At 41.5% G+C, this 288,358-nt stretch overlaps 1 protein-coding gene across 1 annotated transcript; it reads right to left on the bottom strand.

Moving 5' to 3' along the window:
• Nucleotides 1-52,386: 52,386 nt before the first annotated feature.
• Nucleotides 52,387-270,592, bottom strand: SLC6A11 (solute carrier family 6 member 11). Its single transcript, XM_063426928.1, has 15 exons — nt 270,476-270,592; nt 269,723-269,957; nt 206,274-206,408; nt 205,461-205,601; nt 198,677-198,767; nt 181,604-181,736; nt 129,758-129,892; nt 73,779-73,882; nt 73,057-73,181; nt 65,090-65,202; nt 58,888-59,025; nt 57,881-57,983; nt 57,227-57,327; nt 55,726-55,896; nt 52,387-54,213 (listed from the first exon to the last, which is right to left on the bottom strand). Exons 2-15 carry the CDS (start codon nt 269,940-269,942, stop codon nt 54,061-54,063), a joined length of 1,863 nt encoding a protein of 620 aa, XP_063282998.1. The 5' UTR covers nt 269,943-269,957; nt 270,476-270,592; the 3' UTR covers nt 52,387-54,060.
• Between the last annotated feature and the right edge of the window lie 17,766 nt (nt 270,593-288,358).

Below are 288,358 nucleotides of genomic sequence, written 5' to 3'. Positions count from 1 at the left end.
TTATACAATATGTGTTGGTGCAATAAATAAGAAAAATGCAAATTGCAGTTGAACACAAACAGCAAAGAATGAAAAAAAAATGCTTGTGTCCTTAAAACAGGATTTTGAAGCTGTGCCCTTAAGGGGTTAATTTTGCTCTTTCAGTTGTCTTTTAGATAAGTCCCTAATTTGATACCCTTAATCATGGCAATCTAATCTAAGGATACCAAATTAGGGGGCTATTTGCAGAATAGTTGAAAAAGCTAAATTAAGAAATGCCCCAATCTTCTATCCTTCTGAAAAATAATGGATCCAGAATAATTTATTTAAATTAATTTCAAATTTGTTTTCATTTTGTCTGAATTTGGAAACTCGGATGCTTTGGATTTTTCCATATTCGGATTAAATTTGACTTGGAATTAAACAAATTGCCCATGTCTCATCTCAAGTAATGCTGGGCGAAAGTCAGAAAACATTATTAATCAGTTGTGTGCCAGATTCTTATTTAGGCCCATGTTAGGTCACGTCATCTGTTACCAAAAAGAAACAGACACATTTTTGGAGTGAAAAATATCTTTGTGACTGAATATATTATCCTCATCAATTTTCCCTAATATTTTCTTGATTCTGAATCCAAATAAACACAAAGGCAGACACCAGAACATGTCCAGTGCAATGCATGTATGGATCTGAGCTAAAAAATCAAGAGCTGCTTGGGATGAAGCCTGATGACTGGTTATTGTGCAAGGTCTGTATATTATTTGTCTTTCTCTGTAACAAAATAAAGCCTATTTGGTTAAAAAAAAATGTGTACATTGCTTCATAGTCTAATCTGTCTACTGATATATGTTGTTTGCACTCATTTGCACTGCTTAAATTGTGTCTGTTTTAATTGTTATTCTTGAAGGAACTCTCCAAGCGCCATAACCACTAGAGCCTGCCGTAGTAGTTATGGTGCTAGTAATGACCTGGCGTCCTGTCAAAGTGAGTAGTCAAATCGTTTGACAACTACCTGACAACTACTAATGCTAACTTTGGCAAGCATTTGCGACTGAGTGGCTACTCCAAACGACTAGACATACCCCATTTGAATACCCTGGGTTGTCTACTTTTTCAAATGGTACATCATGGTGGGGTTAATTTTCATTTCTGGGCTGTCATACCATCTCAAAGGCAACATAGCCAATCTGGCAAATAGCAATTTGCAAAAACAGAAATTGGAAAATCTTATGTTTGAACCTGTAACTTTCTAAGTCACCATAAAACATGTACTCGAGGGGTACATATAAACGCTAATTTTGGCCAGGGTTTGTGACTACTAAAATTAGACTGGACATACCCCATTTTGAATACCGTGGGTTGTCTACTTTTACAAATGGTATGCAATGATGGAGTTAATTTTCATTCCTGGGCTACCATGTGGTCTCAAAGGCAACATAGGCCCAGCAAACCAATCTGACAAATTTCAATGTGCAAACATGGAAAAGGGGAAAACCCTACATTTCACCAGTGTAAGTTTCAAAAAATCTATAAAACCTATACATGGGGGGTACTGTTGTACTCGTGAGACATTTCTGAATACAGATATGTGTATTTTATTTCAGTAAAAGCCAACAGTATTATGACATGCACAGTTAAAATGTCATGCAGGACTTGAAAAATAATTTTGTTTCTTAATTTCTCACATTTTTTAAGATTGTATTTATATTCAATTATGTTTCACATAGAAATATTTGATATGTAATGAAAGCCTTGTTTCTCCTGACTAAAATTTTATATAATAAGTGTGGGTGCACTTAATATGGAAGAGGTGAAATATGGTTGAACCACATATAGCGCAAATTCCAGGTTTTGTTTATGTTTTGTTTTGCACAATTGGCTCTGTCCTTAAGGGGTTAATTAGCTTCACTGAGCTAAGCCCTGCCTTGCTGGGCTGGCTCATTTCTCTAGTGTGTCAGCTGAGCACTCTCAGCCAATGAGCATGATCCTTCATTGGCTGAAGAAGAAGTGATGGCAGGCTCCTATTAAACCCTAAGTAAGTTCTCAAATTGTTCTTAAATGGTCTGACTGCTTACAGGGTGGTTCACTAAAGTAAGAATAATGGATGAATTAAAAGTGAATTTCAAATGTAAGGTCAAAATAGCTAAACTTGAAAAATTATCTAAGTCAGCTATGGAAATATGAATTAACGTTGAATTCTCAGTTTAGAAAATAACCCTGGTACTCTGGGAAGGACGCCCGGTCACGCCTGGCACAATAACCACTCTGGCAGCCATGGTATTTGGAGTGTTTCTTTAAGTGCCATAAGACCCGAGTGTCAGTATTTTTTTGGGGGGGGGGTTGTGTTCTACATGTAAAAACAGTGAACGCAATTTAAAATAAGCAACCATTAGAAATCCTTGCTAGCTGTGCATGTTTTATATTTTCATTTTACTAGTTCAGCATCATCCCAATGTAAATAAAATGAACGAATGGTGTCAGAGAAACGTGTGTGTGCTTTAGCACTAATCATAATTACATTTCCCAAATCATTTCTAAATAAGTTTTCTAGAGCAAAACTATTAATACTCTTTAAAAAAAAAAGTGTTAAAAAAAACCTGATTACATTCCAATAATACTAATATTCTCTTTGATAGAATTGCTTTATTTTAATCCAGAAATGCAACTCAGGTTTTTAAAAATACACCCTTTTTCACTATTTATAAAAATGTCCATGTAGCAGGGATTGTATGTATAGCTCAACTCATTTCTGGGAAGCAATCAAGGCATTTTCAATCAATTATGCTCCGAACATCAGTTGCTTAGCAACGTGAGCAGCGATTTGAGAAATGCTCGTGCGGCCTTTTCTTGGTGCCAGCTCTCAAAAAGTCAAGAGAATAACCCTTTAGAATACAGCAAGAAATATTGATTCACCATTATCTTAATGTCACATAAATACATATCAGATGCATGCAGGCACATCCTTTATATCATATATCAATATTGCACAAAGTAAAATTAACAGACATCATGAACGTTTCCAAATAATCATTGATGAGAATTTTGCAAGCAAAAATAAAAACTGTAATTGAATTGGTGAATACTGAACATCTTTAGCCTGCTCACTGAACCAGGAAATGGCATTTCGGTGATATTTACAGACATGTAGTCATTTGTTTTGCCTGATGAAGCATGTGGTACGTGATGGAGTTGGGTGAAGAGAGGTCAAAACGCAAATGATTCAGGTGAAGGAGGGAAGTGGGTGAACCAATCATATTTATGGACCACTCTTGTGGGTGGTGTGATAAAACACAAACAGGTATTTATTCTGGGATAATATAAAATTACCTCAAACAGTTCAGCCTTGCAATGCCCCTTATCCAGTGCATATATATATATATGTGATATATGTGGCAGAACCACTGCCTATTCGTGGATTTCCCTTTTGTATTATGTGTATTTCCCTGTATTTTCATATACAGTGTCCTGTTTTCCGTTCGTGAGTGTTCATACGAACTGAACTCTTTCAAGCTTAGGCATACGGGACATTTAGGGTTAAGTAAGGGTTCAAATTAGGGTTAGGTAAGTGATTTTAACCTCTCTCACACTCTATTCTTACCCTAACCCTTGGGGTAAGGGGTAAAATAGAGTGTGGGAAATCACTATTTAGTGATATTCCCCTAATGTGAAATATCAATAAATATGAACAAGTCCCTAATCCTATCCCTAATTTGAACCTTGACATTAACCCTAAATGTCCCATGTCCTAAGCTTAGTGAATGCACTAACTATAATGAAAGTGTAAAACTAGTTTTACTTACCTTCCAGGACCTTGCTGTGGAGGAGTAGCAGGAGTGCTAGCACACATGTGCAGCACAGGATCCAGCTGATTTCCCTCACCGGAAGTGACAAGGGTAGGGGATTTTAACGGGTAGGGAAATTTGATAGAACACCGGCTGTGTCAATCAGAGTCAGGGGAGGTGTGACAAGGGCTGCATAAATAGAAACAAAGTAATTTAACTCCTAAATGGAAGTGAATTGAGCAGTGAAACCTGAGAAGCATAATCTATACACTAAAACTGCTTCATTAAGCTAAAGTTGTTTAGGTGACTATAGTGTTCCTTTAATTCAGTCCACATGGTACCTGCGAATCTAAAGAAGGACATCCTGGAAGGCAAAGACATTAATCTCATCTGTCTTCTGATCGCCTCCCAGGATGTTGTTGAGAATCGAGCATAGGTATACGGGGATATCTCGGTGGTACTAAAGTCTAGAGACACAAGACTCAGCAAGGAATTGTCAATCCCAGATTTTGTTGTAGCTTTCGGTATTTACAGGGATGTGTTATGTTCAGTGCACCCACATAGAAGGGAGGAGCTGGACCTTTATATGCACAAGCTGGTGGACCTTGGCAAAAATATGTCTTTTTATGACTAGCATCGGTCATTTCAGCTAAGGCGTCGGCAGTTCTGGCCCAGTACAATGTTAAGATGGATTGGAGCCAACTGGACATGGAACTTTTCCTCAGACACTTCGCTGGGCTAAGGACCCCAGCTTGTGCAATTTGCGCATCGACCGCACATTCGGCCAATTTATGTCCCGTTTCACATGACATCACCCCTACCACGGCTATCCCAGGCACTATGAGGGTTGAGAAGCAGGGCAAGTATCAATTGGGCCGCCCGATATTATACTTTGGCAAGTCACACATATGCAATAATTTTAATGAAGGTTCATGTGGTTATAGTGCCTGTCGTCTGTTACACATTTGCTCTCACTGTTTCAGGGCACATCCAAAAGCCATGTGCCCAAATAAAATGCATCATAAACCTTATTTGACCTCGGTTAATGTTGGTGTTCTAGCTAACCCAGGACATACTTGAAAAAGAGAGAAATCTCAATGTATCTTTCCTGGTAATATATTTTATAAATAAATAAATAATCTACTATCCACTCATCCTTCTAAGCATCTCGTTGAATTTTTGATAACAGGTTTTACCCAGGGTTTCCACATGGGCCTTATTCACATGCCAGCTGGAAATTTGGAATGTAACAACCTGCAATCAGCCATGGCCGACATCGAGTAAGTGGAGGTGTTATTACAGCTATAACGAGAGCAGGGGTTTTATTAGGGTCTTTCAAAGAGCCTCTTATACTAACTGGAAGACTAATCCTATTGGCCTGGTCACCGGGAAATCTTGGCTAAGCAGAGATTGATCATAGATCTCTCGGCACCACACTCATCAGTAGCCTTAACACTTTGATCCCCTCCGAAGACTTCTCACTGCAGTACACTACGATTGACAATGCTGTAGAGGCTATCATAACAGCAGGCATTGGAGCCTGGCTTAGCAAGATGGACATTGTCAATGCCTTTACATTTTTACCCATACATCTATCGTTATGGCACCGCATGGATTTAAATGGAAGGGTCTCTATTATTTTTTCACTAGGCTCACCTTAGGGTCGAAGAGTAGTCCAAGAATTTTCGATACTTTCGCAGAAACCTTGTGTTGGCTCCTCCTGAATGCGTGCCGGTGCCATAACGTTATACACTATCTGGACGATTTTGTATTCATCGAGAGTAATTCTTCCCCCCTCCGTGTAGTTTAGACAAAGCTGTCAAGTTATTCCACACATTAGGGGTACCAGTCTCGCCTAAGAAGACGGAGTGTCCAGACACCATGCTTAATTTCCTAGGGATACATCTTGATTCTGTGGCCATGGAAGCCAGCCTTCCACAGGATAAAATCACTGGCATCCTACACGACATAAACCCCTACATGCAGACAGGCTCCTGTAAAAAGTTGCAATCTCTGTTGGGCTTGCTAAATTTCACAATGCGAATCATCCCACAGGGTAGAGCGTTCATTTCTAGACTCCTGAGCCTTCGACCCACATTCCCCGATAATTACAGTTGTATCTCCCTTAACCACCAAGCCATGGCAGACTTACTTATGTGGAACATATTTCTCTTGAACTGGAACGAGAAAAGCATGTTTCTCCCACAGGTTTCCATACACTCATAGAAACATAGAAATATAGAATGTGACGACAGATAAGAACCATTCGGCCCAGCCTAACCGCCGAGACAAGCAGACGCACAATCCTAAAGCTCCGTACGAAAAACAAGAAACTGAACCTAATTACAGCCCACATAACCCCCCACGGACAACTATATGGGAATACTCCTAGCCATATGGGTCGGAAAAATAAAAAAACAACGGCGGACAAACCTGCTCCAGGGCTAACAATTGGAGACATGTGGCGGCAAGCACGCGACATGGGCGAATCCAACATGGCGGCTCTCCGCGGGGCTGCTCGGACTTCTTTTCGGATGACTGCTCTGGAGATTCAGAGGATGATTACCCCCCCCAGTTCCAGCCCCAAACCAGAAGGTGAACCCTAACAAACCAAGAGCTGACCTTAATGCCGACCTGGTAACCACTGGGGTATTAAAAGCATTACTAGCTGACCTGCAGAAAAACATCCTCACGGATGTTACCGCTTTGAGAGGCGAGCTGCAGGGCCTGACAGGCCAAATATCAACACTGGAGGTCTCCTCCCAAGATAACCAACAGCACATATCCTCACTACAGACGGCAGTACAGGATCTGCAACGCCAGAACCTACTATATGAACGGCACTTCGCTGCCCAAGAGGATGCCAGAAGGAGACATAATTTAAAGGTCAGAGGGATCCCAGAGGAGATACCGGAGGCAGAGTTGCCGCAAGTACTCAAACGAATGTTGACAGCCATACTACCCTCCGGCCAGGCTAAGTCCATCACACCCACAGAACTCTTCCGGGTCCCCAAACCTCCCAGGGCCCATAATTACCTTCAGGAATGGGCATGACAAATTGGCGATTCTCGCTGCCCTCCGGGGTAAAACCCCACTGGAATTTAAGAACATGCACCTGACCTTTTACGCCGACCTATCCGGAGGCACCCTCGCATGGCGTAGGTCAGTAAGGCCTCTCACATCCTTGCTTCAGTGACACAACATACAGTACCGCTGGCGACCCTCCCAAACACTCCTCGTACAACAAGGAGAAAACACGCACCAGATCCACAACGCTCAGGACACAGCGAACCTCCTGCGAACCTTGGGCCTACCACAGGACTCACACACCCAAGAAAGATCCCAAGACCATGCCTCCCTAACCCGCAGCTGGGACCCGGCACGAATTGCCATGTTTGTACCAAGAAATAATACGCCAGTTGCCTACTCCTCGATCACCACCTAAACGGGGGTTACAAGCACTCCCACTTACCCGCACGGCACCATGAACAGCCCTGAGGGGCTCAACATGCCGCTGGACAATTACCCAACTGTTATTTCCTGGTTATTTAATCCCCAGACCGAACGAAACATTCCTGGCGCTGCACACTCGACAACCAGTGGGCTCCAATTAAACGGCCAATTTTCACCTATCCCCTGACAATAACATGAACTGTCCCCACATGGAAGCTCACAGCCCAGCAGGGATATCCGCTGACTGACCACTTGCCTATGCTGGCACACGAGGCTGGCAGCCAGGACATGGCTGAGTTGCATATTTCTTAGCTCTATCAGTTGATGTTTAACTGTTCCTGTTAGTTCAAGTGTTTGCTCCCTTCTCACCACTCAATCTCACATAATTTACATCTGTCCCACACTATCTTAGCTAGACACTGAGCCTCCCAAGCCAGGCCTCGCTATAACTCACAAATGCAAACCCAGCACTGTGACTATCTAAGCATAAACGAGGCTTCACTGTTAAAATGTTTTAATCATTTATTTTATGTAACTGCCTCTCCAGAGACAACCTATTAATGTTAAGAAGGCAATGGACCACGCGGAACTCTCTCACAACAAGGCATATAATTAACGCAGCTAACCCCTTCTGTATATGCTCTGACTACCACTACACTGCTAATTAACCTCCTTTATCTGTAAAACAGAAGCAACGTACAACCGCAGTACCTTACAGCACCGCAGTAATTTATTGTGTATGTTATTATTATTATTATTATTATTATTATTATTATTGCCATTTATATAGCGCCAACAGATTCCGTAGCGCTTTACAATATTTTGAGAGGGGGGGATGCAACAATAAATAAGACAATTACAAGAAAACTTACAGGAATAATAGGTTGAAGAGGACCCTGCTCAAATGAGCTTACAGTCTATAGGAGGTGGGGTATTAGAAACATTAGGATAGGAAATATCAAGTAGGAGTGAAGCAGAGCTGGAGGAGAGAGCAAAGCACTATCCCATAGGAGAGCAAGAGACAGGTATGTAAGGGAGAGATTACTCTGGGAGGCCATACGCTTTCCTGAAGAGATGGGATTTAAGGCCCTTCTTAAATGATTGAAGACTAGGGGAGAGTCTGATGGCAGTAGGCAAGTTATTCCATAGGAGAGGAGCCGCCCGTGAGAAGTCCTGCAAGCGTGAGTTGGCCGTACGGGTGCGAGCAGCGGTCAGGAGGTGGTCGCGGGCAGAGCGGAGGGTACGAGGAGGGGCATACCTCTGGATCAGTGAAGAGATATAAGAGGGGCTGGAATTGTTCAGTGCTTTAAATGTATGGGTTAGCACTTTGAATTGACTCCTATAGGATACAGGGAGCCAATGTAAGGACTGGCAGAGGGGCGAGCGGTCATTATTTAGTTTGCCTATGTTTAGTTTTGTTTCAGCCTGTAACACAACTGACTTTACCAGTAATGTCGTTCCGCGCCATAAACATAATTGATAGCCTATCTGACACTCATTAGGTTTAGCTTGTTCATTTATATATAAAAATGTGCAAAAATACATGCCACTACCTAGCCTGTATGCAATTGTATGATTACGCTGTTGTGGCTTCTTGACAAGGCTATGTACACACCTGCACAATAAAAAAAAAGAATAAAAAAAAAAAAGAACCATTCGGCCCATCTAGTCTGCCCAATTTTCTAAATACTTTCATTAGTCCTTGGCCTTATCTTACAGTTAGGATTGCCTTATGCCTATCCCACGCATGCTTAAACTCCTTTACTGTGTTAACCTCTACCACTTCGGCTGGAAGGCTATTCCATGCATCCACTACCCTCTCAGTAAAGTAATACTTCCTGATATTATTTTTAAACCTTTGCCCCTCTAATTTAAGACTATGTCCTCCTGTTGTGGTAGCTTTTCTTCTTTTAAATATGGTCTCCTCCTTTACTGTGTTGATTCCCTTTATGTATTTAAATGTTTCTATCATATCCCCCCTGTCTAGTCTTTCCTCCAAGCTATACATGTTTAGATCCTTTAACCTTTCCTTGTACATTTTATCCTGCAATCCATGAACCAGTTTAGTAACCCTTCTCTGAACTCTTTCTAAAGTATCAATATCCTTCTGAAGATACGGTCTACAGTACTGCGTACAATACTCCAAGTGAGGTCTCACCAGTGTTCTGTACAATGGCATGAGCACTTCCCTCTTTCTACTGCTAATACCTCTCCCTATACAACCAAGCATTCTGCTAGCATTTCCTGCTGCTCTATTACATTGTCTGCCTACCTTTAAGTCATCAGAAATAATCACCTCTAAATCCCTTTCCTCAGATGTTGAGGTTAGGACTCTATCAAATATTCTGTACTCTGCCCTTGGGTTTTTACATCCAAGATGCATTATCTTGCACTCCCCCGTCATTTTGACGGATGCCGCAGCTACCACAGGCTTTGCTGCCATTTTCGTCAACGAATGGCTCTGGGGTAGTTGGCCAGAGGAAGTGAAGGAATTAAAAGGGTTATACAAAAACTCAGCTCTTTTTGAGGCAAACCCAATCGTAGCAGCAGCAGTGACATGGGGCCATTTGTGGTCAGGCAAATCAGTACGGTGCTTCTCAGACAACCTAGCAATTTGCCACACCATTAACTAAGGCCGCGCGTCTTTATTATTGATAATGAGGTTCATTAGGAAACTAACGTGGCTAGCAGTCTGTCATCAGTTTTGCTTGGTATGCTGCCATGTCCCAGGTATTTTAAACACTGTAGCTGATCAATTGACTTGCTTTCAATTTCAGGCTTTCAGAAGGTCCCTACCTACAGCTTCACACCTAGCTGCCGCCCCCCCCTGTTCCAAGAACAAATTACTGCAACATAGCCAAGCCTTAACAAAACTGACCCTATCCACTAGCACCCATAGCGCCTATGATAGGGTGTTTTACTTATATAAGAGGTTTATTTTAAAACATCACCTGGATAGCTTGTTTGACATGACATGCCTGGTGGTTTTCGACACTTTTTGCCACCTCAAGTTAAAGTTATCTCACAATACCATAAAGTTACACCTGACAGGCATCCAACACCATATGTACTCCACCTTTCCTAACAACTCTAGTTTTCTCTCATCATCCCCTATCAGAACCATACTTAAAGGACCACTCTAGGCACCCAGACCACTTCAGCTTAATGAAGTGGTCTGGGTGCCAGGTCCTTCTAGGATTAACCCATTTTTTCATAAACATAGCAGTTTCAGAGAAACTGCTATGTTTGTGAATGGGTTAAGCCTTCCCCTATTTCCTCTAGTGGCTGTCTCATTGACAGCCGCTAGAGGCGCTTGCGTGATTCTCACTGTGATTTTCACAGTGAGAGCACGCAAGCGTCCATAGGAAAGCATTATGAATGCTTTTCTATGTGACCGGCTGAATGCGCGCGCAGCTCGTGCCACGCGTGCGCATTCAGCCGACGGGGAGGAGAAGAGGAGGATCAGAGGAGGAGAGCTCTCGGCCCACCGCTGGAAAAAGGTAAGTTTTAAACACTTTCCCTTTTCCAGAGCCTGGCGGGAGTGGGTCCCTGAGGGTGGGGGCACCCTCAGGGCACTCTAGTGCCAGGAAAACGAATATGTTTTCCTGGCACTAGAGTGGTCCTTTAAGGGCATAGCAAAGGCCAACGGTCTTACCCCACAACAAAGGCTACCCATTAACAAACAGTTGTTCAAAAATATGTCTGATTTACTAGATGCAGCCTCTTTCGAACCCCTCACTAAAACCGCTATATACCTGGCCTTTTACGGCTTCCAGAGGCCACAGGAATTCACCATCAGTGGCCAACACAACGCACAAGGTTGCCTTCGAAACTCTTACCTAATTAAACATCAAGATCATTACATACTGACTCTACCCATGACCAAAACGAGTCAATTGGGTCAACCCATCCACATTCCATACTATCCCACTAACAATATAGGTTTTCGATTCCTACCTCCTCACCGTACTGAATCTTGCATCTCTTGTGCTCCTGTCACTTCACTGGGCTATCCTCACTACTTCTAAGTTTATGTTATACATACGCTTATTGTTGACAAGGCTTGGTATGAACCCTAGCAATTATTCAGGAAACTCGTTGAGGATAGGGGCCGCATCCACGGCATCGACCCAGGACATTCCAATCCATGTCATTAAAATTCTAGGTCACTGGAAGTCATCAGCATATACAGTATACATACCCCAACCGGTACAAGAAATATGAAATATGTCATCTTAATGTACTTACATTGTATTATGTTCTTTCCTCAATAAATGTATTTTGAGCATGATATGTGTTCCTTTTTGCCTACTTTATTTACTGGCCTACAGCATATGACTCTTTCCTATCACAGGTTTGCTAACAACAATCTTACTCCATATCATAATCAAGGTTGCCCCGAACACAAATTGGAAGGCTTGGCCTGAATTTGTGGGAAGCACTTATGGACCTTTAAAAGGGACTCTCCCCTTCCCTACTCTACCGTGATTGGTCTAATGAACTGCTGCCCCACCCTTCACTTCCTTTTTTCACCATACTATTCTAGTGTAGGCCCACTTTATTTACTGCCTACAGCATATGTTGGTTTTGGCACACCTCAATCGACTTTTTCCTATCACAGGGTTGCTATCATTACTCCATATCATAATCAAGGTTGCCCCAAACACAAATATATATATACTAGTAACCAGTGTACCCAACAATTAAATGGCTTGTGAACCTGAAACGTGTACTCATTTCTGAAAGGATTTTTTATTTAAAACACTCAACAATGTTTACGGTATCCACCATACATGTTCATTACCAAAAGGTTTGCTGTTTGGATTCAGGTTAATGTAATTGTGTGGGCTCATATAAAAGGGACACTCCAGACCCATAAAACACTTTAATGCAGCAAAACAGGAAAAGGTTGTGCCAATTGTTAACAAATGTGTTTAAAATAATAAAACACTAAAACAAATAAACAAAGAACAAATAGCAAATATCCAAAGTCAATGTGTAAACTTGCATAGGTAGCAGCCAGATCCCATAGAGGAGTCTTTCAATTCAGTGTATTAATATTTAATTTAATAAACATTGTAATATTTTATAATTTAAATATTTCATCAAAGTTTAAATATATATATATATATATATATATATATATATATGCATGCTACTGCATCGTAATAATTTGCTGATTGCTAAGCAACAGTTAACAATCAAAATGCAGCTCCACTTGTTTTTATCTAATGTGTAATTCTTCATGGTGAAAAACATTATTAATTATATATAAATGTAATGTAAATATAAATATGTATTCATGTTTTATTATGTTGATAATTAAACTTGTGCATGGTGATAACCCCTAATTCAGTTGGGGGCATCATTCAATGGATGTTCCCTAATCCCTAATTCAAAGTGAATTTCAAATTTAAGGTGAAAATGTCCAAACTGGAAAAATTGTCTTAGACAGCTATGCTTTCAGTTCAGCTACTCTGGTCTTGAATTTGAAATTCACTTTGAATTCTCAATTTAGTAAATAACCCTGATGGTGTTTTGTAATTCGGAAGGCTCCCTTGATAAAGGCATTTTGCCAAAACGTTGGGGGCTTATTGGTTGACTCTTGTCCTTCTCACTAGGTCTGGTATGCTTTTCTTTTTATTTATAATTGTTTTTGGGTCTGCAATATTTTTTGGTATCTCATATAGCTATTTTGGGATACTTGTATTCAGTGATTTATGCATTATGTAGTCTGCCTATAGGCTACTGTGGAACTTGTATGTGTTACATTGTACTTTTCATTTGACATTCTATGTCTTTTTCATTCATTGATACAGTTAATGAGATAGCCTATTACTGTGACCCATTTAATAAAAATATTTTCATATATACTTGTGGTTGTGCCCCTTGTTTAAGCAATAGATGTAACTTTTTTGGCCTTACATGAGTTAGCACCCATGACTAGATTGTCAATTTTTGCTTGGCTATTTTCTGTTTCTTATCAGCATATGTACTCTCTTTGTGTCCTACGAGCCCCTCAAGCTGTCTCTCTTCAAAGCCCTGGTCTGTCTCTTTTGCCCCTTACATGGCCCCTCTGTGCAGTATTAATTTTGGCGGCAAATTTTTATTTAGTTTTAGTTGTGTTTTAGTTATCTGAATTGTTTTAGTTTTAATCTAGTTTTAGTCGACTAAATCTCAAAATTTTAGTTGACTAAAATTTTACTAAAAAATTGTTAGTCGACAAAATTAACACTGTACCCTACACCGGGGATTGTCATGTTTCAGTTACTTCAGATGCTCAATGCACAGAAGGAAGAACATGTGTCATTTTACAGATAGCAGAGTTTGTAAAATTCAACACGAACAATGCACGTTTATCAGTATATAGGGTATACTACTTTGTTTTTATTTCTGAATAAAATGATTGACACCCTAATGTTTATGGTATATAGGGGACTCATCTATGAAGATGAGCGATATTAACTGGGGCTATACTTGAGGCCAAGGGTACCATTGACACAATCACTTAATTCACACAGTCTGAATTCTCCCCAAGGATTCAGAATGATTGGGTTTATTAATCTGCTCTATCTAATTGCAACATTTTCTCGAATGGAGGGAGGTTGATGCAGAGTCTTAAAACAAAATCGGACCTGTTTCACAACCAAATTTGTCACTTTATCCGTCACCACTCTTTACTTCCGAGAGGAGCAAGAGACACTACACCGTTTGAACGATTATGTCAATCACACCCACTAAAGAAAAAAACACTATCGACAATGTATAATCTTCTACAAACAAATCAAACCCATTCTCTCCCAGCCTTCACAGACAAATGGTCGGCAGAATTACCGATGTCGCTTACCGAACCCCAATGGCGACAGATTATCAATAGGGCACACACTACATCTTCGAACTTAACAACTCAAGAGAGTAACTACAAGAGGCTGTCTCGCTGGCACTACACCCCAACAAAACTTAGCCAGATGCACAAGAATTTCAAAGACGAATGTTGGTGCTGCAAGAGTCCAAAGGCTCACTCATCACACATGTGGTGGTCCTGCCCCCCTATCTCCAAATATTGGAAGCGCATCCACACACTAACACAAAATATAACTGACATACAATACCCATTTGCCCCAGAATATATGCTATTCCTTCTGTCCCCTCCACAAAGCTCAAAAAAACAAAATCTTACTCTACTTACGCACTTACTGATAGCAGCCAACCTCCTGATCCCTATTCATTGGAAGCAGGCTATGGCTCCTCTTATCAGGGAATGGATCCAAAAGGTAGAAAACATCAGGCAGATGGAGGAGATTACCGCCTCTAAATCCAAGAACTTGCCAACCCACACGCTTATATGGCGACAATGGGTAACATTCTTAGCAGACGGAGACATTTCTTAGAAACGGTTACTCTCATGTTGATCCCATGGACGACTTTCCCATAACCAAGCAAACTGTCCATACAGTCAAGGTCTCTTGCAGGGAACGACAGACTATGACCTGTTACCTATTACCGATATCTGATGGGCATGTGTCATCCACTCAACATGTAGTATGCATCACTTTCTCTCTTTACACTTGTCCTGATAGGGCCAAAGTCGACCACCCATTCATTTCTCCTATCAGGGAATGGATCCAAAAGATAGAAAATGTCAGGCAGATGGAGGAGATTACCTCCTTTAAATCCAAGAACCAGCCAACCCACACGCTTATATGGCGACAATGGGTAACATTCTTAGCAGACGGAGACATTTCTTAGAAACGGTTACACTCATGTTGATCCCATAGACGACTTTCCCATTACCAAGCAAACTGTCCATAAAATCAGGGTCTCTTGCAGGGAACGACAGACTATGACCTGTTACCTATTACTGATATCTGATAGGCATGTGTCATCCACTCAACATGTAGTATTCAGCACTGTCTCTGTTTACACTTGTCCTGATAGGGCCAAAGTCGACCAACCATTCATTTATCCGCTAGCACACATCGGACATTAATCAGTATTATTTCTACCTCTAACTGTACTGTTTCTGAGATACTCGTTGTTATATACTTTGTCTAGTTGGCAGCTATGATATATTTTGTTTACCGCCTTCGCACACTTGTCTAGTCAATCCGAATGTACTAAAATGTATGTACTGTAATACTCCTTTATACTTAATAAAATCAATTTTAAAACCAAAAAGAAAAGAAAAGAAAAGAAAACAATGTCAGCATCAGAGCATTTTATGACAGTCCAATATGTAGGAAGATTATAATGTCTAAAAATAAAAAAGATTTCGGAATAATAAGTGTGTACATGTCAAGGATCTGATGCTTTCTCCGGATAAAATATTAAAGTTAGAATAAGATTCATGCCTGCTGGGAGAATCATTGTTGCAGTATAAAAAATGCTCAGAAAAACAAATCATAGGTATACTTTGTGTGATGTAAAAATTGACTAAATTAAGGGCAATTGTGTTTTCATACAATTTACTGTATTTAACTATATTTACATAGAACAGATAAACTTAAGAAAATAATTACATCATGCTGGAAAATATCTAGAAACATCTGCATAGTAGACATTAAAAAACAAAAGAAAGTAATTGATTCCTAAATTTAAAATTCACTGTTGGATAAATACTAAGCAAAGGTCATAAGGCCACCAATTCACAAGTCAATTAGCTCATCCTCTGCCATGTACATACTAAAATGCAGAAAACTCAGGAACCCTGATTAAAGGGACAATCCAGACCCCTAAAGCACTTTAGTTTGCCAAAGTGCTTTATGTGTGAAAAGTGTGTCCTTGACATTTTTATAAATTAACCTGGTTACAGCCCTCTGGCTTTCAAGCAGACAACCGGTCCTGTTACTTCCTGATTTGGTTAGCTCAGAGGAATTAGAGTCAAGAGGCAGCAATTGCCCAGAGCACCTACCTTGCAAAGATGTCTCATTAAGATGCCTTGGGAAGCCTGTGATTGGACAGCCACAGACAATCTGGGCAGCGTTAGAAGAGGAGGGCTTGCAAGGCAACAGATAAGAGATCTGCAGATTTTGGCAAGTTGTTTTTAGATATACTCTTAAATGACTAAATGCATAATTAAATGCATGCACATTTTCATTGTGGGTATAGCTACTAAAATTGTAATTTAAGTTTTATTTGATTTTTGTGGAGGGTACCTTAAGTGGGAGAATGCTTTCTCATCTTTCCTCCAATCATAAATGATGCATTTTATTAGGATCTGTAATTGCCACTAGAGTATCAAGAGGACTAACATGAGCTGTGTCCTGCTGTTTCCTGTGCTTCCAATCACACCAATTCTGTAAGCAGTGGGAGCACAGGAAATTCTATTAAAGCAGCTGGCTCTGATAAGAAAAAAATCTAGATTATTTTCCCATTACTCACTTCTTTCTTATCCCATGGAATCGGGTATTGGAGTCTTACTGAGTTATTAACTAAAGTGAGAATTCAAAATGAATTTCAAATCTAAGGTCAAAAACATTTTCTGTCAGCCATGTTCTCAGTTAAGCTACTTTGGCTTTAATTTGAAATTCACTTTGAATTATATGGTTAAGTAAAACAGTATGGTTGTTCTCACCAAAAGTGTTTCCTAGAAATTGTGTATAAGCCTGTGCCAGCATAGTGAATGCTAGTGTCCCGGTTCCCGGTTCACTCTTTAGGTGATATCCCCTTGTGCAGTACCATTGATTACCACTCTCCCTGTTTGGTGCTATTCCCTACTTCTAGGAACATTAAGCACTTCAGCTGGCCCTTGTTAGACACCTTTATAGTCTGGCCTCACGCTTCCCTCAGGGCCAGATCATTGTTTCTTTGTTTCTGTGGCAGTATAGTCTCTGCATCCTGTGGCTTTGTGACTCTGACCTTGCATACTGTGGCCTTGTATCCTGTAATTCTTGCCTTGCATCTTTTTGACTCTAACTGTACCTCCTGTGGCTCTGGACTTGAGTCCTGTCTATCTTGTATGATACTTACCTGGTCCTGCCCAGTGTACTCTACTTAATATAGAAAGACTGTACCCTGATACTCTGCCTGCACCTCCTGTGCTAGACCTAGGTCTATTGTTTGTTTTATATTGGCATTGTAGTTATACTGTATTTTGTTTATTTTGTATGATATTTGTTTATTTCGTAATATACATATTTTTACACTCATTCCTTGTGATTGTCATTTTCTCTGCACATTGGGTTCCTGCTCTTAAAGGGATATTGCTGTCTTAGGGCAGCACCCCTTCCTACCCTGACAGCTAGACAAGTGAGAGGTGGATCCATATAATATAAGATCTCATTTTTTTAAATTTATTTTTATGTGGAAGTTATACTTCTTAAATGTCAAGCAAATGCACCTTGGATTGCAATTTTTGGCATAAAAATCACTGTATATCTGGAGTTGCTGAATGGATAATATTATGCAATATTAATTAGAACACAGAAAATGAAATGCAAGGTTAAATGTGTTCCAAATTACAAATGTAAAGATTTGGTTGCAACAAGTTGATATTTGTTTTCATATATTTCAGATTTTATTTTGGATGTGAACTAAAAGCTTTTAAAATGATCTCTGGATTAGACATTGTACTTCTCCACACACACATGTGACAAATAACAAGTGTCCAGAAAAAGATGTACTTTACAGAAAACTTTTTGAAATAGATTAGACAAGAACTGTGGGTTAGTATATTCATTTTGAACTAGGGTTGGAACCACTTGGAACTAGGTAAGAACTTCTTAAGTAAACACACTGTGCTATACAACTGAATCATTTATTCCATAGGCATGGTGTAGCTAGGGCAGATAATTAAGCAGTGAGGCTACAGGGATTTATACATCAAAAGGTCTTCATTAATCTAAAGGTTTTTTTGGCCATTTAAATCTATTAAAGAGAATGCCTGGGTGCTGGGAATATCTTTTTATTTTTATTTTTTCTCAAACAGATTCTAAACAATTTGACAAAATCTAGGAGACAGTATTTCTAGTCTACACTGGGCTGTAGTGGTTACAGTGCTTAGAGTGGCCCATAACATAAATACCATAGCTATAGAAATGTCACAAAATCAAAATAAGACTCCACTATGACCATGCTTCAACATAAGTAAACAAATAGCCATGCTTCAGTATCCCTTTAAATCAGTGGAGGACACATGAGACATATATAAAATTCCTATATTTTAGAAAATTTCTGGTAAAATTCCATAGAATCTTGAAATCTGAAGGTACATTCAGAGATTAGTAAATAACCTCAAGTTAGTGAGTTGTAAGAAAATGGAGGACTTGCAAACATGATTAACATTTTAAGGTGACTGTTCAGGAAGAAGATCCGTGATATAAAATAATCCCTTGTTTAAATTATTTATAAGTTTAACCCCTTCAGGACCGAGGACGGTTCAGGACAGTCCTCTGCATTTTTGCGTTGCCGACTGAGGACGGTCCTGAACAGTCCTAACGGAAAACGGGCTGCGGAATCAATCGGAGATCACTTCCGCCGAAATCCCGTTGTTACTATCTGCCTCGCATCCCAGGCAGATAGTAACAGCCAATTGTGGCGTGTGAGCGATCCGCGATCGCTCACAATTGGCTGGTGTCAAAGTGGATGTTACACTCCCTTTGACACTGATCTCTGCCTCTCTCCCCTCTGTAGCGTTTTGTGAGGGGAGAGAGACAGAGATTATGATATATTGTTGCAGCAGAAGTGTTCCAGAGTTTTCAGTGTGAATAAAAAAGTATCAGCAGTGAATAAAAATCCTCTTTCAACCCCTTCCCTGCCAGATCTGTTACAGACAGTGCATTTGTATTTTTTATTTTTTTTTGTCCTTAAGGGTTAACTTTATTTAAAAAATCTGTGTCTTAGACTGTCTTAGTCAGTCAGTTTCCTTCCCCCAAATCTCCATTAGATTATTTTAACAGGAGTTAGTCTAGGGATTATTGTTTTAGTAAAAAAAAAAAATTAAAACAAATGTGTGACTCTGACTCTGACTCTGACGCCACTGACACTGCGTCTGACACTGCGACATCTAGTGACATGTCATCTGTGTGTGAGTCAGCTGCTAAAAGAAGCTGTGCTTCCCCTGCTATGCCGAATGTGGAGGAGGACAGGGTACCTCCATAGTCAGCTGAGCCCAACATCCCCCCTTTTAGTGCCAACACAGGCATTAATGTAAATGTAGATGACTTCTCCCCTATACAATACATGGAGTTATTTTTAGGGGATACCATCTGGTAGGAGATTGTTTCCCAGACTAATTTATACGCTAGCCAATTTACTGAGACCAATACAGGTAGCTATAGTCAGGGAGCATGCTTGGCATCCCACAGATGTCCCTGAACTTAAACCTAGACCAAGATATGAGCTCCTGCTGAGATACTTACATTTCAATGACAATACCCTCTGTCACCCCAGAGATCACCCCTAATATGATAGGCTTCATAAAATACGCCCAATGGTAGACCATGTTCAGCACAAATTTACTGAAGTTTATACTCCCCAACAAAATGTATATATTGATGAATTGTTAATGAAATATAAAGAGAGATTAGGATTCAAACAATACATCCCCTCAAAGTGCTCTAGGTATGGCATTAAAGTGTACAAACTGTGCGAGAGCGAAAGTGGCTACATTTGCCTTTTGTGTATATGAGGGGAAAGATGGCCAACTGAACCCTCCTGGCTGTCCTGACTCTCTGGGGATAAGTGGGAAACTTGTTTGGGACCTACTGATCCCCTTGTTCAATAAGGGTTACCACCTTTATGTGGACAATTTTTACAGCAGTGTCCACTTGTTTAAAATTCTTTATCATTTGCAGACACTGGCCTGCGGCACTGTAAGAAGAAATGCCAAGGATTTCCCCAGACCTCTCATAGAGGCCAAATTAAAAAAAGGTGAATGCAAAGCTGAACTGCTGCACTAAAATTTAAGGACAGGAAGGATGTTCACATGCTAACAACCATCCATGACGAAAGCATGTCAGACGTCACTGTTCAAGGCAGGGTACAGACAAAACCTGTTGCATCAGGGCTTATAACAGGCACATGGGGGGTGTTGATGTGGCTTATCAGCTGATGCAGCCATATCTTATCTTAAGAAAGACAAAAGCTTGGTATAAAAAGGTGGCTATCTACCTGAAGCAAGTAGCAACACATAATTCATTTTTACTCTTTAAAAAAATGAATCCAGAAAGAACCATCTTTCTCCAATTTCAGTTCAAGCTGATTTCCACAATAATTTATGGAGATGGTCAAGTTCCAACAACGGTGCCAGAGGAGTCCAGACATTTTATTTTTAAGATACCGCCAACTGCAAATAAAACAAATCCCCTGAAACGTTGCCGGGTCTGTTATAAAAAAGGGAAAAGGACAGACACCCCTTTGCATTGTTTTTTTTCTTTGGAAAGCAGCAGATTTTAGTTAGTCAGTTTCCATCCCCCAAATCTCCAGTTAGATTATTTTTGCAGGAGTTAGTTTAGAGAATGCTGCTAAAGGTTAATTTGATACCTGCACATTTGGTTAAAAAAGTTTTATGGCAGTAACATATAACTGGCTGGCCAAAACCAGATGACGTGTGCATAAAAAGCAGAATTAAAAAATTACCACCATTCACGATCTCTGGAATTTGTTTAGCACAATGGTTGGGGGAAGGATGTGAAAACACCCCATATACAATACCCTGGAGTGTCTACTTTATAAAAATATAAACTTTCATGATGTTAACATTAACTGGGGGATGCAAAAATATGCCAAACTGAAGATAGGCCAAGCATACCTATATGTAAAGTTGAAAAACTGATATGTACAAGTCTCGATCGTGGCCTTTTAGCCCCCAACAACCCAGCAAACCTATGCATGGGTGATATCACTGTACTCAGGGGATGTTGCTGAACACAAATTGGGGTGTTGTTTGGCAGTGATACATAACAGGATCTGTTAATTCATGCCTAAAGTACAATGTGTGTGAAAAGAAAAAACACAAAAAAAATGACTACCTAAAAGTTTGACAAAGTCTGGTGGTAGAATTAGTGTATGAAACGTGTAAAAATACCACCATTTGAAATACCCTAGGGTGTCTACTTTCCAAAAATATATGGTTTCGTGGGGGTAAAATACATTGGCCGGCCTTACAAATGTCCCAAATAGGACATGTCTGCAGGTTGACTACGTGTCAAAATTCCAAGTTGAAAAATGGATATGCGCACCTGCCAAATGTGGCTTTTTAGCCCCCAAACAACCTGACAAGCCTATGCATGGGTGGTATCACTGTACTCGGGAGATGTTGCTGAACATATATTAGTGTGTTTTTTGGGCAGCAACACATAACAGGATCTGTGAGTTTATACCTGAATTGCAATTTATATGAAAAAAATAAACTACCTATGCAAAGTTTGGTAAAGACTGGTGGTAAATGGCTGCATAGAAAGTGTCAATATATCCTTTGATGAATACCCTGGGTTGTCTACTTTATTTATTTTTTTTTTTATACATGTGGGGTGTTTTCCAGAGATTTATGACAGATAATAGTGTTATAATGTCCCTATTGATAAATTTCAAAAATGTATGTTTTGAAACCGCAATCTCCTACTTGTACATCTAGCCCTATAACTTGCAAAAAAGCATGTAAACACTGGGTATTTTTAAACTCAGGACACAATTTCGAATCTATTTAGCAGTTTTTTTAATTAGCTTTTGTAGATTAGTAAAAGATTTTACAAGTAAAAGTAAAAAAAAATGTATTTTTTTCAATTTTGCATCATATTTTTTTATTTTTTTAAAATTAAATTACATGAGATTATATAAATAATGGTATGTAAAGAAAGCCCTTTTTGTCCTTAAAAAAATAATATATAATTTGTATGGGAACAGTAAATGAGAGAGCGGAAAATTACAGCTAAACACAAACACCACAAAAGTGTAAAAAGAGGCCTGGTCGCAAATGTACAACATCGCAAAAACAGTCCGGTCCTTATGGGGTTAAATAAGGACACAATTTGGATACAAACTAACATAGATCAATGCATAACAAGATTTAAAAAAAAACATTTTGTAGGCTTACAAAGAGGACAGTCACATTAAAGTTAGAGAGGAATATAAATATAAGATTTGGAACATAAACCAGCTGAAAAAACAACCACTAGCTGTGATAACAGCCAAAGGGCAAATAGTTAAAACCAAAGGAAAAATAAATAAAATTAATCCGCGTTCTCATGGATCACCAGAGGAATGTCACCCCCTTATCTGACACCATAGGCAGCAGCACAAGGGCTTCCAAAAGGTACTAAAGCATGGGAGGGTCACTCCATGATTTCAGGCAATTAGTTTGCATTCTTATTTATGTATTTATTTATGTTTTTTTTATTAATATATAATCAATATTTTTTAACCCTTTACCTCCAGTTCCTTACATATGTATGGGCATTTTTGCAGAGGTGACTCAATTCTGAGTGTTGATTGGACCAGTTCTGTCTCTATTTATTTTCTTTGATTTTTTTCATATTTTTTTTTATTGAAAGGTGTTCAATACAATATGGCAATGGCAACAATATTATAAACAACTGACATATGTACAATGTATGTATTTCATAAATACTCAAAACACCTAAAGCACTTTACCTTACTGAAGTATTGTATGTGTAAAGAGTGAGTCATCTTCAAATTTGCTTGGAATTGGCACTTTTATAAATTAACCTTGTTATATTTCCAATCTGTAAATCAAACAACTGATCCTGTTGCTTCCTGGTTTGTTTATCTCAGTGGAGCTGAACTTAAGAGGCAGCAGTTGCCCAGAGCCCCTGCCTTCTCATTGAGCTGCTTTGAGAAGTCTATGATTGGACAGCTACAGAAAGTCGGAGAGGGTTAGAAGGGGAGGGCTTGCAAAGGCTGCAGAAAAGAGAACTGCAGATTTTGCAAACTGTTTTTAGATATACTCCAATGACAAAAGAAAAATCATACTTAAAAGAATACATGTTTTCATTGGGGAAATACTAAATAATAATTGTTTTGCTTACATTCGGGCAGTGCATTGTCACTGTAATTCATACCTCACTAGTAAAAACAGGGGGGTGGATGCAGCACTTCAGTAATCCTTGACAAGGTATACGTGGAGAGAACCAGAGAATAAATAATAGTGTAGTATTTAAAACTATAGTGGTTATAGGTAAGATAAAAGATGTGCACTCACACTTTCCTGGAGCTTCAATACAGCTCTAGTATAAGTGCCTGTACGGAATAATCCCCACCTATGGATCAAGTGCAGAGGTAATTATTTGAATTATAGGTGTGGTAGAGGGTATCCTCATAAAAAATAAACAAATAAAAATTGTATATGGTGAAGTTTATAGAGCTATGAAGCAAGGGTAGGTAAAAACTATAAAATGTACACTCACGTGTAATGGACCTGTAAAACCTGGCTCCTCTGATAGAGCTTGAAGTGGTATGATCCCTACTCAAGGATACAGGTGTAAATATAAATTCTTCCATCCATGTATATGTGGAGATAAACAAACAGAACCACAATAGTGTACACCGTAAAAAGGAGTGTAAGCAGAAATAAATAAGTTAAACCTACTCACATGCTAAAGAGCAAGTTCCGGTTTGCTCAATCCAAAGCGCTTGGGTGGTATGATTCCCACCAGGGATATAGCTCCAAACAATCCAACAGCAGCAAAGTTAGGTCCAATTAAAAAAGTACTTTTAAAATTAAAATAAATAATAAAAGTAATACAATATATAATAAAATAGTGATACAAAAGTTATAAACAATACACTTAATGCATTTCTCCTTGTATAGGCTTTATCAAAAGTGTTTTACCGAGTGATTGGGACCTGAGCTTCTTAAATAGGGTTAGGATTTTGAAAATAAAGTTTTTGTGACATCATAGTAAGAAAAAAAAATTATTTGGTAGTAAATATAAAAGCCTGAAAACATGTTTACACTATTGAACATAGTATTTATATTAAAAGCACTAGAAAAAAACAATGTAAACTTAAAAATACATTTTAATAAATGGTACCAGAATATGTATTGTTTACTTTAAAATGAATTTCTGTAGATTCATCATATGAATAGAATTGAAAAGTGCTGTATTATCGAAGTGAAGCACCGCAAAGTGAAATGCTATTGTATAGTAATATTTATTTTAGACTAGAAAATTTTATTCAAAGTATATCTGTCTATTGTTGATGAGAAAGATCTCAAAAAGTTAATAAATACTTTATGAGCTTGCAAGTAAATACCGTGTTGCTACTGTACGTCAGAAAATCGGAAAATGAAAAAATAAAACTTCAGGGTAGCTGAATTTGTGTATATTCGGCTTGGCAAAATGTCCAAAAAAACTAATCAGACAAATCAAAAAGGCATGAAAATGGGCGAATCATGGTACTGCAAAATATATACATCAAATATTATGTATATATTTTATAGAACACTGACATGGGGCATTTTACGACCATTTTGTTTGCAGATCAATAGAAAAATAGCCAATAGAGGGAAAAAGAATATTTATTTATATTTAGTAGGTATATTATATAAAGAGATGGGTTTATTTATCTAATTATTTATATTATATATAAATATAGATTTTGGTTTTACTGTTTCTCATTTTTTTCCTGTATTGGTCACTTCTCACTTGATCTATGAATACAATTTGCATTTAGCGCCTGTCCCCTAGCCAGCAGTCATTATTTTTCCCCCCATTAGTCATATTTTTTTTTTTGTGCCATTGGTGGAACTCTGAATCATGAATCAAGCAAAATACTCATCTATTGGGTCAGTGCTTCTCGTGATTAGTCTATATGGCGATTTGGAAAATGTGGATTCAATGATCACCTGATCAGTCTAAATTCTGTTGAATTTCAATTTGCAACAAAATTGATTTTAAAGTTTAATGGATAGAGCTCCAGCATCAGTAGCTCTGGGACCTAATTGCCATATGTTTGATTCTTAATAGGATCAGCCCTTCCTTTTGTGTCTACAGATACGGTAATGTGAGAATATATACCTTCAGACAATGCTGAAAGCTAAATTTATTTTCAGAGTAAAGTAATTCTATATTATTATACCCCCTTTCAGATGTCATGTTTGTAGGATCTTGTCACTTTTAAGTTCACTTACCAGCAACTTGAAAGTAATACCCTAATAAGGAATCTAGAAGATATTCTGAAGGCTCTATATTGGGCTTCTCTACAAATGCACAAAAAAAACAAGCAAAACAAAACAAAAACTATATAAAAAAATCTATATCCTTTCCATGGAATATCCGTTCCATGGTTCTCAAACTCTTTTTTTTATCTGTGCAATTCAGACAAATAGATAATTTTTAAAATAAGATAAAACGCTGGTAATGTAAATGATTTAGAATTTATTTTTATCCATGTTTGCCTATGTAAAGAGGAATACAATTCTTGATCTAAAGCAGAGCATACTCTTTAATTTCCATTTGTTTATGTACAATAGTAACAATGATATATTTTCTATATGTTAATGTCGAGATAAAGTGCAATCGTCGTATAATAAAATTTAACACAATGTTACTGCCCCCTCTAGTGGTAAAATCATATAATTACCAACAGTTTGTTTAAAAGAGTCTAAAAACAAATTGATTAATGAATGTGCTGGTTATTAGTACAATTTAAAATATTTGTTAAATTAACTGAATTCATTATTCTGTCTATGTTATACAGTTTTATCATAATTATGAATTGGCATTTTGTCTAGTGTTTACAAGCTTTACATACAAGTTCTCTATATATGTGGTTTTCACAAAATAGTGATGTATAATGTATCATTTTGTTTTTTATATGTATTAATTCTTTTTTTTTCAATTATCAAATTTACATTCATACATATACAAAGGGTATTTGACCATTAAGCTATTTCAGAAAGTCTAGTTTTTGTGGAAGGCTGCAGAGGGGATGTGAGCCAATGTTATAAGCATATTCTCTATATTACAAGTTAAAGTTTTATTGGGAGTGTCCATGGGCCACAGATGGGACATGTAATTTTGTCCAGTGCTTACAAGTTTCACATACAATGTCTGTACATATGTTGTAGTCACAAAATAGTGATAAATTAAGTATTATCATTTTGTTTTTTATTTATTAATTCTTTATTTTTCAATTGACAAACCTACATTTGTTACGTTTACATTCTCGGGTCCCGTTGGTATGTACTTTAAAAGTAACGCCAAACCTCCATTGCAAGCCAGTAACCAACCTCATGCTGATGAGTTGCATTAACAATGAAACAGCTGTCCATGAGTGGTTCACTGGCTTTGCTCCTCTTCCTGAGTTGTGTTTCAAAGCTGTTGAATAAGCAGACACATACTCCAAGGAATCCATGCATAAAGTGGAATTATGAGGCAAAAATGTGGTTCTTTGTTGAGCACATTTGCATATGCCTACCCAGAATCCCTTACAGTAGTGAGAGCACTGTTAAAGTGAGATTTCTGTAGAAAAAACAAGTCTTATGGCTTGACTGGTGTGTGTACTTGTGTTTAGCAATGTAATATATATATATATATGTTATGGTGGGGAAAAAATTGTGATTGAAAACCCCTTTCACCTGACATCATTGGATAGTCAATGCATTGTTAAACAAATATCTGCAACCAGTCAAGCCGTCAAGACTTGCTTTTCCCACAGAAACCACACATTTGCTGTGATGTTACTACCGCAAAGGATTCTGGGTGGGCATATGCAAATAAGTTTAACAAAGAATCACATTTTTGCCTCATTCAATTTTAAACATGGATTCCTTTGAGTCTGTGTTTGCTGTATACAACAGCTTTGAAGCACAACTTAGGAAAAGGCAAACCACTCCCAGACAGCTGTTTCCTTGTTAATGCAAATCATCAGCATGAGGTTGGTTACTGGTTTGCTTATTGAGGCTTGGTAGTGCTCCTTTCACCTGAACTCTGTGGATAATTAATACAATGTTAAACAAAAATCTGCACACCAGTCAAGCCATAAGACGTGCTTTTCAGAAATCACACTTTTCTGTGGGCAAAGCAAGTGTTATGGCTTAACTGTTGTGCAGATTTTTGTTTAATATTGTATTAACAGAAACGGCTGCTCACTTAAAAAACGTAGACTTAAAAAAATCTGTGTGCCCCGCCAGATAATCAGAAGGTCATCGATATAACGGTAATAACCGATAATGTTGTCTTGGTACTGAGTGAGAATGTATTGGGTTTCGTATATATACATGTACGCTTTGGCGTACATTGGAGCCATTGATGACCCCATCGACATTCCTGCCACTTGCAAGTACCGCTGTTCCTCAAACCTAAAGTAGTTATTATGAAGAATCAGGGCCAAAAGTTCCAATATAAACTCCACCGGGGGACCACGATACAAGGGGGATCCACAGAAAACTTGACGCATCGCCTCAATGCCTTCATTGTGGGGGATAACCATATATAAACTCCTAACGTCCATGGTGATGAATGTTGGAACAGTATCATGGAGCTCTAGGCTTGTAATCCTGTGTAACAAGGTCTGGGTATCCTTGATACATGTATGCAAACCCTCGACTTGCTCAATATAATACAGCATGTCATAACACACTTATAGCAGATTGTCCTTTCAGCACAATTAATTTAATACATTGAATAGTGATGTACCGAACTGTCCGCCGGCGAACAGTTCCCGGCGAACTTAGCGTGTTCGCGTTCTGCTGTCTGCCTGTGTGTTTGTGTGTGGCTGTGTGTGTGGCTGTATGCCTGTGTGTGTGTGTGGCTGTCTGCCTGTGTGTGTGTGTGGCTGTCTGCCTGTGTGTGTGTGTGTGTGTGTGACAGGGTGTGTGGGAAGGGGTAAGGAGGGGGGAGGAGGGGGCGCTGTGAAGATTTTTTGCACAGGGCGCCCAAATGCCTAAGGCCGGCCCTGCCAGTCAGTGTCCTTCAAGCGGCTCTGTCAGGCCTACAGTGTGTGCTCTGCAGAACTGTTACAGTGCAGATTGCCAATCATATTTGGTGTCTCTATAGCGTGCTTTTAAAATCAATTTTTTTTTCCACTGTAATAGAAGAGCAGTTGCCTGCCTGCCAGCTTCTGTTGAGGTTCACAGTGGATACTGTGCCCTCTTGCCCAGTGCCACCACTCATATCTGTTTTTACAATAGCTTAAGCTTTAGATTTAAAATAAATATTTTTTTTTCACTGTAATAGAAGAGCAGTTAGTTGTCTGCAAGCGTCTGGGTGTCAGGCCTCCTTCAGCGTGTGCTCTGCAGACCTGTGCCAGCATACTTTGACAGTTGGCAATCATATCTGGTGTCTCTTTAGCGTGCTTTTACAAAGAAAAAAGGTTTCCAGTGTAAGCTAATAGCAGCCAGTCAGTGTCCTTCAAGCGGCTCTGTCAGGCCTACAGTGTGTGCTCTCCAGAACTGTTCAAGTGCACATTGCCAATCATATCTGGTGTCTCTATAGCGTGCTTTTACAAAGAAAAAAGGTTTCCAGTGTAAGCTAATAGCAGCCAGTCAGTGTCCTTCAAGCGGCTCTGTCAGGCCTACAGTGTGTGCTCTCCAGAACTGTTCAAGTGCACATTGCCAATCATATCTGGTGTCTCTATAGCGTGCTTTTAAAACCAAAATTTTGTTTCCACTGTAATAGAAGAACAGTTGCCTGCCTGCCAGCTTCTGTGTGAGGTTCACAGTGGATACTGTGCCCTCTTGCCCAGTGCCACCACTCATATCTGTTTTTACAATAGCTTAAGCTTTAGATTTAAAATAAATAAAAAAATTTCACTGTAATAGAAGAGCAGTTAGTTGTCTGCAAGCGTCTGGGTGTCAGGCCTCCTTCAGCGTGTGCTCTGCAGACCTGTGAGAGCGTACTTTGACAGTTGCCAATCATATCTGGTGTCTCTTTAGCGTGCTTTTACAAAGAAAAAAGGTTTCCAGTGTAAGCTAATAGCAGCCAGTCAGTGTCCTTCAAGCGGCTCTGTCAAGCCTACAGTGTGTGCTCTCCAGAACTGTTCAAGTGCACATTGCCAATCATATCTGGTGTCTCTATAGCGTGCTTTTACAAAGAAAAAAGGTTTCCAGTGTAAGCTAATAGCAGCCAGTCAGTGTCCTTCAAGCGGCTCTGTCAGTCCTTCCTTCAGCGTGTGCTCTCCAGAACTGTTCCAGTGCACATTGCCAATCATATCTGGTGTCTCTATAGCGTGCTTTTAAAACCAAAAATTGTTTTTCACTGGTATAGATTGAATAGCAGTTACTTGTCTTTAAGCGGGTGTGTCAGGCCTACAGTGTGTGCTCTGCAGAACTGTTACAGTGCACATTGCCACTCATATCTGTTGTCTCTATAGCGTGCTTTTAAAACCAAAATTTGTTTTTCACTGTTATAGATTGAATAGCAGTTACTTGTCTTCAAGCGGGTGTGTCAGGCCTACAGTGTGTGCTCTGCAGAACTGTTACAGTTCACATTGCCAATCATATCTGGTCTCACAGTAGCTTGCACGCATAGTACCACTAATCCCCCAAAAAATGACAGGCAGAGGAAGGCCACCCTGCAGGGGCCGTCGTGGTCGTGGTGCTGTGATTCCCTTTTGCCCTAGAATAATGCCCAGTTTTCAGAAGCCACGTACCCTGAACTTCTGAGGACATAGTTGACTGGCTAACACAGGACACCCAATCTTCTACAGCCTCCGCTCGGAACCTTGACACACCATCCTCCTCCAGCTTAGCTTCAGGCACCTCTCACCCGCCTGCCGCCACCACCAAAACTAGCACCACAGCCGCTTTACTTGGTATGTCAGAGGAGTTATTCACACACCCGTTTGAAGAAATGAGTGATGCGCAACCATTATTGCTAGAGGATGTAGATAACAGGGATATGTCTCAGGCAGGCAGCATTAAACACATGGAGGTACGGTGTGATGATGAGGATGTTGTACCCGCTGCTGCTTCCTTTTCTGAGTTGTCAGATACAAGCGAAGCGGTTGATGATGACGATGCGTCCATGGATGTCACGTGGGTGCCCGCTCGGCAAGAAGAAGAACAGGGCGAAAGTTCAGATGGTGAGACAGAGAGGAGGAGGAGACGAGTTGGAAGCAGGGAGGGGTCGTCGCAAGGAGCTAGTGGCACAGTCAGACAGCATGCATCGGCACCCGGGGTCAGCCCGACAGCACGCCAATCAACGCATGCTGTGTCCACCACCAGAATGCCGTCATTGCAGAGCTCAGCAGTGTGGCATTTTTTTGTGTGTCTGCCTCTGACAACAGCGATGCCATTTGCAACCTGTGCCAAAGGAAACTGAGTCGTGGGAGGTCCAACACCCACCTAGGTACAACTGCTTTGCGTAGGCACATGATCTCACATCACAAACGCCTATGGGATCAACACATGAGTACAAGCAGCACGCCTACTCTAAGCCGCCATCCTCCTCCTGGTCCAGCATCTTCAGCCACGTCAACCACTGCTGTCCTCCTTGCCCCCTCTCAACCATCCGCCACTCCGTCTCCCGCCTTGAGCAGTTCTCATCTGCCCACAGTCATGTGTCTGTCAAGGACATGTTTGAGCGTAAGAAGCCAATGTCACCAAGTCACCCCCTTGCCCAGCGTCTGACAGCTGGCTTGTCCGAACTATTAGCCCGCCAGCTTTTACCATACAATCTGGTTGAGTCTGAGGCGTTCAAAAAATTTGTAGCTATTGTGACACCGCAGTGGAAGGTACCCGGCCGGAATTTCTTTGCACAAAAGGCAATCCCCAACCTGTACTCGATTGTGCAAAAGGAAGTAATGGCATGTCTGGCACACAGTGTTGGGGCAAGGGTCCATCTGACCACTGATACCTGGTCTGCAAAGCATGGTCAGGGCAGGTATATCACCTACACTGTGCATTGGGTAAACCTGCTGACGGCTGACAAGCGAGGAATGCGTGGCATTGCAGAGGAGTTGGTGACACCGCCACGACTTGCAGGCAGTCCTGCTGCCACCTCCTCTACTCCTCCTACTCCATCCTCTTCCATAACCTCCTCGACTGAGTCCTCTTGTGCTGCTGCGTCTTGCTCCACATCAACGTCACCCCCCCAGCTCCCCAGGTACTATTCCACATCCCGGATACGGCATTGTCACACCGTCTTGGGTTTGACTTGTTTGAAAGCAGAGAGTCACACCGGACAAGCACTCCTGTCCGCCCTGAACGCACAGGTGGAAAAGTGGCTGACTCCGCAGCAACTGGATATCGGCAAAGTGGTGTGTGACAACGGAAAAAATTTGATAGCGGCATTGAAGTTGGGCAAGTTGACACATGTGCCGTGCATGGCACATGTGTGTAATCTGATCGTACAACGCTTTGTGCATAAATACACAGGCTTACAGGACGTCCTGAAGCAGGCCAGGAAGGTGTGTGGCCATTTCAGGCGTTCCTACACGGCCATGGCTCACTTTGCCGATATCCAGCGGCGAAACAACATGCCAGTGAGGCGCTTGATTTGCGACAGCCCTACACGTTGGAATTCAACACTCCTAATGTTCGACCGCCTGCTCCAACAAGAAAAAGCTGTTAATGAATATTTGTATGACCGGGGTGCTAGGACAGCCTCTGGGGAGCTGGAAAAATTTTTGCCACGTTACTGGACGCTCATGCGCAATGCCTGTAGGCTCTTGCGTCCTTTTGAGGAGGTGACAAACCTAGTCAGTCGCACCGAAGGCACCATCAGTGACATCATACCATTTGTTTTCTTCCTGGAGCGTGCCCTGCGGAGAGTGCTGGATCAGGCCGTAGATGAGCGTGAAGACGAAGAGGAATAGTTGTGGTCACCATCACCACCAGAAACAGCCTTATTAGCATCGCTTGCTGGACCTGCGGCAACGCTGGAAGAGGATTGTGAGGAAGAGGAGTCAGAGGAGGAATGTGGCTTTGAGGAGGAGGAGGAGCAAGACCAAACACAACAGGCATCCCAGGGTGCTCGTTGTCACCTATCTGGTACCCGTGGTGTTGTACGTGGCTGGGGGGAAGAACATACCTTCAATGACATCAGTGAGGAGGAGGAACGGGAAATGAGTAGCTCGGCATCCAACCTTGTGCAAATGGGGTCTTTCATGCTGTCCTGCCTGTTGAGGGACCCTCGTATAAAAAGGCTGAAGGAGAACGACCTGTACTGGGTGTCCACGCTACTAGACCCCCGGTATAAGCAGAAAGTGGCGGAAATGTTACCGAATTACAACAAGTCGGAAAGGATGCAGCATTTGCAAAATAAATTAAAAAGTATGCTTTACACAGCGTATAAGGGTGATGTCACAGCACAACGGGAATCTAACAGGGGGAGAGGTGGAAGTCATCCTCCTCCTCCCACGACCACGCCGGCAAGGACAGGACGCTTTAACCCCTTAAGTCCGGAGGACGTAATATTACGTCCTGCAGGAACCGGCTCTAAACGCCGGCGGGCGTAATATTACGTCCTCGCCATAATGGCCGCCCACGTGGCCGGCGCTAATCGCCCGCTGCAGATCGCGGTCGGGGGGGATGCCTGGCCCCCCAGGCAACCCCCCCTGTGGCCGGTGACCGCGATCTGCAGTCTCTGATCGCAGTGACAGGCTGTCACTGCGACCAGTATTAAGCATGTGTCAGCCGATTTCAAATCGGCTGACACATGCGGCCAGCGGCGTTCCCCTTCTGCAGATCGCGGTCGGGGGACTTACCTGGCCCCCCAGGCAGTCCCCCTGGGGTCAGTGACCGCGATCTGTGAAGTCTGAGATCGCAGTGACAGGCTGTCACTGCGATCTCAGAGCTCTCTGATCGCAGTGACAGCCTGTCACTGCGATCAGTGTTACATGTGTCAGCCTATTGGCTGACACATGTAACTGGCACAGTGATCCCCCTGCAGATTGGAAGGGGGGAGTGCTTGTACCACCCAGGCACTCCCCCCTGTGGTCAATTACCCAATCTGCAGGAGGTGATCACAGTGACAGGCAGTCACTGTGATCACTGATCCTGTGTCAGCCAGTGATGTGAAATCACTGGCTGACACTGTCATTGCCCCCCTGTCCTAAAATAAAATAAAATAAAATATTAGTTAAAAAAATTACAGTTACAAATAAGATAAACTTAGATCATATATATAATATATATATGATCTAAGTATATATATATATATATATACACATACACACACACACACACACACACACATTTACACATACACGACGTGTATTTAAATATTAATATATATATAAATATATATATTAATATCAAATTACACGTAGACTGATACTGATCAAATATATATATAATTATTGTTATATATATATTTATATATAATATAAAAAAAATATGTAAATACGTAAAAAAATAAAATTAAAAAAATATTTAAAAATAAATAATTAAAAAATATATAGATGTGTTATTTCGTTCTAACTGTATTGTGATATTAATATATATATTTATATCAAAATACACGTAGAACAAAATAATATATATATCATAATATATATATCTATATACATAAATATATACGTATATATCACTATATATATACCTATATTTAAATAAAAATATTAAAAAAAAATTATATATATATATATATATACTTATATATACACATATGTATATATATACATATATTAATTCTACACATATATTTATGTAATAATTTTACATAATTAGGTTTCCTAATTAATTACAATTAGCGGGACCTGCCTGACAACCCATGCCGAAAGTATAAGGAATTTAATTTGCTAGCACTATATTTAACCCTATAACTTTCCAAGACACCATAAAACCTGTACATGGGGGGTACTGTTTTACTCGGGAGACTTCGCTGAACACAGATATTAGTGTTTCAAAACAGTAAAATGTATTACAACGATGATATCGCCAGTAAAAGTTACGTTTTTTGCATTTTTCACGCACAAACAGCACTTACACGGACGATATTACTGCTGCAATACTTTTTACTGTTTTGAAACACAAATATTTGTGTACAACAGTACCCCTCATGTACAGGTTTTATGGTGTTTTCAAAAATTACAGCGTCAAATATAAGGCTTGTGTTTCATTTTTTTCACATTAAAATTCGCCAGATTGCTTACGTTGCCTTTATGACCCTATGGTAGCCCAATAATGAAGATTACCCCTATGATGACATACTATTTGCAATAGTAGACAACCCAAGGTATTGCAAAATGGGTATGTCCAGTCTTTTTTAGTAGCCACTTAGTCACAAACACTGGCCAAAATTGGCGTTTTTTGCATTTTTCACACACAAACAAATACTAACGCTAACTTTGGCCAGTGTTTGTGACCAAATGGCTACTAAAAAAGACTGGACATACCCCATTTGCAATACCTTGGGTCGTCTACTATTGCAAATGGTATGCCATTATGGGTGTAAATTTATTTCCTGGGCTACTATACAGTCTCAAAGGCAACGTAACCAATCTGACAAATTTCAATTTCAAATGTAACACGCTATATTTGACCCTGTAACTTCCCAAAACACCATAAAACCTGTACATAGGGGGTACTGTTTTACACGTGAGACTTTGCTGAATACAAATATGTGTATTTAGTTACATAGTTACATAGTTACATAGTTTCATAGTTAGATAGCTGAAAAGAGACTTGCGTCCATCAAGTTCAGCCTTCCTCACACCTGTTTTTTGCTGTTGATCCAAAAGAAAAAAAAAAAAACCAAAAAAAAAAAAAACCCCAGTTTGAAGCACAATTTTGCAACAAGCTAGGACAAAAAATTCCTTCTTGACCCCAGAATGGCAGTCAGATTTATCCTTGAATCAAGCAGTTATTACCCTACATTGAAAGATTATATCCTTGAATATTCTGTCTTTGCAAGTATGCATCTAGTAGCTGTTTGAACATCTGTATGGACTCTGATAAAACCACTTCTTCAGGCAGAGAATTCCACATCCTGATTGTTCTTACAGTAAAAAAACCTTTCCTTTGCCTTAGACGAAATCTTCTTTCTTCCAGTCTAAACGCATGGCCTCGTGTCCTATGTAAAGTCCGGTTTGTGAATAGATTTCCACACAATGGTTTGTATTGGCCCCGAATATATTTGTATAATGTTATCATATCCCCTCTCAGGCGACGTTTTTCTAAACTAAATAGGTTTAAATTTGTTAACCTTTCTTCATAGCCGATATGTTCCATTCCTTTTATTAATTTTGTAGCCCGCCTCTGCACTTTTTCTAGTGCCATGATATCCTTCTTTAGAACAGGTGCCCAAAATTGCACAGCATATTCAATATGTGGTCTTACCAGTGATTTATAGAGAGGCAAAATGATATTCTCGTCCCGAGAATGAATGCCCTTTTTCATGCATGACAATACCTTACTGGCCTTGGCCACTGCTGATTGACATTGCGCATTGTTGCATAGTTTGTTGTCTATAACAATTCCCAAGTCCTTTTCGTGTGTTGTTATCCCTAATTCGCTTCCATTAAGGGTATACGTTGCTTGTGTATTCTTTACGCCGAAGTGCATAACTTTGCATTTTTCAACATTAAATTTCATCTGCCATTTGAGTGCCCAGTCCTCCAGTCTATCTAAATCCTTCTGCAGCAAAGTAATATCTTGCTCACATTGTATTATTTTACAAAGTTTTGTGTCATCTGCAAACACTGAAACATGACTTTCAATGCTGTCTTCAAGATCATTTATAAAAATGTTAAATAGAAGGGGTCCCAGAACAGACCCCTGAGGGACACCACTTGCCACCTCTGTCCAGCTTGAAAATTTACCATTAACGACAACTCTTTGTATTCTGTTTTTAAGCCAATGTTCTACCCAAGAACAAGCATTTTCATCGAGACCGATTTCCTTGAGTTTGAACACTAATCTTTTGTGTGGAACTGTATCAAATGCCTTGGCAAAATCCAAATAGATCACATCCACTGCAACACCCTGATCTATACTTCTACTTACTTCTTCGTAGAACGCAATCAAGTTAGTTTGACATGACCTGTGCTTCATAAAACCGTGCTGATTTTTGCTGATAACCATATTCTTCTCAAGGAATTCTTGAATATTATCCCTTAATAACCTTTCAAATATTTTACCAGCCACAGAAGTTAAGCTCACAGGTCTATAATTTCCAGGCAAGGATTTTGAACCCTTTTTGAATATAGGAACCACATCTGCCTTCCTCCAATCCTCCGGAACACTTCCTGAAAGAAAAGAATCTTGAAAGATTAAAAACAGAGGTTCACTTATTTCTACACTTAGTTCCTTAAGTACACGTGGATGGATACCGTCAGGCCCTGGAGCTTTGTTTATATTAACTTTCTTTAGTTGCTGCAGCACATTGTCTTGAGTTAACCAATTACAATTATTCTGCAAGTTTTTAGTAGCAATCATTTGCACATCTATTGCCATGGGTTCTTCTTTAATATATACGGAGGAGAAATCGTTATTTAGAATTCCTGCCTTTTCTTGGTCTTCATTAACTAACACCCCCGTTTCAGTTTTAAGTGTACCTATACTTTCATTTTTGGGTTTTTTGGAATTTATGTACTTAAAAAATGCTTTGGGGTTGGTTTTGCTCTCTTTAGCTATCATTTTTTCATTTTGAAGTTTAGCAAGTTTAATTGCCTTTTTGCACGCATTATTTGCTTTCTTATATCTTTTATAAGATGCATCTGATTTGTCTGATTTAAATGCTTTAAATGCCCTTTTCTTATTTTTAATCTCTTGTTTTACTTCTCTACTAAGCCACATTGGTTTTAATTTGTTTCTTTTATACTTATTTCCCAATGGTACATACTGAGAAATGTACCTTTCTAATATTTGTTGGAAGATGATCCATTTATCCTCAGTGTTCTTTTCACTAAAGAGTTTATGCCAGTCAATATATTGTAAAGCTTCCCTTATCTTATTGAAATTGGCCTTTTTAAAATTATATGTTTTAGTATACCCCATGTGATTTTGTTTTTTTGAGTTTATTTCAAAGGACACTATATTGTGTATTTTATTGCAGTAAAAGCAAACCGTATTATGACATTGACAGTTAAAATGTCATGTAGAACTAAAAAAATAAAAAAAAATCTTATTTTCTCCCATGTTTTTCATATTAAATTATGTTTCATAGCTAAATATTTGATATTAAATGAAAGCCCTGTTTCCCCTGAATAAAATGATATATAATAAGGGGGTGTGCATTTAATATGAAAGAGGTGAATTACGGTTTGACAGACATATAGCGCAAATGCCAGGTTTTGTTTACATTTTGTTTCGTTCACAACTTGTACATTTGGCTGCGGTGTTAAGGGGTTAATAAAATAAAAATAAAAATAAAAATAATTGTTGCTTAACAGTGCTAGATCGGCTGCACCGATGTAGTCCTAATGTACCAACATGTCTCACAATGTAGTAGTAGCAAGTTAGTATATGATGCAGAGAGAAGTCATAATTATGAAAATAACAGGCTAGTAATCATTGCTTATAGAACATAACATGCTAGAGTAATTAAGTAGAACAAATACAACATTACATTTTCTCCTATGCGGGGCTGCTTCATTTTATGTTAAAGTAAGTCGCTTTATCCAAATAGCTGCGTAAGGCAAGGTAGTAGGTAGTGAACAAGCAGGCTATGTCCAGCACTGAAAACCTATAGATTAACATGCGTGAGGATTACGTTTAAGGCTCGGTATTGCGACTAGCAGTACGTGCTAGGTATAAGATTATAGGTAGGTACTATGAGATCCACTTAACATATCTAATGAGGAGCAAATAATATAGTAAGACATACATTGCATAGTTACGCTGGGCAGTTTGGTAGGTCTCGTTATGTTGGCATCTAATTAGTTTGCCTATGCGTGTCTAACATGCAAAGAAAATAGGCTTCATTATAGATAATATCTAGGCAAAAATAATTACAGATTGGTATGTTTACCGGCTTAAACGTGTAGCTATGGTTGAACGCAGGCTATGTTGTGGCTGATGGTAAGGCTGCAGTAATTGAAAACATTACAACATGATAAGTTTTGTCACAGGTTGCATATAGAGAGTTATCGCTGGTTGTCAATATAAAGCGTATGAAGGTGATCACTGGTTGCAATTTTAACCCTTTGTAAGCTATCGCTGGTTGCCAATATACCATATATAAAGGATATCACAGGTTGCCGTTATAACACGTATAAAAGATATCACTGGTTGCCATTATAAAACATTTTTTAACTTTAGCCTATCAGTCTGCCTGGGTATCATTGGGTGAGTATATAGCAGTAAGTCCTGAGGGGGGCACGGGTACCTCGCTCGGGGGCATGTGGCACCGTTAGCCGATGCCTCGGCTCGGTAGGTCCGTACCGTCCCTGGGGTTCAGCAGATGCTGGCCTCGGTGCCTTGCCTTGCAGAGTCCCGCTTGTCCGGTGTGGATGTAGACATCTAGACAGTCGCTTAGGGCAGTAATGGTGATGAGGTGGTTCATCTCTCGAGCTTGTGCCAGAATGTTGATCTGATCGCTGTAGGCCTGGTGGCCTCCGGTTGTCTGCTGCCACCCATGTTTGGGCCTCACGCTTGAGTTCCATCTCATCTGGGTAGTGCCACGATGTCTCGGATGTGGGAATCTCCACTTGCCCTGGAGCTGTGGGAGAGCTGGCGCTCGTAGGCCACGAGCCTGGGAACCTTCGTGGTCCAGGGTCGGCCCTTTCGGGTTGTTTCAGGGAGGTAGATCAGGTTGCTTGGGGTGTCATCTTGCCCCTCTCTGCTTATGTGGCCAGCGCCTCTGGGGTACTCCCCGTCTTGCTCTCAGCCCAGGAGGGCTCAGGATGTGGGGGATTGATGCAGGGGTCTAAGAGTTGCCCTGAGGAGGACTCCCTTTCTCCCGTCTGCCGTCGGCTCTTACCCTTGTGGGTAGCGTATGGCCGTGTGTCACAGGCTGTATGCGTGCCCGTAGTTTGGCCCAGAAGCGTTCGAAGATTAGTGTGATGGGATCTTTTGCGCAGTCCCCGGTGTCCTCTGCATCCGGAGGCCGCTGTCGCTTGTCCGCCATCTTGGGCGCTCCCGTCACCTCGTCTCTTATGGTGGTCAGTGTGCTAGTTTGTTGGTGTAGGGTTCGGGGCAACCCGCCTGGCGGGGACCGGGATATCCCCCGCCGGTCCATAGGGGGGGGGTGTCCGTGTTTTGCACTCGCTTGTCAGTGTTGGGATCCGGCGGGAAGGCGGCCGTCCTTCCCCCCCTGATTCCACTAGGCCTCAATTTGCTGCCACGGTTCTCGATCGTGCCTGTCTCCAAGATTGGTACCGGCATATTCACGGTTGCTTCCCCCAGCCTACTGGCAGGTTTGTAGGGGAATCGTAGCAGTCAGTTCCCAAATATCTGTAGAATTTGAGCCTATTCTGCAGGAGCTCATGCCATGTGAGTCTATTCAGCTTGCCTGCTTAGCTCCGCCCCCCAGTTTTATTCTTAATTATATGGATATATATTGTTTGTCTGTATGTATAATATGTGTTGTCCTGTTACTCTGACCCTGAGGAAAGTCCTGAACGGGGACTGAAACGTTGGTCATTTTTTAACTTTACTCAATACATATTTTTTTTAAGTCCAGTGAGCAGCTGTTTCTTCCTGAACATTGTATCATTTGGAGCTGTGGTTTATGCGCCCAGCAGTGGAGAAGTCTAAGCGTGAGTGCAGGGGATTTTTTATATATACATACCTTGGTGGTATGTTTATTCCTCATTCTCAGGTCCTCTACCAGAGGCCTTGGAATTTGAGGGTTTTTGCAGTATCTTAGCTGTTGCTAGAACTACACTCTTCTGGACAGCGATCTCATATGTCCCACCTGGAATCTGTTGAAGCCGCTTCCCCAACTTGGGAGTCACAGCCCCGAGTGTTCCTATAAAAACTGGGACTACTACTGTCTTCACTTTCCACATCCTTTTTAGCTCTTCTTTCTTTCCTTGGTATTAATCCACCTTCTCATGTTCCTACAAAGGGGATTGGACTATTAAGCTACTCCAGAAAGTCTAGTTTTTGTGGAAGGCTACAGAGGTGATGTCAGCCAATGCCATAAGCTTATCCTCTATTTTACAAGTTAAATGTGAATTTCCCTGGGCCACAGGTGGGACAAGAGAAACGACCATGGATTCATTCGATTAGGCAAGTTAAAACCCTTAGAGAGCAGCTCTTATTCATTGTGTACAGTGCAATTTTTCAGTTCAGCCAAAACATTTTTCCCAAAATTTGGGGAAATAATCATGCCAAGAAAATCTGAAAAAAGTTACCTATTAATCTGCTACAATGTAATGCTTTATGCTTTATTTCCTGCATTTTTTTGCTATGCCAATTCTTGGTGGGGTGGACTCCAAGAAGGCATAACACTTGAACTAGCTGTGTTAAAAGGAGATTCAGTCCCAGTCGTTGCTGCTTTTGCCCTAATAAAGCTGCTATTTCTGTTATACCAGGGTGCCTGAACCGTTAGTTATTCTGCATATTTTGTATTTTTCTATGACACAGCAAAAATAAAGAATTTAAAATAAAAATGTAAATTATATTAATTTAGACAAGTTTAAATATAAAAAATATATATGATTAATGCAAAAGAAGGCAAGCATATAATATAATATAACAAAGAGTTCAAGGAAACTGGATTTTAAGATTACCTAGATCACAAACACCTATGGGATCAACACATGAGTACAAGCAGCACACAAACTCAAAGCCGCCATCCTACTCCTGGTCCAGCATCTTCAGCCACACCAACCACTGCTGTCCTCCTTGCCCCATCTTAACCATCCACCACTCCGTCTCTCGCCTTGAGCAGTTCTTGCTCATCTGCACACAGTCAGGTGTCTGTCAAGGACATGTTTGAGCATGAGAAGCCAATGTCACAAAGTCACCCCCTTGCCCGGCATCTGACAGCTGGCTTGTCTGAACTCTTAGCCCGCCAGCTTTTACCATACAAGCTGGTGGAGTCTGAGGTGTTCCAAAAATTTGTAGCTATTGGGACACCGCAGTGGAAGGTACCCGGACAAAATTTCTTTGCACAAAAGGCAATCCCCAACCTGTACTCGATTGTGCAAAAGGAAGTAATGGCATGTCTGGCACACATTGTTTGGGCAAGGGTCCATCTGACCACTGATACCTGGTCTGCAAAGCATGGTCAGGGCAGGTATATCACCTACACTGCGCATTGGGTAAACCTGCTGACGGCTGCCAAGCATGGAATGCGTGGCTCTGCAGAGGAGTTGGTGACACCGCCACGACTTGCAGGCAGGCCTGCTGCCACCTCCTCTACTCCTCCTACTCCATCCTCTTCCATAACCTCCTCGGCTGAGTCCTCTTCTGCCGCTGCGTCTTGCTCCACATCAACGGCACCCCCCAGCTCCCCAGGTACTATTCCACATCTCGGATACGGCAGTGTCACGCCGTCTTGGGGTTGACTTGCCTGAAAGCAGAGAGTCACACTGGACCAGCACTCCTGTCCGCCCTGAACACACAGGTGGATCAGTGGCTGACTCCGCACCAACTGGAGATCGGCAAAGTGGTTTGTGACAACGGAAGAAATTTGTTGGCGGCATTGAATTTGGGCAAGTTGACACATGTGCCATGCATTGCACATGTAATCTGATCGCACAACGCTTTGTGCATAAGTACCCAGGCTTACAGGACGTCCTGAAACAGGCCAGGAAGGTGTGTGGCCATTTCAGGCATTCCTACACGGCCATGGCACACTTTTCAGATATCCAGCGGCAAAACAACATGCCAGTGAGGCACTTGATTTGCGACAGCCCGACACGTTGGAATTCAACACTCCTAATGTTCGACTGCCTGCTCCTACAAGAAAAAGCCGTTAACGACTATTTGTATGACCGGGGTGCTAGGACAGCCTCTGCGGAGCTGGGAATTTTTTTGCCACGTCACTGGACGCTCATGCGCAATGCCTGTAGGCTCATGCGTCCTTTTGAGGAGGTGACAAACCTAGTCAGTCGCACCGAAGGCACCATCAGCAACATCATACCATTTGTTTTCTTCCTGGAGCGTGCCTTGCGAAGAGTGCTGGAACAGGCCATAGATGAGCGTGAAGAGGAAGAGGAAGAGTTGTGGTCACCATCACCACCAGAAACAGCCTTATCAGCATCGCTTGCTGGACCTGCGGCAACGCTGGAAGAGGATTGTGAGGAAGAGGAGTCAGAAGAGGAATGTGGCTTTGAGGAGGAGGAGGAAAACCAACCACAACAGGCATCCCACGGTGCTCGTTGTCACCTATCTGGTACCCGTGGTGTTGTACGTGGCTGGGGGAAGAACATACCTTCAGTGAGATCACGGAGGACGAGGAACGGGACATGAGTAGCTCGGCATCCAACCTTGTGCAAATGGGGTCTTTCATGCTGTCGTGCCTGTTGAGGGACCCTCGTATATAAAGGCTGAAGGAGAACGACCTGTACTGGGTGTCCACGCTACTAGACCCCTGGTATAAGCAGAAAGTGCCTGAAATGTTACAGAATTAACGCAAGTCGGAAAGGATGCAGCAGTTCCAAAATAAATTAAAAAGTATGCTTTACACAGCGTATAAGGTTGATGTCACAGCACAATGGGAATCTAACAGGGGAAGAGGTGAAAGTAATCCTCCTCCTCCCACGACCACGCCGGCAAGGACAGGACGCTTTACAGACGTGTTGTTGATGGAGGACATGCGGAGCTTTTTAAGTCCTACGCATCGCCACAGCCCTTCGGGGTCCACCCTCAGAGAACGACTCGACCGACAGGTAGCAGACTACCTCGCCTTAACTGCAGATATCGACACTCTGAGGAGCGATGAACCCCTTGACTACTGGGTGTGCAGGCTTGACCTGTGGCCTGAGCTATCCCAATTTGCGATAGAACTTCTGGCCTGCCCCTCTTCAAGTGGCCTGTCAGAAAGGACCTTCAGTGCAGCAGGAGGTATTGTCACTGAGAAGAGAAGTCGCCTAGGTCAAAAAGTCTAGATTACCTCACCTTTATTAAGATGAATGAGGGATGGATCCCGAAGGGACTGACAGTGGGCGATACAGTCGACTAAAAAAGGCCTCATAGGGGACGTAACAGGGATTAAACCGATAAGAATAATATTACCTGGTGGCACATTAGATTACACGCGCAGTGCCCCAAATTTGAAGTAGGAGGACCAACCAAACATCTTTTTCCATCTCCCGGTTCCTAAAATCGATGCCATATACACGTCCCCTGATAGGGGACGTAACAGGGATTAAACTGATAAGAATAGTACTACTTAACACACCACTCCTATCTGGTGGCACATTAGATTGCACGCGCAGTGCCCCAAATTGGAAGTAGGAGGACCGACCAAGCATCTTTTTCCATCTCCCAGTTCCTAAAATCTGTGCCATATACACGTCCCCTGATAGGGGACGTAACAGGGATTAAACTGATAGGAATAGTACTACTTAACACACCTTATAATAACGCAGAGAGATGCAACGCAGAGAGAGGAGTCTGAAGAAGAGGAGTCCAAGGAGGTGGAAGACCAAACACAGCAGGCGTCCCAGGTGGCTTGTTGTCACCTTTCGGGGACCCTTGGTGTTGTACGTGGCTGGGTGGAGGAAGAGACCTTCAATGACATCAGTGAGGACAAGGAACGGGACATGGCTAGCTTGGTATCCAACCTTGTGCAAATGGGGAGTTTGCGGTTGTGCAAATGGACTGTTTGCGGTTGTTTGCGGTGCGTTAAACGGGGAGTTTGGTCTGTCACTGTGAAGTGGGCATAACCCTTACACTACCTGATCGATAAAACATCATACCTGATGTTTTAAAGCACGTTATTCCAAACAATTTAGGAATGTTAGGTGATCCCTTTATGGATTAAAACCAGACTCTGCATCAACTATGTATTTTTCCATGGGAGTTTTGCCATGGATCCCCCTCCCGCATGCCACAGTCCAGGTGTTAGTCCCCTTGAAACAACTTTTCCATCACTATTGTGGCCAGAAAGAGTCCCTGTGGGTTTTAAAATTCGCCTGCCTATTGAAGTCTATGGCGGTTCGCCCGGTTCGCCCGTTCGCGAACATCTGCGGAAATTTACTTTCTACCTTTGAGGGTTACCCCCTCCCTGTCCAGCCACACTAGACAATCTTATGGGCCAACCCTATCCTTTTTCTGCGGAAATTTGTTTAAATTAGAAATTAGAAGTTTGCGACATCTCTACCTAGTGCATGTACTCTCAGTGTAGTGTGTTCAATTCCTTCTCTTCAGCGAAAGACTTGGAACATTGAACATAGAGACATAGAAACATAGAATGTGATGGTAGATAAGAACCGTCTGGCCGATCTAGTCTGCACAATTTTCTTAATAAGGCGTTTAATACGATTGATATTATTTTGTTCCATTAGCAGCCTCCATTTAATGAAAATGCTAAGTCTGCTCTAACTGTGCTTTATAAATTTCACAACTTGGTTGCCAATACTAAGTGAATTATCCACTATGTATACCATGGCAGCATTCGGAGACACTATGTCATATGTTTTCATCCTCTATAGAAAATATATTATTTTTTATTTTTTTTTACTCATAGAGATAAACAAAAATTGCAAAGGTAAGAAGAAATGTGGGGCTATATCACAAACGACCATGACTACCTAATGGTTGCAACTTATTTTATATCTAAACATTTCTAATACTACCATTGATCCCATGGTTCTCTGAAGTACAAAGACCAGGTCAATGATAAATCTCCAGAGCTATCATCTGTCCGTCAGCTAATTCATAACAGACCTCTAATTAATCAAGGGAACTGTATGCCAAAGAATATTTAAGTGGATTTTATTCCAAATAAAAAAAAACTAGAGTGATTAAATTATATGTGACAGATATCTCTCCATCTACCACTGATGCATGTCTAAACATCATTAATATTCTTTGCTAGGGTTGTATCTCATCTCATGGAGGCCTCTTGATTATTATAATTAATGTTGTGATATAAATAGCTTAAGTAGCATTCCTAGCATTTGATTGAAATATTTATACATGCAAAAAATCACCATTTATTTAAAATGTTACCTTTCATTAAGTAATGTCTATATCTATACATACAAATGTTACAATATCCTCCAGGGTCATTCATTATTTGTGGGCAATCCTTGGCCAGTAATTAGTGATATCAAAAAGACCAGATGATAAAAACTATAATTTCTATTTTGCTTAGAAAACCTTATATGATTATTCCACTGTCAGGATCAAATATGGTCAACATTTGAAGAATGTTGCCATAAGTTGCAGGAAATACTGCTGTCCTTGTTTGACCACTGTTGCATCCTGACTCCTGGACAATCCTCACAGTCACTGCCAAGCAGGTGGCAAATAGCACCAGTGTCCAGTTGTGCTGCAAATCACAGAGCTGCCAGGTAAACCTGTCTCCCTGCACTTTGGAAGGGATATGACAATGGACACAGCCTATTTATCTGTGTCCCAGTTCCATGACACTCCTCTGTCCCTCTACTGACTGAGACCCCACGATTCAGTGCTCATGTCATGTCAAAATGTCAGATGTATTAATGATGTTTATATGTACCTGGAATGATATTTATAACATGAACAGTCAGATTTACAGATGGATACAGAGTGTCCACATTGAATTTTGCCCGTAAGAATAAGCCTGATTTTTGCAATAATTAACAAAGTTGCATTTTCCAATTGGGTTGAGGTTATTCCTATTTTTTGCTCTGGGTGCCGAGGATCTGAACTCTAGGGTTATAGCACTATGCAGAATAGTTAAAGTTAGCACTCACATTTGTCCCAGGACATGTAGTAAGTGCTATTGACAACCAAGCAACAACAGCTGGAACAATGACTCTGATGGACAATTCAACAGAGGTCTTCTACAACTCTTGTCTCTGTTAATATTTTGTATGTGAAAAATAATTGTTGGCAAATATCCCCATTCTACATCTGATAAGCTCTGCTGAATATGTTTGCACAATTTAAATAATTATAATAATAATAATGTATTAACATTATACTTTCGGGGCTTTTATTTTAGATATGTTATTTATATATGTAGAGATCTTCTAAGTAGGGAAAACTTACTTTAAATGAGTAGACCTGGATTTAAATAGTTTTAACACAAATTCCATATCATTTACAGGGCACACAAACACAATCCTTCTATCTCAGTTAACATGTCCAGCAGGTGTAGACTTTACAAATACAGTTTTTATAAAACTATGAATTCATTCAAATATTTGGTGTCACAATATGATTTAAAGTACATATTCGGTTTTAGGGTATAAGGCGAAATATAGGGTGAATTAAGAAAGGGCATTAAGTTAAAATATGGCAGAGGCGCTATACAAATTATCCATGGACTGTTTGCTACTAAGCAATACTTCTACTCCAATCTTCCACATCGGTGTTGCTGAATGAAGCAGCACATTGTCACAAATCTTTTTTTATCATCTATTTTCACTCAGGGTTATACATGGTTTGGATATTCTTTAGATTATGACATTTTGATAACTCCCACTATCACTCATTTTAATGATCCAAAAATAAAGATAGAAAATAGAGACCAATTATAATCATATGTTTCTTTAATTTTCCAAATACATCATCAAAGGGAGTTTTGTTCTACTACATATCAAAAAGTAATCACAGTTACATATTTTTCACATTTTGCTTTAAAAAAACAAACAAATTCTAGTAGGAAATTTGCAAAAACAAACAAACAACTTAAAAAAAATTAGTTGTGTTAAACAAGTCATTTGTACAATTTGGACAAAAATCACGCCTTTTCACATTAGTAAGTCTGTATGTTACTTTAGACCATACCAAACAATGTGTATGTAAATAAAGCCATATTTATTATAGCAGCACACTGGAATGTATATGCCATACAGTCATAAGAATAAAATGCTAAAATGCTAAAGAGTGAGTTGTGGTGAGTTGACCATAAATATGAATATTGTAGAAAATAGACTAAAAATCACCTGGAAAATCACCGACCGATCTATTTCTGGTCTAAATGTTTTATCTGTTTGTCACGGCTGTTTAGCAAATAATTAAGCATAGAGTCAAAATGCATTCTGTTTGTGCACATGTTACGCCAAGCCAATCGATTTTGATCTGAATTATTGCTAGTTTTCAAATTTTTCAAATTTACGAACCAAAAGAATGTTATCTTCAAAAGTAAAAATAGGAGCAACACTTTTTTAGCTACTTGATTTCCCAGGAAAGGTACACTCCAAGCACCAAACCCACTATAGCCCACCAGGCACTGGTCACCTCCACCTGTGGAGCTGGAAGCTCCTGCAAAGAGCTTACGTTAGCTCACGTAAGCTAAACTCTGCTCTGCAAGGCCAGATCATTGCCTGAGAGCATCAGCTGAGTTCTCTAAGCCAATGAGCTAAGCCCTATTCCACTGGGCTTACCTCGGAGCAAGAGCTTTGGGGTCACAGGAGAAGGTGACTGGTGAAATCCCAGGTAAATTGTAAAACAATTCTCAAAAGATTTGACTAGGTACTCTGGGAGGGAGCCAAAGCATTCCTGGCACCATAACCACTATAACAAACTGTAGTGGTTATGGTGTTTGGAGTATTCCTTTGAAATTTTATACAATTAACACTCTAAAGACCGTTTGGCCGGATTTACAATTTCCCATTGATGAACTCGGTAAAATACGTTTTTGGTGGGGAAAATTGGCAGAATCTTTATAAGTTACATAAGTAAGTTTCATAAGTCACATATTGCGATATTGAGAAATGGTAGCTGATATTTTACTTCAGGGTTTTTGCTCAACTCAACTTCAATGCTGAGTTTCAAAGAAACATTTAACTCTACAAAGTAACAGCTGCTAAACACCTTTTTCTTTCTATTTTTTGCTATTTTATTTTACTATATAGTAAAATGCTACAGATACCAATATCTAATAACAAATGCAGCAATGTATAGCAGTTTAATTAATTACAGTTGATCCTTATCTTAATAAACTGGAAAAGTGAAAAACAATAATCACAATATTAACTTAGTTTGGGAACTTGACATATATCTGAAAACACATTTTAATACTCTATGCATAGCGATAGATTTTATTTTTACCTTTGTGAAAAAGCATAAATAAAATGTGCTTATCCATAATACTGTATTGGTGTTTTCAAGCAAATGTGATGCTTCCATCATAACAGGTTTTAACTGATAAAGAATTATGTATTACCTGATAGAAATATTATATTTATTATTTTCTTACTTAGCACTACTATTCAGGGCTGAACATTAAACATTAAAATCTACTTAATAGATGGCCGATTATGTGTAGATCATGCCAAGAGTTCTATAGTTTGTCAAACTGTTAGATGCTGTTTGTTAATCTGACTGACTTTGAACTGCAGTCCGAATGCGTATGCCATAATGTAACCTTTCAAGTATGATCCATAGTTGATTCCAATTTTTATTTTTATTATATTATTATATCATAAAATTGTCTTGTTTCTAATATTCTTCTATGTTACTGTGTTTAGTTTCTGCTAACATCTTTTTGTAGTGTACAATATTCTATTTAAGTTTTTTGAGTAACTACATTTTTAACTTCATATTACTTGAAGAACCTGAGTTCTTAATCATTAATTACAATTACATTTAAATGAGTTCTCCACGTACCATGACCACTGCAGCCCATTGCAGAATGATGCCAGTGCAATTTGTCAAACCATTTTAGAACGGGGGAACCAATGCATCATACAATCTTTTCATGCACTGAGCTAAGCACAGTTGATGCAAGTACATGCTCAGTGGAGCTAATCATATTATCCTGCAAGGAGTATTCAGATGCAGGTAGTGCAGGTGCAGGTGCCCTGATGAACCCAGGTAAGTTGTTAAACCATTCTGAAATGGTTTAACAAAATTACACTAGTAATGTGCCAGGGTACTCCAAGCACCATAACCACCACAGCATAATGTAGTGGTTATGCTAGTCTGAGTGTTGCTTAAAATTAAAAGATACAATTCTACAAGTCTTGAAAGCAATGCTGCTCACTTGCATAAATAATTAATTAGCACATTTGTTCTATAATTATAGTAACAAATCTTTTATATTATTTAGCTATAAAAAAAACAACCCATATAGAATTGCCTATAACATTTACTCATCATGAAATACAATATAAATGAGATTGTAATGCCAAGGACATTCTTTGTTTGTGGAGTCTATTCAATATCACCCATGTTTTATCAGCTACAAGTGAGTAATATTAAAAACCAGCTGTTAACTGAATGAATTGTTCCTTTGTATCTCAGACTACAGGATAATACATAGGTCTGCTATACATTGAAACTAACAAGCAACCACTAATTTTTCTGAAGTTTGGATAAGAAAAGAGGGAACTCTGCTTGTGTTTTAAAAAAAGTACATCATACTTGAGGTGCAGGTTTTTAAATATTATTTAAAACAAGTTAACTTTGAGCATCTTAGAATTATCTCCATTATACAACACATTCACCACTAGACATATATTGTTAAATATAAATCTCTTATAACTAGAGTTCAAAGACACTTTTCAATTTTGCTTAATATTTTGGTATACTATTTAATTAATCAGAATGAACTGTTAAACTCCTTCAACACCCAAATTGAGTATAAATGTTTTATTTTTATGTATTATGTATTTTTATGTATTTTGCACTATAACTGCTGTAGTTATGATTACCAGCCTGTAGAGTAACAGATTTCTCTGCCACAAGCCACTAGTCACTGATGCAATGCCTGCTTTTCAACAGTACAGGAAGTATCAAGGGGTGATATCATTCCCACAGCCAGGAATGTCACTAGACAACAGCACATTAGTAGTCCAGAGATTGATAAAGATTTCTATAGCAGTTTTATTTACCTATATGTAAGAAATATATGACTTAACTGTATTTACTGTATGTGGGCATTATGCTCAAATACAGACTGCTAGTAATATCTGCAGAATACTTACAAAGCAAGGTATAAGCAAGGTATTGACATTTTTATGTATAATTTTTGTCACATATACTGTATGTGAGAAAAATGTTATTTTTGTTTTTGTACTAACATTTCAGACCCTGTGTAATATATTGGAAGATAAATGACACTTAAATTTAGTTTATTTTTAAGTTTGTCTGCAATGCAGTCTATACACAAACTTGCTGGTATATCAAATGTTCATATGCTAGCTATGCCTCCATTCAAATAAATCCGCTTTAAAAAAAATTATATGCGAATCTTTTTTTAAATAAAAAAGTGCCCGGTAGTTAAGTAGTTAATAGTTATATATTGTTTCAGACCCACTTTTAAAAATTTGATACATTTGACTATAAACTGTTAAACATTGTTTACATTTTGCAGACAAATATAGAAATTAAAAAAATAACTAATAAATAGAACAAAAAGGTGCTAAATTTCACAGATCTGCATTGATCAGTGATCTTATTTATGTCTTTACTACATTGGGGGTCTTTTAACTAAATAAAAGAGAAAAAGAGAGGCAATCAGCAAAATTTGGGCCAAATTTTTTTTTCCAATTTCTAAATTGGAGAAATTTTATATTGAATATTTTGGCCATAGTTTTGCAAGCTGAATTGCAAACAAAACTTGCTATATTGTAAATGAGCCCTAACAAGATTACTCACTAAAGTGAGAATTCAAAGTGAATGCAAAGTGGAAATTCAAATTTAAGAACAAAATAGCAAAAATGGGAAATATCCCTGCTTTGTTTTCGGTTTGGCTATTCTGACCTTAAATTTGAAATTCACTTCGAATCCTCACCTTAGTAAATAACCCTATAAGTGATGTAACAGCCATAGAGCACCAAATATAATGTGAGGATAATTTTCTACCTATTTAAAAAAAATAATAAAAAAAAAATAAACTAAATTAATTGCAGAGTGTTTTTGGTTTAATGGAATTGCAATAACTGATCTGATAATTCATTCAAGTATAATTCAAAAAGCAGGTTTATTTTATATTGCAGTGGCTGCTATAGTAATATATGTTTTGAAAATATATAACTTGTTTGTAATATATATATATATATATATATATTTTAAATATAATAAAAGTAAAAAACAATATTCTTAAATATAATAAAACTAAAAAATAATATTCTTATTATTCACATAATCTGAAATTTGAAATTAAACAAGAAATGTTATAAAATTGAGTAGTACTGTTAACGTTATTCTTTTTTGTTATTATTTACAGAATATTTATGTAAATGTGGACAGATAGATAAATAGGTAGATCTAGATATATTTACTACACACATACAGTCAATGATCACTTTATCAGCTACTACCAGGGAATGTTCCCTATTGCTCTTTCAAAAAAGAAAAAAAAAACTTTTAGAGGATATGCTGTCCAATTAGTATTACCTAATTCTAATGGTGTTTGTTGCTACAGAAGCTTTATTGCTTTAAGATCTAGGGATCGTATAGGCCATTGTAGTACCATGAAGTCACTGTTACATTGATGGAATCTTCTTGAGATGACACGTTGGTGCAGGCTACATACAGTAGAAGTGACAAAAAAGATGACACATGATTTATGTGGGTCCAGTAGCCTGCACCAATAACACGAGCAGTACAGATCCACAAAATGATATGCTTCACAGCTTATTGGATGTTTTTTCCTTATAACACCATTTTCTGTAAACTTGTGCAGCTAAACATTTTGCACACTTTATATGCCTTGAGCCATTTACTTTAATGTTTGGATGTTTGTTTGAGTAGTAGCAAATAAGGTAGCCACTGAGTGTGTGTTTATGTGTGTGTTTGTGTGTGTGTGTGTGTGTATTGATATATAGATATTGCTTTGAATTATTAAAGATCTTAGCTATAGTTTTAATGATTTACAAATAATATAGTATATATTGATCTCTCTGCTCACATTCGCAGCTGTATAAAATATAAAGTAGCAAAAATTGATTTTTCTGCAAAGTACTAGTTGATTTTTTATTAAAAAAGGTTATGTGCATGTTTTGTCATATGTATTGCTATAGGGCACCCTAAAAAAGACACAATCCTTTTTTGTGCACATAAGTGAAGAAAACTCCAAATACACTCCATCTGGGGATGGTGCTTAGCAGCTGGCAAGATCAAAGGGCAAAATGCCCTTACATTACATTCCTAAATCCACAGTTTCATACCGTGTTGTGTCATCCTCGCTCCATTTTAATATGGTATCACTGAATGCTCGGAAGATGTAACCAACTGTTCAATAATTACTCAGTTGGCAGTATCATCTTATAAAATACTATTTATTTTAATGATGAAAAATTCCATTAGGGATACCCAGTAAACATGTTGATTTATAACGTTCATATTGTCATGGCACTTATGTACTATTTTTGTGCACTTTTGTGCTATGTTATCACCATCGGTTGTGTAAAAAATAGTTGCCAGGGCATTTAGAGCATTTAAAAGATTATCAACTTCCTTAACACCTTAAGGACACATGACGGAAATATTCCATCATGATTCCCTTTTATTTCTGAAGTTGTGTCCTTAAGGGGTTAAACTAGCATTTTGCATATGCATCGTAGCCAGATTTACATATTATTTATAATTCTGTATGTAAAATATCACTGTTCGGTTTTATGGCCACCAGCTAGGCGATTACTGATCATGCAAGAATATGTCCATTTCCGATTTCATTCACCTCTGACTTTCTTTATCAGCACCATTACAGGTGCAACACTAAACATTCTGCTCCCTCCATTATCATTGTTTCCCTCTTCTTCCTTTTTTTCCCCTCAAATTTTTTTTTAAAACTATTACTCTTTCCCTGTGCTCTCTGTCTAACCCTCGCTCTTTTATTTTCCTGTCCACTACTTGTACTAGAATTGTTTTTTTTTCTCTCTTATTATGCTATATTGTATGAGTCTTTTTTTTGTTTGTTTGTTTCAAGCAATATAAAATGATAGAAAAAATGCTTTTTAAAAATGTTCATTTTCATGTTTTTTCGTAAAACATTATGGGGAGTTGACAGATTTTTGGCCAATAGTAGTCAGGTGAGAAAAAAATATCTGCCTCGTACCTCGCAAATGTTTATAAGTTAGTTCACTTTTTGCTTAACACTTTTAAGCTGGCTTCCATCTTATCAGAAATAACTGATAAAAGAATTGGCCTTTTTAATATGGACATGTCAGTATTTTCTACTGTTTTATTGGACCTTTAGTATCGTATACATTTTTGACTTTGTAAAGATCTAATAGGCAGGAGTGCTAGCTTCACTGCATATTATACTTATTACTCATCAAATGGAGAAATCCTACATCTCATTTAGAATTACTACTAAAGGACCAAGTTTAAGATCTCTGGACTACAGAGAAACAAATGCATCCAGTGATGGCACATATAGTTAATTGTATGTAGTAAATGTGCACCTTGTATTAACAAAGACTCCCCAGTTGAATAGGTTCAGTTGTCCCCATTTAGCCATACTCTTCTACTACCCTTCAGTTTAATTATGCTTTTATATTAGACAGCTCTCCTGAATTCTCACACATCTATATTGAATAAAATTTAGCAATTTACAAAGAAATTAATTATTATACACATATTTATTAAAAAGGTTTAAAAACACACACAGACATCTGGAAATGTGCCTCTTTATAGACATACATCACAAATTGGAATGGTCTGAAATGTGTACAGATTATAAGATAGTCTATTTAAACACCATGCTTCAAAAGGCCAAGTATAAAAAATTTACAACACACTATACAGTTTCTAAATATCTAGAAAACAGTTACCAGTATCACAATATTACATAAATTTGGCACTAAAAAGACCATACACTAATGTTTTTCAATAAGTCATTTATATAATAAAAAAAACTCACTTGTATACAATGTGCACTTTAAAATGAACCTGTTAAAATTTGTGCGAAACGAGTGAACCTCTAGAATCGAATGAAGTATATTTTTTTATATTCTTATTTTACAAAAGAATAGCAACAACAAGAAAAAAAAACTTTTAGAAATGTGTTTCTTTCTCTGTAATGGCTGAGATGTTTCCATCACCTGTAAGTTTTGTCTCACAGTCATTTACTGCATTGGCGCATGTTTCTGCAGCAAGTTTTCCTCTCATTTTTAAGTCAGGACTGGGCGTTATCAACGTCTTCCACCGCTAGAAGTAAAATAATAAAAAATATATAAATATATATATATACCATCATTTTATTTGGATATGGTAAATATTCAGTGTTTAGTAGATATGAATGTGCCTCTCTACCAAGTTCATAAATATATAATTTAACATTTATTTTTTCACGACATGGTATCCTTAATTTTTAAAAGGAAAATCTTGCAAACACAGGCTTCTAACATTAGAGTGTGATCTTGCAAGTTTGATTTAGGAGCCCCTTTTTAAGACTCAAATAAAAAAAGTTTTACTTATTTTTAGCACTCGCCACCATGGCCACTTCACCACCCCTCACTACTCTGTCCCTCCGTAATGACAACCTCAGCCAATCCATAGAAACAGAGACAGCAGTGTTTGCAAGTGAGATGCAGTGACAGGCTCTTTATAACAAGCCCATTACATTAAGATGTAGTTGTTGTGGTGCTTGGAGTGTAATTTGCAATGTTTCAAAAGACAGAGGCAATAATACATTTTTCTGTTATAAATGTAATTGAAAATTTTCAAATACACTGTTTATAAGGGACCATATGACTTTTTGAGAATGCAGTGCTTCAAATGCCACCTGATTGCAAATATTGCATTTGTAGGCAGGAAAAATGACACACATACAGTAAGTAAAGTTATAACAGGAATCTATATAATACAGTTCAACTCAGGCCTATAGAATGCCTGGCAGGAAATCATTGCTGTTGTGTGCTCTATGTGCTCAGATATCTCCTTTTCTCCTATCCCCACTATGGCTTCCTGACTAGCAATATGTTTCTTATATGTCAATTTGACTACAATGGGAAGACAAAGCAGCAATAATGGGAGTATATATAATGCATTGTGGAACCAATGTTGCAGCAAAAGGAGTAGGGAGGCAACGATAAAGGCAATATGGAGCTATGTAGCAAAGTGGTAGCAATCTAAGCAAGGTAGGACCTATATGACAATGTAGCAGTGATAAGAGCGCCGTTCGGAATGGTTTCAACATGTGGAACCAATGTGAAAAATGTGTCAACAATTTGGGATAATGTGACAGATGTAATATATGAGGATGAGGTGACAATGTATGGGATCAATGTGACAAGGTACAGGCACTAGTTATGTCATTATATGGATAAATGTCACTATATATGGAATTAATAGTATTGTCACAATGACAAGACTATCATAGATCAGAGGCAAAGATGGTATTGACTGTTGGGTCCCCAAAATAGAATGTATTATAGTTGTTCTCCTCATCTCTCGTCCCTTTTTGTTTCTCCCCAGTACCTCTTACCCTTCTGTTGAAGTTAGCACTTTTATGAAATGGGACAAGAAAGTCCTTGTGTTAACATCTAAAGCACTTCAGAAAGCTGAAGTAGTTTAGGGTTTTGGAGTTTTTCTTTAATTCAGGGAATAGTAGTGTACCATTCTTACTGTACACATTTCCAATTGTGTAAAATGCAATCTTTCTTTTTTTGCAATTTTGTAACAAGAGATTTTTAAGAAGACACCGCACTGAAATTTTACCTCAGAAAAAGTTCCTTCCGTTTTCCACATTTTCACTAGTATCCACAAAGGAATGCAGACCATGGAGGATAAAGCCATCATCCAGCCTATCCCATAACCCCACGGAGGGTATGTGTAAACATTATTGTACTTCAGAGGTTTGTATTTCACCAAGAAAAATATGAAGATACTCTGAAATAAAAGATAACGTTTTAGTCAAATTCTAGTGCTGTTTAAATTATAGTTAATATAATCAAAATAAAAATTTCAGAATATTTGATACTTTATTAATAAATAACCAAAACATATAATACAAAATTAATCAACTATATTAAATGATTGGATCTGCTATTATTCCTAAGATGATGGTTTGGCTGTTAACCATCAAATGATTAATTTTTCAATTTCAAAAGTCATCTTAATTTATTGAATCACATTTATAATATGTATAATACAATACTGAGTAATTCAATATAAATAAAAAATGTGGCACTTCCAATCTGCATAATGATCAGAGAGGAAGCATGTTGTGCTATAACTAGTTGGCATATTAATGAGTTATGCAAAGTAGTCAGTCATAAAGATTCTTACTATTTATCTCACAGGAACTTGTACAACTTGACATTTGTTTTAATCAGCAAACAAATACTTTTAAACAAATATACAAGCTAAAATAATGCAATAAGACAATCTTTGAAAAGTATGTTATAAACTTACTATAAACTAGGCCAAATTGCATTGTTGGGCACACCTCTCAACTGGGGGGATTTTCGATAGCTCCACCCTTTTACCCATCCACTAATTTAGTCCTGACCAGTCCACTAATGACAGAAACAGGACATCATTGTGTAGGAGCGGCAAGCTCCTCATTCTCCGTGCATTGACTAACACAGCAGGGAGAGGGAAACCCAAAACCAAAACCGGCTCTACATCAATCACACTGATCAGAATCCCTCTCATCTCCCCACTGTCTCTCACTGTCAAAATGTTGCAAGGCAAAGCGATCTTCTAACTGCACATGTGTGACTGTCAGGTATGCCTAATGTACGTTTACAGAATTCCTATGAATAGGACACTGATTTTTTAGTTCACTGTCCCCTGAGAGTGAATATAGAAAGCATAGGAAAGAAGCTGGTAACTATGGAAAAAAAGATCATATTTATATTATTTAGCAGTCTGCAGAGTAACAGAACAGTCTCATTCAAAGATAGAGATTTTGAATGAGACAGTTGTCTTAAGGTGATGTGTGTTCTTTTAAGTGTATTGTTTTCTTTTACTGAGTAATCAACCATGACAATGCAGAGTGCCCAACGGTGGATTTAAAAAGTCCAAGTAGTTAAACATCTTCTTCCAACCCCCCTGGCCTGTGGGTTAGAGGGAAATACAAATTACAGGCTTGATATTCTAGACCTGTTAGCCCGCTGGAAGACCTAAGGATACCTAGTTTACTTTCCCAATTTAAAATCTCACCCAGGTAGATAGGGGTTATTGACCATATGTTTTTTTAGGATTAGGAACTTACAGCACAAATTCCAGGGGTGAAGAACATCCAACACCATTTTATTAACACAACTGGTCGATGTCCTATCATATCTTCGATATTATCATAAAACCGATTGCTTCCTAGAAATATAGAGAGAGCAGACATATTTAGATCATCTTACACCATGGATACCAGATGAATACACTATATTTTCAGCAACTAGTAAAGTTAAAAATATTTCTGGCAAAGAGTTTATGATTCTGGCAAATATCACAAAGTCACAGATGCCTTCAATAATGAGGATATGTTATCCATATTGTAAAAAGGTAACTGCATTCTTTTCAGTTTGCCAGTTTAAATGTTTGTTCTAAGATAATATGACCATTATATTTAATACTTAAATATATGACTCATTATATAGACCATTGACAGAAGAATGTGCTTCTCTTCTATTAGCTTAGTGAAAAAGAATAATTTAAATCATTTAGTTTAAAATCTAATAAGACACAGAAAGGGGCTTTGTATATATGTACCACAATTGGTACATATATTACTTTTCTAATGCCAAATATTGACTGGTACTGCATCTATTATACATTCGTAGAATTTAATGATTTCTCATGTAGTCATGCACTGCCTAACATACATATTATATGTAGGTAATGCTTAACGTAAAATCAATTAGACACTTACCATAAACCCAACCTATGCAGACACATTCAAATATTGCAACAAAGAGAAGACACATTCCGCTAGCTGCATATGAATCGAACAGTTGAAAAACGTACATTCCACCCTAGGAATTAAATACACATATAAGATATTGCATTTAAAGTGTACAGATAGAAATTGACATACATAGTTTTCTATATGAGTTTATGAGTGTGTAATTTCCAAACACACAGTATGTAGCAACTGCTCTACTGATTCTACTCTACTCTCCTGATATGATTATACAGTATAATGAACACAATGACATGGGATACACAAAGCAGATCTCACATGAATAATTTTAACCGCTTCACAAATATTTAGAATAGACATTTAAATACCAAATTGTAGTGAGTTAAAAACCCATATTGCAAATTTCGTGAATGATATAGCTTTGACTATATAGCTCTGTTTCACATTTTTTTAATAAACCTTTTTTTCTTATATTTAAAATTCAGATTTCAGATTACTGTTTAGTTAATAAATCTTCTTATTTTTTCTTGTTACTCCAGTCCTAAACTTGTTTTGTCCAATCCAATTCCTGCCACTAAAAACTATTTCACACTTGCTATAGAAAAAATGAAAAAAAAATGAAAAAACATTTAGCATACATAACATCTAACATTTACATAAAAGTGAAATATATACAGGGCCGGTGCGTCCATAAGGAGGTACAGGTGGCCACCTTAGGGCGCACAGGAAAATAAGGGATAAGATGCACTAAAGGTAAGACATTTAAAAAAAAAAGGGTTAAGAAACAAAAGGCGGGTTAAGAGGCTCAAATATGAAGATGCTTTTTTGGGTGGGCGGGGGGGAGAGGCACCAAAATCATCTTCGCCTGTGGCCCCCAAAATATCCTTGCACTTGAATATATATTTCAGTATATATGTTTAAATAATATATATATATATATATATATATATATATATATTATTTAACAGTTCAAACTACATCTGTTATGTAATGTATTATGGAATAAAGAATCTTACCTCAGTTAACATTATCAGCCCAACAAAGAAAGAAACAATTGAAAGTGCTAAAATTAATAACTCTCTGCGATACCCTCTTCGGAATGTCTTTGGGTACATATCCACTACCGCAGTTACCAGGCTTTCCACACATACAAACTAAAATGATAAAACCAAAAACATAAAGTTAATAACATTTTTTTTATGATGTAGCATTTTGTTTCTACTGTACCATACTTCATTTTTAACTACTGGACAGGAGCATAAATAGAAATCACAGGGCCCCATTGCAAGAATCAAAGAAGAGCCCCTATTCACCCCTCATTACTCCTCTTAAGCAATGCATATGTGTTGTGGTGGCTGAGTGTCATTGTGCAGGTGTTGGCTGTGTGTGATTCTGTTTGGGACTTGACTGTATGTGATAGTGTTGGTTGGCTGAGTGTGATATGTATGTGTAGTGTTGGCAGGGTGTGATTGTGTGTATGTGTGTGGCTGGCTGACTGTGATTGCATAAGTGATTGGCTGTGTTTGAATGTGGAGTGATTGGCCCTGCTTCTGGCCATTTCCCTAAACACGGCAATCCCCCATGCTGATGCTAACATGCTGGCTTCGCTGTCAGCATGCTGGTGTCAGTGCTTAGCATACTCCCCTAACAAGCGCCTGTTGGGAGAGTAACACAGTGACAGGGAGCAAGAGGAATGCTTGTCACTCAGTCTATGGCATTAGACCTTAGGCCACTGGCACACATGTCTAATGTTGATGATTTTGATGACAGGCAGGGGATGGACCATATTTGTAGAGAGCTTTAAATTTAAATCTATACATCTATACATTTGCTAGCATTTCTGCTGGCACAATGTACAGATGGAATTTAATTATCTTTAATATACACTTATTTTATATACACTTTAATATCATACACATTAATTAATAATACACGCGTGTGCACATAGACTGTGTGCATGCACATACACACATGAATGCATATTACTACAAATCACATGAATTGAATGAAACCATTTTTTTTAAACATTTCATCCTTTTAAGCACACACTCTCACTGACCCATACACCCACTCATTTGAACACACACTGTTTAACCAACACATATTTTCACTGACAGACATACACATTGTCATTGATAGATACACAGTAACATACACTCACTAGAGATGTCCCGAATAGTTCGCTGGCGAATAGTTCCCGGCGAACATAGCGTGTTCGCGTTCACCCGGATGGCGAACATATGCGATGTTCGGTCCGCCCCCTATTCGTCATCATTGAGTAAACTTTGACCCTGTACCTCACAGTCAGCAGACACATTCCAGCCAATCAGCAGCAGACCCTCCCTCCCAGACCCACCCACCTCCTGGACAGCATCCATTTTAGATTCATTCGGAAGCTGCATACATTTTTTTTTTTAATTCTTTATTTTTGTAGTGCATGGAGGTATAACAAATGAGCATGTGGTACCCCAACGGCATTCCTCATGCTTTTCAAGTAACAATTGTAACAATAGGGTATATGTTAATACGTGCACATTTTATATGTTAAATTATTATGAGGTTTGTCAGTCAGATTCAACAACTTGGTAGTGTTTAGACAGGCTTAGACAATTTAAGAACATCTTTGAATTTAAACAGGCTTAACCCCTTAAGGACACATGACATGTCTGACACGTCATGATTCCCTTTTATTCCAGAAGTTTGGTCCTTAAGGGGTTAAAGGACCACTCTAGGCACCCAGACCACTTCAGCTTAATTAAGTGGTCTGGGTGCCAGGTCCAGCTAGGGTTAACCCATTTTTTATGAACATAGCAGTTTCAGAGACTGCTATGTTTATTAATGGGTTAAGCCTTCCCCCTAATCCTCTAGTGGCTGTCTCATTGACAGCCGCTAGAGGCGCTTGCGTGATTCTCACTGTGAAAATCACAGTGAGAGCACGCAAGCGTCCATAGGAAAGCATTGTAAATGCTTTCCTATGCGACCGGCTGAATGCGCGCGCAGCTCTTGCCGCGCGTGCGCATTCAGCCGACGGGGCGGAACGGAGGCGGAGGAGGAGGAGGAGAGCTCCCCTCCCGGTGCTGGAAAATGGTAAGTTTTAACCCTTTTTCCCTTTCCAGAGCCGGGCGGGAGGGGGTCCCTGAGGGTGGGGGCACCCTCAGGGCACTCTAGTGCCAGGAAAACGAGTATGTTTTCCTGGCACTAGAGTGGTCCTTTAACCCCTTAAGGACCAAACTTCTGGAATAAAAGGGAATCATGACGTGTCACACACGTCATGTGTCCTTAAGGGGTTAAGCTTACGTCATAGTGAATACCTTATATTCAGCAGTGCGTGAGTATATATATATATATATATCTACATTTAGATAATTTAAGAACATCTTTGAATTCAAACAGGCTTAAGCTTACGTCATAGTGAATACGTTTTATATTAAGCAGTGCGTGAGTATATAAATCTACATACTGAGAACCAGGGTGAGGCTATCTATGTCTGAGGTGGTTAACTATGATTGGCCCTGGCATGTTTGTTAGTCTGGCCTGCATGGTTGTCTGGCATGAATAAAAATAGTATGTTTCAACTATATTAGTAGTTAGACTAGTTTGCACTAAAACATGGAAGACATCCTAGTATGAACCGTGATCAACCGCTCTCAGAGACTATGCATTGCGACATGTATATGATGTGGAAAGGTTAACTGTTATGACTGTCTATAGACGAAGTGGCTTTAGCTGCACCTTAAGGATCACCAGTCCGTGGGTGCTGTATCTCTGCAACTGCTATTCAGAAGCCTTAGATTGCCGGGTATTGTTGCCAATGCTATTCAGGAGCCATAGATTGCCGGGTATTGTTGCCAATGCTATTCAGGAGCCATAGATTGCCGGGTATTGTTGCCAATGCTATTCGGTGGGTGAGTCCTGTAGCCTCCTGGTGGGCTAGAGTCCATAAAGCCCGGTGCTGGCCCTCCAAAGTCATGGTACTGGTCCTATGCCCGTTCGGGGCCTGGGTCTTAGGCTGGCGCATGGAGCAGCACTGCAGTGCTTGGTAAGGATGCCGGTCCGGTCTCATACCTGCAGAAGGGGCTGTAGCATCCTGTGAGGGGTTTGTAGTCCGACAGGGCTCTGGGTCGGCCCCGGTGTTTTCGGCTGCTGGGCCCGGTCGGTCCGTCTCACGGGTCCGGTCCGGTGCCTCTCGTCTCTCCGCGTGTGCCTCAGAGGCCTTTTTATCATGGGCTTGGGAGCTTGTCTCCTCTGGTGGCGAGGGGTTCGCTTGCGGTGTGTGCGGTACATCGGGGTGGGCCCTCTGCCACCCTTATGACTGAGTGAGCTGTCTGTTTGTACAGCAGGAGCTTGGGGATGAAGTGTGCTCATGGTGTGTTGCCCTCCCATTCCCTGCTCCTTTACCTCCTGGGTTGTTGGGGGTGGCGGTTGTTCCAATCGCTTGTATAGTTTGACCCAGAAGTCATTGAATATCTTGTCAAGGCGTTTGAGCGCATCTTCCACGTAGTTGCCGTCTAGAGGCTGAGGATTTGGCCTAACCGACCAGGACGTGGCCGCAATTTTATTGTCTCGGTGCCGTTCCCATCGGCTCCCCGGGGGATGGCAGGATGCGGTATAGTCGTGTGCTCTTGGTCGGTGGGGACCGGGATGAGCCCCGCCGGTCCATGGGGGGCGGGGACGGGGTTCCACACTGGCATGTTCAGCTTGGTGTGCTGGTCGGGGAGTGGCCGTCTCCCTCACACCATCCCTGCTGGTAGGCTGCGGCTTCCAAGTTTGTGGGTCCGGTGAGTAACACCACATGTTTGGTATCTACATATAGTACTCCCGGTCATCTGTCGTTTGGGCTGCAATTTGAGTCTGGTTTTGGCGTTTGTCAGTGCGGATTACACAAGATTGGGCTTAGCAGTGCTGGAGCCCCAGACAAGCACGTCTGTTCAGCTCTGCAGTTAGGGAAATCGATAGCTAGGCTAGTGTATTCAGTGTCCACTACAGTCCTGAAGGACTCATCTGATCTCTGCTGTAAGGACAGCACCCAACGTGTGTGTCAGGCTCACAACGTATACTGTGCCCACTTGCCCAGTGCCACCACTCATATCTGGTGTCACAATAGCTTGCATTTAAAAAAAAAACTAAAACTTTTTTGACTGTGAAATAATAGCAGTCAGTTTCCTTCACACGTGTGCATTTCAGGGCCTGCCAGGGCACAGTGTCACACCAGTGCAACTCATATCTGGTGTAACAGTAGTGTACATTTAAAAAAAAAAAAAAATTTGACTGTAATAGATTGAATAGCAGTTAGTTGTCTGCAAGCGTGTGTGTCAGGACTACAGCGTCTACTCTGCCAACTTCTGCCTTTGCACAGTGCCACTCATATCTGTTGTCACAGTAGCTTGCACGCATATTACCACTAATCGAAAAAAAAATGACAGGCAGAGGCAGGCCACCCCGCAGGGGCCGTCGTGGTCGTGGTGCTGTGATTCCCTTTGGCCCTAGAATAATGCTCAGTGTTCAGAGGCCACGTACCCTGAACTCGAAAAGTTCTGAGGACATAGTTGACTGGCTAACACAGGACACCCAATCTTCTAAAGCTTCCGCTCGGAACCTTGACGCACCATCCTCCTCCAGCTTAGCTTCGGGCAACTCTCAAGTTACCACTCGCCCGCCTGCCGCCACCACCAACACTAGCACCACAGCCGCTTCACTTGATCTGTCAGAGGAGTTATTTACACATCAGTTGGAAGAAATGAGCGATGCACAACCATTATTGCAAGAGGATGTAGATAACAGGGATATGTCTCAGTCAGGCAGCATTACACACATGGACGTACGGTGTGATGATGATGATGTTGTACCCCCTGCTGCTTCCTTTGCTGAGTTGTCAGATACAAGTGAAGCGGTTGATGATGACGATGCGTCCGAGGATGTCACGTGGGTGCCTGCTAGAAGAGAAGAAGAACAGGGGGAAAGTTCAGATGGGGAGACAGAGAGGAGGAGACGAGTTGGAAGCAGGGGGAGGTCGTCGCAAGGAGCTAGTGGCACAGTCAGACAGCATGCATCGTCACCCGGGGTCAGCCAGACAGCACGCCAATCAACGCATGCTGTTGCCACCACCAGAATGCTGTCATTGCAGAGCTCAGCAGTGTGGCATTTTGTTTGTGTCTACCTCTGACAACAGCGATGCCATTTGCAACCTGTGACAAAAGAAACTGTTGTACGTGGCTGGGTGGAGGAAGAGACCTTCAATGACATCAGTGAGGACAAGGAACGGGACATGGCTAGCTTGGTATCCAACCTTGTGCAAATGGGGAGTTTGCGGTTGTGCAAATGGACTGTTTGCGGTTGCTTGCGGTGCGTTAAACGGGGAGTTTGGTCTGTCACTGTGAAGCGGGCGTAACCCTTACACTACCTGATCGATACAACATCATACCTGATGTTTTAAAGCACGTTATTCCAAACAATTTAGGAATGTTAGGTGATTTATGCCCTTTATGGATTAAAACCAGACTCTGCATCAACTATGTCATTTCCCATGGGAGTTTTGCCATGGATCCCCCTCCGGCATGCCACAGTCCAGGTGTTAGTCCCCTTGAAACAACTTTTCCATCACTATTGTGGCCAGAAAGAGTCCCTGTGGGTTTAAAAATTTGCCTGCCTATTGAAGTCTATGGCGGTTCGCCTGGTTCGCCCGTTCGCGAACATTTGCGGAAGTTCGCGTTCGCCGTTCACGAACGGAAAATTTTATGTTCGCGACATCTCTAACACTCACTGTCACACACATACATGTTTTTGTTTTTTTAATTGTTACTTAAGCCCACCAAGTTTCCTATGTTTCGGAGAGCTTGTGTGGGTCCTCTGTCACTAGGGTTGCTATAATCTTCATGCTCTTCCATCACTGCACCCTTGTGCTGGTTAGTAATGCCGGGGCTGGGGTGACATCATTTCCCTGCTCCTGGCATCACCATAGGGTGGAAGATAGCAGTGCTGGAGGAGCACAGAAATTACAGCTCCCTCGCAGCCCACCTTTATTCCCCTCTGGACACAGTGAATTTTGGAAGAGTAGGCCCCTGCGGTCTGGGTAAACTGTGTTAGTACATAGCCACCTGTGAAGGTCCTGAGGTGGCCAGCCGGCCAGCTCATGGGCCTCCTGTGACAGGAGGAACATAGATGGTCCTGTTGCACTTACAACCTAAGCCTCCAGCATTGTTACTGGAGGCCTTTGCTTACCTGACTGTCAAGACCAAGAAATATCAACATCAGGAAAAACAGGGCAGCCCACAGGGGAGCAAGAGGCATCATGGTCACAGCCCTTGGATAGGCGATAAAAGCAAGACCTGGCCCTAGAAAAAAACAAAAACCAAACAGAGCATGGTGACAAAATAATTCTTAATAGAGAACATTAATGAGTGTGTTTTGTTCTTAAAAGTGGTGCAATAGTGTAAAAGGGTAGGAGCCACCAATGAGTTGTGCTTATTGGTTCCACTGGTTTCAATCGTGTTTTTACTTTTAGTACTGTAGACATTTGTTAGAACGGAACACTTTAATGAATCTGATTAGTCAAAAGCATAATAAAGTTGATTTGCAAACATTAAATAAAATAAACACAGTGGAATGATGGATGCAGAGTTTGTAACAGCAAACAGGTTCAGACAGAATTACAATTCTTTTTATACATTTTCCATGGCTACTTTTAGATTGATTTAATTACCGTATTAACAGGCAAGATGCAATTAACTGTCAGCTTCAAACCAGCATTTTAGGCCTTTTTAATTATTTTGTTAAAAAAGGTTTCTTAATAAAGAAAAAGGCAGTAGACAGCATACAAAGACTCTTCTGAGGTATGATTTTCTTGTTACATCTAATTTATCTCAAATAATTTGTGACAAGATGTGAAGGATGTTTCCCCATTGGCATTAAATGTCTCTTTGAAATATAACATTACAGAAAATATATTTCAATATCTTAAATCGCAAAACTGGCATATTGACTTAATATTTGTTTGCTTTTGAAATATTCTTTCAGCCCAGCAGATAAACGAGAGAGATAAAATTCTACAGAGTTAATGATAATACAATATTATCAAAAACATATATTTAAAGGAACACATTTCAAATACCATAAACACAACAGTTCACTGTAGTGATTATAGTGCTAGAAGTGCCTTGGTGCCACCCATTTTCTTTAGTCAAACCATTTTTGAACAATTTGAATTTTTAACAGGAATCCGCTGGGTCCCAGTCCCTTACTCCAATACCAATGCCCAAGAGCGAGAGTTCCTAACCAAGGCTCAGTTCAGGAGAGCTAACAGAAGTTCCTGATTAGGACCTACGTTAAACAGATTTAGTAGTGGAGGTGGGGCCAGCTGACACCTTGTAGTTAAAAATGCTACACTGTTTAAAATTGGTAGAACTTCTTACCAAGGAATTGGCCCAGGTCACTCTTGACACCATAATCACTACAACAAGCTGTAGTGGTTATGGTGCTTAGAGTGTTCCTTTAATATGGTATTGTGGTTTGTCCATCTAAGGAAAGGGATTTAGGGGTGATTATTTCTGATGACTTAAAGGTAGGCAGACAATGTAATAGAGCAGCAGGAAATGCTAGCAGAATGCTTGGTTGTATAGGGAGAGGTATTAGCAGTAGAAAGAGGGAAGTGCTCATGCCATTGTACAGAACACTAGTGAGACCTCACTTGGAGTATTGTACGCAGTACTGGAGACCATATCTTCAGAAGGATATTGATACCTTTAGAAAGAGTTCAGAGAAGGGCTACTAAACTGGTTCATGGATTGCAGGATAAAACTTACCAGGAAAGGTTAAAGGATCTTAACATGTATAGCTTGGAGGAAAGACGAGACAGGGGGGATATGATAGAAACATTTAAATACATAAAGGGAATCAACACAGTAAAGGAGGAGACTATATTTAAAAGAAGAAAAACTACTACAACAAGGGGCAAAGGTTTAAAAATAATATCAGGAAGTGTTACTTTACTGAGAGGGTAGTGGATGCATGGAATAGCCCTCCAGATGAAGTGGTAGATGTTAACACAGTAAAGGAGTTTAAGCATGCATGGGATAGGCATAATGCTATCCTAACTATAAGATAAGGCCAGAGACTAATGGAAGTATTTAGAAAATTGGACAGACTAGATGGGCCGAATGGTTTTTATCTTCCGTCACATTCTATGTTTCTATGTTTCTATGTTTCTATGTTTCTATGTACTATTACCTATTGCTTGACTGTAGTGAAATATTTTTACTAATCTGCTATTTCTGCTATTTTAGTTTTTACTAAAAAAAAAAAATACTGTAAGCCTAGGGGGTGTCCAAAAATGGAAACCTATTTTACGATGAACTAGAACCCTCAAAATTCTCTAATAGCCTACAGCTAGGTAACAAATAATTGGAGCTGGTTCCACAGTTTCATACGTCTCCAATGTATTATTTTTAAACTCAGATACATCCTATGAGATTGTGTTCAAAAAAAGAAAAGGAAGTTACTGCAATCCCATAAAAGATTTTTCAAAAATGACAAAATGTACAACTGCTGCCGTGCAACAGTGTTGCTGCTCCTCATAAGAGCTCAAATCTGTCAGTTGAAAGATACACTTAGCACTGTTGAAAACTTGGTTCACAAGGGATAGCCTATTTATTTTCAGAATATCAGTGAATAACACAAACATTTTGGTGACAGCATGTCTTCTTCAGTGAAATTGTTCGAAAATGCTTTATGCTGTTCAATGATGCTCCAAAAATAAATAGGATTTCACTTGTTAACCCAGTTTTGTCACCGATGACAAGTGTGTCTTTCTTTTGAATTTATATAAGATTCAAATTATTTTTACTGAAAAGAACATGATGTTCAAAGACATATTCATACAGAATATGAGTTGGAATAATTTAACAGAGATCAAGGCAACCTTCACTCTTCACACCACTGAATTGGGAAATTGTGTTCCTATATTCAAAGACCTTGAAATTATCACGAAAGGTGGTGATCAGACTTGTATATTTGGTTTCAAAGTAATTGCAATACGTCCAAATAGTGGGCAATTGGTGAGTGGTCTACATAGAAGAATCATAAAATAAGTTCAATATACAATGGATGAGCCACTTTATTTGATTTGTGAGTTGGAGTTCTGAGTCTGGGTCACCAAAAATAATTAAAAAGATGGCTTATGTACAGGTGACTGCCACTAAATATTGTAAAAATGAATAATTTTTATTATAACGAATGTATAAATATATATATATATATATATATATATATATACATATTTTTATTTTTTATTTTTCTTACTGGTCCTCCTCTTTCACCCTCTATTGGTTACTTCTTCTCACATGATCTGTAAACCAAATGGCACAAAAAATAAATAAATATATATATATATATATATATATATATATAGATAGATATAGATAGATACATATTTTTATTTTTTATTTTTCTTACTGGTCCTCCTCTTTCTCCCTCTATTGGTTACTTCTTCTCACATGATCTGTAAACCAAATGGCACAAAAATGTGCCTACCAGTGTACTGCAAAATATATAATATTTATATTTTGCAGAAGACTGGATGGCCCATTTTTATGAAGTTTTGGTTTGTCCAAATCGTTTTCCTGAATTGTTTGCATGGACAAAAGTCATCCAAGCCAAAACGCCATATGAAATAACTATTTGTTTTCTTTGGCAAGATCGATTCGGCCAATTAAAATTTTAAAGTGCACAAGTCTAGCGGTGGGTGAAATGTACAGATACAGATTGATTTGTGTGTTATCTGCATAGAAGAGATATTGGAAGCCAAAGGCGCTGATGAGTTTACCAAGGGAGACAGTGTAGATCGAGAACAGTAGGGGACCAAGGACTGAACCTTGGGGGACACCAACAGAGAGAGGTTGGGAGGAAGAGGCAGAGCCAGAGAACAAAACACTAAAAGAGCGCTGGGCGAGGTAGAAAGAGCACCAGGAGAGAGCAATATCTCGTAGACCGAGATTACGGAGGATGAGAAGAAGCTGTTGCTGATCAACAGTATCAAAAGCAGTGGAAAGGTTAAGGAGAATTAGGATAGAGTAGTGACCATGAGAGTTTGCAACAAGTAGATTGTTTGATACATTGGTCAGAGCTGTTACCACAGAGTGCTGAGCACAGAAACCAGACTGAAGTGGGCAGAGAATTGGACTCGAGGAAGTCTGTCAATTTCAAATACACAAGTCTTTCAAGGATCTTGGACGCAAAATGCAGTAGCGAGATAGGGAGGTAGTTGGACAGGGAGTTAGGGTCAAGGTTGGGCTTTTTTAGACTCAGGGTTACAGTCACATGTTTGAAGGGTAATGGAAATATGCCAGATGAGAGGGAGAGATTGAGAATTTTTGTGAAAGGCAAAGCAAGAGAAGAATACATAGTATGGATGAGATACGAGGGAATAGGATCAAGGGAGCAGGTAGTGGGGCAGGAAGACCAGAGTAGATCAGAAACCTCTTCCGTTGTAGCAGGTGCGAATGTACATAGAACAGCGGAGGGAGTGAGGTTGGGGGAAGTATTGTAAGGGGAAGGAGAGAGATGAGAGATCTCTTCCCTGATTGTAGAGATCTTGTCAGTGAAGTTAGTTGCAAAGTTTGTGACGGTTAAGTCAGTAGAAGGAGGAGGAGCAACAGGGTGAAGAAGAGAGTTAAAAGTGTGAAATAGTCATTTGGGTTCATGGGAGAGTGTGGTTGTGGCGGAACAGACCTCGCCACATGTTCTTGGAGGGGGCTGCTTGCCTATTTGTGCCCTGTGACAAAACTTGAGATTGTGCACAAATATGACTATTGTCCATATTGTTTATGATTCCCTTCATTTGTGCACTGTTTCCCATGTGTTTCATCTGTTGGTTCGGCTGGATAGACTACCAGACAAACTGTGGAGTTACTGGGTGGCCACCATTTCATGTATCAGAGGTACATGGTGAGAACAATGGATGAAGCACATGGTGAGAACAATGGATGGCGGCCATTTTAACTCCCAGACACTGTTTTGACTTTTGTACACGGTGCCATCTCGCCGGTATTTGGTGCACAAAGACATCGTTCAGTAGTTTTAAACTACAGAACAGGGGACATATTTAACAGTAATTATTTTTCATATAGCCTGTATATGTTCTGTGGAATCTGCATTAAACCGTATCTTCCAAACTACTGAATGGATCTGAGTGAATTTTGGACATGTGGTTCACCCAGATCCACTGGTATATTTTTATGGGGTTATTGCATGTTTTGGGGTCCCTGTGATATGTTTTATAATACTATATTTTCCTGCCTGTGATAATTAAGTTAGTCTATTGTGTTGAGATAATTGTATCACAGGCAGAGGGGAGGATTCCTGATGTAATGAATGGGAGTGTTAGCTGTGTTGTAATGTGTTGATTGGTTGTTCTTCAAAACCCTGTGGGCAGTACTATGTTTGTAGAATGTGAATAAAAGAGGCTGTATGTGCCAGTACAGTTAGTTCTTCTTGACCCTCAACACGTAGTCTTGTCTCGTGATTGGAGGGGACAGCTATCCTCACACTGGGGATTGCTATGCTCTGCATACTCCCTTGAGCTTTAATCACCTAGCTCTTTTAAGAGCTTGTTCCTGATACGCTCTCCTGGAGGAGAGGTCTTCCCCACACGGTCCTGGAGGACAGAAGCTGATCCAGGGTGGACAGAAGACGGCGAGTCTCCAGTTAAGCTACAGCGGTTATGGAGTCTGCGGTGGTTGTGGTTTTCAGTGCGGTGCTTGTGGTCCAAGGCACAGGCTAGGAAGCGTTCATCAACGGAAGGTACTCGGTCGGAGTACGGGGAGTTCCGTTACAGTGGTTATGAGGGTATTGAAGTAATTTACTTTTGCAGAGGAAAGAGCATAAATTTATAGTAGAGAAATGCAGATGTGGAGTGAGACTTTCTCCAGAAGCATTCAGCAGTTCTGGAGCATTTTTAGCATTTTTAGCAAATTAAAGCATAGTATCTTTAATTTAAGTATATGGGGGGTGCCAAACTTTTAAATATAGCTTTAGAGCATATGGGCAATCAACACAACTTCTGGCATTAAGAGATGGTATTAAGCCTTTGCATTATAGCCTCGTATGAAAGATTGTTACCCTTACAATATAACTTTTTTTCTGCTTATAAAATCTGGAATGATGTGAATTAAAACAATAGTGTGTTAATGTTTATCTAACATTTTGTCAATATTGTGATTTGCAAGAATGTGTTATGCTCAATTACACCTCATCTGTATGTTTGGCTTCTTCACTGACGGGAGCTGGGACAATGGCCCAGATAAAATTTGAAGGTTTAAGCAGTGGGTGGCCTGTTCTATACAGAGGACTGTCTGACAGATGGAAATGAAGACATCAATTCTTGGACATCTACAAAAAGCCAGACTTTCTCTGAGTGATCTGATGAAATGAACTAAGTAGTAAGGAATGCATCTGAGAGCAACACTGGGATTCACTGTGTCACAATTAAAAAGGATTTATTTTAGTGATGCAGATTTTAAAAGACTCTTTTCAAAGAGTAGAATTAATTGAAAAACAGATGAACTGGGCAGTTCGTATTATACCCATTATTATGTAACATTTGACATTGTGGTTCAAATCTGGATTCATTTTACACTGGTCTCATGATTTCTGTAAAAAATCATTTTGCACCGATGGGTTTTAATATCTTATGCATGTAACATCACCTAAGGTTCTTTTTGAGTTGCATTTTGAATAATTTTGCTATTAATTGTTTATTATCATAGGTATACATAGGGACAAACTTAAGCCCTATTACATATTTGCATCATTACCACCTACTTCTATGACAGTTTGGGCTAGCTTGTCATTAGTTTGAAGACAAAACTCCTACAAATTTATGACTGATATCAAATAAATATTCCCCATTTAAAAATATGTACTTCTTTCTATGGGATTCAAACCCTAATTAAATGTGCTGCATGCATTCACTCAATGTGTGTGTGTATGTATCTATGTATGTATTTTTAAAATAACTAATGATATTCCCTCTTAATTCAATGCTCAGGAAGCTCATAATTCTGGAGACCATAATTCTATCATCATCTTATTGTATTCAACGTTTGTAGTCTACCAAAATCTGTGGTGGCAGGAATTTGAAAACACTGACTTGGAGAATCTCCTTGCACAATGTTCATGTAATAACATACATAGCATTAGTATATTAACATTTAACGTGAGCATTGCGATAAATGTAGGATTGGCTGTAGCATTCTTTTCTAAAAATAAAAAACTGCCAAATGTTGTCCATATGTCAATTTAGATCGGGAGGATTTTGGTAAAAAAAAACGGATTCAGAAAAAAATTACCAAAAGGGTGTGTCAAACAGTTTACCATAAAACATACACATAATATATTTTATTATATATTATATTATGTATATATTTTGCAGCATAATGATAGGAACATTTTCCTGCCATTTGGATCACAGAACAAGTAAGAAACAGTAACTAATACATGGAAAAAGAGGAGGAGCAGTAAACACACAATCTATATATATATATATATATATATATATATATATATATATATATATAGATTGTGTGTTTACTGCTCCTCCTCTTTTTCCATGTATTAGTTACTGTTTCTTACTTGTTCTGTGATCCAAATGGCAGGAAAATGTTCCTATCATTATGCTGCAAAATATATACATAATATAATATATAATATATATATTATAAAAGTATAGATGTGTTTCCCTTTATTGGCTACTTGTCACTTGATCTTTGTCCATCAATCATCTTTTTCACATCAGTCATCTTTTTTTTGGGTGTCATGAGCGGAATTCAGAATCACAAATCAAAATGAACATGCACAGCAATTATGCAGTTTGGCTGGTTCGTGATCCAGCTACATTTTGACTCAGACACATTCCGACAAATTACACTTTGAAACAGAATGAATCTCCAAATATAATTAATGTATTCTGCAGCACTTTACACTTATAAAGCAAGTGTATGTATATATAACAGAAGTAACTGACAAACAAGAAATAATGTTAAGACATACAAGAGGTGAAAATGGAATCTAAGAAATATTACACAACTGTGATAGTAGTAAATCTTGCTAAAATGTTTTATTTAATTTTACCTGTAACCTGGCCCAAAAACAGATCAAATTGAAGACTGTTGAAAAAACGGTTGAGTGACATATACCTGATTCTGCAACTTCAGCAATTGGTACTCCTTGTTCATAAGCCATAAAACCCAGGACAGAAAATATGGCAAATCCGGCTACAAAACTGGTTCCGCTATTTAAGCAGCAAAGTAGAATGCAATCTCTGTGAGGGAATAAGGACATGATTCACTTGTATTTTATGAGATTTGTATGGAAATAGAACATATCCCATGACCCTTTGACCCATCCACCTCAATATGCTGAGTACTGAGTTTTGGAAATGTCTGATTAACATTTGTAGGTTCATCTAAGGTCGTATTAGAGAAAACGACTTGTGCTAATGCCTGTATTCATAAAAAGTAACTGGGTGCACCAGAGAAGTCTTCCAGTTTATTGAATGACACAATGCAACATTTCTGCTCTGAAAATAGCCTTTATCGGTTCATCCTAAACTCTGATAGCCTTACTCTTTTTTTTATCTCAATATCTCAATCTACAATATCTTAAGGCACTTCTCAGTAGAGTTTGATAGGAAGCCTCAAGATTGATTGGAGAGGCCATCATAAACATAGTTTTTCAACTATAAAATAGTTTATTTGACACTTCAGTCTTTTCATCCTTCTCCTATAGTCTTAAAGTCCATTTTTTATTTTAAAGTATTAATTCTAGAATAAAATGAAATGTGATTGATACTCAAAAAAAAAAAAGTCCAATAATTTATCTTCTAGAAATGGAATATACAAAGTAAGAGAGTCGGTACCTGTAGCAGTTATTGTTATAGCTGTTGTAACTCCCCAGGGCGGTTAAACAGCCCAAGCAGATGGCATAGGAAAAGAAGATCTGGGTGCCTGCATCTACCCACACCTGTTGGCAAATAAATAGTATAATGCCTAAATTAAATAAAATGACTACATACTGACAAGACACCAGCAAAACATTTGACCAATAATACGATGTTAAGAACTATAGGCACTACTTATTGGAGTCCTTACCACAAACACAACAAATTGTGATAACCTCTTGGAAAATGTATATGCTATGTATGAGGACATCCAGCGTCACCCAAAACCCCATAGAAAAGCATTGTACATTGCTTTCCTATGAGGGAAGTCCTAAAGCAAGTACGGCCAGTGCCGCCAGGTGCATTAGGTCCCCTGGTGGACGTCAGTCAGAGAAGAAGCAGAGACAGAGTCTAAGACAGTGCCAAGGAGTGGAGGGGAAAGGGGTGCACAAGGAAGGGGAGTACTACAGGGATCTATAGTGCTAGGAAAACAACGTTGTTTTCAGAGCGCTATAATTTTCCTTTAATTCAAGGATTCATTTGTAGCCCAACCACAAAGCTTTACCATCATGTGAATTATGCAATATTAAGTAGCACTGGTGATAAATAATTTTTGGATAACATTTTAGTAGGTAAATAAAATGACTCTTGGTTCACCTGATGTATAGGTTAGATGAGATCACATACTGAAATAATTATTTTATATTTGTAATTTAAAAACGACAATGAAGTGTAAACACATTAGTGCATTATTATTTTGTGCAAAATCACATAACTAAAACATAAGTTTTATATAAATAAGTGCTTACAAGTTTTTTTTTATTATATTTTAAAAATTATTTGTATGATTTGTAAGTTTTCAAATATCTAAAGACATGTGTGCCTTTTCTCATTTAAAAAAAAATGCACCCATTTTTAAATGTTTAAAACTTTTAAATGTGTATTTGTACATGAAGTTTAAAAAAATTATAAAGATAAAATTAGAGATTTATGCCAGTAGATAGGTTTAAAAAAACATCAGTATGTATGATTTTCCTCTTTTTTCATCTATTTCTAATCTCATATATTTTGCCAATGCTTAACACTTCTCTGTCAAGAAGTGTCAATCCCCCAGTCGTTACCAGTGCTGCAGGATTCCGATCGGTGGCGGAACACTCCAAAGACCACAAAGCTCAGATAACTTGACCTCACCTTTGCCTAGTTTCCCCCCCCCCCCTCTCCCCCTCCCCATCCCCCTGCCACCGGGCCACCACCAGCAATGTCACCCATAATGGCTCACGCTTATTATGAATAATTCATCAAAATCCAATGAAAAGTAAAAAAAAATATCATGTTTGCTTTCAAATTCATTAAAAAGAAGTAACAGTCAAGCGAGGCTCATTCATATTGGCCCTTAGGGTTGTGTTCCCGCAGGTAATTACTGTAACAAAAACAAAACAGCACAATTTCCTCTGCTGGTGAGTTAATTTATTAATAAATGGGGGAACTTAATGTCCCCACTTCCCTTGCCACGCCATAGTGAAGGGGTCTAGTAAATCTCACACCTCTAAAAAAAACATTTAGACTTACCATCAGATCACTTCTCACGAGACTTGTATTGGAAAGTTTCACTACCAATGGGCAAATAGTACATGAAAATCTTGTTATTCAGAACTAGGCTCACTGGAAGAGAACAATCATCTGGTGAAAACTGTTTGACTACTCATCATGGAAGAGCGCCACGGTACTCCTGGCAGCACAGCCACAGCACAGCCACTATAGTGTGTTGTAATTGTGTGTTGATTTTAGTGGGTTTTCTTACGCATTTGCAAATGCAATACCAAAATACCAAGAATAAAAATATATCTAGATTTGCAGAGCAAATACTTTTCCACCTCATTTGTTTTAATCTATTATGTGCCAAATGTGGTTGTCAACTAACTATTTAGTAAGTATACAATTTTAAGAGTAATACTCAGGAAGTATGTAAAATATACTAATTTTAAATTACAAGAGTCTGTGATGTTAGCATATATTTTTGGGGTCACTATCTAGCTAACCCCAAAACAACAAGCTCAGCACCCTATCACACTACAGTCTGAAAAGAATCACATCGCTCATAAATATATCACTTAGAAACAGCAAATACAATGTCCATCATCTCTAGTGTACTGTCCATATATAACTTTTTGTAAAATATTTAAATGTTTTAATTCAAAAAATAGAAGTCTGCTAAAATAATATGCAAGCACTATTGAACAAGAAACATGTCTATTTGTCTGATTCTTTTGTGGTGTGCATAGTCTTCCATTTTAGGAGAGCATTGGGATTGCGCTCGGTCTGCCTCAGTGGTTTAAATAGTTTCTGTGCTGTCATCCTGAATAACGTACGGCTGATTACATTTTTAAGATTCACTCCTTGCTGGAAAAGGCAATGTCTTTTGATAGACAAGTTTTTTAATAGAACTAGACTCTATCAAAAAAATCATAGGTCAACTGAAAAAAGTGAGTCTTCTCTATAGATTTTGAGAAAACAGAGAATGTGGAAAATCTGTATTATGAAAGAAACCCACTAGACTCCCAGTAGAATCAGAGCAATATCCACAAGAGGGGGCTAGGCATTCTACGATTTGTTACATTAACATTCTTCTACGTAGGACATAACTACAATGTCAGGCTATATTTATGATGATCATTAATTGGTTAAATGCAAAATATGAAGCAATTGCAAAGCATTGTTACAGGGCACACCAGAGCATATTTTATTTAATGTTGCTGCTTCTGGAACCTTAAATAACTAACGTTTATTCATGATATAAATATGCCTCAGTGCACAAACAGAAAGCATTAAGCGGTTCTTAAACACTCTTTCAAGACTTGTTAGAATCACATGTCATTTCTACAAAATATAGGGATTTAGTTGCATTAAATGGACACACTGTTGATAACTATGGATCCCAACACATAAACCACCTAATATTGATATCGATGAGGAAGAACAGTTGTTAGAGCAAATTAAGAAAGTTGCATACTTGCGTAACACTTAAATAATTGCTGGTTTCTATTACAGAGACATAAATTGGGATAGAGGGACTAGTAGTTCAGAAAGGGGAATCAGGTTTTTGGACCAGTTAAATGACACTTTTATATCACAATTGGTACAAGCACCAACTAGACATGATGCTTGTCTGGATCTGGTTATAACAAACAATGTTGATCTTTTTGTCAAACAAGGGAGCATTTGGAAAATATTAATCACAATCCTTTGAAATAAAAGCAAAAAAGCAATTGCAATGAAGGTCACCAGAGATGTGGGTCTTCCACCTCAGACAGGGATCCTCACTGAGACCAGTGCATAGGCCTATCTGCCAACGCCTCCTGTTACCAGGCAGGTAGTGACCGCTCTGCCCATTAAGTTTCTCCCAGGCAGGTAATTTTAAAAATGCCAATTTTAATAAGAGATGGGCAGCTACATAGCTCAACAACGGGCATAAACTCTTTAGTGAAAAAAAACACTGAGGATTAAAAGAAATATCTTAAAACAAATACTAGTAATGTACACTCGGTATATACCATTGGGTAACTAATATATTTAAAAAAAATGAAACCAATGTGGCTTACTAAAAAGGAAAACCCATGAAATTAAAAATAAGAAAATAAAATGTTGTGAGATAAATCAGAACCATGCTATATAAAATGTACAGTATATACATATAGCCAATAATACCTGTAAACAGGTGATTATATGGGCTAAACTAGAAAATGAAGAAAATGACAAAGGCCAAAATCCCAAATATTTTTAAGTACATACATGTAGAAAATCCCAAACATTAAAATATTGGTTTACTAAAATCATCATTTTCTGATGAAGATCAGAAAATAGAAGACATTTTAATTAGTTTTCTTCAGTATTTATCAAGCAGAAAATTATAGTAAGAAATATGCAAGCGAGAAAAATAAAAATAAATGTAAAAAAAAGTATTGTGACTGGATGACTCAAGAAAAGGTGCTGCAACAACTATAGAAAGATAATTCAAGCAAAGCCCAAGAGCCAGATGGTATTGTCACGGTTCTCGCCGCGACATCCAGTCTGCCAGATGAGGTCATCCCAGGAGTGCCCAGCCGGGGATTTGAACCCTGGACTTTGGCTTTGTGTATCTTGCTCATTTGCCACTGTGCTATCCAGCCATTCATAGTATTGCTGTAATAGGTGTCCTTGCCTTGTTCCAGCACTGGGAGCTGAACTTACCCGTGGCTACTCTAGCACACCTGTATGCCATATTAATTGGCTGGATATAAAAGCCTGTCACACCCTGGGAGGGGTGTCAGTTCATTGACTCTGGTTCCCTTGTTTGATTCCTGTTTCTCCGTACCTGCGTTCCAGTGTTTCCTGTCTACTTCCGGCTTCTGACCTTGGCTTTCCTCCTGGACTACTCTGATCTCTGGCTTCCCTGATTTTGGCTTCCCTTGACTACGCTTCTGCTAATCCCTACTGTACAGCGTCTTGGAACACTTTTCCAGGAAAGCCCCCGTGCACAGACTCACAGGCCAGGTTGCGTCTTACCTGGTCACCCTGGTCTGTGTCTACTTTGCAAGGGTGAGCATATAACTCTGCGAGCTGAACTCCTGATCAGGTAAGACTCATTACAGATGAACTGACCAATGGAGTCCGCAGAGTTATACAAATTACTCACCTCCCTGGCCGAGCAAGTCTCCAACCTGTCCCAGAATGTTATGGATTTGCAGAGACGTTCATTGGCATTTAAAGGAGCAACACTTCCATTCCCGGAACATGCATACCCAGAACTGTATGTCATTATGCCTGACAGGTTCGACGGTTCCCGTTCTGCTTTTCCGATGTTCAAGACGGATTGTGAGCTACTATTTGCCCTGAAATCTAGAACCTACGCCACCGACTTTATCAAAGTTCGCTCCGCTATTAACCTATGTGTCGGGCGGATTAAGGCGTGGGCACACCAGAAGCTGCAGGAGAGAAGTACTGTCTTGGACTCCTGGGAGTTGTTTATGTCCGCAATGGATTCTCAGTGTTTTACAGCAAGAAAAGCAACTTCCAAGCCTACTTCAGGTTCTCGCAGAACCCGATTGCCTAGAGAAGAGGAATTATTTAGTGAATACAAAAATCCCATCATGTTGCAGCATGAACCCACTTTCAGGGACCCGCCTTGTAACCCTGTTTATACTCGAGCTAGCCGTGAAACTCCAGTCGACATGGAGGAACCCATGGAGATTGGTTTCACCAGAACTAGATTGCCCCCTAAGGAAAAAGACCGCAGGAGAGCCCATGGTCTATGTCTATACTGTGGGAAAAGAGGGCATTTCATATCTCTTTGCCCGACTCGTCCACCTGGGACAAGATCCCTTCTGTCTGGTGCCATATGGACTTACACTGTCATCCTGGCAAGACAGCCTGGACACTGCCAGCCCTGAAACCCCGTTCTGTGACACAAAAGTGTACTCAGACTACGGCAAATGTCACAATCAGTAATCCTGATGAGTCTGCACCACCCCTAGAAGACTCTCCTGTACAAACTGGCACCATCACCACTTCCTCCCTGCCCAAAGGAGAACTACCTGGTGATGCATCTAAGGAACAGAGTACAGTACAGAGAGAATGACTCTTGGGATCAAGGTACTTACCTCTTTCTCCAAGTCCTTGAATGACCTTGGCCTCTCCCCTTTAGTACCCAAAACTGGTACCATAAAATCCCAGGACGTAAAGGGATACCTTAATTATAAAGACTATCTTAGTGATACTTAGACCGAAGATGAGGAGTACCATTTCCAAGAAGAGCCTGTTCACACCGGGAGGGCGTTCTTGACGGGAGGGTACTGTCACGGTTCTCACTGCGACATCCAGTCTGCCAGACGAGGTCACCCCAGGAGTGCCCAGCAGGGGCTTTGAACCCTGGACTTTGGCTTCGTGTATCTTGCTCTTTTGCCACTGTGCTATCCAGCCATTCATAGTGTTGCCGTAATAGGTGTCCTTGCCTTCTTCCAGCACTGGGAGCTGAACGTACCCGTGGCTACTCTAGCACACCTGTATGCCATATTAATTGGCTGGATATAAAAGCCTGTCACACCCTGGGAGGGGTGTCAGTTCATTGACTCTGGTTCCCTTGTTTGGTTCCTGTTTCTCCGTACATGCGTTTCAGTGTTTCCTGTCTAATTCCGACTTCTGACCTTGGCTTTCCTCCTGGACTACTCTGATCTCTGGCTTCCCTGATTTTGGCTTCCCTTGACTACGCTTCTGCTAATCCCTACTGTACAGCGTCTTGGAGCACTTTTCCAGGAAAGCCCCCGTGCACAGACTCACAGGCCAGGTGGCGTCTTACCTGGTCACCCTGGTCTGTGTCTACTTTGCAAGGGTGAGTGTATAACTCTGTGAGCTGGACTCCCGATCAGGTAAGACTCATTACAGGTATTCACCAACATGCAGGGCCGGACTGGCCCACCGGGATACCGGGAAATTTCCCGGTGGGGCGTGGCACCTGGGACTGGGCTAATCATCCTGATCAGGCTCCTGTGATCCCGTCCGGCCATGTGTGAGCTGTACGGCCGCACAGAGCCCCATGGGAGCAGAGAGCCAGGCGGCCGGCATACCTCACACATGGCCGGCCGGGTTCATGAAAAAAAAATTGGGGGCGGAGCTAGCGTGTGGCAGGGGAGGGGCTTAGCGTGTGGCGGGCGGAGCTTACTGTGCGGCGGAGGCCTGGCTAACTGCAGCATGGGAAGCAGGAAGGAGTCCCTGCTTACCCAACAACCTGTCTCCAGGAGCTCCAAGCAGGAGGTAAGAAGCAGGTCAGTGTGACTGCCTGTGACTGCCTGTGAGTGTGTGTGTGTGTGTGACTGTGTGTGTGACTATCTGTGTGTGTGTGTGTGTGTGTCTGTCTGTTAGTGGGTGACTGTGTGTGTTTGACTGTTAGTATGTGACTGCTTGTGTGTGTGTGTGTGTGTGACTGCCTGCCTGTGTCTGACTGTGTGTGTGTGTAACTATCTGCCTGTGTGTGTGTGCCTGTGTGTGTGTGTGGCTGTCTGCCTGTGTGTGTGTGTGTGTGTGACTGTCTGCCTGTGTGTGTGTGAGTGTGTGGCTGTCTGCCTGTGTGTTTGACTGCCTGTCTCTGTATGTGTGGATGTTTGCCTCAGTGTCAGTGACTGTCTGCCTCTGTGTGTGTGTGTGTGTGTGTGTGTGTGTGCGTGCAACTGCTAGTGAGAGAGCCTCTGTGTGTGTGTGCCTGCTAGTGAGTTTGGGTGTGTGTGTGCCTGCTAGTGAGTGAGCTTGTATGTGTGTCAGTGAGTTTGTCTGTAGGGATCATATGTGTGTGTGTGTGTTAGTGAGCTTGTCTGTAAGGAGCATGGGTGTGTCAGTGAGCTTGTCTATAGTGAATCTGTGTGTTAGTGAGCTCTTCTGTAGGGAGCATGTGTGTGTCAATGGGCTTGTCTGTAGGGAGAGTGTGTGCGCATCAGTGAGCTTGTTTGTAGTGAGCGTGTGTGTGTGTGTGTGACAGTGAGCTTGTCTGTAGTAAGCTTGTGTGTGTGTATCAGAGTTTGTCTGTACTAAATTTGTGTGTGTGCCAGTAACCTTGTCTGTGTGTGTCATTGAGATTGTCTGTCAATGAGCCTATTTGTGTGCATCAGTAAGATTGTCTGTGTGTAAGTATGCTTTACTGTATAATTGAATTACCCTAAAAGAACTAATATTTTGAATTAGAATCAATACTATATATATATATATGTGTGTGTGTGTGTATATATATATATACTAATAAAGGGAGCACACTAGGGCTTCTATTCAGTGGAAAAGTAGTATTTACTGTATCAAATCATAATACAAATCCTGTGCAAAAAAATCGACGTTTCGACCCTCCTGGGGTCTTTATCAAGATCACAGTGAAACATTCTTATCGTGTACAATATATACATATAAGTGTAGTAACGCTTACCAATTAGAAAATCAGACAGCTGACAAGCTGAAGGACCCAGAAGTGAAGAAACCACGTGGGGAGTGCGTACGAAGACATGCATGTGACCTGGTTGCGAGGCAACCTAACAAACAGTGTCTATACTCCAATGAGAGAGTCTGGCAACCGGCACGCCGAGGTACCCGGAAGTAAAGAAACCACGTGGGAGCTTACACATGACATGCAAGGACGTGCATGTGACCGGGTTGCTAAGCAACCAGACAAACAGTGCAAATACTCCTATCTCCGACAAAAACGGAGAATAGGACATGAGCATCAATAATGGAGGAAAAGATCATACTGGACCCCAAGATACAAACGATCTATCAGTGACATTACAGTGCAGAAGTGAAAAAAAATTGCATAAACAGTGAAAAGTGTGTGAACAAAATTAAATATAAAAATAAAAGATAGATCAAGAGAATATATCTGGGGAGCAGTAAACTAAACTGCAAACATACACTGAATATCATACGGCATAGTGGACCAAATGATTCTATATACAGTAAAATAGGTACAAAAAAATAAAATAAAATACTACATTTGTGTGTGTGCCAGTAACCTTGTCTGTGTGTGTCATTGAGATGTCTGTCAATGAGCCTATTTGTGTGCATCAGTAAGATTGTCTGTGTCTGTGTGTAAGTATGCTTTACTGTATAATTGAATTAACCTAAAAGAACTAATATTTTGAATTAGAATCAATAAAAAAAATTATATATATATATATATATATATACTGTTGCATCACCAGGGCTCCAGCAATTGAAATAGTTGGCTATGGGGATACGAAGCAGTCCTGGAAAAAAATCTATGCTAGCCCCATAAGTCATTGTGCTATGTAGGGTGTGTATATATATATATATATATATATATACGATTGAAATAGTTGGCTGCACTCTCAGATTTCCTTAAAATGTAACTTTTATTGAAATATGTAAGAGAAGATCAATGTTTCAGTCCCTCTTGTGGACTTTCGTCATGATCCTGATGCAAGTCCACAAGAGGGACTGAAACGTTGATCTTCTCTTAAATATTTCAATAAAAGTTACATTTTAAGGAAATCCGAGAGTGCAGCCAACTATTTCAATTGTGTATATAATATATATATATATATATATAACACCCTACATAGCACAATGACTTATGGGGCTGGCATAGATTTTTTTCCAGGGCTGCTTCATATCCCCAGTCCGACCCTGCCCACATGTACCTAAGTAGATGAAATAAGCAAACCTCTGTTTTTAACCTTTCATGCATAATACCAGAGGGCTGGAGAAAGCAGATATGTTTCCTATATTCAAAACGGGTTCAACATTTCTTCCTGGAAATTATAGATCTGTGAGCTTAATTTCTGTGGCTGGGAAAATATTTAAAGAATTATTAAGGGAAAATATTCAGAAATTAATTGGGAACAACAATGTCATTATCAGAAATCAGCATGGTTTTATGTAGGTCTTGACAAACTAACTTAATTGCATTCTATGAAGAAGTACATCAGGGTGTTGGAGTGGATATGATCTACTTGAATTTTGCCAAGGCATTTGATAAGATTCTACACATTAGGCTTGTGTTCAAATTCAAAGACATATAGATACAATGTTTGTACTTGGGTAGAAAATTGGCTGAAAGATAAAGTACAGAGAGTTGTCATTAAAGTACAAAAGTGGTAAGTGGTGTCCCTATGGGGTCTGTTCTATTCAAACTATTTATAAACGATCTTAAAATAGGCATTCAATGCTAGTAGTGATGTTGCGAACATAAAATTTTCGGTTCGCAAACCGGCGAACCGGGCGAACCGCCATAGACTTCAATGGGCAGGCGAATTTTAAAACCCACAGGGACTCTTTCTGGCCACAATAGTGATGGAAAAGTTGTTTCAAGGGGAGTAACACCTGGACTGTGGCATGCCGGAGGGGGATCCATGGCAAAACTCCCATGGAAAATTACACAGTTGATGCAGAGTCTGGTTTTAATCCATAAAGGGCATAAATCACCTAACATTCCTAAATCACAATGGATATGGATTGACACCTGACATATGACATATTGACACCTTGACATATGGATTGACACCTGTCCTCAGAGACCCTGATACACACTGACACAGAGCAGAATAGAGACTGTTCCCCCTACATAGGGTCACTTGGCAGATATGGATTGACACCTGTCCTCAGGGACCCTGCTACACACTGACACAGAGCAGAATAGGGACTGTTCCTCCTACATAGGGTCACTTGGCAGATATGGATTGCCACCTGTCCTCAGAGACCCTGATACACACTGACACAGAACAGAATAGGGACTGTTCCCCCTACATAGGGTCACTTGGCAGATATGGATTGACACCTGTCCTCAGAGACCCTGATACACACTGACACAGAGCAGAATAGGGACTGTTCCCCCTACATAGGGTCACTTGGCAGATCTGGATTGACACCTGTCCTCAGAGACCCTGATACACACTGACACAGAGCAGAATAGGGACTGTTCCCCTTACATAGGGTCACTTGGCAGATCTGGATTGACACCTGTCCTCAGGGACCCTGATACACACTGACACAGAGCAGAATAGGGACTGTTCCCCCTACATAGGGTCACTTGGCAGATATGGATTGACACCTGTCCTCAGGGACCCTGATACACACTGACACAGAGCAGAATAGGGACTGTTCCCCCTACATAGGGTCACTTGGCAGATATGGATTGACACCTGTCCTCAGAGACCCTGATACACACTGACACAGAGCAGAATAGGGACTGTTCCCCCTACATAGGGTCACTTGGCAGATATGGATTGACACCTGTCCTCAGAGACCCTGATACACACTGACACAGAGCAGAATAGGGACTGTTCCCCCTACATAGGGTCACTTGGCAGATCTGGATTGACACCTGTCCTCAGGGACCCTGATACACACTGACACAGAGCAGAATAGGGACTGTTCCCCCTACATAGGGTCACTTGGCAGACATGGATTGACACCTGTCCTCAGGGACCCTGATACACACTGACACAGAGCAGAATAGGGACTGTTCCTCCTACATGGGGTCACCATTTTTAGCCCAAGGCAGCTCATCTCATCAGGCCTTTTTAGTCGAATGTATCGCCCACTGTCAGTCCCTTCGGGATCCATCCCTCATTCATCTTAATAAAGGTGAGGTAATCTACTTTTTTGACCTAGGCGACTTCTCTTCTCAGTGGCAATACCTCCTGCTGCACTGAAGGTCCTTTCTGACAGGACACTTGAAGCGGGGCAGGCCAGAAGTTCTATCGCAAATTGGGATAGCTCAGGCCACAAGTCAAGCCTGCACACCCAGTAGTGAAGGGGTTCATCGCTTCTCAGAGTGTCGATATCTGCAGTTAAGGCGAGGTAGTCTGCTACCTGTCGGTCGAGTCGTTCTCTGAGGATGGATCCCGAAGGGCTGTGGCGATGCGTAGGACTTAAAAAGCTCTGCATGTCCTCCATCAACAACACGTCTTTAAAGCGTCCTGTCCTTGCCGGCGTGCTTGTGGGAGGAGGAGGATTACTTTCACCTTTTCCCCTGTTAGATTCCCGTTGTGCTGTGACATCACCCTTATATGCTGTGTAAAGCATACTTTTTAATTTATTTTGCAAATGCTGCATCCTTTCCGACTTGTTGTAATTTGGTAACATTTCAGCCACTTTCTTCTTATAACGGGGGTCTAGTAGCGTGGACACCTAGTACAGGTCGTTCTCCTTCAGCCTTTTTATACAGGCACGACAGCATGAAAGACCCCATTTGCACAAGGTTGGATGCCGAGCTACTCATTTCCCGTTCCTCCTCCTCAGTGATCTCAATGAAGGTATGTTCTTCCCCCCAGCCATGTACAACACCACGGGTACCAGATAGGTGACAGCGAGCACCCTGGGATGCCTGTTGTGGTTGGTCTTCCTCCTCCTCCTCAAAGCCACATTCCTCCTCTGACTCCTCTTCCTCACAATCCTCTTCCAGCGTTGCCGCAGGTCCAGCAAGTGATGCTGATAAGGCTATTTATGGTGGTGATGGTGACCACAACTCTTCCTCTTCCTCTTCATGCTCATCTACGGCCTGATACAGCACTCTTCGCAAGGCACGCTCCAGGAAGAAAACAAATGGTATGATGTCGCTGATGGTGCCTTCGGTGTGACTGACTAGGTTTGTCACCTCCTCAAAAGGACGCATGAGCCTACAGGCATTGCGCATGAGCATCCAGTAATGCGGCAAAAAATTTCCCAGAGGCTGTCCTAGCACCCCGGTCATACAAATATTCATTAACAGCTTTTTCTTGTTGGAGCAGGCGGTCGAACATTAGGAGTGTTGAATTCCAACGTGTCGGGCTGTCGCAAATCAAGCGCCTCACTGGCATGTTGTTTCGCCGCTGGATATCTGCAAAGTGCGCCATGGCCGTGTAGGAAGGCCTGAAATGGCCACACACCTTCCTGGCCTGCTTCAGGACGTCCTGTAAGCCTGTGTACTTATGCAACTTGCCCAACTTCAATGCCGCCAACAAATTTGCTCCATTGTCACAAACCACTTTGCCGATATCCAGTTGCTGCGGAGTCAGCCATTTTTCCACCTGTGCATTCAGGGCGGACAAGAGTGCTTGTCCGGTGTGACTCTCTGCTTTCAAGCAAGTCAAACCCAAGACGGCGTGACACTGCCTTATCCGGGATGTGGAATAGTACCTGGAGAGCTGGGGGGGTGCCGTTGATGTGGAGCAAGACGCAGCAGCAGAATAGGACTCAGCCGAGGAGGTTATGGAAGAGGATGGAGTAGGATGAGTAGAGGAGGTGGCAGCAGGCCTGCCTGCAAGTCGTGGTGGTGTCACCAACTCCTCTGCAGAGCCACGCATTCCATGCTTGTCAGCCGTCAGCAGGTTTACCCAATGCGCAGTGTAGGTGATATACAGTGGCGTACATACCAGGGTCACAGGGGTCGCGGGTGCGACCGGGCCCGGCCCACTGGGGGGCCCAGGAGCCGGCCACCTCCGGGCCCCCCGAGGCTGGCCCTGCTGTCACCCGGCTGGCTGGCGGGCGCGCGAGGGAGCACTGTCCCCTGGGTGCTCCCTCTTCAGCTCCCTCGCGCACCGCACTAAAACCGGAGCCGGAAGATGACGTCATCTTCCGGCTCCGGCATCAGTACGCGGTGCGCGAGGGAGCTGAAGAGGGAGCACCCAGGGGACAGTGCTCCCTCGCGCGCCCGCCAGCCAGCCAGGTGACAGCCTGGCCAGCAACACCACTGGACCCCAGGGAATCCCCCCAGCTCTCCCACAGGTAAGGAGGCTGGGGGGATTAAATAAAAAAAAAAGTTTTGAGTGTTTTAGTGTTAGTGAGTGTGTGTGTTAGTGAGTGTGTTAGTGTTAGTGAGTGTGTGTGTGTTAGTGAGTGAGTGTGTTAGTGAGTGTGTGTGTTAGTGTTAGTGAGTGTGTGTGTTAGTGAGTGTGTTAGTGTTAGTGAGTGTGTGTTAGTGTTAGTGAGTGTGTTAGTGAGTGTGTGTTAGTGTTAGTGAGTGAGTGTGTTAGTGTTAGTGAGTGTGTGTGTTAGTGAGTGTGTTAGTGTTAGTGTTAGTGAGTGTGTGTTAGTGAGTGTGTTAGTGAGTGTGTGTGTTAGTGTTAGTGAGTGTGTGTGTTAGTGAGTGTGTTAGTGTTAGTGAGTGGGTGTGTTAGTGATTGTGTTAGTGTGTGTGTTAGTGTTAGTGAGTGTGTTCGTGTTAGTGAGTGTGTGTGTTAGTGAGTGTGTTAGTGTTAGTGAGTGTGTGTGTTAGAGTTAGTGAGTGAGTGTGTTAGTGAGTGTGTTAGTGTTAGTGAGTGAGTGTGTTAGTGTTAGTGAGTGTGTGTGTTAGTGTTAGTGAGTGTGTGTGTTAGTGTTAGAGTGTGTGTGTTAGTGAGTGTGTTAGTGTTAGTGAGTGTGTGTGTTAGTGTTTGAGTGTGTTAGTGAGTGTGTGTATTAGTGAGTGTGTTAGTGAGTGTGTGTGTTAGTGTTAGTGAGTGTGTGTGTGTTAGTGTTAGTGAGTGTGCTAGTGAGTGTGTGTGTTAGTGAGTGTGTGTGTGTTAGTGTTAGAGTGAGTGTGTGTGTTAGAGTGTGTGTGTTAGTGTTAGTGAGTGTGTGTGTTAGAGTGTGTGTGTTAGTGAGTGTGTTGGTGTTAGTGAGTGTGTGTGTTAGTGTTAGAGTGTGTGTTAGTGTGTGTGTGTGTTAGTGTTAGAGTGTGTGTTAGTGTGTGTGTGTGTGTGTGTTAGTGTTAGAGTGTGTGTGTGTTAGTGTGTGTGTCTGTTACTGAGTATGTTTGTGTGCGTCTGTCACTGAGTGTGTGTCTGTCAGTAAATGTGTGCGTCTGTTCATGAGAGTGTGTGTGTCTTAAGCACTTTCCTTTCTCCAGCGCCGGACTCCCTTAACGCTGGGGATCACTCCATCCCCATCCGCCTCCATCCCCATCCACGCGCGCATTCAAACCGCCCATAGGAAAGCATTACTCAATGCTTTCCTATGGACGTTCAGCGTCTTCTCACTGTGATTTTCACAGTGAGAATCGCAGAAAATCCTCTAGCGGCTGTCAATGAGACAGCCACTAGAGGCTGGATTAACCCTCAGTGAAACATAGCAGTTTCTCTGAAACTGCTATGTTTTCAGCTGCAGGGTTAAAACTAGAGAGACCTGGCACCCAGACCACTTCATTGAGCTGATGTGATCTGGGTGTCTGTAGTGGTCCTTTAAGTGTATGTGTTTATGCATGCACTGGCATACATACCGCGGTCGCACGGGTCACAGAACTGCGATCAGGTGCCCGCCGCCATGTGTTGCGGCCCCAGCCTGCGCAGAGTAAGCGCTCGCGCGGGGGGAGGGGGGGGCCCGGATCAGTTTTCGCACCGGGGCCCCATGGGTTGTGTGTACGCCACTGGTGATATACCTGCCCTGACCATGCTATGCAGACCAGGTATCAGTGGTCAGATGGACCCTTGCCCCAACACTGTGTGCCAGACATGCCATTACTTCCTTTTGCACAATCGAGTACATGTTGGGGACTGCCTTTTGTGCAAAGAAAGTTCGTCTTGGTACCTTCCACTGCGGTATCCCAATAGCAACAAATTTTTTGAATGCCTCCAGAGACTCCACCAGCTTGTATGGTAAAAGCTGGCTGGCTGGCTAATAGTTCAGACAAGCCAGCTCTCAGACACTGGGCAAGGGGGTGACTTTCTGACATTGGCTTCTTACGCTCAAATATGTCCTTGACAGACACCTGACTGTGGGCAGATGAGCGGGAACTGCTCAAGGCGAGAGACGGAGTGGCGGATGGTTGAGAGGGGGCAAGGAGGACAGCAGTGGTTGATGTGGCTGAAGATGCTGGACCAGGAGGAGGATGGCGGCTTTGAGTTTGTGTGCTGCTTGTACTCATGTGTTGATCCCATAGGCGTTTGTGATGTGCGATCATGTGCCTACGCAAAGCAGTTGTACCTAGGTGGGTGTTGGACTTCCCACGACTCAGTTTCTTTTGGCACAGGTTGCAAATGGCATCGCTGTTGTCAGAGGCAGACACACAAAAAAATTCCACACTGATGAACTCTGCAATGATGGCATTCTGGTGGTGGACACAGCATGCGTTGATTGGCGTGCTGTCGGGCTGACCCCGGGTGTCGATGCATGCTGTCTGACTGTGCCACTAGCTCCTTGTGACGACCTCCCCCTGCTTCCAACTTGTCTCCTCCTCCTCTCTGTCTCCCCATCTGAACTTTTGCCCTGTTCTTCTTCTTGCCGAGCGGGCACCCACGTGACATCCATGGACGCATCGTCATCATCAACCGCTTCACTTGTATCTGACAACTCACCAAAGGAAGCAGAAGCGGGTACAACATCATCATCATCACACCGTACGTCCATGTGTTTAATGCTGCCTGACTGAGACATATCCCTGTTATCTACATCCTCTGGCAATAATGGTTGCGCATCACTCATTTCTTCAAACGGATGTGTGAATAACTCCTCTGACAGATAAAGTGAAGCGGCTGTGGTGCTAGTGTTGGTGGTGGCGGCAGGCGGGTGAGAGGTATCTTGAGAGGTGCCCGAAGCTAAGCTGGAGGAGGATGGTGCGCCAAGGTTCCGAGCGGAAGATGTAGAAGATTGGGTGTCCTGTGTTAGCCAGTCAACTATGTCCTCAGAACTTTTCAAGTCCAGGGTACATGGCCTCTGAAAATTGGGCATTATTCTAGGGCAAAAGGGAATCACAGCACCACGACCACAACGGCCCCTGCGGGGTGGCCTGCCTTTGCCTGTCAATTTTTTTTTGGATTAGTGGTACTATGCACACAAGCTACTGTGAGACCAGATGAGAGGCAATGTGCACTGGCAGAGGTTGGCAGAGTACACGCTGTAGGCCTGACACACCCGCTTGAAGACAACTAACTGCTATTCAATCTATAACAGTGAAAAACGTTTTTTGGTTTTAAATGCACACTATTGTGACACCAGATATAATTGGCAATGTGCACTGGCAGAGGTTGGCAGAGTACATGCTGTAGGCCTGACACACCCGCTTGAAGACAACTAACTGCTATTCAATCTATAACAGTGAAAAACGTTTTTTGTTTTTAAATGCACACTATTGTGACACCAGATATGAGTGGCAATGTGCACTGGCAGAGGTTGGCAGAGTACACGCTGTTGGCCTGACACACAGATGCTTGCAGACAACTAACTGCTATTCAATCTATAACAGTGAAAAAAGTTTTTTGTTTTTAAATGCACGCTATTGTGACACCAGATATGAGTGGCAATGTGCATTTGCAGAGGTTGGCAGAGTACACGCTGTAGGCCTGACACACCCGCTTGAAGACAACTAACTGCTATTCAATCTATTACAGTGAAAAACGTTTTTTGGTTTTTAAATGCACGCTATTGTGACACCAGATATGAGTGGCAATGTGCACTGGCAGAGGTTGGCAGAGTACACGCTGTTGGCCTGACACACAGACGCTTGCAGACAACTAACTGCTAATTAATCTATTACAGTGAAAAAAACAGACTGATGTTCTAGCCCTAAAAAGGGCTTTTTGGGGTGCTGTCCTTACAGCAGAGATCAGATGGGTCCTTCAGGACTGTAGTGGACACTGAATACACTAGCCTAGCTATACAATTCCCTATCAAATGAGCAGCAGCTACACTTTCCCTCCTCTATCTAAGAATGCAGCTTCAGAATGAATCTAAAATGGATGCTGTACAGGAGGTGGGAGGGTCTGGAAGGGAGGGTCTGCTGCTGATTGGCTGGAATGTGTCTGCTGACTGTGAGGCACAGGGTCAAAGTTTAGTCAATGACGATGAATAGGGGCCGGATCGAACCGTGCATGAGTTCGCCCGCCGTGGCGAACACGAACACGCTATGTTCGCCAGGAACTATTCGCCAGCGAACTGTTCGGTACCTCACTAAATGCTAGGTGTCAGTGTTTGCGGGTGACAAAACTAGGTAAGGTAATACAATATGAGCAGGATATTACTTTGCTGCAGGGGGATTTAGATAGATCTGAGGACTGGGCACTTAAATGACAGATGAGCTTCAGTGTATATCAATGCAAAGTTATGCACTTTGAGTGAAGAATACACAAGCAAGTTACAACCTAAGTAGGAGTAAACAACACATGAGAAAAATTGGGAATTGTCATAGACACCTGTAGCGGAATGCATTAAGCCTGTCCTGTACCATTCTTATGTAACTGTGTTCAGTATGTTAATTGTTTAGTATTTTTCGCATTGCTAGTGTATTTTCATTAATAACGTATGTTATTCGGTAGTTTCCATTCGTACGCTATACGAATAGAAACTACCGAACTGTCGGACCACCCCAGAGAGAAGTGTGGCAGCTATTAAGGTTAACACTTTCTCTGACCGCAAGTTAACAGGCTCGTTAAGTATGTTTTTGGGTGGCCGCCATTCGAATGTGTATACGTGGCGGCGGCCATCTTGCGCATACGAATCTCAGCGGTGTTTGGTCATCGAGTGTCTGGAACTCAAATCGGCCACTCGATCACCCGAACACCGCTGAGACCTCCAGAGCTCCATAACTCCCGAATGGGAAGGCTAATCAGAACCCCGTTCGGTAGTTTTAAAGTACCGAACGAGGGGATTCGTATAAAGGGAAAGTTAACCGTGGATGGCAGTATTTCCTATGTATTTCACCTCCCGAACGAAGACCGACCGCAGGGCCAAAATGCATGGAACCCTTTTCGGATACCACCTCGTGTGTGGTCGGTCAAATTACACCCTCCACCTAACTCCCGAACCCCTGGTCCGATCTGGGTGAATTTTGGATATGTTACCCAGATCAGGGCTACCAGGGGGTACCATTTAAATAACTGTACCAGGCTGTTTTGGGGTACATCCAGAATCGGGGTAAAAGTGTATAAGTTATAAGTGGATTATGTGTCACACTGAGGGGAGGAGAGGTATGGGAGGTAACTACTGTACTATTGGACACTGTACTAATTGCTGTAATCCCTCCCTTGCAAGGGAGAACCCTTTAAAAGAAAGTGTGTGATTAAAGCTTTCTGTTCTGCTCCTGATACTGTGTGTCGTCCAGTTATTGGGAGTGCTGTTGGGATATTGCTGTATTGTTTTACCTGCTGGAAGTACTACTCTATGGATCTATAATACTTGTTCCTGAGCCTCACTGGGATCTTAAGTGGAGAATAGCTGTGGGATATCAGCTCTCCGCTACAACACCAAACTAGGCAACAATGTGTAGTGTCAATCAGCAGTTGCTGAGGCTTAAGGCATTGTCATGTTTAAAAAGGGGCATTAATCCTCGGGATGAAAATGTAATTTTGCCTATTTATGAATCAATGGCAAGACTAATCCTTGAATATGTCATATGATTTTAGGCACCTGTTACAAAGAACGGTATTATAGCGCTAGAAAAAGTGTAGGAGTGAGCAACAAAATGGATAAGGGGGATTAATGATTTTTAGTTATGAAGAAAGGCTAACAAATTTAAATCTGTTAATTTTTTTTTTTTAAAACAGCACCCCAGAGGGGATATGACAACATTATTTAAATGTATATGGAGCCAATACGAAAAATGGTCTGGAAGAATATTCAAAAACAGGAATATACATAGGACAATAGGTCAGCCATTTAGACTTGAAGAAAGTTGAAGGCAAAGTAAAGGAATATTTATGGTAAGAACAATAAAGAACTGAATTTTCTGCCTGAAGAACTGGTTTTATCAGAGTGCAAACAGATTTTTAAACAGCTACTGTTAAATTCTTGCAACAGTTTAAAGCAACACTTTAGCGTTAGGAATACAAATATGTATTCCTAATGCTATAGAGCCCTGGTCACCTAAATGGTGACTAGGGCCCGTGGCAAATAAATGGTTAACCATTTCTTTGCTTACCTTAATCCAGCGCCGGGCTCCCTCGCCACTGGTGACCTCTCCTCCTCCATCAGTGTCAGCTCCTGAGTGGAGCCTAATGCGCATGTGCAGCCAGAGGCGCACGCATTCAATACCGCCCATAGGAAAGCATTACTCAATGCTTTCCTATGGGGATCTTTTTTGCTGGAGGTCTGTGAGGATGTCCAGCGTCAAATAAGTGAGATTTATTCAGTGTAAATTGCGGAAGCGCCTCTAGTGACTGTCAGGGAGACAGCCACTAGAGGCTGGATTAACCCTGCAGTGTACACATAGCAGTTTCTCTGAAACTATGTTTTCAGCTGCAAGGTTAAAACCAGGGGTCCTGGCACCCATATCACTTCGTTGAAGTGGTCTGGGTGCCTATAGTGGTCCTTTAATATTTAGGGATATAATACGTAAAATGTAAGTTAACAGCTTCTCAATACAATGAGAGATATAGATCTATGATGTGTTACATGCACAAGCTATTTGTGAAAGAAAAAGTAGTAGTGTTAATTGAGACAGATATTTTTCATGACAGCACAAAGATCATAGCAAGCATAGTTCTGGTGTGAAGTATGTCTCTATAATGAAGAAAATATAGAGTTAAGACTTATCCGGAGTGAATTGCCCAGGTTGAGAGCCAGAAGGAAGTTGCAAACAGCATCTCTCCCATTTTGTCACTCAAAGCATGGACAAATAAAACTATAGAAAAAAGGTGATAATCTTCATGCACAAGTTGGACAAAGTGACAGAACAAAAAGAGCACAAATACATTTTTCCCTTTGTGTCTGAGCAGGGATGTGATTTATAGCAGCAGCGATTCCCATAAACCGCTGCACTTTCAACTGGAACAATGAGTGCATGATAATCCTTGCAATAATACAAATTCCTTATGATGCTTAGAATAACCCTGTAAATGAAGGGGTGGTTGTATATGGAACAAACGTTACAGTGATACATTTACAGGGACACTATAGTCACCAAAATAACTTTAGCTTAATGAGGCAGTTATGGTGTATTTTTGGTGTACTTTTGAAGTGCCGTCTAAAGCCATGGCCCCACTGTTACCAATGGATGGGCCGGCCCTGGTAGTGAATTGAAAACCAAACTGCAAAACATAAATTATAACAAATGCTTTGAAAAATTTTGCAATTTAGTTTTTAATTTACCATAATTTGGTGTTTCGTGAATACAACCATTTCAGTTAATGTAAGGGCTTTATTCCATACAGTGATCAAGCAGCTATGGGACTACGTACTGTTACATTTTCACCTTGTTTTGCTATTGTTTAAACCTTTATAATTCCCTGTAGCGCAGAACTGAAAAGAACTAACATCTCATAGATCTCAATTTAATACAAATGAAATTGTGGAGAGCTTGCAGCCTTGAATAAAATATATCTGTTGGATGATCTATAGTCTGTGCCAGATCATCTGAAAATAAAATGAGTTCTATCTAGTTTACAGATTTTTTCCTGTATATATCAAAAAAGGTTAATGTAATAATGGTAAAATATGGTCAGCGTTTGTCGGCTTTGCTGTGTTATAGATTACGTTGTCCCTTCTAAAATGCACTTTAGAGAGCAATCCAACTTCATTATTTTTAGTTTATCTGTGTAATAATGCACTACAAGCTGTCAGCCTTTCATTACACATACAGAATTTCAGGTATTGTGTAATTATCATACTTTTCTATTAGACACAAATGTGCCATATTTGCAGTGGAGCAGTTTGCCAAGCAGTTTATCATTCTGATTGTGAAGCATTCGGAAGGAGCCTATTTCGCATTTGTTATTTTATATCACACAATGCGCTACAGACTATTTATTTTCATGGATATTGTCCGTTCCATTCTGTTTTTTTAACATTGTCTATAATAAACTGCAATGTTAATCTTTACCCAAATACATTAAATATTTCTTTAACCCCTTAAGGACTGGACTGTTTTTGCGATGTTGTACATTTGCGACCAGGCCTCTTTTTACACTTTTGTGGTGTTTGTGTTTAGCTGTAATTTTCCGCTCTCTCATTTACTGTTCCTATACAAATGATATGTTGTTTTTTTCAGGAAAAAAAGGCTTTCTTTACATACCATTATTTATATAATCTCATGTAATTTAATTTAAAAAAAAGAGAAAAATATGATGAAAAAAAATAAAAAAAATACATGTTTTTTGACTTTTACTTGAAAAATCTTTTACTCGTCTACAAAAGCAAATAAAAAAAACTGCTAAATAGATTCGAAATTTTGTCCTGTAGCCCCATGTAGCTAGAGCGCAGCTAAGCGGAAAAAGGCCTTGACAGGGGTTAGGAGGCGGGCTTAGGAGGAAGTAAGCGAGGGTTGGAATTATGGGTAAGTGGGATTGGCTATTTAAATGAGCAGCCATTTTAGGTGAGTCATTCTAACTTCCTACCTGGTCGAGTTTGTGTTCGCCTCGGTGTGCGCGGACTTTGCTTGGTCGGATTTCTTTTGTCTCCTCTGCAGGAACAATGGACGACGTGGAGCGTTTGCTGGAAGGGATCAGGTCGGCAGCACGGCATCAAGGTGTGGACTGGCTACGGGCACAGCTTGGCCCTGCCCTGGCGGAGGCGGCGGATCGGGACGGCGATGGCGGGAGACCGGTCCGGGCCCGGAGGCCCCCGAGGAGGCTAAGCCCGGGCGAGGGGCCCGGTGAAGTGGTACCCGGTAGCAGTGGAGTTCCAGTTCCGACCGGCAGCAGGCCCGGGAGCCGCGTGGTCGAGGCCTTGCCTCCCCGTGTGCGGACGGAGCCTCGGATGTGCACTAGGCGGCAAAGGGATATCGTGGACGGGGGCGCGGCTGCTAGCAGGTCGGAGGCGGCCGGGCGGCCCCCTGGTGCTTCGAGACCCACGGAGGGGAGGCCCAGGAGGGCTTCCCCCCCTTCGGACAGCGGAGACGATGAGGAGGCTGGATCCGGGAGACCACATGGCAGGCATCAGGCAAGTGCAGAGGGCTCAGGTCGGGGCCCTCTTGGCGGGAAGGTTGTTCGGGGGAGCTCTGCCACTGGGGGGGGCGGGAGTAAGCCGGTTGGGGGTACACAGGCCTTAGTGGGAAAGGGGGAGGGCCCTGGGGCCCCGAAGAGAAAATGTGGCTCTAAAGGAGTAAGTTCTCAGGGTGGTAGGGGTTCCCGGGAGGGGGCCAGGTCAGACAGAGGGTCTCCCGTAGGGGTGGTGGGTAGTTTGGGGCCATCGGGGTCTGGCAAGCAAGGGGTCAGAGGTAAGGGGGTGGGGGAGGGGGTTTCGGAGGTAGCTAGGCAAGGGCGTAGGGTAGGCCGGGAGTCGGGTCTTTCCGTAGTGGAGGGGCGCAGGGGGGGCCCGGGTTCCGGGAGTAGTAGTGACAGTCCCTCGCCCGTTAGATCTCTGGGGTCCCGGGATGCTCGGGGGCGGTCGGGTCGGCACTGCTCCCCCTCGGATAGCTCAGCAGGGGAAGGTGCGGCAGCCCCTCGGTATGGACAGCAGGGGCGCCTTGCTGGTAGAGACGGGAGGAGTCGTAGCCCCAGGGGTTCCCGGGTGCCACGTGGTGGTAGAGGTCAGCGGGAGGCTTCGGTGCAGAGCAGGCGCTCCCGGGGTCGGGACGGGAGGGGAGTGGATGTTCGTTACCCCCTACCCAGGACTTCTTCTCCTTGTCCTAGATTTCGGAGCCGTTCTGCTTCCTCACAGGCTGGGCACCGGGTGGGCTCCCCGGTCGGCGAGATGGCGGCGGAAGTTCCTCTTCCCGGACGTCAGGCGATCTGTACTGCAGCCCCCACCGCTCCGGTGTCGGGGGGCTTGGCCGGTGAGTCCAGTGGGTCACTACACTCTAGCGCACTAGTTACCACACTTCAGGCACTACTCCACTCATTGGGGGCGGGGGGTGACACTAGCGGCGTTGGTCAGGTGTGGGCTCAGGGTGCAGTGGCTTCAGGTTCTCGGATCCGGGATTCCGCGGGGCCTAGTTCGGGCGGGGATTTGGTGGTGCCGCAGGACGTAGGGGAGGTTGGGAGCGAAAGGGCTGAGTTGTCCGGGGGTATCCCCAACGCGGCTAGGCAGCACGCGTACGTATCTTTTGCGGGCCCACTGGGGGTCCATTTGAAACAGGACGTGAAGGATAAGATTTGGAAGGGCGAGTTCTGTGAGATTTTCTCCCTCCTCCCGTTAGAGGACTTCATTGACCTCAAGGAGGAGGATAAGAAGGATGAGAAAAAGGAGGAGGAGGAGAAGAGGAAGCGGTACCGCAAGATACCGAAGTCCTTCGGTAATTGGTTGCGGGCTTTTTGTGTGCTGGCTAGCGTGCTCGGCGAGAAATCGCCGGGGTTGTGCTCGTCTTTGTTCTGCTATTTGGATGGCATTTGGGAGGCGTACCGGACTTATGGGGGGTTGGCCTGGTGGAGGTACGACGAGCAGTTTCGGCAGCGGCTGGCGGCTAACCCGGGTATGCGGTGGGACCAAATGGACCTGCCGCTCTGGATGAAGCTAATGATGGCGCAAAAAGCGCAGCCCTTTCAGAGCTCGGCCGGCGCCAGGGGGCAGTCCGCCTCGTCGGCCACCTTACAAAAGGGCTTATGCTGGCTCTATAACGAGGGCCAATGCAAATGGGGAGCCTCCTGTCGTTTCAAGCATGAGTGCTCCGGCTGCGGGGGAGCTCATGGGCTCAACCGCTGCTTTAAGAAGGGTAAGTCCGGAGGCGCCGGCGCGGCTGTCGCGCCGGGGGGAGGGGGTGCATCCGCTTCCCCTGGGCCTAACCCCAGTGAAGCTAAGCGCGATGGAGCCGTGGCTAGGCCGCTACGGTAACAGGGCGGACGCTGCGGTGCTCCTGGCGGGGTTTGCGGTGGGGTTCTTTATTCCGTTTCAGGAGCGACGAGGGGGTCAAGGGAGGCTGCGCAACCTGAAGTCCGTGGCGGACTTCCCGGATGTGGTTAGGGAAAAGCTGGGCAAAGAAATCGGACTGGGCCGCATGGCAGGCCCGTTTGTAGTGCCTCCGCTGGAGGGCCTGCGGGTTTCCCCACTTGGGGTGGTCCCCAAGAAGGAGCCGGGTAAATTTAGACTCATTCACCATCTCTCATACCCGAAAGGGGAGTCGGTGAATGACGGTATTCATAAGGAATTGTGCTCGGTGTCATATGCATCTTTCGACCGGGCGGTCGATTTGGTCCGGCGGGCCGGGCATGGGGCCCTGATGGCTAAGGTGGACATCGAGGCCGCGTTCCGGCTGCTACCGGTCCACCGGGACTGTCATCACCTGCTGGGGTGTTTCTTTGAAGGGGCCTACTTCGTGGACTTGTGTCTGCCCATGGGCTGTTCCATTTCGTGCTCCTATTTTGAGAAATTCAGCACTTTTCTCGAATGGGTGATACGGGTGGAAGCGGGGAGTCGTCTTATTGTACATTATCTAGATGATTTTCTGTGTGTGGGACCGGCCGGTTCCCTGGATTGCCTGCGTCTGCTGCGGACGGTTGAGTGGGTGACGGGCCAATTCGGGGTTCCGCTGGCGGCGGATAAGACCGAGGGCCCGACCACGTGTCTGAGTTTTCTAGGTCTGGAGATTGACTCTGGGAGGGGAGAATGTCGGCTGCCCCAGGATAAGCTGGCAAGGCTTCGGGGGGCGGTGGCTGCCGTTGCTGGGGCACGCAAGGTGACTCTGGTGCAGCTACAGTCTTTGATTGGGTTGCTCAATTTTGCGTGTCGGGTCATCCCGATGGGAAGGGTGTTTAGTCGCAGCTTGTCGGCCGCTACCGCGGGGGTTAGATCCCCGCACCATTTCGTACGGGTGTCGGCGGCCATGCGAGCGGACTTGGGCATCTGGGATGCCTTCTTGCGGGATTTTAATGGGACGGTGTTGTTCCGGCAGGAGGGCCAGTCGTCGGCCGAGCTGGAGCTTTTTACGGATGCTTCGGGCAGTATAGGCTTTGGGGCATATTTCGGGGGCTCCTGGTGTGCGGAGCGATGGCCGGACTCTTGGGGTTCGAGCCCTCTTATGCGCAACTTGGCTTTCTTGGAGTTGTTCCCGTTGGTCGTTGCAGTAGCGTTATGGGGTGACAGGCTGCGTGATCGGAAAGTGGTATTTTTCTCGGATAACATGGCGGTGGTTCACGCGGTGAATCGCCAGTCGGCGGCCTCAAAGCCGGTGGTTCAGCTGCTTAGGCGACTGGTATTGCTGTGTATGTCCCGAAATGTTGTTTTTCGCGCGCGCCATGTTCCCGGCTATTTGAATGAGGTGGCTGATGCTCTATCTCGTTTTCAATGGTCCCGTTTCTGGCTGGCGGCGCCGGGGGCATCGAAGGAAGGGCTGGCTTGCCCGGACGAGATTTGGCAGCTGGGGGCATCCTGCTTGGAGGACTCGTGAAGGCTTCTCTGGCACCGGCCACTTGGGCCTCGTACAGTAAGGTTTGGGGCTTGTGGGAACGGTCACTGGAGGGGTTGGCCATGGACAGCGGGGAGGCCCTGCGGGACGCTTTCTTGTGGTACACCTGTCAGTTGCTGACAAAAGGGCCGTCCCCTGCCATGGTGGACAGATCCATGGCGGCTATGGCGTTTTGGTTTCGGTGGCATGGGAAGGAGGACTTTACCAAGACCTTCGTCATCAGGCAAGCCCTGAAGGGTTATCGCAAGGGGCGCAGGGCGCCGGATACCAGGCGCCCGGTGTCGGTGCGGTTGCTGGGGGACTTGGTGGGTATATTGCATGAGGTTTGTTTTGATGGGTTTGAGGCTTTACTGTTCAAAGTAGCGTTTGTTTTGGCATTTTTTGGGGCATTCCGAGTAGGGGAATTGGTGAGTGCTAGTAAACTGGCGCAAGGGGGCCTGCACTTGTCAGGGGTCCGTATCCTGGATAGGAAGGTGGTGATGCACCTTGGCAGGTCCAAAACGGACGTCCGCGGCGTGGGCCGGGACGTGACACTGGGGGCCTTGCCAGGCTCGGCTTTGTGCCCGGTGGCTGCTACGGTGGAGTATCTGGCGCGGAGGCCAGCGGTGGGGGGCTCCTTATTGGTGCATGCGGACGGATCGTCCTTTCTCGGTTCCAGTTCACGAAAGTTTTTCGGTTGGGCTTGGGCAGGTTGGGGCTTCAAGCTGCACGATTTGGGACGCACTCGTTCCGTATTGGGGCGGCCACGGAGGCCGCACGGTTGGGATTGGGGGACGAGGTGGTGAAGAGGATCGGGAGGTGGGAATCGGTAAGATTCCGCTCCTATGTCCGGTTGGGTCTATTGGATTAATGGCATGGGACTGTTTCGTAATTCAAAAACGCAAAAAAAAAAAAAAAATGTAGAACCATCAAATTCAAAAGGTTTGTGTTATGATGTGAGGGGTTAATGGCTATGTTGGGATGTTTCGCTGTGTTGGTTGGGGATGGGGTAGGGGTCTCTGTTGGACTTTCCTCATCATTTGTTTTCTCCCCCCAGGGCGTGTGGCATGGATCGTGGGCCATTCGTTTGTCTTCTGGGCCGAGAGGAGGGCCGCAGCTCGAGCGCAAGGCCAGCAGCTGGGTTTTCCGAGAGGCCAGTTGGCAGTTCGTTGGTTTGGGTATCGGGGTTTTTGCTGGGGGGATGTTTGTGGGAAACTGTTTGGGATGCTGGCAGCAGGGTACTCGCCAGACGTGCTGGTATTACATGTGGGGGGAAATGACCTGGGCCTTACGCCGCAGCGCCGGCTGGTGAAGTGGATGAAGCAGGACATTAATAAGTTAAGGGGCCTGCTTCCGGGGGTAATGTTGGTCTGGTCTGAGATTGTCCCGCGGCGCCGGTGGCGGCACGCTCGGGATCCGGGGGCTATGGAGAGGTGCAGGAAGAAGGTGAATAGCTTGATGGCAAGCTTTGTGCGGAAAGTAGGGGGTGTAGTGGTACGGCACCTGGAGTTGGAGGAAGGGTTGCCAGGATACTACCGCTCGGATGGTGTTCACCTCTCGGATGTGGGTTTGGACCTGCTCAACTTGGGTTGGCAGGATGGTATAAGGATGGCTCTGTTTCTTCGGGGTGGCGGAGCTCAGACAGCTTAAGGGGTCAAGGTCTGAGCTTGTGGCGGGACGGGGAGCTGAAGGAGAGGAAATAGGCTCCCCTGGATGAACGTGAGGTGGAATAAACAGATTGTGGTCATCGGTGGTTGAGAGGTTTCGAGTCCTGGAGGTGGCTCAGAACCTGGTGGGGCAGGGGTATCCGGGTATACCCCTGCCGTGGTTAATGGTGGTTGGCACTTTGATATAAAGTTGGTGTATGTTATAATTATGTATATATGTGTTATTATATGGGGGTCATTGCCTTTTGTATGGTAGCCGAAGGAACAGGATGCGAGGGGGCGGAGTATGGGGGGCAATGACCCATGTTTACCTGTTAATTTATTATCGATATTATTATTATTATTATTATTATTATTATTATAATTATTGGTTAATAAAGCTGTGGACAAATTTCCCCATACTACTTAGTGTCTGTGTATTATTGGGTTAGGTTATGGGGGTGGTTTGTCCTGGATTCCGACTGCCCAAATGGCGACTATAGACCTGTCATGTAGCCCCATGTAGCTAGAGCGCAGCTAAGCGGAAAAAGGCCTTGACAGGGGTTAGGAGGCGGGCTTAGGAGGAAGTAAGCGAGGGTTGGAATTATGGGTAAGTGGGATTGGCTATTTAAATGAGCAGCCATTTTAGGTGAGTCATTCTAACTTCCTACCTGGTCGAGTTTGTCCCACCCACCCTCCCTTTGTTTGTTTTGTGTTTATTTAACCCGTTTCTTTCACAGCGGCGGGACGGGGAGCTGAAGGAGAGGAAATAGGCTCCCCTGGATGAACGTGAGGTGGAATAAACAGATTGTGGTCATCGGTGGTTGAGAGGTTTCGAGTCCTGGAGGTGGCTCAGAACCTGGTGGGGCAGGGGTATCCGGGTATACCCCTGCCGTGGTTAATGGTGGTTGGCACTTTGATATAAAGTTGGTGTATGTTATAATTATGTATATATGTGTTATTATATGGGGGTCATTGCCTTTTGTATGGTAGCCGAAGGAACAGGATGCGAGGGGGCGGAGTATGGGGGGCAATGACCCATGTTTACCTGTTAATTTATTATCGATATTATTATTATTATTATTATTATTATTATTATAATTATTGGTTAATAAAGCTGTGGACAAATTTCCCCATACTACTTAGTGTCTGTGTATTATTGGGTTAGGTTATGGGGGTGGTTTGTCCTGGATTCCGACTGCCCAAATGGCGACTATAGACCTGTCATGAGTTTTAAAATATCCAGTGTTTACATGCTTTTTTGCTTTTTTTTTGCAAGTTATAGGGCTATAGGTACAAGTAGGATATTGTGGTTTCAAAACATAAATTTTTTCAAATTTATCAATAGTGACATTGTAACACTATTATCTGTCAAAATTCTTTATATAACACCCCACATGTACATATTTTTTTTAAAGTAGACAATCCAGGGTATTCAATATGGGGTATGTCCAGTCTTTTTTAGTAGCCACCTAGTCGCAAACACTGGCCAAAGTTAGCGTTCATATTTGTTAGTGTGTGAAAAAGTAAAAAACTAAATTGAACGCTAATTTTGGCCAGTGTTTGTGACTAAGTGGCTACTAAAAAAGACTGGACATACCCCATTTGCAATACCTTGGGTTGTCTTCTTTTGCAAATGGTATGCCATCATGGGCGTAATTCTCATTCCTGGGCTACCATACGCTCTCAAAGGCAACGTAACCAACCTGGCCATTTTCAATGTAAAAATATTTGACCCATATATTTGACCCTTTAACTTTCAAAAACGCTATAAAATCTGTACATGGGGGTACTGTTAAACTCGGGAGACTTTGCTGAACACAAATATTAGTGTTTCAAAACAGGAAAACGTATCACAACAATTATATCATCAGTAAAAGTGCTGTTTGTGTGTGAAAAATTAGAAAAAAGTCACTTTCACTGACAATCATCGCTGTGATAGGTTTTACTGTTTGGAATCACTAATATTTGTGTTCAGCAAAGTCTCCCGAGTAAAACGGTACCCCCAATGTACAGGTTTTAGGGTGTCATAGAAAGTTACAGGGTAAAATACAGTGCTAGCAAATTAAATTCTCTGCAATTTCGGCCTGGGTTGGCAGGCAGGTCCCTCAAATTGCAATTAATACAATTATTTAATTATATAAAAATATTACATAAATACACACGTAGAATTTAAATATATATGAAAATGTATATATTTGAAGTCTACATCTATATTTATATCATTATTTATGTAATTTTGTATTTAAACAAATATATATTTCGTATTATTTTTATTTATTTATATATACATAGATATATTGGAAGGCGTAGCCTGAAGTTGTGGGAGGGGTTACCCGGCTATTTAAACTCAGGCCCCCTACACCACAGGGCTGATGCTGCCTGATTCATGACTACTTCTGGTTCAAAGGTCATCAACACAGACTGCCTAAAACTCCAAACAAGCTGGTCTGGGCCTACTGTGGCTCCCATGCCGATCGGACCAAGTTTTTCCCTGCTCCAACAACTCCCATCCTGCTGTTCCAGCAACATGCGGTCAGAGACTCCCACGCTGATTGGTCCAAGTTCTCCCTGCTCCAACAACTCCCATCACGCTGTTCCAGCCGCATGCGGTCAGAGACTCCCACGCTGATTGGTCCAAGTTCTCCCTGCTCCAACAACTCCCATCACGCTGTTCCAGCCGCATGCGGTCAGAGACTCCCAGGACGATCAGACCAAGTTCTCTCTGCTCCAACAACTCCCATCATGATGTTCCAGCCACATGCAGTAAGAGACTCCCACGATGATTGGACCAAGTTCTCCCTGGTCCAACAACTCCCATCACGCTGTTCCAGCCACATACGGTCAAAGTCTCCCAAGCCGATTGGACAAGTTCTCCCTGCTCCAACAACTCCCATCACGCTGTTCCAGCCACATGCGGTCAGACTCCCACGCCGATCGGACCAAGTTCTCCCAGCTCCAACAACTCCCATCATGCTGTTCCAGCCACATGCGGTCAGACTCCCACGCCGATCGGACCAAGTTCTCCCAGCTCCAACAACTCCCATCACGCTGTTCCAGCCACATGCGGTCATTGACTCCCACGCTGATCGGACAAAGTTTTCCCTGCTCCAACAACTCCCATCACGCTGTTCCAGCCACACGCAGTCAGAGACTACTCACCTCCTCTCCAGAACTGGCTGTTTGTTCCCGCTGGCGCTATGAGACCCCTTACCGGCTTATCGGGCCTTTTCCTGGACCAAACCTCCGTGTCCACCAAGTCTGGGTACTTTCCAGCCACATAGCTGACCTCTCGTTTGTTTCCTGTACCAGTCAAATCCACAAACCGTGAGTCTGCCTGTACGGGCCAAATCCATGAACACACAATTGTTCACACGTTTACGTTTTACCATACCGTCTATTCTGGACTTTTTCCCGTTCAGGACTTAAGTCAGTTCACCGACTCCTGCCTGCTCTTTGTTCCATTCCTATTCGCTAGTTTCTTTTCGTCAAATTTCTACCGAACTAGTCTCCAGTCTATCTCAATTACATGCTTCCATCTTCCATTCCATGCTTCCATCAACGGCCACCACAATCATAGTACCAATTCGTTTTACACTGTTCCCTGATACATGAAATGTCCAGGTTCTTTAGCCTGCTACTAGTTATCCTTACATGCCCCCTGTAGTTCTGTTATATTTGCTATGTTTCTTGTTATTATTTACGATTGTGCATGGATATTGTCAGTTTCCCATTACTAATTCAGCTCTGGTAAGCATTTAATATTCACTACATATATAGCATTACCATCATATATCGCATATGTCTTATTCTATCACTTATGGACCTGGTACTGTTCTGAGGCAGTCATCACGTTCACATTTGTTACCATGTGTTATGGCCAATCTGTATACTTGCTCCCACGATAGGTATATTACTTATTTGGAGGACGATCACCTATTCGCTAAACCTTTTTTGTAACACGCCACACTCCTATGTTCATATGTATCGTCATGTTCCCTGGGACAAACCCTAGTGTACCAGGCTTTACCATACCATCATATGTTCCCCCTGACTCTACGTCAAAATAATCACGTATTATGCACTAAAGGTTATTTACTCATTGCTGCTATATTCTACTCAAGCAAGTTCATCATCCTAACCGACCCTTGTATCACTAAACCTACAGCAACTCCACTCTAACTGTTCTATGTTACATCAGCCAACACTGGCACGCAATTCCTTTGCCAGGCCGTACACAGGCCCACGCCCGGGGATCCTTAATTCCCCACACATACACCCTCCTTCCCATGCTGGCACGACCATAATTAAATATTCTAAGTCCTACCGGGATAGCTCAAAACTGCCATCATAGCATGGTATTCCATATCCCCCTATATGTATTTTAGCTAAAGAAGTCACAGGACCAATTAGCGGTCACTCATGACTCTGCCTATCCCCCATTATTGTCGCAGTATTGGTTAAACACTCCCCATGGTCTCTGGTAATGGCCTAGGATCCTCACCCTACTCACTTATAGGGATATTTGATTTATGTCCTATGAATCTTGTACCCACCATCGTAGGGTCAGGATTCTAACAACTATGTCCTCAGGTCGCTTATTCATAGACCAGCCTCAAGAACAACCACCCCGATTATACAGGCGTATTTCGTTCACAGTAAGTCAAGCCCAATTCCAGTTCCAACTTGCCTCCCACCATCATTTCCCTTTAGGTTCTCCAATATCTCATTCCTCTGGCAAGGAACCCACATTCTACCCCAAGCAAGGTATGTTTACCCACCTCGCTACTACCCATTACCCGTCCCATTCTCGGATCCGCTATGTCAGCTATCGGCCTGGTACCTAGCTATGCCAGTAACTAGCCTCATCATTATCAGTTCCGTGAGGCCAACACCCATCTTCATCCGCATATGGAGGTACACGCCCCTCGGCCCAACACATAGCTAACGCCTCACATCATCCTCTCCAGGTTACGAGTTAGGGCCTCACCCAGCATGGCCTCTTATATTGACTCTTTTTGCAGTCCCCAAGAGGCCAACGTTCTTGCCACACCTTTCAGTGGCCCCTGCCCACTAGTCCAAATCACATGAAGTCAAACCGTTGATATCCACTCTACTTGCCTCCATACATAACATCAACGATGGACTACAGAGACTGGAATCTCCACAGGCACTGATGCACATCCCAGCCACATGACTCCCAAATCCCTCTCATGGTTATGTTATCCTTTCAAATCCCTCCCTTAGCACATCGGTTTACATTATTACTCCCTCATACTTTGTGTCCCTGACCATACGCAAAGACATCTGGAAAGGTTAATTTAGTCTCCTTACTGATTGCCTCCCACGATGTCTTAGAGTACAAGTCTTACTACTACGATGATCTGTACGTCGTTCTATACACCAGAATCCCAGACTCAATCAGAAACTCACTATCCCAGAATTCATCCTAGCCTTCAGACTTTTGTGATGTAAGTGGCTCTACTTCTCCTCACCATAGAGAAGGTTTGCATCGACAACCTGGAGTTTTACCTCTAAGCACAGCCTTTCTGTCACTCAGTCGACTTCTACATCAAGGTTTCCACACATCAGTTCCACACAGGTCTGGTCACACTCCTGTCTAGTATTCACGAGTGTCAGAACCTTCTGTCTGCATTAATAGACCCCGCAACACAATCACGTTGCTTAAGAAGGTATTCAACCATATTAATTACCCACCCCTAGCCTCAACTCATTGATTTCCTCTAAGGAATTCTCCCAGCACTATGCTAAAGGGGTTGACCAGAGCTTGGGTGGGCAAGACAGACATTTCCTATGCCTCCAAGCTTCTACCTATTCAGCCATCCCAAGGGCATGTTCATAGCATTTTATGGAGGGATTGTCATGAATTTCCCACACGTGTAACTTTTAGAGCAAAGAGTAACCCCAAGCTGTTTATCTTATTTGCTTACACACTATGTTGATTAACACTCAATATTAGCGAATGTCCTGCAGTCACCGGTTATCTTAGATAACTTCCTCACGATAGAACGCCCTCACTCCGCTCTGGTTAGTATTCACAAGACGATGGCACTTTTCCTCACTATGGGTTCCACTTTCACAAACTGACCTTCTTAGGCATTCATCTTGACACTAATAAGCTACAGAACATGTCCACCTACAGAGAAGGTACAGCGCATCGGAGTCCTGGGAACCTTTCCTTCTGAAGAACAAGCGGGGAGGGTGGGGGGAGAATGGATCTACAGTCCTACTGGGCACATTGAGGTTTGCCATGAGAATTATTCTGCACATTTATTTGCCGACCGCTGAGTCTTCTTCCCACCGACAGTTGCATTCTGGCACTAGTTGTAAGCAGACCTACACATATGGCTCAGGTTCATACCACATTGGATTGGGGGCCAGGTTATTCCCGCCATTTCTCATCATTTCCCAGTTACATGGACCAATGCATCCGCGCACACTGATTTCACAGCCAATTTGGTGACTTTTGGTTCTGAGTTGCCTGGCCAGTTGAGACTCTAAAAAAAAAAAATTAAAAAAAAAAAAATTATAATTTCTATTCCTCGTTAACATTTCTTTGGAATCTGCCCCATAGTGGCCGCCTACAAGGCCTGGGGAGGTATGATCGGATAGGGGCAGTCAAGGGATTTTCTGACAATAAAGCAGCTGGCTATACCCACATTCCATGGCTTAATACTGCACTAACTTGCCTCATGGCATTTGGCAGATTTCTGGATTGAGCTGCCCTCTCTGATTATACATCACAAGCATACAATAGAGATTTCACCTTTACAACAAGTTTACCACCGATTACCATAAAACCGATATTCGTTCACTAGTCACCATTGCGACACTCCTCTCCTTTTTGCCCACACAATTTATAAAATCTCTCTTAACACTACAAAACTTACCTGGCTGGCTACACCATGTCTTAAGTGCCCATCCTAGTACCAAACAGTTCACATCCTCTTGCCATATGTAATACGTAGGGACAATCCTACGGGCAATAAGGTGCCGGTCAAAATGTCAGACCTTTACAGGTTATCACTCACAGGACCAAATCTCAATGTGCCCCTATTTAACTGCAGGGCAAACCACTCACTACAGCTAAATTCATAATGTACCTCAGAACCCTCTTAACTAGGCAGGGACTCAACCCCAATGCCTTTTCGGGACATTCCTCCAGAATCAGGGCAGCATCAGCTGCTTCCAGAAAAATGTCCCTGCTCACACCATAAACATTAGGATGCTGGAAATCCACAGTATAATACTAGATACATACCACAACCAGAGCTAGAGTTGAGTAGGTAAAGCCGTTATGAATCTTGTAACGTAACGATGTGTAATAAGGTATCTTATTCAACTTTTTGCCCTCTTTTATTACAGGCCTACCCGATACGTCGGTTTCGGCACACCACAACCGACTTGCTCATATATCTAACTTATCATGTATACGGCTTTTGTCCCCGACTACAAATTGGAAGGCGTAGCCTGAAGTTGTGGGAGGGGTTACCCGGCTATTTAAACTCAGGCCCCCTACACCACAGGGCTGATGCTGCCTGGTTCATCCCTCCCACCTCTCCCCTTATACATATTACTATTACAGGTGGGCCCTCTTTTATTACAGGCCTACCCGATACGTCGGTTTCGGCACACCACAACCGACTTGCTCATATATCTAACTTATCATGTATACAGCTTTTGTCCCCGACTACAAATATACAATTTCATTCTAAGTGTATTTTGATATAAATGTATATATTTTAATATCAAAATACACTTAGAATAAAATTTCATATAGATATATATATTTTTTTTAATTTTCTATTATTATTTTTAAAAAATGTAATTTAATTTAATTTACTTATTATTTGTATTTTATAATATATATATATATATATATATATATATATATATATATATATATATATATATATTATATATATACGTGTGTAATTTAATTATAAGTGTATTTTTATATTAATATATGTAAATATTAATATAAAAATACACTTGGCATGACATTATATATATGATATATAGACATCATATATATACACATATATAATTATTAATTTTTTTTATTAACATTAATTTTATTTTATTTTTATGATTTTACAGTTGCAGGGAGACTGCCTGTCAGCACATACAGTCCCCCTGCAGGCAGACACATGGACACCTATTGTGACCATGTGGTCGCCCTGTTGAGCGATCACATGGCCCCACGGGTCCTAATTCGCCATGTGGAGACTGTCTGGGCTGCAGGCAGTCTCCCCACAACGGGAGCACTGCCGATCGCCGCCGGGGGAACGACAGCGATCGGGTAAGTACATCTTAAAGTTAGGACGGTTCAGGACAGTCATTGGTCGGCAACGCAAAAATGCCGATGACGGTCCTGAACCGTCCTAAGTCCTTAAGGGGTTAAGCTAAACAAATTCAAATTATTTTCCAGAATGTGCATGTTTTCTTTTTTTAATTCCCAGTTTATCTCTGACAACATATTACAAATGTCTTATTATGACAGCTGTCACGCTCTCTCTCTATCTTAAATAAGGAAGCAGAGGAGGGCCAAAGCCCATGAAGTGGGCTGGTAAAGCCCCGGATCTCCTCAGGTTGCATTATTTAATTTTTTTATGTATGTATTTTTTTGAGTGCATGGATATTAGACTTGTGCACAATGAAAAAACTCATGGGGTTATTTACTAAAATCGCAATAGCCCCATACCGAATGAACCCCATTTTTTCACAGGTCCCATCCCCATGACTTTATTTTTTTCTAGCAAATTAGCAACAAATTAGTCAACATGCATAGGGCATAGGGAGATTTAAAAAAAAATGTTTTTTTTATTTTCTTATTTTCAAATGTGGTGGTTGGCTAGCAAACCATAATTAACCTTCACACCACTGAGAATCTTTATATATATATTTCCTACTTGATGCTAGCTTTGCCAATGAAATCCAGACATTATTAAATTGTATGAACAATGTCTAGATTCTGTAGTCAATATGACCAGATACGCAATATGATGTTTGTCACCCATTCTATATGGAGCCAATTGGGTTTGAGCAAATTATCCCATGACAGCTACCATAAAAAGATACTTGTCATAAATTGTCTAAATTGTGATAAACTGGGAATTAAAAAGAAAAAAAATACACATTCTGTAAAATAATTAGTATTTGTTATGCATAATGGGAATGAAGCTTGTGAGCTAACTGGGGAGGAGTTTTAAATAATCAATGGGGGGTGCACAGATTACTGAGGGAAGAATATAAATTAAGGGTGTCTTTCCATTTTATCATATATACCCATTCGCTGGCCATGGATGGGGATACGTAAAGGTGTCCATTGACTGTCAATGACTGTCCATTTGCTGGTTTTAACATGTTAACAGATATGTCTTAATCTGCTACATGGAAGAGCCTAGAGCAGGGGTAGGCAACCTTTTAGCAGCACTGTGCCGATATAAGATTGTGATGTCCCGTAGCGTGCCGGTCCTATTTTTTTTTTAAATTGAGGTGTCTATGCTGCCGTATTCTGCTTGTGTTATTTTTACTGTAATTGCTTTGTATCGTTGTATTTGTGCGTATATGAGCTATTGTATTGTATATGTTCATTAGTAGTTTGTGGTATCGTATATGATACCCATGAATGTGGGCTGTGTATGGTGGCTGCTCGTGGAATTGTGTGTGGGGATGGATATTTCACATTGTGTGTATGTGTGGGGTTGTTTATGGTATTGCATGTGAGAGGCTGCATGTTGGGTTGTGTGCATGTATGTGGATTGTTAGCGGGTTACGTTTGTGCGGATTGTGTGTATGAATTTTTTCTTGTAGGTTGTTTGTATTATTTGTGTGAGGGGAGGTTTATTCTGCATTTCTGTGTATATCTAGCAGTGTGGGTGGCTTCCCTGGGTTCCAGTGGGGACCAGGCTGGCCAGGTACAGGTCAAGGACAGGAGCTGCAACAGCAGCTGTGGGCTGCTCTACTACAGTGTGAATTCCCATTCACAAGTGCTGGGAGGAAATGATCTGAGATCACTTCCTCTACGTGCTGCAATGCAGAAATTGAGGATTGTCCTTCACCACCTTTTTGTATTAGCAGATATCTGAAGTTTTACTGGGACTCCTGATAGGCCAGAGCCTGTTTGGCTCTAGCAGCCTTGAGTGCCGTGCAAAAACACCTTTAGTGCCGTAGGTTGCCTACCCCTGGCCTAGAGAGAATAAGAAACCTCTTATTGACCCCCATGGGGTATTTTACTTTTTCGATGAGTTTCCTTGGCTAGCATTCACTGGCTGGCTGACACATAATTAACCTTCAACCTATAGGATTTTTCAACTATTTGCTCGCTGGCTGCTAGCGCTGATAGTTGACAAATAGTCCTTAAAATTATCTTGCATGAAAGCAATGGAATGACATTTGCAAAGTGCAAACTGACAAAAGTATTTGGTCCCAAATTTTATTAAAACTGGTGCTTTTACTTTTTTCCACTCAGACAAATACCAGTGTTTAGTGAATAACCCCATCAGTTGGCCAAGCCACTCCATCCAAAAATACATTTAGTATCTCTCATCTGATACTTATCCATGTGGCAGTTTGGCTAATTTGAATATTGCCCCCCCCCAAAAAAAAATTATAATAATTTTTTTTAGGAAAATGTTCAAATAAACAAAAAGGCATGAAACAAATCTTGTTACAACTGCTGCAAATGGCTACTATATTGTCTAGAACAATACAGAACAGCACACCCCTACACAGGAACTAGTTTGCAGAACCTAGACCGCTGTTGGCCAAGAACCCAGGTGCCTACCTGCTCTCCCATATAATTTACCACTATCCATCTGATTGCCTTCAAGATGTTTATGAAGTGTGGTTTTGGTCCATTGCTTAAGCATGTAGCAGGATAGATTGATAGTCCTGCTGCACTACAGATGCACTCCTAGGCTCCACTACCAACACCATACCCATGCACCGGGGGTTGCCACTAGTGAGCCTTAAACAGACATTGTCCACTAGGGTCACTTCATAAATCTGTGGTGAAGTGCATGGACCGACCTAAAGCTTTAACCGGCTGCATCTTCAATAGTAGCTTGCGGGAATGGAACTGTGATGGTACTTGTTCCCACTGAAAGTGAATTGCAAGGCCTATATAAGCTGCTTGAAGAGCTCTCCTTCTTTCATGTAATCTTACAGTAATCAGCTGGGCAACCAGGCGACTAATTTTGTTAGCCAGCACTTTTGACATTACTTTGGAAAATTCAACAAAATGTTCAATGTTCAGAGCTCAATGTTGAGAAATCGATTGTCCTTGTCCACCACAGAGGCTAAATAGTACTATTAGTGGTGGGACATCTGAAGGTGGTGGTGAAGCTGGCAGCAGTGTTAAGACTCTCAGAGGTCATGGCACTTCTGCTGATAGCGTATTGGGGGAAACAACACTTATATCAATTTATTCTTGGGATTAGGATGTACTATTGATGGCTTTGTGTTTGTTTTGATTACTAAAATAAATGATTATATAAATATGAATGTGTATACTAACAGCTTAATTTAGGTGAAATAGATGTATCAATTGAACCTATTAGTTGCTGCTTGGTGGATTTGCTACTACTGTTACTGTAACATTATTGTATCTGGCTTTAAGAAACACTACACTGCACACAGCACACTGTGTATTGCACACACTCAGAAAATATAATTTCTTTAGAGTTTAAAAAAAAGACCTACCACGTTCAATGAAGTATTCACTTGTGCAATAATCGTCTACAAACTGCAATTTGCAAAGCAAAACCCACAAATCAGTAAAATAATTCTAAATCAGTGAAACAACTTGGTGAAAATTTGCCACTGCCAGAGGCTAGGCAAAGCAGTGGTATAGCCATTCTCACATTAGAATCAAATAAACAATTAATACAGGTTATCTACCTCCCACTCAACGTTAGGTATAAGTTCGGGTATAAGTTCTGGGTAGGCATAGCAGTAACCAAACCAATCTCACGCTACGATAAATGACCCGAGCTACCTCTCCCACTTAACCCCTTAAGGACCAAACTTCTGGAATAAAAGGGAATCATGACGTGTCACACACGTCATGTGTCCTTAAGGGGTTAAAGTTGGTGTAAGTGGCACTGGTAGGACTAGGCAGGCACAGCAATAGACTAAACCACTACCACTGCCACACAGGCACAGAAAAGGTAAAAATCAAACAATCCCTGTCTGCTGGTCTGTCTTACTCAATAGCTGAACTCAAAGCATCTAGAAGAACCCTGCGTGGAAATTTCATTGTATTTTTCCATCTCTTAATTGGACTGGAGATACGTCCCTCAACATTGCAAACTAAGTTGCAAATAAAATAATTTCTTCTTTTCCCATGGAGGGCTCCGCACATGTATTTATTTTTTTTGCGCTCGTTTTTTTTTTTTTTTTTTTTTTAAATTGCGTCGGTTATTATGGTTTTTTATTTGCCCTTTTTGGCGGCAGAAGAAAGAAGATTTTAGAAGAAAGAAAACATCGAATGGTAAGTTATTTATTTTTTTTTTACAGTTTTTTTGTTAAAGGTCCCCCCCTCATTATTTTTAGGGTGAGGGGGGTAGGTAGGGAGATAATTATTTTGGGGGGAGGGGAGGGGTGACTAGGGCCCCCCCCCCTTTGTATTTAGGGCCCCCACCCACCGCTCAGGGGTTGGGTCCAGGAGGGACAATAGGTCCCCCCTTATTGTTAATTTTAGGGCCCCCACTCGCCGCTCAGGGGTGGGGGCTGGGGTGGGGACAGTAGGTCCCCCTTATTGTTAATTTTAGGGCCCCCACCCGCCGCTCAGGGGTGGGGGCCAGGGTGGACAGTAGGTCCCCCCTTATTGTTATTTTTAGGGCCCCCACCCGCCGCTCAGGGGTGGGGGCCGGGGGGGGGACAGTAGGTCCCCCCCTTATTGTTATTTTTAGGGCCCTCACCCGCCACACATGGGTGGGGGCTGCAGCGGACAGTAGGTCCCCCCCTTATTGTTATTTTTAGGGCCCCCACCCACCGCACAGGATTTGGGGACCGGAGAGGGGGAGGACAGTAGGTCCACCCCTCATTATCTTTATGGCCCCCACCGCCGCCCAGGGGTGGGGGCCGGGGGAGGAAGGAGAGTAGGTCTCCTCCCCCCCCCCCCCTTCAACCACTATTGTGGCCAGAAAGAGTCCCTGTGGGTTTTAAAATTCGCCTGCCTATTGAGGTCTATGGCGGTTCGCACGGTTCGCCCGTTCGCGAACATTTGCGGAAGTTCGCGTTCGCGGTTCGCGAACCGAAAATTTTATGTTCGCGACATCACTACCTAGCACCGTGCACGCTGAGGAAACGCAGGGAACTGAAGTCTCTCACCGCGGCACTGATAGAAAATGGCTGGCGCTACATGTGGGGACACCCCTTTAAACTAACGGTGAAGAAGGGGGAACAAACCTACACCTTCCATCAGGTCTCCGATATGAATGACTTTTCTGCTCACCTGGGGATATCTCTGCACTACGCGCCACCGGATTCTAACCCCAACCCGACGGAGAATATGCACCGCAAAGGAGGTACCCGCTCACTCCCAGCGCGCCCACAGCCAAGGCGGAGGCCCTCACCTTCACCGCAAGGAATGGACTTGTGTATTCGTTATCGGTTGGAGGCTTTAGTCTGTTCTCTGGGTGTGGGTCGGGTGTTCGCAGTTGTGGTAGTTTGTGTGGTGAGGAGAGTGGACTGTCAACATGCCAGTCGCTCTCCACCAAACTTAAACAAAGAACAGAACGCAAACAGATCAACAAAATATCCACACCAGAAGGAGTCGTCATGGAGAACCCAAACGAAATAGCCAGTGTCTTCCAAAACTACTTCAAAGCCCTGTACGACCACTCACCCGAAACCCGACAACACCCAACACACGCCAAAGCTCATACGCTCATAAAGCACTACTTCCATCAGGTCCCACTACCCTCCCTCCCCACTGAAGCAGCACAAACACTGTCCAGCCCTATCACACCGGAAGAACTTGCGGGGATGATAAAGGCACTGAAACCCAACAAAAGCCCGGGCCCAGATGGGTTCACAGGTCTCTACTATAAAACGTATGCACCCACCCTCATCCCACACCTCTGCAACCTCTACAACGCGATCCTGGACGGCGAACCCCTACCACCGGACATGTTACAGGCCAACGTATGCCTTCTTCCAAAACCCAATAAAACCCTTCTAGAACCGGCACACTACCGACCGATCTCTCTCCTTAACGTGGACATTAAACTGCTCACCAAACTCTTAGCGGACCGCCTCAACTCCTTTCTACCCCGGCTAATCCACCCAGACCAGGTAGGCTTCATACCAACAAGACAGGCAAGCGACAACACCAGACGCACGTGCGACCTCATATGGACAGCCCACACAAGACGGATCCCGATGCTATTCCTATCACTTGACGCTGAAAAAGCCTTTGACAGACTGCTCTGGTCCTTCCTGTTCGCGACCCTCGAGAAATTCGGATTCCCGCAAAGCTTCCAGAATGCCCTACAGGTACTATACGCCACACCACAAGCCCACCTCTTACTCCCGCTTACCCAACCCCCCTCCTTCACGATCCACAACGTTATGCGCCAGGGATGCCCACTATCCCCAGTCCTCTTCGCACTTTCCCTAGAACCGCTCCTACAAACCCTTAGACTCAACACGGACATTACCGGCCTCAAAATACGCGAAGAAGAATACAAAACGGCAGCATACGCAGACGATTTGCTCATCACAATCACCGACCCAGAGACCTCCCTACCACCCCTGTTACAGGCCCTGGAAACATATGCCATCCAAGATAAGTACCCCCTCAAGCTAAGCTCCACCCACATACAATACCTGGGAGTCACCCTACCAGCAGACCTCTCCCAAAGCTATGCACTGAATTACACACCCACAATACAAAAAATTACACACGATATATCCACCTGGCAAAACATGCCGATATCCTGGCTGGGTAGATTAGCATCAGTTAAAATGAATGTACTCCCTAGGCTCCTATACTTGTTCCAAACCCTATCAATCCCAATCCGGAGAACCGACTTCAAACTGCTACAAACCGTAATCGACAAATTCATCTGGTGCAATCGGCGCACCAGAATTAAACGGCAAACCCTATACGTGCCCAACAGAACCGGGGGCCTAGGCTTACCACACCTTACCCATTACTATCAGGCAGCGGCAGCCCAATTAACACAGGGCCAAAACTGGCACGCCCCATACGGGGCCAAAAGATGGGTAGACCTGGAACACGACATCTTCGGCAGAGACTCCCTATATATCTGGCTACCAAAACCCACAAGACCCCCCCCCCCCTGCCCCGTACTTCCCCATCCATACTAAACACCATAAACATCTGAGACAAAACAACGCAAAAAAGTGGTCTCACAACACAACCCTCACCGCTAACCCCGCTACTTAGCAACACACAATTCCCACCGGGCATGACACCCAAAGACTTCGCCCGCTTTGAAGACAACGACCTCACCCGACTACATCACTTTTACAGAAACCAACAACCAATACCTCTCGCAGAACTCCCGCAGACCACGCCATACCGCACTTTCAACATGTTCTGCCACATCCAGATCAAAAGCTTCCTAGAAACACCGGCAATTAAACAAGCAGGCACCAAGCACTCACACCCTTTGAAAAACAATGCATACAATCACCAACACAAAAAGGCCAAATGTCATGCCTTAATTATGATATCCTCTTACTTCCTGGTTCCACGGAGCTTAGCCACACCTCTTTATGACACGGTCTCCCTATTTTATCTGACCGCACCAGCTGATCGACGCTGGATTATTGAACTACGTTCCGTACTCACGAACCGGCTGCAACATCGTTGTGAAAGCCCTCTGTTACCGGACCGGACTGGAAGACTACAAGTTCCCTTCACCTTTTCTCATCCACGACTAAAGCTGAACTCTCTCCATTCAGGATAAACCACCTCTGAGGAGATCTCGGGAACCAGTGTTCTATGTGCCGGAAGCTAAGTAAAACCTCTGTGATAAGCGTTGCATCTCAAAGCTGTTATTTCCTGTCTCCAAAGTCCTTCGTTAAAACAAACCCGTTACAGCCAACTTCAACTCATACTTTGTCTCAGTTAGCTGCATCTGTCTTGCTTCAGTTAAAGTCTATGGAACAGCTATTGTAACTTCTTTCACCTAATTCATTAATACTACTAAAGGACTCTTTCTGATTCAGTGTCTGCTAATTGCTATCGTTTACTACTTAAAGCTACAGTGCCTATAATTGTGGACTTCAGTTATCGTTTACTACTTAAAGCTACAGTGCCTATAATTGTGGACTTCAGTTATCATTTACTACTTAAAGCTACAGTGCCTATAATTGTGGACTTCAGTTATCGTTTACTACTTAAAGCTACAGTGCCTATAATTGTGGACTTCCGTTATCGTTTACTACTTAAAGCTACAGTGCCTATAATTGTGGACTTCAGTTATCATTTACTACTTAAATCTACAGTGCCTATAATTGTGGACTTCAGTTATCATTTATTACTTAAAGCTACAGTACCTGTAAATTGGAATTAAAGTCAATACCTTTTACTTTTTATAATAAATATTCAAACTATAAGAAATCTGCAGTTGTGTTCCTTTATAACAAATGTTTAGACGTGACAGAATAATCCAGCCATTGTAATGGATCCAGCAGATTTCGATTCTACTATAACTACGCTGAATCAAAGAGTTGATACACTAGCCCAAGGTGTGCTAGACCTGCAAGTTACTAACGAAAGAATTCTCACTTATGTCAGAGATCTACAAACTCATACTCCTTTATACTATTCTGCACTCGGCTAGTGATCCTGCTGTATGTAACCCAGAAAAGTTCTCTGGAGATCGTTCAAAATACAGGGAGTTCCTCAACACCTGCAAATTATTAATTGCTTTGAAACCTAGATCTTATCCTACAGAAAGAACTAAAGTGTGTTCGGTTATTTCCTTTCTAAGAGGTGAACCTATGTCATGGGCCCATTCCTTTCTGGAAAACGATGAACCCATCTTAGACTCACTGGATGAATTTTTTGAAGCCATGTCTCTTCTCTATGAAGATCCTAACAAACAAGCTACAGCTGATTTAACAATCAGAACTCTACAACAAAGAAATAGACCCGTTGAAGATTACATTGCTGAATTTAAAAGATGGGCTGTAGAAACGCAATGGAATGACATCACATTGCGCAACCAATTTCGAATTGGTTTATCTGAAGCTGTAAAAGATGAACTATCTAGAACAGAACTCCCTACTACTTTGAACGCTCTAATTCACTTATCAATCAACATTGACAGAAGATTAAGAGAAAGAAAGGCCGAAAAAGCCCTTTTTCATTCTAAAGACCGTAAACCTTTTACTCCCTCAAAAGCTCCAGAAAAGACTTCCTTACCAAGTGAACCTATGGAAATAGGGGTAATAAGAAGTCCTCTCACTCCTGCAGAGAAGAACCGAAGACGTCAATTAAACCTATGCATGTATTGTGCCTCTCAAGATCATCTGGTCTCTGATTGTCCCTTATTCAAACGGACAAAGGCCGGTAGACAAGCCTATACCTCTGCGATCTTCAGTGCACTCCCCTCAACACCGACCACTCCGTTCACACCTGTATCCCTTGTAATACAGTGGGACAAGGTGAGAATTGTTACTGAAGCTATCATCGATTCAGGTGCAAATGGAGTATTCATCGATTCAACCTTTGTAACAAAGAATAAAATTCCTTGTGTTAGAAAAACTATTTCTGTTCCTATTAAAGTGATTGACGGCTCCTTTATCTCCTCGGGACCGATTCTTCATGAAACCATCCCTCTAAAGGTAACCACCAATCATATTCATACTGAATTTCTAGTATTTGATGTTATTCCATCACCTCTCTATCCCGTTATAATAGGGATCAACTGGTTAAGGAACCATAACCCTCAAATTTCTTGGTCTCCTTTCTCTCTCACCTTTAACTCACATTATTGTAAAGAAACATGTTTACAGCAAATTCCTATTCTTCAGATCTCCAAAGAACCAACCATACCTTCTTGTTATTCAGACTTTTCAGATGTCTTCAGTAAAAAAGAAGCTGAAACGCTCCCACCTCATCGTTCCTACGATTGTCCTATAGACCTCATACCTGGTGCCCCAGTACCTTTTGGGCACATCTACCCTCTCTCTGAGGCTGAATTGCAAATTCTCAAAGAATATCTAGATGAAAATCTACGGAAAGGGTTCATTAGACCCTCTAGTTCACCTGCTGCCTCAAGTATGTTTTTTGTAAGAAACAAAGACCAGACTATACGTCCTATCATTGATTACAGAGCTTTAAACAAAATAACAGTTAAAAATCGTTATCCTCTTCCCCTCATCAATGAACTGGTTGAACGATTGAAAACTGCTACCATCTACACTAAGCTTGACCTTCGCGGGGCATATAATCTCATCAGGATAAAGGCTAATGATGAATGGAAAACTGCTTTCCGAACAAGATATGGCCTCTTCGAATATCTGGTGATGCCTTTTGGCCTCTGCAACGCCCCTGCAACTTTTCAACATTTCATAAATGATATCTTTAGAGACCTATTGGACGTCTGTGTCATCATTTATTTAGATGATATTCTCATATACTCCAACACTCCTGAGGAACATAGAAAACATGTCAGATGGGTGTTATCAAGACTCAGAACTCACAAATTATTCGCTAAACCCGAAAAATGTATTTTTCACGTCAAAGAAATAACCTTCTTAGGTTATGTCATCTCCCCTCATTCAATAGGTATGGATAATTCAAAAGTCGATTGTATCATCAACTGGCCTGTTCCCTCTACAGTAAAAGAATTACAGCGATTTCTAGGGTTCGCCAACTTTTACAGAAAATTTATTAAAAATTACTCTGAGATAGCTCACCCACTCAATCAACTTAACAGTAAAAAACATCCCTTCAATTGGAACGAGAAGGCTCAAACTGCCTTCACTGAATTAAAGAGAAAGTTTACAACAGCTCCTATTCTTCAACTTCCAAATCCTTCATATCTTTATGTCCTTGAAACGGATGCTTCGGAAATTGCAATTGGAGCTGTCCTTTCTCAACACAAAACTCCTCAAGAACCTCTTCATCCTGTCGCCTTCTTCTCACGATCATTATCTCCTGCCGAAAAGAATTATCCTACAGGAGAAAAAGAATTATTAAGTATCAAAGTGGCTTTAGAAACCTGGAGACACCTTCTTGAAGGCGCTCAGAACTCTTTAATCATTTATACTGACCATAAAAATCTCGAATATCTTCACTCCAATAAAACACTGTCTGCTCGACAAGTAAGATGGAATCTCTTTTTTTCCCGGTTCAACTTCCAAATCGTCTTTAGACCTGGGTCTAGAAACAAAAAGGCTGATGCCCTTTCCAGGATCCATAAAGACACTAAAATTGAACCTCCTTCGCCTAAAGTCATTGGAATCTTATCTTCTCTTATTAACGACATTAAAGATCTCAGTGAAGATGCTCTCGAACTTCCTAAATCAATTAAATTATCCAAGAAAAACGGTCTCTACTATTTCAAAGACCGGATTTACGTACCTGCCTCTTTCAGAATTAAAGTACTCGAATTTATTCATGATTCTCCTCTGGCAGGTCATCCAGGTATAAAAAAGACCCTTGAATTGTCTAAAAGATACTATTGGTGGCCTCGTCAAGACCAAACTATTGAATCTTATGTCAAATCTTGTTCTGTATGCCAAAGATCAAAACATGTCCATCATCAACCATTTGGTCAATTATTGAATTTACCAATTCCTGAACGACCTTGGCAATCCATTTCTATGGATTTCTTGGTAGAATTACCTCCTTCTCATCATCATACCACCATTTTAGTGGTAGTAGACCGCTTCACGAAAATGTCTCATTTCATTCCTTTAAAGAAGTTACCCTCATCCTCTGAACTTTCGAAAATATTTCTTGATAACATAGTTAAACTTCACGGACTGCCAGACGAAATCATTTCAGACCGAGGAACTCAATTTACCTCCAAATTCTGGAATGCATTATGTGCCACTCTTCATATCCAACGTAAACTATCATCTGCATATCATCCTCAAACAGATGGACAAACTGAAAGAGTCAACCAATGCTTAGAACAATATCTACGATGTTATTGCTCTCACTTACAAGACGATTGGATAACTTGGTTACCTATGGCAGAATTCGCATACAATAACTCTTTTCATACCAGCAGTAAAATGACTCCATTTCTATCCAATTATGGATTTCATCCTTCCTCATTTCCTGCTCAGACAGTTTCTTCATCTAATCTCTCCGATTCGAATCAAATCTCTCATATGTCCTCTTTATTCAAGAAATTGCATGAGAATCTAGAATTGGCCTCCTCCTATCAAAAGAAGTTTTTTGATACAAAAAGACAACCTTCACCTTCTTATAAAATCGGTGATCTTGTCTGGCTTTCCTCAAAACATCTCTACAAATCGTCCATCAAAGAAGTTAAGTTCTCTTTTTCTTGATCCTTTTCCAATAATATCGGTTATCAACCGTAATGTTGTTAAATTGAAACTTCAACCAACTTTAAAGCTACATCCTGTTTTTCATGTGTCCTTGTTGAAGCCTCATCATCCTGACCCTTTCCAAAGAAATGTCACTACTTCTCCTGATCCCATATTGGTCCAGGGTGAAGAAGAATACGAAATTCAAAGTATACTGGATTCAAGGATCCATCGTGGCTCCTTACAATACCTCATCAGATGGAAAGGATATGGAATTGATGAAGATACATTGGAAAACTCCTCTGTCGTTCATGCTGACAAATTAATTTCCAAATTTCACAAACGTTACCCTTCTAAGCCAAGTCAATAGCACCCAGAGGTTGCTCATTAAGGAGGGGATACTGTCATGCCTTAATTATGATATCCTCTTACTTCCTGGTTCCACGGAGCTTAGCCACACCTCTTTATGACACGGTCTCCCTATTTAATCTGACCGCACCAGCTGATCGACGCTGGATTATTGAACTACGTTCCGTACTCACGAACCGGCTGCAACATCGTTGTGAAAGCCCTCTGTTACCGGACCGGACTGGAAGACTACAAGTTCCCTTCACCTTTTCTCATCCACGACTAAAGCTGAACTCTCTCCATTCAGGATAAACCACCTCTGAGGAGATCTCGGGAACCAGTGTTCTATGTGCCGGAAGCTAAGTAAAACCTCTGTGATAAGCGTTGCATCTCAAAGCTGTTATTTCCTGTCTCCAAAGTCCTTCGTTAAAACAAACCCGTTACAGCCAACTTCAACTCATACTTTGTCTCAGTTAGCTGCATCTGTCTTGCTTCAGTTAAAGTCTATGGAACAGCTATTGTAACTTCTTTCACCTAATTCATTAATACTACTAAAGGACTCTTTCTGATTCAGTGTGTGCTAATTGCTATTGTTTACTACTTAAAGCTACAGTGCCTATAATTGTGGACTTCAGTTATCGTTTACTACTTAAAGCTACAGTGCCTATAATTGTGGACTTCAGTTATCATTTACTACTTAAAGCTACAGTGCCTATAATTGTGGACTTCAGTTATCGTTTACTACTTAAAGCTACAGTGCCTATAATTGTGGACTTCAGTTATCGTTTACTACTTAAAGCTACAGTGCCTATAATTGTGGACTTCAGTTATCATTTACTACTTAAAGCTACAGTGCCTATAATTGTGGACTTCAGTTATCGTTTACTACTTAAAGCTACAGTGCCTATAATTGTGGACTTCAGTTATCGTTTACTACTTAAAGCTACAGTGCCTATAATTGTGGACTTCAGTTATCATTTACTACTTAAAGCTACAGTGCCTATAATTGTGGACTTCAGTTATCGTTTACTACTTAAAGCTACAGTGCCTATAATTGTGGACTTCAGTTATCGTTTACTACTTAAAGCTACAGTGCCTATAATTGTGGACTTCAGTTATCATTTACTACTTAAAGCTACAGTGCCTATAATTGTGGACTTCAGTTATCATTTATTACTTAAAGCTACAGTACCTGTAAATTGGAATTAAAGTCAATACCTTTTACTTTTTATAATAAATATTCAAACTATAAGAAATCTGCAGTTGTGTTCCTTCATAACAAATGTTTAGACGTGACACCAAATATCCGCACTCTATACGCACATTATCCAAGACGTCAAAGAAGGTGCCCTTACATATGTGTCGGCTTGGGAGAGGGATATGGGCCCAGCAGCAGACCCAACCGACTGGGCCGAAATCTGGGAGGCCACAGCCTTCATCTCAATATGCGTCAATCACAAGGAACAGGCATACAAGACGCTGATGAGGTGGTATCTCACCCCCCTAAAGCTCAAACAGATGGGCAGGTCAGACACGGACTCATGCTGGAAGGGATGCGGACAACAGGGAACATAACTCCACATGTGGTGGGACTGCACCCCCACCACACAACTCTGGCAGCAAGTAGCCTCCATGGTAACGAAAATCCTCCACACAAACATACCCAAACATACACAAACATGGACATGGCTCTTATCCAAACCACTAACAAACACACCCAGGGCCCAAAACAAATTAATAGCCAAAATTGCACTGGCCACAAGAAGAGCCATAGCAGAAAAATGGGGTAGCCCCGACACCCCATCAATAGACACAGTCCACCGCAAGATAAAAGAGGCAATTAAAATGGACGAAATGTCCGCACTGGTCCACGACACGACCACACACCTCCATAGAATATGGGACCCATGGTTCTACGAATTCCCACTCCCCACCTAAAACACATACTGATACACCCCGCACAAAGTCACTCTACAGGCACCACACCTAAAAACACCACAGGATACCACAAACCATCCCTCTCAACTCCAACTTCCCCGCCCACAACCGCAGTGACACACCATAACACACCCAAAGAGACTGACCCCATACGAGGGAGCGTGAGGTCATTGGAACGGCACGCCCCCAACTAATACACAATGGAACCGCTACGCCATAGGACAAAACAAACAAACTCAATATCTAGGACAACACAGAGCACCCAGAGCACACACACGCGCACACAAGAGAACCAAAATGCATAGAGCCACACCACCCACGGGCCACTAAACCTGGGCACCACCCGACAAGAAGCGCAAAGCACCCACCAACTAGGACACCACAACACATAATAACCCACGTAGGCCAATACACCCTCCGTTCCAAACGGTTGCACCGATACAAAAAGACCTGGAATGGAAAAGGAAAGCACAAAGTGAAAAGTATGTGATAGTGTACCCTACCCCCCACCCTTCTTCCTTTCTGTACCCAACCCCCACCCCTAGATAATGACAACAGACGTATAAAACTGTTAAGCTTGCTAAATTATCATGTCAAAACATGTCCGCTCTATGACACATGTACTAATATGCTTTCCCCAAGTTTTCCTTTCTGTACCCCAACCCCAACCAACCAAACCTTTCAAAATAAAGAATTTATGAAATAAGCCTGCCTGAGGCCCTTAAGGATCTCAAGCTTTGTCTGCCTGCATCTGCCTCGTAATATGAGGCACGGAGTTCTTTTGATACATAGCTACCACTTGAATCATTCAGTTGTGCTCAAGACTGGTACTCCTCTGAGAGCAGATGAACCATAATTACATTTTGGCTTGTGGGGCAGCTTTGATTAGTGCTGGACAGCATACCTGTCAGTTATCTTTGCATTCATGTATGTCAGGCTGATATTAGCCCTTTTTTGGGCATCTTATGCTGCCCCTTTTTCTAGGCAGACTTACCTCAATTTATTAAGAGAACTATTAATTGATATGTACATTTCTGCCCCCATCCACTCAAAAGAAATACAGAGACAAAGTAGAAACTTTTTCTCTGCTTAACACAAGGTGGAGCCTAAGTGATGATGGCTGCAGGAACTTATTGTGTCTATGGAGGATCCCGCAGTCTTGGGGGGACCCCTATAGACCTTAATGCTGTACTCACACAGGCACAAGAGTACAGCAGTGACGTTGATGCTGAAGATTACCCTGACAGATTAAGATGTAAGTAAACTAACCTTTACCTGCCTCCCTCAGCCACCTGACTACCAGTGACTATGTCACTGACGTGGGATTTTGCAAATTTGTCAAAGTTCCCAAAAGGTGTCAGGGCACTTTAATATTAGCAAGTATGCTTTTTTTCAAACATGGATTCACACAGGTTTGTGTTATTTTATTTTTAGAGAGCCTGTCAGGCTGATATCATTTTTAGTGTTCCAAGAGAACGGCTTTCAGAATGCTAAACTAAATTCATAAGGAAAATGCCTTAGCTTTGCGTTTCTCTGTATTAAGCCAGGTATATAAAACACAAGTGTTATTTTCATGCTGCAGATGGTTACCTATACGCAGAGATTTCACATCAACAAGAAATGGTTTTTTTTTCTGCCTAAATATCTTAAATATATTGCAAACATTCTGAGGTATAATACTATGAAACTAACCACGCATCTTTTCCCCCTATTTAAATTAAAACACCAAATTAATTTAAATGGAAAACTTATTGATTTATTTTAAAAGTGAGTCTCAATTAATTGTTGATGATTTGAACACTGGTTTGTGATAAAACTAAAATCCTGCACATATCTGTAAATTTATTTTATATGTTAGGATGGTCTCCAGTTGTGTATAATCTATGGGAGGCTTGAACCAAGATGATTTGTAACTTTCAACAGCTTATATGTGTAGTAGGGAAATTTGTCTAATAAATCTATTGTTAGATCCCATCCCATGTGCTACAATAATGAGCATTATATTTGTGTGTTGGGCTATTGGGATTCAAACGTGCCATTTTAGAGAGTGTATGACTAAGCCATGTGTGGGGAGCTAATGATTAGCTTTGAGCATCAGCTGACCGTTTTAAGTCAATCGTGCTCCCCAAGCCATTGGAAATCGGAAGGACAGGAGGATAGATTGATCAGAGTGACCACAGGCTTTGGGATTAAACCATTCATGAATGGTGTAACCCCTAAATATGAGCCAGTGTCAAGATCACCTGGCACCAAACAACTTCATTTTAAGTTGTTATGTTGACAAACCTCTTTTAAAAAAAGTGGCAAGAGTCCTCTGATTACAATTAACCAACCCAAGAATAAAAATAAAAAATATGATTTGAGAGAAGAGAATAGAGTCTAGTTCAGTTTGCTGATATGTTTTAAAATTTAACTGCATGCCCCCTCTGTCTTATTTGATAAAAGTGATAATTCAAGAGAAATTAGCCTATGTAAAAAAAAAAAAAAAATCTGCTTAGTTAAACTTCATGGCCTCATTGGTTCCTGTGCTACTTAGAGAGAACCATTGTTAGCAAATTGAGGTAATTACCACACATGCGCTTTTTGTCCCAATGCTTCTCTGTGAGAGGCCTCTTATTTGATAAGTCATCAGTAATGATGACTTTATAGGCAGAGGATTGGAGGTACAGTGCATAGACCCTTGTGGCACTGGCATAATGGTGAGTTTCTTGGATTGTAATACTTTTTTTTATTTTTATATTCATTTAAATATATTTATTTGAACATGTGCGTTCCTTTTTTTGCATCCAGGGCCTTCTCTGTAAGAATAAAAAAAAAAAAAGGCAATTAAACTTACCGTACCCATAATTTAACATCATTATAATCTCCTCCTAAGTACTCACTCCACCTCATCTGAGAAAATCAGTTGTGATAATCTTGGTCTTATCTATTACCACTGAGGACCTACCGCACACAATCTTTAGACAATCTCCACACTCCAGCAAGCCGATGCTTCTCATACAGAAGCACTAAACCCAATGCTTCTCTATTAAAAACATTGGCATCATCATGTTCAGGATTGCACTGAATGTGTAGACCTATGAAAATCTAAGGTACTCTAGTAGCTTACAGTCAGGCAGCCACTAAAGCAGAGTATATCCCCTAGAGATGTTTTAAAACTACAGCTTCTATGATGCTTTGACATTCTAAAAGGCATGCAATGCATCATAGGAGTTTTAGTTCTACAGCATATGGGCACCCCTGCACTAAAGGCATGATTAAGGCAAAATATAAACATTGCAGTTCCTTAAAAAAAAATATTCCAACTTCCTGATCCATTTAGTTTTTTTTTAACAAATTGCACATATAAAATGTGGCTACATAGATGCAGTTATGAAAATCATTGCTTTCTGTTTTTTCCTAATTGTTACTATACCGGTGAGCAAGAAAATGTAGTGTATTAAAATAATTAGCACAGAATCTACCCAAAATCAATCGACTCAGGCCCCATCGACAACCGGTGAAAGGTGAACTAGGTGCATAAGCACACAAGGAACCCACTCATGCCCTTCACACACGACTCGAAGGCCAAATCAGCCCGCAAGCTCCGGAAAACGCCCAGGCCTCAAGACCTGAGGAAGGCCGCGGAATACGCTGAGGCCTTTGCAAACTGGGCCTGGCACTCACCTCCGTCTGAAGCCGACTCGCCTACAGCATCGATGGGCCGCACGAAGCCCAAAACACAAACAGGCCCGCAAAAGGGGAGGGATATCGGCGAAATGCTCTCCGGCCCGACAAAACAGACACCCGCAGAACGGGCGGACGAAGAGCACACCACAAACCCATCAGAGGACGAAAATGGCCGACCCCCCAGTAGGTCTAGCGGCTCCCTCCGGTCGCTGCCAGGGGAACCAGCGCACACGCAATCCTCCGATCCCTCGACCAAGCAGGATATCTCAGACCTCTACGATCGCATTAAAAAACTATTTGATGCAGACATCGCCCTAGTGAAAGAAGAAGTACAAGCAGTCACAGAACGAGTCCGGGTGACGGAGGAGGATGTAACCGACCTCAAACGAGGCCTATTAGCCCTGGAGGAGACAACACAAAAGCTGCAAGCTGCCCACAGCAACACGATCCTCAGACTGGATTCCCTCGAGGATAAAGGCCGAGAGAAAAACCTGAAAATCCGGGGGGTTCCAGACACAATAGCGTCAGAGGAGCTGCCCCACCTTATTAGACGCCTAATAGCCTCCGTGTTGCCAGCAAAAATGGCTAAAACAATAGAGCTAGACGGTGTATACCGCATAGCAAAATCACCCAGGGCACCCACAGCCTCCTCGAGAGACATCATACTTCGCTTCCACGCGTACGCTGACAAACGAAGACTCCAACAGGCACTGCGGGACAAAACACCTATCCACTTTGAAACACACAGCCTGACCTTCTACCAGGATCTTACCCGCTCCACACTTCAACGGCGGCAAGCCATGAGACCCATCACGAAGAGGCTCCAAGAAGAAGGCATAGCATACCGCTGGACTGCTCCAAGGGCCCTAACAGTGACAGTGGAGGACAAAACCTACAGAGCTACGGCACCAGAGGAGGCACCACAGTTCCTGGCCTCACTTGGACTGGTGAACAGGCCCCCAGAGGAGCAGAGACGCCATCCCGAGCACTCATGGGACATTTCGAACATCAGGCCGTTCGTCCCAGCCGGAGACCGAAACGCAGGGACCTGACTCGTAACATGCTAACTCATACCTGTTATATACATATGTTTTAAAAACCTGTTTATCTGTTGACCCAGTTTAACATGTACCCAACATACTACAAACAGGACACCCACAGGCCGCCGACACACCACAGAGATGGAATATCCCACACCAGAACGAATAGCACCGACCATAGGGAACTACACAGACGGTATACCCAAGAATAGGCCCACACCTAATGCACCTAATGCAGCAAACCCCCCCACCCCCCGCTATCCCCACGTTAAGGGGCCCACATGATGACTCACACACACGGCGCACAGGACACACACACCCCCTCCCCAATCCCTTCTAACCCGGACCGCCCAATATGTCAACTAGGGCGGAAGGGTACACAAAGACCGAGAGACCTACACGAACCTAGCCCACACGACGTACTAGCACAAGAACTCCCAGGACTAAACCCAGTTCTCAGGGGAGCACACCCGCTACAAACGCCCTGTCCAGCCCACACCATCAGGCTAAATCAGCCACTCAAAACCCACATCTACGATCACCAAGCAGTCTCATATAGGCACCTTCCCAGACAAACACTAGACCCAAACAAGACTGACCCATTACTTAGACTCCTGTCATAAACCAAAAATGTGAAGCCTGTAAAGTACTACTGTTGTAACGTTTATAAAATGAGGCTGTCATTCTAAGGTTTACATGTACAATCAATTATGCATTTCGCACGTATTTCATGCATTAACCCTTTTGTTTCACTTTCTGTACTAACTAATCTTATGCCTCAATAAAAACAAAGATTGACAAAAAAAAAAAAAATAATTAGCACAGTATTTATATAAAACTTAAATTATTATAAAATATAAAATAAAATCTTTTTTTTTTTCAGCAATGCATTCTGGAAATAAATTGACAGTAATATCATAAGTAGGACAATAATGGCACACTGTGGGTAATATTTTAGATCACTGCATGAAAAGATGTTTAGTGAGAAAAGCTGTTTGATATTATTAACGGGGTTTTTATACTATTCATTTTAGAAATGATTATAACCTCTTCATTATTTTTTTTCTGGGCATTTTTGCTAACTTCAATAAACAGCATTGCAAGATTAAAATAGCATCATGGAAACATTACCTGTGGATCTGACAGTCGGGATAAATCAGGATATAGGTAGAACTTAATTCCTTGACTTGCACCAGGCAGAGTAACTCCACGGATCAAGAGGATAATCAGCATGACATAGGGAAAAGTTGCAGTAACATAGACCACCTATAAAAGAGGTTAGAAGGATGTCAGAAAGCCATATATAGGTTTCCAAACATTACAAACCAATGGGGAAATATATATTTACATGTTTAAAACTGGTGTTTAACCCCCTAAGGACTGAGCCAAATGTACATGTTGTGAACAAAACTAAACGTAAACAAAACCTGGCATTTGTGCTATATGTCTGTCCAAACGTAATTCACCTCTTTCATATTAAATGCACCCACTGTTATTATATATCATTTTATTCAGGGGAAACAGGTATTTCATTTAATATCAAATATTTAGCTATGAAACATAATTTAATATGAAAAAAATGGTAGAAAATAGAAATGTTTTTGACATGACATTTTAACTATCAATGTCATAATACTGTTTGCTTTTACTGCAATAAAATACACATATTTGTATTCAGTAAAGTCTCACGTGTAAAACAGTACCCACTATGTATAGGTTTTATGGTGTTTTGGGAAGTTACAGGGTCAAATATAGCACGTTACATTTCTAAATTGAAATTCACCAGATTGGTTATGTTGCCTTTGAGACTGTATAGTAGCCCAGGAATAAAATTTACACCCATAATGGCATACCATTTGCAATAGTAGACAACCCAAGGTATTGCAAATGGGGTATGTCCAGTCTTTTTAGTAGCCATTTGGTCACAAACACTGGCCAAAGTTAGCGTTCGTATTTGTTTGTGTGTGAAAAATGCAAAAAAACGCCAATTTTGGCCAGTGTTTGTGACTAAGTGGCTACTACAAAAGACTGGACATACCCCATTTGCAATACCTTGGGTTGTCTACTATTGCAAATGGTATGCCTTCATAGGGGTAATTTTCATTCTTGGGCTACCATAGGGTCTCAAAGGCAACGTAACCAATCTGGCGAATTTTAATGTGAAAAAAATGAAACACAAGCCTTATATTTGATGCTGTAACTTTTGAAAACACCATAAAACCTGTACATGAGGGGTACTGTTGTACCCGGGAGACTTCGCTGAACACAAATATTTGTGTTTCAAAACAGTAAAAAGTATCACAGCAATGATATCGTCCGTGTAAGTGCTGTTTGTGCGTGAAAAATGCAAAAAACATCACTTTTACTGGCGATATCATCGTTGTAATACATTTTACTGTTTTGAAACACTAATATTTGTGTTCAGCTAAGTCTCCCGAGTAAAACAGTAACCCCCATGTACAGGTTTTATGGTGTCTTGGAAAGTTATAGGGTTAAATATAGTGCTAGCATATTAAATTCCCTATATTTTCGGCATGGGTTGTCAGGCAGGTCCCGCTAATTGTAATTAATTAAGATACCTAATTATGTTGTAAAAATATTACATAAATATATCTGGTGAATTAATATATACATCCTGAGGAAGACCCTAAGGGGTCGAAACGTCGATCGGATGATGTAAACCTTGTTTGGAAAATAAAGAAGTGATTGATTTTTTCGTATCAAGTCCTGTGAGTGCATCTCTTATCTCTCTGTATATATATATATATATATATATATACACATACGTATATATATATTTATATATACGTATATGTGTATATATACGTATTATATATATATTTTTATTTATATATAGGTGTATATATATAGTGATATATACGTATATACTTATGTATATAGATATATATATTATTTCATTCTACGTGTATTTTGATATAAATATATATATATATATTAATATCACAATACAGTTAGAACGAAATAACACATCTATATATTTAATTATTTATTTTTTATTATTTTTTTATTTTATTTTTTATGTATTTACATAATTTTTTATATTATATGTAAATATATATAACAATAATTATATATATATATTTAATCAGTATCAGTCTACATGTAATTTGATATTAATATATATATATATTTAATTATATATATATATATTAATAGTAAAATACACCTAGACAGTGTATGTGTGTGTGTGTGTGTGTGTATATATATATATATATATATATATATATATATATATCTATATATTTTTAACACTTATTTTCACTTTATTTTATTTTATTTCCAGCCAGCAGGGGGACTAACTGTCATTACAGGCAGTCCCCTTGCTGGCAATGCAGCAGTCAGCTAACCCAGCCATGTGATTGTGAGGTCCTCGCAAGGACCTGACTCTCACATGGCCGGGGGGGCGCAGGAGGAAGGATCTGCTACTCCCTGGGAGTACCCCCAACCGTGATCGCCGGCATGGGATCGCCGGCGACCGGGTAAGTAAAAAAAAAAAACGGAGGGCGTACTATTACGCCCTGCGGCGTTTAGAGCCGCTTAGAATAGGGCGTAATAGTACGCCCTCCGGTTTTAAAGGGTTAATAGAGCAATTATTTCCATTTTTTTTAATAGTCTTTGATATAAATCATGGCCTTTAAAATATAAGATGTAGATGACAATAATACAAGCTTTGTGTAGACTGAATCATACTGAACATGTTTTTGTTCATGACTTTTGATGAAACATTTGTGTTGACCTATTTACTTTGATCTATTATTTTTTTTTATATCATGTATCGTGTTATATATTTATTGTTTGTTGTGGCTAAATTTTTTTTAAAAACATTGAAAAAAGAATTACAGACACTCCTCACTTACCGACCGGGTTCCATTCCTACGACCCGGTCATACAACAAATTGGTTGATAAGTGAGGAGTTAGGGGATTCCCTGCTCTGGTGCGCTCGTCTATGTTCGTGGAAGTTTCCCCAAACATAGACATAAGTGCGAGCTGTTGTAAAACAGGTAGGTTGCTAAGTGAGGACCACCTGTATCATGATGCTGATCATAAATTCACAAAATATGAATAATTATCACACAACTGAGGTCTCAAATAAATTGAGATAAAGAAAGAGAGAGCCCTATCCTTTAGTAATGGCACTGATGCAATTCTAGCATGTTATAATTAGACTAAGTTGTTTACCATCTTCTTTGGATCTTTCTTCTCTTCACAATATATACAAAAGATTTTCTGGCAAATTTCCTAAACAATCCCTGAGCAGCAGCCAATACTCCCACATTACTATAGAGTATGTTGTTCTAATCTTGTAACAGAAAGCAAGGGCGAAAAATGCAAAACCTGGAAAAAGCTGGGGGATGCAATATGTAGGGCAAATTAACGCAATAATGAAACTCACAATACATTGTTGGGAACCTTTTTTAATAAATATGTAGTTGTAGTTTCATCTCCAACTTGACTTCACATTTGGCCTGTCAACACGGTTTTTGACCTTAGTGGCAGCTGCATAATCTTCAGGAATGGTAGTTAGTGTTCTTCTTCTTCTTATTATTATTATTGCCATTTATATCGCGCCAACAGATTCTGTAGTGCTTTACAATATTATGAGAGGGGGGATTTAACTATAAATAGGACAATTACAAGAAAACTTACAGGAACGATAGGTTGAAGAGGACCCTGCTCAAACGAGCTTACAATCTATAGGATTCTTTTTTAAAACCAGTTACATGTCTGTTCATACATTTTAAACTGCCTATTGATCATTACAGCTTATTGAGATTTTGTTGTGGTGAATTATTGCCTACATATTGTAGTTGCAAAAGCGATCATCTGTTTTCAACATATTTATGATGCTCATAATCAAAAATTGAGAAAATAACTTAAATACATTTTCTAGGCAAATAAATGATGTTCAGTGTTCAACTGCTCAGCCAGTGGCTATGCCAAAAAATAATAAAAATATGCCCATCCATAGTAAATAACTAAAAGCTGATATTTTAACAACTAAAGGTACACTATAGTCACCTGAACAACTTTAGCTCAATGAAGCAGTTTTGGTGTATAGAACATACCCCTGCAGCCTCACTGCTCAATCCTCTGCCATTTAGGAGTTAAATCCCTTTGTTTATGAACCCTAGTCACACCTCCCTGCATGTGACTTGCACAGCCTTCCATAAACACTTCCTGTAAAGAGAGCCCTATTTAGGCATTCCTTATTGCAAGTTCTGTTTAATTACGATTTTCTTATCCACTGCTATGTTAATAGCTTGCTAGACCCTGCAAGAGCCTCCTGTATGGGATTAAAGTTCAATTTAGAGATTGAGATACAATTATTTAAGGTAAATTACATCTGTTTGAAAGTGAAACCAGTTTTTTTTTTTCATGCAGGCTCTGTCAATCATAGCTAGGGGAGGTGTGGCTAGGGCTGCATAAACAGAAACAAAGTGATTTAACTCCTAAATGGCAGTGAATTGAGCAGTAAAATTGCAGGGGAATGATCTATACACTAAAACTGCTTTATTTACCTAAAGTAATTTAGGTGACTATAGTGTTCCTTTAAATACTAAAATTACTCTAATTGCAATTCTCCCTATTGCAAAGGCAATAGGTTCATAATGAGATTTATACATTGTAAAATTCTCAACTTTTTCCAAAAAGTTCATATTCATGTTTTTCATGTTTACTAAATGAATAATATGTGTAATACATTTAAAGGAACAGTCTGGACACCAAGGCGACAAAGTGTATTTAAGTGTTATTCTTCTATTCTAAGCTCTTTAGTTTTGTTACAAATAACAATAATCTTTTTGCAGCTTTCTACAGCATAACTCCATCACCTTAGCCATGCCTCCCATTCACACAAAATGTCTTAACCCCTTCCCGACCGTGGACGGAAATTTTCCATCAACCTTGTCCTTCAGTTAAGGACCGTTGACGGAAAATTTCTGTCATTTACTAAAGTTAACCCCAGATCGCGGCGATCGCGGGGTTAATGGTGCTCCGGTCTGCCTCAGACCGGGAGCACCCGATCAGGCTGCCCTAGCACCGGTGCTCGCTCTGACAGTCTGTCAGAGCGAGCAAATGTGCTGTATATACCTTCCGCCTCCCTGCACTTCCGGGTTCTGTGTGAAGTGCAGGGAGACGGATCAGTGCTGCTGATCTTCTCCCTGTGTAAAAAAAATAAAATAAAGTTAAATCCCACCCCCCTTTCCCCTGCTTTAATAAAATTAACCCATTCCCTGCCAATTGATCACTGACTGCAGTGATCAATTGGCAGGGTATACATTTTAATGTCATCTGATTTTTTTTTAACCCCTGGGGGTTAATTATTATTATTTTTTAACCCTCATGGGTTAAATTTATTTTATTAATTAATTTAAATATTTAAAAATTATATATTTAGCTAGCTGGGATGGGTGGAAGTTAGTGGGGAATTGGGGAATTTTGTGTTAGGCTAACTAGGGGTTATAAGGAGTTATAAATAAGCTTTAAAAAGGTTTAAAAATTTTTGTTAAAAATGTTTTAGTAACGTTTAAGTAAAAAAAAAAAATACCACCCCCATTTACACAGTCTAGATAAAAATTAACCCCTTCCCTGCCAGTTGATAACCGCTTACAGTGATCAAAATACAGATCACATATTATACTGTGATCTAGTTTTTTTTAAACCCCTGAGGATTAACTTTTTTTTTTTTTTAACCCTTAGGGGTTCAATTTATTTAATTAATTAATTAAAATATTTTATAATGATATATTTTGCTAGTTGGGGTGGGTGGGAGTTATGGGAATATGGGGAATTTACTGTTAGTGCTGCAGTAGAAAACAAAGTTTAAAAACGGGTTTTACAAAGTAAAAAAAAGTTTTACAAAGTAAAAAAATACATTACAAAATGCTCATTACACTTGGTACAAGCTAGCGGAAAAATGATCCCACGATAAGGTTCAAAATAGGCCTTTTGAATTGCCCTGGGATGTCTTCTTTAAGAAATGGTATGCCTTTATGGGGTATTTGGATTATATAGCCTTGTAAAATACTCTAAAATGGGACATGGGCACAGTGTAAAAATTTAAAGTTTGAAAAGAACTGGAATGGCTGTGTCTCAAATGTGCCCCTTCAATGTCCACATTTACCTGGCAAAGGTACATACGGGGGTATTGCTGTACTCAGGCGACATAGCTGAACATCATATGAAGTAGTATACAGTCGTAGTACACATAAGGTTTGCAAATTATACTGCGCAAACTCACTTTGTGTGTCAAAAAGGCATGTTGTTCTAATCTTGTAACAGAGGCATGTTGTTCTAATCTTGTAACAGAAAGCAAGGGCGAAAAATGCAAAACCTGGAAAAAGCTGGGGGATGCAATATGTAGGGCAAATTAACGCAATAATGAAACTCACAATACATTGTTGGGAACCTTTTTTAATAAATATGTAGTTGTAGTTTCATCTCCAACTTGACTTCACATTTGGCCTGTCAACACGGTTTTTGACCTTAGTGGCAGCTGCATAATCTTCAGGAATGGTAGTTAGTGTTCTTCTTCTTCTTATTATTATTATTGCCATTTATATCGCGCCAACAGATTCTGTAGTGCTTTACAATATTATGAGAGGGGGGATTTAACTATAAATAGGACAATTACAAGAAAACTTACAGGAACGATAGGTTGAAGAGGACCCTGCTCAAACGAGCTTACAATCTATAGGATTCTTTTTTAAAACCAGTTACATGTCTGTTCATACATTTTAAACTGCCTATTGATCATTACAGCTTATTGAGATTTTGTTGTGGTGAATTATTGCCTACATATTGTAGTTGCAAAAGCGATCATCTGTTTTCAACATATTTATGATGCTCATAATCAAAAATTGAGAAAATAACTTAAATACATTTTCTAGGCAAATAAATGATGTTCAGTGTTCAACTGCTCAGCCAGTGGCTATGCCAAAAAATAATAAAAATATGCCCATCCATAGTAAATAACTAAAAGCTGATATTTTAACAACTAAAGGTACACTATAGTCACCTGAACAACTTTAGCTCAATGAAGCAGTTTTGGTGTATAGAACATACCCCTGCAGCCTCACTGCTCAATCCTCTGCCATTTAGGAGTTAAATCCCTTTGTTTATGAACCCTAGTCACACCTCCCTGCATGCGACTTGCACAGCCTTCCATAAACACTTCCTGTAAAGAGAGCCCTATTTAGGCATTCCTTATTGCAAGTTCTGTTTAATTACGATTTTCTTATCCACTGCTATGTTAATAGCTTGCTAGACCCTGCAAGAGCCTCCTGTATGGGATTAAAGTTCAATTTAGAGATTGAGATACAATTATTTAAGGTAAATTACATCTGTTTGAAAGTGAAACCAGTTTTTTTTTTTCATGCAGGCTCTGTCAATCATAGCTAGGGGAGGTGTGGCTAGGGCTGCATAAACAGAAACAAAGTGATTTAACTCCTAAATGGCAGTGAATTGAGCAGTAAAATTGCAGGGGAATGATCTATACACTAAAACTGCTTTATTTACCTAAAGTAATTTAGGTGACTATAGTGTTCCTTTAAATACTAAAATTACTCTAATTGCAATTCTCCCTATTGCAAAGGCAATAGGTTCATAATGAGATTTATACATTGTAAAATTCTCAACTTTTTCCAAAAAGTTCATATTCATGTTTTTCATGTTTACTAAATGAATAATATGTGTAATACATTTAAAGGAACAGTCTGGACACCAAGGCGACAAAGTGTATTTAAGTGTTATTCTTCTATTCTAAGCTCTTTAGTTTTGTTACAAATAACAATAATCTTTTTGCAGCTTTCTACAGCATAACTCCATCACCTTAGCCATGCCTCCCATTCACACAAAATGTCTTAACCCCTTCCCGACCGTGGACGGAAATTTTCCATCAACCTTGTCCTTCAGTTAAGGACCGTTGACGGAAAATTTCTGTCATTTACTAAAGTTAACCCCAGATCGCGGCGATCGCGGGGTTAATGGTGCTCCGGTCTGCCTCAGACCGGGAGCACCCGATCAGGCTGCCCTAGCACCGGTGCTCGCTCTGACAGTCTGTCAGAGCGAGCAAATGTGCTGTATATACCTTCCGCCTCCCTGCACTTCCGGGTTCTGTGTGAAGTGCAGGGAGACGGATCAGTGCTGCTGATCTTCTCCCTGTGTAAAAAAAATAAAATAAAGTTAAATCCCACCCCCCTTTCCCCTGCTTTAATAAAATTAACCCATTCCCTGCCAATTGATCACTGACTGCAGTGATCAATTGGCAGGGTATACATTTTAATGTCATCTGATTTTTTTTTAACCCCTGGGGGTTAATTATTATTATTTTTTAACCCTCATGGGTTAAATTTATTTTATTAATTAATTTAAATATTTAAAAATTATATATTTAGCTAGCTGGGATGGGTGGAAGTTAGTGGGGAATTGGGGAATTTTGTGTTAGGCTAACTAGGGGTTATAAGGAGTTATAAATAAGCTTTAAAAAGGTTTAAAATTTTTTGTTAAAAATGTTTTAGTAACGTTTAAGTAAAAAAAAAAAATACCACCCCCATTTACACAGTCTAGATAAAAATTAACCCCTTCCCTGCCAGTTGATAACCGCTTACAGTGATCAAAATACAGATCACATATTATACTGTGATCTAGTTTTTTTTAAACCCCTGAGGATTAACTTTTTTTTTTTTTTAACCCTTAGGGGTTCAATTTATTTAATTAATTAATTAAAATATTTTATAATGATATATTTTGCTAGTTGGGGTGGGTGGGAGTTATGGGAATATGGGGAATTTACTGTTAGTGCTGCAGTAGAAAACAAAGTTTAAAAACGGGTTTTACAAAGTAAAAAAAAGTTTTACAAAGTAAAAAAATACATTACAAAATGCTCATTACACTTGGTACAAGCTAGCGGAAAAATGATCCCACGATAAGGTTCAAAATAGGCCTTTTGAATTGCCCTGGGATGTCTTCTTTAAGAAATGGTATGCCTTTATGGGGTATTTGGATTATATAGCCTTGTAAAATACTCTAAAATGGGACATGGGCACAGTGTAAAAATTTAAAGTTTGAAAAGAACTGGAATGGCTGTGTCTCAAATGTGCCCCTTCAATGTCCACATTTACCTGGCAAAGGTACATACGGGGGTATTGCTGTACTCAGGCGACATAGCTGAACATCATATGAAGTAGTATACAGTCGTAGTACACATAAGGTTTGCAAATTATACTGCGCAAACTCACTTTGTGTGTCAAAAAGGCAGAAAAAATGCATATTACCACTACACTTGGTACAAGCTAGCGGAAAAATGATCCCATGCTAGGGTTCAAAATATGCCTTTTGAATTGCCCTGGGATGTCTTCTTTAAGAAATAGTATGCCTTTATGGGGTAATTGGATTATATAGCCTTGTAAAATACTCTAAAATGGGACATGGACACAGCGTAAAAATTCAAAGTTTGAAAAGAACTGGAATGACTGTTTCCCAAATGTGCCCCTCCGATGTCCACATATACCAGGCAAAGGTACATACGACGATATTTCTGTACTCAGCCGACATAGCTGAGCAACATATGAAGTATTATACAGTCGTAGCACACATACGATTTGCAAAATATACTGTGCAAACTCACTTTGTGTGTCAAAAAGGCAAAATAAAACGCTTATTACCACTACACTTGATACAAGCTAGCGGAACAATTATTCCACGCTAAGGTTCAAAATATGCCTTTTGAAATACCCTGAGATGTGTTCTTTAAGAAATGGTATGCCTTTATAGTGTAGTTGTAATATGTAGCCTGCTCAAGTGCTCCAAAGTGGGACACGGACGCATCAAAACCCTCCATGAAAATTCACACTTGAAAACCTTAACTTGTTACGTCTCTTTTACAGCTCTGTAACTTCAAAAACAGTGTCTAGGTCATACATTGGGCATATTTTTAAACTCAGAAGACTTAGCTGAGCACAATTTGGGGGGTTTGAACTTAGTGGCACATATGAAATGTACAAAATGCCCAGCAAAAATTTAATCCGTATGTAAAAAATGCCCAAAATTATTTTTTACCACATACTTTGGCATATATTGGTGAAAGAATGGGAGCATGTTAAGGCACAATATGCAACATATGAGATACCCAGATACCCTGGAGTGTCTACTTTTACAAATGGTAGGCCTTTGTGGGTTTTTTTTTTTTTGTCAATCTTTATTTTATTGAGGTATATATGAAGGGTACAGAAGAGAAAAAGGGAAATGCAAGGGTATTCCGCACAAGATAAGGGTTATTACAGCTGTAACAATGATATTTACATTTCCGAAATATAACGTGCCTCATTTTTTATTTTTATAGGTCTTTTAACATAAGCGTATATCAAGCAGATTGTGTTAAAATGGTTACGTGAATACAAGCTTGGTTAATAAAATAAATAAAACATTGAGCTTATTTTTGTCGTTTAACCAGGAGCTAAGGACAACATTGAGCACAGATTTCTATAGGTTTCATGAGGTTTGTCCACCAGGGGACAGCAGTGCGTTGGCCATACATGTAGACTCAGACATTTTAGTCGCTTTAAGCAGAAAGAAAGAGGATATAAATCACAAAACTATATCACAATGCAAATTTGTCCCACTTGCTCCCATCTTTAAGCGCCATAAGCAATAGTGATTAACTGTGACTTTGCAACATTCAATAAAATAGCATGTAGTATACTAAGAGCTAGGTAGCCTATTAGTCGCGCATATTGTCATTTCAGTATGCCATCTCGATACAAATGTCCCCTTTTACCCAATACCAGTTGTCGGCAGGCTGTTAGCATAGGTTTGAGAGCAGTCCGAGGCTTTCAACGTGGGGGTCATCTCTTGTGCTGCGGCTGTACAATTCCGGCTGCGAGCAGTCTCTTGAGCTGGTCCCCCAGCTTGTATGCTTGCGTCGGGGCATTGCTGGGTGTGGGCAGTCGGTCGTCCGGGGACTTTCTCTGCTAGTTGTGGACTCTTAAGAGGGTGATTGCTGGCGCCTGAGGGGCGAGCCGTCGCTACTCGCCGCTTTGATTTCTGTCTTCGTCCCCTTCTGGAGGGCGTCCTGGGGGCTTGTTGTGGGTACTCACTCAGGTGCCGCCGGGTAGCTGGTCGGATCCATGCTGCCGCCGCTCGAACTGCTTGTTTGAAGGCCCGGACCCTGTAACAGAGTTTTGACCATAGGTTGGAGCAGAGTCGGTCAAAGAACTCCCGGGTGTGTCTGGGTGGAGTGGCAAGGGTGTTGCTTGTTCCATGCTTCGCCTTCTTTAATTCCTTCGCTGTGTGCCTTTCTTTGCTGCATTGTGGCTGCATCAGGCCACATGTAGTGGTGCGCTTGTCCGCCATCTTGGGCACTGCTGCTTCCATTCTGCTTGGAAGTTCATCTGCTATGATGCCTCCGTGTGTTGTGTCCCATGCTGGTGGGGACCGGGATATCCCCCGCCGGTCCGGGGGGGGGGAGCGATGTGTGAGTATCCCCTCTTCAGCCTGAGAACCGGGAGAGCGGCCGTCTCTCCGCGGCTCCCACCCGTGCAGGCCGCGGATTGTGAAGCGGGCAATTTAGTGGCGGGGAGCCCCGAATCGGGCATCTCCGGACTCCGCATCACCTCCTGGGTGTGAGGGTAGTTGTCCGCTGCGGGCACGAAGCGATGGTCGGGCGTAATGCCCAGAATCAGGGCTTCAGGTGTGGGAGCTCCCACCAGGGCCGGATTAACATAGGGGCTGATGGAGCTGCAGCTCCAGGCCCAGGCCCATGGAATAGGCCCATTGATTTAAAAAAAAAAAAGTAAAAAAAAAAAAAAAATTTTTTTTTTTTTACATTTTTTTTTTCACACATTACTCTTAAGGATTCCACCTGGCTTTTATTTTATTGGCACAGCCAGTATTTGAGGCTGCCTGGCTGGTGCCAATATTGCAGTGATACTGGCAATATAAATGCTGGTATTTTTCTCAGTATAAACAAGAGATTACTATGCAATACCAGCACTGGCCAGTAGGGGTCACTGTATGTGGAGACAGGCAGAGATAGGAAGTTCCAGCAAATCCCTCCCTGCCTATCTATACTCACTGATCTGCAGGGGTGCAGCTACAGAGAGTCCAGACAGCAACTCCCACCCTGCAGAGACAGCCTATAGCTCAGAGAAGTAAGGGATGGGGGAAAGGCTGCAAGGAGACATACACTGAGACACTAAGGGACATTTGAAGACATTATGACACAGACTGTGGTGTCTCAGTGCCCCCTAGTCTCCCGGTGCCCCCAGTCTGCCAGTGTCTCACTGTCCCCATGTCTCCTAGTGCATCAAGTGTCTCAATGTCCACATGTCTCCAAGCTAGTGTATGTGGCCCTGGTGTCTCAGTGTCCCCATGTCTCCCAGTGCCCCCATGTCTCAATTTCCCCATGTCCCCCAGCCAGTGTCTCTAGTGTCTGTGTCCCTGGTGGCTGTGTCCCCATGTCTTCAAGTGTCCCCTATTTTCCCAGTGTCCCCATGTGTCCCAGCCAGAGTCCCCTAGTCTCCCAGTGTCACTGGTGTCTCAGTGTCCCTAGGTCTCCCCGTGTCCCCAGGTCTCCCCGTCTTCTTAGTGTCCTAGTGACATGGGGACCCTGGGATATATGGGGACACAGGGAGACATGGGGCATTGAGACACTGTGACACATAGGATCACTGGGAGACCTGGGGACACGACACTAGGGGACACTGGGAGACATGGGGCACTGAGACACTGATACATAGGAACACTGAGACCTGGAGTAATCGACACATGAGGGCACTGAGTCATGAGGGTACTGGGAGACATGGGGGCACTGGGAGGAATCCATCTATACAGCAGAATCAAACTAAGTAGTTTTTTGGTGATTTTACAGCATTTTCTCTTATGTCACTCCTTTGATTTACATCATGTGATGTCACCCATACATATTTAATTATGTAAATTAGTAAGGCCAGTATGTTTTTCCAAGAAAGGTGGCAACCCTAACTACTTTTCACATACTCTTACTTAAGTATGGAAACGTAAGAGGGATGTATGGGAACAAAACTTGTGTGGACTGGCTGACAATGAATATAGTTAAAGGGACACTATAGTCACAAGAACAACTACAGCTTATTGAATTTGTTCTGGTGAGTAGAATCATTACCTTCAGGCTTTTTGCTGTAAACACTGTATTTTCAGAGAAAATGCAGTGTTTACATTACAGCCTAGGGATAACTTCACTGGCCACTCCTCAGATAGCTGTTAGAGATCCTTCCTGGGTTATGGCTGCCTACAATGCATCCAAACATTCAGTGTCTCCTCCCTCTGCATGCAGACACTGAACTTTCCTCATAGAGATTCATTGATTCAATTCATCTCTGTGAGGAGATGCTGATTGGCCAGGGCTGTGTTTGAATCATGTTGGCTCTGCCCCTGATCTGCCTCTTTGTCAGTCTCAGCCAATCCTATGGGGAAGCACTGTGATTGGATCAGGCCACCTCTTCTAATGATGTCAGCAGACTGCTTGTGTTTCTGAGTCTAACAGCATGCAGAGTTACAGCTTCAGGCTTGAATACAGTAAGATTTTTCTATACTTATGGAGGCATGAGGGGCCCAGGGGGGCTAGATTGTGGTGTTAACACTATAGGGTCAGGAATACATGTTTGTGTTCCTGACCCTATAGTGATCCTTCAAGGTAATGCTGACTTTGGTCTCTCTAACACTGTGGCATGTTCCCTTTCTTCTACACTCACTACACACAGCTTTTCTCTGTCCCAGACTATATACCAGGAGCGTCTGCTTGCTAGTAAGAAGGTAAGGAGACAAGTGGACCAGTGAGTGCTAGGGGACAGTCCTTAGAAAGTGTTGCATCATTAGATGCATTTATGCCAAGCTCAGGGTGCTGTCTGCATAGTATGCCCTTAGTTGGCCAGCTGCATGATTGGCAGTCAGCCTGACATGCATTCATGCCAGGCTTGCCTTCTAATTCTTTGGGCAGACATGTCCTCTTTTTGGGCATGTTCGCCCCTTTTGGCAGGTTACATGATTTGTGTCAGTGGTACACCCTTTTACCGTGCCCATTGACTTCCTGCTTGACTGGACGTTGCTGTTAGGGGTTATGGATTTACTTGAAAGATGAAAACATAAATTAGTGAGAGATTAGCCTAGGGTATGTGTTTTCTTATAGCTGCTGTTTTCTTTCTCTCCAGCACGATCTCCATCAGATACATGACGCTTGGGAGTGTTTTACTGTTTTTGGTCGATATGATTCTGTAATTAGGCCCGTCATAATTGTCAGCACCAGGCCCACTGGGCTCTTAATCTGGCCCTGGCTCCCACCATGTGCGTCTTGCTCGTTCGGCTGGTAAGCTCCACCCCCTTGTGGGTTTTTTTGAACAGTCAAACTGCTATAATACCCCAAATTGAAGCATAGGCCCATTAAATCCGCCTCTCAAAATTCTACTGTGAATGTTGAAACGGACAGGTCTCCTATATGGCACTGTAGCTTCACGAAATAGTGCCAAAGACATACAATGGGGTATCGTTGTACTCAGCAGAAGCAACTGAACACAAAATAATACTTTGTACAGGAATAGCACACACAAACTTTACAAAATACACATGAGAAGTTCTTTGTTATAAGTTTGTGTCCCAAAACCCCCCAAAAAACAAAATTTTACTCCAATATTTAGCAGAGATTGGCGGTGAAATGGCTAATTAGAAAGAATCAAAACAACCTTAGGACAATAGCCTGTGATGTCTACTTTATATAAATATATACTTTTGTGTTGCAAACATACCAAATTCTAAAATCGCTCCACATTAAAAGTTTATTTTACTCCTTGTGCTTTGTGACCTGTAACTACCAAAAAAAAACGTAAAATATATTCTGTAAATCAGAACATCTAAATGAATTTATTTTTAATTACTTTCTTTAACCTGCAATAATCAGGCACACATTATTATTGCAAAAACTGTACAAAAAACACAATTTTTTTCTATTTTTTTTGCATTTTTCTGTATTTTTAAAATAATAAATAAGCATTTATATATATATATAGTCCTGATGAAAGCTCCACGAGGAGCTGAAACGTTGACGTCCTGAACTGAATAAAAGAAAACTTATATTATTGAGAATTCCTGGAGTGCCGGTATTTCTTGGATAGATATATATATATATATATATATATATATATATATATATATATATATATATTACATCAAATTAAAGCCCTTTCTGTCCTTTAAAAAACAGTATATAATATGTGTCGGTGCTATAAACGAGAGTGATGCAAATTGCAGTTGAACGCATACAGCAAGAAAATGCAAAAATTGCTTGTCATTAAGCGTAAGACAAGCTTTTGAAGCTGTGTTCTTAAGGGGTTAATGATTGAAGGGTAAGCAGTGTAGCCCAGCCAATGACAGATCAGTATGACATCGATTGGCTAGTGAGAAATCATGTCAGTGACTAATCTCACACTGATATCTAATCTGCTGAGCTAAGCACATTATCAGAGAGTATATCTAATAGAAGATATTCGAATGTGGATAAAATACAGCATAACTATAAAGAAAAAAAGATGTGCTTACAGAGGAATTATCACTTCTCTGGAATGCACACCACTGAATAAAACTTTAATCACCTATAACGTGATATTTGTTTCGTTTTTTGTTTTTCGTGAGATGCATCATTTTAATTTTCATTTATATTAAAGATTTAGGAAATGGCATCATAATTCAGTTCAGAAAAGGGAAAGCCAGGACAAAGATTGCAAATGAGGAGGTAACATAGAAACATAGTTTAATTTCTCTGTTTCTCTGTATACACACTAAGTAAACATGATATTAACCACGTAATATCTACATGAGGATCTATGCCATCATGCTGTGCAGGACTGTAACACCCATTGAAGTCAGAGACTATCATGCATTAAAGGTATCAGCATATATAGGGTGATGCTGGGGCCAAAATTTACAAAATACAGCGAGTGCGCTGGATTCTGTATTTTGTATATTTTGGCCCCAGCAGCACCCTATAATGTATGCATGTTCAGGTGAGTGCAGCCCTCTTGGTTTCATTTATATATTTGAGATTCCAATCCAACTCCTTGGTTTTGCACCCCTCCCTGTCACAGGTACCCCATTCCAGGATCCTATTTAGCCTTGACTTGCAGAGAGTCCCAGTAAGGAAGTATTTCCCAAGTAAGTGGGTTAATCTGATAAGAGCTAGCATTAGGCTGCTAGAGTAGGACCTGCCAAGAATGGGGTACATTGACGTTGTGGCAGGCTTATGAAATTTATGATCATATAATGTAACTAAACCCCCATTATTTTTTGCCTAGGTGAGGTGTTTTTAAATAAAACTATTACAATCTGTAAGATTTGAAATCGGTATTTAGTGAATAAGCGATTGTGCTGGATTCTGTATTTTGTGTGTGTGTGTGTGTGTATACATATATATATATATATATATATATATATATATATATATTATACACACTACACACACTCTGAAATGACCAATATTTTGAATTAGAAATATAAATATACCAATAATATATGTCTTGCCACCCCAGATGATATATATATATATATATATATATATATATATATATATATATATATATATATTATACACACTACACACACTCTGAAATGACCAATATTTTGAATTAGAAATATAAATATACCAATAATATATGTCTTGCCACCCCAGATGATATATATATATATATATATATATATATATATATATATATATATATATATATATTGTGTGTGCTTATATATCACTAAATCATCTGGGGTGGCAAGACATAGCCTTACATAATATTATTGGTATATTGGTCCTTTCAGAGCAAAACATTTAATTCTACAGTAAGCATTACCACATGCAGACACAGGCAAACTTACTGACACAAGCTCATTGATGCACAGGCTCAAAGACAGACAATCTCATTAATATGCAGGGCCGGATTAACGTAGGGGCTGATGGAGCTGCAGCTCCAGGCCCCTACCATAAAATAGGCCCATCCGCCAGCCAAAAGGCCGTCGGGAGCGGCCCGCGCGAAAACTTCTCTGTTGTACACAGCGCAGCGTGCAGGAGGGATAACCGCGGGCGCACTGAGGTCATATCCGGCGGCCGCGGCATTACAGGAACTGCACCAGCTGCTCTGCCGTCCTGCCGGCGGATATACGTCACAGCGCAACTACAACTACAGCGCTCAGCCACATCAGCCCACGAGATAGTAGGAGCTTCTGGAGCAGGTAGCAGAAACTCATCGGGGGGGGGGGGGGGGGAGAGAGGTGTAAAATATTATTTTAAAATTGTATCATCCCTGAGGATGTGCCAATATTTGTGATGGCTTGATGGACTCTTCTATTGTTTCCATTATAGTTACAAATAAATGGGACTTTATATTTCCTCTGAGTTTTCTTTTTATGCAATGAGTCCTCTTCTAGGTATTTTTCTCACATTTTCCAAATCTTTCTCAAGATTTGATTTCTTGTATCCCTTTTCAATATGTTTTTTTTTTTTTATAATTAGCCTATTCCGTATAGTGTGCAGTTCCTGCAAATTGTATATTTTGTCAATTTTCTTCTATTGGTGTGGTTTAATGGGATAATACCACACAAGTGTTTAACCCCTTAAGGACCAAACTTCTGGAATAAAAGGGAATCATGACATGTCACACATGTCATGTGTCCTTAAGGGGTTAAGTGTTCAGTATTTGATTGTTACACACTGGGATTTAGTGTATTTCTGTTTCTAGTGATATTATATATTTCCCTTAGCAGTCTTTAACTATGTAGTGTAGGAATAGGAACAGTCCAAGTATGTACTGAGATCTTTTCCACTTGGAGATCAGAGTGAACACCCTTATTAAGCTTATTGTAAATGGTAAAAAAAAATGGCAATCATAGTGCTGTTATGATTTATGGACACAGCTCTCAGCATGCTTAGCCAGCCTTCTATCTGGCTTTGCATCTTGAGAGTCACAGTCCACAGGCTGTTTCTGAGCCTGTGGACTGTGACTCTCAAGAAGCACAGCCAGATAGAAGGCTGGCTAAGCATGCTGAGAGCTGTGTCCATAAATCATAACAGCACTATGAAAATTACTGACTGGCTAAGCATGCTGAGAGCTGTGTCTAAATAACATAACACATTAAAGAAATTACTGTTTCTAGCTGCTAGTCCACAGCAGCTAGAAACAGTAATTTCTTTAATGTGTTATGTTATATAGACACAGCTCTCAGCATGCTTAGCCAGCCTTCTATCTGACTGGCTAAGCATGCTGAGTGCTGTGTCCATAAATCATAACACAGCTCTATGAAAATTACTGTTTCTAGCTGCTGATGTCCACAGTCCACAGCAGCTAGAAAACAGTAATCTTCATAGTCATGTTAAATGATCACTATAGTGTCAGGAAAACAAAGCGTTTTTCCTGACACTATAGTGCCCTGAGGGTGCCCCCACCCTCAGGGTCCCCCTCCCGTGGTCCCCCTCCATGTTGCCAAGATAGACGCCAAATGAAGGGGTAGTTGCAGGAACAAAATACTTTAATGGTATCGATAAAATATATATGTAATTAAGACACTGAGTGCAGTTGGCTTTTATTTGGAGATTCAGTATTTGCTGTCTATATTTATATATATATATATGTGTGAAAATGTTGCATTGTTTTTTATTTTTTTTTATGAATGGAGGTTTACAACCCTGAAAAGTAAGGAGATTTTGTCATATGAAGTGCACCCACACTTATTATATATTATTTTGTTCATGAGAAAAAGAGCTTTCATCTCACATATTTATATATGGAACATAATTTAATATGAGTAAAATAAAAAAAAAAGAAAATTTGAGAAATTAAATGTTATTTTCTTAGTTCTGCATGGCATTTTAAAAAGTTATTGTCATAATACTGTTTGCTTTTACGGCAAAAAAACACACATATTTGTGTTCAGCAATTGTTTCACAAGCAGAACAGTACCCCTGCTCAATGTATAGGTTTTATAGGGTTTTGTAAACTTACAAGTTCAGATATAGGGCTTGCCCATTTCAGTTTTTACACATTAAAAGTTGCCAGATTGGCCAACTGGGCCTTTGTTGTATTTCAGACTGTATGGCAGCCCAGGAATGAGAATCACCCCCATGATGGCATACCATTTGCAAACTTAGACAACCTAGGGTATTCAAAATTGAGTATGTCCAGTCTATTTTAGTAGCCAGTTAGTCACAAACCCTTGCCAAAATTAGTGTTCATGATTTTTTGTTGCATTTTTCACACACAAACTGCCCTTTCACCAATGATGTCATATTCATTCTACATTTTACTGCTCTAGAACACTTCTATTTGTGTTCAGCAATGCCATGTACAGGTTTTATATGGTTTTGAAAACCTTTGGAGTTATGCTGTCCCAGACACTTCTGTGACTGGATCATTGTATAATGATGGGAGTCATACCGTACCACAGTCTGTGTCTGGATCAATATATAATGATGGGAGTTGTACTGTACCACAGTCTGTGTCTGGATCCTACCACAGTCTGTGTCTGGATCAATATATAATGATGGGAGTTATACTATACCACATACTGTGTCTGGATCGTACCACAGACTGTGTCTGGATCGTACCACAGACTGTGTCTGGATCGTACCACAGACTGTGTCTGGATCGTACCACAGACTGTGTCTGGATCGTACCACAGACTGTGTCTGGATCGTACCACAGACTGTGTCTGGATCGTACCACAGTCTGTGTCTGGATCCTACCACAGTCTGTGTCTGGATCAATATATAATGATGGGAGTTATACTATACCACAGTCTGTGTCTGTATCGTACCACAGTCTGTGTCTGTATCGTACCACAATCTGTGTCTGTATCGTACCACAGTCTGTGTCTGTATCGTACCACAGTCTGTGTCTGGATCGTACCACAGTCTGTGTCTGGATCGTACCACAGTCTGTGTCTGGATCGTACCACAGTCTGTGTCTGGATCGTACCACAGTCTGTGTCTGGATCGTACCACAGTCTGTGTCTGGATCGTACCACAGTCTGTGTCTGGATCGTACCACAGTCTGTGTCTGGATCGTACCACAGTCTGTGTCTGGATCGTACCACAGTCTGTGTCTGGATCGTACCACAGTCTGTGTCTGGATCGTACCACAGTCTGTGTCTGGATCGTACCACAGTCTGTGTCTGGATCGTACCACAGTCTGTGTCTGGATCGTACCACAGTCTGTGTCTGGATCGTACCACAGTCTGTGTCTGGATCGTACCACAGTCTGTGTCTGGATCGTACCACAGTCTGTGTCTGTATCGTACCACAGTCTGTGTCTGTATCGTACCACAGTCTGTGTCTGTATCGTACCACAGTCTGTGTCTGTATCGTACCACAGTCTGTGTCTGTATCGTACCACAGTCTGTGTCTGGATCGTACCACAGTCTGTGTCTGGATCGTACCACAGTCTGTGTCTGGATCGTACCACAGTCTGTGTCTGGATCGTACCACAGTCTGTGTCTGGATCGTACCACAGTCTGTGTCTGGATCGTACCACAGTCTGTGTCTGGATCGTACCACAGTCTGTGTCTGGATCGTACCACAGTCTGTGTCTGGATCGTACCACAGTCTGTGTCTGGATCGTACCACAGTCTGTGTCTGGATCGTACCACAGTCTGTGTCTGGATCGTACCACAGTCTGTGTCTGGATCAATATATAATGATGGGAGTTATACTGTACCACAGTCTGTGTCTGGATCAATATACAATTATTGGAGTTGTACCTTAACACAGTAGATCAATGTGTCCTCTGCGTGGGCCTAGGAGAACTCAAGATAATTGCACTAATAAAGGAGCTGTTAAAAAAAAAAAAAAAAAGCTCCTATAGAAAGTACTGTATTTGACCATCCTTTTTTTTTTTTTTACACCCAAGGATGAAAAAACAACGTAGTGGTTGGGAGAAGCTGAAAGCTAGAAAAGAGGAAGAAAAACAAATGCAAAAAAGCTTGTCTAAAACTAAAAAAATTACAGATTTTTGTGGAAAAAGCACATCTGGAACAAGCAGTGCAACTGATACATGCTTCCGCTTCAAGTTCAACCAGTACAATTGCTGTCAGTACATCTAGTGCAACAAGTGGATCCACTGAGTTGGACTATGAAAATATAACAGAACAGCAAGAAGAAATATATTCAAATGACATTGGAGATTGGAATATTTGTGATGCCTTGAGAGAATATTTCTGTGAAAATGGGGTTACCAACTGTCAACATATGGACAGTGATTTTAGTGCCTCAGAAAAGATATGTCCAGGTGAAACTTTTACAAGACACTGTACAAAATCTTTGTTTTTCCGAGAACAGTTAAATGGCGAAAAAGTTAAGCGTGACTGGCTGTGTTATTCTCCGAAAACTGGCAAAGTTTTTTGTGCTCTTTGCAAACTATTTTCGAAAGACGAAACAACACATTTGACTTCAACTGGTTATTCAGATTGGCGACATGCCACAAGAGATTTAAGCAGGCATGAAAATAGTGCTTCTCATGGAAAAGCAATTGAAGCCCTTATCAGGAGAAAAACGTCTGGTCAACGCATAGACAAAGATCTTGTCAACCAGTTTGAGAATCAGAAAAAATATTGGCACAAAATACTTTGCCGTATCCTGAGCGTTATAATGCTCCTTTCATCACGAGGTCTGTCTTTTCGAGGAAGTAATGAAGTTATTGGCTCAGTACACAACGGGAATTATTTGGGCTGTCTTGAGCTGTTAGCGGAATATGATCCATTCCTTTCTGAACATATTCAAAAGCATGGCAACAAGGGAAGAGGTCACATATCGTACCTGTCATCAACAATATGTGATGAGTTTATTGAATTGATTGGTCAGCAATTGCTACAGCAGATTGTAAACGAAATGAAACAAGCCAAATATTATTCAATTTCTGTTGATTCCACCCCTGACATTGCACATTCTGATCAACTGACCATTATATTTCGATATGTACTTGCCAGTGGTCCAGTGGAGCGTTTTACTAAATTTATCCCAATATCTGGACATACTGGTATGGATCTAGCAAACACGGTTCTTCAATTTCTGGAAGAAAATGGTATTTCCATCAAAGACTGCAGGGGCCAGTCATATGATAATGCATCGAATATGAGTGGCAAATATAATGGTATGCAGGCCTTAATTCGGGAAAAAAATCCACTGGCTGAATACATTCCTTGTTGTGCACATTCACTAAACCTTGTAGGACAAAATGCAGTAAACAGCTGTCCAGTTGCAGTTTCATTCTTTAATTTGGTTCAGCAATTATATTGTTTTTTTTCTTCATCAACTCATCGGTGGAATCTTCTAACAAACCGTTTCAAAACATGTGGTATACCAACATTAAAAAGGTTAGCTGATACGCGTTGGTCTGCTCATCATGATGCTGTGAATGCCTTACAAAAAGGGTATACTACTATCAAAGAAGTCCTCTCAAATATTTTAAATGACGAGAACACAAAGGGAGAGGTATGTTTACAATCAAAGGGCCTAAGCAGTGTTATGGATCAGCTGGAAACGGGAATAATGATAGAAATATGGTCTGTAATTTTACCCAGGTTTCACAGAACCAGTCAGAGTCTCCAAGATGGAAAATTAGACTTGCATACAGCAACAGGCATGCTGAACTCTCTGAAGGATTTTGTTCAGTCTCTGCGTTCTAAATTCTCTGAATTTGAACAGCAGGGCAAAGATATTACCTGCTGCGATGAGTACCAGCTAAAACGTGGGAGGAAAATTAAAAGAAATAAGAAGTGGGACTATGGTGATGCAGAAGATGCTGATGCTGATATGACACTATCTGAAAAGTTGAAAGTGAACACCTTTTATTTTATTATTGACCAACTGACAGAATCACTGAGGCACAGACAAGCAGCATACAGCGTCATTCAGGAAAGATTTGGCTTGCTGTTAGAAATGTGCTCTCTAGCAACAGATGGTCTATGCTCCAAAGCCAAAACACTAGTGACACAATATCCTGAAGATCTTGACCCCTTGTTTGCAGATGAAATTGTACAGTTTGCCTCTCTTTTCAAAATTTACCAGTCTTCCCCTGCAAAAAAAGTAATTAATGAAAGTCAAGAACTACAAATGTACAAGTTTCTGGTCACACAATCCCTAGTCGGTGCATTTCCAAACACACATGTGACCCTCCGCATGTATTTGTGTTTAATGGTCAGCAACTGCAGTGGTGAGCGTTCGTTTTCAACATTAAAACGTGTGAAAAATGAACTGAGATCTTCAATGGGTCAGGAGCGTTTAAATGCACTCTCTCTGTTATGCATTGAAAATGGGTTGCTGAATGAGCTGAATCTTGATTCTACAATTGAAGAATTTGCAAGCAAGAAGGCAAGAAAAAGCAAATGTGTAGTTTAATTATAATCTGGCTGTTTGATTCGTTTTAGGTTAAAATGCAGTTTAGGATTGAGTGAATAACCCTGTTTTTGTGTTTGTTACTCTCTGCACCATAACAGCAGGCTGTAGTCAGTCTGACGCTTGGATTAATAATTTAATGAGCATATTTATATGTATGTATCATACAATTATATTTAATTTGTTTATATGGTTTACGTTCTATTTATAAAAAATGGTTGTTTTGAATGTTGTATTTATTATGGCTTTATTTAATTAACTGGTTTCCTACTGTTTACAAAAAAAAGAAACCTTTTCGATCCGTTTCTATTATGGCACTTTAATGGTAATTAAAATTTTTCATTTGTCTTAATACAAATGCTTTGCGTTTTGATTTTATATATTATGTATATATTTCCATAAAAAGGCCCAGCAAAATCATCAGCACCAGGCCCATGATGCTCTTAATCCGGCCCTGTTAATATGCATACGCTCATTGACATAAAAACACAAGCTCACAAATAGGCTCACTGACAGACAATCTCACTGACACACACAGAAAAGCTTATTGGTACACAAACAATTTAGTACAGACAAACTCTGACATGCACATGCTCACTACATACAAGCTGTCACACACACATGGTCACTCTCACCCACATGATAACTTCAGACAAGCACACTAACACACACATGCTCACTACATCCAATCTGTCACACAAATGCTTCCAACAGACAAGCCCACTGACACACACATGCTCACTAGAGACAAGCTCACTGCCACACACATACAAGCTCACTCACTAGCAGCCACACACACACACAAGCTAACTCAGTAGCAGGTACACACACAAGCTCACTCAGGAGCAGACACACACACACACACACACAAGCTCACTCAGGAGCAGGCACACACACACACATACACATACAAGCTAACTCACTAGCAGCCACACACACACACACACACAAACTCACTCACTAGCAGACACACACATACAAGCTCACTCACTAGCAGCCACACACACACACGCTCACTCAGTAGCAGACACACACACACACAACTCACTCACTAGCAGACACATACACACAAGCTGACTCACCATCAGGCACACACACAAGCTCACTCACTAGTAGCCACACACACACAGCAATGGCTGAAGCTTAACTGGCACTGGTGGGTGAAGTTGCCATTTTGTGAACTCTTCCTCCCAGAGAGGTCAGCAACATGCGTGGGAGGGCAGAGATTGTGCGCTGGAGGCAAAGCTTTCATTCAGGAGGTGGGGCTTGCATTCAGAGGCGGAGCATGCGGCCAAAATTTAGGTAAATAGTGCAGGTAGATTGACAGGTCTCCCTCTGGCCGTGAGCAGCCTAATTGCAGCTGCACCAGCCCCCAGCTGGCACAGTCCGAGAGAAAAATCATTTAAATTACAGTAGCCTCATGATTTGGGTTGTCTGTCCAGCCCCAGGTGCTGCGGCCCACTGGGAAATTTCCCAGTATCCCAGTGGGCTAGTCCGGCCCTGCTCTCTGCTGATGTCAGTACTGACATGAGCAGAGGGAATCCCTCTGAGGTGGGATTAGAGGGTGCCATTAAGGGGTAAACATAGAAACATAGATTGTGATGGCAGATAAGAACCATTCAGCCCATTTAGTCTGCCCAATTCTCTAAATACTTTTATTAGTCCCTGACCTTATTTTATATCTAGGATAGCCTTATGCCTACCCCACACATGCTTAAAGCTCCACGCTGTGTTAATTAAGGACTGAATTAAGGACAGGATTAGGAGGTGGATTATGGGTAGGATGATGGGTAGGATTATGGATTAGATTAGGCATCGGGTTATGCGTTAGATTGTGGGTTGGAGTATGGGTAATGTAGTAGGATTATATGTAGGATTAGTGGTTGGGTTAGGGGATGGACTAGTGGCAACATTAGGGCAGGATTAGGGGAAAAGGTATACATGTGGTATCATTGTACTCGAGAACAGTAGCAGAATACATATATGAGGTCTTTACTGAAGTGAGACAACCATAATCTGGAATTTCCCAAAAATAAAGCAAGTGTGAAAAAAATATATATATTTTGACGCGTTTAGTGATTAAAGATTAAATGAAAAGTGTCAAAATGCTCTTAGTTAATAGTCTAGACCAGTGTTTCTCAAACCAGTCCCCATACCGCACCAACAGTCCAGGTTTTAGTCCACTGGTCTAGACTTTTGTGTAGCAGCTTTGCATTCTGTGTCTACTATAAAAGTTGTAATCTCAGCATGCCAACTATTGCAAAGCTTTACCTTGCAATATTTGTTTTATAAGTTATTAGACGTATTGGACATTTTAACAACCAGGACTAATTACTGAATCAATTTAGAGTTTTCCTTAGTTGAGTAAAAATGTTAAAACTGAAAAAAAAAAGTTTCATTCATATTTATTATTGCTTTATGCATAAATATTGGGTATGAAAAAGCACCTTGTTTCTTCTTTAAACAATGAGATTTATGATTGCAGTGATTTAGTAAAATTGAAAAACTGGGGTGAGTTGGGTAAACAGAGCTACAGAAGTTGTGGAGGACACAATATCCAAAAGATAAAAAACATAAACATTTTCTACAAACAAATGTACACCTGCATTCACACATGCAACACCTATATATTATTCACACACTCCACAAAATACTCCACTGTAGTCACAGAAAAAAGGGACACTCTTTTTAAATACTCTCCTGCATTCACGCCCAGGCCATACAAATACACCAGCATATTCACACATATACACACACAAAAAGAGGTAACTGCACTCATATACTTGGTCCTGGTGCTTCCATAGTTGGGGCTGGCTACCCCTATTCCAATGGTGCAAGAATAAATGGTCCAGGCACTCAGGATCTTGTGCAGCATCCTGTTCCATACCGCCCGATGAAGTTTTTCAAACAAAGTGGAAATAAGAAAATATAGCGTGTCAATTTAAAGGTATAAGGTATATAATAAAGGTATAATTCCACGAGATGCACAAGATCCTGAGTGCCTGGACCATTTTTTCTTGCATATATACACACACAGGCATAGCATACAAATACAAACTTGCAAATACATACACTTGTACTGCTAATGTGTACAACATGACACTCACACATGCAGACAATGCACGCAAATATACCACTGCACTGCATTGCACACAATATTAAACACTTCTATGCATATGTGTTTCCTGTAATAGCCATCAAAGTACATTTGTCTCAAGGTGAAGATTATTGTAAGTCAATCCCTGCAATCATGTTATTATTACATATATGGATAAGCAGTGGGTAAAATAGAGGATCTATAACATAATGCTAAAACTGAAGTAATCACCACGGGACACAAATGAATGTTCAAGATGATTATTTCATATTTAGAATTTGACCTCAGAATTGCATGCATGATGCACCAAACACAAATCTACTGACTTTTTGTAATTCACCATTTTTAATAATAGTTTTGACAGTTAATGTATACATAGGTACAAAGTTACATAATTGTCTACGTTGAAAAAAGACTAAATACCATCTGGTTCAACCTTGAAACCCATTCTTGTATCCTGCTGATCCAACAGAAGGCAAATGGCCCCCTATTGTACCAATTTCAAATGATGTCACAAAAAGGGAAAAAATACTCCTCCTTGACTCCACAATGGCAATCGAATTTCTCCTTGGATCAACAGCCTGTTTAAATACATATCAATTATATCCTTGAATATTCTGTTTATGCAAGAAAGCACCCAAGCCTTTTTAAAATATATCTATGGAATACTGTAAGACAACCTCTTTAGGCAGATAATTCCATATCTTTATTGTTCTTATTTCCTCTGCTGTATGTGAATATCCTTTATTTTTTTTTTAAAACTGGTGCCTAAAATTGCACTGCAATTTTAAGGTGGGGTCTTCCCATTGCTTTATAAGGAGGCAAAATTATATTTAGATCACGTGAATCAATATCCTTGTTATACACAAAAACACTTCACTAGCTTTTTCAATTGCAGACCAGCACTGCATACTGTTGGCTAGTTTGTGATCTATAATTCTTCCTAGGTGAGTCAGGGATAATATTAAATGAAAACAGTGACAGTGAGCGGTGAAAGCTATTATCGTGTCTATAGAAAAAGAGTTGGTGATGTGGTGCTCGGAAGTGAATCTGGAGAATATAGCAAGAGCTCTGTGATAGGCCTTTCTGGTGTTGTCGGACAGCACGGATTTCGCCAGGGTCAGTGCATGTTGTTTTAGCAGCGTTAGTCCATTATCAAGTCCTAAAATGTTGGGGTTGGCTCGGATTGGTTGGCCGGCCACCGTGGGGTGATGTTTGAAAAAGTACTGAAAATTGGAGCGAGAGAGAGCGTCAGCAGCAATATTTTCCCTACTAGGAATGTGTATGCAAACCAAATGAAAGTTTTGTGTTGCTGCCAGTCAGGTGAGTCTCCTAATGAGTCTCATAATGACTAGGGAAGACGATTTGCCTTTGTTTATGATCTCGCATGTGGCTTCGTTGTTTGAGAGGCATTTAACTGCTTTTCCCTTCCACAATAAGCCCCAAGTGTGTGCTGCTGCTACTATCGGGTAAAGTTTGAATAGCGAGGATGTGGTGTTGAGGTTTCTGATGGCCATGAGTCACGGAGCCATTGGTTCTGGTATATGGCCACGAACCCTGTGTGGGCTGCTGTGTCGGTTCGTATGACCGGGGATTCCTCGTCGAGTTGGGGTATGAACATTGACCTCCCGTTCCAGGAGGAGAGAAACCTACCCCACATTAGCAAGTCTGCTTTGACGTTATTGTCGATTAGAATGGGTGTATTGTCATGAGGGGCCTCCGTTAGGAGGTGTAGTAAGTGTGAAATAAATGCACAGCCCTGTGGTATTATGCGAATTGCGAAGTTCAGGGAGCCGAGGAGAGATTGCAGCTCTTTGCGGGAGCAACTGTTATTGTGCATGAACCATGTGATTTCATTTGTGATGCGGTTAACTTTCTCTTCTGGTAGGATAGCTATCATAGATGTGGAATCAAGATGGATGCCTAAAAATGTGAGGGCTGTGGAGGGACCTATTGTTTTGTCCTTTGATAGGGTGACTCCTAGTGTGGAGAAAAGTGCAACAGTTTTGTCGATGCTGTGGGAATACAATTAGGTTCCTCGACTGTGAGGAAGTCATCCAGGTAGTGTATTGCTACCGGGCAGCCACACACGTTTGATAGGAGCCAGCACAGTGTTTTGGCGAACGTGTCAAACAGTTTGGGACTGATTTTGGCCCCAAACGTCAGACGTGTTGCAAAGTAGTACTGGCCCTTCCATTTGACCCCATTCAGATGAGTATGTATGGGTAGCAACTTGAAAGCGTTGGCGATATCGTTTTTTCCTAACCAGGCGCCGTAACCGCTTTCAAAATTGCCCCCATAGCGTTGCTCACCGTGGCATACTGCAGTGAAAATTCGCTGGATGGTATTAGAGAATGAATGCTAGGAACCACAGATGAATGAGGTTCTGATAAGTCAATGATCATGCGTTTTTTATTGTTACATTTTCCAGTTGCAATGCCAATTGGGTTAGTTCTGAAACTGGCATAGGGGGGATGTGTGAAGGGGCCTATCATAAACGTGTGGTTGATTTCTGCTGTGAGTAGTGTGTCGGTGGTGTCAGGGTCTAAGATGGCTGATTGGAGGTTCCTGCATTCTAGAGTGCCCCCCGGGAGTGCCACTAGCCCAGTGTGGAATCCTTCAGTGAATCCCGTGATGAGGAACTCAACCAAGTGAGGGGAGGCGTGGTTGGAGAGATAATAAGTGAGATTGCTAATATTGATTTCGGTGAGTCATTGTCTAGGGAAAAGCCGGTTAGGGCACATGGACTTAGCGTGTGCCCTAAAGCAGAGGGAACAGACATGCAACAAACGACAAGTGCTGAAGCTACAACATCCCTCATTGAAGTTGTTGCATATCTGTATTTTGCCTAAAAAGACAATGGGTCTGCCCAGTTTGTCTTTGAGCACCCTGTCTGATTTGTTAGGGGCAGCCTCTGCGTGACTAGTGGTGGGTTGGCTCAGTTCTGAGGGGCACAAATTGGTAGAATGTGAGGTTGATGCACAAATGGCACAAGACGGAGGCTTGAGGTCAGCGAAGTGGCGGAAGAACAGCTCCGTATCAAGTTGGCTCCAGTCTGAGTGTATATTAAACTGAACCAGCGCTGCCACCACCTTCGCCAAAACTGACCTATAATAATCATAGAAGGAGTAGCCTCCGTACTTGTTACCTAGGTCGACCAATTTGTAGAGGTAAAGATCCAGCTCCTCTCTGCGTTGTGGGAAGACAGAACAAATGACATCCCTGTACAAGCCAAATGCTATCATGAAGTCAGGGATGGACAGCTTCTTGTTAAGTCTGGGATCCCTAGCCTTAAGTACAACGGATACCTCCCCATAGCAGTAAGTCTTGTTTTCTACCAAGTCTTGGGACGCTATGAGGAGTGATACCAGGTTGATGTCTTTCCCTTCTAAAATGCCTTTATTTATAGCTTGGGGTACTAAGTGGGCTGGAGTGATGATGTGTGAGGGTGTGAGTGCCGGATAAAAACATGTGCTGTTATCCAGGTTAGGTAATGTCTGTGGTAGAGTGGGAGGGATAGCTGCTGGGGTGATTATGGCCACTTGGTTTTCCCGCTTCTCCAGTCTCTCTTGATGAGGTTAACTGAAGAAAGGAGTGCAGACAAGATGGCCTGGATTCCAGGCGTGCTTCCATCGATTGCCTGCGTGCTGGTGCCTGGTCTCGGGGTGTCAGGGTTGGCGTTCAGGAGTTCCACTTTACGAGCCGTGGCTGGGTATGGTATGCCTCGCCTCCTGAGTTTGGCTGCAAGCTAGAGTATGGTCCAAGAACGTAGAGACCCTGGACTTGCTGTCTCTACATTCTCAACTGGGGTACTTGGTCTGGTTGGGCTGGAGATTCTGGCCGGGGTGCTAGGTAGGGAGATATCCTCGGCTATATCGGAAGCGTGTGACATTCTATACCACGAGTAAACATACAAGTTAGAAGTAATATATTGTTTAGGGGAGTGAACTCCCATTAACAGTGGAGTGATTGGGGTGCTCTTAAGTGTCTATGGTACGTTTTGCCTGTGATGCCGGTGGCGGAGCGATATCCACCCATGAGGGCCGAAAAAGAGTAACAACGTGAAACGTAGAGTTAACTATAGAACAATGTGGGGTGTCGTGCCTCGGTTGCGGGTTTGATGGATCTATCCGATGAATGTGGACGTGATTTAGGACTGTGATTGAAATGAGGCCATCGTGTTTGCCTTGTAACCTGTTGGTCTGCCAGGTGCGTGTCTGAAAGGGTGTGAGTACTAATGGGAGAAATAGATGGGAAATTAAGGTAGATACTTACGTGCGGCTAGCGAATTTGTGCAATTGCTTTGAGCTACGGGATGGAATTAAAGTTCTTTACGGGACTGTTGCAGCACCTGAGTTGCCTGACTTGGCTTGGAGACCTAAGATGAGGAAAAGTTAAAGTTTTTGTAATGACGTACGTGAGCGTGGCCAAGTGGGGGATGTATTACCTGAACAAAACTTGGCCGGTGGATACGAGGTTGAAGTTCGTGGACTATGAGTTGTCCCAGGAGGCCTAGGCAATGTTTAGAGTGAGTATGCGACTGTAATACCGAAATTAAAAAATATATATTTCTCTCACTTACCTGTTTATTTATGGCAGTGAAGTATTCAATGATGTTGTGATCCTATATTAGGGATTGCCTAGCTGAAATGAGTATGTACGACCTTATGGTGAAGATACTATGTTTGTTGCTTAGGTGTGTATTCCTTTACGTGTTATGATCAACTTTTTATTTTTATATATAGTGAGGCCCCTTTAAGTAGCAAAGCTACATTAGAAATACATTGTATTGGGGGCGGAGCCTGGCAACCAGACTGAGCGGTGGTGCTGAACCTCAGCTCCCGCTCTATTACACATTTTTCGGGGGTAATTCCCCTTAACACCGGCACAATCACGCACAGGAGGGAAGCCAGCATGACGGGGTTACCCGGGGGAATCGCCCGATTCCAAACTCAAGCCTGTAACCCCTCGGGAACCCAGCATGACACTCTGAGGCCTGCCGGAGATCGAGCTGCGGGGAGACGGCCGCTCCCCGCACTGAGTGACCTGGACACAGATCCCTCGGGGCTACCGTCTCCCACCCCCCCCCCCCTTTGGACCGTTGGGGGTTATCACGGTCCATACCTAGCGACAGGAGGGGCATACGCGAGAAGAATCCACAATCTGAATCCCCGCAGCACAAGGGCAGCCGAGCACATGGCGCCCCCACAATGGCGGCGGCAAACACATCAGGCAAGCCAAACCACGCGCCTGAAGCGGAGGAACATGGCGATGTTCTGCAGCGCATTGAAGCTTCTTTTGCCCGATTTTGGCACAACTTAAACAAACGGCTGCAGACACCTCAGGTGACCCTACTCTCACTACCAAGAGCGAGTAAGCAGCACCACCCCAACGGGAGAAAGGAGAAGGCACCCCCGAGCAAACAGACTGAGCGCAAAGCAGGAGCTGGGAGCACGGGGAAGAGATGCACCACGCCCAAGCTGCTGCACAGACACCCGCTGCGGAGGCTGGGGATCCACCGCCGCAGGCGGCGACATCGCAGCAAGAATACCAGTCATGCCTTAACTCAGAGAGACCAAGCCTCAAGACAGAGGACCCGAGTTTGTAGCCTCTCCTTCCAGGTCTTCACTCTGACCAAGGGCCGAAGGGCCTACGCACCCTGCCGCCACATGATACGATCCATGAGCCTGCATGCACACCCAAGTCTGGGTATAGGTTGACGCTGGACTCTCTGACCATGCCACCCTTATTCGGACTCCAACATGCCTGAGAATAAGGCGCAAGTATTGATTGTTCCCTTCCTGGTGTTTGATTTTCCTTTTTCTAAGACCCTTCATATTGCTTCTCAATCCCAATGATGCTGCAGCTAGGAACCCTGACCTGCATGATTGAACTGCCTAATTGTTATCGTTATTATTTGACTGCCTATGCTTCATCTGAAAGCCCACTGATATTATACCATATACACCTAAGCAAATGTCACACACAGCATACTGACTAGCAGTCACATTCACACTTATAATGCTCGCAACCAACATTCACCATGCTTCATGCTCATTGTCCTCTCCACTCCCTGGATAATTCCACACGCTACACATTTGGCCTAAGGCAACTGACACTTATCTAAAATGCTCACACACCTACATAGCCTTAGAGTCCTCACTACTCACGTATGTCTTAACTACGTTTAATCTCTAAAAGCATATAAGTTTACTCAAACTGTCTAATTTTACCTCATGTAGTCTCTAAAAAATTGTGCTGTTAATGCTTGCCATGATACCGATTATCTTGTGTTACTCTATTGACTTATATCTGCTTTCGTGGCGCAATAAACGCGTCTGTACTTCTAAGCACTACAAAAATAAAGAATTATAAAAAAAAGAAATACATTGTATTAAATATATGAAATATACGTTCTTTCTAATATGTATTTATGCAGTCATTTACATCTTCTAATTCCTATTTCTCTCTTGCTTTGTCTTAAATGTCTTCATTTATTGGGAACTCTATTCAGTTGGTTATTTGCTCTAGCATTTATATTTCAAATTGCCTTACTTTACCATTTTTAACTCAGGGAAAATAAAGTGTTAGAAGACCTCCAAGGAAAATATTACCTGGTTATACATCAGGCAGATAATGTTAGTGGGGGTAATATTTAAGTCAAGAACATATTATTTAGAAGAATATTACAGTATAGTAAATGCCGTAATACAGATATACATTTAAATGATAACCCTAAAAAAAATTTCAAAATTAAATCTTTTACAGATAGGCCGAGATAAAAATACCATTTGTTATTAAGATTTTTATTTTATTTTTAATAATTTTGCTGAAATTTTTTTTTTTGTTTTGTTTTTATCCTGTTTCATTTATTCATACATTAGAAAGACCACTTGGCTGTCCAATAATAAGTGGTCTGGACTCTCTAACTTCAAATCATTCCCATTATGTGAATTGTTTTTAGTCAACTATGTGACTTTAATTCCCTCATACATTACAGTTACTACTCATATTACTATAGAACTTGAAAAAAATTAATGGAAATCTGATTTCCTACTAGCCACTATAGAGCCAGCATCATTGCATTCTGTTTTCCCCCATGAAGGTGGCATGAACACTATTACAAATATTTTATTGAAAGACTCCTATGTTTAGAACGAATTGATTTTTTTATTGGCTTCGATTAATTTTATTCTCAAAAGGAAATATTTCTAGTTTGAAAGTCAATATGTTTTGCAAATTTGTGGAATGGTCATGGGGATGAGATTTGCACCCAGCTATGTGAAAATCTATATAGGAGAATGGAAGCCCATAGCTGGGCATGATACTCATCTCCTTCTCCCGGTGCTATTATATTGATGATAGTTTAATTTGGGGAGGGTGTATGGAGACTTTAATAAAAAGTTTTAATATTAATAGTTTTAACTACCACGGTCAGTTCTTTTATGGTAAATTATTTAGATTTAACTATTTATTTTTTTTTTAAAGAATGATTCCTTATAACCAAAACTTATTTTAAGCTGACTAAAATGAACTAACACTATGATGGATATTTGAAGTTCACCTCATCTAAACTTGGCTAGAGTCCATACCTAATAGTTAATTAAGGAGAATAAGACATAATTGTTTGACTTTTAACAATTATAAAATACAATCTAAAATGATCACATTATTATGACAAATATAAGTTAGAAAAATACTATGATGAAGTTAAAAGCATGGAGAGAGGGTAGTTATTACAAACTGTAAGAAAGTCATAGGGTATTGGAAGTAAAAGGTATGATTGTGCTTTTATTACACACTTGTGATCCAACTATTGCCTTCATTATTGCCATCTGTGTCATGCATTCCACAGGGGGAAATCAGCTAAATTTATGCTATTTAACTATTACTAAGGTAATGTATGCTAATTGAGGGGGGTATTTATGAAAAACCCATACATTTTGTATTAATTTGTTCTTGGTTAATCATTATTTTTTCTTCTGAAGAAGTCACTTGTGCCGAAACACAATGAGGCTGTGACAGAGGACACCAGTTAAAGAATAGTTGTGAATCCTGGCACCTTACCAGAAGCAATGAAAACTGTAAATCCAAGAGCCTTAATAGAAGAGCAGCTGAAAGGTCTGGTGAAACATCTGATCTTAGTCACAACATTTTGCACTTGATTTTTATCAGTGCTTTTTGCAATTGATTTTTATCAGTGCCCTTTTAATATGTACTTTTTAAATCTTATGTAAGAAATCTTTTCTTTCTTTACATTTTTATGCTATGATATCTTTCTCTCTCCCATGGAGCCTTTGAAGGCTTTAAATGAACACTATAACACTATAGTGTTGGGAATAAAAAAAAACAACTGTATTCTTAACATTATAAAAGTCCATATGCCCCCTCCCCCAAAGTCAAGAAAGGGTTAAAAAAAACATTTCTTTAATTTATCTCTTTCCAGGCTAAAAGTTCCTACTGGTGGTTTGGGCTCCTCCTCCACGGAGTTGGTGGGACCTTCTTCTGTCTGCTATCAGGATTCGCAAGATGCTGGATGTTCTCATGCAAAGCATGAGGACTTCCAGCGTTGTTTGATGGAGTTAATCTCAGTGAAAATATAGGAAACACCTCGAGTGGATATCTAGAAGACAGGTACTAGAGGCAGTTTTAGCCCTGCAATGTAAACATTGCATTTTCACTATAGGGTCCATTAAGACTGTTAACAGCGTAACAAAAAAAAAAGTTCTGCTTCCCATACCTATGCTTCCAGAGAGGTGTTTTGTTGTATTTAATTCAACATTTTCATTTAATTACGGGAGTGCTGGAAAAATGGGAGGTAGTTATATAGGATTTTACCTACAGTCTATTTTGTTTGTTTTTATATCTTAAATTGTCACTGTTATGCATTGAAAGATTGTTTAAATCACCCTTTTCATCAATCTCTTTAAGTATCCCAATAATAATGTAACCCACTTGTGTTTAAATTTTGATCTCACCCAGGGAGAAGTTACAACACATTTGAGGCAATGTTTAACTACACTGAATGGGTCTGAGAGTTCTCAGAAGCACCAAACAGTAAAAATATTAGGCGTGTTGTTTTATAGCCTCTCACGGTGCATTTGAAGAGAAGGGACTCTGCGTGACTCACATGGACAATCACTTCATCGTGCTGAATAAAGAGATCAATCTTGGGTTGATGGCTAAAGTCTTGCCATGAACAACTATTATTTGCCATTACTTGAAGCTGAAACAAAAAGTACTTGACAAAATATAATTGTTGCTTCTTGGTCTCAATTCCTGGCTTCTCACAACATCTTTATTTCCCCTTCTTTATTTTCCACCCTCGTCTCTTCACATCCTTTCAGCTCAGTAAACCTATTAGGCTCCGTATAGATCACAGGAGAAAACGCATTTTAACTAAAGAAGTAAGGATAGAGGCATGTCATGTAAAGGACAAAAAAAATGTAACTATAGATTAAAATATTATCCTTTGTCTTTTTCTCAGGACCAGAGGGGCAAATGCCAATGACCTATTCCACTTTAATTGTCAAGGATTGCCCAAATGGGATCACTGAAGGGCATCTAACAAATTAGTGCATTGCATTAACTGTGGGTAGGAATTAGAGAAGGATAAGTGTTTTGTTGTTGTTTTTTTGTTGTTTTGTTTTAACAAAATGATTGCAGGCTCTATAGCATAGACACAATTTAAACAAAGTTTAAAATAGCTATACATCCACCATATTCCTGTAAAGAATGTTTAGTAAGTTAGCATTTCTTTAAATCATATCATATTTATGGAGATTGATTGCTGCATAATAACAATTCCTACCAAAGAACTTAAAGGGACACTGCATTAACCAATCCAAAATAAACAAAAATCGCCATGGAGTAGAAATACACCAAAATGAAAGCTTGCATTTTTTAATTGGAGATATATCTAAAAACAGCTTGCAAAACCTGCATTTCTCTTGTCTGCTGCCTTTACAAGCTCTCCTCTTCTAACCGAGCCCAGACTTCCTGTGACTGTCCAATCACAGACTCTCCAATGCAGCTCATTGAGAAGTCTTTGCAAGGTAGGTGCTCTGAGCAATTGCTGCTTTTTGAGCGTAACTCCACTGAGCAAGCTACAAACCAGAAAGTAACAGGACCAGTTTTGTGCTTGGGAGCCAGGAGGGCATAGCCAGGTTCATTAATAAAAGTGTTCATTTCTACTGAAATCTATACTTTTTGCAAAATTAAAAAAGAGTTGTTAGATTGACATTTTAATATTTTACATTGTTATTCTTGATCATTGTGTCCCTGTTATTAAGGTTAGCACTATCCAAGTGATATACAGTGAAATACAGTGACTTGCAAAAGTATTCACCCCCCCCCCCCCCCTTGACTTTTTACCTATTTTGTTACATTACAGCCTTAAGTTCAATGTTTTATTAATCTAAATTTTATGTGATGCATCAGAACACAATAGTCTGAGTTGGTGAAGTGAAATGAGAAACATATATACATAAAACTATTTTTTAGAAATAGAAAACAGAAAATTTGTATGAAGCCCATAAAAAAGCTCTGGTGCAACCAATTACCTTCAAAAGTCACATAATTAGTGACACGATGTCCACCTGTGTGCAATCTAAGTGTCACATGATCTGTCATTACATATACACACCTTTTTTTAAAAGACCCCAGAGGCTGCAACACCTATGCAAGAGGCACCAATAACCAAACACTGCCATGAAGACCAAGGAACTCTCCAAACAAGGGACAATGTTGCTGAGAAGTACTAATCAGGGTTAGGTTATACAAAAATATCCAAATCTTTGATGATCCCCAGGAGCACCATCATATCTATCATAACCAAATGGAAAGAACATGGCACAACAGCAAACCTGCCAAGAGACGGCCGCCCACCAAAACTCATGGACCGGGCAAGGAGGGCATTAATCAGAGAGGCAGCACAGAGACCTAAGGTAACCCTGGAGGAGCTGTACATAGGATGACAATAAGCCATACGCTCCATAGAGTTGGGCTTTATGGCAGAGTGGCCAGAAGAAAGCCTTTACTTTCAGCAAAAAACTAAATGGCACTTTTTGAGTTTACGAAAAGGAGTGTGGGAGACTCCCAAAATGTATGGAGGAAGGTGCTCTGGTCTGATGAGACTAAAATTTTACTTTTTGGCCATCAAAGAAAAGGCTATGTCTGGTGCAAACCCAACACATCACATCACCCGCAGAACACCATCCCCACAGTGAAACATGGTGGTGTCAGCATCATGCGGTGGGGATGTTTTTCAGCAGCCGGGACTGTGAAACTGTCAGAGTTGAGGGAAAGATGGATGGTGCTAAATACAGGGATATTCTTGAGCAAAACCTGTACCACTCTGTGCGTGATTTGAGGCTAGGACGGAGGTTCACCTTCCAGCAGGACTTTGACCCCAAACACACTGCTAAAGTAACACTTGAGTGGTTTAAGGGGAAACATGTAAATGTGTTGGAATGGCCTAGTCAAAGCCCAGACCTCAATCCAATAGAACATCTGTGGTCAGACCTAAAGATTGCTGTTCACAAGCGCAAACCATCCAACTAAAAGGAGCAGGAGCAGTTTTGCAAGGAGGAATGGGAAAAAATCTATGTGGTAAGATGTGGCAAGTTCATAGAGACTTATCCAAAGCAACTTGGAGCTGTGATTGCCGCAAAAGGTAGCTCTACAAAGTATTGACTTTAGGGGGTGAATAGTTATGCACATTGACTTTTTCTATTATTTTGTCCTATGTGTTGTTTGCTTCACAATAAAAAAATAAAAAATAAAAACATCTTCAAAGTTGTGGGCATGTTCTGTAAATTAAATGATGCAAATCCTCAAACAATCCATGTTAATTCCAGGTTGTGAGGCAACAAAACACCAAAAATGCCAAGGGGGGTGAATAATTTTGCAAGGCACTGTATATCTTGCTGTGTAATCTTACTTTTGCAAAGTAAACTAATGAACTTGCATTTTTTACTAAATAGAAGCATGTGCATTTAGATGACAAATGACTTACAAAATCTATCCATATATTGTTCGGACTTGAAACTTTTGACCTACATATTGGAAGATAGTTGGCAGTTATTTGTTTAACCCCTTAAGGACACATGACATGTGGGACATGTCATGATTCCCTTTTATTCCAGAAGTTTGGTCCTTAAGGGGTTAAAGAATATACTCCTAAAGTTAAGTGACCTGGAATATTAACTGATCTACACATTTTTTATAATCCCAGACAAAATTTTAAGTTTAGATTATCATTATATATGCTTGACTACTATACAGAAGTCAGCTTTTTTAAAACATTAAAGACAAGAAAGGAACACTATGGAGTGGATCAAGTCCACACCTATATTCCTGAGGGGTTACAGAGATATCAGGGGGCATGGACCCCAAACGTTAGTGAAAGAAAAGGACTAATAGTGAGATAGTAACACCCACAAAGATGAACCAAGTGGGCGTCTATTCCACAGAATGATATCTCAGAACTTAAAGTAAAAATAATTGTGGGATATACCCTTTATTAAGCCGCTTACGGACAAAACAAAAACATAGTGTAGAAATAGTGAAAAACTCGTGTAAATTATAAGTGAATTAAAAACTGGGTGGATGCAGTATGGGTATTCCACAATAGTAATGAGGGTGACAAGGGAAATATCTGAAGTATAGTATTAAGTTAGGATACGGTATATATTATAATCTATACTAAGACAGATATTTCGAGCACCCTAGCCCTACGTACATAGAGGGCTTTGTGGATATCCCGGCTAATAAACGTGGGGCCACAGTTTTTATTAATAGACTCTAATGGTAGGTATATGCAATTAGGAACAAACACCCCTAGTTCCTATTCAGTAAAGTCTATATTGAGTTAGAGGAGAGTGTACTCTATGAATACTACTCTATATTTATATAGAGTAGTATTCATAGAGTACACTCTCCTCTAACTCAATATAGACTTTACTGAATAGGAACTAGGGGTGTTTGTTCCTAATTGCATATACCTACCATTAGAGTCTATTAATAAAAACTGTGGCCCCACGTTTATTAGCCGGGATATCCACAAAGCCCTCTATGTACGTAGGGCTAGGGTGCTCGAAATATCTGTCTTAGTATAGATTATAATATATACCGTATCCTAACTTAATACTATACTTCAGATATTTCCCTTGTCACCCTCATTACTATTGTGGAATACCCATACTGCATCCACCCAGTTTTTAATTCACTTATAATTTACACGAGTTTTTCACTATTTCTACACTATGTTTTTGTTTTGTCCGTAAGCGGCTTAATAAAGGGTATATCCCACAATTATTTTTACTTTAAGTTCTGAGATATCATTCTGTGGAATAGACGCCCACTTGGTTCATCTTTGTGGGTGTTACTATCTCACTATTAGTCCTCTTCTTTTTTAAAACATTGTTTTTACACCTTGACATTTGGAATTTAACAACAAGAAATCAAACTGTAGTGAATTGAAAGACAAAACATATATAATTTTTCTCTAAATAAATTGTGCAGTTTCTTTTACAGCTCAAACATATTCTGTGTTTAGTAAATAAACTCTAAATAATTTACCAGGGCAATCATGATATAAAGGTTTATATTTAATTATTGTCATAAGAGCTAAATCCCCAAAGAGTTGTTAAATTAGTGAAGTTAGCTAAATGTATGCCCAAACATTATGCCCACTTAAAATATTTGTAATATTAACTCCCCCAACAACTTTTATAAAACAGCTTTGTAATAAGGAAGACAATCTTGGATTTTCACAATGAACTACAGTAGTCCTCACAATTACTGAGCTCTTTGGTAACTTCATTAAAGGGGCACTATAGTCATCAAAGCAACTTTAGCTTGATTAAGCAGTTTTTGTGTATAGATCATGTCTCTGAAGTTCCACTGCTCAGTTCTCTGCCATTTAGGAATTAAATCACGTTTGTTTCTGTTTTTGCAGCCCTAGCCACACCTCCCCTGGCTGTGACTGACACAGCTTGCATGAAAGCAAAATGGTTTCAATTTCAATCAGATGCTACTTTAAAAGTTGTTATCGCCTGCTCTGTAAATTGAGCTTAAGTTACATACAGGAGGCTCCTGCAGGGTCTTTCACGCTATTAAGAGTGCATAAGATAAGAAATTTGAAATTCAACATAATTTGCAATAAGGTTTTAAACATTAGATGACTCTTTACAGGAAGTGTTTAGGAAGGCTGTGCTAGTCACATGCATGGAGGTGTAACTAGGGCCACATAAACAAAGTGATTTGACTCCTAAATATCAGATAATTGAGCAGTGAGACTTAAGGGATCTACACACCAAAACCACTCCATTAAGCTAATGTTATTTTGGTTCCTAAAATTTCCTTTCATAATAAGTAGTAGTAGTAGTAAGTACTAACAATTTACATTATTTACTGATTTTGGGTTGCACGTGTATTGCAGGGATCTGTTGTTGCAGCTGGGTCTGTTAGTAATCGCTACATTCTTATGCTACCCTATTATTTATTTTGTATTCCTTTATGAGATATTATGAGATTGCCTGCCTAAACATTCCTTCTCACCTCTTTCCCCGGTGTAGTAGAAGAAACTGCTTATGGCCTTGAGGTGCCTTCTGATTTAATGCACTTCACCTTTTGTTCCTTTATGACACACAAAATTAACTTGCCATTTGATTACAATAATATATTATGTTAATCAATTCTAATTTTATCTTGCTTAGGCTCTTTATAAAACAATTAACTTTTATCAGCATTTTATTTCCAAAAATCTGTCAATCCTAAAACTGAGATAAGAATGTTTTGACATTGATAACAATCTGAAAATGTGTCTTGAAAATTTAAATGTCAACACATATGTTTTTTTTTTTTTGTAGCGTTTCAAAATGACTATAGGTAGACTCAGAATCTAAATTGTTATGGTTAGCAATTAGTCCTCTCCTTAGAGGTATGATTACATTCTATGAATGGACAGACAAACCAATGACCACTCAGTATGTAAGGCCCATAACGTATGATATGGTAAAAGTTATATAGAAATACATCTCTGCAGGTTAAAGGAACAGTTTGATGTTAAAAATAGCAATTGCAATGTGTACATGTATTTCTAATGTTAGAGTCTTTTTCCATAGGAAAGAATTGAAGGCTACCAATAGGCAGCAATTGCTGTGCATCTCATCATAGCATTAGCTTAATAGGACACTACAGTCAGCTTAATGTAGTTGTTCTGGTGTCTACAATCTGTTCATACAGGCTTCTTTTTAACGCAAACACTGCCTTCAAAGAAAAGGCAGTGCCTAGGAACACCTCAAGTGCCAATCACTCAGACTGCCACTAGAGGTACTTTTTGGGTCACTGTGTGCAGTATGGAAGTTAAGTATTTCCACGTTCTGCATTGAGACGCTGAATGCTCCCCATAGAGATGCATCCACTACACAAACACATTCTACATTTACTACACACAGACACTGAATTCAATACACAATATATACACTACACAAACACATATACTGCATCCACTACACAAACACACACTGCTCCCACTACACATACTGCATACACTATACAAACACACACTGCTCCCACTACACATACTGCATACACTATACAAACACACACTGCTCCCACTACACATACTGCATCCACAATTAAACACAGACACTGCATGCACTACTCACCCCGCATACACTGCATAAACACAGACTCTGCATCTACTGTGGACACTGCATCCATTTTACACACACAAACTTAATCTACTATACAGCCTGTAACAAACGGGTTTAAGGCCCCTGACTTACTGTTTTATCACTGGTGCTTTTTATATTACTGGATTTTTCTAGCTGGGCATCATGTGTATCATAATGCTATCTTGACTTTTGTCTTGGAGATTTGTATATTGCTTATTTGATACTATGATGCTTCTATATGTTGCAACACACTGCATCAACTTCAAAAACACAGACACTACATCAACTATATCTACTACACAACACATCCACTGCATCCACTATGTGTCCACTCCTTCTTGTTGTTCTTTGATCAATTGTCAGGATCGGGACAGGGATCCAACACGCAGAGTACAAACAGGTACAGGATACGTATACCGGACCTTAGAATGGCCGGACTAACGTACGGAGAGTATAGAGAATGGTCAGAGACAAGCCGAGGTCGAGGGAACGAGCGGACAGGTAAGCGAGGAACAAGCCGGGTCAAGGATAACAGAGGTAAACAGAGTAAGTCAAACAAGCCGGGTCGGAACCAAAGGGATAACAGAAAATACCAGAGCACTGTGTGACTAGACAGGCTAGAACCACGACAGGGCAATGAGCAAATGGGAGAAGCAAGTTTAAATACCCTGGCTCGGAGGGAGAGACACGCCTCCGACGAGATCTGATTAGTCTCTACAGGATTGAGTGACAGGTCGTTCCGGGCTGGCGTCATGACGTCGGTTTCCGGACGTCCTGCTACAAAAGGAAGTGACTCCCTCGCGGCCGGCGTTTACGTGACCGGGTGGACCGCGAGGAACAGAGGAAACAGCCCGTCCGGACGGATAGACGTCTAAGTCTCTACCTCTCTCGGAGGTAGAGACTTCAGGTACCCTGACAGTACCCCCCCTCTCAGATACGCCCACCGGGCGGAAGGAACCGGGACGAGATGGGAAGCGGGAGTGAAACGCCCTGCGGAGACGAGGAGCATGAACATCCTCTTGAGGTACCCAACTCCTCTCCTCAGGACCATATCCCTTCCAATCGACCAGATATTGTACTCTCCCCCGGGAGATTCGAGAATCGATAATAGAGTTAACCTCATACTCCTCCTGACCCTCCACCTGAACAGAGCGAGGAGAGGACGTAGTGGAGGAAAATCTGTTGCAGACTAGTGGTTTCAGCAATGAAACATGAAATGAGTTAGGGATGCGTAAGGCAGTGGGAAGAGCTAGACGATACGCAACTGGGTTAATCCGAGTCAGCACCCTGTAAGGTCCAATATAACGAGGAGCGAACTTCATGGAAGGTACTTTTAAACGGATGTTTCTTGTACTCAACCATACTCTATCACCTGGAACAAACACCGGAGCCGCCCTTCTACGTTTATCGGCGTGTTTCTTAACCAGCATAGAATTGTGCAGAAGAATTTGTCGAGTCTGATCCCACAACTTCCTCAAATTGGCAACATGAACATCAACCGACGGTATCCCTTGGGAAGGGGAGGCCGAGGGAAGAATAGATGGATGAAAGCCATAATTCATGAAGAAGGGGCTTGAATGAGTAGAATCACAAACGAGATTGTTGTGTGCAAACTCCGCCCAAGGAATCAAACCAACCCAATCGTCCTGGTGTTCAGAAACAAAACAATGTAAATATTGTTCAATTTTTTGGTTGGTGCGTTCAGCAGCTCCGTTAGACTGAGGATGATAGGCAGAAGAGAAATTCAATTTGATACCCAGTTGAGAGCAGAAGGACCTCCAAAAACGGGAAACAAATTGGGAACCTCTGTCAGATACAATTTGGGAGGGTATCCCATGTAAACGAAAAATCTCCCTTGCGAATATCTCTGCCAATTCGGGTGAAGACGGGAGTTTAGGCAGAGGAACGAAGTGAGCCATCTTGGTGAATCTGTCAACCACGGTGAGTATGACAGTCTGTTTTTTAGAGATAGGCAAATCGACAATGAAGTCCATAGCTAAACAGGACCATGGTTTCTCTGGAACCTCTAAGGGATGCAGAAATCCACATGGAAGCGTATGAGGTTGCTTAGTCTTAGTACAGACCTCACAAGTATCGATGAAATCTTTAATATCCTTACGCAAAGCAGGCCACCAGAAATCTTTGGAGATTAAAGCATACGTCTTGCGAATGCCAGGATGCCCAGCTACCTTGCTGTTGTGGAAACACCGTAACACTTCCAGTTGGAGAGCAGGAGGAACGAAGTGTCTATCCCCAGGAGTCTGTTTAGGAGCTAGATGTTGTAACTTCATGATCTTGGTAAGCAACGGAGAATGAATCCTGAGATTCGTGTTAGCGATGATATTACATTTAGGAACTATCGAGGAAAGAACTGGCTCAGCTACAGTGGACGGTTCATATTGGCGAGATAGAGCATCGGCTTTGGAGTTCTTAGAACCAGGTCTATAAGTAAGCACATAGTTGAAGTGAGTCAGGAATAGGGACCAACGAGCTTGCCTGGAGGATAGGCGTTTAGCCTCCCCAATATAGGACAAGTTCTTGTGGTCCGTTAAAATAGTAACAGGATGTAAGGTCCCCTCTAATAAATGCCTCCACTCCTTAAGAGCCATAATGACCGCTAACAGTTCCCTGTCACCGATGTCATATCTGCTTTCAGGACCAGATAGTTTCTTAGAGAAAAACCCACAAGGGTGTAACGGTTTGTCCACCCCTAACCTTTGTGACAGAACAGCCCCTACTCCCGTCTCAGAGGCATCGACCTCGAGTAGGAACGGCAGAGTCGTATCAGGATGAACCAAAATTGGGGCAGAAGCAAAAAGTTCCTTGAGCGTCTTGAAAGCAACAAGAGCCTCCGTAGACCAGGTCTTAGTATTAGCCCCTTGTTTGGTCATATTGGTAATAGGCGCAATAATAGAAGAGTATCCCTTAATAAAGCGCCTATAATAATTAGAGAAACCAATAAACCTCTGGATAGCCTTGAGTCCCTTAGGCAATGGCCAATCCAAAATAGATTGGAGTTTGTCAGGATCCATCTTAAAGCCTTCCCCAGAAATCACGTACCCAAGAAAGTCTATCTGAGACTGGTCAAAACTGCATTTCTCCAATTTACAGTATAGGCCATGTTGCAGAAGTTTGAGCAATACCTTTCTGACTTGTCTGTGGTGGGTCTCAATCTCCCTAGAGTGTATAAGTATGTCATCCAGGTATACAATGACACAATCATGTTGAAACTCCCTAAGAACTTCATTAATCAAATCCTGAAAGACTGCCGGAGCATTACAAAGACCAAATGGCATAACCGTGTATTCATAGTGACCATAACGGGTATTGAACGCTGTCATCCACTCGTGTCCATCCTGGATTCTCAACAAGTTATACGCCCCTCTGAGATCCAACTTGGTGAAAATTTTAGAGCCCTTTAAACGATCAAACAGCTCGGTAATCAAAGGAATGGGATAGGCATTTCTGATGGTTATCTTATTCAAACCCCGGTAATCAATACAAGGTCTCAAAGTACCATCCTTCTTTTTAACGAAAAAAAAACCAGCCCCGGCGGGGGAAGAGGATCTCCTAATGAATCCTTTTTCTAGATTATCACGAACATATTCCTCTAGAACTGAGTTCTCTTGAGTGGATAGAGGATATACATTGCCCTTCGGAGGCATAGTACCAGGTAAAAGCTTAATTTTACAATCAAATGACCTGTGTGGAGGTAAGGTATCGGCATTCTTCTTGTCGAATACTGCTTTTAAGTCCTGGTAGATGAACGGTATCTGTCCCTCTGTAGACTGAGTGGAACTACCCGGTGTGTTTATTACAGCCAATGGTGAAACCCTGCGTAAACACTTCTCCTGGCAGCCCTGACCCCATGAGAGTATCTCCCCTAACTCCCAATCGATAATAGGGTTGTGTCTTTTTAACCATGGGTACCCCAGGACTATGGGGACCGAAGGGGACGAAATGAGCATAAGTGATAAGTTCTCCTCGTGTAAGATACCAACAGTTAAGTTAACGGGTATAGTCTCACGGGAGATAACAGGCTCAAGTAAAGGTCTACCATCTATGGCCTCAACGGCCAAGGGTGTATCCCTTAACTGGGATGGGACAGTGTGTTTGGTAGCAAAGGCTTGGTCGATAAAATTCTCAGCAGCTCCGGAATCTATCAAAGCCATAGTCTTTAGTACTCCCTTCTCCCAAGTTAAAGAAACTGGTAGCAGAAGCCTGTGATCTTTATAATTATGAGTAGAGGACAAAATAGAAACACCCAAGGCCTGTCCTCTAGAGAAACTTAGGTGCGAGCGTTTCCCGAACGATTAGGACAATTCAGGCGTAAGTGACCTCTGACTCCACAATACATGCATAATCCCTCTCTTCTCCTGTACTGTCTCTCTTCTTCTGAGAGGCGAGTATTGCCTATCTGCATAGGTTCAGGAAACAGTGAGGTAGTAGGATCAGGACTTTGAAATGCGGGAGCTAATTTAAAGGAAGGTCTAAGGTTCCTCTCTCGAGTGTTTTGTCTCTCTCTTAAACGCTCATCAATACGAGAAATGAACGAAATTAAATCCTCCAAATTTTCAGGGAGTTCTCTAGTAGCAACCTCATCAAGGATTACGTCTGATAACCCGTTCAAAAATACATCTATATAAGCCTGCTCATTCCACTTAACTTCTGACGCCAGAGACCTGAACTCTAGTGCATAATCCACGAGAGTTCGGTTCTCCTGTCTCAGGCGCAATAGTAATCTGGCTGCATTGACCTTCCTACCAGGAGGGTCAAAAGTTCTTCTAAAGGCAGCTACAAAGGCATTATAGTTATACACTAACGGGTTATCGTTCTCCCATAGTGGGTTGGCCCATCTCAGAGCTTTCTCAATGAGTAAGGTGATAATAAATCCAACCTTTGCCCTATCTGTAGGATAGGAGCGAGGTTGTAATTCAAAGTGGATACTGATCTGGTTAAGGAAGCCACGACACTTCTCAGGTGAGCCACCATAACGTACTGGTGGTGTAATACGGGAAGAGGCACCTACAGTGGCTACCTCTAGGCCTGAGCTCACAGGAGAAATAGAAGTAGTACGCGTCTCCTCTGGCGGGTTATTAGCACGAGACAATAACGCCTGTAGTGCTAGCGCCATCTGATCCATTCTGTGCTCCATGGCTTCGAACCTAGGATCAGAAGGACCAAGCTGACTGTTTGTACTTGCAGGATCCATTGGCCCTGTCGTAATGTCAGGATCGGGACAGGGATCCAACACGCAGAGTACAAACAGGTACAGGATACGTATACCGGACCTTAGAATGGCCGGACTAACGTACGGAGAGTATAGAGAATGGTCAGAGACAAGCCGAGGTCGAGGGAACGAGAGGACAGGTAAGCGAGGAACAAGCCGGGTCAAGGATAACAGAGGTAAACAGAGTAAGTCAAACAAGCCGGGTCGGAACCAAAGGGATAACAGAAAATACCAGAGCACTGTGTGACTAGACAGGCTAGAACCACGACAGGGCAATGAGCAAATGGGAGAAGCAAGTTTAAATACCCTGGCTCGGAGGGAGAGACACGCCTCCGACGAGATCTGATTAGTCTCTACAGGATTGAGTGACAGGTCGTTCCGGGCTGGCGTCATGACGTCGGTTTCCGGACGTCCTGCTACAAAAGGAAGTGACTCCCTCGCGGCCGGCGTTTACGTGACCGGGTGGACCGCGAGGAACAGAGGAAACAGCCCGTCCGGACGGATAGACGTCTAAGTCTCTACCTCTCTCGGAGGTAGAGACTTCAGGTACCCTGACATCGATGCACACTGCATCCACTATACCACACACTTCATCCACTAGACACACACTGCATCCACTAAACACACACTGCATCCACTATACCACACACTTCATCCACTAGACACACACTGCATCCACTAAACACACACTGCATCCCCTATACACACACTGCATGCCCTATACACACACTGCACCCACTTTTTTTACACATGTCTTTACACACTCTGCATCCACTGGTGAGCCCCAGGGCCAGGCCTTGAGCTGTGTAAGGGGCCCTAAAATTCATGATGGTAGCCCTGGGTGAACTAATACATTAAACAAACTATACACATTTGAAAACATGCATAAAAACACACATCACAGTAGTAGAAAAATAGATATCAACCTAGGAAAATATTGCTCTATTTTACAGGTAGAGCTTTGACCAGATGCTTGAGTTCAGCACCCTCCACTATATACACATGCATACATGTGTACATGCATGACTTACACACACTCAAACATTCACACACAGTGCAATGTATGTACAAAATTATGTTGCCCGGTACATTGGTCCAATATAAACAGATTTGTAGATGTAGCTCCTATTTATAAATGTATTCTATGAGAACCCACTAAATTTTTTGAGGAATTTGTGGATTGAGCAATTATATAAATATATAATATAAATGTTACCTGCCTTCTCCCCCATACACATGGAGGAACGGATTCAGAGCCGACTCAATGAGAAAATCTCTTCCGGGGAAGAAAGAGAAGGCTTGCAAAGGCATAAGTCATAAGAACCTCAGCTTTTCAACGTTTTTTTTTTTTTTAGACATACACACCCAATGACAACATATGACATTTTTTAAGTGGAATGTTTCTTTAACTGGTATAAAGAGATCAAAATACTATTCATATCTGAAGATAAACCGATATGGCTACACTAATATAAGGCAAGAATGCTTTATTGAAGCATTTGAATAAGGCATGAGAGAGAGTTGAATATTTATGTAAAGTGTCCTAGTGCACTTTCCTTTTATCTAGCTCAATTCTAAACACATTTTTAAAGAAGTATGAAACGTGTAAAGATTTCCTGCACTAAATATTCCCAATGCCTTATATTTTGCTTATCTTATTTTCTTATTTGATATGCAGAGGTCCATTACAAGCTTCTACACCTTTTCAACATATGAATGCTGCAATGAGTCACGTGGAAATAACCAGAGTGATTTTTGTTGAAAATATTTGTTCTGAATAATATATGTAGTATTTCCAAAGGGATTTAGCCTTATTATGAACTATTACATATTCAATTATACTGCTGCAAAGTAATTTTGCCCTTGGTAATGTGAAATGTAAATCAGCAAGAAGAGGTTCAAAGTTAAAGGGACACACCAAGCATGTTACATTAGCACTGTCAATTTGCAGAGTTTTTTTTTTTTTTTTTTTAATGAATCCTTTTCTGGCCCTCTAGTTCCCCTAATGCGCATAAAAGGTCAAACATTAGACATCATGGACAGTGGAAATTAAAATTAAACCGCCCAGATATTAAGGAAAAACTATATTTGATTCGTCAGCAAATCAGGAGAAGTGCTAAATGAATGCAGGCAGCTTTAAATAGCATTTGATGCTGTGCCTTGTAATTATCACTAATCAGAGGCAGACAGAGACATGTAGGCATTGGTGCTTCCTTAAGATTAAAGGAACACTATAGGCACCTAGACCACTTCAGCTTATTGAAGTGGTCTGGGTGCCGTGTGCCATGTGCCTTAACCATGCAAAGGTAATTATTGCGGGTGGAGAGTGCGATGGAGGGGGCACTGTAGGGAGAAAACAAATTTGAAGGCCCTAACCCTTCATAGCACAAATACTAACCATAGCCCTAAGACACTTATTAATATAAATTAGACAGACAGAAAAAAAAATGATAAATATGTGTCACTTTTATTTCACGTAATATATGTATAGGGTCTAATTGCAGAATATAACTAAAAACTCATTTCAATAATAATAATGTATAATAATTTATAATAGTTCCTAAATAACTTGACATTATTCAACATTACCCATCTATTTAATCATTATCTGTCCTAGCGCATACATTTCTATATATAATTATGGAATTGTGCTACAGATTTCTAAAATTACAAAGGAAGATTCAAACACAGCAATGCACATACTGTGCAGTAGTTTAAAATGATGCATAATAAGCAGAACAGTATAGATTTCTCTTGATGAGTGCTGTGTGAACACATTGCACTTCTTCTAGAATTGCGGATGTATGTAAATTAAAAAAAAAGTACAAATATAGGATGAATAATCTAAAAAAAAAAAATTGCGTTGATTAACATAAAATAATCTTTAGCAGGAAAAATATGCCAGGAAACTCTCATAGGAGAACGATTTTAAAATGATTGCTAAAAATAATATTTCTGCATAACTTCAAGCAGCTACATGGATTGTACAACGTGTGAAGGTAGCTGATGATGTTCAAGAAAGGTTCATTATTATTTCATTGAATATGATTATATAAGACTGAGAAAGACTGCCCATATTCCTTATAGTTCTGCTCTACTAAACAAAGATTTAGCTTCATAATTAATTGTGTGCGAATAAAAGACTGTCTTAGGTTGTTAGATTCTAAGGGGGATAATTTAGAGCATACAATAATTTGTCCTTTGTTCCCACATAAGAAAGCAGCTAGCTGCACTGTGATTTAACCCTAGTTCACTTCTTAGACATGCAAATACCCATGGCTGTACTGAATACTGAGAAGCTTGCTTTAGGAGGTTAGATAGAGTGGTTTAGGGTAATGTATGGACAGTAAAGGAGGTTCATATTAAAGTATATTCAGTATGTTTAATCTATAAGAACATAATATTTAGCAGAGAGATACAAGTTGTATTAATTCTATAAAACTCCATAAAAAGGGCAAATTTGGCAGCAGGTAATGTAAAATATTACCGTATTGTAAAATAATTTCCGTGGATAATCTGTGTACAAATAAACATTGGCTCTTGATAGATTGTTCAATTTAAAATTCTACATATTTGTTTACTAAACTCTAAAATTTTAACTTCCAAAGCAAAGTTTGATTTAGAAAAATTCTCCAACTCTGATATAGTCACAAGATATATTTAGAAATTTGTGTTTAACAATTCATAGTTTAAATTACAAATTAAAATTGTGAAACATTTTGTGAACAATTGTACTCATTTATTGTAGAAAATTATGAGGTGTATATAAATAATACTGCTATAAAATGTTCACTGTAAATATTTAGGGACTGCTCTGGTTGAGTAAAAAATGTGCACTGACCAGCAGACTTAATAACAACATAAATGTTAGTATCACATAGTCTGTAAGAAAATCAGCAAGTACTGAAGCCAACATGAAATAGCAAGGGTTAAAATCAGTAACACATGGATAAATAAAATCAACCACAGAATAAAGGCTTAATCTAAGTCCACCACAAGTAGATATCAAAGAGGTTGGGGTCCACATTCTACGATCTTAGGATACATAGGAATTACAATATTAACAATAAGAACTACTCTGCTACTTTTTTTTTTTTAATTAGAATTAAAAGTGAATTTCAAATTTAAAGTCAATATAGCTCAACTTGAACAATTGTCTAATTCAGTTATGTTGCCAATTCAGCTACTTTGGCCTTAAATTTACAATCCACTTGAGTCAGTGAATAATCTGTCAATCGCCTATATTTTAAGAAAAATGCATCCATTAGAGATTTCACTTTTTCAAAAGTATATATTTTGGCAAATTCGATATATGTACGGTATATGTTGATGCCTGCAATTTAAAGTTCAATAAGTAATTAAACAAGTATTAGTTAATTTGGAGATCTTCCTATATTGATAATAATTCATCTTAAAATTGTTATATAACTCTTTATTACATCGTCAGTCATGAAAGTGAAAAATCTTTAATTATTACAGAGAAAGCACTGCACAAGAAACCTTTTAATTAAACGAGATCAATAACGAGCACATCATTATTTAAAATCTGACCTTTCCAGTTGATTTTGTGCCTTTCCAAATACAGAAATAGCAAACAGTCCACGCACCAAGAAGGCATAATGCTAATTCCCAACGGAGATTGCCAATGTGTTCAATGCCATCAGAGATGGCTAGCACTCTGCGTCTGGTAAGAGAAAAAAAAAGGCTTGTTATAAAAACAAAACAAAAAAAAAGTATACATTTACAAAATACTTGTTTCTTTAAATCATGACTGTTTGCTTACTTCAACTTTAAATAAAACCTCCCATAAGACTAAGGGCAGACAAAGAAAGGATAAAAGCAATAGCTAAACAATGTCCAATCATCCATCGCTAGAGTATCAGCTCTCACATTTCGGTGGGATAAGTACTAGCAAACTGAAACTTGTCCAGTTTTCAAAATGCAGTCTAAATGAAAATGGGTATCAGTCAAGTACAAATGCCCAGAGTCATGATGGCTGCAATCAAGGTAATGTCATATTTAGACAGAGTTCTAAAGAATGTAATGCATATGAGCAAGAATTCCATATTGGGACCAGAAACATACAATAATCAAGACACGTGGATTAGGATACAGACAAGGCACAACATACTGGACAAAGAAGAGGTTTCATACAGAACAGTAACACACAGGCCTGACAATTACTCAGAAAATGTAAATTCAATGATCTTGATTCTCTTAGCAGAGTAAGATTTATTATGCTTATTGGAAAGCAATTTTCATGTAGACTCCAAGGGAGAGATTGCTATCCAGCAAGCAGAGTAAACCCTTACTCTACTAAGAGAATCCAGCCCAATGTTTTAGAGGCACATTTAATACAGTCACTGGCTGCTCGTTGTTAAACATTTGTGCTCCTACTCATGCAAGTCAGGTATAGCATAGGGAATGCTTAAAACTTCCTTTGTACTAATGTTGGGCCCCCATGTTTTTGTTTTTTTTAACTATTTGCCTGATTGGCTGTATTGCTTTTTTTTTTTTTTTTGAAATTTTAATGGCCATTTATTAAGGATATAGATATCAGAGTTGATATTGGTTTGAGATATTTACTTTTCTTACTGGCACAAAGACATGGAGAAGGTTTTAGGCACCCAGGTTTCATATCCTGTTTAGATTATGCTGTTTAAGTATAGTTTCCTGCCAGGATAGTGTGTGGTTGATAATTATTTAGAATATAAATATAATTTTCTACTATGCACATAAGCAGTAGTAAAGCTCTATATACTACACGGGCAACCCAGAAATCCTAATGGCCAGCTCTATCTATTCCATATCCAACTGCTTCTATACTGAGAGGCAGGCTACTAGCATCAGATATTGCAAGCTTGGCAGGTACTTATAAAACCTGACTCATTTCCGGTGGGCACAAGAGTACACATTGAACATTTCGAGTAGTCAGAAAGTCTCACAGCAAAGCATTTCAGGCTGCTAATTCAGATGGAGCTATTGATAAAGTCAACATATAGCTTCCATAAATCACAATATTATGAGCTTAACAGACACCCTTATTAGACTATTGGATGTTTCCGTGAAGCCCCACTGATAACTATAGTAGATATTGTGAGTTATATGTGTGTGAGCTAAAGTAACACTTATTGGACGTTAAGGTCTACTAAGGTCTCATGTAGGGATAAGAAGTGTCAATGATCCCTTGGTGTTTAATGGAAACCAGGTTTGTGATTGGTAGGATCTATTTTTCACCAATCCTAGATGGTAGTGAATTTTGGGTACTTTGTTCCACTTTGCGCAGGGATGGCACTAAATTTGTTATTGGCCTGGAAAGCTCCTCTACAAAGCACTAGTCACAGGCATACATGGAAGAAGAATAAACAGATTAAAGACATCTAACAAAGCCTCTCTCAATTTGAGAGGTCTAAATATGTTTGTCACAGTCATAGAAAAAGTAGGAGACGGAATAAATTCAATGGGACAACATCATATTTGTCTTTACCTAATTTCCTAATCTTTTCATCTTTGACTTTAACACATTTTAACATTTTAACAGATACTCAGGTCTAGTTTTTAGATTATATTCTTTTATAAAAATGCCTGAATATGAATATATATATATATAATATTATTGCAGCATTCTAGAGAAATCTTCTTTAGCAATATACTGTGCACCTCCTCACCAAGTACTAAACTAAATGGCTGGGATGAAATAGGTTTTGAAAGCTGTGTGGTCTCGTTATTTCAGATGCTGTAAGGGCTGCTCTCAAAGTGTCTCTAGCATGTTGTTCCTAGAGGCTTGAAAGCTTAGATTTCTCTTGGTAAAGGGCTTTGCAAACTGTGTTTTTTAATTTGTAACTAAAAAAAAATGTTCCTTAACAGCATGTTTTCAGTGCCACCTACACACTGCAATAGAAAACGGCAAACCATGTCAAAAGGATTGATGTAGAATCTGTATAAATGTTATAACTAGATATAATCACACTTTAGTTTAGATGTTTTACATCACACAGTGAAAATACAGATATTAAGTCAAATTTTATTTTACTGTAAAAATAATGTGAAGACCCCATATATAAACTGATAACTATGTAATGCGGTCCAGGTCCGTGCGATACAACTACTGGGGCCGCATTGAAGGGGCACATCGGGTGTCCCATGCTGTTAGGGCCACCTGATGGCAATGAATTTCCAGGTCGCCCGGTCAGTGCTGCAGCGCTTTACTAGCACGACCAGGCCCTGACTGCCCTGGTGACTTCCTCCCAGCTATCAAAGAGCCGCACTGGAGGAGGAAGGAGAGGAGGGAGTCAGAGTTCCCACTCTGACTCTCATCTACTGGAGCCAGCCACTGGACCCAAGGGAAAGTCATTATCCTGCACCTAAAAGGTGGGAAACAGGAGGGTGACTAGAACATTTTGCATGTGTGTGTGCCTCTCTGTCTGTTTGTATGTGTGTGTTTGTATGTATGTGTCTGTATGTATATATGTGTCTCTGGTTGTGTGTGTGTGTTTGTATGTGTGTGTATGTGTATGTGTGTCTATATGTATGTGTCTGTATGTGTGTGTATGTGTTTGTGTATATATGTGTGTGTGTGTGTGTCTGTGTGTATGTGTGTGAGTGGGTCTGTATGTGTTTATCTGTATATATGTGTGCCTGTATGTGTGTATATGTGTGTGTGTGTGCATGTGTATCTGTTTATCTGCATGTGTGTCTATATGTGTATCTGTGTGTCTGCATATCTGTATGTCAGTGTTTGCCAATGTATCTGTATGTGTGTCACTGCTTGTATCTGTATGAGTGTCATATTGTTTGTATCTAAATGTTTGTCATTAAGAGTATGTTTATCTGCATGTGTGTCCGTGTATTTATCTGCATGTGTTATATGGTGTTTATCTGCATGTATGTCAGTGTGTGTTTGTCTGTTTATCTGCATGTGTGCCTGTATAACTCTCACCCCAACACACACACACTGTCACTACCCTTCACCCTGCCACACTCACAATTACTCGCCCAATCCTATCACTCACCCATGCCATACTCACATCCCATCACTCTGCCATATTCACCCTATCGTACTCACCTTCTCTTACAGTGACACTGTCACACTCATTCTCTATCACTCTGTCACACTCGCCCCCTTTCACCCTATCACATGAACCCCTTCAATTCTGTTATACTCCTCCCCCCCTCCCCCCCCCCCCCCCCCCCCAAACCATGCCACACGCAGCCTGTGGGGAATGAATTAAACACATGGAGGGTCTCGGGTGTGTGAATGTGACACATGGAGGGGCAGGGGGGGAGGGAGAAGTATGGGGGGGAAAGGGGGCAGGGCAATTTACACCTCTGCTCTTCGCTGTTAATGGATGACCCATATTGTAACAACTGCAGAGGTTAAGCATTGGCATGTGTTAGTACCCTTTAACTGAATCTGTAACATTTTGCAATATTAGGAAGCTAATTCAGATTTGCAGCTGCATAACACCAGCATTCTGGTCAATTGGTATTGTATTGGGGCTAAGAACAGGAAATTAATTGTAGCATTTTAATTGTATTAAAAAAAAGAAAAAGCTATTTGTGCTGAATGGAGTGGGACAATAAAGAAGGCAAGATTGTATCATTCACTGCACAGCTTGGCTAATTGCAATGCAAATTCTCCTAGCACAAAGATTCCATTTGTTTTCACTTTTTACGACTTTAAAGCCCAAAAAAGGCAATCACCACTTTAAATTATTTTACTGATTACAAACTCAACAAAAGTGCATTAGAGATGTTTAACCCCTTAAGGACACATGACATGTGTGACATGTCATGATTCCCTTTTATTCCAGAAGTTTGGTCCTTAAGGGGTTAAAGGGAAAATTAGCCTTTTAATCAACTGATAAACATGCGGTTCATTAAATGACAAACCTACTTATGTAATGCTTTTGTATTAATAAGAGAGTGATGGTTTTATTTATTTGCAGGAAATATGTTAAATAAAACAAATTAAATAATCAGGTTGTGCCTCTATTTTGTGAGAAACTATTAAACCTGAAATCCAAAACACTTTAGAAATGATACCTCAAATATATGAAGTTTGTGTTTTTGTCTGGACCGGCACATCCTATAGGCCGATTAGGCGGCCTTGGGGGCTCTACTTAAGAGGCTGCGTGTGTGTGTGTCTGTGTGCTTGGACCAGTGTGTGTGTCTGCTTGGATATGTGTGTGTTTGTGTGTGTGTGTGTGTCAGTGTCAGCCTGTTTCAGTGTGTGTGTGTATGCTTGGATCAGTGTGTATGTATGTGTGTGTGTTTGTGTGTGCTTGGATCAGTGTGTGTGTATGCGTCAGTGTCAGCCTGTTTCAGTCAGTGTATGTGTATGCTTGGATCAGTGTGTATATGTGTGTGTGTGTGCTTGGATCAGTGTGTATATGTGTGTGTGTGTGCTTGGATCAGTGTGTGTGTGTGTGTGTGTGTGTGCATGGATTAGTGTGTATATGTGTGTGTCTGCTTGGATCAGTGTGTGTGTGTGTGTGCTTGGATCAGTGTTTGTGCGTGCGTGTGTGTGTGTGTGCTTAGGTCAGTGTGTGTGTCTGCTTGGATCAGTATGTGTGTCTACTTGAGTCAGTGTGTGTGTGTGTGTGTATATATGTGATTTGGTCAGTGTGTGTGTGTCTGCTTGGGTCAGTGTGTGTGTCTTCATCAGTGTGTGTGTGTGTGCTTGGGTCTTTGTGTGTCTGCTTGGGTCAGTATATGTGTGTCTGGATCAGTGGGTATGGGTATGTGTGTGTGCATGCTTGGGTAAGTGTGTGTATCTGCTTGGGTCTGTGTGTGTGTGTGTGTGTGTCTGGATCAGTGTGGGTGTCTGCTTGGGTAAAGTGTATGTGCCTGCTTGGGTAAAGTGTGTGTGTCTGCTTGGGTAAAGTGTGTGTCTGCTTTGGTCTGTGTTTGTGTCTGAATGGGTCTGTGTGTGTGTATGTCAATCTGCATCAGTCAGTGTGTCTGTGTGTGTTTGTGTATGATTGTGCCAGTGTATGTGTGTGTATGTCAGTCTACACGAGTTAGTGTATGTCTGCTTGAGTCAGTGTTTGTGTGCCACTCTGGGTGAGTCAGTGAATTTGGGTTTGCATTGGTCACTGATTGTAATTGTGTGGACCATCGTGTGTAAATGAGTGAATGTGTGTGAGTGTTTGTGTGTGTACATATGTATGTATGCATCTATCTATCGGTGATTGCATTTGGGCAAAAAGGATAATTTTTTGTATTTTTTTTAAATCAATACTTTTAATAGAACACTACAGTGTTAGGAATCTAAACCTGTATCCAAAATACTATAGTGTCTCTGTCCCTACATAGATTCAAGTTCACCCCCACCTTAAAAATTAGTTAAAAAGAAAAAAGGGTGGGGGGGTTAATTAAATTTATCAACCACCAAGACTCCCTCTTGCCTCCTTACCGCGCTCAATGTCACCAATGGGGCAACAATGGTCAAATCCAATGTTCCTCATACAGGAGCATTGGGGACCTGAAGGGCTATGCATTTCCAATGCTTCTCATAGTTACATGGCATTATAGCAGAGGTGTCTCTAGTGGCTGTCAGTGTGACCGCCACTAGAGTCTTGTTTAACCCTTCAAGGTAAGGCAATGTTTTATCTTGTGGGATTAAACCTACATGACCACTGTGAAGTGAATGTGGCGGCAACATTTTTGTTGTCTAGGGCGGCAAAAATCCTTGCACCCGGCCTGGTTTGTGTGTGTGTGTCTCTCTAAGGTGTGTATGCATTTTTTTTAAAATGTAGTGAAGCAGATTTCTAGCATGTATAGTTGTGTATTGGATACAGCTCAAACAACCCAAATAAAAGTCTCTCTGTTCTGGTCCAACAGATGATGTGTGTTATGGAGAGAGGGAGTAGTACCTTAAGGAATTCTCGGATGATATAAATAGGCAACAAAAATAAACGAAAATACAATATATAGTTCAATATCTCTGGAGACAGACAGACAGATATAATATTTAGTTTTCCATTAAATGTAGTATAGGATAAGTACAGTAAAATGGAATTCTAAGTATATTTGAAGGTAAATGAATAGTGATGTCGCGAACATGAAATTTTCCGTTTGCGAATGGCGAACGTGAACTTCCGCAAATGTTCGCGAAAGGGCGAACCCGGCGAACCGCCATAGACTTCAATAGGCAGGCGAATTTTAAAACCCACAGGGACTCTTTCTGGCCACAATAGTGATGGAAAAGTTGTTTCAAGGGGATTAACACCTGGACTGTGGCATGCCGGAGGGGGATGCATGGCAAAACTCCCATGGAAAATTACATAGTTGATGCAGAGTCTGGTTTTAATCCATAAAGGGCATAAATCACCTAACATTCCTAAATTGTTTGGAATAACGTGCTTTAAAACATCAGGTATGATGTTGTATCGATCAGGTAGTGTAAGGGTTACGCCCGCTTCACAGTGACAGACCAAACTCCCCGTTTAACGCACCGCAAACAACCGCAAACAGTCCATTTGCACAACCGCAAACTCCCCATTTGCACAAGTTTGGATACCAAGCTAGCCATGTCCCGTTTCTTGTCCTCACTGATGTCATTGAAGGTCTCTTCCGCCACCCAGCCACGTACAACACCAAGGGTCCCCGAAAGGTGACAACAAGCCCTCTGTATTTTGTTTTTTAAATGTACACTACTGTTACACCAGATATGAGTTGCACTGGTGTGACACTGTGCCCTGGCAGGCCCTGAAACGCACACGTGTGAAGGAAACTGACTGCTATTATATTACAGTCAAAAAAGTTTTTTTGTTTTTTTTTTAAATGCAAGCTATTGTCTCACCAGATATGAGTGGTGGCACTGGGACCACCTTAAAAATATTGGATATCGCTAAAAATCGTGATCACTATATACTTTCTCTACAAACCTCTAAAACGAACCAAACTACTCATCCATCTGCTATACCACTTTATCCCACCTAGACATAGTGCCCAGTTAAAATACTTGACTCTTACTTACCCACACTCAGTCATGCCACACACATTTCACCACTACTCTCACTGAATCCCTCTGACTACGGCTAAATTAATCTTCTACATCAGAACACTACTCCTAAGATTGGGTTGTATCCATGTCTCGGGTCTTTCATTTAGAATAGGGGCAGCTTCGGTCTCCTTCAACACTGACACTCCAGTGCATATTATTAAAAGATTGGGCAGATGGAAATCCTCAGTCTACAACCGATATATTCCTTATCCCGAGAAAGAAATGAGGAAAGCTTTTAAAAGTTTGGCTTTGTAAATTTGATGCAATAAGTGTGTTTTTCTTTAATACCTTTTCACCCTCTTTGCATGAACCCGATTTACATATATTAGTAATATGTTTCTGAACATATATATTATATTATTCACTCACTCACTCACTCACTCTCTGGGCCGGCCTAAGATATCATGCTGCCTAGGTCCAACGATAAATGACTATGGGGGATAATGTATAATAAACACAGGTTACTGGCTATGGGGGGGATAATGTATAATAAACACAGGTTACTGGCTATGGGGGGGTAATGTATAATAAACACAGGTTACTGGCTATGGGAGGGATAACATATAATAAACACAGGTTACTGGCTATGGGTGGATAATGTATACTAAACACAGGTTACTGGCTATGGGGGGATAATGTATAATAAACACAGGTTACTGGTTGTGGGGGATAATGTATAATAAACACAGGTTACTGGCTATGGGAGGATAATGTATAATAAACACAGGTTACTGGCTGTGGGAGGATAATGTATAATAAACACAGGTTACTGGCTATGGGGGATAATGTATAATACACACAGGTTACTGGCTATGGGGGGGTAATGTATAATAAACACAGGTTACTGGCTATGGGAGGATAATGTATAATAAACACAGGTTACTGGCTGTGGGAGGATAATGTATAATACACACAGGTTACTGGCTATGGGGGGGTAATGTATAATAAACACAGGCTACTGGTTGTGGGGGGATAATGTATAATAAACACAGGTTACTGGTTGTGGGTGGATAATGTATAATAAACACAGGTTACTGGCTATGGGGGAGATAATGTAGAATAAGCACAGGTTACTGGCTATGGGAGGATAATGTATAATAAACACAGGTTACTGGCTATGGTGGGATAATGTATAATAAACACAGGTTGCTGGCTATGGGAAGGATAATGTATACTAAACACAGGTTACTGGCTATGGGGGATAATGTATAATAAACACAGGTTACTGGTTGTGGGGGATAATGTATAATAAACACAGGTTACTGGCTATGGGAGGATAATGTATAATAAACACAGGTTACTGGCTGTGGGAGGATAATGTATAATACACACAGGTTACTGGCTATGGGGGGGTAATGTATAATAAACACAGGCTACTGGTTGTGGGGGGATAATGTATAATAAACACAGGTTACTGGTTGTGGGTGGATAATGTATAATAAACACAGGTTACTGGCTATGGGGGAGATAATGTAGAATAAGCACAGGTTACTGGCTATGGGAGGATAATGTATAATAAACACAGGTTACTGGCTATGGTGGGATAATGTATAATAAACACAGGTTGCTGGCTATGGGAAGGATAATGTATACTAAACACAGGTTACTGGCTATGGGGGGGTAATGTATAATAAACACAGGTTACTGGTTGTGGGGGGATAATGTATAATAAACACAGGTTACTGGCTATGGGAGGATAATGTATAATAAACACAGGTTACTGGCTATGGGGAGATAATGTATAATAAACACAGGTTACTGGCTATGGGGGGATAATGTATAATAAACACAGGTTACTGGTTGTGGGGGGATAATGTATAATAAACACAGGTTACTGGTTATGGGAGGATAATGTATAATAAACACCGGTTACTGGCTATGGGGGGATAATGTATAATAAACACAGGTTACTGGCTATGGGGGGATAATGTATAATAAACACAGGTTACTGGCTATGGGGGATAATGTATAATAAACACAGGTTACTGGCTATGGAGGATAATGTATAATAAACACAAAAAAAAAATACAAAAAAAAAAATGAATGCAGCTTCAGAATTAATCTAAATTGTATGCTGTCTAGGAGGTGGGAGGGTCTGGGAGGGTCTGCTGCTGATGGGCTAGAATGTGTCTGCTGACTGTGAGGTACAGGGTCAAAGTTTACTCGATGATGACGAATAGGGGGCGGACCGAACATCGCATATGTTTGCCGTCCGCGACAAATGCGAACATGCGAGGTTCGCCGGGAACTATTCGCCATTCGGGACATCACTATAAGTGAATGTATACTTTTTAAAAATGAAATAAGAATGAAAACAAACTAACTTGCCACCTTGTAAAGATTGTTTAGTGCTTGGCTCGCATTGTATAAATGCAATCAATGTGTTCCAAGAACCCGTCATTGCAAATTGGTTGGAGTATTTCCTTCATTTCGGGTTGGTAATTAGTTCTCTGCATTAGTGTGTCAACACGCCAAAGATTTCTATATATAAAGATTAAAGGATGATGATTAAGGTTTATTTTAATCATCTCATATATTTGAAATTTTCATCCTTTTTTTTAGGCTAATCTTAGGCCTTCAGGAGACCTGCGCAAAATGTAGGTGTACTTTTAGAATATCTGAGCCCCCATTACTTGTCTCTAACTGCCTATCCCCCCCCCCCCCCCGCATAGGTACCCCTTATGCATTGTATCTCTCCTTAGTTCTTTTGCCTCTGTCTATTCACCCATTGTTTCTCACTCTTGTCAATTTTTACACTGTTTTTCCTCCATTGTGTTTTCTCCCCAGCTCCCATTGTGCATGCCTTCTACTCTCCTGTAGCATCATTGGGCTGTCAGCATTCAATAAGGTGCTTGCCTTCTTGCTCAACATGTAGTCTTTAACCTGGAACAAAAGTTGGTAGTGGAGTGCTGTGATTGAAGGGGCTGTAGAGATGGCATAACATCAAATATCTTCCTGTGCATTAAAATAGAGCCACTAGTTTAGTAGGCTTTGTTTGTTTAAAGCTGAACATATCTTGTATCTTGCTTAAGTTTCTGCTCCATAATTGCACTTTTACATAATAACCACCAACGTTTCTTCAACTAGCTAATTTCAAGAGATATCTGGTAGAGCTGGTAGATCCCTCTTGGATCTGGGAATTTTTGATGTGGCTCTACCAGATGTCTAACTTGTCAATTCTTGTACCATGGGAAATCTGATTTCAATTATTCCTCTAATAATGAGATCTATAGAGTACATTTGAGGATGACATGTAATTTCAAGAGATATCCTAATCATAGTATAGCTTTATTAGAGAGAATTAATTTCAATTTGGGAATCAGACTCTTGCAAGAAATAGTACTATTGCTTAACACAATAACAGTTAGTCCTCTTACATTCTTCACAGAACTACATCTCTAATTCCCAAATGTATTTCATTAACTAACTAACTAACTACGTAAATCATAATTCAGGAAGTTATGAACAACTGAGAGTAGTGCTTCTTTCTAGACAGAGCTTCGGTTATGGTATGACACGCTGCTTCAAGTTGCCCAAGTGCATCACATTAATTTGCATTTGTTGTCCTTAATTCAGGAAATGTCTTGCCCATTACCTTATCATAGTGTGACTTTGTTCCCAGAGAGAACTCTTCAGTTCTGCATATGTTTGGTCAAATCAAATACCGCTAATTTTACATATTGAAGAATATTGCAGTGTGCTAGTCACATCCTGCAATGACCTATTTAAATCCAGATGGAGCACTAACATATTGTTTAGTAATTTCTTTAGCATACAAGATCTGTCTCTATTTACATACTGTATAATATTCCAACTTCTTATTTTAGACTTGTTTACTTTAGAAAAAAGGCAACTGGTGAACAGTTCATTAACAGGTCTGTACAAAGGATAAGGGGTCGCGTATTTAGACTTGAGAGAGAGGAGATTTCATATATAGCATAGGAAAGGGTTATTATAGCATAGGAAAGGGTCAGCAAAAGACTAAGAAAGATGTAGAATTTTCTGTCTAAAGAAGCCATCTTATCCTATTCTGGACATTTTTTTCAGCCTAAATTACTTTTTTTTAGCATTGGGTGTTGAAAACAAATACACCGTTGTTTCTTGCTGGATAATTAATTTATATTGTTGATTCACCTGACAATGAGAATGCTAATTTAGTTTTGAATCTACAGCTGGGAAATGTGTTTCTTTTTGTTTGTTTTCAATTTTATGTTTATGTTACATTTACTGTTTGGGTTTCCTCACCAATGTGGCTACTTCTGACAAGGTCCACACGTTTCTTGATTTAGAAAATAATTCTGTCAATACTTTAATTGTTTAAATGACAAATTAAAGAAAAAAAGAGAATTGGTGACGAACCCCGAACATGCATTTCTCAGTAATGGTGCTGTCATAGAGACCAAAATGTATACAAAATACAGACTAAGTGAATAAATAAAAATACAGTTTTAAATTTTATAAGGGTACGTAAAACCGCCTATGTTAGTAAACACATATGGGGATTCAGTTCCACCATATGGTTATACTGTGTTAAGCCCATCACTACTTCACAGTACCCCAATATAAGTGGGTCCTACACTAATTCCAATGTGGGAGACAAATTAAATAGTGCTAGTGTTAAATGTGCTAAAGTGTATTTTAATAATCCGTTGTAAGATCATTGTGAATATATAAAATGCAAAATTAATGTGATCAAATACACAATTCAAAAAAGTAAAGTGTCAAAATGAATCTATTAAAGCAATAATGCATATCATGCTTTGGTTTTTACTATATATTGGGGCTGATGTGTGTTGTAGTCCTTGCTGCTTAAGCGCAGGACTTCTCTTTTTGTATTTGTATTTACTTTGTATCACACAGCCTGGTTACAATGCTGCTACCCATCCCATGTGTTCCCTATTAAGGGTTAATAAGTATAGGGGTGTATATAAAAAATACCCCTTTCTGTCTCATTAGAGATATCTTTGCCAGAAGCTCAAGGAAGCAGGCTGAAGGGTCAGTGTTAGGACCCGCTTAGGGGGGGTCTGCCTTGACGTTGGCAGGCGGGCATTCCCTCCAATGGCCATTGGAGCAACTAAATGACCTCCATTTGTCTAAATATACATAAGGATTAAGGAGAAAGCGCAGGTAACGTTTTTCTTTTCTTTGGTTTTTACTATATATTGGGGCTGATGTGTGTTGTAGTCCTTGCTGCTTAAGCGCAGGACTTCTCTTTTTGTATTTGTAATAATGCATATCATATCTCTGCCCTATGCCTTAGTCTGTATTTCAATGTTCAGCTTGTCACCTTAGTGGTAGCAGTCATAATGACAAATTGCTCTCTGTTACCTTAAGAATGCAAACAAGTGCTTAATGACAATCTAACTGTACATCAGTTATGTCTAATATTAAAATATTACAGAGGCAATGAAGAGGAAGAGTTGAAAAACATTGGAACCTGGTTTTTAAACCACAGCCTGCTCCTGGGACCATATTCTGAGCAAAAAATGAAAAAAAAAAAAATCTGTACTCTTAATTACATTTTACGCTTCCCCTCTAATAATTATATTTTCTATAATTATAACAGAACACTTTTCTCCCCATGAGATAACTCTGGGCTCGTTATAGAATAACTTGCAGCAAAATATCTCTAGAAGTGTGAAAAACTGCCCAGTTATATGGGTCTCTGCAATACTTATATAACCTTTATTCTAAATTTATGTATAAGGTAGATGAGTAGCTTGTAGGGGACATTTAATTGTGTTTGGCCTCATGAAGTTAAACTGACCCATGCTCTATTAAATTATGCTCCATTGTGCAGGGGCCAGTTCCTTTTTTATAAGGAGGACAGATTAATCCAAAAATGTACTTCTTAATATACAACTAGTTATGCCTTTAAAACAATTATGTAACTCTTTCTTAAAGGGACATTACAGAATCATAACAAACATTCATTATCACATTACAATAATTATCATTTTGAGGCATTTTTATTATTATTAGGACAATCTCAGTGTTTCATACTGCAATCAAAGAGAATACAGATTAGATTTTGTTGTGTTTCAGCTCTATAAAGGTAAACTTTAAAATATGAACGGACTTCAAATATAATTGTATTATAGTTGTATATGCTGGTGATATGTTAGTTAACAAGGAATTCACAATATTGTGTGATGTGGTCACAGTCTACATTTCAGTACTGGTGATATTTTATTGGACATACTGGCGATATCTTAATTAAGCCACACTAAATGCCTTCTTAGTATTGTAACATGGTAGTGACTTTGATGTTGCTTCTTGCTAAATTAATTGTATTTTCTATATCTTAGCATTTTAGTAGTATAATAAGTGAATTGTATTATTTGGTGCATAGGTTTTTACAAAAAACGTATTAACTATTATTAATTTCACTAAATAGAATTTTGACAAAAACAAAGTTTCAATAATATATAGTAGATATACTCCAGATACATTATATACTACATAATCGGTGAACTAACATTTGTTCTCTATAAACCAAATAATTATCTTTTAACCCGGTTATGTGTCATTACGTCCTGAATGCCATGGGCTTTAACAATCTTGATGATAACATCTTAACGTCTTAATATCTATGCCCCAGCATCCACCGAATCTTACTCACCTCGTCGAATCAAATCGGAGTGGGCTGCCTGGCAATGCATGCAGTGCCCCTGCAGCCAATCCAGTTGATCCGAGTCATGTGATTGTGGTGACATTGCCATCACATGACTCAGATCAGCTAGATTGGTAGGATTAACTGTAAGGGCATTGCCTGAGTTGTCAGATGCATCCCCAATATATAATTGATTAACACAATAAACTAATTATATCTAAATTATATATTTATAATATATAATATACATAATATAAATGAATCCCCATATTTGTTTGATAAGATAGGTGTGTTTAAGTAACCTTGTATAATTTAAAACTGCATTTTGATTTTCTATGTGCACTGTTCCTTGTAACTGTATGTTGTATTTTGGTAAGCAAGTCTCATACTAGGATCAGTGACAAAATGCCTGCTAATCTCCCACTTGTTTCAAGTGCCTCTGTCAGTAGCTGCTAGCTAAATACAACAGAAAGTTAAACATTTTCTCACACTAGAATCCATGACCCAAGCTAAGCAAAAATATGTTTTTTATTTGTTATTGAATACCACACTCCCCAAAAGAAGAATGTTCTTTCCTCTAAACAGATAACAAGAAAACCAACAACGTTTGACAACTGTATATTCATTACCGAGTTTCGAATTAAGAACATGAAAAAGTGCCTGCCAATCTCCTATCTCCCTCTCAATCTTGGCTCAAGTGGCGCTGGCAGCAACTGCTAGCTAGATAACGCTGTACACTAAGCCTAAGTATCACAATAGAATCAATTATATCTCCCACTCCAACACAAGCACGGAAAGGGTTAACACACAGGATCACTGATGGTCTGTCTCTCTCAGGAGATGAATTCAAAGTGTCTAGAAAAATCCTGCTTGGAAGTATAATTGTTTTATTGCTCCTCTTTTTTTCCCTTATTTGTCCCTTTACTTAATCTGTGAACATAATCAACATTTAGTGGCTGTCAAATAACTATCAATCATATTTTATTGCTACCTCTAGATTGGGCAGGAGATCAAGTCCACATTGATTAGTCAGACCTCTTGTCTAGAGAAAATTGCCTCTTCTCTATTCCATCCCTTTCTTTCTGGTGCCAGAGCCAATACTAGGAATCGAGAACTGAACAAGTCGGGTCCTCCAAAATGCTGGCAGTTAGCGGCTTGGAAATTGGAATTTCTTCCAATCACCCAATCAGTCTGAATTCTGACAACTTCCAATGTTATTATTTATTGATGAACATGGACCTAATTTTCGCAATTATTGAAGTCAGAGATGGGTGAGATAGCTCATGTAGACCAGGAAAAGGCAGAAATTGTAAATAACAATTTTGCCCCAATAAATATTTAGGAGGAACTTATGGCAAGAGATATGCAAATAATTGCTGCAAAAAAAACTGTGATTGGATGACTCAAGTTAATGTAAGCAAAGCCCCAGGGCCTGATGGTATTCACCCATGAGTATGTAAGAAGCAAAGTGTGGAAATAAGTAAACCTCTGATTTTAATCGTTCAGGATTCTTTTATTTCAGGAATTGAACATGAGGATAGGAGGAAGGCAGTTGGGGTTCCTGTATTCAAAAAGGGTTCAAAATCTTTGCCTGGAAATAATAGACCTGTGAGCCTGACTTCTATGACAGGGAAATTATGTGAAGGGTTATTAAGGGATAACATTCAGGAATTCACTGGGAAGAAAAGATTACCAAATAACAGCATGGTTTTATGAAACATAGGACATGCCAAGTTAACTTATTTGCTGTTTACAAAGGAATAAGTAGAATTATAGATCAGGTTGTTGCAGTGGATCTGATCTACTTAGATTTTGCTAAGGCGTTTGATACAGTACCTCACAAAGCTTAGTGCTCAAACTAAAAGAATTTTGTCTGGATGAGGGTTCGTGTTCGTGTTGTGAGAGCTGTGGCTTAAAGAGAGAGTACAGAGTGTTGTCATTAATAGTACATTGGTCAAAAGTGACGACGGGTGTCCTTCAGGGTTCTGTCCTGGCCCCGCTTTTATTTTACATATTTATAAATTATCTCGAAAAAGGCAGTGAACGTCATGAATCAGTGTTTTCAGATGACACAAAACTCTGTAAAATAATACAATGTGAGCAGGATATTGCTTTGCTGCAGAGGGATTTAGAGAGATTGGAGGACTGGAAACTGAAATGTCAGATTCAATTTAATGTAGATAAATGCAAAGTTATGCACTTTGGGGGTAAGGAATCCACAATCAACGTACACCCTTAATGATAGCAAATAAGGGATAAAAACACACAGAAAGGATTTGAGAATTAATATTACAATAAATTAGGCAACAATGTTCAATGTCAAGCAGTAGTTGCTAAGGCCAATAAGGTATGTTCATGCATAAAAAGGGTATTCAATCTCAGGATGAAAATTTAATTTTGCCTCTTTAGAAATCAAAGCTAAGACCACACCTTAAATATGCTTGAAAAGTATGTTTTTTCCAAAATACAATTAAAGGTACACTCCAAGCACTATAACTATTACAGTATGCTCTAATGGTATTGATGCCAGTAGGGCTCTGCTGCCTCCCATGTAAGTAATGAAATCAACTGCTAATTGTTTGACTACTTACATAGGATCCACTGGATGCTGCTCCATGCCTCTTCCCTACCAATATGGAGAGCTGGAAGCTCCTGCTATAAGCTTCCATTAGCTCTTCTAAGTTAAACCCTGCTGTGCAGGACCAGCTCATGTTAATGCTGCAGTGGTTATGGAGCTTAGAATGTTTATTTAATTCTTGTTGTAGAACTACAACTCTTTTGATGTTTTGCATAACTTTAGAATGCCTTCAATATGACACGACTTCATGGAAGCTGTTGTTTTAAAACATCTGGTGATCTACCTTTTAGGCACCCCTACTTTAATTAAATATGGGTAGGAATAAAACTTAGCACAACATTTAGATATACTCCAAACTTAAACAAACATGGACAATTTGACACAATTGTTATTTAGCTAGCATTACTAAAATGATGTACTTACTCCCAAAACTCCATTACAGGTGATGTAGCATTGACAAAGGAAAGATGACTTCCATTACTCATATTCAGTTTTTGAAACTCCACACAGTTATCTGGAGACACAGAAAATATATATATATATATATAAAAAAAGAATAGCGCTTAGCAATTGGGCAAATGCAAAAGCAAAATGAAAGGCAGCCAACTCAAAGTAATGGGGTTCCCTCAAAAACACCCAAGAAGACGTACACGAGACAAAAGCAGAAATATAAAACAAGGTGGTGCGAAATGGGCTAGTATTACAAAAAATAAAATCAAAATGGTACAAATACAAGTGTGATAAAATCAATAAAAATAGCTCAAATACAAGAACACAAAAGTCTAAAAAATGGAACACATACAACAGCCAAAATTGGTATCACACTTACATGGCTCTATTTCATGTGAGTGTGATACCATTTTTGGGTGTTGCATGTGTCCTATTTTTAGACCTATTGCACTATTGGACTAAAAGTATTTCGAAATATTCGGCAGATTGATGGGCCGAATGGTTCTTGTCTGCCGTCACATTGCATGTCTCTATTTTTGTATGTTTTTACTTTCTTTTTTGATGTATATCTACTGATCTGAGCAATGGTAAGAATCCCCACTAAAGCTTACCATTTGAAGACAAAAATGTCTTCACTAGAATTGTTCTTGTATACCATTTTAGCTATTTTTATTGCTTTTATCTCTTTATCTGTATTTGCACCATTTACATTTTACTTTTTTTTGCATTACTTGCCTATTTGGTGTCACCTGTTTTTTTTATTTCTGCTTTAGTTTTACAAAAAAATATATTACTACCTACACCACAGTTTCCAGGAGAATTCTGATTCCTTATAGTAGTCACAATATTTGATGTTTGACAATTCATGTACACTGTAAAGATGACAATTATGGTAATATGTTGTGTTTGTAGTGCTGTCCCACTAAAGCGAAACAATAGATGCATGATTATTGTAGAATTTTATATATGATGTTTGACGTCTCTTAATAAATGGGCCATTGACTTTGACCTGGAAATGCTTCATTTGAAAAATCTATTGTCTCATAAGCATATATTCACTGAACCTCAAAGGAAACATCCATTCCAGTGGAAGAAAATGTCAACTTTTCATTCCAATTCCATAATATTAAATTAAACGAATTTTAGCGGTATAATTTGTGTTTATTAAGTAGGTCATTTTATTTTTTCAAGATTCCAGAAGAGACACATTCTTTCGAATCCTTAACTGCAGAACTGGAAAATGTCAGATGGTATTACTAAATTAAAGAACATCGTAGAGGAAGGAAAAAAGAGCCCTTAGCCTTAACTTTAAAATAAATACTAGCTACCAGGCAAAAAGAGACAGAACCACATTATCTGTGGAAAAATGTATTAGTACCTGATATGCAACTGTGCAGGTTATAAGTACAGCTTTGTGATTGCTTGGGTGTATAAGAGTTAGGGGGTTATCCACTAACCTCTAGAAAATTTAAGGGAAACTGTCATCACTGTAGAATTCACACCATTGAATAAAACACTAAAATCAGCTATAACTTGTGTTAACATTTTTTCATGTGATGTTCCATTTCTTGCACATGACATTTAAGTCCAGACAAGGATAAGTCAGGACTAACATTGCAAATACGAAGATATAGAAACATTGTTTTCTATAAACTTTTAATTTTACTTTTCACACCTTATAAATCCATATTTGTTAAATACTAGAATGAGTAACCATAATATTAAGATACCTCAGAGTTACAGTTCCCTTTAAAATCTAAATGGCAAAATAGCAATGGAAAAAATGATGTATCCTAAAAATTCTTCCATTCCGATATTGTTGAAACTTTTTACCTACATTTTGCCATTTGGATTTTTATTTCACTAAAATTCTCAACTGAGTTTATAAACCTCTAAACCTATAAAAGTGCCAGAGATCTGATAGAAAAGTCACAAAGCTGTGGAATATGGGCGTAAATATTACTTAATTATTGGCACATGGAATAAGAAACTCCCAAACAGAGCAAAAGATGCCACGGATGCCCAATCCATTTGTTGTAGATGTTGAAGAGCACGTACCAGTCACATGACAAATCCATCTCCATCACTGTTTGGCCAGAAATCAGCAGAATAATAATGTCTAGCTCTGAGCTATCAAAACCCACATTCCTTTAAAATAAATTATTCCCTACAGGGATCAAATGAAATCCTCATTTACATGCTAGATTAAACAAGTTGCCAATAAAGAAAATGTTTACACTATTACCATCCTGCTTCAACTGTGAATTAGACTGATTTAAAATATAATTAACAGTCACTGCCAGCGGAATTCTTAGATAACAACTCCTTCTAACCCGTGTTTACAGAGAGCAGCCAGTACAGTACTGACATTACAAATTATACCACCAGAATTGTATGGCAAAAATAAAATACCACTGTTATAATCAATACATTGTTTTAAGATGGGGCATTGGATTGGCAATAAAATATCAGTCATTTACTTGTCCCTTTGGCAGCTGCAATAAAAACTAATATGGAAAAAATCAATAGTGTCTTTGTATCTGTAATTTCCTTTTCTTGCAGCTATTTAATGCATTTCTTCCATAATTCATTAAACAGGGGAGTTATCAACAACCTGATATCCATTTAAATGAGGGCAAAAACAGTAAAATATAAACTGGGACATCTATCTGTGGATTCATTTGTTGCATAAATACAAGATTCAAACTATATTGAAACTAGAGCACGAAGACTGCATTATAAATTAGGACACACTGAGCACATTATAAACTAAAGCCAAATTGATTCATTTAAAGCTACAGCATGAAGATCACCATTGCTACATGTTAAGCAAAAAGGCTCACTACGACTATATTGCAAAAAAGACGAGACACCGCTACATTACAAACATGCCCATTACATCGACATTAAAAAAAAGAGGCACCACTTTTATATAACAGGGTCTTCACTGCTACATTACAAAAATAAGTAGTATTGCTATATTACAAACAAGGTTCCAAATGACACATTTCAAACAAGATCATTGTTACATTGCCAAGGCATCACTGCTATGTTTAAAAAACAGAGACACAACTACTCCGATACAAATAATAATAATAATATTAATAATAATAATAATAATAATAATAATAATAATAATAATACAAATAAAGGCACCAGGACTAGTATTATATCAATACCTTGCTACTAGACAAGCCTAAAAAGTTACACACCACTACAAGCCCGGAGGGGCCATGACACACACAAAAACAACTGCTACATTACAAATACTTTTATTATAAAAACAAGGATCCAGCTGATATATTACAAACAGACGCATCACTGACATTAAAACAAGGTAGCTTCTGTTTTCCTACATCCCTGAGGAAGTCCAGTGGACGAAACGCGTTGGATTCTTACGTTGGGGACTTGCAGTGCTGTATTCTTTGCTCCACCTTGTAGTGGATATATGCTGTTTTTATCTGGACTTTTTGTAAGTGCATTTGTAATAAATATTTGCTGTTTTAAGTCTCATCTGCACTATTATCTGGTTTCTTTCTATTTACAAGTGCTAAAGAAGATCAACTCCATAATATTCTGAAGATCATTTCTGATTTAGGATGATGGGCCTGATATTCACTTACATTTTGTGAGTTACACCAAACTTCTTGCGTGTCTCTCTCTCTCTCTCTCTCTCTCTCTCTCTCTCTCTCTCTCTCTCTCTCTCTCTCTCTCTCTCTCTATATATATATATATATATATATATATATATACTTTTATCACACTATGTGAGATTTGTATATTTCTTTATATATACTGCCCACCACGCTGCTTTATTATAAGGTTGTATATTTCTATTTACACCTTAGAAGAGGTTTTCTGCATGCCTACTTATTTATTTTGGTTTCCAATATAGAACTTAAGCATCAGTTCTAGATTGGAAAACAAACACCACTGCTTCATTACAAACAAAGGCACCAGTGCCTACATTAACAATGAGACACCACTGGTACTTTACAAACAGTTCATCACAGCTACATCATTAACAGAACAGTAATGCTATATTAATAACATAATTAATCTGCTATGTTACAAACAGGGGCAACATGGATACATTGCAGAGCCACCATACTGTATTTCCAATACCGTAGAATCAATGTTTCTACAATACACACAAGGGGTCAGGAGAGTGATGAAAACCTCTTGCCTTTTTTTTCACAATATTCACAGATCTTACTGTGGATGGTCCGTCTGATCTGGGGCGTGCATTATATAAGATATAACATATGCAAGCTTCTGGTGTTGCAAAGTGTGCAGTCATACATCCCTGGTACCTCAATCAGGATGATCTAAATGGTATAAACAAACATTCACAGAGGTCTGTGCATGACTAAGAAATGCAGACTCTGTATACAAATGGCTATGTTGCCATGAACACATCCCATATCACCTTTTGAATACTGGAAAAATATTTCAAAAGTGTCATATATACGCTTTGTAGTCTGTAAGCATGGTTAGACTCATACACCACAGTCCTCTGTAAAATATACCAGTGGATCAGTCCAGGCCTGGAGAACATTAAGAATACAGATGACCAGCCTATGAACAAACAACACATGCAAGGTCCTGCTCCCGGGGGGGCTGGCAACATTTGGACTGGGGACAAGTACAAATAAATGGCCTTTTTTACACAAAACTTACAGATTTTAGTGTAGCTTGTCTTACTTACATGGAGCATATGATGTATGGGTTTGACAGATGGAGGATAGTGGAGATGTGAAGTGTGCCATCATCTATCCCAGTATCCTCCATCAGTATGACCTGCACAGCATTCGTAGAGATCTGAGCATGCTTAGGAGATACTGATCGTAGTGCTAGGCATTGCCTTATCTAACCTGATCACTTTCAAACCCTCCAGGGGAAATGATACGTCTCTATCTCTAGTTTGGCAGCCTTGTCTTCACCTTCACTATAGAATGGTTAGAGGCTGCATTCCACATCCTCCTTGCCATCCATCCCACGTTAGTGGCCTGTGGTTGATTGCCCTTTGCCCCAATTGCCAGTCCTCCCATGCCTTACTACTACAGAACTATGCAAACAGACATTCAAACAAACTTCCTTCTATTTTAATTTGCAGTAGAATGGCTTGAGGCTGTAGCCCCAACGATCCTTTCCAGCCCTCCCATGTTTGTGGCCTGGAAGCAATTGAACACCTGCCCTCCTGTCCCATTTCTAGCTCTACCAAGAAGGGAATTCTGTACATTATAATCTACGCCAATAGAATCCATAGTGAACAGGGGAATCACTGCAATGTTATAATGAGGGACAAGCCCTATATATTAGTCATATAGCCATAACTACTACATTAAGCATTAAATAATTTTTGGAGTTGCATACAGGAAACTACCCTTAGATAGTTTTAAATGTGTCACCAGACACACGTGTGATATATATGGAGACAGCATTCAGGTTCTTTATAAAAAATAAATAATCAGTAAAATCATTTCAAAATGATGTTTATGCTGGTTGCTCTTATTTCTATATTTGCCCCAGGATTCCCCGATATGTATTGTAATGGACCAGTATTAGGATTCTAAGGAACACGCTAAAAATATTTATCAGACTAAAAAAACAATTTAACTGCAGCATATTTTTTTAGTATAATATACAGGTAGTTCATAAGATTGTAAGATAAACATGGATTTATGCTAACATAATTTGTTTTTCATGAGAAAGAGTTATTGAATGATTATATTGTATTTTTGCTGGGTCAAGGTATATATAGTGCTATAAAAGTGTATCCTAGCACTTATCTAGTTTACAGCAGAGGTTATAGGTTTACCAAGAATTATTGTCCCTCTGCACCAATGCATTTATTTCTAGGGTGCGTATAGTTTTGCATGCCTCGCTACACCTAAACTAAGGTAATATAACACATGTTAAGGGAGTTTCACTAACGTTCCAGGTTAGAATGAGTAAAAGTTAAATGATCCAGGGTGCAGATCTCTAAAGCTCCCAATGTTGGTAATAAACCCTTAAAATCCGAACGACGTTTCGACCCGTACGGGTCTTTCTCAAGATCCTTTCTGTAATGTTCTCTCTGTAATGGCACAAGTGAACAAAAACTATTTTGAGAACTGAGATGGGATGTACCGCAGTTTTTGAGTATCTCTAAGCTTTTGCCTATTTGCCAGAGTTCTCATCCTTTATTTTTTGCATCCATGTTTATTAGTAACAAATATTATAGTAACATAATATTATATCATGCAATTCAATTAAATATTATGGGCCATATATAGCACACTCCAGACCACTAAATAACTTCAGATTACTTAAGTGCTTTCTGTGTGAAGTGTGTGTCCTATTTCTTCATTTAACAAAAAGTGCAATTTTGTTTTTTGTTCTTTATCAACATGGCTACACCACACTTTGGCTGTTAATTAGATAACCAGTCCTTTTACTTCCTGTTTGTTTAGCTCACTAGAGCTAATTCCAAGAGGCAGCAACTGCTCAGGGCATCTACCTTGCAACAACTTTTAATTTAGCTGCAATTTAGCTGCAATAGGAAGTTTGCAATTGGACTGCCATAGAAAAACGAACTGCGACTTTTGCAAGCTGTTTTTAATATACTCTCAATGAGCATATGTATTATTAACATGCATGTTTAAAGGTAGGATATATCTGTTAAACTGTGTAGATGTTTTTATGGACTAACAGTAAAATGCTGTGTTAGTACAGATCTATATCCATGTCCTTTTCACTCTCCAAAATATTGTACCTGTATTCCACTTGTGTCCACATGTTGCCCATGGAAGTTCCGCAGAAAAGCAATTAAAGAGGTAGAAAATAGCCCATGCTAAAATGATTATATAGTAGACATTTAAATGTGCCTCAATGACTTGGGTAGCATAGCCGATTCCTGAAAGATAAAACCAAATATGGGTTATTTTAGTTGTACGGTCAGTCAACAGTGAACTAAGGTGAATTTAAAATCTTCTTTACTGGACAGTGGAGAGGCTTGTAACTGGCTTTATGTGAAAACTAAATTGAGAGTAATATTTTATATAAATAAAAAATATATATTTAATTATTATTGGACAAGGACATCTATCATTAAACAAAAAATGTCAAATTCAGGGCCAAGGAAAATCATGCTCAAAAGAATATAATAGCTACTTGTCTGCTGAAAACGGTTTGTGGTTTGTGCTGTATGAAATCAGAGTTAAAATGCATACTGAGGTTAAATATTGTAAATGGGCATGCTAAGCACCATAACTATTGCAGTCTGCTGTAGTGGCTATGGTTTCACCTGACTCTTTCAGCGAATCAGTGCCATCTATATATGGGCGAAATTGATAATGTTAAAGAGGAAATGTATGGATTCTTGGGTTTTGACAAAATTCTCAAAAACCCAGAGATGGGAAGCACCAGGGCCAGTACTGGCTCTATAACACAACAATGTAGTGATATCACTTGTCTGTCAGTAGATCTCTGAGCTATATTTCCAATTAGCCAGAAGTGTAGTTACTCTACTGGCAAAAATTGCAAATGTTTTGATTGTTAGCAAATAAGCGATTAGGAAGTACTTTACCTTCAAATAAGGGGCAGACTTTTCTCCAGCATGTAATGCCTCCTTCACTAGTAAATTGCCCCAGTGCAGTCTCCAGAAAAAATACTGGTATTCCACAAAAGAGGAAGAACACCACGTAGGGAATAAGGAATGCACCTAGTTTAGAGAGAAAAGAAATTGTAAAAGTGGGAAAATCCATATTTTAAACAATGCCATTGCTGTTTATTTAGTGTTTCTGTGTTTAGTGTTTTAGTGTTATTTAGTGTTTCTGATTAATATTTCAGATAGGATACTTATATTGTGCACAATATCTCTTTAGTAGCTCAATAAATGTCCCTTTGCATTTACTCCTTCCTGGCTGAGGCTTTATTGAGATCAACACTTATAATAATTCCTACACAACTAGCACAACCAAAGAAAAATAACTCAAAATATATTAATAATGAATGTTAAAATTGTAGATCTTGGATTTGATTATATATTTTTTGTACAGGACAAATATTAAAAGGAGAGAAGAGATATTTTAAGGTTAAAGCTTTGCAAAACTTGGTCACATAATCCAAAAGTATTTATCTATACTAATTAGATGCCCGATGATATTCAAACATGAAAGAGCATTTAGACACTTTTCATTAGCCCGTAGAAATACTAATAGTTAAAAAAGGCATATAGAGACATTTAAAGACCCTCAAAATAAAAAGTCTATAGTATTAAAGATATGATCACTTGCCTTTCAAAAAAATTCATATATCTTCTTAACTGTACGTGTCAGTTATGGTATGTAGGAAGAACCAAACGTTCCCTACATGTAAGACTAAATGAACATAAAAGGAATATCAAAAATGGATATGAGAAACACAGTGTTTCAAAACATTTTAAAGAAATACATGACTGTGTATGTATAAATCTTATAGCTACACAGGAGGTTAAACCAAATTGGAGAGGTGATGACATTATACAGTGCTTAGGAAGGTGTGAAATGAGATGGACCTTTAATTTAAATACTCTCAGTCTTATGGTTCTAAATGAAAATGTTAAACTATGTCATTTTTTAGAATCAATTTTTCATAATCATATTTTAAGGTTTAATGAAGTTTTAATAAGTACTGATTTTGTGTGTATTATTTATATCTCAAATATAATCAAAGAAAATCTTATGATTCAAGATAGTAAAGTTTTTTTTAAAAAAAATTTGTTTGTTGAGTATTTTATTAATATTCTGTTTTTAAGTTCTTCTTATACCTTTTTTCCCTCTCTTTTGTATACATCACAACTTAATTGAATATTTTTAAGAATAATGAATAAAAAATGAACAAACCGGATATGAGGTATTGCCAAAAAACCGAGAGGTGCAATATGGGTAATGTAGTAGAGAACTACTACCGGAAAGTGATGTGACGGAATGAAACCTGATGTCACTTCCCGTTTTACGAGCAATCAGGAAATTACCTATCTAATCATAAGGAAGCCGAACAACTATGCATTTTTATTTGTATGTTGATTTTATCAATTATTTTTATTTGTAATAAATCATAGTTTTTAAATTTAAAGTCCCCTTTTTACCTTCATCCTGCATTTGCTACTCTGGTTCCAACAGGAAAGTGTCACCCTAGAAATTTGACACTAAGTGGAAATTTTGGAGCCAGTTATCTAACATGCTCTAAATAAGGTGAGCAGGCAATTTTTAATGAAGTTTACACTGATTTGTTTAATTAATAGCCTCACCTAGATTGTTTCTCTCCTGCTTTGTCTCCATATCTGTGCTGGGAGAAAATATTTTGTTTACATGGAAGAAGGTATTTGGCGCCACCTCTGTTTTTTTGCATGAGGAAAAATCCCCTATATATACCAAGGGGTAAGTGTAAATATATTTGAAGCGCTGCACTTTTGGACTCTGTGTGCTAGGTGGTTCGCTTTTTCTCTGACTTTTCATTTAACCATTTTATCACCAACCTTGACCAAAATTGTTGGTATATTTATTTTTTGTGCGTTTATGTGTGTTACATATATATATTTTTTTCAGAAGGAAATTTCACAGACGGTGTGTCACCTTGTATTCTGCTAATCTACTCAAGTACAGCAATGCCCAAGTCGTACATATCATGTAAGTCACGTACATATACAGTTTTATTTAAAATTATTCAACTTCATCTAAAATCATATTTATTGTCAACATTTACTTTCATCTGTTCGGATGAACAAATTAAATAAAAGCAATTGAAATAGCTCAATACAATGAATGCTTCAAGTTTTTTCCCCAAATAAAAAAAAAAAATGCAACTTATAATGACTTCCTCAGTCTCCAAATTTTTGAACCCCCTGAAAAGAATCCCTCACAACAGCATTAACATGCAAAACACATGCTGTCTCAAGCACAGTTTCATTAGTTGCACCAGGTGTGCTTGAGCTAGAACACTTGAAAAAACTGAAACGGATAGGGGTTTGTTGATTGTTACATTTGACTGCATGTTATAAAAGTCAAAAGAATGGTCCACAAAGTTAACAGAAGAGACCATTGCTCTTCACAAACAAGGAACAGGATACAAAAAGATAGCGAAGGCACTGAATGTTCCTAAAGATACTGTTGGAAGCATAGTTCGCAAGTTCAACACTGAAGGAATAGTGAGTACACTATCAGGACTTGGCAGAAAAAGGAAGCTATCAATGGCTGAATATATACTTATAAACATATATAAGGATAGACAGATGATAGTGTAACGAACACTGGTATTGCGTATACCCGTTAGTTTATGTGCTCCCGAACTGCTAGGTACTTAGTGATTATACACAGCAGTTCCGAGTGCTGATTTGTACTTTCTCCAAGAATCAAAGTACAGCATACAAGTAAATCCAGTGGTTCGTCAGACGCATACCCAAACATCAGTCTAGACTAGATGAAGGGTACAACAGGAATGACTTTATGCAGGCCAGATGGCCGGCTTTTATGCAATTCAGGGATACAGTAATCACTCCCACAAAACCTCCCACAACACACCCACAAAATGGTTACAAATTCCAGTGTCAGCATGACTAGGCATAAAATACAAAATATCAAAAACACATTACAAGATACATAAAACATACAGGAACCCCCATAAATATTACATCGCCAGATAGCTTGGATCTGAGCACCAAATTTGTCCAAATAGCGCTCAGATCCCAAGAACACAGCCAGCCGAAGTCGCCACCAGGGTAAAGTTTTTACTGACTGCACACGAGGCATCAGCCCAAATTGGTTCCAGGGATTCAGTGGTAGCGGCCGGTCACTTTCGGGAGTTCCATACGAATGAATTATTGAATGCATCCTCTGGCTTGTTCATACGAACAGACCTACCGAACGGCACTCTCCTGACATGTGTGGATAAGAAGCAGGTGTTCGTCAGAGTTCAGCATTATTTGGGAGTAACAGTGTTCGATTGTAGTTCCATGAACTCAACGACCGAACACCACTGCCTGCAGTCTTGCAAGCAAGATGGCCGCCAACTCAGTTCCCACGTGTTCATGCATACAAACGGCAGCCACCCAGCCGAACAATTAGAACCCTCGATGATTAAGGTGTCAGGAGAGTTCAATAGGGGTTAACAAGCACAGAGGTGGTCCGCAGTTCGTGAGTCTGTTCAGTTCTCGAACAGTACAAATAAATCCCACAAACCAAGTCTTTTTACAGGTCATTTCCATGGCCCATAGTCCTGGGGCAGGAGGCTAGCTAGCAGGCTCCTCCAGGAACTCATGGTGAAGGCAAGTTCGTCATACATAGACAGATAGATAGATAAATAGATCGATAGATAGAATTACAACCTCTCCAAATGGTGAACTATGCAAAGAAGGCTCCAAGACAAAAAAGAATTGTCCAGCATTCTTTAAAAATAATATATTGGTATTTAATGCAGTGCATAAAACTAGATCAAAAAAAGTGCAGGAACAGCAACATTTCAGCTCACACAGAACCCTTTTTCTTGTTTTGCCATTCAGAATTAGTTTGTGAATAAACCTGCTTGTGAAGTTGCAATGCATTATACACATATACAGGTATCCACTGAACTTTTAGAAGTAAAGTGAAAGGTTTTGGCAATGGAAATAATTTATTCACCTTAATTTTTTATACCAAAAGTTGCTTGTACTGCAACGTCATGCCCAATACGCAGTATGTAAATCCTCAGAGCAGTAGAGACAGAGAAAATGTCGCTAAACCAGTACTTGGAGTGGCCAGGATAAATAACAGCAAATAGGAACATCTAAACAAGCCAAGGTCAAGGGAAGCCAGAAAACCACAAAAACGAGAAACATAGCTGAGTCAAGGGAACCAGAGAAACAGAGTAGTCAAGACCAAGCCGGGTCAATACCAAAATACAATACTCAAACCAAGGTGCCCACTATTGGGACACTAGAACACTGGGAACCACAACAGGGCACTGTGCCTTGGGCTAAATGGGATTTTATGTGTTTGGGGGCATGGTTAGCATAACTACACCCTCAAAAAGTAAGAGAGCAATGAGTTTTATTACTCTATAAAATATCACTCTGCTGAAAGCTATCATCTGGCTTTATTAACTTTACCAATTAGCTTAATATTTTTTTTTTTTTACGAATGTAGATACTTTTTTACTAGGTTTTCTTACAATTTAATCTTGGGAGTTAGTAAGAGTGGAAGCTATAGTGCAATTTGGTGTTCTACAAAAATAATGTATCAGTTATGCAAAAATACATTTTTGCACGCTCTATTAGATGATGTCTAGTGAGCAAGATTCATTGTTTTACTGTAGAAATATGGTTAATAAATGAGATATGCATAATGGGCACCTGGAATGATTACATAATAGAAGATGATAAGGCTGATTAAAATACTAAAGGGATTAATTTAGCCATCCCAGATGGAGGAGTGTGCCGTTTGTTACATTACAGGAAAAGGGATGTAAATTAGGTTCTTTCCTTTAAAAACCAACATTCCTCTGGCCAGGTGTGAAACTTTGCATCCAAGGACATTCACATATGGAGAGTCCATTCGGCTTCGAGCCCTTTGGTGCTCTGCTAAACACACAGTCCCCTTTTGATATACAAATCGACAATTAGAAGTCAAAAGCTAATTCATAATAGCTATAGCTATAATTCACTAAAATTAATTCCTAACATGACCAGTTTACCTTAAGTCATTTGCAGGAAAGTCAGTTATTCTAAATGGCAGACACATCTTGTAAGATGCCTTTGGAACGTAGGAATAGTGATTATTCCACATATACAAAGTTATTTCTGCATCGTTTTGTAACTTATTTTATATAAATTTGTGTTTAAATCAGTCAAAAGTGAGATGGGAGACATCAGAAAAATGGGATCTCGGGAGCTATTCATTCCCTTTGCCTTGTACCTCCTTTGGGGCTGGCTTAAAAAACATGAGAGGGATACACATTTGATATAATATTATGTATTGTAAATGACCAGTACATTTACATGGGGTCAAGATTTAATTTTAAAGCAAGTTGCCATTTTTCTGGCCAAAGCCCCCCGGGGACAGAAGATACAATTACTGTGCTAGCAAAGTGACCTCTCTTTTATTTTTATCTGTTTGGTGTTGTATATCATTTGTTTATAATTTAATTTTTGATCTATGTGACAATTTTAGTTATAATAAATGTAACTTTTTTAAGTTCTACATTTGTCTGGTCTAAGAATCATGTTACCCAAAGAGACCTATTTAAAAGTATTTTAAGACCTATTTAATAATAGTATTTCATAGTATTTTAAGACCTATTTAATAATAGTATTTCATAGACATGTTTGCTAAATTGTGTTTTGTGGATATTTAATCTGAAGTGTTGGGGTAACATTTGAGGGAAACGAGGTAGCTATGTATAATGACCTCCCTTTCACTGTGTTGGCTGCAAGAAGACAACTAATTCCGGTCACAAAGAGACTGAGAGAGCACTCCATCCGATACCGATGGGGCACAGACAGCTCACTGGTGGTGCAGCGGGGCACTGACGTACTCACCTTGTCCTCAGGGGCAGACCCAGAGACTTTCCTCAAAAAGCTAGATTTGCTAGCCACCAGGCACAGCAAGAGAACCGAGAAACGCAATACTTAGTCTTGCAACACTTAATTAATATGATACTGTAATACAGGTGTCTATATGTTTATGTTCATTTTACTAAACAGCACATCAACCCAGACCAATGTATTTGGTTAATATATGTTTTGTCTTATACAGCCCATGTTCCTTTAGGTACGAATCCTTGCTTTTTATGAGAACTATGCAAAACAGAAAACAATAAAACAGGTTTAAAGGGACAGTCTGTAGTCACCCAGACCACTTCAGCTCATGAGGTGAGTGATGTGCAGCGAGGGAGGAGGGTACTGTAGGATTCTATAGGCTATTTTTTCCTGGCACTATAGCATCCCTTTAACCAAGGATGGTCACACCTTAAAAATCTGCCTTAAAGGGGGCGTGGCCGACCACGGAGCTGAACAGTCGCATATCTGTGTAGCTCCGCTTCAGCCCCACAGATTCAGAGACCTAAAGCCGAGAAAACCGCTCCAAAATCAACCAGCTTACCTGCCGCCCGACAGCGGACAATATGGGGCGCAAACACAAACGACAAAACTACACGGAGCGACCCGAGGCTCCCGACATAAGGCTGGCGTTCCAGACGCCTACACAGGCGCGACCCGCCAAGATGGCGCCGGAACCGCTGAGTGAGGTGGAGATGTCTGACGACTCCCAGGAAGAGAGGGACTCCCAAGCCGCACTTCCAGGCCCCACTCCCAGGTCTGACTCAGAGGAAGATGACTCCCCAGCCACTAAAGGAGACATCAGGAGGCTGCTGACTGACCTAAGACAGGTCTGGAAAGCTGATCTAAAAGAGACCCAGGATGACATAGGGGTCTTGCAGCAGAGAGTCCAGGAGGTGGAGACCAAAGGCAAAACCAGGGATGTCCAACTCCAGGACACTAAGCAACAAGTGGAAGGACTTGCTGAGCAGGTCCGGTGCTTGCAAGGAACGGTGGTAACACTAGAGTCCAGACACCGCCGCCGTAACATTCGCCTCAGGGGCATCCCTGAGACAATAGGCGGAGAAGACCTGCTACCGTTTGTCCGGAGACTTATCTCCTCCATGGGTCTCAGATGCAACTCAGACACCCCGCTGATATTATCCACCTTCCGGGTACGCAAATCGCCAGCAGCACCGGCCGGTGCCCCCAGAGACGCGATAGCTACCACCAGAGTCATAGCGGCGAAAGCCGCCATCATGGCCGGATCCAGACCATTGGGATCGGTGAAATTTGAGGGAAACGAGGTAGCTATGTATAATGACCTCCCTTTCGCTGTGTTGGCTGCAAGAAGACAACTAATTCCGGTCACAAAGAGACTGAGAGAGCACTCCATCCGATACCGATGGGGCACAGACAGCTCACTGGTGGTGCAGCGGGGCACTGACGTACTCACCTTGTCCTCAGGGGCAGACCCAGAGACTTTCCTCAAAAAGCTAGATTTGCTAGCCACCAGGCACAGCAAGAGAACCGAGAAGCGCAATACTTAGTCTTGCAACACTTAATTAATATGATACTGTAATACAGGTGTCTATATGTTTATGTATATAGTTTCAGAAGGTTTAGAAGTTTTACATGCCTAATCTACTACCCCATGCATAAATACCATCCACCTGACTTCACAGGCACAGAATGTGACGGTAGAGAACGCTACACTTCTGCATACTCACTTAGCAGGGATCCTCGTATAACAGCAATAAAAGTTTAACAGTAATAACAGTTTAAAAATATAAATGTGAAAAGTAGAATAAGCATCTTGACACCTCGCAATGTAGATGTACATATTTCACCAATACTGTGATTAATGCCATGTTTGCATCCCACCGAAATGTTACACGACATTGTTATAACCTATTCAATAACCCATACAATGGAAAAATGCATACTGTGTGTACAAAACCAAATAAAATACAAATAAAAAAATAAAAAAAAAATCTGCCTTAAAGCCAGGGCATATCTTTTCAAGTTCAGTCATAGCATAAAAGATGGAACATATTTATAATTATATCAGAATAATTCAATAGCTAAATGCAATTACTTCCACCTTACTCCCCTCCCCTTTCTATTCATCCCATGCACTCTACACATACCTTTCCAGCCTATCTCCACCAACTCCTCCCAAATCTACATACATACCCTCCTACAAAACTTTCAAATCCTACTCCCACCTTCACTTCCTTTCTATCCTTCTGCTCCTAGCAGCTGGTGATGTATCTCCAAACCCCGGTCCCCTCTCAACAAACACAGCACATACTAACCCAAGGACCCACACTAATCTCATACCCATCTCATGTTCCTCTAGATCCTCCTTCAATACTGCCCTCTGGAACGCACGCTCTGTTTGCAATATAACTAAATCCACTGCTGTCCATGACTTCTTTATCTCTCGTTCAATAGATTTACTAGCCTTAACAGAAACCTGGCTCTCCCCCTCTGACACTGCCACCCCTGCATCTTTGTCCTTCGGTGGTCTCCAACTTACCCACAACCCAAGAAACTCTGAATGTAAAGGTGGTGGTGTTGGGTTTCTCCTCTCCCCTCACTGCTCTTTTAAACCTCTTCCCACCCCCCCTTCCCTCTCTTTCCCGTCATTTGAAATACACTCAATTCGCCTTTTCAAACCCTTCTCCGCTAACATTGCTGTTATTTACCGTCCCCCTGGTTCCCCTCTTCTCTTCCTTGACCACTTTGCTGCCTGGCTACCCTATTTCCTCTCTTCTAACATTCCATCCCTAATTCTCGGGGACTTCAATATTCCTATAAACCCACCTTTGACCTCTGCAGCCACTAAACTACTTTCAATGACTTCCTCCCTCGGGCTATCACAGTGGGCAAATTCTCCCACCCATGTAGCTGGCAATACCCTTGACCTAATCTTCACTTATGCATGTACAGTAACTAATATCTGCAACACTCCATATCCACTCTCTGATCACCACCTCTTATCATTTGCTCTTGCGTACCCCCTCACCCAACAACTTCAGCCTAACCCCCCTCAACTCAGGAGGGACCTTAATTCTCTGGATCTCCAACAGTTGTCAGCTGACATTGATTCACAACTGCTGTCCATCCCTTCCCTCTCCTGTCCTTCACTGGCCATCTCCATATATAACTCTACTCTTACATCTGCCTTGAACACTGCAGCGCCACTCCAAACAAGCACCTCAAGGAGGACCCGCCCCCAACCATGGCATACTAAATCAACGCGCTACCTGCAAAGATGCTCCCGTTGTGCTGAACGCTCCTGGAGGAAGTCTCGTACCCAATCAGACTTTCTCCATTATAGATTCATATTGTGTTCATACAGTGCAGCCCTTGCCCTTGCCAAACAGTCCTATTTTTCCTCTCTCATTAGTTCATGTTCCCGCAACCCCAGGCGTCTCTTTGACACCTTTAATTCTCTTCTTCGCCCTGCTGTGGCCACCCCCAAAACTAACCTTACTTCTGATAACTTTGCATGTTACTTCACTGACAAGATTGAACAGCTAAGGAAAGAATTCTCCCCTCCTTGCCTTTCTGTTTCTCAATCACACATAGATCATGCATTTCCTACCCTTCAGACATTCTCCCCAGCTACTGACCAAGAGGTGGCTGCTCTTCTTTGCTCCTCTCGCCCCACCACTTGCCCGCTCGATCCTGTCCCATCTCACCTTATCAGATCTCTCTCCACTTGTCTCGTGCCTTCTCTAACACACATCTTCAACTGCTCACTCTCTTCTGGCATCGTCCCTGCTGACCTTAAACATGCCACTGTAGTACCTATACTAAAAAAACCATCCCTCGACTCATCCACCCTCTCTAATTACCGTCCCATATCCCTGCTCCCTTTTTCCTCAAAGCTTCTGGAAAGGCTTGTCTTTACCCGTGTGTCTCATTTCCTCAATTCCAACTCTCTCCTTGACCCCCTTCAATCTGGCTTCCGCCCTCTCCACTCTACAGAGACTGCCCTTATCAAAGTCACTAACGACCTAATCGCAGCTAAATCCAAAGGCCACTACTCCATACTAATTCTTCTTGACCTCTCAGCGGCCTTTGACACCGTTGATCATGCTCTCCTTCTTCAAACTCTTCAATCACTTGGTCTCTGTGACTCTGTCCTCTCGTGGTTTTCCTCTTATCTCTCCCAACGCTCATTCAGTGTCTCCTTTTCTAATGATACCTCCTCCCCTCGCCCTGTCTCGGTTGGAGTTCCCCAAGGCTCCGTCCTTGGTCCACTTCTATTTTCTCTTTATACTGCCTCTCTTGGCAAACTTATTACCTCTTTTGGATTCCACTACCACCTGTATGCTGATGACACCCAGCTATATCTCTCCTCCCCGGACCTCTCCCCTGCCATCCTGCAACGTGTCACTGCTTGCCTTTCTTCCATCTCTGACTGGATGTCCTCCCGCTTTCTGAAACTCAATCTCTCAAAAACTGAGCTCCTTGTCTTTCCTCCTCCTAATACTGATCCTCCTCTTTCACTCTCCCTTCAAGTTTGTGGTACCAACATCAGTCCATCCTTGCAAGCGCGCTGTCTTGGCGTCATACTTGACTCTGGTCTCACCTTTGAGCCTCACATCCAGCATGTTGCCAAATCCTGTAGATTCCATCTTAAAAACATAGCCCGCATCCGCCCCTTTCTTGCACCAGATGCTACCAAGGAGCTTGTCCATGCTCTGGTAATCTCCCGCATGGATTACTGTAACCCTCTCCTGATTGGTCTTCCCAAAAGCCGTACTGCACCCCTACAGTCCGTAATGAACGCTGCTGCTAGACTGATTTTCCTCTCTAGTCGTTTCTCTCACACCTCACCCCTCTGCCAGTCCTTACATTGGCTTCCTGTATGCTATAGGAGTCAATTCAAGGTACTAACTCACACCTATAAAGCACTGAACAACTCTAGCCCCTCTTATATCTCCTCACAGATCCATAGGTATGTCCCTTCTCGGTCTCTCCGTTCTGCCCGTGACCACCTCCTGTCCGTTGTCCGCACTCGTACGGCCAACTTGCGCTTGCAGGACTTCTCGCGGGCGGCTCCCTTCCTATGGAATAGCCTGCCTACCGCCATCAGACTCTCCCCTAGTCTTGCATCTTTTAAGAAGTGCCTTAAAACTCATCTCTTTAGGAAAGCATATGGCCTCCAAGACTAACCCTTACCTCACATACCTGTCTCTTGCCCTCTCCTAAAGGGCAGTCCACCTTATTTGATTGCAAATTCCTGTCCTAATGTGTTTTACACCCACCTCCTATAGAATGTAAGCTCGATCGAGCAGGGTCCTCTTCAACCTATTGTTCCTGTAAGTTTATTTGTAATTGTCCTATCTATAGTTAAATCCCTTCTCATAATATTGTAAAGCGCTACGGAATCTGTTGGCGCTATATAAATTGCAATAATAATAATAATAATAATAATAAAGGTCAGAAATGTGAGGCAAAGTACTCCAGCAAGATAGACATAGCAACCAGAGGATTAAGTGTAGACCTATCGAGCAGTTATTACTTCTGAAATCTCTCTCTTGGGAAAGTAAACAAGAAAGCAGGTGATCCTTGTTTGGATCTTGCATGAACTTGAAAATATGAAGAGCAGAATGCAAAAGAGAATCCATGTAACATTGGGAGATGTGTAACATAAAAGGTGGGCACAATTGTAAAGATATAATAAATTGTGTTAGAAACATAAATATACAAAAAAGAATAATATAAAAATAGATCTAAGTAATAAAATGATATTTAAAAAAAAATTATGGTTTTGTTAATGTGATAGAACAACCCATGGAGCTGCAACCTGGCCTTCTACCTGGCCACTTTATAGATGATATTCTTACATTACAGGAGGGTGAAAAAGGAGAAAGAGGTTACCTTGTCTTATGGTCAAACAATGGGCAACAAATATCCTTAGAGGAGGATTGTATCGTCCATCTTGATTCCAACAGAGCTCTTATTAGCTCTTGAAAATGAGAGTTTTTCTATGCGCTTGGATCTATCTCCACTATCTGGTTATATTGCACTATTTGTTTGTTTTTATTTATTTTTGAGATTCCGGTTATTGACCAAAAGGAACCCCTGTTTACATATGCATGTATTTTTAAATATTGCACTTAAGGGTTGATATATTTAGTCAACAACAAACAATGAAATATGCAAACAGTCTCAGTATAGTTGAGACTAGCTGCATAGCCTGGAAATATATATAGCGGCAAAGTGTAATCCAAAAAACCTGGTTGTAAAATAATAAATACTATAGGAGACCCCTATCAAATAAAGTATGTACAAGTGGTACTAGAATTCCATGCCAACCAAAGGAGGTAAAGATAGGGATATAATTGTAACATATAGCATCATACCTCAACCCTAATTGTCAGCTTTATTATAGTTCGCTATATGGGTGTGAGTAATGAATGACTAAATCTCAACTATCTATGTCTCCTAGGAGGTATCAATGTTAGTATATCCAAAGCTCAAAAATTGAGCTAACTCAGATACAGAGAGAGATGGAAAATGATATATAATGAAAAATCAGTCAAAAACAGACTGATAATTTAAATTAAAAAAGCCTCTCTCCCTGTAAATCTAACTAGACAGGCATAGGAAAGACAAAAAGTAATAAGTAAATAAAGTTAAGTGATCATCATGGTGCTAAAACCACCAGTGCCCAGTGCTCATATACATAGTATGAGGAGAAAAAACGCCCAACGTACGTTTCGATGCTAAAGAGATGCACCTTCGTCAGGGGCCAACTTGAGACTGATAAGGAGTCTCTTAAATACAAAATATACCAGGGGGCATGAATACCATAGACCAATAGGATCCGGGGGCGTGTAATCCCAGCTGTCCGTTGTATATATATCCATGTCAACATTTCCCATCATCCTCAGTATGTTAAAAATATCACATATGAGCCTATAGCTGGGGACTTTATTAGATTATTAAGAGAAGCTTGGAGGTTTGAGAGTGATCGAGACATGACAGAGAAGGAATAATAATGGTAATAATAAGAACAATCTAATAATTGGTGGGGTACAGCTTTTATATCTGTTAGAAAATATAATTCATTATATGAGGAAATCACTGGAATCCTGCATAGATATTGGCTGTAATGGAGCTGTGAACCAGAGTAGGGTCTCTCTGTCACTTTGTCTCCCTTCAGTAGTTCAGCTACCTCAGAATAAGCATAGCAGTCTTTTAACCCTTATCTCCATGTAATAGTGGAGTTTAAATGAGGGTAAAACAAGCAGTGATTGTTTTTAACACAACACACACATATTTATACTGTTAACAATGTATATTCACCCTCCACGGTATGATTATCACAACAAAGAACACCAAGTCTGGGCTGCTAACAGTTAATTAGATCAGTTCAGGATAATGATATTACCCGCATGATGTGACCTTCCCAGACATGAGTGCCAGGGAATCCAAGTCCCAAAACTCCCTACCCAAAGCATTACCCCCACTCCCATCCCTCTCTGAGCAGCTCATCCACTCAGTCTTGAATAGTGATGTACCGAACGGTTCGCTGCCGAATAGTTCCTGGCGAACATAGCGTGTTTGCGTTCGCCACGGCGGGCGAACATTGCGCGGTTCGATCCGCCCCCTATTCGTCATCATTGAGTAAACTTTGACCCTGTGCCTCACAGTCAGCAGACACATTCCAGCCAATCAGCAGCAGACCCTCCCTTCCAGACCCTCCCACCTCCTGTACAGCATCCATTTAAGATTAATTCTGAAGCTGCATTCTTAGATAGAGGAGGGAAAGTGTAGCTGCTGCTCATTTGATAGGGAAATGGATAGCTAGGCTAGTGTATTCAGTGTCCACTACAGTCCTGAAGGACTCATCTGATCTCTGCTGTAAGGACAGCACCCCAAAAAGCCATTTTTAGGGCTAGAACATCAGTCTGCTTTTTTTTCCTGTGTAATCTAATTGCTGTTGCCTGTCTGCCAGCTTCTGTGTCAGGCTCACAGTGGATACTGTGCCCACTTGCCCAGTGCCACCACTCATATCTGGTGTCACAATAGCTTGCATTTAAAAACAAAAAAAGTTTTTTCACTGTAATAGATTGAATAGCAGTTAGTTGTCTGCAAGCATCTGTGTGTCAGGCCTACAGCTTGTACTCTGCCAACCTCTGCCAGTGCACAGTGCCACTCATATCTGGTGTCACAATAGCGTGCATTTGAAAACAAAAATGTTTTTTCACTGTTATAGATTGAATAGCAGTTAGTTGTCTTCAAGCGTGTGTGTCTGGCCTACAGCGTCTACTCTGCCAACCTCTGCCAGTGCACAGTGCCACTCATATCTGGTGTCACAATAGCGTGAATTTAAAAACAAAAACATTTTTTTCACTATAATAGATTGAATAGCAGTTAGTTGTCTGCAAGCGTCTGTGTGCCAGGCCAACAGCGTGTACTCTGCCAACCTCTGCCAGTGCACAGTGCCACTCATATCTGATGTCACAATAGCGTGCATTTAAAAACCCAAAAACTTTTTTTCACTGTAATAGATTGAATAGCAGTTAGTTGTCTGCAAGCGTCTGTGTGTCAGGCCAACAGCATGTACTCTGCCAACCTCTGCCAGTGCACAGTGCCACTCATATCTGATGTCATAATAGCGTGCATTTAAAAACATTTTTTTTTTCACTGTTATAGATTGAATAGCAGTTAGTTGTCTTCACGCAGGTGTCAGGCCTACAGCGTGTACTCTGCCAACCACTGCCAGTGCACATTGCCACTCATATCTGGTGTCACAATAGCGTGCATTTAAAACCCAAAAACTTTTTTCACTGTTATAGATTGAATAGCAGTTAGTTGTCTTCAAGCGGGTGTGTCAGGCCTACAGCGTGTACTCTGCAGACCTCTGCCATTGCACATTGCCACTCATATCTGGTCTCACAGTAGCTTGCACGCATAGTACCACTAATCCCCCAAAAAATGACAGGCAGAGGCAGGCCACCCGCAGGGGCCATCGTGGTCGTGGTGCTGTGATTCCCTTTGGCCCTAGAATAATGCCCAGTTTTCAGAGGCCACGTACCCTGAACTTGAAAAGTTCTGAGGACATAGTTGACTGGCTAACACAGGACACCCAATCTTCTACAGCTTCCGCTCGGAACCTTGACGCACCATCCTCCTCCAGCTTAGCTTCGGGCACCTCTCAAGATACCACTCACCCGCCTGCCACCACCACCAACACTAGCACCACAGCCGCTTCACTTGGTATGTCATAGGAGTTATTTACACATCCGTTTGAAGAAATGAGTGATGCGCAACCATTATTGCCAGAGGATGTAGATAACAGGGATATGTCTCAGTCAGGCAGCATTACACACATGGACGTACGGTGTGATGATGATGATGTTGTACCCGCTGCTGCTTCCTTTGAGTTGAGTTGTCAGATACAAGTGAAGCGGTTGATGATGACGATGCGTCCATGGATGTCACGTGGGTGCCCGCTCGGCAAGAAGAAGAACAGGGCGAAAGTTCAGATGGGGAGACAGAGAGGAGGAGGAAACGAGTTGGAAGCAGGGGAAGGTCGTCGCAAGGAGCTAGTGGACAGTCAGACAGCATGCATCGGCACCCGGGGTCAGCCCGACAGCACGCCAATCAACACATGCTGTGTCCACCATCAGAATGCCGTCATTGCAGAGCTCTGCAGTGTGGAATTATTTTTGTGTGTCTGCCTCTGACAACAGCGATGCCATTTGCAACCTGTGCCAAAAGAAACTGAGTCGTGGGAAGTCCAACACCCACCTAGGTACAACTGCTTTGCGTAGGCACATGATCGCACATCACAAACGCCTATGGGATCAACACATGAGTACAAGCAGCACACAAACTCAAAACCGCCATCCTCCTCCTGGTCCAGCATCTTCAGCCACATCAACCACTGCTGTCCTCCTTGCCCCCTCTCAACCATCCGCCACTCCGTCTCTCGCCTTGAGCAGTTCCCGCTCATCTGCCCACAGTCAGGTGTCTGTCAAGGACATGTTTGAGCGTAAGAAGCCAATGTCAGAAAGTCACCCCCTTGCCCAGCGTCTGACAGCTGGCTTGTCTGAACTATTAGCCCGCCAGCTTTTACCATACAAGCTGGTGCAGTCTAGGGCGTTCAAAAAATGTGTAGCTATTGGGACACCGCAGTGGAAGGTACCCGGACGAAATTTCTTTTCACAAAAGGCAATCCCCAACCTGTACTCGATTGTGCAAAAGGAAGTAATGGCATGTCTGGCACACAGTGTTGAGGCAAGGGTCCATCTGACCACTGATACCTGGTCTGCAAAGCATGGTCAGGGCAGGTATATCACCTACACTGCGCATTGGGTAAACCTGCTGATGGCTGCCAAGCATGGAATGCGTGGCTCTGCAGAGGAGTTGGTGACACCGCCATGACTTGCAGGCATGCCTGCTGCCACCTCCTCTACTCCTCCTACTCCATCCTTTTCCATAACCTCCTCGGCTGAGTCCTCTTCTGCTACTGCATCTTGCTCCACATCAACGGCACCCCCCCAGCTCCCCAGGTACTATTCCACATCCCGGATACGACAGTGTTACACCGCCTTGGGTTTGACTTGCTTGAAAGCAGACAATCACACCTGACAAGCACTCCTGTACGCCCTGAACGCACAGGTGGAAAAGAGGCTGACTCCACAGCAACTGGAGATCGGCAAAGTGGTTTGTGACAAAGGAACAAATTTGTTGGCGGCATTGAAGTTGGGCAAGTTGACACATGTGCCGTGCATGGCACAAGTGTGTAATCTGATCGTACAACGCTTTGTGCATAAGTACACAGGCTTACAGGACGTCCTGAAGCAGGCCAGGAAGGTCTGTGGCCATTTCAGGTGTTCCTACACAGCCATGGCGCACTTTGCAGATATCCAGCAGCGAAACAACATGCCAGTGAGGCGCTTGATTTGCGATAGCCCGACACATTGGAATTCAACACTCCTAATGTTTGGCCGCATTCCAACAAGAAAAAGCTGCTAATGAATATTTGTATGACCGGGGTGCTAGGACAGCCTCTGGGGAGCTGGGAATTTTTTTCCCACGTTACTGGACGCTCATGCGCAATGCCTGTAGGCTCATGCATCCTTTTGAGGAGGTGACAAACCTAGTCAGTCGCACCGAAGGCACCATCAGCGACATCATACCATTTGTTTTCTTCCTGGAGCCTGCCCTGCGAAGAGTGCTGGATCAGGCCGTAGATGAGCGTGAAGAGGAAGAGTTGTGGTCACCATCACCACCAGAAACAGCCTTATCAGCATTGCTTGCCGGACCCGCGGCAACGCTGGAAGAGGATTGTGAGGAAGAGGAGTCAGAGGAGGAATGTGGCTTTGAAGAGGAGGAGGAAGACCAACCACAACAGGCATCCCAGGGTGCTCGTTGTCACCTATCTGGTACCCGTGGTGTTGTACGTGGCTGGGGGGAAGAACATACCTTTATTGAGATCACTGAGGAGGAGGAACGGGAAATGAGTAGCTCGGCATCCAACCTTGTGCAAATGGGGTCTTTCATGCTGTCGTGCCTGTTGAGGGACCCTCGTATAAAAAGGCTGAAGGAGAACGACCTGTACTGGGTGTCCACGCAACTAGGTATAAGCAGAAAGTGGCTGAAATGTAACCAAATTACAACAAGTTGGAAAGGATGCAGCATTTGCAAAATAAATTAAAAAGTATGCTTTACACAGCGTATAAGGGTGATGTCACAGAACAACGGGAATCTAGCAGGGGAAGAGGTGAAAGTAATCCTCCTCCTCCCACGACCACGCCGTCAAGGACAGGACGCTTTAAAGACGTGTTGTTGATGGAGGACATGCAGAGCTTTTTAAGTCCTACGCATCGCCACAGCCCTTCGGAATCCACCCTCAGAGAACGACTCGACCGACAGGTAGCAGACTACCTCGCCTTAACTGCAGATATCGACACTCTGAGGAGCGATGAACCCCTTCACTACTGGGTGTGCAGGCTTGACCTGTGGCCTGAGCTATCCCAATTTGCGATAGAACTTCTGGCCTGCCCCGCTTCAAGTGTCCTGTCAGAAAGGACCTTCAGTGCAGCAGGAGGTATTGTCACTGAGAAGAGAAGTCGCCTAGGTCAAAAAAGTCTAGATTACCTCACCTTTATTAAGATGAATGAGGGATGGATGCCGAAGGGACTGACAGTGGGCGATACATTCGACTAAAAAAGGCCTGATGAGATGAGCTTCCTTGGGCTAAAAATGGTCCACACGCTGCTGTATTTTAGCTCTGAATGCCGCTTGACTTGCGTGACTTATCCGCCACCAACTAGGGTTCAAGCCGCAATGTTTTAGGGCACTTTCTGCCTTGGAAATAAACATCAATTTTTATAGCCGCTGCTACAGCAGCGGCTGCAACAATACCTAATTTTTCAGGCATGTGTACATGCCTAATTTTTCGGGCCTCTGGTGCTGCACTGTGGCTTCAAAAACCAAACCAAAAAAAAGGCACATAACAGGGATTAAACTGATAGGAGTGGTGTGTTAAGTGGTACTATTCCTAACACACCACTCCTATCTGGTGGCACATTAGATTGCACGCGCAGTGCCCCAAATTTGAAGTAGGAGGACCGACCAAGCATCTTTTTCCATCTCCGGGTTCCTAAAATAGATGCCATATACACGTCCCCTGATAGGGCGCCAGCTCATTATTCTCTTGGGCGCCAGCTCGTTATTCTCTTTTTCACTTCACTAGGGACACTTTACTGCACTATGGGCACTTAGACCCACTCTTTGTCTTGCACAGTGTTATTCCTAGCCAGCATCTGTGATGGGAAATCAGGCAGTCATCTAAACGTTTAGATTGAGCTTTAGCTTAGAACACCCTTGAAGGTGTTTAACCCCTTAAGGACACATGACATGTGTGACATGGCATGATTCCCTTTTATTCCAGAAGTTTGGTCCTTAAGGGGTTAAGGAGATTAGGGCTAGTTTAGAGGATTATTCTTAGACCTCTCTGAGTCTTTATAGCCCTTCTACCTATCCATTTCTGGAAACTAGCTAAGAGAAAGGGTGTCTGTGTGTCTGTGATACATTTAACTTTATATCACCTTATTGACACTTTTTATGACAGCATCACTCTGGTCTCCATACTCTCTGCCTATACCCATCTATTTAGAGGGAATTTCCTTGACCCTGGCAATATTATATAATAGGTATTACCATTATTACACAATTAGCCACTATAGGGGAATGAGTATAGTATCCCTTTGTTATTTATAAATGATACAATAAAGACTTTTGTCCATTACTCAATTTACTTTAACAAAGGTTACTAACCACGGTATTAGGAAGCAATACTCTGCTTTCCCTTTCTCCCTCTATTATACACCTATGCTCACTAGGATTTGTAGGTATCACTTTATTATAGTTGTCTAACCTTTTCCTATGCCAGTTTTAGATCTCCTTCTTGGGAGATTTTTTCTTTTTTCAATTTATTAGCATACCTGGGTACAAGCCCTCGGTGGGGCTGGCACCATCACTGGCCACATTTCCCTGTTTCTTCCACTCATACCGCTTTTTCCATCTTTGAAGGGGTTTGGCGAAACAAGGAAATAGTCCTCTACTCGTAACAGGGATTAAACTGATAAGAATAGTACTACTTAACACACCTTATAATAATGCAGAGAGAGGCAACGCAGGGAGAGGAGTCTGAAGAAGAGGAGTCAGAGGAGGAATGTGGCTTTGAGGAGGTGGAAGACAAAACACAGCAGGCGTCCCAGGGGGCTTGTTGTCACCTTTTGGGGACCCTTGGTGTTGTACGTGGCTGGGTGGAGGAAGAGACCTTCAATGACATCAGTGAGGACAAGGAACGGGACATGGCAAGCTTGGTATCCAACATTGTGCAAATGGGGAGTTTGCGGTTGTGCAAATGGACTGTTTGCGGTTGTTTGCGGTGCGTTAAACGGGGAGTTTGGTCTGTCACTGTGAAGCGGGCGTAACCCTTACACTACCTGATCGATACAACATCATACAGTAGGTGCCCCCCCTCATTATTTTTATGGCCCCCACCCACCGCTCACGGGTTGGGGCGGGCGGGAGTACAGTAGGTCCCCCCCTCTATCCTTATTTAGTGAATATTCCCCTGTATAACAATGTTTGGCATTTAGTGAATATTCCCTATTCTGCTCTGTGTCAGTGTGTATCAGGGTCTCTGAGAACAGGTGTCAATCCATATCTGCCAAGTGACCCTATGTAGGAGGAACAGTCCCTATTCTGCTCTGTGTCAGTGTGTATCAGGGTCCCTGAGGACAGGTGTCAATCCATATCTGCCAAGTGACCCTGTGTAGGAGGAACAGTCCCTATTCTGCTCTGTGTCAGTGTGTATGAGGGTCCCTGAGGACAGGTGTCGATCCATATCTGCCAAGTGACCCTATGTAGGAGGAACAGTCCCTATTCTGCTCTGTGTCAGTGTGTATCAGGGTCCCTGAGGACAGGTGTCAATCCATATCTGCCAAGTGACCCTATGTAGGAGGAACAGTCCCTATTCTGCTCTGTGTCAGTGTGTATCAGGGTCCCTGAGGACAGGTGTCAATCCATATCTGCCAAGTGACCCTATGTAGGGGGAACAGTCCCTATTCTGCTCTGTGTCAGTGTGTATCAGGGTCCCTGAGGACAGGTGTCAATCCATATCTGCCAAGTGACCCTATGTAGGGGGAACAGTCCCTATTCTGCTCTGTGTCAGTGTGTATCAGGGTCTCTGAGGACAGGTGTCAATCCATATGTCAAGGTGTCAATATGTCATATGTCAGGTGTCAATCCATATCCATTGTGATTTAGGAATGTTAGGTGATTTCTGCCCTTTATGGATTAAAAGCAGACTCTGCATCAACTGTGTAATTTCCCATGGGAGTTTTGCCATGGATCCCCCTCCGGCATGCCACAGTCCAGGTGTTAGTCCCCTTGAAACAACTTTTCCATCACTATTGTGGCCAGAAAGAGTCCCTGTGGGTAGTAAAATTCGCCTGCCCATTGAAGTCTAAGGCGGTTCGCCCGGTTCGCCGGTTCGCGAACATTTGCGGAAGTTCGTGTTCGCCGTTCGCGAACCGAAAATGTTATGTTCGCGACATCACTAGTCTTGAACTGTAAAAGAGCACCTAGCTAGATGATATCCGGTCTGGCAGAAGATCCCTGTAATCGTTCTTCAGGCGACCGTGCGACAATGAATTAATTCAATTGTTCGATAGTTTCAGGTTATCTCCCAGTCAGGCCTCTCAGTGGATGAATAGGTCCTGACAATCCCCAGAGTCCAACTTGCTCCATTGGGGGTCAGAAAAAGCACACAAGTTCCCTATTACAGCCTTCCCATTTAGGTCCCCTATTACAGCCTTCCACACAGGTTCCCTATTACAGCCTTCCCAGGAACCCATTCCATTGAACAATACTTAAACAGGATCTTTGGTTGTATTTGAACTTACCTAGTACTCCAAGGGATTCTTTCAGAACAGGTATCAGTTTAAATAATGGGTTAGCCCCAATGAAATTTAAAGAGGATGAATCCCTTCTTCAACTATCGTTTGGATGGGTAATTACAAATATGTCACATGTACTACATGTAAACATATATTATGTAGTGTCACAACCTGTGTTCCAACTTCCCAGTGTTATACTTTACCGGCATGTTCTGACCCATAGGATCATTTGCAGTAATGCATTCATGTTGTATGTGTTGTCTTGTCCATGTGGGCTACAGAATGTTGGACAAATTAGGAGACCATTGAAGAGAGGATTTATGCAACATAATTGTCTTACATTTTCAGAGTCACCATTTAAGTGAACCTCTGCATTGTTCACAGTAATGGGACTGGACTGGCTAGCCCCAAATTCAGATATGCAGTCTAGAGTGAGAAATGTACTCAAGTCATAATCCCACTGGTTCTTTTTGGTACGCACACTGTCCACTTAGCAACTAAATGAAGCTATTGATTTTATCAATATAAAGGTTTTTTTTTGTTGCTGTTACGTGTATGTATCTATATATTTTTTTGCTAGTTAACATTTTAATGTTACTTTTAATGCATCTATTTTGCATTAGTTAGTGTGATTATGAATAAGAAGTATTTATACAATATTATATGGATATATGCTGCTCAGAATTTTAATTGCATTTGATTTAATTTAATTAGGAAGCCTTTGTTAAACTACAATATACTATTTTTGTTTTATACAATAATGGCATCATTATTAATGAGGAATGTGTATCAATGGAGTGTTATATACACATGATGTGTGTTTCATTATAAAATGTGCCTTTAAGTGAAGCAGAGTAAAGGATCCAATTAACTTTGTTTCACTGATTAGCCTAATATATAGCTGGGAGGTCTGGCTCTGTGAATTAGTCTCGATAAAGTCCAGAAGGATAAAACATGTTGACTGATATGCTACAGGCACTTTTATTCCTGCCTACAGAAACATTTTGAGACAATTACTGCCACGGATCTGCTATTTTAATACTTGACTACTGCACTCAGCACTGTATAGTATTAGTAATAGGTATAGTTGTTGGGATCTGTGAGTGACTTGAATGCCCAGGAGTTGCCTTATAATCGCAACACCTATGCAGAAATTTTAACTGCAAATTATATGAGACACTGGATCTGGCATATGCTGCTCCAAGGAGGATCTACTACTGGCTCTGGTAATAGGATTTGGTGCACTGCTGGTGGATGGACTCATAATCCGGTGAAAGGCTTAAAGCTTGCTGCTTATGATAAAGTGTTATTTTTACTTGTTTATTTAGTTTTACTTTATCCATATTTCATAGAAGTTTAAAGTTGCTCTCTCATGTTCTTTGGGGTCTTTATGATTTTTTTAGAAACATAATACTTTTAAATGATGTAGAGATGGAATACAAGAACTGTTTAGATAGAATATTGTGAGAAGTATACAGATAAAATACAAGATTAGAGTATCAGTATGAAGACTCATGGAAAATAGGAGAGGAAGGAAATAGTTAACAAAATATGCAAAAAGGGAAACAAACATTTTTTGTCCAATTTGTTTTGTCTCCAATTAAAGACAGGTTGGAATTCTAATTTAATTTAATTTAATTAATTCGGTTATTTTAGTGATTTTTGTTAACTGAACCTTTTTAATTCCCCCTCAACCATTGCTCTTTTCCACTCCCATTGCCTGGTTCATGGGGTGGGAGTACACTAAAAATGGAGGGGTCACATGTCCTCCTTTATCTTAAAAGATATTCCCTCTTGTTCCTGCCCAATCCCTTTGCTGTCATATGGAACTTTTAATAGTATGTAATTATTTTTTACGATTGTTATTATTTAGTATGTATTATTTTTACAAGACGACAAAAGTAGAGTAGTTGTTGCTCTCTAACTTTCAGAGAAAGAAACCCCATTTACATGTTGTCAGTGTTATAAGAACAATATTTGTACTAACGTTTCATGGAAAATATGAAAAATAAAATACAAAATGACTGTGCTGCTCCGTTAGCTCTGGGATAACCAGGCACCGAAAGAAACCATGGATGAAGATGCAATCCTGTGTCATTAACATAGAGGCCTGCGGCCAGAATAAAAACTCCATTAAAAATAAATGTCACCAGACACTTAAAATAGTGCAGCAGCAATTTTTATCAGAGCCAGCAGACTATCCACCACATGCACTAGATAATTTTGATTTCACCCCATACATATTAAGAAACGACACTTCATTGGAATGTAGATAAGCATGGAAAATAATTTGAAAGTCAATATCAGAAAGGAGGTAGGGTAATAAAAACCATCATTCAACCTGCACCTAACACTATGTCCCCTTTTATAATCATGGAGCTAAAAACAAATGTGGTTTTTAGCGGTTTTCCAACAGTTCCCTTGTCAAGTTAGGTTATCTCCCTGCGTTCATTGTCAAGGAACCTGTTTGAGAAAAATAAATTTCTTCCACAAACATATTTGATCTGATAGCTTGCCACCCACTTTTGCACACATGAAGTAACTGAAGAACTGTATGGCAATATTTGTTTTCGTTCTTTGCTGCTTTAACGAGAAGAACCTTAATCTGAAAAGCAAGACTGGTTAATTTGCATATTTGGGTAGATTTGCTTATTGCTAATTCTGCAGGCAGGATAGATATTTTATGTTAATTATTGTCTTCCCAAGCCCTTTATAAATATGTCATTCTGTAATAATAAGCTGTATGTTGTCTGCTATGATTAGACTGTTTGTGTTTTTATTGAGTTGTCACAGCAATCTTCATGTAATAATCATATGGGTTTTGTATAGTTTTGTAAGTCAGTTCCTTTTAGAACTTGTATCCTGTGTGTCACATCCTGTTCCTCACTGCGTATCATTCTGGCTTTGGATTCTGGTATCCAGTACTCTTTTTACAATTCTTGTTTAGTTTTTTTAGTTTTTTTTGGTTTTCTATTCTACGTCTGGTTTTCTTTATGCTGTGTTTTTCCGGGTTCATTCCTGTAATCCGTCCCTGGAATTCCCAATGTCCAGGTTTCCTTTAAATGTTTGTTTTCCATCATTCCTTTTGTTTCAGTGTCCCTGCAGGCAGCTGCTCAAGTCTTCTGCCCTTTCTTGCAGGTAAGTACTATGTGTGTTTTCTTTGGTTGGTTTAGCTTACATTAGGCAGCGTAGGACCTGCCAGATATGGGGTACATTGGCGTTGTTGGCAGGCTTGTGCAATGTATGGTGAACCAAGACAAAGAAGATTCGGGATATGGCTGTGTAAATCCACAGAGAATAAATATTAGAAAAAATATTGTAAAGAGCTGATTAAAGTGTAACTTATGGAGCAAAAAAAAAAAAATACTTTGTTGCAATATGACAGAATAACTGAGTGTTCTATTCTGACTCTAAAATACACTGGTTTAAACAGATTATCTCTCTTTAGAAACTATTTTGGCAGCTCACTTCTTCACACACAGTTGTGAGACCAGATCCCACTGAAAAAATACTTTAATTTCTGAATGTATTGTTAGAGTATAAGTAACCTTCTCATTTTTTAAGACATATTCACTAGAACTTTTGTCAGATGAAACTCTTTTACAGTCAACATTGTAGAGGATGCTTTGAGTCCTCACACCCAAAAGGTCCTCACCAAGGCATTCTAGTATCCATCTACTCTCTCCAATGAAATTGTATCACTGCGGAAATTTCAAAATGTATCTGTGCTCGCACTTTTCTAAAGGAAGGAAATACAATCTGTGACTACTGTTTGGTAGCATAATAAAAAAACATTCAAATTAGCTCAGATGAGGATATTCACACTAATGCACACTGGAAAAAATCACAAACATTTTTTTTTTCCAACCTCATCTTATTTTTTAAATACCTACTTTAGTAAGTGGAGTAATCCAGTTACCAAATGTTCCCAACGAAGGCTGAATGTGTGTCTTCATGTTTGGATTCTTAAATTTTTAGCTAAGCTCAACTCATTGTTATATCTTATTCATCTGCACTATTTCATGAGTTTTACCTGGGTTGCAATTTTACTTATATATTGATGATGCCTGTTCCATCAACATCAATTATGTGTCTGTTAGTCCACCCATTGTACAGCGCTACAGAATTTGTTGGCGCTATATAAATAATAAAATAATAATAATAATCTGTGAAAGCCGAAGAAAAGCTTGCTTGGGCTCATTGTCATGATATCTCATTTTTCTTGCTTTAGGTGGTAATAACTTAGATTGTCATGTCATCATTCACACATTTCATAAACACGTAATTGCTTTAGGTAGACAAATTAAATTACTTGGCATACCTCACCCTACTGTTACCATGAAATGGCCATAGCCAAAATCAATGGCACCTGTATTTTATATCAGAAATCCAAATCTGAATTTTTAACTGTATTAAAATGTGTCAGAACCAAAAATTAGAGACTTACTTTTACAGTGCTTTATTAATTTATTATAATAACCTCAAATACTCTTAGCTAAAATAAGGTACTATTCTGGTTTGTCATGGTTCTAATGTATAAAAAAAATGTACACTGATGGATTGGAGAAATTCTACTTTGGTTCCTGTCCCAATATTTGATTTTATAACTCCATGCTCGATACAACATTTCCAATTTCGTACACCAAAAGACTTCACCTTTTTTTGACCCTAACATCATAGTTTATGATTTTATTTTATTAAGTATATTTCACAAACGTTAATGTCCTGTTCAATATGGCTGAGTTTTTACTCGGAGGTTGAATATGTCTGCACATCTTTTATTTAAAAACATATTCTGCTAAGGCACATTTAGTTAATATTTATAGTTACTCAAGTTCATCAAGTTGACCATTGTATTCATCTGTGTATGCTCTGGATCAAAAAGCCCAATTTGCAGCAATTTTAACTATCACAAAAACGGGAATATAAAATATTTTTTAACTCGACTGCTGTGGCAACTGACATTTAATGTGGATAAGTGCAAGATAATGCATCTTGGACATAAAAACTCAAGGGCAGAGTAGAGAATATTTGATAGAGTCCTAACCTCAACATCTGAGGAAAGGGATTTAGGGGTAATTATTTCAGATGACCTAAAGGTAGGCAGACAATGTAATAGAGCAGCAGGAAATGCTAGCAGAATGCTTGGTTGTAAAGGGAGAGGTATTAGCAGTAGAACGAGGGAAGTGCTCATGCCATTGTACAGAACACTCGTGAGACATCACTTGGAGTATTGTACGCAGTACTGGGGAATGTTTAAGGAAAGGTTAAAGGATCTTAACATGTATAACTTGGAGGAAAGACAAGACAGGGGGGATATGATAGAAACATTTAAATACATAAAAGGGAATCAACACAGTAAAGGATTCGACTATACTAAAAAGAAGAAAAACTACCACAACAAGAGGACATAGTCTTAAATTAGAGGGGCAAAGGTTTAAAAATAATATCAGGAAGTATTACTTTACTGAAAGGGTAGTGGATGCATGGAATAGCCTTCAAGCTTAAATGGTAGAGGTTAACACAGTGAAGGTGTTTAAGCAAGCATTGGATAGGCATAAGGCTATCCTAACTATAAGATAAGGCCAGGGACTAATGATGCATCTAGATGGGCCTAACGGTTCTTATTTGCTGTCACATTCTATGTTTCTATAATGGCAAGCAGATATATGCTTGGATCAACAAAACCTTTATAAAAATTTAGAAAATTTCATTTATCTATACAGATCCAACATATCCCATAGCACTGTACAATAGGGAAAAAAGACAAACATGTAATTGTAATAAAACGTGAATGACATACGGGAACAGAAGGTGAAGATAGTCCTGGACAAACGAGCTTACAGATCTCTGTAAAAATATCTGCAACATCTGATAAACAATCTCTTTAGGCTGGGATACAATATCTTTATTCTTCTTACTGGATATAATCCTTTTCTTTACTGTAGGAGAAATTATCTTTCTTCAGGTCTCAATGGATGACTTCTTGTCCTTTCCTCAATCACATTAACGTACAGACTGCCAGAGAGCTATTTGAACAGACCCTATATATATATTTATATAGTGTTATCATATCTCATCTGAGAACTAATTTTCTAAGGTAAACGAATGCAGAATTCTTAGTCTTCCATCACAAGGAACATTATTAAATTCTTTATTTTTGTGTCGGCACGGAGTGCCGCATATCAAAATACAGTGGCTCGCGCAGGGGCCGAGTACAAACATTTTTACAGGTTATACATCAGTAAACAGATGATGTTTTCGCATATTAGGTGTTGTTTCATGCCGCTCCGTGTCGCATTTAAGTGAAATATAAAGGAAAAAAAAAGGGGGGGGGGGGCCGTTTCAGCCCTGTATTCAGGGGAACAGGAAAAAACAATAGCATAAAAATAGAACAGTACAATACAATGAAAAACATTGAAATGAACCAGAACAATGCAATGTAGATGAACAGTGCTGTAGATAAGTCGCTTCTCATGGAGTAAGTCATAATGGTGATTTATGGTCTGTGTTGCATGTGGCCGTATCGGCTTTGACAACTGTGAGTCGCTTCGGTGCTGAGCTGGCTCTTTGAGGTGTTACGGCCCATACTGAGATCGACCTCCATGGTGTGACGTGTGTCCTACAGTGTAAGCTAGGTGTATATTAGCCTTTACGGCCTTTAGGCCGCGTATAGATAGAGAGGACAATGTAATGCATTGTTGTGTTCAAGAGAAGCATAAGAATCTGTTGTAATATGTCCAATTGTTTGTTGTTTGTGCAACCAACAATTGGAAATGGTGAAAAATAAGAACAGTGGGTGGGGGGAGGTGGGGAGGGTGGGTAGGGATAGGAGGCTGAGGGGTGGGGAGGGGGGGGAAGCACCGGTCGTGGGGGGGGGGGGGGTGCGGCGGAGTGAGGCCAATTCAGTAGCCTCTGACTGTCAGCGTCGTATTATAAGGTCCCTATTCGTCTAGGTAGTCTTCCCAGGGTTGCCATATTTTTTGAAAAGATTTTTCTGTGTTCCTGATTTGGGCAGTGAGTTTGTCCATCAGATATGTGTCTTTGATTTTTACGATTACGTCTGCGTCTGTGGGTAGGTCAGGTTTTAGCCATGCTTGGGCAATGGCCCTTCTGGCCGCTAGTGTGATTTTGTCAAAGAGTCGTTGTTCTGTCCTGGGGAGGCCGTCTATGGGTTTGGATAATAAGATCGACCAGGGTTCCAAAGCAACAGGTTTCAAAAGAACGTCTGTCAAGAGCGTCTGTATGCGCGTCCAGTATTTGTGCATTTCGGGGCATTCCCACCACATATGTATGAAGGTGCCCTTACCCCCGCATCCCTTCCAGCATATGTCGGTCGTGGTTTTACCCATTTTATGTAGTTGCACTGGTGTGGTGTACCATCTCATGAGCATTTTATAGGATTGTTCTTGGTGTAGTACGCAAATGGAGGTTTTGGCTGTCGCTTCCCATATGTCAACCCAATCCTCTCCCTCCAATGTCCCTCCCAGGTCCGTCTCCCATTGGTTAATATATCGTGGGTCTGTGGCGTCTTTGACGGGGGCGCTGAGATGTGAGTAAATAGCGGTTATTAAGCCTTTTTGTACGGTTTCGGCATTACATAGCTGTTCGTAAAACGTCATTGGGGCGTGTGCTGCTTTTTTAACCTCTGGAGATCTGGCGAAGTCTCGTAGTTGCATGTGGCGGAATACGTCCTTTGTAGTCAGGGTCGTCAGGAGTTTAAGACTGTCGAACGTTCTGAAGGCTCCGCCCTCGTACATTTGTCTGTATCTCTGCATCGCCGTGCTCTCCAAGCCCCTAAAGTCCCTTGCGCTCAGCCCGGGCTCAAACGCCTTGTTTCTCAAGTATGGTGTCAGTGGCGAAGGGGTGTGCTTGAGTGCGTATTTGATAGCCGTCTTGTCCCAAATTCTTACCGAATATAGGACGGCCGGGCAGGTGGTGCTTAGGGCGGGTCTGTCTGGTTTGGGGACCCATATCCAGTATTGTGGTAGGTCTGTGCCCATGAGCTTTGTTTCCAGGTCGATCCACCTATGGGAGCCTTCTGGAGTGTGCCACGCCACTATTTGGGCTAATTGGGCCGCTAAGTAGTAAAGATGTAAATTTGGGAGTCCAAGCCCTCCTCTTAACTTCGGTCGATACAACACCTGTCTGGCTATTCTATGTCGTTTTTGTGCCCATATGAAGTTATCTATATGTCTTTGTAGTGTGGTGAGGTCTTGTTTACTAACTTTGACCGGCAGAGCCTGGAACAAGAACAATAGACGTGGGAGCAGCGTCATTTTTATGGCATGAAGCCGCCCAATCCATGAGATTGGCTTCTCCTGCCATTTGTCTATGTCCTTGCATAGTTTTTGCACCGTGGGCGTGTAATTCGCGTCGTATAGCTTCTCTGGGTCTGCGGTTAGTTTGATCCCTAAGTATTTGACTTCGGTTCTCGAGAAGTGAAGGGGGTGATTGGCTTGTATGGCTATGATTTCTGCTGTATTCAATTCCAGTGGCATTGCCACTGATTTTTCTAAATTAACTTTATAGCCTGATACCTGCCCGTATTCATCTAGGAGGGAGAGAAGGTGTGGCAGGGATCTCTGGGGGTTGGTGATTGTGACCATTATGTCGTCGGCGTGCGCTGAAACTTTGTACTCCTCTCCCCCTGCCTGTATACCTGGGATGTTCCCGTCTTCCCTTATCTGTTGCAGAAGTGGTTCAAGCGCTAGGACGAACAATAAGGGGGAGAGGGGGCAGCCCTGCCTGGTGCTGTTGGCGGGCGTGAATGGGGTCGCAGCCGCTCCTGGGACGGCTGTCTGCGCCCTGGGTGCGGTGTACAGGGCCTTTATGCCCCTTACGAATCTCTCCGGCATTCGGAGGTGCTCCAAAAGCGAGAAGAGGTAGTGCCACAGGACCCTATCGAACGCCTTCTCCGCGTCCAGGGAAAGGATCAGAGAAGGCGTCCGGGTCCTCACTGCCCACCATATGACATCTGCGCCTCTCCTAGTGTTCTCGTATAATTGTCGAGATGGAACAAAACCGACCTGGTCCGGGTGGACCAGTTTTTCCAGCAAGGGGTTTAGACGAGTCGCTAGAATTTTGGCGAACAACTTAACGTCGAAGTTTATGAGCGAAATGGGCCTATAGTTCCCAGCCTCCGACGGATCTTTACCGGGTTTCGGGATGAGGGTGATGTCTGCTGTTAGCGTTTCTGGGTTGGGATGTCCTCCGTCCATCCATTCCGCATATACCTTAACTAATCGTGGGATTAGGGTGTCTCTAAGGATCTTATAATAGGAGCCATCGTACCCATCTGGTCCCGGGGCTTTATTACCTTTAAGTGCTGAGATGGCCTTATCGACCTCTTCCTCCTCTATCGGGGCATTCAGTGTCAGTATGTTTTCCGGCGTGAGATGTGGCAATTTTGTTTTGTTCAAGTAGTTTGCGACCGTGGTCGCATAAGTCGCATTGTTACTGTTTAAGTCCGGGGAGTGGTCATATATGTTTGCCAGGAGCTCCGTAAAGACCTGGTTGATTTCCGAGGGGTTGTGTGTGATCTGCCCTGTCTTGTTTCGGATTGCCGTTATGGTTTTGAACTGTTGTTTGGGGTTGAGTGCCCGGGCCAGGAGGGTGTCCATTTTATTAGAGCGTTCATAATAAAGTCGTTTTTTGCGGACTAGATCCCTACCAAGTTCCTCAACCGCTAAGGCCCTAATCTTGTGACGGAGTTCCCGAAGGTCTTGGAGTCCTTGCTTCGTGGGGGTTTGTTTGTGCCTGGCTTCGGCCCTCCTCAGCGCTTTCTGGAGCTCGAAGAGGGTTTCCGCCTTCTGCTTTTTTCGCCTAGTTGCCAATTTGATAAGGGAGCCCCGGATGACCGCCTTATGGGCGGCCCTTATTGTGGTTTGTGTTAGGTCCGGTGTGTCGTTTTCCTCGAAGTAGGAAACAATGTCTTTCTGAATAAGCAGTGCTACATCTGGGTCTTTAAGGAGTGTGTTGTTCAACCTCCATTTCCAAGGTGGCCTAGGGCCTGGGATTCGTAGTGAGAGTTCTATATCTGCGTGGTCTGACCACGTAATGAGGTTGATCCGCGCGGAATGGATCCACGGGATCCCGGCCTGATTAACCAAAAATAAATCTATGCGGGAGTAAGTGGAGTGTGCCGCCGAAAAAAAAGTGTAGTCTCTTTGTCCCGGGTGTCGCAGTCTCCAGGGGTCAAGTAGTTGTGTATTTTGCATGAATTGAAATAGTAATTTATCCTGTCCCCCAACCCTCGGGGTCCTCTGACCTCCCGCCGGTGTGCTATGATCGACTGGTGGACTGGGGGTAGCATTCAGGTCGCCCCCCAATACTATTATACCATGCGATAGTTTCTGCACGATACCGTGTAAGTTGTCCCAAAAGGCTGGATCTGGTTGATTAGGCGCATAGATGTTTATTAGGTGATAGGTGGTGGCGTGTATGGTCCCAGTAAGGATGATGTACCTACCCGTGGTGTCGGATTGTGTCGTATGAGTGATAAAAGGGCAGTTTTTATGGATGAGTATTTCTACTCCGTTTTTTTTCACCAGAGCTCTGGAAGAGTACGCCCTGGTGTACAGGTGGTCGGTTAGTTGAATCCGGGCTGAGCGCAACATATGAGTCTCCTGCACGAAGGCTATGTCTGTCTTTTGTCTTTTTAGTTCCCTCATTAATAGTCGCCGTTTGGTCGGCGTATTAAGGCCGTTAACGTTAAGGGAAGTAATTTTAAGTGTGGCCATGCTTCGGGTTGAGTAAGGTCCTGTCAGTCCCGTGAGTGTCGTAGTCAGGTCTGTCCGCCGCGTCCCCCACCAGGGAGCGATGCTTGTGGACTAGGGAGGGGAGGCAGAGACCGGGCTCCTATTAGAGACCGGTATGGGGATGGGAAGGGAGTCCTCACTAGGGAGAATACGTTCGGTCTGTGGGTTGAGTAATTGGAGGCTATTCGTGGGAGGGCTGTCGAGGCCCAAGGGCTGTCTCAGCCTTGGTGTACGAAGGGAGGGTAAGGGGAAGGGGAGGGGTAGTGGTACAATACGGGGGGTAGGGGATCACTCCGGTCTTATTCGTGCCGGGTGTATCGGGGGGTGGCTGTCCGCTCCGCGAGTACTTCAAGTAGCACGGAGGGGACAAACAATCGCCGAGCACCCTGCCGAAGACCCGAGTATCTAGATATCCTAGGATAGAAACGTTAGTGCCCTGCCAAGTTCGGTAAGGGAAATGTGTATTCTCATACCAAATCAATTGTGCGTTCACAGAGTTACAATACAGTTACGAAGCAAGCTTATTTGACCTTAAATAGACATTCAATATATGCGTAAGTTACATGAGACATTAAACCTGAGGCATTTACCACATTGAATACATTTAGTACTATTACACCTAGTACCCCCCTCTAAAGTCCTAATCCCCTTACCCGGGTATCATTCAGGGTCAGCAAGGGGGAGGGGGCGTTGTCCCGTCTATGTCAGAGCTGCCGGGGTATGCTACTCCGTCACCCGTCCCGTGGGATAGGGGGGTGGGGGGGGGGGCAAGGGAGAACAGGGATGTCCGGTGAGAATAAGAAGTGTCAGTCACCTCTGTGGGGGTTGCCCCGGAAACGGGTCTGGGGGGATGGGGTTAACCGTGGGATACTAAGCATTATCCCATACCACATATACACCCGATAGTCTAAGTCATGACCTCCAGGTTCCGTCATCACCAGAAAGCCCTCGAGGTCCCCTTAAGTACTGAGAATTACACGTAAAAACAGAAAAGCAGAAGATAGTAAAATAATAATGAGATAATAATAAAACAATAGAGTAATAGAGGAATACTGAGGGTTGGGGGGAGAGGGAGTATGCACTTGCGTTTCTGGCCGTGGATGCGACCCTGTCAAAGACCCTGTGCAGTGTCCTAATGCCTGGGGATGAACCAGTGTCCCATTCAGTAGTGGACTCCGGCACTGTCCTGTTTGTAAATGGGTGGTGTAAGAGTCACAAATCTGTGCAGCACGGTGGTATCATGGACGGGCCAAGCACGAGTGGGTCTTCTGTATAAGTGTGTTCTCGTCCTTGCACAGCTTCCGTTTCTACTCAGCAGTTTGAGTCTGTGGTCGCGGGTTAGAGTAGCAGCCGTTCTGTTTCTGCGTCATTTTTCTTCTTGTGATGTTGCGATGTTTTTAACGGGCGATGCGTAGTTACCCATCCAGTATCAGTCCCTTGCGTCTCATACAAATTCTAGGGTATATTGTGTTCCGTTTGTTTTCGCAGTGTCCTTTCTCAGGCCCCTAGGTGCTGTACTTTGATGTGTGGTAGCAATCCTTCTGTAACATGTCCTGTCTTGTCTTGAATTCTTGAGTGTTGTTTACTTACGATCTTTGAATAATGTCTCTGGTGTTTGTATCATCTGTGGGTTTGCGGTCCGCAGCTGTAGCCGTCTGTGTTCAGTTTAGTAGTCCACTTTTGCGTTATAACCTATGATTTGGGTCTGATTCTCATCTTGCTGGTTTATGCGGGAGGGGATATCGTTAGGGTGAGTTTGGCCAGTAGTCGGTAATGTTTGGTAGAGGGAAGGCCCCTTTGAGTCCCCTATAGTGCACCGCCATCCAAGCCTGCCCCATCCCTGGGCAAAAGGCCCAGTGCTTGGGTCCCTCGTTGGGGGAGTCGGAAATCTTCTGGGACTTCTATACCTAGTCCCCGGAGGAAGGCCTTTGGGTCAGCCGTGGGCAGGAGTACAGCTGGTCGCGGGCCATTGAACACCAGCATTTTAAAGGGGTGTCCCCATGCAAAGTTGAGGCCCTTTGCCCTGACTAGGTCAGCAACAGGCTTCCATTCCCGTCTCCTGGCTAAAGTGGCAGGTGCAATGTCCTGGTAAAGGTGGAGTGTGGAGCCATCCAGTGTGTAAAAGTGGCGGCGTGCGCTTTTAATAATCGCTTCTTTGGTAGAGAAAAAATGCCACCTCATTATCACGTCCCTAGGGGGGCTGTCAGGTGGGCCCCTGGCTCTCAGCGCTCTGTGCGCCCTGTCAATGGTCCATAGATGTTCCGGTATGGCAGGTAATTGATCTTTAAACAGTCCCAGCAATACATTTGTTAAGTCTGCATCTTTAATTCTTTCAGGTATGCCTTTAATTCTCAAGTTATTTCTGCGGGACCTATTAGAGGCATCTTCTAGCTCTGCCTCTAGTTCAGCCACTCTAGTGAGTAGGTGGTTGGTGGTGGAGGCTGTTTCATTATGGGCTGCTACCACGTGGTCCATCCTCCATTCCAGGGCCTCAGTGCGCTGGCCCACTGCTTGAATCTCCTCCTTAACCTCCCTTGCTGATCTCTCTATCTCCCCAGCCAGATAGTGTCTTACCTCTGCAATTGAGTGCAGGATTTCAGCATTAGTCGTCTGCAGAGGTCTGTGCCCGTTTTCTCTTGTTTGTGGGGAGTCCGGAGAGCCCGCGCTCAGTTGGCCGCCGCCATCTTTGGTTACATGCGGCCTGGGCGTCGCGAGGAGTTCGGCGACGGAGGGGGTCCCTTCCTTCGGCTTTTTGCCGGATTTTCTGTTGTTGGCCATTAACCAGACTGTCCTCCCTTCAGCAGGCAAGTTTGTAGGTCGTTGGCAGGGGTGAGTAGCGTTTTGCTCAGCGTTTCGGGTCTGGCAGGGCGCAGAGCTCTTCGCCTAGGCAGCCATCACCGTCGGCGGTCAGACCACGCCCCCACAAGGAACATTATTAGCTCGGCAACTCACCTCTATACTTTTTTTTTTTTTCCTTCATTGAGACTGGTGCAAAAAAAGTCATCATATATTCATATAAGTTAAAAGATTTCTTAGCAAAGATACAAAATTATACTTTTCTCATAGGAATTAATACCCATTCTTATGCAAGAAAGTACCTTACTGACCTTTCTACTGCCAATACTGACCAAACCGGAGCCGAAAACTAAAACACCACTTGAAATAAGGGTGACCCGGTGAAAAGCTCGATACTCCATTTAAGCATCTCGGAGATATGGAGTCCAAGCAAGCTGGACGCGGCCCAACGGTGGTGGACTTGGGGAGAGGCGGCCGCCCTCCCCAGCCCTACATCGGAAGCACAGACACACCAACACCCTGTACCCCCCCCCCCAGACCGGTGGTGGTTATCCCGGTCAAATCTTGAGCGAATACCCACCTGCCAAGGCCCCAAAAATTGAGCTATATGAACGGTGGGAAGAAGCGAAATCCTACAAAATGGCCACTGCCACGCGGATCAGACCTGCTGACAAGCTTGACTTCATAACCAAGATAGACAATCTGTTTGCTGAATTCTGGAAGAAGATGGCAATTAAGGAGCAGCAAGCTCGGGCAAACAAACCTGCAAACCGCACTCCCGTTGCGACACGGGTGCGCAGAGCCCCCGGCAACCAGAGCCCAAAAAGGGCGCCGAAGACGACAAAGCTTCCAGAAGGGCTGCGACTTCGCGAGAAAGACCTTGCTGACGGCGACACCTCACCGCAACAACCACCCTGCAACAACAAGCCTATCACTGGGGCAAAAGAAGAAAAACGTCCAAACCCGACACCCCGCTCCACACTGGGAATGGGCGATGCCGAGGGACCCATCATACATCTCCCATCTTCATCACCCAGAAGCAGCCCCCGGGGACCAGTGCATGAGTCCTACTTGTACACTGCCGGTGGGAATCGGATGAACAAGAAGCTCGCCAGCTGCAATCCAGTATCCCTGGATCTTTGCCAGCGGTCAAAGGCACAGGCAGCTGAGACCCGATGACCCAGCAGGCCGAAATGCAAGCCACCATTAGCAACCCACTGACACTGAGCCCGTGGTAAAACCCAACGGACATTAACATTAAGCATGTTATATTATACGCTTAGCCCCACATGGGACCAGCATTACCTCTCACTCACCTAAGACTAACATTACTACTACGTTGATGCCTTATTGTAATGTAATTTGTTTTATTATTCTTACATTTTATGTGTAGTTACTCATAAGGTCAGATCTTGACTCTAGCTTGACTGCTGTTATAGCTTCATTAACAAGCACACATACTTAAGCACGCCTACACCTTAGATATGTCAGTCTAGCCTGATACTATCTTGTAATGTGAATCTAAAAGCCAATGCATTACTCCAGCTACACTCATGCTCCTTATTTTACAAAAAGTGCAGTACATGTGACATTCTATGTAACTCCTCTTGCTGGAATGTCTTTACAATTCTTGTCTTGATCTCATGCACTGAAAAATCGTTCTCTAGCATGTTAATAATTTAACGGCACAGTTCATAATCTATACATTAGTTACTATTTTCTAAGATATCTCACAATTGCCAATACAACTCTTTAATTCGCAACGACCTCACTAACGTCTACAACCTGCTTTATAAAAAATTGTGCAACTGTATATTGCCGCGACTTTGTCTGCATTAATCCGCCTGTGTCTGCTGTTGTGGCACCAAAGGCTTGTCTGTAAACTCTATTGCACCAAAAAAAAAGAATTTAAAAAAAAAAGTACCTTACTGGCCTTTGCAGCTGCCGACACATTTCACATACTTGCCCGGCCTGATGCTTAAACTATCTTTTTCACTTACCATTATCCCTATCTCAATTAAAGGAACAGTCCAGACACATAAAGCACTCCAGCTTGCTGAAAGGCTTTATGTGCCTGGAGTCTATCATATGTGTGACAGTATGTCATAATATATATATATATATACATATAGTGTTGTCGCGAACCCGACATTTTCGGTTCGCGAATGGCGAACGCGAACTTCCTCAAATGTTCGCGAACCACCATTGACTTCAATGGGCAGGCGAATTTTAAAACCAACAGGGACTCTTTCTGGCCACAAAGGTGATGGAAAAGTTGTTTCAAGGGGACTAACACCTGGACTGTGGCATGCCGGAGGGGGATCCATGGCAAAACTCCCATGGGAAATTACACAGTTGATGCAGAGTCTGCTTTTAATCCATAAAGGGCAGAAATCACCTAACATTCCTAAATCACAATGGATATGGATTGACACCTGACATATGACATATTGACACCTTGACATATGGATTGACACCTGTCCTCAGAGACCCTGATGCACACGGACACAGAGCAGAATAGGGACTGTTCCCCCTACATAGGGTCACTTGGCAGATATGGCGTGGTCGTGGGAGGAGGAGGAGGATGACTTTCACCTCTTCCCCTGTTAGATTCCCGTTGTGCTGTGACATCACCCTTATAAGCTGTGTAAACCATACTTTTTAATTTATTTTGCAAATGCTGCATCCTTTCCGACTTGAAATTCGGTAACATTTCCGCCACTGTCTGCTTATACCGGGGGTCTAGTAGCGTGGACACCCAGAACAGGTCGTTCTCCTTCAGCCTTTATATACGAGGGTCCCTCAACAGGCACGACAGCATGAAAGACCCCATTTGCACAAGGTTGGAAGCCGAGCTACTCATTTCCCGTTCCTCCTCCTCACACAGAGCAGAATAGAGACTGTTCCCCCTACATAGGGTCACTTGGCAGATATGGATTGACACATGTCCTCAAAAGCCCTGATACACACTGACACAGAGCAGAATAGGGACTGTTCCTCCTACATAGGGTCACTTGGCAGATATGGATTGACTTCTGTCCTCAAAACCCCTGATACACACTGACACAGAGCAGAATAGGGACTGTTCCCCCTATATAGGGTCACTTGGCAGATACGGATTGACACCTATCCTAATGATCCCTGATACACACTGACACAGAGCAGAATAGAGACCGGGGGTCTAGTAGCTTGGACACCCAGCACAGGTTGTTCTCCTTCAGCCTTTTTATACGAGGGTCCCTCAACAGGCACGACAGCATGAAAGACCCCATTTGCACAAGGTTGGATGCCGAGCTACTCATTTCCCGTTCCTCCTCCTCACTGATGTCATTGAAGGTATGTTCTTCCCCCCAGCCACGTACAACACCACGGGTACCAGATAGGTGACAATGAGCACCCTGGGATGCCTGTTGTGTTTGGTCTTGCTCCTCCTCCTCCTCAAAGCCACATTCCTCCTTTGACTCCTCTTCTTCACAATCCTCTTCCAGCGTTGCCGCAGGTCCTGCAAGCGATGCTGATAAGGCTGTTTCTGGTGGTGATGGTGACCACAACTCTTCCTCTTCCTCTTCACGCTCATCTATGGCCTGATCCAGCACTCTTCGCAGGGCACACTCCAGGAAGAAAACAAATGGTATGATGTCGCTGATGGTGCCTTCGGTGCGACTGACTAGGTTTGTCACCTCCTCAAAAGGACGCATGAGCCTACAGGCATTGCGCATGAGCGTCCAGTAATGTGGCAAAAAAATTCCCAGCTCCCCAGAGGCTGTCCTAGCACCCCGGTCATACAAATAGCTTTTTCTTGTTGGAGCAGGCGGTCGAACATTAGGAGTGTTGAATTCCAACGTGTAGGGCTGTCGCAAATCAAGCGCCTCACTGGCATGTTGTTTCGCCGCTGGATAGCGGCAAAGTGAGCCATGGCCGTGTAGGAACGTCTGAAATGGCCACACACCTTCCTGGCCTGCTTCAGGACGTCCTGTAAGCCTGTGTACTTATGCACAAAGCGTTGTACGATCAGATTACACACATGTGCCATGCACGGCACATGTGTCAACTTGCCCAACTTCAATGCCGCTATCAAATTTTTTTCCGTTGTCACACACCACTTTGCCGATATCCAGTTGCTGCGGAGTCAGCCACTTTTCCACCTGTGCGTTCAGGGCGGACAGGAGTGCTTGTCCGGTGTGACTCTCTGCTTTCAAGCAAGTCAAACCCAAGACAGCGTGACACTGCCGTATGCGGGATGTGGAATAGTACCTGGGGAGCTGGGGGGTGCCGTTGATGTGGAGCAAGACGCAGCAGCACAAGAGGACTCAGCCGAGGAGGTTATGGTAGAGGAGGAGTAGAGGAGGTGGCAGCAGGACTGCCTGCAAGTCGTGGCGGTGTCACCAACTCCTCTGCAATGCCACGCATTCCATGCTTGTCAGCCGTCAGCAGGTTTATCCAATGCGCAGTGTAGGTGATATACCTGCCCTGACCATGCTTTGCAGACCAGGTATCAGTGGTCAGATGGACCCTTGCCCCAACACTGTGTGCCAGACATGCCATGACTTCCTTTTGCACAATCGAGTACAGGTTGGGGATTGCCTTTTGTGAAAAGAAATTCCGGTCGGGTACCTTCCACTGCGGTGTCCCAATAGCTACAAATTTTTTGAACGCCTCAGACTCAACCAGATTGTATGGTAAAAGCTGGCAGGCTAATAGTTCGGACAAGCCAGCTGTCAGACGCTGGGCAAGGGGGTGACTTGGTGACATTGGCTTCTTACGCTCAAACATGTCCTTGACAGACACCTGACTGTGGGCAGATGAGCGGGAACTGCTCAAGGCGGGAGACGGAGTGGTGGATGGTTGAGAGGGGGTAAGGAGGACAGCAGTGGTTGACATGGCTGAAGGTGCTGGACCAGGAGGAGGATGGCGGCTTAGAGTAGGCGTGCTGGTTGTACTCATGTGTTGATCCCATAGGCGTTTGTGATGTGAGATCATGTGCCTACGCAAAGCAGTTGTACCTAGGTGGGTGATGGACCTCCCACGACTCAGTTTCCTTTGGCACAGGTTGCAAATGGCATCGCTGTTGTCAGAGGCAGACACACAAAAAAATGCCACACTGCTGAGCTCTGCGATGACGGCATTGTGGTGGTGGACACAGCATGCATTGATTGGCGTGCTGTCGGGCTGACCCCGGGTGCCGATGCATGCTGTCTGACTGTGCCACTAGATCCTTGCGACGACCCCCCCCGCTTCCAACTCGTCTCCTCCTCCTCTCTGTCTCACCATCTGAACTTTCGCCCTGTTCTTCTTCTTGCCGAGCGGGCACCCACGTGACATCCATGGACGCATCGTCATCATCAACCGCTTCGCTTGTATCTGACAACTCAGAAAAGGAAGCAGCAGCGGGTACAACATCATCATCATCACAACGTACCTCTATGTGTTTAATGCTGCCTGCCTGAGACATATCCCTGTTATCTACATCCTCTGGCAATAATGGTTGCGCATCACTCATTTCTTCAAACGGGTGTGTGAATAACTCCTCTGACATACCAAGTAAAGCGGCTGTGGTGCTAGTTTTGGTGGTGGCGGCAGGCAGGTGAGTGGTATCTTGAGAGGTGCCTGAAGCTAAGCTGGAGGAGGATGGTGCGTCAACGTTCCGAGCGGAGGTTGTACAAGATTGGGTGTCCTGTGTTAGCCAGTCAACTATGTCCTCAGAACTTTTCAAGTTCAGGGTACGTGGCTTCTGAAAACTGGGCATTATTCTATTGCAAAAGGGAATCACAGCACCACGACCACGACGGCCCCTGCGGGGTGGCCTTCCTCTGCCTGTCATTTTTTGGGGGATTAGTGGTACTATGCGTGCAAGCTACTGTGTGACCAGATATGATTGGCAATGTGAACTGTAACAGTTCTGCAGAGCACACACTGTAGGCCTGACACAACCGCTTGAAGACAAGTAACTGCTATTCAATCTATAACAGTGAAAAACAAATTTTGGTTTTAAAAGCACGCTATAGAGACACCAGATATGATTGGCAATGTGCACTGGAACAGTTCTGGAGAGCACACACTGTAGGCCTGACAGAGCCGCTTGAAGGACACTGACTGGCTGCTATTAGCTTACACTGGACACCTTTTTTCTTTGTAAAAGCACGCTACAGAGACACCAGATATGAGTGGCAACTGTCAAAGTACGCTGGCACAGGTCTGCAGAGCACACGCTGAAGGAGGCCTGACACCCAGACGCTTGCAGACAACTAACTGCTCTTCTATTACAGTGAATTTTTTTTTTTTTTAAATCTAAAGCTTAAGCTATTGTAAAAACAGATATGAGTGGTGGCACTGGGCAAGAGGGCACAGTATCCACTGTGAACCTCACACAGAAGCTGGCAGGCAGGCAACTGCTCTTCTATTACAGTGGAAAAAAATATTTTTTTTAAATCTAAAGCTTAAGCTATTGTAAAAACAGATATGAGTGGTGGCACTGACTGTGCAAATGGGCAAGGCATCCAGCCTGACACAGAAGCTGGCAGGCAGGCAACTGCTCTTCTATTACAGTGAAAAAAAAATATTTTTTTTTAAATCTAAAGCTGAAGCTATTGTAAAAACAGATATGAGTGGTGGCACTGGGCAAGAGGGCACAGTATCCACTGTGAACCTCACACAGAAGCTGGCAGGCAGGCACCTGCAATTACATTACACAGAAAAAAAAAAGCAGCCTGATGTTCTAGCCCTAAAAAGGGCTTTTTGGGGTGCTGTCCTTACAGCAGAGATCAGATGAGTCCTTCAGGATTGTAGTGGACACTAAATACCCTAGCCTAGCTATCAATTTCCCTATCTAATCTGCAGCAGCTAAACTTTCCCTCCTCTCACTAAGCATGCAGCTTCAGAATGAATCGAAAATGGATGCTGGGAGGAAGGTTGGAGGGTGTGGAAGGGAGGGAGTGCTGCTGATTGGCTGGAATGTGTCTGCTGACCGAGAGGCACAGGGTCAAAGTTTGCCCAATGATGACGAATAGGGGGCGGATCGAACTGCGCATGTGTCCGCCCGCCGCGGCGAACGCGAACACGCTAAGGAACTGTTCACCGGCGGACAGTTCGGTACATCACTATACACAAACATACAAAGCAAAAACCGAGAAAGTTATGGTGGGTAAAAGTTGTGATTGAAAACCCCTTCCACCTAAAGTCAGTGGATAGTCAATACAATGTTAAACAAAGATCTGCACACTAGTCAATCCATAAGACTTGCTTTTTCCACAGAAATCACAAAGTTGCAGTAATGTTACTACCACAAAGGATGGGTGGGCATATGCAAATTAATTCAACAAGCCCACCATAACTTCCTTGGTTTTTGCTTCGCAAGTAATGCCAAGCCAGTAACCAACCTCATGCTGATGATTTGCATTAGCAATAAAACAGTTGTCCATGAGTGGTTCACTGACTTGGTATCTTTTCCAAAGGTTTCAAAGCTGTTGTATACAGCAAACACAAACTCCAAGGAATCCATGTTTAAACTGGAATGAGGCAAAAATGTGATTCCCTGTTGAACTAATTTGCATATGCCTGCCCAGAATCATTTGCAGTAGTAACATCACTGCAAATGTGTGATTTCTGTGGGAAAAGCAAGTCATATATATATATATATCCAAATAATATGAAGGGTGCACTCACATGACTTGTAAATATCAATGGTGATTTTAATCAAACAAAACAAACAATTACATTTGTATATCAATCAACATCTTTTCTTTTTCTTTTTTGGGAGCAAGGGACGCAATTCTGAATCGCAGACCATAACAAACATGTTTGTCCATTGTGCAAGTTATTTGTTTCATGATGAGTCTGTATGGCAGTTCAGCAATTGGGATTCACCAGATCGGCCCAAATTCAGACAAAGTGCAGTTTATAAGGAAACAAAGCCCAACCTTGTAAATTAGGAAAGGAAAAAGTAGGCATTACATTTTGTTTAAATATTTTTATGAACTGTTGAGTTATTGTAAACGGCAAACAAAAATTGTCAACAGAAAAAAAAAATTGCCTCACAAATTAGTAAAGGAAACATTTAGTCTTTACATTTTTATGAATTGTTCAATTGTTGTGAATAGTAACATGACTTTGTCAAATTAAAGAACCACTATGGTGTTATACAAACGTATTCCGAACACTATAATGCTAGGGTACCAGTTTAGGTGCCTGCCCCCCTTCAGTAAGCAGTTAAGAGGTATTTTACTTACCTTTTCTCCATCGCTGCATAGGTCTTGTCGCATCTTGTCCTAACTCCATAGGGTGATGATCTCAGCCAATCCAATGCTTTCCCATAGGAAATCATTGTGAGGCTGTTGAGCATGCGCGGCAAAATGCCACTCTGTGCCAAGCAACATCTCCTCATAGAGATGCATTGAAATAATGTATCTCCATGGGGAGAATTTAGCGTCTACATGCAGAGCGTGGAGACGCTGAATGTAGGCGCTGCACACAGTGACTGCCACTAGCGGTGTTACTAGGCAGCAATGTAAAGAGTTTTTAGTGCTCAGCCTGCGTGGACAGGCTGTAGACACTAGAAGCTCTACTGTGGCGGAATCTCGGTAAAAATAAATTTAGTAGGCCGAGATTACCACGTGGCATGTGTACGTGCATATGCTGACGTATCGATCAGTTGGTTGCACGAGGCAAGATACGATCAGTAGTGTACGGAGCATGTGCAAGAATACAGGATATAGTATTCCCCCTCCTCCATTGTGCTGGACAAGCCATGCGGTCAAACAGGAAGTTAATTCTTATTTGTGTTGATTGGTTAAGAGAATGTGCGGGTGGAGCTTAATATGGGAGGAGTTATATGCCTATATAAGGAGCCTGCACTATTGTCCGGGGCTCAGACTTTGCTGTATTTTGGTGACGCTAGTCCCTCTGAGTCCCGATCGGTGATCCAATAAAGAATCTCTTCCTTCCTGAAGAAACCTGTGTCCATCTCTCTGTGCTTGGCTTCCGTCAGTTTCTCCGGTATCATTTGGTGCATTGGCCGGGAAGCTCATCGTTCAACGGTAGCTGAGAGGCAGAGGCGTGAGACGGTCTATCTTTGCCCACGTTCTCTACGGCTGCACCCCTGAACTTCTGCGTGGACCTCCCTTCGTCTCGGCGCCACTGGGCCGTTGTCCAGGAGATCATCGGCCTCTACGTGAGAAGTGCTGGGGTGTCCCCGTCGATGAGTGTGAACTCAGGTTCAGGAACGAGGAGGTAAGACAACTGCTGTTTTAGACGGCAGGACCCACTAGGGGTATACCGATTGTGCGGTAGGCCCAAAGGGGTTTTGAATCTGTGTATCTGCCCCCTCTGTCGGAGGGAAGGAGCGAAGGCGCACCGCTCGATCGAACGCTCTTTAGTCAGACCGTTTGATTTGGTTAGTCAGGCGGGGCGCTCTGGTGTAAAATAAGCCCTAGCCGGACACCGGTGTCTTGTCTAGACTAGCGTTCTAGGGTGTATATTTTGTTCGCTAGGTCGGAGGGACCGGGAGACTAAGCGGCGTCTGTGTAAATCCGGTTCGCTAGTTCTCATCCTATCTGGGCTAAGTGGGAAGGCGTGTAAATTTGGAACCCACTAGACTTTTGATAGTACGACTAAGAGGCGTCTGTGTAAATTCGGTCCTCTAGCTCGTTGTATAGTGCGACTAAGAGGCGTCTGTGTAAATTCGGTTCTCTAGCTCGCTATATATGTGGTGATTGGGCAGTGTGGCTAACCAAAACGTATGTAGATTGTTTTTAGGTAGTCCATTCAAGGTACTGGCCAATAGTTTAGTTGGGAATTGTAAATGTGTTAACGATTGTTTTAGTAAAGTGTATATCTTGTTAGATAGCGCGAGCTCAGCCGTCTAGCGAGAGTGTTAATAGTGTGTTGCTGTATTATAGTGCACGGTACCATAACCCTGTATATTTACTGACATTGTATAATAAGTACTAATCATTGTCGTCCATTGCATGTTTAACACCATAACCACTAATAATTGTATTGTGACCTTAACTTGTGCTTTGACCTATGCTAATCGTACTGTAACCGCTATTTGTAAAAGACGATGTTACTGGGGTGTGTTATAGACGGGTAATTCGTATATAGAGAATTATAGCGTGGGTGACTGTATAGTTACGCCAAAGGGCATAATATTGATTATATAGTGACTGGTGTAACAGCTGTGTGTGTACGGGAATTCCCTGAGTGTTTATTGTTATTGTGTACGTTTCACTTGGTAACCGTACCACGTGGCGCTGTTGCCAGAGGAAACGGGTGTGACTGTTGAATAGTACGCGTGTATAGTATTCGTTGTCGACGACGTTCCATTGTTAAGTATGGGTGCGTCGCAGTCAACGATTCCGGATCCCTTAGGATGTATGGTGAAGAATTTTAAAAAGGGATTCAAAATTTGTGATTTTGGGGTAAAGATGTCTCCTGTACGTTTGGTCACTTTGTGTACTAGGGAGTGGCCTACTTTGGTTGCGGCATGGCCGCCACGTGGCAGTTTGGATCCAACTCTGGTACAGCGCTTACACGTGGCTGTATCAGGTAGGCCTGAACTTTACGGCCAGTTTCCTTATATTGACTGTTGGAGACAGGCCGTAAATGACTCGCCAAAATGGCTCCGGACATGCCACGAGGAGCAGTGTCGCCTCATGGTAGCTAGGACTTGTTCGTCCACTAGGACTGGTGTTAGGCCCATTTTGGACACGCCCCCTGAGTCCGAGATCCCTTTGCCGCCCCCTTACTTTCCGTTAAGAAGAAGTGACGCAAACGCAGGAAGTCCTGCACCCCTCCCCTCATTACCCTCATCCACTTCCGCTTCCTCCTCCAGTACAGGATCCATCCCCCCTCGTACTAAATCTCCCCTTCCGGAACCAGAACCCACCCCCATTAAAAACGAATATCCTGATTTGGCGCCACTTCAGACTTCCGGTCAAGCTTCATCTAGCTCGGCTCGAAGTGTTTTATTTACGACCTTTTCCCAAAACCAACCTCCCACATCCCCATACCCTATCTCTCCCCGACCGGAACCCATGACTGACGCCTCTCTACGTAGCCCTATCCAAACCCGACAGTTGACTGGTGCCCAACAATTAAAGCACTATCAGATGCCTCTTCGCCTGAATCCCGGGTCAGCTTATATCGATGCCGCAGGTCAAATGGCACACGCTGACCCAGTCTTCGTATATGTCCCATTTACCACTACCGACCTTTTAAACTGGAAGACCCATAATTCCTCGTATACTGAGAAACCACAAGCCATGACTGATCTGTTCACCTCAATAGTACAGACGCATAATCCGACATGGGCTGATTGCCAGCAGTTACTAATGACTTTATTTAACAATGAGGAAAGGACAAGAATAAATCAAGCAGCCATTAAAGCATTAGAAGATAGAGCCCGTGCTTTGAACCAAGCTAATCCAGCAGCATGGGCCGCAACACATTATCCCAACACTGATCCCGATTGGAACGTAAATGGTGCTGATATGGTTCAACTCAGAGCCTATAGAGACGCTATAATTGCTGGCATGAAAGCCGGAGGAAAGAAAGCCATTAATATGTCGAAGACAGTTGAGGTGATCCAGAAAAGCGATGAAGCGCCCAGTGTCTTTTATGACCGATTATTGGAGGCGTACCGCTTGTACACCCCCTTTAATCCGGAAGACGCAGACAATTCCCGAATGGTTAACTCCGCCTTTGTCAGCCAAGCATACGGAGATATTAAGCGCAAGCTACAAAAGTTAGAAGGGTTTGCAGGTATGTCCATCACCCAACTAATGGAGGTAGCTAATAAGGTTTATATGAATAGGGAAACAGAAAGCAAGAAAGAGGAGGAGCGCAAGATGCGTAAAAAGGCTGATATGCTAGCGGTAGCGATCGCAGGCGTAGATAGACGGGGCCCAGATAGAGGCGATAGTAGATGGAATGAGGAACCTCTAAGTAAAAATCAGTGCGCTTACTGTAGGGAAGAAGGGCATTGGAGAAATGAGTGCCCGCGAAGGGAACAGTCTGAGAGAGACAGACTTAGGACAGGTTATGGAAACTTTAGAGGCAGAGCGAGAGGTAGAGGAGGCCCCGGAGGGAGTAATGGTTATAGAGGGAGTAATGGGAACAGAGGAAGTGTTAGGGAAGACAGGTATATTCCAGCAGCGCAAAGGTCCCGCGATAGAGAAGGTAGGGACTTCGTAGGATTGGCTGACACGGTCATGGAGGACTATTGATACCGACCGGGCTCCATCCCCCTTGGTCGAGCGGAGCCTATGGTCGATGTATCAATAGGGGGAAAAAGGAGTGCGTTCATGATCGACACTGGTGCTGAACATTCAGTGGTGACTAATCTAGTTGCTCCTCCATCTGGAAGGACTATTACTGTGATAGGAGCAACTGGAAGAAGTGCTGAAAGACCGGTTCTTAAAAGTCGACTCTGTACATTGGGAGGCCACGTAGTAAAACACCAATTCCTTTATATGCCTGAATGTCCAGTCCAATTGCTGGGACGTGATATGCTATCAAAATTACAAGCGCAGATTACGTTCCTACCAAATGGAACAACATCCTTAAAGTTTAATGGACCTTCAGGTATTATGACTTTATCCGTACCAAAGGAAGAAGAGTGGCGACTTTATACAGTGTTGACTAGCCAAAACCCTAGGAGTGATGAGACATTATTTAACATACCAGGAGTTTGGGCAGAGAACAACCCACCAGGACTGGCCCGCAATATTCCACCTATTAAAATCGAACTGAAACTTGGGGTTTATCCAGTGAGCCTAAGACAATACCATATCCCACAGAAGGCTAAGAAGAACATCCAATCCTATCTGGATAAGTTCATACGGTATGGTATCCTAAAATTCTGTACTTCCCCCTGGAACACCCCATTGCTGCCTGTTCAAAAGCCCGGTACAGATGAGTATCGACCTGTGCAGGACTTAAGAGCAGTCAATGATGCGGTTGTTAGTATACATCCAGTTGTACCCAATCCATATAACCTGCTTGCTTTAATTCCGGGCGGGGCTACTTACTTCACAGTCTTAGATCTCAAAGATGCCTTCTTTTGCCTCCGAATTGCCGCAGAAAGTCAATGTATTTTCGCTTTCCAATGGGAGAACGCTGTAACGGGCTCAAAACGCCAAATGACTTGGACAAGACTACCCCAAGGGTTCAAAAATTCACCTACCCTATTTGGTTCAGCCCTAAGTCAAGATCTACTGGATTTCAAGTCCATCCCAGGAGAGTGTGTATTGTTACAATATGTAGATGACTTGTTGATAGCAGCAGTTACAAAAGAAATCTGTCAGCAAGCAACGCACGATCTACTACACATTCTCTGGAAGGCAGGATACAAGGTGTCTAGAAAGAAGGCTCAGTTGTGTTTGCCAACTGTCAAGTATCTGGGATTCCATATCTCTGAAGGTCAAAGGATTATGGGGCCAGAGAGAAAAGAAGCTGTCTGCCAAATACCAATACCCAAGAATAGAAGACAAGTGCGAGAATTCTTGGGGGCAGCAGGCTTCTGTAGGATATGGATTCCCAGCTATGCGATACTAGCAAAACCTCTGTACGCAGCCATCAAAGGTACAGAGCACGACCCCTTCTTATGGACCCAAGAACAGCAAACGGCATTTGAAGATGTGAAGAAGGCTTTGATGAGTGCCCCAGCATTAGGTCTACCTGATCACACACGACCATTCTACTTATATGTACACGAGCAAAGAAGAATGGCTGTGGGAGTATTGACACAGTACTTGGGATCATGGCAAAGACCTGTTGCCTACATGTCTAAGCAATTGGATGCAGTGGCCAGCGGACTTCCACCTTGTCTAAGAGCCGTAGCTGCAGCCGCCCTGCTAGTAGCTGAAGCCGATAAACTCACTCTGGGTCAAGAACTTTATGTACGAGTCCCACATGCAGTACAGACGTTGTTGGATTACAAAGGAAATCATTGGTTTAGTAACAGCCGTATGACCAAGTATCAAGCAATGTTGTGTGAAAACCCAAGAGTGCATTTAGAGACTGTAAACACCTTAAATCCAGCTACCCTTTTGCCACAACCTACTGAAAGTCAACATGATTGTTTGGAAGTAATGGATGAAGTATTCTCAAGTAGACCAGATCTTCGTGATTTTCCCATCCAGAACCCCGATGTTCAATATTATACCGACGGCAGTAGTTATGTGAAAGAAGGGATCCGCTATGCAGGATATGCAGTAACAACAATAGACAAGGTGATAGAAGCTCGGCCACTGGCGAAAGGAACATCAGCACAAAAGGCAGAATTAATAGCACTAACACGAGCGTTACAATTGGCTGAAGGTTTAAGAGTGAATATCTATACGGACTCTAAGTATGCGTTTTTAACCACTCATGCCCACGGAGCTTTGTATAAAGAAAGAGGACTACTGAATTCAGAAGGCAAAGAAATCAAGTACGCAGCTGAAATCCTACAACTATTGGAAGCAGTGTGGGAGCCGAAAGAAGTCGGTATTATTCATTGTCGAGCGCATCTGAGAGGAGATGGTGATGTAACCAAAGGAAATCGGATGGCAGATAGTGCAGCTAAGCGTGCTGCTGAATCAGGAAGACAGGAGTATGTGGGGCATATAGCTGCTCTAATACCAACCCCACTGTCTCAATGGACTCCAGTTTATACAACTCAAGAAGAGGAGTGGTTAAAGACTGAACCGGGAAAGTATCTGGAGAACAAGTGGTATCAGCTAGAAGATGGAAGAATAGTTATACCAGCATCGCTAGCGGTAGAAATTGTCCAAAATTATCATAACGGGACACATTCTGGGAGAGACAGTACTGAAGAATCTCTCAGGAAACATTTCTACATACCAAGATTGTCCAACTTGACTCAGGCCATTGTACGCAGATGTGTAACGTGTGCTAAGAATAATGCAAGACAAGGACCAGTAAAGCCACCAGGAGTCCAGTTTATGGGGGGACTCCCCATGTCCGATCTACAAATAGACTTTACAGTGATGCCTAAATCGGGTGGACATCGTTACCTGCTGGTAATTGTGTGCACCTATTCAGGCTGGGTAGAAGCATGTCCTACTCGTACAGAGAAAGCAGGAGAAGTTGTAAGATTCCTGCTACGAGAAATAATACCCCGATATGGACTACCCTGTTCTATAGGATCGGACAATGGTCCAGCTTTTGTTCATCAGTGCCTACAACAACTGACTCATATGCTTGGTATAAAGTGGAGGCTTCATACTGCATATAGACCCCAGAGTTCTGGTAAGGTAGAGAGAATGAATAGAACTATAAAGAACCAGTTGGCTAAAATGTGTCAGGAAACCCAACTTAAGTGGAACGTTCTCTTACCCATAGCTTTATTGCGAATCCGCAGTACCCCTACCAGAAGGATGGGCCTCTCTCCTTTTGAAATCATGTATGGGCGACCACCTCCCGTACTTGGTAACTTAAGGGGGGATTTGAGTCAGTTGGGAGAAGGAATTACTCGGCAGCAGGTTGTAGAGTTGGGTAAGACTATGGAGGAGGTACAGAAATGGGTACAAGATAGATTACCTGTGAATATATATCCCCCTGTTCATAGTTATCATCCAGGAGACCAAGTGTGGATTAAAGAGTGGAATAATGTACCGTTAGGGCCCAAGTGGAGAGGTCCTTATGTTGTTCTTTTGTCTACCCCTACAGCGATAAAAGTAGCAGAAGTGACTCCGTGGATACATCACTCCAGGGTTAAACCAGCAGCAGTCGATTCTTGGCAAGTTACAGCAGATCCAGAGAATCCCTGCAAGATCCGGTTAAAACGCACTACTCAGTCGGAGTAACAAGGAATTATTGTGGATTACAAATTTTATTGTTACAGGTGTGAGTGAGAAGGCCATAATAAAGCCTGTCCTCTTACCAACACATAGTGTATAAGCCAGGAAAGTCTCGAAGGGACACCTGTGAAGACGAGCAGAACTCCATTCCCTGCAGCCCTCACATCCTGGAAGCTGAGGTTCCATCGCACGGACGAAGACTGAGGATGACGGCGAAAGATGTGCTTTTGATTGTGTTTATTTATATGTGTTTTTATATTCAGGAAGGTAGAGGTACCGACACTCCTAGCTGTGAGGTATGCATTAAGACTACGAGAACAGGTAACCATATTTCCCAAACCCTAATCTGGCATTCACAATACGAGTGTAAAGGAGATGTATCGAGATGTAGATACTTAAATATAGACTATAGTGTGTGCCATTTAGGAGTAGGAGAACCTAGGTGCTTCAGTCCGGAGTATCAACCTCGTACAATTTGGTTGACTCTCAGGAATGGAGATCCTCAGGGGACCCTAATTAATAAGACGGTGTTAGAATCCGTACATTCTTCGGGTGTTCTGCTATTTGATGCGTGTAAAGCGATATCGAGTGGTAGAAAGCCGTGGAATGTATGTGGGGATCTTAGATGGGAGAGGACGTATGGGTCTAATGATAAATATATTTGTCCCAGTAGTAAAAATAAATATGTAAGTCCTAGATGCCCAAATAAAGACTATAACTTTTGCCCATATTGGTCTTGTGTGGGGTGGGCGACTTGGGGACAGACAGTAGATAAAGACATGATAGTGACTAAGTTGCCGACTAGCCCTTAGTGTAAGTCTATGGAATGCAACCCAGTCCATATACTCATTAATAACCCCGACAAGTTCCTAGACAAATATGGAAATTTATTTGGGTTTCAGATATACGGGACGGGTTTAGATCCTGGGACATTATTGTTTATAGGGATAGAGACTGATACGGTATCCTCCCAGACTCATCAAGTATACCATTCCTTTTATGAAGAGATGAGTATAGATAATAAGATCCCCCATAACGCTAAAAACCTGTTCATTGACCTAGCTGAAAGTATTGCCGGTAGTCTTAATGTTACCAACTGCTATGTGTGTGGAGGTACTAACATGGGAGACCAATGGCCTTGGGAAGCAAAGGAGGTAATGTCCGGTTCTGAGGCAGTTGACCAATTAATATCTACACAAGCCGATTATCATATGAGTGTTAGAGGAAAATCTGAGTGGAGATTAAAGACCTCCATCATAGGTTATGTTTGCATAGCAAGGAAAGGAATAATGTATAATACTTCTGTAGGAGAATTAACTTGTCTAGGGCAAAAAGCTTATGATGATGATACAAAGAATACAACTTGGTGGTCGGCTTCAAATGTCTCAGAACCATCAAACCCGTTTGCTAGATACGCCAATTTAAAGGATGTGTGGTTTGATTTATCCATCACATCTACCTGGAGAGCCCCAGCAAATTTGTACTGGATCTGTGGTAAGAAGGCCTATTCGGAGTTGCCACAGGACTGGGAAGGGGCATGTGTGTTGGGTATGCTCAAACCATCCTTCTTCTTGTTACCGATTGAAACAGGTGAGACTTTAGGTGTTAAAGTGTATGATGTGAATCATAGGAAGAAAAGGGGACCCATAGAGATAGGTACCTGGGAAGATAATGAATGGCCTCCCCAGCGTATCATAGATTATTATGGGCCAGCCACGTGGGCTGAGGATGGTACCTTTGGTTATAGAACCCCTATTTATATGCTCAACCGCATTATAAGATTACAGGCGGTGGTTGAGATTATCACTAACGAGACATCACAAGCGCTCAATCTTCTAGCGAAGCATAACACCAGGATGAGGACAGCAGTCTACCAAAATAGATTAGCCTTGGATTACCTTTTGGCAGTAGAGGGAGGTGTATGTGGGAAGTTTAACCTGAGCAATTGCTGTCTTCAAATAGACGACGAAGGGCAAGCAATAGCTGAGCTTACTAGCCATATGGTTAAACTAGCGCATGTGCCTACTCAGGTATGGAAAGGGTATAATCCAAGTAGTTGGTTTGGTAGCTGGTATGAGTGGTTTGGAGGGCTTAAGGCAGTGGTAGGTGGAGTCCTACTGATTTTACTGTTGTGTCTACTCCTACCGTGTCTTATACCCTTAGTAGTTAGGTCTGTGCAAAGCCTGATAGGAAGTATAGCAGAGAGGAAGGCTGCTGCACAGATAATGGCGATTTATAAGTATAAGGCTTTAGATCAAGGAGAACCAATGCAGGAAGATGAGTGTTAAAAGATTCACATCATAAGATAAGTCTGGTCTGGTTCAAGGTAACTTGCGGTGTAAGCAAACCAAGGTTAAGTGATGCCTCAAGTAATTGTAAAATATCAAGAGGCATCAAAGGGGGGAATGTGGCGGAATCTCGGTAAAAATAAATTTAGTAGGCCGAGATTACCACGTGGCATGTGTACGTGCATATGCTGACGTATCGATCAGTTGGTTGCACGAGGCAAGATACGATCAGTAGTGTACGGAGCATGTGCAAGAATACAGGATATAGTATTCCCCCTCCTCCATTGTGCTGGACAAGCCATGCGGTCAAACAGGAAGTTAATTCTTATTTGTGTTGATTGGTTAAGAGAATGTGCGGGTGGAGCTTAATATGGGAGGAGTTATATGCCTATATAAGGAGCCTGCACTATTGTCCGGGGCTCAGACTTTGCTGTATTTTGGTGACGCTAGTCCCTCTGAGTCCCGATCGGTGATCCAATAAAGAATCTCTTCCTTCCTGAAGAAACCTGTGTCCATCTCTCTGTGCTTGGCTTCCGTCAGTTTCTCCGGTATCACTACATTAAGCTGTAGTGAGGCTGAAGTAGCCAATTTGGCAATATAGCTTAGTTGGAAGACTCTTCCAATTTTTCTCTTTTGGATAATTAAGAAAATTAGATTTTTTTTCACTTCATTACTATTCACATTTTATTGAGTAAACTCTTTTGTGTGAAAAAGTTAAATACTCAGAAGAATTCTTTAAAATGCTGTGCACTGTGGTGTTGGTTAGAAGCAAATTGCCATAGTTGTGTTAAACCTCATGGAAACATTTCATTATTCTTGAATTTTTAATATTCCCAGTGCAGTACTTCAAACCCTACTTCTCAAGGCACAATGCGTGTTGTCTCCAGTCTGTTCTCAAATCCATTTAGTTAAAAGCAGCAGGTTATAATAGAGGCAGAAAATAATCAGCCAACGTCTCTTGTGGCTTCTCTGCTTTTCCCAACCCCTCCTCGCTCTCTCTTTTCATGTATCATGCTAAATCACCACGTTGCAGGCAATAAACCTATCAGTACCGACTCATACAAACACCAGTCCTCTTATTAATGATGACAGTATAATTTGCTTTTCCAATACCCTTGTTCTAGACAACACTTAGACATCACTTAGATAAACTGCGTGTAGATGAAAGGTAAAATACGGAAACTGCTTTTAAATCATCTATTAAATAAAACAAAGCAAGACATATTTCAGTTACAGAGAGAATTTATGGTACATCCTTGTATATTTTAATTGACACCTCAATATTTCAGTTACAGAGAGAATTTATGGTACATCCTTGTATATTTTAATTGACACCTCAATATTTCAGTTACAGAGAGAATCTATGGTACATTCTTGTATATTTTAATTGACACCCCAATATTTCAGTCCAACACATTAAGAAGCATCTAAGGCATATGCAAAATCTAGTACTTTGTTTTAAGGTACATTACCAGCTACGTTTGCCTTAAATGTGAAATTAACTTTAAAATCACTTTGAGTTTCCAACAATTCTTACTGAGATCATATTTGGGCAGGTTTACTGTACAGACAGTACTGAATGTCCGTAAGGCAGTAAGCAATTGTTTTTTATAAAAACATTGTGTATGTTGCAGAACAGAAAGAAGCAAAGGAGGGCTAAAACTGATTTTTATGATACGGGTTGGCTCCTCTGTCAGGGTGGTCCAGTGGTAAAACAAAGATGAAGTTCACCTAGGGCACCAGTAATCCTTGGGAAAGCAATTTTAGCTTTCCCTTCAAGAGGAGGAAACTTGCTGACAATGTCTAGTGACTGATCGTCAGTGAGATCAGAAACACAATACCCACAATTTCTCTTTAGTGAAAGTCGGATGGCCTGATTAAATCATGTGGAATGTGTTAAATTAGGCGATTAAAAACACAGTCCAAAAAAGTACACCAGCTATCAGGCCAGAGCCACAAATTGAGGTAAGCATACCATTCCCAAATAAAATACCACAATTATTAGGATCTGAAAAGAAAATGATATTGAAAGCATGCCAGGTTTCAGCATAACCGTGGATTCCAATATATGGATTCAATATATGAAAAACATTACATCATCAAATCTCATTTTGTTTTACAAGAACTCTGGGGTTGCATCAGTGATATCCAAAATTAGAGCTTTTAATAGTATTACTCATAGACATATGATGTGATCTACAGTATAATACATTGTTTTATCATTGTAAAGCTGCAATGTCAATATTTTGAAATCTCAAATTAATTAAACAGTGTTTTGATAATAACGAAAGAGAGAATTATTGGCCTCCTGGGAAATGCTTAATAAATGACTCATATGAGAAATTCTAATATATATATATATATATATATATATATATATATATATATATATATATACATACATACATACACCATTTATGCAACTGTCATTAAATAAGAAAACAAATGCAAGAATGTTTATACATTAATAGCACCTTCAAGCACTGTTCCTGGTTTAGGATGACACAGTTACATGTGAAAGGAATATTTAAACTCAAGATGTTGACCTGGGGCAAATAGCAACAACGGAATATATTATTATTATTTGAATATATTATTTTGCACTTCAGATATAGAAGGTAGATATGTGCAGAGAAGATCAACCATATTTCTTACATTTTGACACTTAATGAAGGTTAAGTGACATGTCCTTTACTTTATTGAGCTTCTTACTCATACACATTCACCATAAGATAACAGCATTATCACTGAATTCATAGGGGACTTTACTTTGTGGAGCTCAGCCTACATATGCACTAGTATTTAATTAAATCCCATTTCGATATATTAACACCCTCAAATATCATTTTGTTCTAATCTAATGAATTTACACCACAACCCTCAACCTCTTTTAATGTAATATTTTAGCACCCACAGAGATTAGCCCATGCAAATCTAGGGTATTAATTCCCAGATATATTATTTCACTGTTCTGTAATGTATTAACAAAAACAGGCATCATTGTTTCTTTGTTCCTGAAATATTTAATTCTAATCTAATCTAATATCCATATAATTCACCCCATTCAAATGTAATGTGATAACATGTAAGGACAGTGATGGCCCGAGTGCCCAAACCGCAATACATGCCAACTTCTTTTCCCTCAAAGTGCCAACATGGCAATTAAACCTAAATACTGAGTTTTAAGTTTAGAAAAAAACAACTTGTACAGTTGTCTAAATTAATTAAAATATTTTATTTTAATAGAAGAACACAACAGAGAGTTCAATTATACAAATTTTAAATGATATAAATAATAGATAAAATTAAGCTTATATCTATTAGTATCTCCAACAAATGCAATACATATATACAATACATACATACAGACTGCTGAATACATTGTCACAGACTGCAGAACACTGCTAAATACATAAACACAGTCCGCTGAATACATTCACGCAGTGCGCTGAATACACACAGACTGCTGTATACATACACATAGTCCGCTGAATGCACACACACAGACTGCTGAATACACACACACTGCTGAATAAATCAGACTGCTGAATACAGACAATGCTGAATACACATACAGACAGACTGCTGAGTATACACAGACTGCTGAATACAGACACACAGTCTGCGAATACATACACACAAACACGTGGAGTGGAGTACTGTGTGGGGGGTGTTGTGTGTGTGTTTGAGGGGTGCTGTGTGTGTGTGTGTGGGAGGAGTGCTGTGTGTGAGGAGTGTTGTGTGTGTGTGGGGGGGAGGGGTGCTGTGTGGTGGGAAGGGGTGTTGTGTGGGGGGAGGAGTGCTGTGTGTGGGGGGATGCTTTGTGTGGGGGGAAGTTGCTGTGTGGGGGAAGGAGTAATGTGTGTGTGAGGGATAGGGGTCCTGTGTGTGTGGGGTAGGGGTGCTGTGTGTGGGGGGGAGGAGTGCTGTGTGTGTGGGTGTGCTTTGTGTGGGGGGAAGTTACTGTGTGGGGGAAGGAGTAATGTGTGTGTGAGGGATAGGGGTCCTGTGTGTGTGGGGTAGGGGTGCTGTGTGTGTGTGGGGGGGGGGGGGGGGGTAGGGGTGCTGTGTGTGGGAGGGTGGTAGAGATATATTAAAAAAATACATAAAATCTTTATCCCTCCCTCCCTTCTTCTTATCTTTGGTGAAGGAGGGGGGGCACAGCCAGCCCTGGTGGCCCAGTGATGGTAAGTATGTGTCTGGCTGCAGCTCTCCTGTGGGAGCGCGCAGCAACGCTCCACACAGCCTGCTGTGGGAGGACAGGAGAGCTGCTTCCCAGATCCCTCCCCCCCCCCCCGCCTCCAGGTCTTCCCGATACAAAAACTCTGCATTGCTGCCCACCGGCGCCAGCATCTCCCCCCCACCCCCGACCTATGGCCGTGTGTCCACAGAGAGGGCTCGGCAAGCCACCTGTGACACTCGTGCCATAGGTTTGCCATCACTGTGTGTTAGGAAATCATACAATTTGAATTTACTTCTATTAAATCAATACAACTTTATCACATTCTAATTTAAAGCGTGTGCTATTGAATGTAATATGTTAAAAAAATAGCATCTGATTTGTTATTTTTTTACTTCTTAATTTGTGATACCCTAACTCCTCCCTTCTCATGGATGTCTTATTGAGATGCACCACTTCTCTATTGAACTCTCCAAGTTCTTGTTTGTCATGAGCACCCAGTGCCTACTCAGGTTAGTCTCCATTATTTGTTGTTGTGAGATAGATTGGAGTGTCCCTTTCTAACGTAATGGAAAAAAATGCATTTTAATGCATAAAAACTCTGAAAATCAATACATCTGCGTGCGGCCAATAGAATTAAAAATATTAATTTCTGCGAGTGACTGGGTATACCTGCTATTGATTTTGATAGCAGAAATATCCAGGGGTTAAGTTCTATGTTTCCCTGTATCATCACCCGAATTAACTCCCTTATTTCCTCCCAATAGCTTTTAATCTTTGGGCAGTACCACCACATATGTAAATATGTCCCTTGTAAACCACATCCCCTCCAGCAAAGATCTTTCAAGTTTTTGCCTATTTTATACAAAAAGACGGGAGTCACATGCCACCTGAATAATATTTTAAACAACTGTTCCTGCGAGATTACACATATCGATATTTTGGATGCAGTTTCCCAAATATCTACCCAATCCTTAATTTCCAAAGAGGAACCTAAATCTGCCTCCCAATGGGATATATACTTTAATGGAGCCCAAACCGTAGGTTCTTCACAATATATATATATACATATATATAACTCTCTCTCAGAATGCAAGTTAGTCTTAGAATTACTAGCATTTCTACTTAACTCTTGCTTTTGGGAAAAAATTATTCACAGTTTACATAATAAAAATTAGGCAGTGCTCATTGGTATACACCAACTGTTGCTCTAATATATTACTTGTGACAAGTTACTCCAATGTATACCTGCTCTCGTTGGAATGTATTATTCTTTATGTCTCAATAAAAAATAAAATTACAAAAAAAATAAAATAAACAGGTTTCATGAACTGTTCTATGCTTGAGAAAAGGCCCTTATAACTAATTCCTCTGTGGCTGTACCAGCGGTGAATTAAGAGAGCTTTGCAACCCATGCAACAATGCAACACATCTACTGTGTCAGAGGTCCCAAAGTTCTCTTGAAAGTAAGAGAAGGGAAAAATTACCAAGATCAATTCAAGGATACTTGAGCCTTCATTTGGTCACATAGTATAATATGAGTTTGAATTTTTTTTTTAAATATAAGTATTTGGGATGATCCCATTTACCACTTTTTAACAATTAAAGGTACAGAGAGGTCCAGGTAGTTTTAATTTATATTGAAGGTGACCAGAGGACTGAGCACTCCCTGGCCCTACTTATATTTTGGTATTCCCTGATGTTTTTGGGCTATATGTGGATTGATCCAGGGGTTTCAAGCACCCAGCAACATTTAGAAAGGGCATAGACTATTTGGATTCAGGACATAGGCAATCCCTTGTCTTTAATATTTATGATAAGGGGTAGTTGTACAAATGTGGATTGAGGATAACCCGATCTATACTTATAACTATTACTCCCTTTTCAAATGCACCAATAAATGGGGGAAAGGGCAAGTAACAAACCCTGTCTGCTATGTTGGTACAATAGATGCCTAGATGCCTAAACAAAGGATAAAGAAAAATGGGATGCTGATTTACCTTACCTCGTTACATTCAGCTTGCTCCTCCTACTCTTCCCACATTGGGAGGGATTAGGTTTCAGAAATCACACCTTGAATCTCAATACCAACACATTGCCATATGGTTCCATTTGAAATCTAGGGTAAGCTAACAGGCCTACAGTGTAAATTACATTTGTCATATTATTGTGTATTCATACCCTGAAAAAAGATACAATAGGAGCAAAATGAAGGAGGGAAATTTTGGAAAAGTATTGAGTGGATCACTATACCCTCTTTCCAGAGACTTTACCTGCCATATTTTCGCCCACCTATATCTCCTGTATTATCACCCAATGACTTTATATAATGCTAGAATGATATACTAATACTTATGGACCTCAATGCATTCAAATGTAATATATTATATTAATAGAAATAAAAAATATAAATTTTAGTCTAGTATATTAATCCACACAGAGCTCATTCTACTAAAATCTCATCCTGTAATACCCATAGACAATGTCTTACTCTAGGTAGTGAGATGAGATCCTATGCATATCTGTTATACTAACATTTACGACCAATATCATACTTTAAGAAAAGGTGTTAATGTCTATTTTTCATTATGCCATTCTCCTATAAAACTAGCATATTATCATTATGAAACAGGACCACAGGAGGCAGAGAACTAAGCCACCCCCTTTCATATACTAATTTGGCTTACATGTACCGAATCCCTTGGCCCTGTTTGCCACGAAGTCCCATTAAACGGTAATCGTTTTAATTAAAATTTGAATCCTTATCTACACCGTTACCTCTAGGTATTAATTTTCCTTCCCGAAACTTTAAAAGAAAAATCCTGTAAAATAATATTATGTTATGTACATCATGTAACATTGTAATTAAAAGCCGAGAAAATCACATAAAACAAAAAGTAAGTATATAAGTGGGAAATTTTAGTAAATAATAGGAAACAAATTGTTTTGGAAAAGCTACTTAACCTTATAAAAGTGGGGGTGACTCACTAAATATTTAAAACGCTAAAAGATATGAACTTGATGACCAAGGAGCCAGACCACGCTCAAACATTAAGAAAGTCAAATACAAAATAATGCACTATAGAAATAAATCCCCGGAATTTAGAGTCCAACCTGGTGAATTGTCGGTGGATGAAATTATTGTATAGTATATTACGTTGTACTTGTCTTTCTTAATGTTTGATTGTCGTCCAGTTTTATTGGACAGCTAGTTCTTATCTCTTTTTTATACTTGTTGCGATAAAGTGTAAATTTCTGTTTATTGAATTACAGGGAAACTATAGTGCCAAGAAAACACTCCTCCTCCATCAAGCCCCTCCATCAATGCTTTCCTTTGGGGATTCCTCATGCATACTGTGAGGATGTCCAGCGTCATTTAGGTTACCAAAAGTCACCTTAAAGCCCGGAAGTCTCTCTAGTGGCTGTCTGGTTGACTTAACCCTAGCAGGTAATTATTGCAGTTTATAAAAACTGCAATAATTACATACTCAAGGTTAAGGGCGATGGGACATTGCACCCAGACCACTTCAACGAGCTGAAGTATTCTTGGTGCCTACAGTGTCCCTTTAATGCTGCCTTTATTATCTTTTAGTGTAAGACCTTAAATCATCACCTGTGGAAATAGGATCCCGCAAAATATATTGTTAGAATTACAGCTTTAGTATACGTTTAGATGCTCTTGTTTGATAGATTTAAAAAGAATGTATGAAATGTAAATGCTTTTTGTGCCCATGTGTCATCCAGTTAACTGTGCCCTAGCATTTTCTGTATTAACATTAAGCAAATCACAATGCACAACTGAAGACTTCTAATGGGCTATAAGGCCTGTATAAATAATTCTATCACTGATTTCTATGCACAGGGACCTTGTGACAGTAAAATTATGGTTCGCTGAGGTTGCATTGGTGTAAAAGGTGTAAAGAGATTGCAATAAGAATAAGATTGCAATGAGAACACTTGCGCATCTCGGCACTGTAAACATTGTGTTTCTATATTTATCCTGTTTGATTGGTTTGGGACTAGCCCGACTAATAGTACCGTTTAAAAAAAATTGTCTTGCGGAATTTGTTTTATTGGAGTTTTTTTCTTAGTTGATTTTTTTATTTTTAACAGAAAAACACTCCAGTATTTCAATTTGTGCACTTTTAAATATTAATTGAAATTTTACACTCCTGGAAGGAATGCAGTCATACATTGTAAATTATGTCTCCTTTGTTTTCTAACCTATGAGTTCTTCACTCATTAATTATTATTTTTTACTCAAGGGGGAGCAGTGAAAGCAAACAAGTGGTATATTGTGAGCAGTGTACACCAACACTGTGTAAAGTGGAGCAGCTAATTAATTTTCGTTAGTCAAACTCTATATGAGAGAAAAGGTTTAGAGAATTCTACAATCAGTATAAAAGGGACACTCCAGGCACCCAGACCACTTCTGCCCATTGGAGTGGTCTGGGTGCCAACTCCCACTACTCTTAATCCTGCAAGTGTAATTATTGCAGTTTTTTATAAACTGCAATAATTACCTTGCAGGGTTAACTCCACCTCTCTAATAGACAGCCACTAGAGGGCACTTCCTGACTCATAGCACAGATTATCTGTGCTAGAGCGTCGCTGGACGTCCTCACGCTGTGTGAGGACCTCCAGCGTCGCTCATTTCCCCATAGGAAAGCATTGAAAATCTTTTTCAATCTTTTTCAATGCTTTCCTATGGGGAGACCTATGGGGAGACCTAATGCACCGGCCAACTGAGTCAGTAGGAGGAGCGGCGTGGCGGAGGAGGCAGCGACGAGGTACATCGTCGCTGTCTCAGGTAAGTGACTGAAGGGGTTTTCATCCCTTCAGTAACCGGGGAATGGGGGGTGGGAGGGAGAGGGGACCTGCAGTGCCAGGAAAACGGATTGTTTTCCTGGCACTGGAGTTTCCCTTTAAAGAACTGTTGTAAATTTAAAGGAACACACCAAACACCATAATCACCACAGCTTACTGTAGTGTTTATGGCATCTGGAGTGCTCTCATTATAATAGTCAAACCATTTAGAAAGGTTTGAATTCTTACCTGGAGACCAGCCTCCAATACTGAAGACAGACAGCAGTAAGCTGCTAAGCTCTCCTGAGCTAATTTTCTGAAAGTGTCATCTGATCATTCACAGCCAATAAGCTAAGCTCTGCATCACCAGTCTTAACTCATTATGGCTCTCCATTGTCAGTAGAGGAGGTGGGGAGACCTACTCAGCAGACCCCAGGTAAGAGGTCAAACTGTTCTAAATTGTAGCACTGGCACCATGACCACTAAAGTGAGTTGTTGTGGTTTTGGTACTTATGGTGTTTCTTTAATGCTCCATTTAGAACATTTTCACAAGTACACATGGAAAGATGCTGTAGCGTGAAAAAGGCTTACTCTAAAAAAAAAAAAAAAAAATCACCTAATACTTAAACGGACACTATAGGCACCCAGACCACTTCAGCTCATTGACGTGGTCTGGGGACAGTGTGCCTATTGCACTTAGTGCTGCAATGTAAAACATTGCACTTCCAGAGAAACTACAATGCTTACATTGCAGCACTAAGTCTGCTTCCGGTGACTGTCAACTAGACAGCCACAGAATGCGCTTCCTGGATCCTAACGGACCATTGGTACCTTGACTGACGCTGTACATCCTCACGCTGTGCATTGAACGCTTTTTCTATGGGGAGGCACATTAGCGCACGCTCAAAGAGGGATATCAGAGGAGGCGGGTTTTTGACCCATTATTCACCGGGATGGGAGGATGGTGCAAGGGGGAGGCAAAGGCAGCTTTAGTGCCAGGAATCCAGGAATACAGCTTTGTATTACTGGCACCATAACATTCCTTTTAGAAGAGTAGAAATTATTTCTACTGAAAACAGAAACACAAAACTTGACTTATCACGTTAAACAACTGCATGTGATGTACTACTAGCGTAATAACTGAAATTTATTACAAAAATAGTAATAAAATATCAAATAGTTTGTACTTTTTATTATAATTGTTTTGATCTCTGAAACAAAGTGTTTATTTCCTATTTTAAATATTGCAACACTTATTTTATTGAGTCATTAGACAACTATACGTTGTGCCCCTTTGAATAAAGTTTAAATTCCACATAATAGTGTTAACGTCAAAAGACACTTAGTAGCACACGGTATGATCTATTCTCCATGCTTTTGTCAATGTTCCCATGGGCCATTCTTACCTCCTCCATTTTTGTAGCAAAGATAGGGAAACCTCCATACATTTCCAAGTCCAATAATTTCTCCAGCCACTGACAGAACAAATTCCACCTTATTATTCCAGTGACCCCTTTCATTCACTTTCTTGTCATTGCTTTGTACCACATTAGTGCTTGAAATCTCTGGATCCAAAGTGTCTTCTGCTTTGCCATTAATTACAGGTATTGTCTTCTCAGCTGTCATGGTTCTCCTTTCAACCTAATGGTACGAGAGCAGGTTTATTCTCTTTGCAGGTTTATTAATTTATTTTAACCTCTTTACAAACTGCTACATGATGTTATCACGAAACAAAAACAATGTAGTAATGTTGTGTAAAATCTCTACTCTAAATGCATGGACAAACCCATCCTCTACTAAATTGCTCTAATTGTTTTAATTACCATCACATATTGTATTTATTTATAACACCCTCTGTAGAATATTCTTTCACATTGAAATGTAAATTCAGAAGCCCAATATCGTGCACATCACAAGTTTGCATCACAATAACACTGTTCTGTGCTCTACACTTTTTATACGGGGTACCAATCTAATCATGTAGCGAATGTGTTTCAACATCAAGGATTGTTGCTTGTTTCAGTCTATTGATTTGCCTGGGCTGGCTATTGCACTGCTGATTTCAAGATCTCAGAGCAATAAGCACGATATAGTCTCATTGTTGAAATGCAGCAAAAAGCAGCCGTGTAGCATTACAGAGAAATGCAAATAGAACTTACCTTAGTTTACTCAAATTGAGGATATCAGCTGTTGGTAGTAATTCTCTCTGTATCCCTGTTACACCAGAAAAGGATAATTTGCAAGTGTTCTGTCTTTGCAGGAGTGATGTGATAGCAGCCTCCTCCTGCCTACTCCTCTCTTTTCTCCCTCCCCCTCTCTTAGGCTATCTGTCTCACTCAATAGTATCCTTATATCAGAATTAATCTAAGGTGGTCGTAACAGATAAAAAAAAATAAAAATAAAAATACACAGAACCCTATTACTTTTTTTATTAGTCCCACCAAAATGTCATGGTATCAAGAAGACCTGTTTCTGTTTAACCCCTTAAGGCCCGGCCTTGGACAAATCCCTTGGTTTCGTGATAGCAGTCACATGTAGTTAAAGAGTTAAATTGCATTGTAACATTTCAAGCAGAATGATTTTCCCCTGACTGTGTGCCAATGGGAGTATGCATATAACTAAAATGTGTATAATATCCGTAATGTCATTTTATCCAATAAATGTAAATGTGCACTTATAGCATGCACCAATAATTTATATGTTGGACAACTGGATGACATTAAGACTGTCCCTGTAGACTCAAATACATATTCATGAAATATTTGATCTTACGAAGATCAAGATTATACATTAAATGTGTTTGCAAACAATGTATTAGTATTCTCACAAAGTAACTGAACCTTGCGCTAGATATAGTAATGTTTATTTATTGAACTAACATTTGTAGAAAAAGATGAGTTTTAAACCCAACCTAGTATCTTCCCATTCTGTCATTCCAAAAATCTCTTTTCGATCATATGAAGCATGGCATCTTACAGTTAAACATGGATAATATGACGTCTGCACTGTCATGACTTAAACCTGTGTGTGTAAATTAAAAAAGTGAACAAGGTAACACAATTAGCCATGCTCTATTTAAATGTGAACAATTTCCTTTAAAATGTTTGTAGTACTTTGTGCAACAGGGGTAGTGTACATCACAATGGATTTAAATATTAATGTGTTAGTTAATTAATAAAAGTTAACAATTTCACTACCATCATATATCTTGCCAACAACATTGTTGGTTTAGTTTTGCATTGCTTTCTATACTGAAATATTTGACAATAAGCATATGTGATATACATTTTCACACCATCACTAGTCCAGTTTCCAAAGGGGAATTTCTTGTCAGTCGTCACTGTATGTGCAGAACCCCTGTCGAAAATGTGTATGGAAGGAGGGGGACAGAGTTAACTCTAGACACCCGTTGGGATTAATACACAAGCTATATTGGCAACCTGCAATGGCCTTTGACAGATACATACCTAGTTTGTGTGCAGCAGTAATATACCTGGTATAGTGAACAAACAGAATTTTGAGCATCTTCTGAAAGATTGCTAGCTAACAATAAACAACAACTGTAATAACTCAATATTTTGAAATTGTTCTGTATTTGTGTTCTTCCCTGGGGTCTACTTTGTACCCTGTCTAGTCAGGTAAATAAGATTTATATTCAGACAAACAACGCATATACATTTCCAGTACATTTAAATTTGCTACAGGCCAAAGCTAGAATGTGGATGCGGTTCCCAATCAAATACTGAAATATATAGAGAGTTCATAATCTCTATTTGCATTGTTTTTCAGTTTAAAAAATATAGCAGTTATATTTTAAAACATTACTATCTATAATCTATCATTTCTAATTTTTCTCTTAATAATGCAAGCATGATATAACCCACAAAGCCATTGGAATCAAACAAGGATTTTTTATAGAATATCAGAAAACACAGCATAAACGGTAAAAAAGTATCGATTAAAACAGGAAAGACGATTAAATGAGATAATCTGTGTATTCTATTCAACTGCATTCACTTGCTGTAGCTCCACCTACTGCTTGATTATTTGTCACACACATGGTCTCGCTCAATACATAGCCTTCTTTAACACTGACAAACAGTTGCTAAAAAACTTGGTTTTCAATCAATAAAGCGATTTATTCCACGGCAATATCGAGAGCAAGAACTGCAAGAACTTGATATGTAAGGTTTGATACACTGGGAAACATCCTGTTGGATGGAGATTAGATATCCGCATTCCGTATTCAGTCGTACAGAATATGAAATCCCAGCTATTATTTACAATGTCACTTGCACCGCAGACATCTAACATTTTGGGTACTCCTAAGAAACCTTCCTAGAGGCGCTGGCAGGCAATAAAAGTAAGGTCCTGGATTTTAATTTCAATACATATTTGTTATAGTACTTAAAACTTAAAGTCTGATAGAAGGAGGAAAAATACAATTAAAAACAAATAAAGTCTACAAGAAATGGAAGACGTATTTTCCTGCTAAACTTCTGGACGATATATCTATATATGCTGTGCTGGAGAGAGTTTGTGTCTCAAATCATAAAATGTTTTAACGGAGAGTGACACTATAACCACTGCAACTATGTATCTACCCCGTCCATTTAAAGGAACATAACAAAAAATCCTAAAGCATTCTATCATGTGACATTTGCTTGACCGGTTTCTCTCCACAGTAAATATATCTGTGTCTCTTTCTACGTTCTTCCTTCATGTTATTCTGAGTGCTTTGATCAGGAGCCTCTTGTCTCTTATTCTGGTTTCTTTTATATTTCTTTTATACAGTCTTCTGTGGGCACTGTCTTCTTGTCTCATGTGGCGTTTGCCCATTCCTGCTCATGTCCAGTTCTCAAAAACATGTCCTCAACAAATGTCCTCAAGAGTAAACAATCTTATATCCTCATACTCATGTAAATAAAACAGGAAAATAAATAAATAAAAACTATTGAGCGTTTCAATACGTATACAATATTTTCAATATTCACCTAAGCATATCAAATTCTTCTTCAAAGATAATTGTATATATATATATATATATATATATATAAACATATATATATATTTATTGTGATGATGGTATTCCTAATTTATATAAAATACCCTTTTGGCAAATCTTACATCAACCAGAGCTCCTTCTGCCCAACTTTGTGTTTCACAGTATCATATAGAGAGGGACAGACCCTACCAAACTTAAAAAATGGTCTGTTGTATAGCAGTTAAAAGAGAAGAGAATAAATGGGTCTATAGTATAATATAATAAATTGTATTATACCATTCACTTTGTGAGTATTAAACTACCTTTATCATTAGAAACCCGTATATAAAAACCATGTGGGTTGACAACTAAGGAAACTCACTGCACGTGTTATATACAACATTTACAAACTCCAACTTGCTCCCTCTTAAGTGTTTTTTATTCCACTGATCACGTAAGAGTTCTGGAACCACCTCATTTGACGTAGTTTGTGACATGTTTTGTCCAATATGATGAGCTTCCATTAGTTTCTAAAGTTTCTGTAATTAGTTACACCTTGCCTTTCCTGTGCTTTCAGGTATGATGCAAGTTAGTTGATCATCTTCCGCATGTAGGATTATAAGTGTTTTAACATGTCTGTTTTTTCAGTACTGTTTTACCGTGTTAAGTGATGCTTGTTGTAATTAAAAGGGTATTGTAGGCACTGTACCTGCTTCATCTCTTTGAGGTAATAATAGTGTCTGGAGTTTCCTCGCACTTTACTTCCATTCAGTGTTAAAAAGTTTTTAATAGTTTTATGATAAATGAGTGCCCCAATCAGTACATGCCCTCTGTGTTGCTTGGACTAATGAAGAAGCATTGGCTGAAAGTTCCAGTTGACCATTTTCAGTCTATTACATAGATACATAGAATGTGACAGCAGGTAATAACCATTCGGCCCATCTAGTCTGCTGAATTTTTAAACATACTTTCACTAGTCCCTGGCCTTATCTTATAGTTAGGATAGCATTATGCATATCCCGCGCATGCTTAAACTCCTTCACTGTGTTAACCTCTACCACTTCAGCTGGAAGGCTATCCCATGCTTCCACTACCCTCTCACTAAAGTAATACTTCCGGATATTATTTTTAAACCTTTGCTCCTCTAATTTAAGACTATGTCCTCTTGTTGTGGTAGTTTTTCTTCTTTTAAATATGGTCGCCTCCTTTACTCTGTTGATTCCCTTTATGTATTTAAATGTTTCTATCATATCCCCCTCTCTCGTCTTTCTTCCAAGCTATACATGTTAAGATCCTTTAACCTTTCCTGGTAAGTTTTATCCTGCAATCCATGAACCCATTTAGTAGCCCTTCTCTGAACTCTTTCCAAAGTATCAATATCCTTCTGGAGATACGGTCTCCAGTACTGTGTACAATACTCCAAGTGAGGTCTCACCAGTATTCTGTACAATGGCATGAGCACTTCCCTCTTTCTACTGCTAATACCTCTCCCTGTACAACTAATCATTCTGCTAGTATTTCCTGCTGCTCTGTTACATTGTCTGCCTACCTTTAAGTCATCAGAAATAATTACCCCTGAATTCCTTTCCGCAGATGTTGAGGTTAGGACTCTATCAAATATTCTGTACTTTGCCCTTGCGTTTTTACGCACAATATGCATTATCTTGCCCTTATCCACATTAAATGTCAGTTGCAACAGCTCTGATAATTTTTCTAGTTTCGCTACATTATTTGCCAATTGGCTTATCCTCCTGGAACATAAACCCTGTTGCAAATCTTCTGTAATATCACTAATAAAAATATTAAAGAGAATGGGTCCAAGTACAGATCCCTGAGGTACCCCACTGGTAACTAGACCTTTGTAACGAGAATATACCCCTACACGCAGGATCCAGCTAAAAAGAAGGCAGAACAGAGGAGAGATACGTCTACCGGACCTTAGAATGGGCGGACTCGACGTATATAGGAGAAGTACAGAGTCAGGAACAATCCGAGGTCAAGGGCACAAAGAGACAGCGTAAACGAGGACAAGCCGGGGTCTGGTACACAGGAAACAGCAAGCTGGCAAACAGAACAGACAAGGATAAAGCGAAAACGAAGTCAGAATACAAAGCCGAGGTCAAGTACGGAGGAACACAACTGAACACAACAAGCGCTAAAGGGAACTGTAGCAGAAACCACGATAGGGCAAGGAACTAAGGGAAAAGGGTAAGTATAAATAGGTTCAAAACTAATGTGATTGGCTCCTGTCACTTCCACCCCCCCCAAAAGGTAAGTGTATGGGGTGTGTGGGATGACAGGGGCCAATGGGAGCCTTTTGGCAATTTAGGCTCCCACTGTCTCTTTAAGAGCGCGCCCGAGACTCGCGGCTCACTCTTAGATTCAGGCGGGACATGTGACCGCATCTCGCGGTCACTGCCCGCCTTCCTGTCTGAAGCGTCGGATGAGCCGCAGGAACGCGCGCGGCTTGAAGAGAGGACCGCGGCCGGCCCCTGGGAAAGGTGAGTAACGCTACAGTACCCCCCCCCTGAGGACACGCCCTCCGGGCGGGCAGGACTAGGTCGGGCAGGAAAACGTGAATGGAAAGAACGCACAAGGCGGGGAGCATGAACAGCATCAGCAGAAATCCAACTGCGCTCCTCAGGCCCATAACCCTTCCAATGTACCAAGTACTGAAGTCGACCCCTAAGGAAACGAGAGTCAAGAACAGCAGACACTTCAAATTCCTCATGACCCTCCACAGAGACAGGAGGAGGAGGAGGAGTATGCCGGGTATAGCGGTTGCGTACGTAAGGCTTCAACAACGAGGTGTGAAAAACATTAGGTATGCGCAGATTCTTAGGCAGACCCAAGGCATAAGAAACGGGATTAACCTTATGTATAATACGATAAGGACCAATGAAGCGGGGAGCCAATTTCATAGAAGGCACCCGGAGGCGAATATTCCGCGTGGAAAGCAAAACTCTGTCCCCCACAACATAGGAAGGAGCCGCTCTGCGATGCTTGTCAGCCTGAGCCTTCTGGCGAGCAGCAGAGTCAACCAAAGAACGCTGAACCTGCTCCCAAGTATTACGCAAACCAGCCAAATGCTCATCCAGAACTGGCATGCCCTGGGAGGAGAATGCAGCCGGGAGAACAACGGGATGCTGGCCATAGACGACGTAAAAAGGGCTTTTGCCGGAAGAATCATGGGTGGCGTTATTCCGAGCAAATTCAGCCCAAGGAAGCAGGTCAGACCAATTGTCCTGATGGTGAGACACAAAACAACGGAGGTACTGCTCCAGAGACTGGTTGGCACGTTCAGCAGCTCCATTAGACTGGGGATGGTAAGCGGAAGAAAACGAGAGAGAAATACCCATTTCTGTACAAAAGGCTTTCCAGAACCTGGAAATAAATTGGCTACCCCTATCGGACACAATAGATAAGGGAATGCCATGTAACCGAAATACTTCTCTAGCGAAGATAAGGGCCAGTTCCTTGGATGTGGGCAACTTGCGAAGAGACACAAAGTGAGCCATTTTGGAAAACCGGTCAACTATCATCAGGATGACTGTGTTACCATTCGAAGGGGGTTATTCAACAATAAAATCCATAGATAGGTTGGACCAAGGTCTCTCGGGAACGGGTAACGGATGCAACAGCCCACAAGGAACTCTACGAGAGGATTTCATACAGGCACAAGTAGTACAAGCACTTATATAGTCAGTGACATCCTTTCGTAAGAAATCCCACCAAAAATACAGAGAAACAGCTGACACTGTTTTGGAAATACCAGGATGTCCAGCAGTCTCAGTATCGTGATATAGTGACAGAATATCCCGTCTCTCGGGAACGTCAACGAACAATTTATCATTAGGCCTCTCGCTAGGTGCCATGCTTTGTTTCGCTTGTATGGCCTGCAAGAGGGACGAGGAAATAGATAATACAGTAGTTGCTATTATCCTGTCTGGGGGAATGACAGGAGTAACATCAATCTCCTGTTTGTCAATAGTTTCAAACTGTCTGGACAGAGCGTCCGCTTTAGTGTTCCGATCACCTGGCCTATAGGTGATTATATAATTGAAATGGGACAAGAACAGTGACCACCTAGCCTGCCTGGAAGACAATCTTTTAGCTTCGCTAAGGTAGGACAGGTTCTTATGATCCGTAAATATAAGGATGGGATCTTTAGTGCCTTCTAACAAATGTCTCCATTCTTTGAGTGCTAAAATGATAGCAAGGAGTTCGCGATTACCCACATCATAATTCTTCTCTGCTTTGGACATTTGTTTAGAAAAGAAGCCACAAGGATGCAATGGCTTTTCAGGAGACTCTCTTTGAGATAAAACAGCACCTACCCCGATATCTGAAGCATCAACTTCAAGTATATAGGGCAATGAGGGGACAGGATGCTGTAAAATAGGTGCAGAGGCGAACGTATACTTAAGGAAGTCAAAAGCTTGAAGTGCCTCGGTAGACCAGACACGAGTATTGCCATCCTTTTTTGTCATACGAGTAATAGGTGCTACAATAGACGAAAAACCTTTGATAAAACGTCTATAATAATTAGAGAAACCCAGAAAACGCTGGATGGCTTTTAGACCTTGCGGCAGAGGCCATTCTATGAAAGCAGCGAGCTTCCGGGGATCCATACGAAAACCCTTAGCGGAAATCAAATACCCCAAAAACTGGACTTCGGATTGGTCGAATAGACATTTTTCTAATTTACAATAAAGACCATTAGCAAGAAGGGTCTTCAGAACGGTCGTAACATGTCTGTGATGAGTGTGTAAGTCTGTAGAATATATTAAAATGTCATCCAAGTACACAATAACAAATGAGTGAATAAAGTCTCTTAAGACATCATTAATGAATTCTTGGAATACTGCTGGGGCATTGCAAAGCCCAAATGGCATGACGGTATACTCATAATGACTTGACCTAGTGTTAAAGGCTGTCTTCCATTCGTGGTCCTTTTTTATACGTATCAAATTGTATGCTCCTCTAAGATCTAATTTGGTGAATACCGTAGCATGTTTGAGCCTGTCAAACAATTCTGTTATTAATGGTATAGGGTAAGCATTTTTGATGGTGATTTTATTAAGACCTCTATAATCAATGCAAGGTCTTAAATCACCTTCTTTCTTCGATACAAAGAAGAACCCCGCTCCAGCCGGAGAAGAGGATCTCCTAATAAATCCCTTGTCTAATGATTCTTTAATATATTCCTCCATGACACGGTTTTCTTGAACCGATAAGGGGTACACCCTGCCCTTTGGAGGTATAGTGCCAGGCAACAAGTCAATAGCACAATCGTAGGGTCTGTGAGGCGGTAATTTGTCAGCCTCTCTTTTATCAAAGACAGTCTTTAAAGATAAATACTGAGAGGGTATAGCCGTAGACAAAGGAGGAGTGGTAGGAACATTAATAGAATTCACAGGCGTGACTTCAATAGTACATGACTCATGGCAGGCCTCACTCCATGATTTTATCTGCCCTGTCTCCCAGTCAAAAATGGGATTCTGGGCACGTAACCATGGATACCCTAACACTAACTGTGAAGAGGGAGAGGTGATGACCTGGAACCGAATGGTTTCATAGTGTAAAACCCCTGTGTACATGTGTTACGGTGCAGTCTCATGAGTAACAACTGGAGATATCAATGGTCTACCATCTATGGCCTCAACGGCCAAGGGTATCTCCTTCTCCCTGATGGGAATGTTGTTTTTCATTACAAAACCAGAGTCTATAAAATTCTCGGCTGCCCTAGAGTCAACCAAGGTGTATATATTTTCAATGTAGGAGGCAATGTAGGAGACTTAGAAATCACACCCAAGGCCAGTCCCCTATAAGGTCTTAGGTGCGAGAGTTTTCCGGGAGCAAAGGACATTCCTTTACCATATGGTCTCTCCTACCACAATATAGGCAGAGTCCCTCCCTTCTCCTATGTAATTTTTCATTATCAGAGAGTTTGGCAACCCCTAATTGCATAGGTTCCTCTTCAGATACTTTAACACTCTCTGGTGTATTAACTCTGGGGTGAATAGGTGTAACAAAACGTCTATTTCTGTTCTTGGTACAGAACCTGTCACGAATCCTATTATCTATATCAATGAGGTAGTCAATAAGGTCCTCTAAAGCAACAGGAAGCTCCTTAGCTGCTACCTCATCCAATATAGAGTCTGATAAGCCTTCCATGAAGGCAGTAGTTAACCCATTGTTGGTCCAATCTACCTGTGAGGCAAGAGTACGAAACTGTATAGCGTAATCAGCCACAGACCTAGAACCCTGTTTAACCCTCATTAATGCTCTTGCGGCATTTTTAGACCTTTTCATAGTGTCAAAAGTTCTGCGAAATGCTGTAAGAAAACTGTGAAAGTCATGCACCATAGGTCCATTAGCTTCCCAAATAGGATTTGCCCATTCAAGTGCTTTGTCGGTAAGTTGGTGCATAAAGAACCCAACCTTAGACCTCTCTGTGGGAAATGAACGTGGATACATCTCAAAGTGAAACTCTATTTGGTTAATGAACCCTCTGCATGTCTTCGAATCCCCTCCATACCTAGGAGGAGGTGTTAAATGGGCCGTAGCATTAGGCACAGTCGATACTTCAGGAAGAAGGGGTGTAGGAGGGTTAGGTGTGGTTGCTGGAATGGTTCTAGCTAAGAGCGTCTGAAGAGCCTGGGCTATCTGATCCATTCAGTGATCCTGCTCGACAAATCTAGCCTCATGAGACGCCATCTGTTGGGCTAAATCTGCGGGGTCCATGGCCCTATCGTAATGTAACGAGAATATACCCCTACACGCAGGATCCAGCTAAACAGAAGGCAGAACAGAGGAGAGATACGTCTACCGGACCTTAGAATGGGCGGACTCGACGTATATAGGAGAAGTACAGAGTCAGGAACAATCCGAGGTCAAGGGCACAAAGAGACAGCGTAAACGAGGACAAGCCGGGGTCTGGTACACAGGAAACAGCAAGCCGGCAACCAGAACAGACAAGGATAAAGCGAAAACGAAGTCAGAATACAAAGCCGAGGTCAAGTACGGAGGAACACAACTGAACACAACAAGCGCTAAAGGGAACTGTAGCAGAAACCACGATAGGGCAAGGAACTAAGGGAAAAGGGTAAGTATAAATAGGTTCAAAACTAATGTGATTGGCTCCTGTCACTTCCACCCCCCCAAAAGGTAAGTGTATGGGGTGTGTGGGATGACAGGGGCCAATGGGAGCCTTTTGGCAATTTAGGCTCCCACTGTCTCTTTAAGAGCGCGCCCGAGACTCGCGGTGTGCTCTTAGATTTAGGCGGGACATGTGACCGCATCTCGCGGTCACTGCCCGCCTTCCTGTCTGAAGCATCAGATGAGCCGCGTGCGGCTCGTGCAGCCGCAGGACCGCATGCGGCTTGAAGAGAGGACCGCGGCCGGCCCCTGGGAAAGGTGAGTAACGCTACAACCTTGCTTTGAATATACTCCATTGACTCCCTCTGTTGCACAGCCACTGCCTTACCCATTCAACAATGCATAGCAAATTATACCTGCATCACAGCTGCAGAATGAAGGTATAATTTCCTGTGTGTACTATCTGTCTTAACCATACCTCCACTGGGGACTGGAATGGGCAGCCAGAGACCCTCATTCAGGATTAAAATGCTCGAAAATGGTTTTACATTGGATGGAGGGACAGCACAAAGGGACTCCAGAGGATATAATCAATTCAATTAGGCAAAATGATTATAAGGCCTAGAGTGTCCCTTTAAATAAGCAGGATACAAAATGTGATGGGGGATTAAACTTTAGTGGGTTAAGTAAAAGGAATCAAAGCACAAGGTGTAAAAGATTGACAGAAGTCAACTGAGAAACTATTCATTCTATTAATATATACACAAATTCTATGAAAAATACTAGGAAGTGAAAATTGTGCTAAATCATGCAATTTAAAAAATTATTCTTTCCAACCTAGTAATGTTTTTTGCTCACATCATGGACTAGATCCAAAGAAAACTTAATTGTCAAGTAAATTAACTACAAAAAGAGAAGCCCTGCGCTCACTCCCATCACTACTGGGCCGGCAGCAATGACTACAGTACACATCAGCCCCAATATATAGTAAAAACCAAAGAAAAGAAAAAGTTACCTGCGCTCTCTCCTTAATCCCTATGTATATTTAGACAAATGGAGGTCATTTAGTTGCTCCAATGGCCATTGGAGGGAATGTCCGCCTGCCAACGTCTAGGCAGACCCCCCTAAGCGGGTCCTAACACTGACCCTTCAGCCTGCTTCCTTGAGCTTCTGGCAAAGATATCTCTAATGAGACAGAGAGGGGTATTTTTTATATACACCCCTATATACTTACTAACCCTTAATAGGGAACACATGGGATGGGCGGCAGCATTGTAACAAGGCTGTGTGATACAAAGTAAATACAAATACAAAAAGAGAAGTCCTGCACTCACTCCCATTACTACTGGGCCGGCAGACATGACTACAGTACACATCAGCCCCAATATATAGTAAAAACCAAAGAAAAGAAAAAGTTACCTGCGCTCTCTCCTTAATCCCTATGTATATTTAGACAAATGGAGGTCATTTAGTTGCAGGGCCGGCGCTTCCTATAAGGCGAACTGGGCAGCCGCCTAGGGCGCCATATAGGAGGAGGCGCCCTGCGCCCCCATCGCCGGCCCTTTAAATGTTGCAGCCGCCTGAGCGCTCTATAGAGAGCGCTCTATAGAGAGCGCTCAGGCGGCTGCCGCACTGCCTCACTTCGCCTGTAGCGTGGCCGAGCTCCTCTCCGGTCCGCGACCCGGCCGGACTGACAGGAAGTGCACACTTAGTGTGCACTTCCTATCAGTCCGGCCAGGTACAGGAAACATAAACTCCTGTACCGAGGACCGGAGAGGAGCTTGGCCACGCTACAGGAAGGGGAGGTGAGGTTAGGAGGAGAACTGGGGGGGGTAGAAAAACTGGGGGAGGGAGATAAGAAGAACGGGGGGGTAAGAAGAATGGGGGGGTAAGAAGAAGAGGGAAGGTAGGGGAGTAAGAAGGAAACAAGGGAGGGGGGAGTAAGAAGAAAACAAGGGAGGGGGGAGTAAGAAGAAGACAAATGAAAGGGGGAGTAAGAATAAGACAAGTGGAGGGGGCTAAGAAGGGGGAGGGGGAGTATGAAGTGTGGTGGGGGGAGGAAGAAGAGGGGTGGGGGAGTAAGAAGAAAGGGGGGGAGTAAGAGGAAGACAAGTGGAGGGGGAGTAAGAAGAAAGGGGGAAGGGGAGTTAGAAGAAGAGAAGTGGAGGGGAGGAGTAAGAGGGAAGGGGGAGGGGGGAGGAAGAATGGGGGAGTAAGAAGAAAGGGGGAGGGGGGAGTAAGAAGAACACAGGGAGGGGGGTGAGGAGAGGGGGAGGCGAGAAGAACACAGGGAAGGGGGAGTGAGAAGAACACAGGGAGGGGGGGAGGTGAGAAGAACAGGGAGGGGGAGTGAGAAGAACACAGGGAGAGGGGGTGAGGAGAAGGGGAGGTGAGGAGAACACGGGGAGGTGAGAAGACACGGGGGGAGGTGAGAAGAACACAGGAGAGGGGGTGAGGAGAAGTGGAGATGAGGAGAAGGGGAGGTGAGGAACACACAGGGAGGGTGGGTGGGTGTGAGAAGAGACCCCCAGGGGAGGGTGGGGGGAGAGGAGAGACCACTAAGGGGCAGGGGAGAGCTCTAAGGGACAGAAGGGAGAGCTATTTCACACTACACGCACACACACACAATGCATCCCTATACATACACAGAAACACACAATGCATCCCTTACACACACATGCAAACATACACACACACACACACTGCTTCTCTTACATACACACAGAAACATTGCATTCCTTACACACACTCAATGCACACACTTACAGACACACACCTTGCATCCCTTATGCATACAAACACAGATTCACACAATGGATCCCTTACACACAACCACAAACACACACTGCTTCCACTACACACAAGCACACTGCATCACCTACACATCACCTACACATCACCTACACAAACTGGTATGCCTATTCACTACATTCCATAAGCACACACATTAGATCCTCTACAATAACACATAACACATCCCCTACACACTACACTCCCTGTGAGCGAATTTAATGGGTGGAACATATAGGTGGACTTATGGGTGGGCCTTATGGGAATACTCACCGTCAGGCCCTGGGGCCCAGACCTTGAGCTGCTTCCTGTTCTCCCAGAACATTGAATTTTGTGACCGCAGTTACAAACAGCCTCCAGAGATCCGGTTCTACACCAGACCAGTGGAGCCAAACTGCAGCCAGTGCCCATCACCATCTTCATCTGGTTGTAAGTAGGCAATCTAGTATATTATTAGTGACACTAATCTCTAATTAACCTCACATTAAAGGGACACTATAGTCCCCAGAACTACTGCAGCTTAATGAAGTGGTTCCGGTGTCTATAGCGTGTCCATGCAGGCTTTTTAATGTAAACACAGTGTGCAGCACTGGCGTTAGTTCATATGGCAGATCATATGGGTGGGGCATTGTGATGTCACATGGGGGGGCGGCAAACTTTTATTTTGCCTAGGGCGGCAAAAATCCTTGCACCGGCCCTGTTTAGTTGCTCCAATGGCCATTGGAGGGAATGTCCGCCTGCCAACGTCTAGGCAGACCCCCCTAAGCGGGTCCTAACACTGACCCTTCAGCCTGCTTCCTTGAGCTTCTGGCAAATATTTCTCTAATGAGACAGAGAGGGGTATTTTTTATATACACCCCTATATACTTACTAACCCTTAATAGGGAACACATGGGATGGGCGGCAGCATTGTAACAAGGCTGTGTGATACAAAGTAAGTACAAATACAAAAAGAGAAGTCCTGCGCTCACTCCCATCACTACTGGGCTGGCAGCAATGACTACAGTACACATCAGCCCCAATATATAGTAAAAACCAAAGAAAAGAAAAAGTTACCTGCGCTCTCTCCTTAATCCCTATGTATATTTAGACAAATGTAGGTCATTTAATTGCTCCAATGGCCATTGGAGGGAATGCCCGTCTGCCAACGTCAAGGCAGACCCCCCTAAGTGGGGCCCCGCTCATATAAAACCCATTCACACCTGTCACTATCTCTCCTCTTACTTGGGGATGTCTCACCCAACCCAGGGCCCTTCACCTCGTCTGCTCACACTAAGACAACCAGAAACCACACAAACCTCATCCACATACCCTGCAGTTTATCCTCCTTTACCAACATTCAGTGTGCACTCTGGAACACCCATTCAATCTGTAGTATTATTAAATTAACAACTATACACGACCTTGTCATCTCTAACTAACTCACATTATTGCCACTCACTGAGACCTGGCTGTCTCCCTCTGATATCGCTACTCCCACTTCTTTATGTTTTGGTGGACTACACTTCTCCCACAATCCCAGATTCAACAGTAAAGGAGGCGGTGTTGGCATCCTTCTCTCCCCTCAATGTACCTTTCAACCTATCCTACCTGTCCCTGCCCTTTCCTTTACTTTCTTTGAAGTTCACACTGTCCGCCTTTTTAAGCCCACTCCTTTAAGAATTGCCATCATCTATCGCCCCCCGGTCATCCTAGGCTATCCATTGAACACTTTTCTTCCTGGCTACCCCACTTTCTCTCCTCTAGCACTCCCTCTCTCATACTTGGGGACTTTAACATCCCAAGCAACAACCTCAACTGCCCTGATGCCTCCAGTCTGCTCTCTGTAACCTCCTCCTTGGCCTCACGCAGTTGTCGACTTCAGCAACTCATACAGCAGGAAACACTCTTGACCTCATCTTCACCAATCTCTGTACCACCTCTAATCTCTCCACTGTTCCATTTCCTTTGTCTGACCACCATCTGCTAACATTTGATATCAGCATACCCCGTACCAAAATTTCACCACCCTCAACTCTCCAATCTCGCAGAAACCTCAACTGCCTTGATCTCCAGCAGTTCTCCACCAAACTCAATACTCTCCTTTTACCCATCTCAAATCTAACTTGCCCTAACTCGGCTACCTCACTCTACAACTCAACTCTCTCCTCTCAACTCGACATCATGGCACCTCTTACAATTAAATGCAGCAAGTGCCCCCCAATTACAACCCTGACCCGTTACCTCCAAAAATGTCCTAAACTGCTGAACGCTACTGGAGAAAGTCTCACTTTGCATCTGACTTCCTCCACTATAAATTATGCTGCGCTCCTACAGCCTGGCTCTTTCCGCTGCAAAAGTAAATTACTTTAATACCCTCATAAGTACACTGTCCCATCAACCCAAACACCTATTTCACACTTTTGATGCTCTTCTTTGCCATTTTAATCCCCCTTCAGTCTGGATTCTGCACTGGTCATTCTGTCGAAACGGCTGTAACCAAAGTATCCAACGATTTAATTTCTGCTAAATCTCACGGCCATTACTCTATCCTAATTCTCCTTGATCTTTCTGCTGCCTTTGACACTGTTGATCATCAACATCTTCTTCGCATTCTCCATAATTTTGGTCTACAGGATACTGCTCTCTCCTGGTGCTCCTCCTAACTCTCACAGCGCTCTTTCAGTGTTTCTTTCTGACTCTGACTCTTCCCCCAACCACTCTCTGTCGGCGTCCCCCAAGGTTCTGTCCTTGGTCCCCTACTGTTCTCTATCTACACTGCTTCCCTTGGTAAACTCATCAGCAACTTTGACTTATTTTATCATTCTATTATCATTTCTATGCGGATGACACGCAAATCTACCTGTCCTCTTCTGATCTCTCTCCGCCCATCTTGACTCGTGTCTCTGACTGCCTCTCTTCGATTTCCAAATGGATGGCTGCTCACTTCCTTAAACTCAACCTGTCCAAAACAGAACTTCTGGTCTTTCCTCCCTCAAATGTTACTACTCTCGTGTCTATCTCCCTCCAAGGCAACGGCGCTACCATCACCTCTACCTCACAGGTTCGCTGCCTGGGTGTTCTTTGACTCCAACCGCTCCTTCACCCCTCATGTCCAATCAATCGTCAAATCCTGTCGCTTCCATCTCAAAACCATAGCGCGCATCCGCCCCTATTTAACCCCGGATGCGGCTAAGGTGCTGGTCCATGCTCTTGTTCTCTCTCGCCTGGACTACTGCAATACTCTTCTTAGTGGTCTTACGTGTTCCCAGATTGCACCACTGCAATCTATAATGAATGCGCGGCGAGGCTCATTTTCCTGTCCGCCTGCACCGCTCACGCCTCCCCACTCTGTTAGTCCCTGCATTGGCTTCCAGTTAGATATAGGGCTCAATTTAAAATTCTGGTGCTTGCTTACAAGTCCCTACATAATGCAGCTCCATACTACCTATTCTCCCTAATACACAAGTATGTCCCGTTGAGGCCCCTACTCTCTGCCAAAGAGATGCCACAGCACAACGGGAATCTAACAGGGGAAGAGGTGAAAGTAATCCTCCTCCTCCCACGACCATGTCTGCAAAGACAGGACGCTTTAAAGACGTGTTGTTGATGAAGGACATGCAGAGCTTTTTAAGTCCTACGCATCACCACAGCCCTTCGGAATCCACCCTCAGAGAACGACTCGACTGACAGGTAGCAGACTACCTCGCCTTAACTGCAGATATCGACACTCTGAGGAGCGATGAACCCCTTGACTACTGAGTGTGCAGGCTTGACCTGTGGCCTGAGCTATCCCAATTTGCGATAGAACTTCTGGCCTGCCCGATTCAAGTTTCCTGTCAGAAAGGACCTTTAGTGCAGCAGGAGGTATTGTCACTGAGAAGAGAAGTCGCCTAGGTCAAAAAAGTCTAGATTACCTCACCTTTATTAAGATGAATGAGGGATGGATCCCGAAGGGACTGACAGTGGGCGATACATTCGACTAAAAAAGGCCTGATGAGATGAGCTGCCTTGGGCTAAAAATGGTGACCCTATGTAGGAGGAACAGTCCCTATTCTGCTCTGTGTCAGTGTGTATCAGGGTCCCTGAGGACAGGTGTCAATCCATATCTGCCAAGTGACCCTATGTAGGGGGAACAGTCCCTATTCTTCTCTGTGTCAGTGTGTATCAGGGTCTGTGAGGACAGGTGTCAATCCATATCTGCCAAGTGACCCTATGTTGGAGGAACAGTCCCTATTCTGCTCTGTGTCAGTGTGTATCAGGGTCCCTGAGGACAGGTGTCAATTCATATCTGCCAAGTGACCCTATGTAGGGGGAACAGTCCCTATTCTTCTCTGTGTCAGTGTGTATCAGGGTCTCTGAGGACAAGTGTCAATCCATATCTGCCAAGTGACCCTATGTTGGAGGAACAGTCCCTATTCTGCTCTGGGTCAGTGTGTATTAGGGTCCCTGAGGACAGGTGTCAATCCATATCTGCCAAGTGACCCTATGCAGGGGGAACAGTCCCTATTCTGCTCTGTGTCAGTGTGTATCAGGGTCCCTGAGGGCAGGTGTCAATCCATATCTGCCAAGTGACCCTATGTAGGGGGAACAGTCCCTATTCTGCTCTCTGTCAGTGTGTATCAGGGTCCCTGAGGACAGGTGTCAATCCATATCTGCCAAGTGACCCTATGTAGTGGGAACAGTCCCTATTCTGCTCTGTGTCAGTGTGTATCAGGGATCATTAGGATAGGTGTCAATCCATATCTGCCAAGTGACCCTATGTAGGGGGAACAGTCCCTATTCTGCTCTGTGTCAGTGTGTATCAGGGTCCCTGAGTACAGGTGTCAATCCATATCTGCCAAGTGACCCTATGTAGGGGAACAGTCTCTGTGCCAGTGCCAGTGTGTATCAGGGATCATTAGGATTGGTGTCAATCCATTTCTGCCAAGTGACCCTATGTATGGTGAACAGTCCTTATTCTGCTCTGTGTCAGTGTGTATCAGGGTCTCTGAGGACAGGTGTCAATCCATATCTGCCAAGTGACCCTTTGTAGGGGGAACAGTCCCCATTCTGCTCTGTGCCAGTGTGTATCAGGGATCATTAGGATTGGTGTCAATCCATTTCTGCCAAGTGACCCTATGTAGGGTGAACAGTCCTTATTCTGCTCTGTGTCAGTGTGTATCAGGGTCTCTGAGGACAGGTGTCA

Source organism: Pelobates fuscus, chromosome 7 (assembly GCF_036172605.1).
Source record: "Pelobates fuscus isolate aPelFus1 chromosome 7, aPelFus1.pri, whole genome shotgun sequence".
Taxonomy (NCBI): Eukaryota; Metazoa; Chordata; class Amphibia; order Anura; family Pelobatidae; genus Pelobates; species Pelobates fuscus.
Note: the sequence above shows the minus strand (reverse complement) of the source record. Positions and strands in the feature narration are given on the sequence as shown.

Excerpts from the sequence above, each read along its gene's own strand:
- SLC6A11 (XM_063426928.1), bottom strand. The coding sequence starts at position 269,942 with ATGACAGCTGAGAAGACAATACCTGTAATTAATGGCAAAGCAGAAGAC. Across the intron at positions 206,409-269,722 it reads TTGCTACAAAAATGGAGGAG|GTGCATTCCTTATTCCCTAC; the intron begins GTAAGAATGGCC and ends TCTCTAAACTAG. Across the intron at positions 73,182-73,778 it reads TATAACAATAACTGCTACAG|AGATTGCATTCTACTTTGCT; the intron begins GTACCGACTCTC and ends ATTCCCTCACAG.